General features: G+C 35.0%; 12 protein-coding genes and 1 long non-coding RNA gene across 14 annotated transcripts; 7 read left to right on the forward strand and 6 right to left on the reverse strand.

Moving 5' to 3' along the window:
- The first annotated feature begins 32,239 nt into the window (after nt 1–32,239).
- Nucleotides 32,240–33,990, forward strand: LOC113517890 (neurofilament heavy polypeptide-like). The gene has a single exon (XM_031910779.2). The coding sequence runs from the start codon at nt 33,016–33,018 to the stop codon at nt 33,772–33,774; it is 759 nt and encodes a 252-aa protein (XP_031766639.2). The 5' UTR covers nt 32,240–33,015; the 3' UTR covers nt 33,775–33,990.
- Nucleotides 33,991–37,746: 3,756 nt separating this feature from the next.
- LOC113514074 (uncharacterized) lies at nt 37,747–46,177 on the forward strand. Its single transcript, XM_052899321.1, has 3 exons — nt 37,747–37,765; nt 44,799–45,054; nt 45,641–46,177. Exons 1-3 carry the CDS (start codon nt 37,747–37,749, stop codon nt 46,083–46,085), a joined length of 720 nt encoding a protein of 239 aa, XP_052755281.1. The 3' UTR covers nt 46,086–46,177.
- Nucleotides 46,178–46,543: 366 nt separating this feature from the next.
- Nucleotides 46,544–57,140, forward strand: LOC113514072 (uncharacterized). Its single transcript, XM_031910853.2, has 5 exons — nt 46,544–46,589; nt 47,738–47,945; nt 48,575–48,768; nt 54,654–54,869; nt 56,329–57,140. Exons 1-5 carry the CDS (start codon nt 46,544–46,546, stop codon nt 56,370–56,372), a joined length of 708 nt encoding a protein of 235 aa, XP_031766713.2. The 3' UTR covers nt 56,373–57,140.
- Nucleotides 57,141–59,948: 2,808 nt separating this feature from the next.
- LOC113514073 (uncharacterized) lies at nt 59,949–60,674 on the reverse strand. Its single transcript, XM_026898058.3, has one exon. The coding sequence runs from the start codon at nt 60,604–60,606 to the stop codon at nt 60,040–60,042; it is 567 nt and encodes a 188-aa protein (XP_026753859.2). The 5' UTR covers nt 60,607–60,674; the 3' UTR covers nt 59,949–60,039.
- Nucleotides 60,675–64,551: 3,877 nt separating this feature from the next.
- Nucleotides 64,552–172,027, reverse strand: LOC128201656 (uncharacterized). Its single transcript, XR_008253358.1, has 3 exons — nt 171,690–172,027; nt 115,262–115,295; nt 64,552–64,607 (listed from the first exon to the last, which is right to left on the reverse strand). It is a non-coding gene; the product is annotated as an uncharacterized LOC128201656 (long non-coding RNA).
- Nucleotides 86,801–92,034, forward strand: LOC113509809 (juvenile hormone esterase-like). Its single transcript, XM_026893234.3, has 3 exons — nt 86,801–87,074; nt 87,842–89,154; nt 91,059–92,034. Exons 1-3 carry the CDS (start codon nt 86,943–86,945, stop codon nt 91,222–91,224), a joined length of 1,611 nt encoding a protein of 536 aa, XP_026749035.2. The 5' UTR covers nt 86,801–86,942; the 3' UTR covers nt 91,225–92,034.
- On the forward strand, nt 95,220–104,438 carry LOC113509569 (juvenile hormone esterase-like). Its single transcript, XM_026892907.3, has 3 exons — nt 95,220–95,767; nt 97,846–99,155; nt 103,215–104,438. Exons 1-3 carry the CDS (start codon nt 95,636–95,638, stop codon nt 103,378–103,380), a joined length of 1,608 nt encoding a protein of 535 aa, XP_026748708.2. The 5' UTR covers nt 95,220–95,635; the 3' UTR covers nt 103,381–104,438.
- An 11,589-nt stretch (nt 172,028–183,616) lies between the features above and the next one.
- LOC113509782 (DCN1-like protein 5) lies at nt 183,617–199,484 on the forward strand. The gene is made up of 8 exons (XM_026893204.3): nt 183,617–183,758; nt 183,956–184,072; nt 186,556–186,683; nt 187,251–187,351; nt 188,296–188,424; nt 189,300–189,424; nt 190,827–191,034; nt 191,972–199,484. Exons 3-8 carry the CDS (start codon nt 186,568–186,570, stop codon nt 192,049–192,051), a joined length of 759 nt encoding a protein of 252 aa, XP_026749005.1. The 5' UTR covers nt 183,617–183,758; nt 183,956–184,072; nt 186,556–186,567; the 3' UTR covers nt 192,052–199,484.
- A 623-nt stretch (nt 199,485–200,107) lies between these two features.
- Nucleotides 200,108–204,040, reverse strand: LOC113509781 (protein FRG1 homolog). Its single transcript, XM_026893203.3, has 4 exons — nt 203,810–204,040; nt 202,347–202,717; nt 201,057–201,249; nt 200,108–200,310 (listed from the first exon to the last, which is right to left on the reverse strand). The coding sequence occupies exons 1-4, from the start codon at nt 203,869–203,871 to the stop codon at nt 200,163–200,165; spliced, it is 774 nt and encodes a 257-aa protein (XP_026749004.1). The 5' UTR covers nt 203,872–204,040; the 3' UTR covers nt 200,108–200,162.
- Nucleotides 204,041–206,441: 2,401 nt separating this feature from the next.
- Nucleotides 206,442–230,169, forward strand: LOC113509913 (SR-related and CTD-associated factor 4). The gene is made up of 23 exons (XM_052899270.1): nt 206,442–206,621; nt 206,696–206,986; nt 207,671–207,806; nt 208,300–208,400; nt 208,657–208,850; nt 210,015–210,084; nt 210,628–210,693; nt 210,950–211,071; nt 211,721–211,849; nt 212,582–212,694; nt 214,727–214,935; nt 215,774–215,965; nt 217,189–217,421; nt 219,128–219,210; nt 219,897–219,971; nt 220,342–220,514; nt 221,031–221,243; nt 221,392–221,654; nt 221,902–222,012; nt 222,591–222,835; nt 224,313–224,432; nt 226,491–226,529; nt 226,848–230,169. The coding sequence occupies exons 1-23, from the start codon at nt 206,586–206,588 to the stop codon at nt 228,218–228,220; spliced, it is 4,587 nt and encodes a 1,528-aa protein (XP_052755230.1). The 5' UTR covers nt 206,442–206,585; the 3' UTR covers nt 228,221–230,169.
- A 2,124-nt stretch (nt 230,170–232,293) lies between these two features.
- Nucleotides 232,294–247,960, reverse strand: LOC113509912 (tubulin-folding cofactor B). Its single transcript, XM_031910733.2, has 5 exons — nt 247,748–247,960; nt 236,912–237,111; nt 235,906–236,049; nt 234,789–234,947; nt 232,294–234,373 (listed from the first exon to the last, which is right to left on the reverse strand). Exons 1-5 carry the CDS (start codon nt 247,868–247,870, stop codon nt 234,256–234,258), a joined length of 744 nt encoding a protein of 247 aa, XP_031766593.1. The 5' UTR covers nt 247,871–247,960; the 3' UTR covers nt 232,294–234,255.
- A 662-nt stretch (nt 247,961–248,622) lies between these two features.
- On the reverse strand, nt 248,623–254,574 carry LOC113509676 (pleiotropic regulator 1). The gene is made up of 8 exons (XM_026893068.3): nt 254,289–254,574; nt 252,952–253,079; nt 251,988–252,224; nt 251,309–251,395; nt 251,110–251,195; nt 250,285–250,479; nt 249,480–249,800; nt 248,623–248,835 (listed from the first exon to the last, which is right to left on the reverse strand). Exons 1-8 carry the CDS (start codon nt 254,402–254,404, stop codon nt 248,644–248,646), a joined length of 1,362 nt encoding a protein of 453 aa, XP_026748869.1. The 5' UTR covers nt 254,405–254,574; the 3' UTR covers nt 248,623–248,643.
- Nucleotides 254,575–259,207: 4,633 nt separating this feature from the next.
- Nucleotides 259,208–263,797, reverse strand: LOC113509923 (uncharacterized). Of its 2 annotated transcripts, none has more exons than XM_026893351.3 (4): nt 263,711–263,797; nt 261,762–261,964; nt 261,162–261,267; nt 259,208–260,683 (listed from the first exon to the last, which is right to left on the reverse strand). In XM_026893351.3, coding segments are annotated over exons 1-4 (780 nt in total). In that variant the 5' UTR covers nt 263,713–263,797; the 3' UTR covers nt 259,208–260,214. The 2 variants fall into 2 exon arrangements, with proteins under 2 accessions (XP_026749152.2, XP_031766767.1); XM_031910907.2 differs by having other exon boundaries at nt 259,208–260,701.
- Between the last annotated feature and the right edge of the window lie 9,825 nt (nt 263,798–273,622).

Below are 273,622 nucleotides of genomic sequence, written 5' to 3' on the forward strand. Positions count from 1 at the left end.
AGGATGGCACTGAGGACATCTGTCGGGCATGTCGCCATCCCGGAGAGTCACTCAGACATGTGCTTTCGGGTTGTTCAGCTCTTGCCAACACTGAGTACTTGCACAGACACAACCAGGTAGCCAAAATACTCCATCAAGAGCTAGCTCTGAAGTACGGCCTCGCGAATGAGAGGTTGCCGTACTATAAGTACGAGCCCCAGCCGGTCCTCGAAAGCGACAGCGTAAGGCTCTACTGGGACCGATCCATCATCACGGACAGAACCGTTCTTGCGAACAAACCTGATATCGTGGTGATGGATCGGGCACTCGGGTGTTTTTGGTGGATGTCACCATACCGCATGACGAGAACCTCGTGAAAGCCGAAACCGAGAAGAAGAGAAAATATCTCGACCTGGCTCACGAGGTGACCGAAATGTGGGGGTGACATCTACCGAAATCATCCCAATCGTTATGTCGGTGAACGGTCTTATCCCAACCAGTCTGGAACAACATCTCAGACGCACAGGTTGCATGCATAGAAAGATGTGCAATGTGATCTAAATAACGTAATTTTAACTTGTCTAGAGCACCGCGCAAACCTGCGTGCTATCATATTCGCCCTCACCGCCAGCGCCCTCCGCTCCCGTTCAATGTCATCATCATCTTTGAGATCCGAGGCCAATTGATGTCCTAAATATTTAAATTTATACACCCTCTTCAGCGCTATACCCTTAAGTTTAATATCTGGAAAGCCTATTGCGTTTTTGCCTCTGCTCTCAAAGACCATGACCACACTTTTCACAGCATTGTATATCAGTCCGTGGCATGCAGCATACGACTCGCAAATAGCCACGAGTTTTTAAGCCCACATATCGATGCGCTGAGCAGCACCATGTCATCAGCATAACTTATATTATTAACATTAATGCCGTCTATGTGACAGCCGACACGGGTACCACTCAAAGCAACAATCAGATCATTAATATACAGATTAAATATATATATTATAGCCTGGACGAATATATCAATGATAAAGATAAATAGTCATCATTAGTAAAAAATAATGTCTCATATGAATTTATTTTGCTTCACTATATAGTTTTAAATGTTATGTTTTATATAGTGTTAAATAATGCATGTACTTTATTTATAATTGTTCCATATATTGTACGCTATATATAGCAGGACATGGAGATACTATTTAACTGATGTAATACCTTAATTGGACCATATGATCCACAATAAAGACATTTGTATTCGGTATCTTTGTCTATTACATTCTGGTAACTCCTTCTCTGAAACTACACTGTATGTAAAGCTCCAAGCTTTATAATACTTAAAGATTAGCGGCGAAGTATTAATATTCAATTCCTTCCAACTTCCCCTTGAGCTTGGGGAACCTCGGGTTCTTATATGTTTATTCTTACGCTTCAAGCTTCCCACTTGGATGTTCGTTTCCAATCAATTAGCCCGAATCGATTAGCGACCAATTCAGTCGAATCACTCCGGGTTAATGCACGTTACTTCAGGTCGGTTTGTATTCTGGACTTGTGATTTCTGTGGTTAAAATATCTTTCTAATAGAGACTACCGACTAAACCGTCTTTCAAAAAAAGCGTTCACGCTCACTTTTTATTTTTATCCGAGAATTAAGTGCTTTATATTATTCCCAAATTCGTGTATAATATAGTATATATCATATATGTGTAAGTATATTTGTTATTCATATATATTTATTCGTTTATGTATGTAATTTTAGTATGTATGTATATCAATAATTAGTAGTACCGCATTCGAGTATTCTGACACTTCCCTATGGTTGACTGGGAGAGAATGCTTTTAGCATTAAGTCCGCCATGTACACATATTTGTACTAATAAATAAATAAATAAATAGAGAGCTATGGAGAGGACTATTGTGCACGACGCACCTTTTTAGTTTCTTTTTTAATTTTTTAAAAAAGATATTTTGTTTATAATTTGAAGTCTGTGTCAGTTTAGGTTTTGTTTTTGTTCGCTTTTTTGCACCGTTGGTTTGCTTTGTATATTTTTTTTATATAATTATATTATCTTTCTAAAACACCGTGTTTCCATACCAGCATACAGTCCTTTCGCCCACAGCTATGTTCGGAGTTTTTTTGCATGAGAGAATTCGAAATGAGAATATCGACTTAACCCGAAGAATAAACAAGCTGTAGTGGCAGTGAGCAGGTCATATAGCTCAAAAACAATCGATATGAAGGATAGATTCTAGAGTAAAGACTCCCTAAAAGCAAACGCAATGTATGACGCCCCTCACTCAATGGAGTAACAACCTAAATTTTTTGTAGGGAGTCAGTGAATGCAGGTGACTGTGAATGCAGGTGTTCAGCAGTGGATAGATAATCGGTGAGATGAAGATGATTATTTTACTATATTTAAAATGTTCCTTTGTATTAAGTTTATATAAAATTTAACTAACGTAATCTAGTAATGAGGTGTGATAGTAATATTTAGACCTATATATATATATATATAAATCGGAATTATAGAAATTAAACTCAATAATTTTCAAGTAATCTTACTTTTATACATATAGAATCAGGGTGGTGGATAAAATTAAGATTCACGTTGATCGTCAGCCTCCAGTACGAGGGGAAGAAGGATTGTTAGTAATGAGGATTATCAGCCCCATTGTTAGCACTATACCCTAGCTGATCGACCTCCTCGCGGTTCCTCTTGGAAACCATCGTGATTGATTTATTGTTGAATTTGTCACAACAAGTCAACCTGCTTTATCCTGACCTCGTCATTTCAGCTATTATTCGTACATTGCTGGACATAAACTTCTCTCATAGACTACCATAAAGAACGGTCCTGAACTACCCGCATCCACTGACTGCCTGCAACGTATTTCAGGTTATTACTCCATCAAGTGGGGGGTCGTCCTACACTACATTTGCCTGTAATGAGTCGCCACTCAAGAACCTTTTTTATCCATCGGTTATCGGTTCTTCGAGCTATTATATACATGTGACCAACCCATTGCCACTTTAGCTTGCTTATCCTAACCGTTATTTGTGCTTCTAATGCAGGGATTCCCAAACTTATTTTGTCTACTGCCCACTTTGAGAATAAATTATTTTTTAACGCCCCCATTTTTTTTCTGGGTCCCTTACCGCCCCCCTTTAGGTCTGCAGCGCCCACAAGGGGGCGTTATCGCCCACTTTGGGAAAGGCTGTTCTAATATAATAATACATTGTCATCTATTTAAAAAAATCCGCTACGAAATGGCACATATAGGAGACCTTTGCGATATACGAGAATCCATCCTTTCTGTTACACCCTAATTATTGTAATAATTAATAAGTAGTCTATGTAATAAACAAGCAATTAACACAAAACTTCAATCAATCCAGTATTTCATCTTGCTCATAATGACAGCAGTAGAGGCTTGAGTTACGTATTTCAGAACGCAAATGGCGGCCGAGTGACACGTTTCTGAACAAACTCGCGCGCCGCCATTAATGGCTTCTTTTCAGTCTCAACCCGTACCGTCAGCAGAAAAGGAGTAATTTGCCTTGAAACTTTTTAATGACTTAGTTAGATTTCTATTGAAAGAATTCAGAATTATGGAAATGGACTTGTAAGTTTGTAATTAATTTACTTCAATTATTCGCATTTTTTCGCTAAACTAACTTTTAATACGGTTTAAGACGATTTTAGTAATGTCCCTCCTGCTTGGGTTCAATCCACGCTTAATAGTAATATTAAATAAATATTCATGACTATGTCCGCTTGGATTTCCCATCTATTTTATGCATGTATTTACGAAAAAAATGTATTTATGTATGTTTATCAGTTGTCCAGTACAAGTTATCTTTTTAGTTAGTTTTTTTACACTTATTCTATAACTTAGTTTGGACTCTCATGATCGTTCTTCAATATTTCCATTCTATTATTTTTTTCCAAAATTCGCAAACCTCTTAAAGAAGAGAGATGGCAAACTAATTTTTTTTTAAACAACTTAGAATGGCAAACAAGCTGACGGCCCACCTGATGGAAAGTGATAACCGTCGCCTATAGACATGAGCAGTACCATGAACATAACAGAGTATACTGTTTCACTCATGATACTCCCATGCGTTGCCATTCCTGAGGATTCAAGTGTTATTCCTCTGTACCCAGTAAATTCACGCCATATCCGACCCTTCAAACTGAAACACAGCCATGCAAACACAACTGCTTCATGGTTGAAACACGAATGGGACAGAGGTACCCAAGCAATCGACTTTTGTACAAAGTCTCCCTCTGGTCCTGTCAGAAGCACAGTCAGCCGGAGTTCAGAGCCCCAGGGAGAAAAATCAGCGTATTATGCGAGTAGTATCTCAGAGCACAGTATTCTGCATCTTTTCCAGAAGCGAAATACCTTTGAATCTCGTGGTCAAGCCATGTAATGGTCTGCGGAGGAGGCCGCGGGGCGCGGGACGCGGAGCAGCGGCGAGCGGACTCGCGGCTCGCGGACAGCAGACAGACAGCATAGTGGCAACCGCACACGCATATATTCGCACAATAAATTGTCGGGCTAAACTTGTATTTTACAACAACATTCCGCTCTTATTCTCCCTGAACACTCGACTGTCTAAAAGTTGTACTAAACCGGTTGGGATAAGACCGTTTACCAAAAGAATAACTGGGACGATTTCGGTAAACGTTACTTTCTGTATTTCGTTCACCTCGTGATCAAGTCGAGATACTTCCTCTTCTTCTATTTTTTTTATTTTTATTATTTTTTTTTGCATATTTTAATTGTGACCTATTTATTCTAAAAAAATATATTGAAATAAATTTATTGATGTTATTTACGACTTGTAGTTTGATATTTTATCAATTTAACATCTTTAGTATAATTTATAATCATGATAATTATAATAGGTTAGTAAAATATAAATAATTTTATAGAAACGATTTAAATATATTACGACGATATTGCAGATGCATAACATAATAATATCTTAGACTTGGATTTCATTTTCAAGGCATTTCCACATAATTGCATAATATATTACCAGAGGGAGACTTTGTACAAAAGTCGTTTACTTTACAGAGGTGCCCTCTGTCCTATTCGTGTTTCTATTGTGAAGCAATTGTGAATGCATTGTTTGTATGGCTATGTTTCGGTTTGAAAGGTGAGATATGGTAGTGAATTTACAGAGTACAGAGGAATAACACCTGAGTTCTCAGGAATGGCAACACATTGACGATATCATGGGCGAAATAGTATACTCTGTTATGTCTATGGTACTGCTCATGTCTATATGCGACGGTTACCACTGTCCATCAGGTGAGCCGTCAGCTTGTTTGCCATTCTAAGTTGCATAAAAAAATATTGCTTTCTTATTTTCATGACAATAAAATCATATGGTATAGGATTGTGTTTTCGTAAAATGTAAAAATGCCCTTATGCATGTTATGATGAATTTTATTGCTACTAGGTTACAGCGATTTTCACATTTATTTTTAAATTAAAGCCCTTCTTTTATGCCGATCAAAACAATAGTCATCTGACTTTTTGCAAATATATTACATCGATTTATACAATTCTTTACAAAGTCCTTGGCAAAACAACTACTTGTTGTGAATTGTAATCCATACATACCCGTATATAACCATGCAGTTTCACGTTTTAAATTCAAATACTGTCGATATAACGCATATATACGAAACATCTCGTATGTTCCTACATATTTATCAACAATATTTTATTTAACCTATAAATATTCGTATGCTCTGACATATTATCTCATTGCCTGTCCCAACTTGTTTCATAACAAATTTCGCACACTTATGTCCAATGTAGAACAATACCATAAGAACAGCAAACTCCTTGTTCCTATGACAATAAGTTATGTACTCTCCCCGGTATGGTCGGATGATTAATACTCTTGTCGCTCTTGTCCGTAATACCGTCAACGTCCTGTAACTCCATCTGTCACCGCTTGTCCGCTCTCCTATACATCTAGTTGTTTAAAGGAACTGATCTTTTGTTTTAGAATTAATTTACAATGAGCATTGTTGTCATTTAAAAAAATTGATTATTTTAAATTGTTTTAAAATTGGTTTTTGTATGTAAAAAGAAAAAAAAAACAAAAATTACAAATATTAAATTAATTGCAACCTATTTTTTATAAAAAAATATGTTGGTATATAACGTCTAATGAAAAGAAAAAACTAAATTTTAACTAGTCAATCGTTAATTCTCTTTATATAAGGACGGAGTAAAAATGTAATTATTGTTACGCCATTTTCTTTTTCAAGCGACTTCAATAAGAAGTAAGTTCTCAATTCGGTTGTTTTTTTTTTTTTGTTTCTTACGTTATAACTCTACTATTTGCGACCCGATTAAAAATTATTTTTTATCTGAAAAGATTTACTTACAAATTAGTCTCATATTAATTTTAAGGAAATTAGTTCAATAGTTTAATTAAAAAAAAATGGTTTTGCCACAAATTAAGTAGTTTTTTTTTCACATAATTTACGAGTTCTAAATGAATTATATTCAATATTTGAGTTGTGTAATCTATAAATTACAGTACATAAAATATAAAATGGTTAAAAATTATGTCACATTGTTTTCATCATATCTGCCCTTTAATGCTTTCTGTTTTTACCTAACAATTAGCTGGTAGACAATGCTATATGGTATTATTATCGCCACTTGTACAAAGTTTTATTGTGCAATAAAGAATCACTACATAGTATAAAACAAAGTCGCTGTCGCTGTCTGTCCGTCCCTATGTATGCTCAAATCTTTAAAACTACGCAACGGATTTTGAAGCGGTTTTTTTTTTAATAGATAAAGTGATTCAAGAAGAAGTTTTATATGTATAATGCATGCATACTATTGTAGAGAAACACTGATAAATTTAGAGGTTTCTAATGTGACGTGATGTAATATGTACCCTGCGCGAAGCCGGGGCGGGTCGCTAGTAAATAATTTAATAAATTAAAATTAAAACACCAACCACTCTGCTGACCGTACTACTTAAAGACCTCAAGTCAAGCGTGTGTGTGCAGTGCGTCATCATTTCCCTGCATTCTTCTAGCTCAAACAAGCGGGCTCATCAAACTTATAGTGCGTCACATTTAAACGTAGCTGTAGGGTAAACATAGAAAACTATATACCCAACCAGATCGACCTCCACGTGGTCCCTCCTGGAAACCATCGTGCTGAATTCCACGTGTATGCATCACGATGAGCTAACTGACCTGTCTTTTCATCCTCACCTATTATCACTCACTGGTGCCCCGCCAGCGTATACCGATAGCGCAGGCAGGGTTAGCATTCTATCATCACCCATTAAAAAAACTGCGGTTAGGAACTTACTTGTAACATTAAAAAAATGCTGCGTTTTGTTTTGATTTAAAAAAAAATATGCTTCAATATAAAAAAAAAATCCTTGTTTTTATTCAATAGTCTTATCAGCCATACATCAAGTTAGTTAACAAATTTTTAACTCGTTTTTGACACACTATCTATATCTTTATATTAATTAATCTAAGCTAATTATATGTAAAACCAACTTATTATAATTCTGTATTATCAAAAATTAAACCAACATATATTGGAATTCAATAATATTGAGGTAATTATCACATTACGACCCGGATTAAATCCAAAACCGGGTTTAATGTACCGGGCCGAATGCTTTTCAATACCTGATAAATATCGAGGGTTTAGACAAAGGTACTGGATGGTATTCTCGCCTTTATTGCTAATACATATCCGGTAGTGTTGTGTAACTGCGGTTAGAGAGTTTTCAATCGATTATTAATCGATACACGCAATGTGTACCGATTAATAATCGATACATCGAATAAAACTAATATGATATAATCCTTAGCTTAGGTAGATAATTTGTTACTTGTTTCTTGACTTTGGTCAAGTAACAAATTCACTGTATTATTGTCCTTATGTATAACTTTGTATTACTTGTATATTATCAATAGTGGATATTCGAGAATCGTCAGTTTGTATGTTAAATAGCAATAATAAAAGACAGCGGGGGGAAGGGATTGTTAGTAATGCGAACTATCAATCCCATTGCTAGCAAAATACCCTATCAGGTAGACCTCCACGTGGTTCCACCTGGAAACCATCGTGCTGAATTCCAGATATACTCGTCACGGTGGACTAATAGACCTGCCCTTTCATCCTCACCTATCTATCATCCCTTACTGGTGCCCCGCCAGCGTATACCGTTAGCGCAGGCGGGGTTACCATTATCATCCATTGAAAATGTACAGAATTGACCTCTCTACAGATTTATTATAAGTATAGATATCATTACGATCGATTTAATCGATAGTATCGAGTGAACAGTATCGATTAATAGGTGACCGATTATTAGCCAACACTAATCCGGGTAATTCAATTTGATATTTATCTTACATATTAATAATTTCCTAAAGCTATTATACTTGTCTCTGATGAAGACCCTTCCTGTGATATATTGGGATGTTAAGGCTGGGTTTGGATAGGCTTTATATTCTGCAAAGCAGATTATTACGTGAAGGTATAGATAGACTTTATGCCTATAAAATATCAAGACTAAGGTTCAAAATCGTAATTGAAATCTTTACATCAATCTTACTTGTGACTTTTGGCCACAATTGAAAATCAGCGTTTTGCTCTTTTGAGAGCAAAGCAATACAACTGAATTGTGACAGTTTCGTGTTACTGTAACCAACGAAAGGAAAAAACAATTTATTTATTTAACTCTTTATTGCACCAAAACATAAAAATAGACAATGACATATAAACAATTCAACTAAAATACAGTAACATAAATACAGATTAAAATATACACATAAAGGTACAAAAGGCGGTCTTATCGCTAGGACAATCTCTTACAGACAACCTTTGGTTAAAGAAGAACAGAGAGAAGTAGGTAGGTGGCGCAAGAGTGAATTAATATTTTTTTCATGCATAAATTATAATGAATTTCGTGAATTAAACGATGCCATTGACTTCTACCAAAGGGTCTTCGTAAATTTAATTAACTAATAACGAAAAGTTACGTGTTTCCATCCACTGGAAATGATTGTATTATTCTTTTTATGCTCAAACTTTTATAGGATACAGTTCGTTGAGTTTCCGATACTGGCACTCCATTTGTAACGGATGGCCCGGGACGCTTTGTGACAAATTAAAAAGTCCAATCTGTCCCTGTTACATCCACGATAATAGTAGATACTGGATTTCCAAATTGAAGAATTTCCTGTTTTTATATTAAACTTCTCTGTGATGTTTTTACATGATAAAAACAACACCATGAATCACAGAATCGCATAATAAACTGTAACACGTAAAACTGGTTACTTGATTAAAATTATTTTGTTTAATTCCGCTACCATTAGTAGATAGATAGATAGATAGACAATTTATTTGCATTACTTACAGCACACAAATTACAACATACATATACAAAAAAAAAGCGAGATAACATAAATGATAAAAAAAATACATAAAGCTGAATATAATTTTTCGTTTGTGCGTGTGCCATAGCAATACAAAATGGCCACAACTCAGTTTATTGCTTCGCCCTCAAAAGAGCAAAGCACTGATATTCTGTTGCGGCCAGAGGGAATAGGGTAACAATATAAAAATACTACCAGATTATCCGTACAGTAAAAAGATAGATATACAGTAAACAGACAGATATGACAGTTTATCTAGCAGACAAATGGAACATAGCGGTAACTTTCTGGAATGTCTAACTTTTGCCTCTCAATTAAGAATTTTTGTAAAATAATTTTGAAACTGGACTTAGTGGTGATCAGTCTTATGGGAGGTGATATATTGTTCCAATATTTTGTGGCTTGATATCGGAAGCTACCACTAAAAGCTGCTCTTTTATAGGGATTACAAGCTAGAAATAAACGTGACTCTCTAGTACTGTGATTATGTAATCTAGTGAATTTAAGTTTAGAAAAGATGTACTCGGGTCTATGAAACTTCAACACATCAAAATAATAATGGAATATAAGAATGGGCAGAAACAAGAGTGAGCAGAAACAAGAGTGGGCAGAAACAAGAGTGGGCAGAAACAAGAGTGGATAGAAATACGAATTAAAAGAGCTACCTAGCCATGTAGATTACCTACAAAGTTTCCCTCTAGTAAAATTTGTTCTTCTTTTGTATACAAAATTAGATATACCATAAAATTGGGAATTGTCACTAAGCATAATAGAAGATTCGAATCCGTTAATTTAGTCCATGATTAAAGTAACAAATATTCAAATTTTCACATTTATACACATTTAGCAAAGACGTTTACATATAAAGTATTTTGTAATATCAACTACAGGCTCTAACTTTGCTCTTCCTAAATCAACAATTCATTAGTGGAATGGCCGAGAGAGTCTCGTGACAAATTAAAATGCCAAACTGGTCCTATTTTAACTCGGCACATAGCTGCAGTGGCTATTGTAGTCCTTAATTATTTTCAACTAACTTTGACCCGGAACTTCGTCCGTTTGACGGAGATATGATAGATAGATAATTTATTTGCATTACTTACAGCACACAAATTACAATACAAAAATACACATAAGAGATAAAAGAATGAAAATAAAAAGAGCAACAAAAAAAAAAGCAAAATATATGAAACAATTTCCTTTTTTTTCTTTCCTTCATGCGTGTACCATAGTAACACAAAATGGTCACAACTCAGTTTATTGCTTTGCCCTCAAAAGAGCAAAACACTGATACTCTGTTGTGGCCAAGAGTCAGCCGCGAAATTCCTTTTTAAAAATAATAATAAATGGAAATATGAATAAAATGCATTGTGTGTGTCCATTACATTTGCCTCCATTTGATATTATATTCTAAATAAATAAATAACAAATACCATTAGATGAGGGGTAGTCAGAGGTCACTTTCTGTCACAGTCAGGCAGTAAATGTTATGGGATTTTATTCACCTGCCTAGAAAACATATTAGGAATCCTTAGAATCTAGCAGAAAAGCATGCATTGACGGATATAAAAAGGAGAAATTAGGACTCACCGACCGGGTTAACATGCTAAGCAGTTGAAGACCTTGGGTACACCCTATGGCTTTGACTCCTCTTCCACACACCAACACTGTTTAGATTCACTTTATTAGCATGTTAAAGGCACGTGAGATTCCATAGATTTTCTGGTCTTTTTTTACCATAATGGCACCAGTGAAGGATGATAGGTGAGGATGAAACAGGTCAGTTAACCCATCGTGACAAATTCAACAATAATTGTTCACGATAGTTTCCAGGAGGAACCACGTGGTGGTCGACCTAATAGGGCATATTGCTGGCAAACTTCATTGCTAACAATCCCTTTCTGCCCAATTTGATTGAGTTTGCCATAGGAAATAAGCTAAAGTGTTTTATTTTAATGTGCTCTTAAGTTGTAAGTATGATTGAATTAAATATTTGATTAAGCAATATTCAAAACAGTAATGGAGTTATCATTTCAACTAAAATCGACGTTAAAATGTAACTTTGCGTATAAAGGTAACAGGTTTTGTTATTCCACAGTTACGAGTATATTCGCTTTCAACGAAACAGGGTTACAGTTATTTTGTTAATTAACAAACTAATAGTTTGTATGTTTGTTTTTACTATAACTATTCATAGTTATATGTTATAGTATGCTTTGTTATGTCCATGGTACTGCTCATGTCTATAGGCGACGGTTATCACTTTCCATCAGGTGGGCCGTCAGCTTGTTTGCCATTCTAAGTGGTATAAAAAAATTCATGTCATAATTCAGTTTGATGCTAGAGAAAAAAAATGAAATGATATATTTTATGTCCGTTTTTAAACGACTTCAAAAAGTAGGTAATCAGTTGTATTTTTTTTTTGTGTTTGTTACTGTCGTAAATTATAATTTGTTTAGAAAGGGATCGTTTACGAACGTTCATGCGCTTCGTAAACGATCTGAAGTATTGTCATTTTTGACGTTTGTTTATGACATATCTTGTGTGACACTTTTTGCATTGTCATGAGTTTATTGTATAAAGGATTCGCATTAAGTACTCGCATTAAATACTCGACGTCTTTTAATATTAAATTGAAATCCAAGTGGGGACCCAAGAAAATATGTAACAGTTACCACGTAATTCCGTCAGTTGTAGACGGATTTGGAAAATTCTTTATTTACCTGAATAGATTAGCAGGAAATTTTATCAAAAGCGATTAATTCCTTTAGTTTATAAATCAAAATCAGTTATTTTGCCACAATTAAAGTTTTTTTTTTTATGAAGCACAATGTTAATTATTAGAATTATAAATTCCTAGTATGTATATACCATTTACATTAAGTAGTGTAATTAAATATTCACGTCTCTCTCCAGCAGTAATTATCCAACAAATCGTCATATTATATATATTTTTTTCTATCAATTTGTTTATTCTCTGTAGAACACTTAATCGCGAAAAATACAATGCCGTATCGAAAGCATAAATGTTTTCACACTTATAACTTAGTTAACTTAGTACTTACTTAATTAACTTACTTTGTTAATACCTAAACACATATTCGAATACTTGTCGATTAATCCGAGTCTTATTTTAACGAGTACCAAAACATTTGAATACAAAAAAAAATACAATTGGGCACCTCACTATGTACTTACCATGTTTTTATTTAAGTATTTTTTTTTTAGTTTAAAAACTGACCAAGGCAGAAAAAAATATACCATATATATGGAATTATAAAAATCACATTTAATATTTTTAATAGTTGACCAATAATTTGTAAGAAATTATTTATTTTATTATTAAAACCCTAAATCCGGATTCAGAACCTACCTTTGGACTTTTTATTCAGAGGTGAACTTTTCTTACAAAATCATTTTAACTCATTAAGTAACTGGTTCAGTTTAGTTTTGCACTAATTTTGTCCCCTTTTTACTTCTACTTTTCAATTAGTTTTCTTAGGTAATAGAAATTCCCAACATCACAAATAAATTAATAAAAGCAAACTTTGTTTGGTTCCATCCGTGTTGCTACTGTAGTTACATGGTTTGTGTTTCTCTTTAAAGGATAGGATATGGCAATGAATTTGCTGACAAACTATTCATTAAGAGTACTGCTAAAATAATCTTTATTAAAAATACCAAGAGTTGAATGACATCTTACTTTAAGGGCACAGTAATTGCATTCAATAAGGTGTAGCAACTTTCGCCTTTATGACAGAATGTAGCCTCGTAAAGGCGCTTCTACCCAAGAAATAACTTCAAGAAATCCTCTCAAGTACGCAAGTAAAAATCATTAAACGTAATGAATACAAAGAGTCAGGCCGCAAGATGGAAAACTTAAAATACAGTTTGAAACACTCGTTTCCTTGTATATCTCTCGAAATTGTCTAAACATTTTTTTTTTTCAAGAAACAGCCTTATTTCAGTCATCCAATGCCACGCCACGCTTGCTAGGTGGATTCGCAACCGCAGTTAGACTTTAGAGATGTTTTAAGAGAGACGTTGCTGCCCATTCCTCGCCCTCCTTTACTTAACTCTTAAGACACCCACGAGAAAGAGAGGGGGTGGCCTATTGTATGCCGAAACCACACGGGCAAACGATATAATATACCAGAGGGAGACTTGGTACAAAACTCGATTGCTTGGGTACCTCTATCCCATTCGCGTTTCTACCGTGAAGCAGTTGTGTTTGCATGGCTATGTTTCGGTTCGAAGGGTGGGATATGGCGGAATGGAATTTACAGGGTACAGAGGAATAATACCTGAGTCCTCAGGAATGGCAACGCATGGGGGGTATCATAGGCGAAACAGTATACTCTGTTATGTTCATGGTACTGCTCATGTCTATAGGCGACGGTTACCACTTTCCATCAGGTGGGCCGTCAGCTTGTTTGCCACTCTAAGTAGTATAAAAAATAAAATAAAAATATTTTATAACGAATTTAAAACTCGGGTAAAGTCAATATAAATAATTACAAAGCAAATGTTATTGCAGGAAACATTCCATCTCAATTAGTCTTGTGAATAAAAATAAACAATTGTAAAGTCCTTTCATATTACACTGACCTATGTGTGGATTGGACAATGCAGGGGCCGAAATTAAATGGGGTTCTTGTCCCAAACGTAATTGCTGCCTTAATTCAATATCCCTTTCAGTTGTTTCCGGTTGCAGTTTATATAATACTAGCTGTGTCTCGTGACTTTGCGCATGTAATCATTAGCACTTATCTATTTATTTATTTATTACATTATATTACTGGCAAAACTCCCCTTATAGGGACGGCTTATGTCCAGCAGTGGACAGTTAATGCCTGAAATAATAATACGTAATGTAAAAAAAAGGTTATATCACCCTTTTGTCAAATACTGTTTAATATTTTTTTTTTTTGTTACTATTAACACAATTTTTTGTGTATCTCCTGATACGAATAAAGAATTTATCCAATTATCTATCTATTAAAAAAAATAAACGTAAGAAGCGACAAGGGGAACTAAATGATCAAGGGAAAGGCGGCAACGTTCCTGTCAAAATAACACCAAAGGCTAACTACGATTGTTAACTCGACTGCCAAGTCTGGCTACTACCAGTAATATCCCCTAACAAGGGTAGACCTACCTTTTAAAATGAACAGTTAACGGTAGATATGATGATAAAGAAAAATCTCATTACATATTTATTTATTTAAACTTTAATGCACAGTAAAATTCTAGGTATATTTGGCGGACTTAACATCAGTCGGTGTTCTCTACCAGTCCATTGGGCAAATCCAGAAATAAGTAGGTGGTGCATTATTGAATAGAGGAAAAATAGAACGTTACTTAATATATATTATATCCTTACATTATATAAATAGAGCTCTCAAAAACGAGTCAACTTTAAGTCAGCTAATTGTCAAATTAACTGACTCGGTTTTTCTATTAGTATTCTATATAATTACGCATAAAATGTATCTTGGTGTATTACATAATAATTAAAATAAGTGTATATATATATATATATATACATAAGTTATAAAGGAATCATTCATAAAATTATTTATCACACAAAATTGTATGAAAAAGTTGATTCGTTTTTAAACGGTTTTATTTAGCTCGACCTGTACGGTATTTATTTATTTGGGTCAAAATTAGAAATTGGAATTTAAGCACCTTCCCGTTGTCAGATTGATCTGAAATTTGGTACACACATTTAATTTAGATGACAATACAATATAATAAAATCAATAACATTATAAATCTAAGATGGCCGCCGATACAAAATGGCGGATTACATATTTTTCCTTAACCCCCGCAATATGGGTATCAAATGAAAGGGCTACACTAGTAAAACACGATGATTATGTCAAAATTTAAAATTCAAGATGGACGCCGTTCCAATATGGCGGACTAGGTACATATTTTTCCACAACCACCACAATATGGGTATCAAATAATAGGACTACACTGCAGAATACTGTCATTATGTCAAAATTTCAAATTCAAGATGGACGCTGTTACAAAATGGCGTATTAGGTGGGGGCATGATTAGTCGTATCGAGAACAGTTGCGTCTAAGATTGTGTGACGTTAGAGGGGCAGATAAAAAAAATAGGTAATTAGATACCTCGTTAGTAAGCGGTAGTTATACCACCCAAGTTAAGGTAATAGGTTAAAACGTGCCGAGGACTGTATGGCATTAGGGTGGATAAAAATGTAATGTCGTAAGCGCTTCACCCTCAAGATTGGGCGCATCTTGTTGTATATTAAGCCTTGCCCCTTTACTAGACTGCGGGGGTGGGGGGGGGGGCGTCGACCATCAAAATGCCCCTTAATCGTGGGAACAACATGGTAACAATAAACAAAAAATACCAACAAATATAAATAAGACTGGAGGCTTACCATCAGTACTTGAAATATTTGTAGGTGCAAAAGTAATGTTGCGGTCCAACATTGACGTTACAAAAGGATTGGTAAATGACGCTATAGGCCACATTACAGAAATTGTTTGGCCTCAGTTCCGTCGAACCCAAATGTACGAAACAGATATATCATCAGTTTTAATTGACTTTGGCACAGACGGCGTGCACGTTATTTACCCTAAAGCCATACAGTTTCCAGCAAAATTCAATTATGGTACGGCTGAAAAAAGGATGTTGCCCTTAGTTTTGTCATGAGCGTTCACCGTCCATAAAATGCAGGGCAGCACCGTCGACCATGCAGTAGTATATTTGGGCTCAAAATGGTTTGAGGAAGGACAAGCATACGTGGCTCTAAGTCGAGTCAAGTCTCTGGAAGGGCTATGTATTGAGGAATTAGATTGTACTAAATTATCAGGTAAGAAACCATGTAATAATGATGCACTGAATGAATTAAATAGAATGAGGAATATTCGGTAAACAATTTCACTAAATACTAAAAACAAGAAAATAAAAATCGGTAAAAAAACTTTTAAGTTAAACGGTTTTATTTTATGTGCACTGAAAACTACAAAATAAATAAATAGTTACTTACCTATCAACCTACGTAGGTGATCTGGGTCATTAATATCTCTGATGGTAGTGGTTGTCATAACATGAACCATGTCAGCGGCCGAAAGGCAGTTCATGAGAGAACACTAACACCAGGGTTTGCTTGGTAGGTAAACTAAGCAGCCCACACTATAACAAGTAGGTATTTTGACCTTCTAGTTCAGAAATATTTTAGTACTAGGCAGAATAGCTTTTAGGCATATTAGACTAAAATAAAAACGTGGGGCCCATTAACTATTTCTGTATTACTTTCTACTATACTAAGTGTGGACATAACAGAGTACACTGTTTCGCCCATGATACCCTACATGCGTTGCCATTTCTAAGGACTCAGATATTATTCCTCTGTACCCTGTAAATTCACGCCATATCCCACCGTTGTTATGTAAACCTTTTCATCATGGAAGAAACATGTAAGTACATCGGTACTTACATGCTTCTTCCATGATAGAAGCTCATCGGAGCTTCTATCTACTGAAATCCTTACAAAATTCTGCCTTTTAAACATAACAAGGTATTATTTTGCGAAAGTCCAAACACTCATTATTTGATTAAAATTATTTTGGTTATTTCCGCTACTATTAGTATGCGTGCTGCCTAACTGCCAACACTTGAAGATTAACTATTATTACCAGAATTTCTACTACATTCCATATTAGCCATCAATCTCCGACTACCATTTCGTCCACACATTATTTTCGTTTTGCGACACGCGTTTCTTTTCTAAACGAAACATCTTCACGCAAATTAATAGATCACTGAACGGAGCCTAGTGTTAACCGATCTTCTTTAATTCGCAGTTTAGATACCGAACGATTAACAAAATAATTGTAACCAAATAACCAGTTTTAAGTCTTGGCCGTGTGGTTCCGGCATAGTATAGGTCACTCCTTCCTTTCCCGTGGGTGTCGTAAGAGGCGTTTAAGGAAAGGCGAGAGACGAGCAGCAGCGTCCCACTTAAAACATCTCTAAAGACTAACTGCGGTTGTCAATCCGCCTGCCACGCGTGGCAACTACTGGCAAAACCATCCAAAAAAGGGACTTATGTTCAGCAATGGACAGTTAAAGGCTGTTATGATAAACCAGTCTTAAATATTGAAAACTCGATGGAACACTTAAAAGGTCAGAGGTCCGAATTTGTCGTTAAAAGATATTAAAATTAAATGACAAATTTGTGTCTCAAAATTTATGTCCGTCTTCTTTTCGGTCCTTTGTCCTAGTCCTTTGTTTTATCAACCAAGCAAACCGTCAGTTTTGTCTGTAGAAAGTCTTAGTGGCCAACGAGAAAACCGGTCAAAGAGGCCGCATACTATCTGGACCATGGAAATCGTTTCCGCATTATATATACCACATCTCCGTACGCACTTATTGTTCTATTAGATTGATGTGTTCGCCGTCTCCCATGGAGGTGCCGTGTGCGTTGCGTTATATTGTTCTAAAGACAAATAAAGGCTAAAATTATAGAACAAATGGAAGGTACGGTCCGTTTAAAAAGAGACAATGGTTGGCCGGAGGCGATCTGCCCGTTCGCAAACAATGGCGTTAAGTACGGATGAAAATAAATAGGCCTCTTGAGTGAATCAGAGAATTATTCCGTCCATAAAGGGACAACGATTAATCGTTGGGCTAAGTACAACGTAACTTGCGCGTAAATTATTAGATTTGCGGGTTATTTGTTAGATGGCAAGTTTTCTAATACCATTTTAACATCCTTTATTCTCTATTTTTGTATCAGTCCTAATTTAGCCATTGTCAAATATGGGGCTCTTTGTGGCTCGGTAACTAACTTGATCCTTTCCCATGTACATTTTTTTTATACAACTTAGAATGGCAAACAAGCTGACGGCCCATCTGATGGAAAGTAGCCTGCACTAACAGGATACGATGGCGGAGCACCAATGAAGGGTGATAGATGAGAATGAAAACAGGCCAGTTAGCACATCATGATGAATTCATCAGGAATTAACCATGATAGTTTCCAGAGAGAACCGCGAGCAGGTCGACCTGGTTGGGTATATACCCAATGCTAGCAATGGGATTCTCAGTCTCCATTACTAACAATCCCTTTTCCCCCGACTCAATGGGATTGACAGTCCGCATTACTAGCAATTCCTCCCCCGCTCTGTGTCCTTCCATTAGGTGCTTTCGCGTTTATAAAATTAATAGAATACAGAAATACCTGCGCTTTGCATTATCTTCTTTGTGAGTGTGATATAAACAAAAAATAATTACTTGAAAAGACATAAAACAGGAAAATTTAGCGCAGTGTTAATAAACAATAGCCTAGGTATTTCAGCTGCGTTATTTCCAGCGTCAAATGGAGTGAACGACTGTTTGCCCTTCTTTTCTTTTTTGCAAAAAGTTTTCACGAAACAAACAGAGAGTGGAATAAAAGAAAACAATGGCCATAGCTGAAGGCGATCCGCGCGAGTATCTCAAACAAAGACCAATAAAAGTAAATGACGACGAATCTATTGAAAAACGGCATTGTTTCAGTTTTATATAAAAAAAAAAAATGTGTCGAAAATATAATCTCTGGTAGAGCAGCTAGAGGCGTTTGTCGATTCTTACCGTTGTGGTGGACATAACTATCAATATTTTTTTTTATACGAGTTAGGACGGCAAACAAGCTGACGGCCTACCTGATGGAAAGTGGTAAGCGTCGCCTATAGACATGAGACATGACAGAGTGTACTGTTTCGCTCATGATACCCCCCATGCGTTACCATTCATGTGGACTCAGGTGTTATTCCTCTGTACTCTGTAAATTCACTGCCATATATGCAAACACAACTGCTTCACAGTAGAAACACAAATGGGACAGATGTACCCAAGCAAACGACTTTTGTACAAAGTACCCCTCTGGTAAATAATAATAATAATCTACCCAATCGGTTATCGAACCGTGAGAACTTCAAAAAAAGCTTCGAAGCTAGTTCTAATTATTAGTTATTTATTTATTTATTACAACCACTGGGTGAGCCTTACAGTCTTCCAATACGCTCACCCAGGAATTATTATTATTACTAACTATATCCCATGGCTTCACTCGCCTGAATTGATGTATAAAGAATTCTACATATTACGTTAGAATATAATGTACCCTTGTACCAAATTTCTTTCAAATCCATTTAGTACTTTTTGCATTAAAAAGTAACAAACATCCATTATTTGGGCATGTATGTGTTGGTTTGCCCTTGCCGATTGGGCAGTTCCAAGTTTATTTTACTGGATTTGCTGTAATAACGAATTTGTTGTTGTTTTAGATATGGTTTTAATATGTGAACAACTGAACTATATAAATTTACAATAATTTGAATATATATGAAACGAAGAGGTGACGGTATATAATGCAATTCAATTATAACGAATGACGTGAATGTGGCTGCTGATTAGTAGGTCGTCGCAATTTGCTTCACACTTCACGGTCTTTGCAACAACCATAGATTATGCAGTAACATCCATCTTCTCGTATTTCCACTTATTTATCCATTTGTCCATTGTAAAAGTTTTCATTTACACTAGTATTATAAAGAGAAAAGATTTGTATTTTTGTGTGTATGTTTGTAATAAATAAACTCAAAAACTACTTTGCCGTTTTCGAAAATTCTTTCACCATTAGAAAGCTACATTCACCCTGAGTATCATAGGCTATATTTATTGCTAGAAAAGATTAGGGATCTTTACTAAAACTTTAGTAACGTAACTCAAGGTGTAAGAAAACGCTATAAAATATCTATCGTCGCGTGCGCTGCGGAAACTATTGGTAATAGAACAAAAGTATGTTCTACAATATTGAAGAAAATATCAATAACTACAGAAAACTTCGCGGTACTATATGTCCAACTATTATCGTTATGTCGCAATAAGCACTTTTAAAAAGGTTGTAAAATTGTCCACTCGTGCAAAGCCGGGACGGGCCGCTAGTTTATAATATTTATATTTGATTTGAAAATTTGTTCTTTTGTTTGAGAGAACAATATACACTTTCGGTTTGATCATGAAAATAACTTGTATTGTTACAATTAAAATAGATTTTTTGAAAAACAAAATCTGCATATATTTGTTTTAATAATGCTAAAACTCTATTTCAGACATCGATACTAATTGGCTTACCTTCCGACCAATAACGATTTAGCTACCGTGACATCCAATTTATCAATCACTTCGCATTCAGTTACCTTGATATCTAAAAGCACTGCGGCTATTAACATCACTGGCATAATCCTTTACAAGCTTTCCAAATAATTAATCTGTTTCAAGGTAACGAAATTAAACCACTATAGTACGCAAACGTCCGCTAGATGGCGCTGACATTAATTAATACGGAAATAAAATGGCGGCGGTGAAACCGTTATGATTTTAATTAATCACGCATAACGTAGCTATTTAAAATATAAATAACGTTGATATTCAGAATATTAAAATATTCAATTCAATTTTATCTTGATACCAAATGAAATTTTAGCTGAGAAGAACGGACAAGAAACTAACCTAGTTTTTTTGTGAATAATCCTTTCTAAATAGGTGAGGTTTTTATGAATAAAAATTTTTTTATGCAACTTAGAATGTCAAACTAGATGACGGCCACCTGACGGAAAGTGGTAACCGTCGCCTATAGACATGAACAGTATCATGAACATAACAGACTATACTGTTTCGCCAATAATATCCCCATTTGGATTTAAATATATGGTTCATGTTTTTATTACGGGAATCAATCAAGTAACTGATTACTATGTATTTTATTATCTCTATTTAAGAGGAACCGACATCTTTTCCTTTCCATGGAAAGGTCTACGCTATCCGTACACGGGGCGCATTTGATGAACAATTTACAAACATATAGGACCCGCGATAATAATATTTGTACCCTTATTGACTTTCAAATGAAGTGACCCGAAGACCGAAACAAAATCAATCGCTTTTTATATAAGGCTATGGTGGGATGATTCAAGAGCGCGGACAGGAGAAAAGAATTATTTATTTCTATAGAGAGAACCTTGAGTTTTAAAATTCTAACTTATTTTATCAGAGAAAGATGTTGTACAAAAATCGTTTGCTTGAGCATCTCTGTCCCATTCGTGTTTCTACCGTGAAGCAGTTGTGTTTGTACGGCTGTGTTTCGGTTTGAAGGGAATATGACAGCGAATTTACAGCATACAGAGGAATAACACCTGAGTCCTCAGGAATGGCAACGCATGGGGGGGGAGGTATCATGGGCGAACCAGTATTCTGTTATGTCCATGAGCAGTACGCTCATGTCTATAGGCCACGGATACCACTTACCATCAGGTGGGCCGTCAGCTTGTTTGCCATTCCTGAGGACTCAGGTGTTATGCCTCTGTACCCTGTAAATTCACAGCCATACAGCCCACCCTTTAAACCGAAACACAGCCATGCAAACACAACTGCTTCACAGTAGAAACACGGATGGTACAGAGGTGCCCAAGCAAACGACTTTCGTGCAGTCTCCCTCGGGTAAATATAACATGACTCTACTTTCCATCGCAATCCGGTTAAAGTTTCCTCTTTATAAAACAATAACATTATCCACGCTCCATAGAAATATCGAGGAGGACACACGTGCTACTGACAAGCTATCTTATCAGATATTAATATGGCCCTGTGCGGATACAATGAACGGATACGGGATCCGCAAAGGCGGACTGTCTTTGACAACATTACTACAAGGACAAACACATTATCTGCTCAATATTATTGATCGTACAACGTAAATAATAAAAATCAAATATGCTCAAAACAAAAAAAAAATCTAAATAAAAGAAAGAAAGGAACTACAGTATGGGGTTCTTCAAAAAGGTTATCGGTTTCTTTAGGATCGGCAACGCGCACGTGACACCCCTAGTATTTCAGGCGTCCATAGGCTACAGTGACCGTTTACCATCAGACGGGCTATATGCTTATTTGCCACTTTTGTGGTAAGTATAAAAAAAGAACTTTATTTTAAATAAATATGCGACTAATAATAATAATAAGATAGATCTTATCCCAACTTGACTGGAACAACATCTCAGACGGTTGGGATACCGAGGCGGCTCACTCCCGGGAAGGATGCAGAACGAGGTGTTCTTAGATACTGCCCGTATTGTACGCCGATTTTCTCCCTGGGGCTCTGAACTCGAAACATTGAAAAAAAAAGCGCGTTCCAGAGTGAGAAATCAGGCAATTCGGATATTTTAGTATATTACCACAGTTGGGCTGACCCCATTGAATGACAATGCATGGGCGATTCACGACTAAATTACCATATAACACCCCGTTAATATCCCATTACTGAGCACGCACTCTCACGTAATAGGGGACGACATTAGCCCACTTTTACCATGCTGACCATGCAAGCTCTTTCTCTTACAACAGTCTATTGTAGTTTGTTCCCTTACTTACTTCTTACGACATCCTCGGCATGAAAATTAATGATGTCATATCTTATTATCGTATTATATTTTCCAGCGACTTCAAAAAGGTGATTTTTATTTTGTGTTGGTTGCCTCAGTTTTATTGTAAATCGATTTGGGTTTTTTTCTATTATGAACGGATATACTTACAGATCGATCCCATAGAAGTTTTATCAAAATTAATCAAAATAACATTGTAAAGCCTATTTATTTATAAATTGCTCATCACACTTACAGTAACCCAAAACGTGAGCCATAGGTTTATTTTACAAACTTTACAAAAATTTTTAACAACATTTAAAAGATATATCAAAATTTATTATTAAATATATCAATATCTGGCTACTGAGCAATCAGAGAATTGAGCAAAGAAATAGCCTAATGTATAACCTTCCTCAAGACGTGAGCTGTCAAATTAAAAAAGAATTTTACAAATCCAACTTGTAGTTCCCAAGATTAGCGCGTTCAAACAAACAAACAAACTCCGCTTTATTATTTATTTATTTATTTATAGGATTACCAACATAAGATACAGCTAAACATTTCAATACAATACACTGGTAGATTAGATCTAACTGTTCTTACAGTTATAGGCAACCACAGCATGCCTTGTGTTTGATAAACATTAAAATAGAATTAAATTATTAAATGTCATTAAATAAGTAAAGATATTAACAATATGAATAAATTAAAATTATTATATTAGTATATATATATATATATATATATATATATATATATATATATATATATATATATATATATATATATATATATATATATATATATATATATATATATATATTTTTTTTTTTTGTTTGTAACCGTTGTTGAGTGAATGGATAGATGAATGTTTATTACTTTTTAACGCAAAACCTACTGAACGGATCTGAACGAACTGGTATATGGGTAGGTTTTTTTGTTTTGGATAAAAATGGAATGGTAACCCCGCCTGCGTTAACGGGATACGCTGGCGGAGCACCAGTGAAGGGTGATAGATGAGAATGAAAACAAGCCAGTTAGCCCATAGTTATAGTTTCCAGGGGGGACCGCGTGGAGGTCGACCTGGTTAGGTATATTGCTAGCAATGAGATTTCAGTCTCCATTACTAACAATCCCTTTCCCCCCTATATGGGTAGGTTAGATACTCTTTATTGTTTCCTCCAAAGGTTTACAGTAGTAAATTTATTATAAATAGATACAAACAATTTTTGTATTGATTAACGCGGACGTAGCCGTGGAATGTAACTAGTAATAAATATTAATATATGTAGTATATACAATATATATTAAATAATAATTAATATATTTTATATATAAACGTGCCTACAAACATTTGAAAGACTGGCAACGTACAAGCAACTTCTCTCGTGTTGCAGGTGTTAATGGGGGACGGTAGCCGCTTCCCATCAGGTGGACCGTCTGTTCGTTTGCCTACCTAACAATAAAAAAAAGAATATTATGTCTATGTCAAATTTATCAAAATCGGCTGTATAGTCCCGGCATAGAATAGACCGCCCTTTTCGTTCCCGTGAGTGCTATAAGAGGCGATTAAGGAAGAGATGGGCAGCAGCGTCTCTCTTAAAACATCTCTAAAGTCTAACTAGCGTTTGCCAGTCCAGTTCAGTCAAGCGTGGAAGTTACTAGCAAAAACCCCTAATGGGAGGCCTATGTTCACCAGTGGACAGTTAAAAGCTGATGACGATGACACATTTAATGACATTTGTTGAGCAGTTAAGTCATGATAAGGAAACAAACTAATTTTGACTTAACATTAACATTAGGTAAGGATTTTAGAATTTGAAAAATACATATATACTAATATAATAATTTCCATTATTTATATTGTGTTATTATTCATATTGTTAATATCTTTACTTATTTAATGACATTTAATAATTTAATTCTATTTTAATGTTTATCAAACACAAGGCATGCTGTGGTTGCCTATAACTGTAAGAACAGTTAGATCTAATCTACCAGTGTATTGTATTGAAATGTTTAGCTGTATCTTATTTTGGTAATCCTATAAATAAATAAATAAATAATAAAGCGGAGTTTGTTTGTTTGTTTGAACGCGCTAATCCTGGGAACTACAAGTTGGATTTGTAAAATTCTTATTGAATTTGTCAGCTCACGTCTTGAGGTCTATATATAATGGGGTTAAGAAAAAACATGAATCACTTTATATTCCAATCAGTCAACAATACAATACCCCAGTCACATGGACGACACTGTGTGTACAGCAAGTACCGTATAAAAGACCATGATTCTATAGGGCCATCAATGTCACAAACTTAGCTAAGTAAACATGAAAAACCGACTGATTATTCATTCTCAACACTCTCCCAATGACTTTAAATGTGGTGATCTAAAATTGTCACTTGTGTATAAAGAATTCAAAGGTGATTCACATTTGTAGTTCATCTTAACTATCATTTTCTGGGGGGAAAGGGATTGTTAACAATGGAGTTTGACAGCCCCATTGCTAGCAATATGCCTTATTAGGTCGACCTCCACGTGGTTCCCCCTGGAAACCATCGTGAACAATTCTTGTTGAATTCGTCACGATGGGCTAACTGACCTACTTCACCTCACCTATCATTCTTCACTGGTGCCCCGCCGGTGTATACCGATAGTGCGGATGGGGTTGCCATTCCATTGTCATCCATTAAAAAAAAACTATCATTTTCTATGAAGGAACTCTTATAAGGGTCAATTGTCTCGTATTTCTGATTAAATATATCTAATGGTGTGGTCCCAGCATAGACTGGGCTACCCCTTTCTTTTTCATGGGTGTCGTAAGAGACGACTAAGGGAACATAACGGTCGATGAATGGGCAGCAACGTCCCTCTTCAAACATCACCAAATCCTAACTGCGGTTGTCCATCCTCCTGCTAAATGTGGCAACTACTAGCAAAACCCTCCTTATGGGAAAGGCTATAGAAAAAGAACTCTTTGCGTTGCTCATTAGTTGTTAGTTTTAATTTAAATATTTATACGATTATGTATGCATACTAGTTTTTATTCGAGACTTTACCTAACCAGGACATATTACCAGAGGGAGACTTTGTACAAAAGTCGATTGCTTAGGTACCTCTTTCCCATTCGTGTTTCTACCGTGAAGCAGTTGTTTGCATGGCTGTGTTTCGGTTTGAAGGGTGGGATATGGCGTGAATTTACAGGGTACAGAGGAATAACACCTGAGTCCTCAGGAATGGCAACGCATGGAGGATATCATGGGCGAAACAGACTCGGTTATGTCCATGGTACTGCTCATGTCTATAGGCGACGGTTACCACTTTCCATCAGGTGGGCCGTCAGCTTGTTTGCCATTCTAAGTCGTATAAAAAAAAATATTAATTGATCAGGATTAAACATCATGTCCTACAGCCTCAATGGTCGCGTACTGCGCGATTTCAGAGATGTTTCCTCCCACAAACACTCAGGTTGTGGAATAAGCTCCCTGCCGAGGTTTTCCCGAGAGACTACAGCATGGGGTTCTTCAAAAGGGGGGTAAAGAGGTTTCTTCAGGGTCGGCAACGCACGCGTAATACCTCTGGTATTACAGGTGTTCATAGGCTACGGTAACTACTTACCATCAGGTGGGCCGTATGCTTGTTTGCCACCTCAGTAGTATTAAAAAAAATAGTCTGTCTTTCTTCAACTCAAAAGTTCAAATTTCGTGACCATTGGTTGAGCTATTTATTAAACAACATTTAGGGTTGGCAAACGCTCGCGTAACATCCCTGATATTACAGGCATCCATGGGCTACGGTATGACTGTTTACCATCAAACAAACCGTATGCTTGTTTACCTCCAAAGTAGTATAAAAACCAAAAACCGATTCATCAGAAATAACAAACTAAATTAAGTAAATCCTATTAATATAATAAATGTGAACCGACCGATATGGTTGGATGTTTGGTTACTCTTTCACACTAAAATTGCTGAACGAATTTGAATGAGATTTGGTACACGGGTAGGTTATATCCTAACTTAGCATATAGGAAACTTTATGTACCGATCCACGCGAGCAAAGCCACGGGATACAGCTAGTTTATTAATACTAATAAGGATATAAAATTAGCTTATAAGCCAATTGTATATGTAAAATTATGAATGTCATTAATGCTTGAATAAATTATCAAATTTTGCTTACTAAACAATATCATAATCATCGAAGGATAAGCAGCTCAAGTGGCAATGACCTGGTTACATAGCTTTAAGAACCGACAACCGATAGGGAAGAAAGGTTCTTGAATGGTGCCCCGTACAGGCAAACGTTGTGTAGGACGACTCCCTACTAGATGGAGTTAAGACCTCAAATGCATTGCAGGGATGCAGATGAGTCAGGACCATTCTTTATGGTAATCTATGGGGGAGCACTAGACATATAATCACTGAGATGATGAAGATTAAATGATTGGTACACACATGCCTGTAACTCCAAATAAACTGTCAGTTTGTCTCATATTGGATTTTCTGGAAGAAATCTCTTTTATGAATGAATGAATGAGTATACTTTATTTGCATTATACAATATAGGAAATAAGCAAGACAATTTACAAACACAACGATACAATTGTATAAGTACAGTAAGGCGGTGTTATTGCTGAGAGCAATCTTTTCAAGACAACCTTAAGGTAATGGACTAATTGTTGTACAAGTAGGTAAAAAATATAATGTAAAAATATATGAATTTAGAGATAAGCTCGTCCTTGAGCACATTATGTTTAATTTATTATTCTGATACAATACCTTTTTTATGTACAACAAAGAATTAAAGAATAAACTTGGATATTTTTACATAGGTATCACAGATTCTCGTAGAAAATGGTAAATTGCTAAAACAATTTTATATCCTAATATTATAAAATTTCCAATTACGAATCACCAAAAGTGACAATCTTAGAACCGGATCTCGATAAATAGTTTTTTAACAGGATAACAAATAAAAATAACAAGGAAACAAATTGCCTATGTTGTTGTAAGACAACGACCTTTGCACAGTCGAATTCTATTAGAGGACGAAGCAACTGAATCCTAAACAAACCGTATACGCCGCGCGACCGAGTCAAGAAACCTTCTGTGATCGTGAGCGGACTAAACTCGAGCCGTAATGTTGAACTTCTTTCATAGTTATGTAACATAACAATGTTATGTGACTAATGGATTTAAAAATAAACATATTCGCGCAAAATATTCTGATCACGAGACTGTATTAAAGTTCCGAGCAAAGTGGCTAAACAAACTATTGCAATATACGTTCTAAAGGCTTATTTTTAAACCTACTTCCAAAACACGAATTCTTTTTTTTATTATTATATTTATTTAAGTACTAGTATTTTTGTCCGCTACTTTGTACACGATATTGGATGTTTTTTTTTTTATTTATTTATCCAAAGCACAAAATACATTCTATAAAAATAGATACCACATAACAACATTTCAAAAATTATAAATTTAAATTACAGTTACAATTATTTACAGTCGGTACAATTCTAATTTTTTTCTTTTTAATTACTATTAAAAAGAAAAAAATAGAATTACTTACTATTCTTATTATAAAGATAATATTTTTGTTATACAACTTAGAATGGCAAACAAGCTGACGGCCCACCTGATGGAATGTGGTAACCGTCGTCTATAGACATGAGCAGTACCATGGACATAACGTTTTTTTTTTCTCTCTCTCTCTTCCACCTGTGTAAATCATATAATTGTTCCACGACCTTCCTTTCGTTCATATTGTCTGATTTGGTTGAGTCTTGATTGTTAAAATATATCCTATGATGTCCTAACATTGACACTGTTAGGACCAGACGGAGACTTTGTACAAAAGTCGATTGCTTGGGCACCTCTATCCCATTCATGTTTCTACCGTGAAGCAGTTGTGTTTGCATGGCTGTGTTTCGGTTTGAAGGGTGGGATATGGCGTGAATTTACTGGGTACAGAGGAATAACACCTGAGTCCTCAGAAATGGCAACGCATGGGGGATATCGTGGGCAAAACAGTATACTCTGTTATGTCCATGGTACTGCTCATGTCTATAGGCGACGGTTACCACTTTCCATCAGGTAGACCGTCAGCCTGTTTGCCATTCTAAGTTGTATAAAAAAAAAGATTAAGTGCCTAAAAGGACAAAACTAAATAATACTAAAAAAAAAAGATTTATATGTACATAAGTATCTAGGTAGCTTACTATACCTGTCGCTAGATATATATTCTGCATATATTAAATATATATATATATATATATATATATATATATATATATAATTAAATTTATTTATACAAATGCCTCCACCCATTGTACTAATACAAACAACTTTACACTTCTTTGAATTCACCCTTAAAATGGTGAAATGAAGTGAAAAATGTTTGTAAGTATAGGAAAATTATATTATAAACCAGTAACCCGCCCCGGTTTTGCACGGTTTTTTTGTTTCTGAAATACAGTTCATGTGTAGGTCCTGGCATAGAATAGGCCACCATTCTATTGGGTGTCATAAGAGACGACTAAGGAAGCTTATGGTGGAGGGATGTGCAGCAGCGTTACTCTTACCAACACACCTGCCAGGGGGGAAAGGGATTGTTTGTAATGGGATCTAGCTGAACCATTGCTAGCAATACACCCTATCAGTTCGACCTCCACGTGGTTATCCCTGGAAGCTATCGTTGTTCTATTCTAGTGGAATTCGTCATAATGAGGTAACTGACCAGCTTTCATCATCATCTATCATCCCTCACTGGTGCCCCGCCAACGTATACCGATAGCGCAGGCGGGGTTAGTATTCCATTATCATCCATTAAAAAACCCCCACCTGCCAAGCGTGACAACTACTGGCAAAATCCCATTTATGGGGAAAGCTATGTTAAGCAGTTAACATTTAATGGTTAATACAAGAGTTCATATTATTCGCTGATGACATAGGTAAAAGAATTTTTAAAATTTAAAATTTTTTTTAATTTCACTATTATAAAAAACAAATCGAATCTTTTCTAGTGCGAACATGTAGATAATTAGAATATGGTATTCATTTTTTATTTTTGGTAAACACGCCGATGGCCCACCTGATATAAAGTGGTAACCGTCGCCTATAGACATGATAGTACCATGGACGTAACAGAGTATACTGTTTCGCTCATGATACTCCTCATGCGTTGCCATTCCTGAAGGACTCAGGTGTTATTCCTCTGTACCCTGTAAATTCACTGTCATATCCCACTCTTCAAACTGAAACACAGCCATGCAAACAAAACTGCTTCACGGTAGAAACACAAATAGGACAATGGTGCTCAAGCAAATGATTTTTGTTCAAAGCATCCCTCTGGTGATCATATCAAAGTTATGCTAACAAACTCGTCAGTAAACTCTAATAGGGTATATTATGTCACAGTTAAGTCTTTAAGTTAATAACAAAATTTCAAATTACTAATAACAATAACTTTTCGTGTAAGGTACTTTTATAAAAATATATATGTTATAATTTATTACATTAAAAAATGAAAAGTCGAAAAGCCAATCAGATTCAACAAATGAGAGTTTTCCAATTTGTACAGAAACAATCCGAAAAGTTCAAAGCATTTTTTTTTTTGTAATTTCATCACGTACACGATACGGTTTTCATTAATTCTCTGTTAGGCCCAGTTCTATGTGGATACAGTACAAAAAAGACAATAATAATTCTTCTGAAATATCTATTTTTACGGTACAGATAAAAGGCGGCGCCGTCCGCCATTTTCCCGCGTAATTAAACGTCAAGCGGCCATTTTGTGCGTGTAATAAACATGCACGACCGTGCGAGTTAGCTGTGAACCTGTCACGTGACACACTGTACACTGACGCGTTTTTGTAATTAAATAAGATTTGATTGATATCTTTATCCATAATAATTAATTAAAACTAAAGTTGTGTAACTTTACGTATGATATTTTTATTTCTCGGTTAATTAATTTGTTTGAATATACTTCCAAATAAATGTGAATTTGGTTAAGTAAATTATAAAAAAATTATATAGGAAAATAATATTAAAATGTCCTATTCAAAATTGAAAAAAGAAGTTAAAATTAATCATAAATAAGTTGTAAATTTTTTAGTCTTGTATAAATTAACATTTTCTTCCGTACATAATTAATAAATATGTTCAATTGTGGTAAAAAGAAAACTCTACCAATATGTTATTAAACCCTGTCAAATACTTCACAATATAGTAGCAAATAAACATACAGTTCACTTAACCGGTTACCTTAACCGGTTAACATAGCCTATGAACGCCTTTAATACCAGGAACATTGCACGGACATTGCCGACACTGAAAATAAGAAATAAAGTCATTTTTTTAGATCCATACAGTTACTCTTATAAAAACAGCAAGGAGCTCATTCCATAATCTGAGCGTTCGTGGGAGAAAGCACCTCAAAACTAGGTTTATGCAGATTCTAAGACATGGGAGTGAACTCTCTGACTTTGACCAATAGTACAATAGTAGAAGGTGGCCATGAACATCATGCCAAACAATTCCTTTAAGTAATCTATTAAAGAAGTGGTAGAACATACAGAGGAAAGCCTCTTTAGGGACTTAAAAATTTAATACCGCAATAATTTAATTCCCACAATATTTTACTTTATAATTTAAGATCTGTCGCTATTAAGCTTCACTGAAATGTTGTTCACAGATATTTAACAAAACAATATTATCCGAGAAAAGAAAACACAATCGGAAAGTTTAACTGCAAGAATTTTTTTGTACGGAATCTTAAAACAAACCATTGTGCAAAAAAGTCACGATGCCTCCTGTCTGCTACAGCTTTCCTAAAACAATATATAAAGTAATGGAAAACATGTGGGAAATTACTTTTACCAAGTTTAATTTTATATAGAATTATTATATATAAACATATATCTTTTATATAAATAAAAATGATTTGCCAAATGTTAATACATTCGAGAACTGTTCTTTCAACTGTACGTATCCGAGCGCATTACTTCAGAAAGGCTGCACTTATTTGACCAATTGGTTTTTGTTATATTTGTAATTGGCATGATAAGAGTTATATAAAACAAAATAATTGAGAAATCGTGCGATAATAATAAAAAATAGAATTAATAAAATTCTATATAAAAAATGAGCGAGTAACTGAGGAGGGAGATTTAATCTCTCAGTGTTTTCTCTCGGTAATCTTTCAAATTTAGCCTCTGGGAAGCAACAGTCGACGAATATATCTGCCTACCCTATTAGATATTACAGTCGGTATTTTTATACAAATAAAAGTAATTTTATTTATATTTAAATCTAATTTAAAAGTAATCATATTTATACTGTGTTACTGTCTTCTCAATTCAGATTTAAATGATTTTTATTCAAATATACTTATTTACAATCACTTTTAGACCGTCATCTTTGAAATTAACAAGTTAAATTATGTTGTAATAGTAATGAGATTTAATTATATTATACGATGTAATAAAAATTCTTCTTGTAAATATAATTAATTTCTCAGTTTAATCAAATGCAGATATTGTAACAAAACATTGCACTAGCATTCCTTTAAAATACCAAGGAGAATACATCATAAATTATGCATTCATTGACACCACAGTGCCTGTAGAGCACGGTTGGACTCAGCCGTTAAAATTATCTAACGTCACGTCACTACTGCGATCATGATCACAGACAATTAGTCCATTAACCCAAAATAGATCCAATACAGTCCATCACCCTCACAAAGACCTAATTATTGGCTGCAAAAGAAAGCGATTTCACCAAAAGTCATGAATATTAAAACGCTACATTAGGTGTTTTCGTAAGTTCGTCACCGCGCTATGTTTTCTGGTCACGTACACGCGGGGAACAATGACAGTTTCTAATCGGCATCAATTACACAACCGATCATTGCCGCTTTAAGGGGCCAATGTCGTGGTCCACTCGTCTAGAATAACGAATATGAAGGAGATATGACACATCCGGAATAAACGGAAACCTCCGACGACATACGACACTCAGAGACGATACATGTCTGCGGAATATGTATAAAAGCGCTACACTTTCGGAACACAGCATCAATCGACTCTGGTCAGTCAGAGCAAAAACACCAAACTAAAAATGAAGGCTTACGTTTGTGTTCTACTATTGGCAGCTGTGGCCCTAGCTGAGCCACCTCGGTATAGGCAAACGAAATATAGATTCGCAAGAGGAGAACTCGAAGAATCCGGTTCTGGAAAAGAGGATAAGGCGAAGACTGAAGAAGCTCCATATCCTGCAGCTGGATTCAAACCATCTAAAGAATTTAAATTGCCATCTCGACAAGAAGTTGCTCCACCGTCTACTTCTTATGGCGTTCCTGATGACAGCTACCAAGCTCCATTCAGGATCCAAACACAACCCGAAGTTGAATATGGTGTACCAAGAAACACCGAAGCGATGGTGAAAAGAGCAGAAGAAAAAGAGGGAAGCGAAGAAGAAAGCAAGGAAGGTGAAAAGAGTGAGAAACCTGAAAAAAGCGAAGAAGGTGAGAGTGAAGAAAAAAGTGAAGTAGAAGACCTTAAAGGCGAGGAGAAGAAAAAAGGCGGAGAAGAAGAAAAGAAGGGTGAAGGTGAAAAGAAAGAAAAAACTGAAGAGGAGCCAAAGGATGATGTGGTGAGTGAACAGGGTGCGTACTACGTACTCCTTCCTGGCTCCCAGTTGCAAAGAGTCCAATACAACACGCAGAATGACTTAACTAAGATGGCATATACTGCTCAACTCCAGTACAAAGATGAAGACCGTGCTCCATTATATATCTACACTGCAGTTCCTGAGTATACCGTACCTTTAGCTCAGTATCAATTCCCGACCTCCGCCGCCTATTTCCAATTATATTAGAACCATTGAAAAAATAGCATTTTATTGCAAATTGATGCAATTTAAATTTAAAAGGTGCTCTTTTCAAATAGTCCATTATGCGCTAACTCGCCGTTGATTCATCCTAAATGTTTCCCTTTCATCTCGCACTGGGGTTTTGACTAGTTATATAAATTATTTATTTATTTTTAGACCTCGCAATAAACTGTGATTTACATAACATATTTGTTTTAATTTTCACTTTGAAACAGTTCCATTGAATTCTGGCAAACGGTAATGTGGTATTTGCAAAGCTGTTTATCATAACAATGTCTGACTGATTTGGTAATATTCTTACCACGCCGTGTTCGTTTCCAATCAGTTTAACCTTTAGAAACATAAACAAAACGGTTTACACAAGAAATACGTAATAATAGCTCATTTAAATAATTTTGTTTTAATGGAAAAATCTTAATTACCCTACATTTTATGGGCAAATTCGTGTGACCTTCTCGCGTTTCAACTTAAACGATGGTTTATTCTTGCATAAATTATAATATGATCGCCATTTTAAAATAAATTTTAAGATAATTTGCATACTTTACTTATAGAAATATTTCCACTCGACCTATTTTTTTTTTATTAATAAGGATATCATGTTAGGCACTATAGTTTCTTTATAGCAAACAAGAGAAGGAATCATAATACATAATAATTTTTGCAAATGAAAATTTTAACAATCACATTCGTGACTTCTTTATAGCTAAATTAATCGTGTGGACAAAAATTTATTATTTTATTTAAGTATAAAAAATATATAAATTATCATTTCTATAACAGAAAAAAACCGGTTACGTGCGAGTCGGACTCGCGCAACGAGGGTTCCGTACAAAATCACAAACTTAATTTTTTTTTTGTGGAATAACTACAAATTTACAGTTTTCGGATTTTCCCCTTTACTTCTATTTAGGTTGCTTCTTGCCAGATTTCATGATTCTAGGTCAATCCCTTTAGATTTTAATTCCTTTTGCAAATGTCAAAATATGCGATACAAATGGAATATAAACTGCCGTATCTTTTGATTGTGTCGATTTTGAAGCTTGATTTTTTTCGCTGCTTTAAAAGATTGCAGATCTGAGTATAATAGCATGATATTAATTTCAACTTGATACCTCCACGCGATCCTGAGAAAAAGCATCTTGACAGATAGATGGACGAACAGATGAACAACGATCTTATAAGGGTTCCGTATTTCCTTTGGAGGTACGGAACCCTAAAAATGTTTTATTATTCAGTCAACTTTAAACTTTGTGCATTACAATTCCCAGAGCATATTTTTATCTTATAATCCGCATGCCGTTCAAAAGATCCGTTCCTAGGAATGCAATTGAGTGGTGCAGTACGTTTTGTATAACGAATCTGGTTCACCGAGCTTTATTCATATATCCAGGGTCGTAGAATAACTAGGTTTCTTTTCGACCGTCTTTTGAACACGGTTTTCAATTAGGTTATACTTTTTATGTCTATTAACTTATAACTCCGTCAGTTGTAAACCGATTTGAAGAATTTTGTTTACATCTGTAAGGATGCACTTCCCAACTTATCTAGTTATTTAGAAATTTTATCAAAATCGGAGCAGTAATTTAGTTTTTAAATGAAAATAATTGGTAATGGCTGAACTGAAGTCGTATTTTTTTTTGTGGAATGTTTATTTATTTATTTAAAAAAAACCAACAGCGCTTTACTAATAAAATTAACAAACATTTTATAACAGAGTAGTATGGCCAACATGTTAACTTAATTATTTAAGTGTAAATAAAATAAATAATATAAATTTATGTAATTGTAATAAATTTGTATGATTTCATACAATTTAATATAAATTACGACACAAAAAGAGGGAGTACTTAATTCATTTGTATTTTTTGTGTGTATGTTACACAATATATCACTCATGATACCCCTTTGCGTTGCAATTCCTGAGGGTTCAGGTGTTTTTGCTCTGTACCCTGTAAATTCACGCCATATCCCACCCTTCAAACAGAAACACAGACATGCAAACACAACTGCTACACGGTAGAATCACGAATGGGACAGAGGTACCCAAGCACACGACTATTATATAAAGTCGCCTATAGACATTTATTTATTTTACATGAACAAAAACAGACATCACAGAGTATACTGTGTCGCCGATAATACCTTATGTTGTCATTCCTGAGAACTAAAATATTATGCCTTTGTACTTTATAAATTCACTGCTATATCCCACCTTTAAAACACAGCCATGCAAACACAACTGCTTCACGGTAAAACCAGGAATAGGACAGTGGTAGCCAAGCAGAGGACTTTCGTACAGTCTCTCTACGGCGAATTTAAATATTTTTTCAATCGGGTATCTACGAAATATTGAATTATTTTTTATGCAGTTTTTCATTTCAAAAGAGTAATAGACTATTCAGCAACGATGCATCGTGATTAATATCATTATTTTATGTAGCGAATTTTATCTACTTCCCCATAAGGAGAGTTTTGCCAGTAGTTGCCACGCTTGGCAGACGGATTGGCAATCGTAGTTAGGTTTTTACAGATGTTTTAAGAGGGACGCTGGTGCCCATCCCTTTACCATAAGTTGCCTTAGTTACCTCTTACGAAACCCACAGGAAAGGAAGGGGTGGCTCATTTTATGCGGGAACCGACACGGAGATCTACTTAATATCAATTTCCCCTAAAATATGGTTGATCGCAATGATGACTCATTTGACTGTTTCATCCGTCATACTCGTAGACGGGTGCTACCTGTAGGAATTGCTCTGCTCTGGTCACTGCAACTGAGTTGTTTTATTGATTTGTTTTAATTATGTACTAATATATATATATATATATATATATATATATATATATATATATATATATATATATATATATATATATATATATATATATATATATATATATATATATATATATATATATATATATATATATATATATTAATTTTATGATCTGATACCGCTTAGTAGTTTGTAAACTTTTTGAAAAAAGCAACAATTGAGTTTCTTGCCCGTTTCTCTTGAAAAAAAAATCATATATATACATATTATCCACAGAAGACTTTGTACAAAATTCGTTTGCTTTGGCACCTCTGTCCCATTCGTGTTTCTATCGTGAAGCAGTTGTGTTTGCATGGCTGTGGTTTGGTTTGAAGAGAGGATATGGCAATGAATTGACAGGATATAATGGAGTAGCACCTAATTCCTCAGGAATGGAAACACATATGGAGTATCATGGGCGAAACAGTATACTCTGTTATGTCCATGGTACTACTCATATCTGTAGGCGACGGTTACCACTTTCCATCAGGTGGGCCGTCAGCTTGTTTGCTATTCTAAGTTGCATAATAAAACCTACTATTCAAAAATGCTTAAATCTTAGTTTACTTGAACAAAAATCTTTTTTTCTTTCTTTCAATAAGCGACATAATAATTCCAGTGTATTTCGGTAAAACTAATCAAACCTAAAAGGCAGTTCAGTGGAAACTATTGTCGGAATTGAAAGCCCATAACGATGGAATGCATCCCACATGATCCCATATGAATGCATCCCATATGAGCATGCAGCACACAAATTATTCTCTACTATTGTTTGATTAATCAATATATAACGTTGAAATGAGGTTGCTAGTTATTGAAAACTTGATTGATTGATATTTGAGTACAAAGCAGAGGGAAACTTTATACAAAAGTCGTTTACTTGGCACCTCTGTCCTATTCGTGTTTCTACCGTGAAGCAGTTGTGTTTGCATGGCTGTGGTTTGGTTTGAAGAGTGGGAAATGGCAGTGAATTAACAGGGTACAGAGAAATAACACCTGAGTCCTCAGGAATGGCAATACATGGGTAGTATCATGGGCGAAACGGTATACTCTGTTATGTTCACGGTACTGCTCATGTCTATAGGCGACGGTTACCACTTTCCATCAGGTGGGCCGTCAGATTGTTTGTCACAAGGGTCTAATGACGAGCTCTTCTGATGGTAAGTGACTACCGCCACCCATGGGCACTCGCAACATGGGCAGAATTGAAAATTTTCCAATCTTTTAAAAAGAAATATGCTCTTTTCTTGAAGGTTACAAACTCCAAAAAAAAATCCATCTAATAAAAGTACAAAATATTTTTTTTTTATTTTATTATTTTTAAATGCTTAATTTGTCCATATTTTTTATTTCGCATTTTCTATCCGCTATCATTGGCTTAATGTATCCGTTTCTTTTTGTGTAAATAAAACTGATTTATGGTTAACTGTAAAATAAAATGTAACCAAGGCATTTCCTAGTAGTATCAAGTCTAGTCACGTTGCCAACTGCACATAGAAAACGTATCAATGACACTATGTATTTATTAAATGTAAGAGACAAAAATAACAATACGTAGGTAAAACCTTCAAATACTATATCGTTTAGCAAAGTGCCTAATACAATTGTCATATAACAAAAAATCACCGTGTGTGCTAAAATGGGCTATCCAATGATTAAGGTTTGCCACACAATGATTAAAGAATTATTATTTTATTATTATTATTTATTATTATGGCGTAGCCTCCCCCATACCATAGGGGGTTTTGCCAATAGTTGCCACGCTTGGCAGCCTTGTTGGCATCCGTAGTAATATTATAAATGTGAAAATGAGTTTATTTCTTACCTATTATTAGCCTTAAAGGCTAAACCAATAATTATGAAATTTTGTATAAATATAATATACGGAGAAGGACACTTTTTATTCCAAAAAAATCAATGTAAATCCAATCATATGGATGATATAGCCGTTATATTCTGTTCTTTTTAATTTAATTTTTTATGCAACTTAGAATGGCAAACACGCTGACGGCCCACCTGATGAAAAGTAGTAACCGTCGCCTATAGACATGAGCAGTACCATAGACATTACAGATTATACTGTTTCGTGATGACCCTCATGATACCCCTCACGCATTGTACCCAGTAAATTCACGCCATATCCCACCCTTCAAACCGAAACACAGCCATGCAAACACAACTGCTTCACGGTAGAAACACGAATGGGACAGAGGTGTCCAAGCAAACAGCTTTTGTACAAAGCCTCCCTCTGGTAAAATGACCAAAGCTGATTCACTTCTACCAAATCTATATCGCAGAAAGAGTTCGAGTGGGCATTAATCCCCGGTCGCTCGCGGGCGGGTTAACTGCAAGCGACCGCATTACTTATATTGATATTTTTATTAATATTTGATATAATGAAGCATGAGCACTTGCGCCGAGCAATAAAAATCACGTATTTAAATCCACTTATACTTTTATTTCCTTTATATTTTACAACAATTCCCTCAGCCATATATCTTACATTTTTCACACACACCAAAGACAATCATGCAGCGCCCTCTGGCCTACTCTACCGTTAACTACTCTTTCGTTGTCTATGCCTAATGTTGCAATTATTAAAAATAATAATTGTGGTGACTGGAGACATGAAAACAAACTCAACAACTTCTGCCCACCACACGGCCAATGTTACTATATTTCACTTGAATTGTTCCAATATCATTGTATATATTTCTGGTATACCATAAAGAGTTAAATAATAATAGTAATAATGTATTAAATATTATCAAACAATCAATATTAAAAGTATGTTAATGAAAACACTATTTCGTATGAAAGGTATTACGTGGAAAGAATACATTAAATAAAAGCTTTATATTTCAAAAGGCTTAATCAAGGTAATTTGTACGCAGAATAGGCGAAGGCCTTAATATTATAAAAGATACGGTTACTTTAAAAATAAACTTCCATTTTTAACCCACTCAAAAGAGGGTAAAGGGATTGTTAGCAATGGATTTTGACAGCCCCATTGTTAGCAATACAGGTTATAAGAAGTAAAACTGCATACATATACGTCAGGCAACACTCTTGAAACACACATGCCTGCAATTTTCAACACTGAAAGAGCTTATAGGAGAGAGATAAAAACTATAAAGATCTGTACCTATCTTGAAAAGAGATAGAAACATAGTAATGTGCACGTTAGAGCAAGATAGACAGGCGGGTCATTTACGTGTACAAAGCGGTCTGTAGGGAATTGGGGGTGCGGTAAACAAATCAATTTCTGATTTGAAATGTATAATTTTCTGTAAATGAATGTAATTACTTATAGTGACGGCTACAGTATCTGAATATAAAATGAGATTAAAATAATAATTTATTGTGTACTAGCGGTCCGTCCCGGCTTCGCACGAGTGGACATTTGTACATTTTAAAAAGTGGCCATTAAGGCTGCACCCGCAACGGAAGCTTAAAAATGGAGTAACTTCTCCCGTTTTCCCAACATATCCCTTCACTGCTCTGCTCCTATTGATCGTAACGTGATGAAAAGTATACTATAACCTGCCCTGAAGGATAATTGTACCAAGTTTCGTTAAAATCCGTCAAGTAGTTTTTGTTTCTATAACGAACATATATACAGACAGATAGACAAAAAATTTACTGATTGCATTTTTGGCATCAGTATCGATCACTAATCACCGCCTGATAGTTATTTTGGAAATGTATTTCATGTACAGAATTGACCTCTCTACAGATTTATTATAAGTATAGATTTAAAAAAAAAAGAAATAATATAAATAAATAATAATTAAGAAAAAAATTGCAAAATTACGTATAATTCTATAATTTCCTTTATTGCTGCCAATATATTTGTCTTTTGCAGTGATGTAAAAATATTTTTCGCTCAAATAGACTAAATAACAAATTTCCGGAATCGCTTCTGTTGACGGCATAATAAATTTCGTTTTTGATCATCCACAAAAGCAAATTGCTTACAATTAAGTATTATAAAATGACAGAGTTACTAGTAAATATTTATGGAAAATTCAACTTGAAATTTCAAGATTAACAGTTTAAGACTTATAACCCGATTTCTAAGGAAAATCATAAATAGAACTTAATTCTAATTATGTTACTATAATCTCTTTTATATATGTATATATGTGTATATGTATGTATGTGTGTGTATATGTGTATATATATATATATATATATATATAATAATGAGTAGGGATAATTTTCATATTATTATATGTATTACATCTCCCATATCTAGAACTAACAAAATTTTTCATCGTGCCTCCTACCAAATTGTTTATAATTACTCCTCTCCATCCAAAGGTTGCCAGGAAGAGATCGCTCTTAGCGATAAGGTCGCCCATTGTTTTCTCATTGTGATTATTTCTTGTAATTATTTATATTTATAATAAGTTTACTATTGTAATCTTTTGGAGGAAACAATAAAGAGTATCTATCTATCTATCTTTTCATTTAAGAGTTTCCTCTTGTCGGTGCAACTAATTCATGCATCTTCCTCCAGCCAGCTCTATCCCAGTCCATATCCTTGACCTCCTTATACGAAATGACACCTAGTGTTTCTTTTATCTGTCCCATGTAGTTATTCCTCGGTCTTCCTCTTCCTCTTTTGTCCTCTATTTTTCCTTCTACTATGCTCTTAAAAAAATCGTCATGTCGTATAAGGTGTGTGTCGTATAGTAACGGTACCCGTGTAAATATAAAATTATCTTGTACATAAATAATAATTTGAAAAGAGTATTGTTGAGATTCTTATAGGTTCTTCTCAGCAAATAGCAACATCCCAAACTTAGCAGTATAATCATAAAAAAACTGATAATTTAAGAGAACTTGTAAATAAGTCTATTTAATTAATTAATTAATTCAACAGTATACTCTGTTATGTCCATGGTACTGCTCATGTCTATAGGCGACGGTTACCACTTTCCATCAGGTGGGCCGTCAGCTTGTTTGCCATTCTAAGTTGTATAAAAAAAATCTGAAAGGACACAGATTAATCCCATATTTTTTTTATTAAAATCCGTTTAGTTTTTAAATCAAAATAACTTTTTGCTACTATTGAAATTGTCGCCATGTTTGGCAGGCTAATTAGTAACCGCAGTTAGGCTATGACGATATTTTGAGAGGAACAATACTGCCCATCCTTCGATCATTAAGTTCTCTTAGTCGCTTCTTACGATACCCACGGGTAAGAAAAAGGTTGCTAATTCTATGTCGGAACAGCATTATTTGAAATATCTAATCAGAAATACATAACAACAAGCATAGAATAGAATTAAAAAAAGCAACAGCTGTAATTCTTGCTCGTTCTTCTCAACTAAAATTACATTCCGAACTGAGTTGTAGATTTTTTAATGGATGATAATGAAATAGTAGCACCGCCCGCGCTAACTGACGGGGCACCAGTGAGTGATGATAGGTGAGGATGAAAAGGCAGGTCAGTTAGCCCTTCATGATGAATATACCAGGAATTCAGTATGATGGTCTCCAGGGGCAATCACGTGGAGGTCGATCTGATAGCGTATATTGCAAGAAATGGGACTGGTGGTCCATATTACTAACAATCCCTTCCCTCCCTGGGTGGTAGATTAAAAAAAGACTATTCAGAAATTATTATTATTAAGTTACTTGAATATTTTTTTATTTAATTAAAATTCAAAGTAATTTAATTAAAATTTAAATTATTTTAATTAAAAATTAAATTATTTTAATTAAAATTCAAATAAATTTAATTAAAATTTAAATTATATTAAATAAAATTCAAATTAATTTAATTAAATTTCAAATTAATTTTATTAAAATTCAATTGAATTTAATTAAAATCCAATTGAATTTAATTAAAATTTAATTTAATTAAAATTCAAAGTAATTTAATTAAAATTCAAAGTAATTTAATTAAAATTTAAATTAATTTAATTAAAATTCAAATTAATTTAATTAAAATTCAATTGAATTTAATTAAAATTCAATTTAATTTAATTAAAATTCAATTGAATTTAATTAAAATTCAATTTAATTTAATTAAAATTCAATTTAATTTAATTAAAATTCAATTTAATTTAATTAAAATTCAAATTAATTTATTTAAAAATAACTAAAATTACAATTAAATATAATTAAAATTTTAATTAATATAATCAAGGCCAATTCATTTTCGATAGAATGATATACCTTCGATAGAATATAATGATACCGACCTAGTGCAATTACGCCGTGATATCTGTTACCACTCTCGAACGGCGCAAATGATTTATTAGTAGGCACGTTTGAAATTCACAATCGAATTGCAGAATTTAATTGGCATCGATCTCAAAACTCAGCCGGCTGTGTTGTACAATAAATTAGCGAACAATCTCGATGTATATTAGTTAAAATGGCTTTTGTACATTTACTGAACGTTTTGAAACTGATAGAATTGTAATATGTAACGTGTGATCTAGGAGAATGGATTTATATTGTTAAAAGGTGCACTACCTTTCACAAACAAGAGTAAAAACTGAATGAATGAATGAATGAATGAAATGTCTTTATTATTCCCTTCAAAGTATGAATGAATGATGACTTTATGTACTTAAATACAGGTTATTACATTAGAAATATTAAATATTATAAATGATACAGATTAACAATATGTACATAAACTAAATTAATTTTTACCTAATTACATAAAAACAAAATATATTTATGTTATAATTATTTTATAGAAATTAATTCAACGGTTTTAAAATAAAAAAAAATCAGACTAATATTTTTATATATATTATATGTACGTATTGGTTATAAATAAAATTAATTTACTTATATTAATCCATTTTCAATTATTTTATTACGAATACACATAAGTTTATATTTGGATATAAATCAAAGTAATCATTTAATATAAACATTATTTTCCGTTTATTTTGTTCTTTCAAATATATTCGAAGTAGAGTTTTGTGTCGTTTTTATTTTCCAATATAATATTAAAATGTAATTTCTTTTATATTATATATATTTACTACTCACTATAAATAGTAAATATACATTCTGGTAACCCTATTTACGGGGGGGAAAGGGATTGTTAGTAATGGAAACTGAGAATCCCATTGCTAGCAATATACCCAACCAGGTCGACCTCCTCGCGGTTCCCCCTGGAAACTATCATGGTTAATTCCTGATGAAATCATCGTGATGTGCTAACTGGCCTGTTTTCATTCTCATCTATTACCCTTCACTGGTGCTCCGCCAGCATATCCCATTAGCGCAAGCGGGGCTACCATACCATTTTCACCCATCAAAAAAAAACCCTATTCACGAACAAATAAATAAAAAAGTTAATACGAGTATGTATGTGTTGTTTAGTTTATTAGTATGTGTATGTTTAGTAAAACTTTTTTTTTTTTATTCAACTTAGAATGGCAAACAAGCTGACGGCCCACCTGATGGAAATGGTAACCGTCGCCTATAGACATGAACAGTACCATGGACATAACAGAGTATACTGTTTCGCCCATGATACCCCCCATGTGTTGCCATTCCTAAGGACTCAGATGTTATTCCTCTGTACCCAGTAAATTCACGCCATATCCCACCCTTTAAATCGAAACACAGCCATGCAAACACAACTGCTTCACGGTTGAAATACGAATGGGACAGAGGTACCCAAGCAATCGACTTTTGTACAAAGTCTCCCTCTGGTAAAACATTTCTATGAAGACGCTCTATCTATGTAATCTAAGTATAGAACGTATCAATATCTATTTTAAATGTATCCATGTTACCAACTTCAGCAGTGGATATAACATCATCAAAGTTACTGTCTCCGTGAACTCACCGTGTTTGTTGTGAGATTTCCAGTGAATTAGCAAACTATTTGCTATCACTAAGCGCTTGTCAAAGGCGTTAGAACTTAGTTCAAATCCCCTCTGATTACGTTCCACTATTAAGCATCGCTTTGAATTACACTACTATGATTTGAGAGAGTAATCAAAGTCGTTAGTGCTCTGTTGATATACGTTTTATCAATAAATCTGAATATTTTTCTAAAAACACTTTGGTGATAAAACGACAATGTTTTTTAACTTTCTATACTATAATACGACGCGTCCAACCAGTGTCGAGTTAGTTTCATCTATTACTATTTGGTTAAAATTGGAATTCAAAAATTGATTTTAAATTAACTTTTCTCTTTGCCAGGTGTTTTTGTTTTCTTCGGATCCGCTATAATTCTCCAGTGCGTCTGGTCTCCAGACAATGCAACCCTGGACTTTGACAAGCTAGCCCGGATCATGTACCTCTTCTACTCGCAAGCGTGCGGCTATAGTTTAAAAGTGGCTCGGTCTCTCTCCAATATTGAATTACCAAATGAAACATTTGGTTTCCAAGTATTGCCAATAAAATGGAAACCTGCACTAGTAACTGTTTCAACAAGATTATCAGCTAAAACAAGAAAGTCAGTATTATATGGCAAATTTCACTTGTATTTGAACAAACTATTTATTGTGGAACAAAAGATGGGATTGATGTTAATGACCAACTATAGATACCAGTCTATATTTGGAAAACTTATTTACTTATTTACACTTTATTGCATCAGTTGTAAAAGAAAATACAGTAAATTTTAATGTTAAACGATACAAAAGGCTACCTTATCATTAAATAACCTTTGAGTAAAGAACATTGAGAGACAATAAAAAGGGTAGGTGACAAAAATGCAAAAGATAAGAGACTGTCTTGCCACGTCACCTCTAGTTGTATTCACTAGAAACTTTTTTATATTAAAACAATATAATACTTTTCTAAACAAACAAAAATAGCTCCTTCGATCGTAATAATAAGAAAGAAACTTGTCAATTGAATTTTTATTATCAACGTCAGTTAAATGGTACTACATTGCATACACACGAAAATACAGCTTTTAAGACTTCTTCCATTTTGAAGTCGCATCTTCTTTTGAAGATTTCTCCTCTTTTTTTAATGAAAGTACTACATACAAATGTTATTATTAAATAATAATATATAAACGTCTATATCCGTAGGTACATAGAGTTGAGTTTGGCAATTCATGTTGTCTGGATGATCGCGGCCATAATCCTCAGTATTGTGACCAGAAAGAGCAAAAACATCAAAGTACTGAAAGTGGTACTTGCTGTCTTCTTCTATATTACTGTTTCAGTCATACTATTTGATTTGTCAATAGCTATCGTCTACGTCGTGCACATCCAGCAAAGTCTTACCAAAGGCATGGTGCTGAGATACAGCGGCTGGAGTGTAGAGTTACAATTGAAGAGTTATGACGAATTTGCTGGGTGGTTGCCTGTGGCAGCTTCTGTTTGCTGGATGAGAGGTGTTCTCCTCTTAGTTCTGAATATGTATAGCTGTAAAATAATTTACTACATAATAAAAAGGATAAAAAAGAGAGAAATAAAGAAGAGACTGATGCAAGAGAAAAATTTGCTTATTCCCGAACCTGAATACCAATAGTTTAACGACAAAAATGTATTATACTTCAGAACAAGGGAGCACAAACCCTTCGTTCAAAGAAACGTTATAAATAAAATCTTCTATTAAAATACTAATGCCTATAAGCTATTTCTCTAAGTTTGTTTGAATTAAAAGCGAACAATTTGTCAAGAACGTTAAACCTTGATAATGTGAAATGAAACGAGACGATTCTATTTTCAAGGAAATTCAATTTGAAACCTTCAACCGGGACGCTATTAAATTTTTCATTATCACCACGCCTTGGAGACGGGAGCCATTAATTTTGGACTTTACCTGTAATCAAAACAGGGACCGGCGGGCCGCACTGACAGCAAATTGGTTCACGGCCCACTTGAATTGTTTGCCCTATCTCGATTGTTTCCGAGAGCATTTTAAACCGAGTTTTACAAATCGAAAGCAAAAATGTGATCGTAAACAGTTCTCTAAAACATTTCGTAATGGGGTCCCTCGGTTTTTGGACGATAGCAGTGATTTTATACCAGAGTAAGTTGTTTTATCTCGCTGATCTGATATCGTTTCAATTTGCTACAAATTTTGCTTATCGTAAACGAAAATCTGAATTGTTAATTGGTTTAATGGAATTAAAAATGTTTTTTTATGCTAGTCATTTTTAGAATATTGCAGCGTGATACAAAATTAAAGAGTACTTGTTAGGATTTGCTGTCTGTTTGTTCCGTACCTTTTTTTTAATAAAGTAGTCAGATGCCCAAATTAATCAAATAGTACTATAAATTTTTTGTTAATCAGATAGTCATGTTTAAGACCACCTATCTCATTTCAAGCAAGCTGTTTGTCGTGGTTTTACTCGCATATATCAAAATAAGAAGCATTCTCTATGTTAAGTTAAAATATAACTTACCCTTACTATATTACTGTCATTCAAATTGCTTCAGTCACTAATGTGTAAATGAATAACAAACAACTTTACAAAAACTATCGCATTTATTAGCATTAGTTGAGAAAAAAATACTTTTAAAAATTATTCGTTACTTGAATTAATTATTATGCCATTTTGTTATTGCAATTTGGTGTTACAAATTAACTTAAAATATTCCTGTCGCCAAGTTTGAAGAGCATTATTAAATCTTAATAATAAAAAATAAAACACCGACGTGTGGGCCACCAGTTTCTTTCCCGCGGGTGTCGTAAGTGGCGACTAAGAGGGCTTAATGGCCGAAGGATAGGCAGCAGTGTCCCTCTTGAAACCCTCATCAGAAGCCTAAGTACGGATGCCAATACGCCTACCAAGCGTGGAAACTATTGACATACCCGTCTAAGGGGGGAAGCATACATTATACAATGGACAATGAACGGCTGATATTAGGTGATGAATATACATCGTCGTGTATTCACTCCCCCCCCCCCCCCCTTCTTGATGCAGTACAAACGAATCTATAATACAGAATATGATGACGGGGTGTACTGTCATATTTTTTCTCATGTAAGCGCTGACCGGAATGATTCTCGATAGATTCATTTGTACCTCGTCCATACTGGTCCATGGACTGCTCCATATAGGACTGCATATGCATGAGTTAATATAGCGGACAGTTATTTGCCTTGTCTTTCCAAATTGTATAAAAATGAGGGTACTTGTATATTTGTAATCTGAAAATATGCAATTTTTCCAGCAATATTTTGCATAATTATCAGTTGGTTGACCCTCGACTGCCAATTTACTCCTAAGGCATCGGAGCTGCACGAAGTCACCCTGGTGAAGATGCTGTACCTTTACGACCCTGAGGCGTGCGGTCGAGTCTACTTTTACAACTACACGAACGGTCCATCTTCTACCATTGTGTGGCCGATTAAAAATGAGATTGCTGCTGCTTTTCGAGTGTTAGTTCTCAACTATTTTCTATATCATATACTAGCGATTCGGCCTGGCTCTGCACGCACAAGTAGACAGAATTTTCAAAAATAATTTATGACCTATTACTTACCTATAATATAGCTTTTTATAGGTGAAATAATTTTTAATATCGCTTGTGAAGTTTTTGAGTTAATCCATTACAAACCGTCAAATCTTTCCTCTTTATAATATTAGTATAAATTAAACTTTGTTCGCATTAAATAAAAAGTTAGCTTTGTGTTGATTCAAGATAATATTGTTCCTCTGTCTATATCGAATCGAATATTGAATTTCCTTCCGTTCAGCGATTTAGCGTAACTAAATATTAACATCTAAAACATGACGATGATGATGATGGTGATGATCTAAAATATCCAATTATAATAATTATTTAATCATACTACATAAGGCCCATTTGTGCTTCTTCACAAGGGGGGTAATGAGGTTTCTTCAGGGTCGGCAACGCTCGCGTAATGCCCCTGATATTGCAGACGTTCATAGGCTACGTTAACCGCTTACCATCAGGTGAGCCGTATGCTTATTTACCACCTCAGTGGTAAAAAAAAAACTCTGTTGACGAGGAATATCACAATTTATTTCTAACAATTTATTTCAGTAAAATACGAGTGTGGTTATCCTTGCATAGCCTTTGGTTACTTCTTGGATGTTTGTACTTCACCCAAAGGCAGCGGCCATGTGGATTCTATGCCGTTTTATTACCATTCACCCTGATCGGAGTCGCTTTGCTTATCACAGATTTAGTGTACATGACATTGTTCCTTATGGACACACAAGGCTCTATGACTGAAGGTAAGTTTAATTAAATTTACTTTTTAATTCCAAAAAATGGTATTTTTTTATAGGTGATAATGAAATAGTAACCCTACCCGCGCTATCGGTATACACCAGCGGGGCACCAGTTAAGGATGATAGACGAGGATGAAACAGGTCAGTTAGCCCATCGTGACGAATTCAACGAGAATTGTTCACGATGGTTTCCAGGGGGAACCACGCGGAGGTTGACCTGATAGGGCATATTGTTAGCAATGGGGCTGTCAAACTCCATTGCTAACAATCCCACCCCCCCTCCAAAAATGGTCGTGTGGTTCCAGCATAGAATACACCACCCCTTCCTTTCCCGTGGGTTTTTTAAAAGTCGACCATGGACTGCGAGGGATGGGCAGCAGCGCCCCCCCTAAAACATCTCTAAAGCCTGACTGTAGTTGTCAATCTGCCTACCAAGCGTGGCAACTACTGGTAAAATCCCCCAAGGGGGAGGCTTATGTTCATTCCCCACCCTAACTAAGAGAGGAGGCCTGCCCTACACCATTTACAGGGCGGGCCGTCGCGTTGGATACTCGGTAGTCGTACAAACGGGAACCCGGGATCCAACATAAGCGCCTCGAGGTACGTCGTGTGGTTTTTAGTGGGTACGAATCCCACACACCCCAGCTGCCCTCCCTTCGGCAGATGGGACGGTCTTTCCGAAGATTTTCCACACGGAAAAAAAAAATGGCTTATGTTCAGCTGTGGACAGTTAAAGGCTGATAAAATGATAATGATAATATTTAAAGTATATTTGCGCGGAGTTCCGACATAGAATAAACCACTACTTCCTTTTCCGTGGGTGTCGTAAGAGGCAACTAAGCGAACTTAATGATCTTATAAAAATTAACTCTAATTATCATAATATATATATTTTTTTAATATTTTTTTTAATGGAATTCACTTATAATCGTATTTTCTGATATTGCTCACAACTCAGGTTACATGTATATTTCTATAACTAATAACGCAACTTTTAAAATATTTGTAGTCTAGTGTTATTTAATTCATTATAATTGTTACTTTATTCTCTCGCACTATATAACTATGTTAAAGTAAATGCTGTGAATACCTATAGGCATGTGCATTAATATTGTATTATATTTAATGTTTGTTATATATGTTATAATGCAATATGCTGTTGGTGTTCCTTAAATAAATAAATAAAAAACAAAATCTTGAGATAGGCAGCAGTGTCCCTCTTAAAATATCAAAAAACGCTAACAGCGGTTGCCAAACAGCCAACCAAGGAGGAAGCTTATGTTCAGCAGTGAACACAAGCTCGTTTGCCCCCTGTGTTTAAAAAAAAAAGTGCATTTAAAAGCTGATATAACAATGATATTAATATAGGGATTCATTATAAATATCATCTCGTAATCCCCCTTGAAACCAATCGTGCTGAATTACAGGTCTATTCATCACGATGAGCTAACCGACCCGCGTTTTCATTCTCACCTATCATCCCCCACTGGTGCCCCGCCAGTGTATACCGTTGGCGCGGACGGAGTTACTTTTCCCATTATCATCCATTAAAAAAAAACAGTACAGTAAATATATGTATTCCTGATGAGCGAAGTCGCCGCTAACAGTTAGTTTTAAATAAATTAAAGGAGACTCTAAAATTAGTTGTATTATATTTTATTTTCATGCAACTTAGAATAGCTAACAAGCTAACGGCCCACCTGATAGAAAGTGGTAACCGTCGCTTATAGACATGAGTAGTACCATGAACATAACAGAGTATACGTTATATACGTTCCGCCCATGATACCCCCCATGCTATTTCTGAGGACTCAGGTGTTATTCCTCTGTACCCAATAAATTCACTGCCATATCCCACCCTTCAAACCGAAACACAGGCATGCAAACGCAACTACTTTACAGTTGAAACACAAATGGGACAGAGGTGCCCAAGCAAACAACCTTTGTAGTCTCCTTCTGGTGAATAGTAAATCTACATAAATCCCTATAATAAGGTTTCTATTTATTTTTTATTTAAACCCTCTATTATTATTCACAGAAAACAAATCTGAATCACAGGACAATCTTGAAATACAGTCTGAAAAAAAAAACTTTGCTGAAATTATTCTTAGAAATTTATTATTATAAGCTTCTTGTTAAATTTGATAAATTGTAGTTACTCAGTATCCGGCTGAGTTATATTATATTATATTACAAGACCCTTATATAAATTATTAAGATGTGGACTTAGAAAATTTTTTAATAAGACATAATCCAATGAATTACTGTAATATTAAAAAGTTTAAATCTTTTAATACCTACACCGTAATTACTAGTAACTAGGTCCGTCGCCTGGACTAATTAATTTTGACAAATAATATCGCAAAGTTGGCCTAGATGTGACAAGGATAAACATGGTCGTATTTCTCTGATAGGTAGCTAAATAATTAAAAGGCGAAAGAATATTGAAAATTATATCGTTGATAATTATTAGTATCATGGGCGAAACAGTATACTCTGTTGTGTCCATGGTACTGCTCATGTCTATAGGCGACGGTTACCACTTTCTATCAGGTGGGCCGTCAGCTTGTTTGCCATTCTAAGTTGTATAAAAAAAAATTATAACTAGACTAGTTTACACGAGTTCATGTAACTCAAATAAAAGACAGATAAATAGAAGTAAGTCTGTAAAAAGATTTTTATTTGGAAAATATTCAAGAAAAAATCCTCCAACATAATATAATGTACCAACAGGATTTTCATAAGAAATCATATTTCAGCTGGCTTACTTTGGCTTACATCTCCGCACCTCACGAAGTAATTCAGACTTCAATTTCATACATACAGCACGTGTGTATACGGATAACTGGTTTAATTTCTTTCCTATATTATACATTTTTTTTTTTCTTATTTGGTAAAGAATCTATATATGTTTTTATGAAATTAGTAATCCTTTTAATACAGTAAATGCGAAAGTTTGTAACGACAAATGAATGAATGTTTGTTACTCTTTCACGCAAGCGAATTTTAATAAAATTTGGTACACTGGTTGGCTATATCTTAAGTTAGTACATAGAATACTTTAAATACTGATTCACGCTAATGAAGCTGCGCGATACATAATAATAATAATAATAATAAAGTTTATTCTCTTCACAATACCAGTTGTACATCTATTATATTCTAATACATTTATTTTTGGAGGTTACATAATTTAATGTATTGTGAAGAACTAGTGTCTGAAGTAGGATAAACCTGTGTTACAGATCACCAGGTCCTCACCCCACGGTGTTGGCACTATATTACAATTTGTTCTGGTTATGAATATAATAACAACATTAATACATATACACATACATACACACATACACACATACACACACACATACATATACATATATATATATATATATATATACATACATACACATATACATACACATATATACACACACACACACATACATACACATATATACACCTATATAGTTAAGGTTATACAACCGATATATCCTACACACACTTACACAATATACATTATTTTAATAATATTTTCATAAGTTGTAATTTAATACGCAACCTTCAGTAATTTCTCCGTGTCATCGTACGTCAGACTCAATAACCATGTTTTAAGTGCAGTTTTACAATTGAAGTGTGAATATGAATATATGTTCAAAATACGGTTTATATTATTATAAAGATGGCTGCCGAGGAAACAGAAAAATCTTTGTGAAAGTATTGTTCTAAAGCGATGTTTTTTGTATATAATGTCTTTACGTCTTTTTGAGGTATCAAGATCGGTGGGTAATATTTGATGTTGTTTTAAAGTTATGTATAAAATAAATAGTTTTCTAACTGAAAGAATTTCACAATCTCGGTACAATTCATGTGTCGGGTAGTAGATGGAGTGAAATGTGCATACCTTGAGAAGCGCACGCTGTGCTCTTTCCAGGGTGATAAGGTGTGATTTACATGCTCCGCCCCATGATGTAATGCAGTAAGTGAGAATTGACTGACACAGAGCGAAATAAACCGTTTTTAGTAATTTAAAATTCGATACATGTCTTAATTGTTTAAATACGTAAATCAACTTTCGGGTTCTACTAGTAAGCAAATTAATATGTTCGCGGAATTTGAGATTGCAGTCAAGTAATATGCCTAAATATTTAATTGTGTTTACTCTTTTTAACTCGGGACAAGAACAGGGTTTTTGATCTGAAATTCTACAGCAGTGGGCAAACAGACGAAAAGCATTAGAGGGTGGAGTGTTGCGTATATCCTATGCGTTGCGTATACCGCACCTCACGAAGTAATTCAGACTTCAATTTCATACATACAGCACGTGTGTATACGGATAACTGGTTTAATTTCTTTCCTATATTATACATTTTTTTTTTTCTTATTTGGTAAAGAATCTATATATGTTTTTATGAAATTAGTAATCCTTTTAATACAGTAAATGCGAAAGTTTGTAACGACAAATGAATGAATGTTTGTTACTCTTTCACGCAAGCGAATTTTAATAAAATTTGGTACACTGGTTGGCTATATCTTAAGTTAGTACATAGAATACTTTAAATACTGATTCACGCTAATGAAGCTGCGCGATACATGTTTATAAATATAATTATTATTATGATTAAAATATGAATATTTAATAATAAAGTAATCGTTTAAATTAATATCCAAGCACTTTCTTCATTCTATTAATTTAATTGTTATAAATATATATTGCTCTCTAAAAAAACTTTGTGAACACGCACTAACACATACACACACACGCACACGCACGTGCACGCGCCCCCACTCACACACACACACACATTCACACATATACGCACGCATACAATCAAAATCAGAACTTAAACAAAATCAGAGCTCTAATATGGCTAGGCAATAATATATAATGCAAAGTAAACGCCATACTAATCACACCGATTACGTAGTCTTCGAATTAGGATACCCAATGTGACGAGAGACTGACGAACGAACGTCTGGAGGCACAATCCAGAACAGCCAGACTCGAGCGATTTCAGAACAGTTCGTTTCGCTAATTGACTCGTTCGAGAATCAAACCCGAAATCTCTTTACACAAAGCAATGCATTCACTGCTACGCCACGAAAGCTCTCAACAATGAAACGATTTAAATAACTCTTTTATTATAAATAAAAAAAAAAATATTACGCTCAGAATCAAACAAATATTCACGTGACTGGTAAAAAATGACATAATATAACTTTCCGCTTTTATTTTCCAAGAAATATACACTTCGCCATAACAAAAGCAACTCTGGGGAAAAGCCGCTCACCCTTGCCACCTGACCTCAATCCATATTATCCCCTAGATACAATACATCCGCCTTTTGAACTGTATACTTTCGATTTGTACTTTACCATTTGATCTCGCTATTTGTTACAATTCATTATTTTTAAGAGACTTTCAAATAGGAGAAGGTTATATCAGTTTCTTTGTATGTTTTGAAATATATTGTTGTTAATGAAAGAGTGAATGGAAAAATGAATGCAATAGAGAATTATTATTTATCTTTTCTCCTTTTTCTTACTTATCTTCATCATTTAACCAGAGGGAGACTTTGTATAAAAGACGTTTACTTGGGCACCTCTAACCCATTTGTGTTTCTACCATGAAGCAGTTGTGTTTGCGTGGCTGTGTTTCGGTTTGAAGGTTTGGATATAGCAGTGAATTTACAGGGTACAGAGGAATAACACCTGAGTCCTCAGAAATGGCAACGTATGGGAGGTATCATGCGCTAAACAGTATACTCTGTTATGTCCATGGTACTGCTCATGTCTATAGGCTACGATTATCACTTTCCATGAGGTGCGCCATCAGCTTGTTTGCCATTCTAAGTTGCATAAAAAAAATCCTAATTGTCTTATATCCACAGCTGACATACTACAGTACGTAGACTCCAACAAACAGCATCTTCAGACCTTGAAAAAGAAGCAGTCACAGGTCATCATGAGCAACATAGACAGTGTTTCACCAGATACGTCTTGGGTCTCATTGTTATTGGCATACGCTAGCTGTCGAGGTATAATCCAATGGTTTATCAACTTTTGGCTTGTAAAGGATAACTATTTCGAAGGCCTATCACAGTATCGTGAGTATTATTTTATATTACTACATTACTTACTGTGTTCCATGAATTTGCTCACCAGAATGCGGATAAAAAGTGACCTAGATTAATTTAATCTATCTATTTAACAGTTTGAGCTTGATAGAGTAATAAAAACTTACAAATTTTTATAATTCCCTATAATATAATATATTAATATAATTATATATAAAATAGAATGTATCCACACATTTTTCAACCCCAGGATATCGTAAAAGTCCCCGTGGTTCGTCCCATAAATGATATACGACGAAAAAGCGACTAGGGGACAAAGTACAATATCTTTTCCCCTACTAGGGGAACAAAGTGCCCAGTAATAAACAAATGAAAGAAAAGTCAAAATTAACCACTATACCAAGCCGCCTAGCCCAATATAGTAATAGATGGGGGAATGGGATTATTACAAATGAAGTCTAAGAGCCTTATTGCTAGGGAAATTGGCGCAGAAGAGGGTACCTTTCCATTTTTATTCCTTAGAAAAAAATATAGTAATAAAAAGTATATCATATAAAAGTCAAATATCCACTAAGAAGTGATAACAATAATATGTTGGGGAGAAGGGATTGTTAGTAATAGGGTCTAATTTCCCCATTACTAGCAATACACCGTATAAGGTCGATCTACACGCAGTTCTCCCTAGAAAATAGCGTATTAAATCTAGTTTAATTCATTACGATAGGCTAACGGACCTGCTTTCATAGTCCTCTATCATTCTTCACTGGGGCCCCGCTAGCGTATACCGGCAGTACAGGCGGGTTTACCATTCATTATTATCTATTTAAAAGGGGGAAGAAATTGTTAGTAATGGGGAGATTAGTCCCCATTACTATCAATATACCCTATCAGGTCGACCTCCACGCGATTCTCGCTGAAGACTATCGTATTTCATTCTACTTGAATTTGTCACGATGGACTTCATCCACACCTATCATCCCTCACTGGGCTCCCGTCAGTGTATAGCGATAGTACAGGCGGGGTTACCATTCACTATCATCCATTACAAAGGGGGGAAGGGATTGTTAGTAATCGGGAAGTTAGTCCCCATTGCTATCAGATCGACCTCCACGCGATTTCCCCTGGAAACCATCGTGACTAATTTATCGTTGATTTCGTCAAGGTGAACTAACTGACCTGCCTTTTCATCCTTACCAATCATCCCTCACTGGTGCCCTGCTACTGTATACTGATAGCGCAGGCGGGGTTACCATTTATTGGGTACAGAGAAATAACACCTGAGTCCTCAGGAATGACAACGCATGAGAGGTATCATGGGCGAAACAGTATACTCTGTTATGTCCATGGTACTGTTCATGTCTATAGGCGACGGTTACCGCTTTCCATCAGGTGGGCCGTCAGCTTGTTTGCCATTCTAAGTTGTATAAAAAAAAACCATTCCATTATCATCCATTAAAATAAAACAATAATATGTTATCACTTCTTTCAGGTAAACTACAGTCGCAAGAAAATAGAAAAATCTACAGCCAATGAAATATATGTACATAATCTCATGCTTATATTTAAATATTAATGTTACAGCACGTTACATTAGGATAATGCCCGAATTATATTAGGTACTGACCTAATCAGCAATCCAGCGCTCGAATCTAGCGCTGCATTGCCACTGAGATAATCTGACGTCATATTTTGTGAGTGACTGCTCACCTTTAGACAGTTTTGTTTATGATTTTTTTTATACCACTGAGGTGGCAAACAAGCATACGACCCACCCGATGGTAAGCGTAAACCCCATGCTGTAGTCTCTTGGGTAAACCTCGGCAGGGAGCTCATTCCACAACCCGAGTGTTCGTGGGAGGAAACATCTATGAAACCGCGCAGTACGCGACCATTGAGGCTGTAGGACAGATAGCTGAGTGCGAGATCGCCACGCAATAAATAGCTAGTTATTTGTCCAAAGAACAAAATGGATCTTCTTTAATAGCTTCATTTAATGTTGTGAAATATTCATGACAATGATGCCGTTTATAATTGTGCCCGTTTTAATTGCTGCCTCTCATAGCTATACGCTCCCTGATATTTGCTAGCTCGCTTCCATTATCCGAGATCTAGACGTTATGAGTTTTATGTATGTAGGTTGTACCTTAATAACTTATGGTTATATATTATTTATATGAATAAATGAATATTTATTTGCAAGAAATATGGTCAGTATAGAGAAGTGAAAAAAGGTATAAGTATGTATATATATTTTAACTTCGGTTGCCAACCCGCCTGCCAAGTGTGGCAACTGCTGGCAAAACCCTCTTTATTTTATATTAAGCTTTGTTCAGCAGTGGACAGTTAACGGTTAATGCAATAAATATATATATATATATATATATATATATATATATATATATATATATATATATATATATATATATATATATATATATATATATATATATATATATATATATATATATATATATTTTAACTTCTGTTTAGCACTACTACTACCCACTCACTACTTCCTACGTCACTGTGTTAGGTTGACTGGAGGAAATCTCTTTCAGAGATAAGTTCACCTTTGCTAACATTGTTATTGACTTCTTGTTATTACTGTATGTTTTAGTGCAATATTAAATATCGAACGATAATTTATTTTTGTGATAGTTAAAATAATTAGCGTCCCAGTTTCGCACGAGTAGATAAGTATCTATCTACTCGTATCTATCTAAATTAATTATTATATAAAAACAATACAACAATAAATTAAAGTTAATATAAAATTCCTTAAATACTAATACTAATTATAAGTAATCCCCCAACGCACCACACCGAGGTAACGTACCCAAGATACTGGCAGCATTACCTCTTTGGATTGCCAAACTTATCTTTTGGGCAAAGTAGCTACCAGCTCTTAGGTCACCAGTAACCTCGATGAGGCGCGCTGCGATCGTCCGATAAATTAATAAGTATTTTATATTAGCTTTACAAGGCACATTTTTGATACCTTGGATTACATTATTGCAGTAAGAATCTGTAAGTCTTTGAAAATAATATATAATCTTTGTTACACGCTGATAATATAGCTTTGTATAGGTGAAAGAAGTTTTAAAATCGGTTGAGTAGTTTTTGAGTTTATCGAACCAAAAATAAACATATTCCCTTATGATATTTTTATTCAAGTAAAATGTAATAACCATTTTTGAATAGACATAACATAATTTTATATAATTTATTTAATATAAAATAAGTATGTTTATATTAGTCTCATAATATGTTTATATTATATGAATAGATCAAGTATTACTTTATTTTTCCTCTATTCAATAATGCACCGCCTACTTATTTCTCTGTTCGCCCAATGGTTGACTGGTAGTGTAGTGACTGGTAACACCGTCCGGTGTTAAGTCCGCCAAATGTGCATAAAATTTTACTGTTTAAAGTTTAAATAAATAAAAAAAATCAAATTAATTATAAAATAACGTCCTTTATTATAAAAAAAAAAAACTAGAACATTCTACAAACCTACTTTAACTATCAGGATGTGTTGTGACTGTCTTTCAAATTGAGAAATTAGTGCAAAAAAAAAAAATAGGACAAAACACTTCAATAACTGAAATAGGTTTATAAGTGTTACATATTTTCTTGCGTCCCCAATAGTGTTTCATTCAAAAAGTGTCAGACAAGAGATGTCATAAACCAAACGTCAAAAATGACAATACTTGAGATCGTTTACGAAGCGCATGAACGTTCGTAAACGATCCTTTACTAAACTACTTATAATTTAGTACAATGAGAATTTGTAACATTTATAAGGCTTAATGTATAAGAATTTTCTATTTCATCGAGAGTAATAAAGAGGCAAAGACACGTAACAAGTAATGCTTAATAAGTAGCACTACGATGACCGTGAGTAATGCTGTAGTACTTAATATAATCCGGCTCGATTAGTTCTTAACGCGTACTATTAGAGGAAAAATATACCATGGACAAAGGAAGTTTATTATAATCAGTAGTAAATATATATATTTTTTATGCAAATTAGAATAGCAAACAAGCTAACAGCAAACCTGATGGAAAGTGGTAACCGTTGCCTATAGACATGACCAGTACCATGGACATAACAGAGTTTCGCCCATGATACTCACCGTGAGTTGCCATTCCTGAGGACTCAGGTGTACTTCCTCTGTATCCTGTAAATTTACAGTCATCCTTTACACTCACCCTTCAAACCGAAACACAGTCATTCAAACATAACTGCTTCACGGTAGTAACACGAATGGGACAGAGGTGCCCAAGCAAACGACTTTTATATCATTAATTACTAGTACCGTATTCGAGTATTCTGACACTTCCCTATGGTTGAGTGGGAGAGAATGCTTTTAGTATTAAGTCCGCCATGCACACATATATGTACTAATGAATAAATAAATATAATCCAGATGATTTACAGTTTTTATTTTATCATTCCTTCTATGTAATTCCTTGTTCTTAGGTATATAATGAAATTTCGAAATGAGAAGACCACTGTATCCATTCACGTGATTTTACTAATTCATTAATCTACTGTTTCCTTGGACGCCCACCTCCAAATTTCCAATCAATACATATTGTTGTAACACAAAGAATTATCATTTATCAACAGCAGCAAATATATTTTGATGAATTTTTGTTTCATCATCTCAGCCATTATCCGTCCACTGCTGGACATAGGCCTCCCCCATAGACTGCTATAAGGAACGGTCCTGAGCCACCTGCATCCATTGACTCCCTGCGACGCATTTAAGGTCATGACTCCATCTAGTGGGGGGTCGTCCTACACTGCATTTGCCCGTACGGGGTCGCTACTCAAGCACCTTACTTCCACATCGATTATCGATTCTTCGAGCTCTATGACCCATTGCCACTTCAGTTTGCATATCCTTCGGGCTATGTCGGTCACTTTGGTTCTTTTGCGGATTCTTGTTTCGGATTCTATCACGCAAAGAGACTTCGAGGATAGCCCTTTCCGTTTGTTTAAATTTGACTATCAACGTTTATTTGAATCGTACTTTTTTTTTTTAATTCGAATCGTATACTAAAATTACAAAACCTAGTTATTATTATAATACAGGTACATAATAAATTATACAAAAATGTTGGGTTATTAAATTAAATTTAATAATTATACATTTATATAATATAATTATAATCACAGAAAAATTAAAAATTAACGCCCAAATAATAATAGTGGAGCCGGTTCTCGTAGTTGGAGCCTCGCGGTGTACTTCATATTCTGAATATCATTCTCCGTCATGAACTCGACTTTCTGCAACTGTCCACTTGGCAGGAGAACGTAGTATGAACCCACGCTCTTCTGGACTTCCACGGGGCTGTCCAACCTCTCAGCTTCGGGATTATCCGTGGTGGGTGCATCTGTACTGGGCGCTCCATATGTATTATCCGGAACTCCATAACTGGTGGCGGGAGGTTGCTGCTCATTTGGCAACGTGAAGGGCTGACCTTCTGGCTTCCATCCGGATGGAGGGTAAGGTCCGCTCTGAGGAGGTCCATAGGTAGGCTCCAACTCTGTTTGTTTGGGCAGAGTGAACGGTTCTCCCGCTGGTTTCCAGCCTGACGGCGGATAAGGGCCTCCAGCTTCCGTCGTGGGCTCGGTGGGCGACTCCGTGGTGGTCGGGGCCAACTCCTGTCGCTGGAACCTGAACCTCGCCGGTCTGAAGCGAGGTGGCTCAGCCAAAACCGCGACGAAAGCACAAGATAGCACCAAGAACTTCATGTTTGATTGCTGATGAACGAATGATGCTGTGCCAATATCGCAACCTCGTTTTATACTTAGGTGAGATAGTTTATGGTGCTTTGTTGTATCATAAATGGAATCTGAGAGAAGGCCGTGATGTGAGGATAATTCGGGAGGCTCTTGGTATCCTCATCACGTAGCCGTCGAGTGGCATTGACCTCTTAACGGTCGATAGAATAGATGTCATATAACGCTCATTGCCGTCAGTGATTAGACGTGTCTCAATTAATTAATTAGAAATGATGAGTCAAAGATGCGTCGAGTACAATTATGTATGTCTTTCATTATCTACACGTTTAGGACCAGTTGTTTATGGTGTAGTCAGAGACTATTGGAAATAAAACATAAGAGATCTGTATCTCTTAATGAATCCTTTATTTATTTCAATACTACTCGTAGCTTTTGCTCGTTTTTACTAACGGTATACGCTGGCGGGACACCAGTGAGGGATGATAGGTGAGAATGAAAAGGCAGGTCAGTTGGCCCATCGTGATGAATACACCTGGAATTCAGCACGGTGGTTTCCAGGGGGGACCACGTGGAGGTCGACATAACAGGGTATATTGCTAGCAATGGGACTGGTAGTCCTCGTTACTAAAAATAACTCCCCCCCCCCCCCCGTTTGCGTGACCGGGATTATATTGATTGCCCAGAATAACAAGCTTCTATGCTTTTCTTACGCAACGTCAATGGATACAGAAACTCGGGACCGCTCTTTATAGTAGGCTATGATGGTAGGCTATGTTCGACAGTGGATACTTAACAGCATGTGATTGATGATGATCATTCCAAATAATACGTGTATGCCCAATTTCACGACGATTGGCGAGCTGTTAAGGTGCCAAAAGGTAATAAACAAACTCTCTGTCACTTTTATAATGTATATACGAACGTCAGATTATTCAGATCTTATTAGAAATCAGTTTTTTTTTTAATGGGTGATAATGGAATGGTAACCCCACCTGCGCTATCGGTATACACCGGCGGGGCACCAGTGAGGGATAATAGATGAGGATAAAAGCAGGTCAGTTAGCCCATCGTGACGAATTCCACTAGAATTAACCACGATGGTTTCCAGGGGGAACCGCGTGGAGGTCGACCTGATAGGGTATATTACTAGCAATGGGTTCATTAGACCCCATTACTAACAATCCCTTCCCCCCATTAGAAATCAGTTAGGCGTCTAAATTGAATATTTAATGGACGAATGATAGAAAAAACCGTACGTTGGGGATTGTAAAGACTAAATTAAATTCCTTGGTAGCTCCCCATATTCCATATATAAGGGAGTAAGGGCTTCCCCTAAATCATCTCGTTTCGTATAAATTCACTATAAAATAGTATAGCGGTTCATAAAAATAAAATATTATTATTATGAACTTATTGTAAAGTTTTATGACGAAGTACTACTATGAACGGTAAAAAAGTTGATAGCTGATCGAAGACGATGCTTTTACTTAAGTGAAACTTTCTTTTAGATATAAATAATACCTAATATTAACCATTGATACACCATAGATTACGCCGTGTGGCCCCGGCATGGTATAGACCAACCTTTTCTTTCCCGTGAGTGTCGTAAGAGGCGTCTAAGGGAGGGCGAGGAACCGTCCGTCTTGAAACATCCCCAAAGCCTAACTGCGGTTTAGCTAGACAACTACTTATTCCTCTCCATCCATACTTCTCTTATACTCCATCAAATTACTCCTCTCTATTCAAAGGTTGCCTGGAAGAGACCGCTTTTAGCGATAAGGTCGCCCATTGTTTTCTCATTGTGGTTATTTCTTGTAATTGTTTATATTTATAATAAGTTTACTATTGTAATCTTTTGGAGGAAACAATAAAGAGTATCTATCTATCTATTTTTTTTTATACAACTTAGAATGGCAAACAAGCTAACAGCCCACCTGATGGAAAGTGGTAATCGTCGCCTATAGACATGAGCAGTACCGTGGACATAACAAAGCATACTGTTTCGCCCATGATACCCCCCATGCGTTGCCATTCCTGAGGACTCAGGTGTTATTCCTCTGTACCCAGTAAATTCACGCCATATCCCACCCTTCAAATCGAAACACAGCCATGCAAACACAACTGCTTCACGGTTGAAACACGAATGAGAGAGAGGTAGCCAAGCAATCGACTTTTGTACAAAGTCTCCCTCTGGTCTATCTACTTAACTACTACTCACCCTTCCCCTTAAATAAGAGGAAGATTTATGTTCCGCAGTGGACAGCTAAAGGCTGATGACGATGATGATGACACCGTAGGGACTTATAGAATATTAATACTGTTCTATGGGCTTCTCATACACTAATTTCTATTTCTTTCTTCCATGCATTAGTCGCATTTTTTTTTTTATTAAAATTCACACCATTACCTAGTCTCCAAGATAAGGTACTCTATGCTATAAAGAACTAGCCAACAAACATCATCAAACCAGAGGGCTTTATGCAAAGTCGTTTGCTTGGGCACCTCTGTCTCTTTCGTGTTTCTACCGTAAAGCAGTTGTGTTAGCATGGCTGCGTTTCAGTTTGAAGGGTGGGTTATGGCAATGAATTTACGGGGTACAGAGGAATAACACCTTAATCCTGGAGGGAAGGGATTGTTGGGATTGGGGTTTAACAGCGCCATTGCTAGCAATATGCCCTATCAGGTCGATCTCCACGTGGTTCCCCCTGGAAACCATCGTGAACAATTCTTGTTGAATTCGTCACGATGGGCTAACTGACCTGCTTCATCCTCACCTATGATCTTTCACTGGTACCCCGCCGGTGTATACCGATAGCACGAGTGGGGTTACCATTCCGTTATCACCCATTAAAAAAAACCTTAACCCTAAATATAATCGTAATCTTTTATAGTTAATTATTGTAAATAACTTGACATGTACATACATTGTAATTACCTGTAGTATTTTGGAGTTTAATCATCTATAAATTGAAGGTAATAATAAATAAACAAATAAATAAATAATAGGCTACTTCTTATCCCGGTTACTAAACATATCCCGCAGACGAAGTCGTGGGTAGAAGCTAGTTAATTATATCGACCTATTTGTTTTGGTATCGCGTCGAGTGTAGTACACTCTAGCTGTGACGTGACTTTGATCGACTGATATTAAAAATGCTATATTTATCGAATAAGAATTATTTGGGTTCCGTTCCTTTTTAAACATTTTTACGAAATACGTTTTTTTTTTTCTAAACTAATACAGTGAACGATCTATAAGAGCAACTTCTCTATAAGCAACATTCTTTGTACAAATTCGTTTGCTTGGGCACCTCTGTCCCATTCGTGTTACTACCATGAAGCAGTCGTGTTTGCATGGCTATGTATCGGTTTGAAGGGCGGATATGGCAGTAAATTTACAGGATACAGAGGAATAACACCTTAGACCTCAGAATTGGCAACGCATGGGGGTATCATAGGCGAAACAGTATACTCTGTTATGTCCATGGTACTGCTCGTGTCTATAAGCGACGGTTACCACTTACTATCAGGTGGGCCGTCAACTTGCTCGCTATTCTAAGTTGTATTAAAAAAAAAAGAAAAAAATACACGAGTACAACAATCTAATTTTTACCATCTGGTAAAAAATTCTTGCAGTAAATGTACTGCAAGAAACGCAAACGTAAACGGTAAGGCAAACGCTTTCTCTTTTTTTCATTCATTTTCATAATTTAATGAAATAAAATTAAACAAAAAATATACAAAATAAAGGAATTTTCATTTTTATTTCATTACATTTATTACTCCGGCCTAACCAAACATAATATCATTAGGTATCTGTTATAAGATAGGCTATATCTTCACCCTTTTCCAATCCAAACCATATGGAAAATTCGACTCATCCTACAAAAATGGCTCCAACGTCGATTGGATAAAATTAAAAAACTTCCGCTCAAAATTGGGCTAATGTCGGAGAAAGTTTATTATTAACATAACATATTGGACACTCACCGAGACTGGAACGTTGTTATCTGCAAAAAGAGAATAATATAGGAATTAATAACAATAATAAATAGGAGGGAAAGGGATTGTTAGCAACGGAATTTGACAGCCCCATTGCTAGCAATATGTCTTATTAGGTCGACCTCCACGTGGTTCCCCCTGGAAACCATCGTGAACAATTCTTATTGAATTCGTCACAATGGGCTAACTGACCTACTTCATCCTCATCTATCATCCTTCACCGGTGCCCCGCCGGTGTATACCGATAGCGCGGGTGGGGTTACCATTCCATTATCATCCATTAAAAAAAAAATATATCTCTGAGTATATAACAGCTCCATCTAGCGTCTAAATAAGTGTTTGATATTTGTAAAAAAAAAAATATTTAAAACAGAGAAGTGCCCCCGCCACTTAACTCAATAACCATCATACAGGAGAGCATGCCTCACTTAAGCAGAGAAGTTTGGACCCAGTGACCCGGGAATAGTTGCCCCGGAGTTGGAGTTGAGGAAAAGGGGTCCGCCCCGAACTCCCCACCTACCTCGTACAAGGAAAAGAATCCTGATTATATTATAATAGTATATACTATATATATATATATATATATATATATATATATATATATATATATATATATATATATATATATATATATATATATATATATATATAATTCGTATTGTTTAAGAATAAAACCTGTAATCATTAAAGGTGAATATATATGAAGCAATATGTTTAACCGACCGACCGACATCAATAATTTAGTAGATTATTTCGTATCAGCCGTTAGCTGTCCGCTGCTGAACAACTACTGCCAAACCCCTTATGGGGGAGGTTTCCCCCATAAGGGGTTTGGCAGTAGTTGCCACACTTGGCAGGCGGGTTGGCAACCGTAGTTAGGTTTTTTTTAATGAATGATAATGGAATGGTAACGCCACCCGCGCTATCGGTATACACCGGCGGGGCACCAGTGAAGGATGATAGGTGAGGATGAAGCAGGTCAATTAGCCCATCGTGACGAATTCAACAAAAATTGTTCACGATGGTTTCTAGGAATCACGTGGAGGTCGACCCTTTAAGACATATTGCTAGCAATGGGGCTGTCAAACTTCATTGCTAACAATCCTTTTCCCCCCAACCATAGTTAGGTTTGAGTGATATTTTAAAAGAGACACTGTTGCCCATCCCTCGACCATAAAGTTCCCTTGGTTGCTTCTTACGACATTCACTGGAAAGGAAAGGGTGGCTCAATCTGTTCTGATAACATGGCAAAATAATGGGCATACATGGATTTTTTAAAATACAATATAAAACCTATGGTACCTTATTAATATAAATTTAAGAATGAATTTTAATTTAATTTGATTTCATTTTAGTTTAAGAATACATACTTCTGGTGTAAAAGTGAAAATATATTTAAACAATAATTGTGAACTCGACTGCTTATATGCAGAACTGACATTGACAAGATATTGACAGGTATCCTGTCAAATATTTGATGATTCTATATACTATGTATGTTTGTATGTTTCTCTTTCTTTTCTCAATGCCCTCTACCCAAAAGTTGTCTGGAAGAGATTGCTTAGCGATGAGGCCACCTTTTGTATCATTTCTTATTACAGTTAAATGTATTTACTATTTTATAAATGGTGCAATAAAGTGTAAATAAATAAATAAATATGTATTGATGTTACTTTTTTTGGGAACCCTATTTTTGAAACCAATAAGAAACTTTACTTCCAACAAAACTATTTTAGAAAAATACGTCACAAAATTAATGAAAATAATTTATAGACTATTAAATAACATTGATTCTGACTACCCCTTTTTAGATTTACAGTCGTGAATGTATTTTTGTATTTTTACATGTATGTATGTAGTGGTCTTCATTTTGCTTGCTTGCAGACCTGAGGCAATGTGCCAAAGCAATATAGTTTGACCTAGACGCCTAAATTGATGTTCACATTACTGTAAGCATATTACATAGTCTGGCATAGGGCTGCCACAAAGGTTAAAGAGGTCAATGACACAGAAGTTTTTTTTTTTATACAAACTCATTTAATAACAAAATAAAAATTAATTTTATATCGACATTTTTGAAGTTATAAAACTTAGTTGTAGACTTTTGAAACTTTCATAATTAAACTTATAAATATATTTTTAATCGAATACTTAATCGTCTTTCCATAATATTGTAAGCAGACTTCAATCTATTTTATTATTATTTTTTATGCAATTTAGAATAACAAATAAGCTGACGGCCCACCTGATGGAAAACGATAATAGCAGTACCATGGACATGACAGAGCATAATGTTTTGTCCATGATACCTCCCATGCATTGCCATTCCTGAGGACTCAGGTGTTATTCCTTTGTACTCTGTAAATTCACTGCCATATCCCACTCTTCAAACCGAAACACAGCCATGCAAACACAACTGCTTTACGGTTGAAACACGAATGGGACAGAGGTACCCAAGCAAACGACTTTAAGATGTTAATAAACAATGAAATTTAAATATCCAAATGGTCATAACATTTACAAAAAATTACTATTCAAAATATTTTAATTTAAGTATACTTGAATGATAATATTTCTTTGTTTCTTTCTTGCTTTCTTCGTATCTTTCTTTCTTTCATATTTTGTAATACGTGTATTCTTCTATTTGTCTAATATTTTCAGATCATTGAAATAGGAATTAATTCATGAAATAAAATTCGTAACAACCCTGACCTCATCAAATTTGGTAAAGTCAAACTCTTATTTTTTTTTTATTTGTGCTTTTTTTTATTTTTATTCTTTTGTCTCTTTTGCTGTGTATTACGTGTATGTTTTTTTTTAATTGTAATTTGTGTGCTGTAAGTAATGTAAATAAATTGTCTATCTATCTATCTATTTTACGTATACATATATAGTTCAAAGAATTAGCATCTAGCTAGAACAACTCAATTTTCTTATATTTTAAGCAGTAAAAATTTATTTTTTATTTAAAAGTATTTAACAAATGGCATCCCTAATTCTCCTATTAATTCTGTCAAACAGCTATGTCTGCATAGCTGTGTTCCAAGTTGAAGGATGAATTATGGCATGAAAGTTGCTGAGTAAGTGTTCCGGCTCCATTCACGTGAGTAGACAAAACAAATCGTGAGTGATGCTTTGGTGATGCAAACATTTTAAGCATGCGATAGTCCCTGAGCATCAGTCGGATCGTATGCATGACGCGTGTTACTAATGTTGATTTATTGTCTTTATGTTCTTATTTCACCAGAGAGAGACTTTGTACAAAAGTTGATTGCTTGGGCACTTCTGTACCAATCGTGTTTCTACCGTGAAGCAGTTGTGTTTGCATGGCTGTATTTCGGTTTGAAGGGTGGGATATGGCGTGAATTTACAGGGTACAGAGGAATAACATGAGTCATCAGGAATGGCATCGCATGGGGGTATCATGGGCGAAACAGTGTGTTAAAAGTATCCTAACAATTTCGATTTTACCATGTAGTTTATTTTGCTTCTAATAAAATTATCCAATTTTAATAATTTTTCTAACATGACTGTTTAATTCGCAGTAGATTGAGTCTACCAAAAAAAAAATACTTCTAACAAAACCGGTTATTACTATCTAAAAACTAAACTACTGTATCAATTTTGATTATATTACTATTGAACGAATCTTTAAGTATATCCGTTTAGATAAAAAATATCAAATCAATTCAGAATTGACGGAATTACAATGTAACAAACATAAAAAAATTACACCCGATTTGAGGACCCCTTCTTTTTGAAGTCGGTTAAAAACAAAAGCTTGGACATGCGATATTAAAACAGTTACCAAATCAACAGACAGAAACAATTCAAACTAATAATGAGGAAACGTTGAAACGTTTATTTGGAACAATTACAGAGGGAGATTTGTATAAACTGACATTGTTTCACTAAATTACTTTGATCACTGTGTCTGTATCAATTAATTTAATTGTATGAAAAGTTCGTCAGTAGCGCCCCCTACCGAGGTTGTTATGTAGTATAGTCAATAACTGTATTATGTATATTTGGCAAAGTAATGTAGTACTCCTTGGAAGCCAAACTTGTTCATTTACTTAATGGAATTTAATTTACTACGGACAAAGAATGTCAATTGTATTCATATTGAAATAGGATTATATTCAGCTTTGTATCTTCACGCCAGATCCCTTACAGGATAGGCAGAGGTTTCGTATGCTAAATGCGTGGCTTAGACGTAACAGTTAATCTCTTTAGATAGATAATTTATTTACATTAGTTACAGCACACAAATTACAATACAAACATACACATAATACACAGTAAAAGAGATAAAAGAATGAAAATAAAAAAGCAACAAAACAAAAAAAATCAAAATATATAAACCAACAATTTCCTTTCTTCCCTTTCCTTCATGCGTGTGCCATAGTAACACAAAATGGTCACAACTCTAGTTTATTGCTTTGCCCTTAAAAGAGCAAAACACTGATATTCTGTTGTGGCCAAGAGTCAGTCGCGAAATTCCTTATTAAAAATAATAATAAAAAGTAATATAAATAAAATGCATTGTGTGTGTCCATTACATTCGCTTTATATACATTACATTTCCATATTTATACTAGATTTTTTATTAATGGGTGAAATTAGAATGGTAAACTGTACAATGATGATAAGTAGGGATAAACGCAAGTCAGTTAGCCTACCGTGACAAATTCAACAAAGACTGATCACGATGGTTTCCAGAGGGAACAGCTTGGAGGTTGCAGGCAGGACTCTAATAATATACCTTAACAGGTCAATCTCCTTACTGTTCACCCTGCAAACCGTGATTAATTCGTGATGAATTCTTCACGATGGGCCAACTGACCTAGTTTCATTACAAAAAAATATACTATTACTCTGTAACGTATGCCGATAGCGTAAGCAGAATAACCATTCCAATTTTATCCCATTAAAAAAAAAGTTTTATACTCGTATATTACAACATAATTTCATTCATTACATTATTGGCCTTTGAATAGTTTGCATGCTCAACATAATTGTAAACTAAACTAGAGCTTTAGGTCAAAGTCGATGCCAAGGGTCGGATTGTTTGTTTCGCGTGCTAACTAGAACCGTCTGTGGAATATGCTAGGTCGAAACGTGGTTGCCAATACATATTAGTATTAGATGACGTAAGCTCTCATGCCTACACTGCGATAGGTTTACCGTTGTCAGCCTTTACTCGTATTTATTTACTCACACATATAGTTTATTGATTCACTAACTGTTGGTAGATATCTAACTATAGATAAAGTTGAATGCATTTTTTTTTATACAACTTAGAATGGCAAACAAGCTGACGGCCCACCTGATGGAAAGTGGTAACCGTCGCCTATAGACATGAGCAGTACCATGGACATAACAGAGTATACTGTTTCGCCCATGATCCCCCGCATGGGTTGCCATTCCTGAGGACTCAGGTGTTATTCCTCCGTACCCTGGAAATTCACGCCATATCCCACCCTTCAAATCGAAACACAGCCATGCAAACACAACTGCTTTACGGTTGAAACACGAATGGGACAGAGGTACTCAAGGAATCGACTTTTGTACAAAGTCTCCCTCTGATAAAATGCATAACCCAAAGTGTGAAAACCCAAAATACAGAAAAATCACTACTGGTACCAAGTGTACCAGTAGTGATTTTTCTGTATTGTTAAAATTATATAATATAATAATTAATTAAAATTAAATACAAATATGTAAATTCAATGGTTCAGCCATTTGATGTGGCGAAACATAAATGGATCTTGTAAACTTGACAAATGCAACATCTTATCTGCAATGTTTCTGACAAATAATTTTCATTTCATTTCATTTCAGTGGCATACACATTCCTGTCTACCAGAGGGAGACTTTGTACAAAGGTCGTCTTGCATAGATACCTTTGTCCCATTTATGTTTCTGCATTGAAGTAGCCAAGCGTACAGCCATGCAATGGAATAGGTATATTTCGGTTTGGAATATAGTTATTGTATATATGTATGTATTGTGTGGCAGTCGGAGGTACCAGGGCGCAATCCCAGAAATTTTTAGGTACACATGAGAAGTATTATGGACATAATAGTGTATCCAGACATATAACTGCTTATGCCTATAGGCAACACTTTCCATCAAGTAAGCCGTCAGCTTGTTTACCTTTCTTAGCATCATAGAAAATATTATTTCTATGCAATTTGAAAAATTCTCAAATCCTCTGATTTTTTTACGATTACGTGATGTTACGATTATGTCGTAAAAAGGTTCTTGAGTGGCGACCCGTTCGAGCAAACGCAGTGTAAAACGACTTACTAAATGGAATGAAGTGACGACCTCAAAAGTATTACAGAGAGTCGACAGATGCAGGTGGCTCAGGACCATTCCTTATGGCAGTCTATGGCCTATGTTATTATTATGTGATTATTTCTTGTAATTGTTTATATTTATAATAAGTACTATTGTAATCTTTTGGAGCAAACAATAAAGAGTATCTATCTATCTATCTATGTTCAACAGTGGACAGGTAATGCCTGAGATAATACTATTTTTCTTTTTAATTTAATTTTAATGCGTAATATAAACCGCCAATTGTTGTTTTATTTATATTTTTATTCATTTTACATTCAAAGCTTTTTCTTGCTTCGCTCAAACGAGTTTGCAATCAGCCGAAACTTGAAAGGCAGAACTTTGCTATTTTTTTAATAAACTTGTTGATGACTTTGTTTTGTAATATTTAAAATTGAATGACCCTTTTTATATATAACAATACAACACATTAATACAGTATTAATAACAATATTTAATCTTAGATATTTAATCTCATTTTACAAAAGGGAAACTTTGTACAAAAGTCGTTTACTTGGGCATCTCTGTCTCATTCGTGTTCCTACCGTGAAGCAGTTGCTTTTTTTTTAATGGGAGATAATGGAATGGTAACGCCAACCGCGCTATCGGTATACACCGGCGGAGCGCCAGTGAAGGATGATGATAGGTGAGGATGAAGCAGGTCAGTTAGCCCATCGTGACGAATTCAACAAGAATTGTTCACAATGGTTTGCAGGTGGAGGTCGACCTAATAGGGCATATTGCTAGCAATGGGGCTCTCAAACTCCATTGCTAACAATCCCTTTCCCCCCAGAAGTTGTATTTGCATAGCTGTGTTTCAGTTTGAAGGGTGGGATATGGCAGTGAATTTACAGGGTACAGAGGAATAGCACCTAAGTCCTCAGGAATGGCAACGCATGGGAGATATCTTGGGATATCGTCTATTATGTCCATGGTACTGCTCATGTCTATAGGCATTGGTTACCACTTTCCATCAGGTGGGCCGTCAGCTTGTTTGCCATTCTAAGTTGTATAAAAAAAAGAAAACACTTTCCGTGTTTCATATTAAATGAAAGGAAACACCACTATGAACTTTATGTTAATTCATTCAACAGTTTAGACATTCCAGAAGTTAACAATGTTCATACAAACAAAAGATTAAACTAACCTAAAAATACCGCGGGCCTTCAATATTACAAACTAATAAACAAGTCCCGTCTAACTGAACCAACAAAAGGTATTTGTTAGAGTTTAAAACGGTGCCTTTTAGTTTTGGCGGTGGATGGAGGCAAACTTTCGATGGGACGCTATTCCCCTAAAATACAAGGATTTATTAGTAATGTACAGTCGTGTGGAGAATAAAAGGCTGGCTTGTTGGTTAACCGAGACGCGGTTTAAGTTGAAAGTTCGGTTTCATAGTTAATGTTGCAGTCACAACTCTTAACCAGTCAAAAGTACTATTAACTAGCAAAATCAGTCAAAAGTACTTTTGAATGAACAGGTTGGTCAAAAGTAGTTTTGACTAAAAATGATTAGTTATTAGTACTTTTGACTGCAAATCCTAACTTAACACATAGGATATTTCATATATTGATTCACGGGAGCAAAACCGTAGAATAAAACTAGTAAAATATAGCATCTTTTTTTCTCACTATCCTATATCCAAAGGTTGTTTGGATGCAAATACTTAGTGATTGTATGTTTTGTGTAGTTGTACTTAGCAATTGTGACAAAAACCAGTTATTTTGATTATATTATATTATAAAATCTCTAACAGACCAATCTATATATATATATATATATATATATATAAATACGGATTTCCTTTTGCTTGATATTGTTCTCAAATGTGAAGATTGTGTGTCTTTTATGTTTCAAAAACCAATATTGTAGCATTAAAACTTTTACCTATGGTTTAGAAATTGTAAACAAAGAAGTTTCAGTTTTATAACAAGAAACTTCAGTTTCTACTCTATTTATTACGTTAAAATATTGAGACAAAGGAAAGTATGTTATTATTATTTTTGTCTCCATCGATCGGCAAATGTTAGTAGAAACTTCTTTATTTCAAAAGAAAAGAAGAAGTGGATATCGATTTGACTGTTTTTCTTTTATTTTCTGATTAACCAGTTTTTAAATTCAGTTTCTATATTTGCATTAAACATGGGTACATTAGATGTATAGTCAAATGTATGTATGTAGACAAGACAGTTGTATGGTTCTAGAAACATTTCACCAAAATAATTGTTAAAAAATATGCAACATTATTAAAGTACTCTGTTACTTAGTTGTTTTATACATTTGTATATCAAAATTACTAGTATTATAATCAGAGCCCAAATTTGCATTCCATTGAAAATAAAATTTACTTCGTACCTAACCTTCTTTCATGTTAAGTCACGACAAAGGCCAAATACAGCGTAAATCTTGACAGCGGAGAGAGTCACGACAAATGCCAAATACAGCCTAAATCTTGACAGCGGAAAAAGTAATGGTTGACAACGGAGAGAGTCACGACAAATGCCAAATACAGCCTAACTCTTGACAGCGGAGAAAGTAATGCTTGACAGAGGAGAAAGTCACGACAAAGGCAAAATACAGCCTACATTTTGATAGCGGAAAGAGCCACGACAAAGAGCAAATACAGCCTAAATCTTGACAGCGGAGAGAGTAATGTTTGACAGCGGAGAGAGTCACGACAAAGGCCAAATACAGCCTAAATCTTGACAGTGGTGAAAGTAATGCTTGACAGCGGAGAGAGTCACGACAAAAACCAAATACAGCTTAAATCTTAATAGCGGAGAGAGTCACGACAAAGGCCAAATACAGCCTAAATCTTGACACCAGAGAATGCTTTGTTCACACATTTAGTAATAGTAACATCCTGATACGATTTGCCAAGTTGTAACTTTTCATTATAGTGATTTATTCGAATAGCTACACTCATTGCAAATGGTCCGTCTATTAATTAGAATTCTATAGTTTAAATCCTTCAGAGCTAGGTCCGCAGCGTTATATTCGCCCATTAGTATGCTAAAATGGCGGTCAGCGTTGTTAAGGTTAATATTCTCGAAGTAAAGTACAAAGCTTATATATTATCTGTTCTCCTTTCAATCTAGAAGTTAATAAAATATGTATGCATTAAAGTTGCATGAAAACATACGAGTATTATGTAACAACAAGAACTCTTTTATATTTTTTTATAATATGTTTACCAGAGGGAGACTTTGTACAAAAGTCGTTTGCTTGGGCACCTCTGTCCTATTCATGTTTCTACCATGAAGCAGTTGTGTTTGCATGGCTGTGTTTCGGTTTGAAAGGTGGGATATGGCAGTGAATTTACAGGGTACAAAGGAATAACACCTGAGTCCTGAAGAAAGACAACGCATGGGGGGTATTATGGGTGAAACAGTATCCTCTGTTATGTCCATGGTACTGCTCATGTCTATAGGCGACGGTTGCCACTTTCCATCAGGTGGGCCGTCAGTTTGTTTGCCATTCTAAGTTGTATAAAAAAAATGTAGTCAAAGTGACCATATCCGGCTTGACGATCTCAGTATTTTTTTATACCACAAAGGTGGCAAACAAGCATACAGCCCGTCTGATGGTAAACAATCATTGTTGTCTATGGATACCTGCAACATTAGAGGTGTCAAGTGTACAATGCCAACCCTAAAGAATTCTCAATGCAGACTTTTTAAAGAACCTTATACTGTAGCCTCCTATGTATGCCTGGTGATATCATCACAATGAACTAACTGAATTGACTCCATTCTCACCTATCATCTCTTATTAGTAATCTCTTCAGAGTTCAACAAACCTAGACATAAAAAATGGGTTGGTAAAATTTCACTTACAAATTTGTATGGACTGTGTACGTGCATTCTCGACTACCATGTCAAGAACTATTTGACTGATAATCATCTAATTCATCATCGTCATCATATCAGACGTTATTTTTCTACTGCTAAACATAGATCTCTTACATAGACTGGCATAAGGAACGGCCCTTGGCCACCTGCTTCCGCTGACTCCACGCAATGCATTTTAGGTCGTCACGTTATTAATTCTTTATATTTAAGAGTTCTTATTAACTTCTCCACCACAGTCTTTTGTGTCCAAAATTCCGTTAACAAATTCCATATTCGTTAATGAGATTCCATATTCGTTTATGGAATTTCGAACACAAAACAAAAATGAGAAATAAAACGTTCTTTACAAAGAACATGAAATCAAGCTACCAGTTATTACGAAGTTATCCTGTTTCCCGATTAGTGGATGGTACAGATATATATATATATATATATATATATATATATATATATATATATATATATATATATATATATATATAGCCCTAGATACACCTCTCTCTGCCTTTTTTATTATAAATTACAGCAATTAACGACAATCTTTCGTAGACTAATTCGAATTTCCTTTTTTTATAGATAGATACTCTTTATTGTTTCCTCCATAAGATTACAATAGTAAACTTATTATAGATACAAACAATTAGAAGAAATGTTTACACTGAGAAATTGAGAACAGTGTATTTTTAATAACACTTAGATTTTGCTTTGTAAGAAAAGGACAGCTTAATTTAATACAAAATTAATACAGTTACCACCAGACGAAGACTTCATACAAAAGTTTGCTTGAGTATCTTTGACCCATTCATGTTTTACCGTGAAGCAGTTGTATTTGCATAGTTATGTTTTGGTTTAAAGGGTGCGGTATGGCAATAAAATTACAGCCTACAAATGCATAATAACTTAGTCTTTAGAAACGACAGTACTTGATAGGACGCAGTATAATCTGTTATGTCCATGGTACTGTTCAAATGTATAGGCGATAGTTATCACCTTTCATCGGGTCGGCCATCACCATACTTGCCATTTTAAGTTACATAAAATAAAAAATAATATGTATACGACTAAACACAATAAACCCTATCGATTCCAAAAATAGTTATCAAAATCTAATTAAAATTAGTGACGTAATTGCATAATATACACAAAAAATACAGAGAAATTATCTTAACCTACCTAATAGGGGGGAAAGGGATTGTTAGTAATGGAGTTTGACAGCCCCATTGCTAGCAATATGCTTTATTAGGTCGACCTCCATGTGGTTCCCCCTGGAAACCATCGTGAACAATTCTTGTTGAATTCGTCACGATGGGCTAACTGACCTGCTTTATCCTCATCTATCATCCTTCACTGGTGCCCCGCCGGTGTATACCGATAGCGCGGGTAGGATTACCATTCCATTATCATCCATTAAAAAAAAAAAACTTATCTAATAACCTTCTCCTGGAAGGAAAAAGTTCATTAGTAATTGAGTCTTATAAACTCATTGCTAACAGACCAACCTCCACGCAGATTCCCCCAGAAACCATCGTGGTTAATTCTTATGGAATTCGTCACTATAGGCTAACTAACCTGCTTTCATCCTCACCTGCCATCTCTCACTAGAGCCCTGCAAACGTATACCGATAACGCAGGTGAAGATACCATTCCATTATCACCCATTAAAAAAATAACCTTCTCCTTTTATGAAAGTCGTTTAAAAAATGTAATAAATCCTGCTACAAACAACCTAAAGCTCTATGTACAAAATAAACCTTACTCCTCTTGTAATAAAGTAAAAAATAGCTATGCTAATGAACACCATTATTTATTTGTACATCTACATTTCCATAATATTAAAAAGAACTGAAGAACTGAACGCGCGCAAATCCTCTCCCAAGATATTGTCGAAATGTAATGAATCCATCTGTTTTTTGTAACCTATTAAATTTGATGAACTTTTGTAAATACTAATGTACTTACTGCCTAAAATACAATCCAAATTATTGCAGTACAAAAGATATTATTTAAGACTAACTCATGGCCGTAGCTCGTGGGGGGCATTGAGGGGAATATCCTACCTTAAAAGCCCTAATGCCCTACCTTAAAATAAATGGCCTTAAGAAAATTAGATAAATTCGCTTTTTCAAAGTCACTTAACACCTAATGACTCTACCCTACCAAAAAGTTATTTTGCCCTACCTTAAACTCGGGTCTAGCGACGGCCCTGGACTAGCTATATCCCATATTTTCATCCACAACTAAAAACTCCACTTTTAATCTTAAAGTGGGGAGGAAAGGGATTGTTAGTAATGGGTTCTAACAGCCCCATTGCTAGCAATATACCCTATCAGATCAACCTCCATGCGATTTCCCCTAGAAACCATCGTGGTTAATTTTTGTTGAATTCTTCTCGATGGGCTCACTGACCTGTCTTCATTTTCACCTGTCATCTGTCACTGATGCCCCTCTAGTGTATTACGATAGTGCAGCCGGGGCTACCATTCCACTATATACTTATTAAAAAAAATCTTGAGATGAGCATCAGACAATGCAAAGATCGACATGGAACCCCCTAAAATATATATCTACGAAATGAATAGACAAAGATTTTATATTACTAGTACATAGTTTTTTTTTTTTTTGATGAGTGAAAATGGCATGGCAACCCCGCCCGCGCTAACGGGTTACGCTGGCAGAGCACCAGTGAAGGATGATAGATGAGAATGAAAACAGGTCAGTTAGCCCATCATGATGAATTCATCAGGAATTTACCATGATAGTTTCCAGGGAGAACCACGAGGAGGTCGACCTGGTTAGGTATATTGCTAGCAATGGGATTCTCAGTCTCCATTACTAACAAACCCTTTCCCCCAGTACATAGTATATTATAGTGGTACCTCGAGATACATTCGTGAGTTACATTCGTGCCTAAAGCCTTGCTCGTATATATTGTTCATATTTCTTGTAATACAGGTTTAATACCTAGTACAGGCACCAGCTCCCACAAATAATATTGTTAAAATGTTTTGCAAGTTATACATATTAAGTCCTTAATTGTTTGTGGTGAGAAATAATAATAAATAACTAATAAATATCTTAAAGCATATTTCCCCATTGAAATTAATTGCAATGCCATTAATTCGTACTCTCAAAAAACCACCTCAGTTGTTTTTGTTAAGTGTCAGTCTGAGGTGGGAGAAACTGTTAGACACCAACATCCACGCCGCATGTTGGGGTCGTATGCAGCGGTGTAGTGTGCGATTCCGCGTATATCAAATCTTGGTCTCATCTCAAAGCAAAATATCGCTCGCTCGTATCTTAAAACACTTGTATATTAGGGCGCTCGTATGTCGAGATACCACTGTACTGCTATGCTTCTAAAATACAGCTAATAGTAGTTAGTTTACTACACTTTAATTTTATTATATACTAATGACCCGCCCGGGCTTTACACGGGTGCACATTACATTAGAAACCTTTAGAATTATCAGTGTTCCTCTAATATATTATGCATGTATTATACATATAAACCTTCCTCTTGAATCACTCTATCTATTAAACAAAACCGCTTCAAAATCCGTTGCGTAGTTTTAAAGATTTAAGCATACATAGGGACGGACAGAGAGCGACAGCAACTTTGGTTTATACTACGTAGTATATATATATATATATATATATATATATATATATATATATATATATATATATATATATATATATATATATATATATATATATATATATATATATATATATAATATATATATATATATTCATTACTATTATTATTTTACGCATCCACTGAGGTCTTTCCAAAACCGACTATATGGGATTTTACGGTGGCCATTTCTAAGAAAATTAGCCGTACAAAGTAAACAGTGTTCCATTATTCATTACAGTAAATCCATGCGAACAATTACTGGGATTTACATAGAAAAACAGCTCTTCTGTACGAGAGACATTAAATCATACTGCAGTCAGGTGAAGGTAAAACCATTCCATCGCTCATTACCATACTAAGTGGAACACGCCTGGAATATACATAGGTTTGCTTTTATTTATTTATAGGATCACCAACATAAGATACAGCGAAGCATTTCAATACAATACACTAGTTGATTAGATGTGTTTAGGTTTGAAGGGTGGGATATGGCGTGAATTTACTAGGTACAGAGAAATAACACCTGAGTCCACAGGAATGGCAACGCATGGGGGGTATATGGGCGAAACAGTATACTATGTTAAGTCCATGGTACTGCTCATGTCTATAGGCGACGGTTACCACTTTCCATCAGGTGGGCCGTCAGATTGTTTGCCATTCTAAGTTGTATAAAAAATAAAAAATAAATTTTGTAAGAGGTAATTTTGGTGATACCCTGTATTTTTGTTGAATTCTGTTAAGAGAGGGACTGGCTGAAAACCAGCGCTGTGCAGCTGTTCACATTGCGCTGGGACACTCACAGTACTCGTATATGCTGAGCCGTTTCTATGACAAGGAGCAAACGTTAGAACCTATATAAAAAAGAACAAAAGGCACGGTCTCATCGCTATCTCCTACTGTTACATGTATGCGGTAGCGATATCGTATCTATCGACTGATTCAATCGTCACCTGTCTCTTTAGGGCTTTTATTTATTATTCGCAATGCGTTATTATTAATTTTAAAAGCCCATTGTCATAACATTGAATAGAGGGCGCATTTGAACAAATTTCGGAACTGAAAATCCAATTTCAACAAAAATTTGTCAACAAACACTTGAGGCAAAGAAATCTCTCGGGCACCGCAGGAAAATAAGGAAAACCCAATCCTATTACGCATAAGTGCCTATTGTGTGTTTGGAACATAATATTTGAGGGCCCACTGAATTCGTCATTTAGATATTTTTGTAAACTCACTAACTTTTACCCGCAGCTTTGTCCGCGTGACTGGGATAGGTCGATTGACCGGGTATTGACCTTTGCCCTTTTTTTTATACCACTGAGGTGGCAAACAAACATACGGCCCACCTGATGGTAAGCGGTTACCGTAGCCTATGAATGCCTGCAATACCAGAGATATTACGCGCGCGTTACCGACCCTGAACAAACCTTTTCCCCCCTTTTGAAGAACCCCATGCTGTCCTAAGTAGTAGTCATCGCTAATATGAATACGAAACTGATAACAATTTTTTTTTTCAATTTTTTTTAAAAAAAGCAGCATCCCTTTTAAAACGTCTCCAAATCCTAACTGCGGTTGCCAAACATGACAACTACTGACAAAATCTCCCAAGGGGGAGGCTTATATTCAGCAGTGGACTGTTAAAAGCTGATATGATAATGGTGATGATTAGTTTTTTTCAATCTATTTTACTATATATTATACTATAGGCGTCACAGTATATCCTATGCTACTCGAGGTACAGTTATTATGTCTCAATAAAAATATCTATGTCAGTATACAACCTTATTCCTAATATGTCATCAGACCACGGTGAAGGCAGAACGTAACGACATTAGTACCGCAAATAATTACCCTGGCTCTTACACTGCGAGACACCCGTACATCACAGGGGAGCGTGTCGCGCGTATGATGCGCGATTTAATTCCGGAGAGGAAGTTTCAAACATACGGAAGAATATAACGGCCGAATCACGGGCGGTTGAGATACAGAAGTCATTACCCTGGCACGACGAGATGAGATGCTTTTACTCTTGGTAACTCAGTATTATTCTGCTATTTATAACTTGTGTTTTGACACAGGGTTAATTACAGAGTATAAACTGTTATAATCTATAATAAATTATAAACTTATAAAAAATTACGATTTAAAGGTGCTTGTAAACGAGTCTATTTGGAAAATGATTATTATATATATAAAACTTTTACTTTTTCGACTTTAAATACAAAAAAGAAGATATGAAATAAAAAAAAATATTTATTTCGTTTAAATAACTTTATTGGCTAAAAGAAAATATAATACAAAAAGCGGACTTAACGCTAGTAGCTTTCTCTGCCTTTTGGATGAACTGTGAATCACTAACGTGTTACTTAATTATTGGCATAGATAAAGAAAATAACTAATAATGTATACCTATACAAAATAAATAATGTATGCATATATAAATTGTATAAATTTTTCTTTTAATAATACCAGTACTTTATTTATTATTTGCAAAACAGTATGGTTTTCCTAAGGGAATAAATCTTCAAACTACCAATATCTTAATATAGAATTAAGTATTACGAGCAAATTGTCATCGTTCTTCTATTTCTGCAATTTTTGTTCAATAAAACATAATAAAATTTTCTTATTGCTCGACTAGATTCTTGTAGAATTTTAAAACACGGTTATGCTTTTAGTCTAAATCTATCTACTTTAGTACTTTCTTTTTTATACGTATATATAAAGGATATATTGGATTTATATTTTTGAAAGAATGAAAGAAATGGAAAAACGTCTTACCATTTGTGAACGGGCGCGACCGTCTACAATATAAAGACGTATGTTTTCGTGGCCGATGGCAAGGCACGTTCCCCGCAGCTATAAAACGTGATGTGTGACGGATGACTCGACTATGTGATGATTGTCAACAGCGATTGCGACGCACCTGACGTTCGGCGATTTATGAAAATTAAACCTTTGTGTCAATCTTATTACTTACGTAACATACAAACATTTTACCTGCATTTTTTGTTTTCAGAAATCGAAAAAGGAATGCTGCGTTAGTTTGGCCATTTGAAGAGGATTTCTTTTTTTATACCACTGTGGTGACAAACAAGCATACGGCCCGCCTGATGGGAAGCGGTTACCGTAGCCTATGGTCGCCTGCAATACCAGGGGTATGATGCGCACGTTGCCGACCCTGAAGAAACCTGTTTATCTCACTTTTGAAAAAACCTATGCTGCAGTGTCTTGGGAATACCTCGACAGGGCGCACATGTGCATGCACATAACCTGAGTGTTCGTGGGAAAAAACATTTCCGAAACCGCGTTATTATATATATAATTATATATTCTTTCTCAAAAACATATTTACATACATTTCTCAAATGCTTTTGAGAAAGAATACCCTACATCCCCCTCATACCCTACAGCCTAGATGGTCATTTTCTGACTAAACTCCCTGGCGATGGCGAGCCGTAAGATGATAGAAAGTGGCAGTATATATATATATATATATATATATATATATATATATATATATATATATATATATGTAGCAATGTCCCTCTTAAAATATTACCAAAGCCTACTTATCTATCTATATGTATTCCCCAGGTTTATCTGTGATCCAAATTTCAAATTATTCTCTCTAAATCTCGATAAAATGTCAAATATCAAAATTCCTTTAAATGCGTTCAGTATATTAAATCCAAAATTGTACTAATTTTTATTAAATTTGGAAGATGAGTCCCATTGCTAGCAATATACCTTATCAGGTCGACCTTGACGTGGTCCCCCTGGAAATCATTATGCTGAATTTCAGGTATATTTAAAACGATAGGCTAACTGACCTGCCTTTTCATTCTCACCTATCATCCCTCACTGATGCTCCGTTACCATTCCATTATCATCCATTAAAACTTTCACATTTATAACTTTAACAGGATAGGATAATAGGATGGGACAAAGAGGATTATATTCATGTTTGCAAGGTCGATGTCCACGGCACCATCCGTAATCGGCCTAATTTGCTTGATAAACTTTACGAATCGAAATCTGGTATTGATGGTTGTGTTCCCAAAGATTATTGTATTATTTCTAACAAAGAATGTCCTAATTTTAGAATCAAATAAATTCGTATTTCTACTGTGAAGCAGCTGTGTTTACATGGCTGTGTTTCGGTTCGAAGGGTGTATATGGCGTGAATTTACTTGGTACAGAGGAACAACACCCGAGTCCTCAGGAATGGCAACGCATGGGAGGTATCATGGGCGAAACAGGATACTCTGTTATGTCCATGGTACCGCTCATGTCTATAGGCGACTGTTACCACTTTCCATCAAGTGGACTTTTAGCTTGATTGCCATTCTAAGTTGTATAAAAAAAAAATATTATGGGACCTTTAACTAAAAGAAATAAATAAGCATTAATAATTTCTAATCAAGAATATGTAATAAACTAAGTTTTTCACGAATCAGTCATAATAAAGTATCTTTTTTTTAAATTAATTAAACTACTCATGTATCTAATTTCATTGAAATCTATTTAACCGTTTAAATATGATTGAGTAACAAACATTGAAATATCTTTCACATTTTTATATTAGTAGGACTTTTATTGTTTCTAATTTGTGGCATTTATTGAAAATTGTAGATAAGTGCTATGTTCCTCTGTAAATAATAATATATTACCTATATTGTTCACAAAGGCGACGTGCTAAAGAAGGGTCAAATTAAAAGTACCCGTAACCGGCGAGCGTGTATGAAAAGATTGATGAATGTGGAAGAAGCGAAAGAGGTTTGTTTGAATCGAAGCATTTGGCGTTCCATTGTTTCTGCCTACCCTGAGACAGCACGCCTGTGCAGATATGTATGTATATATGTATTGTTCACAAAAATTAGTAGTCTTCTGTTTCTTTCTTTAGTTTTCTAAAATTCACTTTGCATGGAAAGAGACAAAAGACAACGTAAATCATATTATTTCTTATTCTAAGTTTTTATTGTCTATGGCAGCATTTAAAAAAGAAAAATATTGTTTTTAATATATAATTGCAAATGGCGGCAATGTACCTAGTTACCGCTCCTCCACTGTAATATTATAAAAAAGGAAATTGTCTTTATTTATTTTATTAATCACATACAATATTATTCCTGTGAAATAATTAAATAAATAATTTAAGGAATAGACTCATCTAATTTAAGTACAAGCTTTAGCTTTTACAATTACAGAGTTAGCGCACAAAGCGATTTTGACTGTTACCAGACGTGTCTGTCTCGAACTAACCAATTTACTATAACTAAGTCTGATTAATTCTGATATTGAATTATTATTGACATCTCTAACAATTGTTTTATAATAAATAATTAATAAATATACATAATAGAACTAAAAATCTACATTACTTTAAAAATGTGTTCCACGAAAAAGGGCTATTTCATTGTTTTTATGCAACATAGAATGGCAAACTAGCTAATGACCCACCTGATAGAAAGTGGTAACCGTCGCATAAAGACATGAGCTGTACCATGGAAATAACATTTTCGCCCATAATACCCTGCTTTACGGTAGAAACACGAATGGGACAGAGATGACCAAGTAAACGACTTTTGTACAAAGTGGCCCTCTAATAGAATTGTGGTAAAATACATACACATACAGTTATACTCGTATTAATTTAAAAATTAAACTATGCAAGTGGTTTTATTGAAACTTCTATGGAACAAGTCTGTATATCCTTTGAAAAAGAATCTTTCAAATCAGTTTATAACTGACGGAGTTGGAGGAAAAGGGATTGTTAGTAATGGAGACTGAGAATCCCATTGCTAGTAATATACCCAACCAGGTCGACCTCCTCGCGGTTCCCCCTGGAAACTATCATGGTTACTTCCTGATGAATTCATCATGATGGGCTAACTGACCTGTTTTCATTCTCATCTATCACCCTTCACTGGTGCTCCGCCAGCGTATCCCGTTAGCGCAGGCGGGGTTACCATATCATTTTAACCCATAAAAAAAAATATAAACACCAATCTGTGCTTACATTTAAATATTATGATTTATGAATGTACATATATATGTATATATATAGTGATTCACAGCTTTTACACCTGGGGCATATTGTGAACCAGCATTACGATTTAGCTGTGCTGAGCTAGTCTTTGTTTTTTTTTTTAACAAATCACACAGATTGAGCTAGCCCCTAAGTAAGTTCGAGACTTGTGTTATGGGATACTAACTCAACGATACTATATTTATAATAGATACATATATAGATAAACATCCAAGACCCAGGCCAATCAGGAAAAGATCATTTTTTGTCCACGTCGCAGGCAGGCGTGTTGACCGCTGCGCCACGGAGGACGACAAATCCCTTCCCTTACTAGTTCCTATCAAGAGACTCGTCTGCCTGTGTTTACCAATATAAAAAAGAGAATAGTAGCAAGAATTGACATCAATTGCCTAAGAATAAGAATGGAAAATGTTAAATTAAATACGATGTCGCTTCCCCTTGAGAGTCTGAAGTGAAGTGCGCCAGGCGCCTACTTTTATTTTATAAGCAAACATTTAAAAATCTACAGAAATGTTAAGTTTTTTTTATGCGACTTAGAATGGCAAACAAGCTGACGGCCCACCTGATGGAAAGTGGTAACCGTCGCCTATAGACATGAGCAGTACCATGGACATAACAGAGTATACTGTTTCGCCTATGATACCCCCCACGCGTTGCCATTCATGACGACTCAGATGTTATTCCTCTGTACCTTGTAAATTCACTGCCATATCCCACCCTTCAAATCGAAACACAGCTATGCAAACACAACTGCTTCACGGTTAAAACACGAATGAGACAGAGGTACCCAAGCAATCGACTTTTGTACAAAGTCTCCCTCTGGTATGATGATGAAGGATAAATAAATTATAAGGTCGCCCATTGTTTTCTCATTGTGATTATTTCTTGTAATTATTTATATTTATAAAAAGTTTACTATTGTAATCTTTTGGAGGAAACAATAAAGAGTATGTATCTATCTATCAATAATGGTAAATAAATAAATACATAATAGAATTGATCATATTAAAATTACCACATTTATAACACGAGACTATTATTTCTCTTAAAATGAACATTCTTTATAAGCATGGCTTTTACATAATTTAAAGGCAGATATGTATACCTATTTGATTTCCATACTCTAACGAAAGCTATTATCATATACGTGCGCCCACATATCTATTACAATGAAATAAACAATTTCCTAAAAAAATATTCGCCTAGTTTCCTTCTGAAGGAACCCCGTCCCGGCCTTTACCGGACTTGGGATCCAGAAATTAATTTTCTATGAATAGGAAACCACTGATATTGCTTTATCGTTCACTGATTCCCAATTGATAATGGCTTCTTCTTTATTACATTAGGATATTAAAATATTTCTAATGATCCTCGACATACGATGTGAATTTTTTACTTGAATAAATGCCTATTTTATAATAATAGTCAAGAAATACGCGTTAAAGATAATTATTTTAATTGAAATACTGCTACTAACTGTGTAAGAGTGTCTCCCTCTAGTGTTAATGGATGATAATGGAATGGTAACCCCACCTGTGCTATCGGTATACACTGATTGGATAGGATAGTGAAGGATGATAGGTGAAACAAGTTTTTTTTAATGGATGATAATGGAATAGTAACCCCACCCGCGCTATCGGTATACACCGGCGGGGCACCAGTGAAGAATGATAGGTGAGGATGAAGTAAGTCAGTTAGCCCATCGTGACGAATTCAACAAGAATTGTTCACGATGGTTTCTAGGGGAAACCACGTGGAGGTCGACCTAATAAGGTATATTGCTAGCAATGAGGCTGTCAAACTCCATTGCTAACAATCCTTTTTACCCCAGGTGAAATAGGTAAGTTAGCCCACTAGGATACATTTTTTTTTATGCAACTTAGAATAGCAATCAAGGTAACGGCCTACTTGATGGAAAGTGGTAACCGTCGCCTATAGACATGAGCAGTACCATTAACATAACAGAGTATACTGTTTCACCCATGATACCCCCATGCGTTGCCATTCTTGAGGACGTAAGTCTTAGGTAAATTCAACAATAATTAATCATAATGGTTTCCAAGACCGTTTAGTGGTTGTCCTAGTAAAGTATATTGTTTTTTAAAAATACAAGAAAAGAACGAGCATCCGTCTCACTTTAGGCACAGTAGTTGCCACGCTTGGCAGATGGTACCTATGATCTTATAATTTTAAAGTACGCTGTTACCAATTCATTCATTAGAACGTACCAATTTCATTAATTGAAGCTGTCAGCGGACAATAAAGCGTTGTCATCGTTATTAAAACAAGTTCTTAGTTATTTTTGTTATATTATCAAACAAGCATTTGCTGCGATAATATAATAGTGATATATAATACAAAATTACATAACTATTCTGTGGACGCAGCTAAAGAGACACGTATTTTTATTCATAATAGCGAATTTATTATTCAAAGCTCTATAAATCCATATAATATGGTTAAGGTGGAAGTGCAGCAAGGCTGGTTGGAAGGAGAACAACTGGAAACGAGCACTGGTGATGGGAAGTACTACAGTTTTAAAGGAATACCGTACGCAGCGCCGCCCGTCGGTAAATTGAGGTTTAAGGTTAAAAACTTTTTTATAAAATTCAATCAGTCCATTATTTTATTTACAAATGAATGAATGAGTATACTTTTATGCATATGAGTATAGTCGAATTTCACTACATAGTATAAAACAAAGTCGCTTCTCATCTGTCTGTCCCTATGTATGCTTATATCTTTAAAACTACGCAACGGATTTTGATGCGAATTTTTAATAGAGTGATTCAAGAGGAAGGTTTATGTGTATAATATATTCATAATATAATATAGAAACACTAATAATTTTAGAGGTTTCTAATGTGATGCGATGTAATGTGCACACATGCGAAGTCGGGGCGGGTCGCTAGTATAATATAAATTGTATTAACCATTACATAACAATACCATACAAAAAAAAGAATATCAATGTTTCATTTGACTTAATTCATCCATTACATTTTCTTTCAAAATCTATAATCCATTACTAACAATCAATTGGCATGTTTCGCATAACCATTAAACTTCGATGCAAATGCATTAACATGGTATTCTTGGCATAATTATATGGAATCTTGATACCATGCAATAATATCGTACCTTAGTAATAGAATTTTATAATAAAACTTTGGAACCACATAGGATTCATTTGTTTCGAAGAATATTATTAAAAGAGATTAAGCTAAGCCTAATCTAAACCATATATTATATACACAATGAACTAGTTTTTAAACTACTTTCTTAAACACAATGATTAAATTTTTACTTTAAATGAATTTTATGTTCGCAAACCATACTCATAACTTGTTTCAGGCGCCACAACCACCTCTGCCATGGGATGGTGTCAGGAAAGCTACAAAACATGGACCCATTTGTACTCAATACAACATTCTTACAAATGAATATCTCCCCGGCAGTGAAGACTGCCTCTATCTCAATATTTATACTCCTGAGATTAAGCCTCCAAAACCATTACCGGTCATGTTCTTCATCCATGGTGGCGCCTTCAAAAGTGGATCAGGAAATGACGATTACTACGGCCCTGATTTTCTTGTAAGCCATAACGTTGTTTTAGTTACTATTAACTACAGGCTCGAAGTCTTGGGATTCTTATGCCTCGACACACCAGAGGTCCCTGGAAACGCTGGCTTGAAAGACCAAGCCTTAGCTCTGAAATGGGTCAATCAAAACATAAGACAATTTGGAGGCGATCCAAATAATATCACGATCTTTGGAGAAAGCGTTGGTGGGGCTTCCACTATCTTTCATGTTCTATCGCCTTTATCAAAAGGACTGTTCCAAAGAGCTATATCAATGAGCGGTGTGCCATCTTGCGACTGGGCGTTATCATTTGAACCTAGAAAGAAAGCGTTTATTCTTGGAAAACAATTAGGCTTCGACACCAATGACGCCGATAAACTATTGGAGTTCCTTCAAAGCGTTCCAGTTGAGAAACTCGTCGACACAAACCCTTCTGTATTGGCTTTCGAGAATGTCACATTGAACATATTAAAGACGTATCATTTCACGTTTGTAGTTGAAAAAGATTTTGGCCAAGAACATTTCCTTACAGAAACTCCGGCGAATGTTGTCAAAACAGGAAAAACGAACAATGTTGACATTCTTATAGGTTACACAAGTCAAGAGAGTTTGATCGCGCTCAAACTTTACGAAAGTTCTTTACTCAAAGAATACGATAGGTGGGACGAGTTATTTGTTCCGAGAGAAATTTTACTGGAAGGCACGCCTAAGAAAATTTTGGAAATCTCAAAACGTATACACGAACATTACTTTGGGAGGAAATTAATTAATTTGGAAACTATGAAGGAGTTTATTGATTACTCCTCGGAGTGTAATTTCACATATGATATTTGCAGATTTATCAAAAATTACTCGAGATATATCAAGACGTCTAAACTATATGTATACAAATTTTCTTGTACATCGGAACGAAATCTTTATGGTAATGAAGGTGCCAAATATGGCATATCAGGAGCGGCACATTTAGATGATCTTATGTATTTATTCGACGCGAAATCTCTGAATCTAAAGAGTGATAAAAATAGTAAAGCCTATAAAATGATAAAGCAAACTTGCACGCTGTTTACCAACTTCGCAAAATACGGGTAAGTATTATTGTAAATATACTTTGAAGCCCTCGATGGTTCAGTCATAGCTTTGTTGAGGATTTTTTTAACACATTTTATCTTTTATTTTACTATCCTTAACTCCAAAAATATGTCTCGCTAATAAGGTGATATAACCTTTTATAACGACGATAACCAAATAGCATAGTATAGTGTTTGTTTCTACTTTTTCTTCTTTTGCTCGTCAGTATAGTATGCTGAATTCCTTTAGTTGACACTAAGGACACCTGAGGATGATAAGAAAGTTATATTTCTCTCTATTATTATTATTTATTTCTCTATTAGTTATTTATTTATTAACTCTATCACATAGAATTGCTCGTAAAATACTTAATATTATAATCGTCATCATTATTATAATTATAACCTATCCATTTTGTCCACTTTTGAGCATAGATCTCCTTTATATTATACCACAAAGTGCGGTACTGATGAACACTGTAATCATTAGGTAAAAACAGTAAGCATTTGAGAGCAGGAGACAGTGTGGTACGTCACACCAAAAAATATATGAATTCATTATCGTCATATATATATATATATATATATATATATATATATATATATATATATATATATATATATATCACGTGTTACAATGTTTGTCAACATCAAAAATAAATTCCCGAAAAGAAATAATTTAAGATTGTGCTCTATAAAAAAATCGACTTCAATTGTGTCTAACTCAGTTATTTTGATTTAAAAACTAAACTACTAAACCGATTTTGATGATTTTTTATGAGACTAATCTGTAAGTCTTTAAGATAAAAAAAGAATATTCCAAATCGGTTTACAACTGACAACGTTATGGGGCAACAAACATGAAAAAGAAACATACAACCGAATTCAGTACCTCTTTCTCTTTGAAGTTAGTTAAAAATGGCCCCAGTAGGTGGCGGTAAGAGCAAAATAACGTTTTTCTAGATCAGCTAGAGTACTGTGCAATTATATGTTTACATTAAGATAACAATTATCAGTTTAACAATTTGCCAGTCATGGCAACAGGTGATTAGTAACGATAAACTCTTGTGATTACAGTTCCTTGTTTGTCGTCGTTCGATCAGTAAAATTATTCTGATATTGTTGCTCGTAATTGTAAATTTGTAATTAGGTATTTTAAATTTTCGTCCTATTTAATTAATTAATTAATATTATATAATAAATATAATAATATACACACATTAAATACACTATCGTGACTTAGCGCGACGAAAAATTATTGTTATGTACATATCTCCTTCTTCATTGCCGACGTTTCGACGTAGATTCTACCAACGTTTACGTGTTTTTCGTTGCGTTAAGTTCCGATAGTGTATTTAAATATATTTATAATTTGTTATAACCTACTAATACGTACGGTGTACTAATGAAGTACTGCCTTCTGTCTCTCTCTCACTCGCTCAGTTTTTATATGTAGATTCTGAAACAACGCGGTTTCAGAGATGTTTTCTCCCACGAACACTAAGATTATGGAATGAGCTCCCTGCCGAGGTTTTCCCAAAAGACTACAGCATGGGGTTCTTCAAAAGGGGGGTAAAGAGGTTTCTTCAGGGTCGCAACGCGCGCGTAATACCCCTGGTATTGCAGGCATTCATAGGCTACGGTAACCATTTACCTTCAGGTGTGCCATATGCTTGTTTGCCACCTCAGTGGTATAAAAAAAAACTTATTGCATTCCATAATGTGGTTGGTGGATAACATTTCAATTTTAATTATGGACACAGCAAATACGAGAGAGTAGGACAACCTTTTTTTTTTTCACTTTAGAAATAGTTTCTGAATCTGTTATAATGTTATCCAGTCATTGAATTTTTTTATTTTTATATATTACCAAATAACCATCAGGAATAATCTTTTATTAGCGCAGTTTCATTACATTACAGAAATCCAACACCGGACTCGTCACTTGGCATCACATGGAAGCCGTACGACAGCAGTCAGGATAACTACTTGAATATAGACGAGAAACTAACGCCCGGTACCCAGTTGGACGCAGAAATGTTTAATTTCTGGAAAGGAATTTATGAATACGCAGGAATAGAGTTCTAATTGCGTCATTTCACCGCCATATCTTTTAAAAGTGAAGAGGCATCCATAAAACACGTACTAATGTTAAAAAAAAATATTCAGACTCTCTTCTGACTGAGATTTGGTGAAAATATACCCATTTTCATATTCTTTTTATATTATTATCAGCACCGTACAACTGCCATAAACTAAAATTTCATCCCAACCGTCTGGACGAGTGGCGGTCCTCCACCGTGCGTTTTTCAAGGCACTTTCTTCCACGCACAACCACTCTTTGGAATCAACATCCAGCAGCAAAATTTCCGAACTGATACGACAACATGACCTTCAAGAAAAGAGCATATTCCTTTTTAAAAGCAGCGCACCTGCAATGCCGTTAGTGTGATCATGGGCGGCGGTAGTCACTTACCACCAGGTGAGCCGCATGCTCGTTTGCCCCCCGTGTTGTAAATAAAAAAAAAATATTAAATTGACATATTGATATAATTTGCTTGATTTACTGTAATAAAATAAGATGACAATAAACGTGGACGTTAATTTTATTTATATCCTTCCACACAAATTAAAAATACATGAAATACGTCGTTTCCCATCATCTGTATGCTTAGGTCTTTTAAACAACGCAACAGATTTTAATGCGATTTTCATCAACAAATAGAGTAACTCAAGAGTCCTTTTTTTATACAACTTAGAATAGAATGGAACAGAGGTACTCAAGCAATCGACTTTTGTACAAAGTCTCCCTCTGTAAAGTACCTCTGTCCCATTCATGTTTCAACCGTGAAGCAGTTGTGTTTGCATGGCTGTGTTTCGGTTTGAAGGATGGGATATCGCGTGAATTTACAAGGTACAGAGGAATAACATCTGAGTCCTCAGGAATGGCAATGCATGGGGGATATCATAGGCGAAACAGTATACTCTGTTATGTCCATGCTACTGCTCATGTCTATAGGTGACGGTTACCACTTTCCATCAGGTGGACCGTCAGCTTGTTTGCCATTTTTTTTTTATTTATTTATTCATTAGTACAAATATGTGTATATGGCGGACTTAATGCTAAAAGCATTCTCTCCCAGTCAACCATAGGGAAGTGTCAGAATACTCGAATGCGGTACTACTAATTATTGATATACATACATACTAAAATTACATATATAAACGAATATATGAATAACAAATATACTTACACATATATGATATATACTATATTATACACGAAATTGAGAATAACATAAAGCACTTATTTTCTAAGTTGTATAAAAAAAAAACTCCAGAACGACAGGTCGGATTTGAAAAATTATTTTTGCATTTGATAGTTAATTTCTCGTGGAAGGTTATAGGTTATGTAAAATCACGGTAAGAATACGGACAAAGCGGCAGGACACGACTAGTTTAGTAAACATAAAAGACGAAGAAGAATATAAGTTACTTTTTATTTCGGTCAATCAACATACCCCCAGTTACGTAAACTAAAATCAAGTCATAGGTAAAATAGGGACTTATTGTAAATCTGTGGCCCCTTTCTACGATAAAAAGGTCCCCCTTTTTGAAGTTGGTTAATAATTAATAACAAGACCCTCAGGAAGCATTGTGTACTAAATTAAATTTATAAAACAAGGCGTACGACTCAATTATGTATGTACTTACCCGTAAGTAATTATGCTATCACATATAAAACACCAAGTTTAGTATTTCAAGTTTTAATAGCTTTTTAATGTAAAGCAAGCAATTTAACATCAAAAATAAATCATCATCATTGTTGAAGATTACAACCTTATTTATTTGAATAGCCAGAGGGAGACTTTGTACAAAAGTCGATTGCTTGGGTACCTCTGTCCAATTCGTATTTCTACCGTGAAGCAGTTGTGTTTGCATGGCTGTGTTTCAGTTTGAAGTTCGGCTTTTCCATATAAATATATATGACATATTTGTTACTTTAATTATTGTTTATTCTTTAATACCCATCTTGTATACCCTTTAACTATCTTTGTGTTTGTGTAAATAATTATGTAAAAAATACACTAGATTTCAGTATAGAAGAGAAATTTTAAATATGTTTCAGTAAATTTCAGTTTCGGTTTCAGCCGAAACTGAAACCAAGGCCGAAGGTTCTGTTTTGGCTGTAATATCTGTTTCGGTCGGACACTAGTTATTTATTCGGACGCCGTTATTTTATTTTTTATCGTTTTTGGATATATGTATATATACATCCAAATTTGTCGCTGCACAAATATACTTGTCCAATAAAAAACAGCCCATTTGTCGTATGTCGTTTTTTTTTTGGAAAAAAATCTATTTGTTTACATATTTTTATTTTAAATATAAATAAAAAAAATAACTTTAAATTCTTTGTTTTCAATTTGTCTTCCTGCTTACAACCTTGGACGTGAATATGTTAATTTATGTACATGACATATAAAAAATATACCTAACATAATTAGCAACAAAGTAATATGTTAAAAAACCCTTAACCTTCTAATTAAACTAGTTATGGATATACAAGTGGAACTGTTAGAAGTCAACATGTAGACTAACCCCGGGTTCCGTATACTATTTATCTTTATAACTTGTTACGTTTTATCGTTGTAAAAAATCTCAAAGTAAAGTTACATATATATATATATATATATATATATATATATATATATATATATATATATATATATATATATATATATATATACATACATACATACATATATATATAAGTATTTTCAAAGGTCAGTTTTTTAAGCAATTTTCAAAACGGTTCTACAAAACAAGTCACCTTTTAATGTCCTTGTTACGATATTTCGATTTATTTTTTGTTCCATTAATTTATAGTATTACATCATTGTTAGTTCTGTAATGGTCGTAATGGTCTATCATGTTTAGAAACTAGTTGTTTCTATATATATATATATATATATATATAACGATGTTTATCATCGACAACCTGACGAAATCTCTATGAGAGCTAAAGGAAAATCCTCGTTTCTCACAACCACGAAAATTTCATATATTTTTTTTTTATATTATTTCATATTCATGGTGCTGTACATGTATTTAGGCAGTGACTACCATTTTCCATTTACCAATCCAAATTGTATAAAAAATTAATGATAATACCTATTAAAAATGGGTGGAAGGGATTGTTAGTAATGCGGAGTACTAGTTACATTGATAACAATATACCTTATCAGGAGAGCACGTGGAGGTTTCCACGTGCTCTCCCTGGAAACCATCTTGTTCAATTCCTAACTGAGATGCCTTTTGGGGGGGGGAGAAGAGATTTTTATTAATAAGGATTAGTAGAACCGTGAAGCAGTTGTGTTTGCATGGCTGTGTTTCGGTTTGAAGGGTGGGATATGGCGTGAATTTACAAGGTACAGAGGAATAACACCTGAGTCCTCAGGAATGGCAAAGCATGGGGGATTTCATGGGCGAAACAGTGTACTCTATGTTCATGGTACTGCTCATGTCTATAGGCGACGGTTACCACTTTCCATCAGGTGGGCCATCAGCTTGTTTGCCATTCTAAGTTGTATAAAAAAAATCTAGCAATATACCCTGTTAAGTCGACCTCCTCGTGATTCCCCCTGGAAACCATCGTGATTGATTTATTGTTAGATCCGTCACGGTGGGCCAACCAACCTGCTTCATCCTCACCTATCATTCTTCACTAGTGCCTCGCAAGTGTATACCGATAGCACAGGCAGGGTTACCATTCCATTATCACCCATTAAAAAAAAGACCTGTCTTTTAATTCTTACCTATCATTCCTCACTGGTGCCCCGCCAGCGTCTACCGTTAGCGCAGGCGGGGTCACCATTGCATTATCATCATTTAAAAAAAAAACCTCTTAAAAAATTAAATACAAATTTATTAACTTAGTATAATTTGTGGATATAAAATAAAGTGAAACAATAAAACGGACAATATTTCTGCCTCTCTGTACAAGTGAACCCTAGAAACGTAATGCAATTATTAAGGTTACGTAAGTGCCTCTGCCAATACTATACTTGTATTCGAAACTCATTATGTACCCAGCTATTGTTGTGACAACACGTATAAATATAGTCTTATATTTATAAATATATCTTATATTAAATATTATAAATATATTAAATATATCTTATATTTATTATTATATAATTCTAAATGTGTTATTTAAAATGTTAACATCCATTTTATCTAATCATTGTTTAAATACACGCATATACGTATAGATAAGCGTATATTTTGTAATAAAATCTGTCTAAATCGAGATCTAAAAAAACTGTTATAAAATTGTCATAATCCAATAATTTGTAATTGTAATTGAAAATAATAAACCGTATCGGAGAGATATCGTCGCGTCTACATGATAACGTATTATTGTATATAAAACTAAGTTCTGTGTATCAATTTCATTATTAATTGGACATAGTTGTGAGTGTAAATTATTGATACAATGGCTAAGGTAAAAGTGCAGCAAGGCTGGCTGGAGGGAGAAGTCCTGGAAGCTTCTACTGGTGAAGGCAAATATTACAGCTTCAAAGGCATCCCGTACGCGGCGCCGCCAATTGGCAAATTGAGATTCAAGGTTTGATATTGTTGATATATGTAAATATATAATTTTTTTTTAATGGATGATAATGGAATGGTAACTCCACCCGCGCTATCGGTATACACCGGCGGGGCGCCAGTGAAGGATGAAGGTCAGGATGAAATAGGTCAGTTAGCCCATCGTGACGAATTCAACGAGAATTATTCACGATGGTTTCCAGGGGGAACCACGTGGAGGTCGACCTAACAAGACATTGCTAGCAATGGGGCTGTCAAACTCCATTGTTAACAATCCTTTTCCCCCCAATATATAATTATTGTATAGCCGTATCCCGTGGGTTTGTCCGCGTGAGTCAGCAAATATATATAGTATACTACGTACTATTTTTTTATGGGTTAAAATGGCATGGTAACCGGGCTGCGCTAACGGGATACGCTGGCGGAGCACCAGTGAAGGGTGATAGATGAGAATGAAAACAGGTCAGTTAGCCCCTCATGATGAATTCATCAGGAATTAACCATAATAGTTTCCAGGGAGAACGTACTACGTACTGAGTTAGGATACAACCTACTCATGTACAAAATTTTATTCAAATCCGTTCAGTAATTTTTGCGTGAAAGAGTAACAAACATCCACCGTTAGAAACTTTCGCATTTATTATATCAATACGCACTAGCTTTTACCCGCAACTTCGTCTGCGTGACTGCAATATTTTGATTGACCGAGACACATTGTAGCCTATTTTTTTAAACATAAAATTGTATATATATATATATTTAGCCATTAAAGTGTCAATATGTAATAGCAAACTTACAGTATATAAAATAGACTAAATGCTTAGTTATAATATATGCATATCCGTGCCTAAGTTTTATTTGCATCTACATAGCCTTACCAGAGGGAGACTTTGTACAAAAGTCATTTACTTGGGTACCTCTGTCCCATTCGTGTTTCTACCGTGAAGCAGTTGTGTTTGCATGGCTGTGTTTCAGTTTGAAGGGTGGGATATGACTTTTGTACAAAGTCTCCCTCAAAAATTATTGTATTGCAAACAAGTAATGTTTGCTCTACAAAAAAAAACTCCATTCGTACCTAAACACGAAAACATTGACATAACAGCGATAAAGGCCGAGATAACCTTACATTATAAACATTTTAATAGAGAACGCGGAGTCACGTATTCATTATTAACTTTTTTTTAATTTTTTTATACCACTGTGGTGGCAAACAAGCATACGGCCCACCTGATGGTAAGTGGTTACCGTAGCCTATGAACACCTGCAACACCAGAGGTATCACGCGTGCGTTGCCGACCCTGAAGAAACCTCTTTACTCCCCTTTTGAAGAACCCCATGCTGTAGTCTCTTGGGAAAACATCGGCAGGGAGCTCATTCCACAACCTGAGTGTTCGTAGGTTATTAAAAAACTGTTATTAAAAAAAAAAGCACTTATTGAACAAAGTCAATTACACACTAAACGATTACTTGAATGACAAATGTGCATGGTGTTAGTCGATCATGCACAAACTTTTAAAGATCATGTAATTTTAGACATAGTACATTAAAATAAATACACATAATGTTAACAGAGATTTAAAAGAGCGACTGTTGAGTTTCTTGCGGGCTTTTCTCGACAGATACTTTCCGATCCCTACATTCATAAGAAATGATTAATTCGAATTTACAATTACATTTTTTCATCCCAAGCAGTTTTTGCCCAAAAAAATTTACAGCCGCTTTAATTCTCACAAATTTACTTAATTAATATACAAAAACCATACAAGATTGAACCTTAACAAATGTAAAATTGCTGACTGTATCATATCAATCGTTAACTGTCCACTGCTGGACATAGGCTTCCCCTATAATGGTGGTTTTGCCAGTAGTTGCCACACTTAACAGGCGAGTTGGCGACCGCAGTTTGGTTTGGTAACGTTTAAAGAGGGACGCTGCTGCCTATCTCTCGACCATTAAGTTTCCTTAGTCGCCTCTTACGACACCCACGGAATAGGGAGAAGTGCTCTATTCCATGCCATGACCACACGGCAACTATTATCTGTATATGAACTAGTATAACAATTATGCCTATAAATAACTTTTAATTATACTTCACAGGCACCGCAACCTCCACTACCATGGGAAGGTGTAAGACAAGCTAAAGAATTCGGCCCTGAATGTTGGCAACAAGATATATTCACGAACGAATTGGTCCCTGGCAGTGAAGATTGTCTATACCTCAACATTTACACCCCTGATCTAAAGCCCTCTAAACCACTAGCAGTCATGTTGTTTATTCACGGAGGTGGCTTTAAAAGTGGATCGGGAAACGACAAGCATTACGGCCCTGATTTTCTCGTTAATCATAATGTCGTACTAGTAACTATAAACTACAGACTTGAAGTCTTGGGATTCTTGTGCTTGGACACTGAAGATGTACCTGGAAATGCTGCTTTGAAAGACCAAGCGTTCGCTATGAGATGGGTGAAAGAAAATATTTCACAGTTTGGAGGTGACCCTAATAATGTAACCATCTTCGGCGAAAGTGCCGGTGGAGCGTCTACTGCTCTACACATTGTATCACCATTGTCCCGTGGTCTATTTCAAAGAGCAATTCCGATGAGCGGTGTACCGTGTTGCGATTGGGCTCTCCCTTTTGAACCCAGGAGACGAGCTTTCTTACTTGGTAAACAGTTGGGCCTAGAAACAGATGATCCTAATAAACTTCTAGAATTTCTCCAAAGTGTTCCAGTTGAGAAACTCGTTAATACGAATCCTGCAATAATTAGTTTAGAATTAACAACAAACAATATAATTAAAATGTATCACTTCACGCCCGTGATCGAAAAAAATTTTGGTCAAGAGCATTTCTTAATAGAGACCCCAGAAGAGATTCTTAAGAAAGGAAAACAGAACAAAGTGGACGTTTTGATTGGTTACACGAGTAAGGAAATTTTAATAGGCCTTCCAGCTTTAGAGAACTTTTTGATAAAGGATTACAATAGATGGGAAGAATTGTTAATCCCTAGAGAAATCTTGTTGCAAGTTGCGCCCAAGAAGGTATTTGAAATATCGAAACTAATTCGTACTCATTACTTTGGTGGGAAGCCGATTGATCTAAATGTTATAAAGGAGCTGGTAAATTATTTATCAGACTGCACATTTACTTACGACGTTTATAGATATACTAACAGTTTGGTAAATCACGGAAAGTTAAAAGTATTCCTGTATAAATTCTCTTGCGTGTCAGAAAGGAATATTTATGGGAATCAAGGCGCTAAGTATGGTATATCAGGGGCATCCCATTTGGACGATCTCATGTACCTGTTCGACGCGAAACACGCAAACCTAAAGATTGATAGAGGCAGCAGATCCTATAAAATGGTGAAGCAAACTTGCACACTATTCAGTAATTTCGCAAAATACGGGTAAGTTTAAAAACCGTTATTTTGCCTCATAACTTAGTTTAAGTATTCATCATCAACATATCAGTCTTTAACTGTTCACTGTTAAATATGAACCTCCCCATTGAGGGGTTTGCCAATAGACGCCACGCTTGGCAGGCGGATTAGTAACCGCATTTAGGCTTTAGAGATGTTTTAATAGAGACGCTGCTGCCCATTCCTCAACCTCCATTAGTCCCCTCTTACGACACCCACGGGAAAGGAATGAGTAGCCTATTCTATGCCAGAACCACACTTATGTTCACTGGTATAATTATGTTCACTGACCGAGATAAAAAATGGCCTATATCCTTTTCCATTCCATATAGTATATATTTGTCAAATTTTATAGTGATTGGTTAAGCCGTTAAGGTGCTACAAAGTAACAAACAAACAATCTCACTATCACACTTATAACACTTATCACAGACATAGATCATTTATTCATAATTTGAACCACAAGACCAGTGTCAGTAAATTTATTCTTTATTGCACAATAAAACTTTGTACAAATGGCTAGCCTTTATGTAATTATGTCATTTCCATTACAAATTTGTCGTATTGTATTCTAATTTCGAGAACATTACGTTTTATATATAATAATAATAATAAAAATATTTCAAATACTGATTTAGAACAATAATAATCACGTCACTTCAATTTATTAATGCATTAATAAAATTCAGCATTAAAGATTTATTTATATTTTATTAGTTCTTCAACACTATAGAAGCCTTTCTCGATAAGCCAGTCTATCAGTTTCTATTTAAATGAATTTAGACTGCTTGTAACAGTTACACAGTTAGGAAATTTATTATATATATTTATTTATATATATATATATATATATATATATATATATATATATATATATATATATATACACACATATATATATATATATATATAAATTCATGTGTTAGATATACATGGATAAAATTCCTAATAACTACTAATATGTTCCCTTTACAATGAGCTTAATCCAAAAATAAAGGATTTCGATATTTTCAAGTATAAACTATTACATCACATTAGGAGCTATCACCAGAGGGAGATTTTGTACAAAAGTCGTTAGCTCGGGCACCTCTGTCCCATTCGTGTTTCTACCGTGAAGCATTTGTGTTTGCATGGCTGTGTTTTGGTTTGAAGAGTGGTGGTTAGATATGGCAGTGGATTTACAGGGTACAGAGGAATAACACCTGAGTCCTCCGGAATGGCAATGCATGGGAGTATCATGGACGAAACAATGTACTCTGTTATGTCCATGGTACTGCTCATGTCTATAGGCAACGGTTACCACTTTCCATCAGGTGGACCGTTAGCTTGTTTGGCATTCTAACTTGCATAAAAAATCTACATATCTTCTTTCTCTTTCTTACAGTAATATTCTTGTTACGAGTACAAATAATTTAAGTAATTCCATATTTTATAACATGATTATTATACAGCCAATGCTGTGTACAGGGGGGAAAGGGATTGTTAATGATGGAGACTGAGAATCCCATTGCTAGCAATATACCCAACCAGGTCGACCTCCTCGCGGTTCCTCCTGGAAACTATCATGGTTAATTCCTAATGAATTCATCATGATGGGCCAACTGGCCTGTTTTCATTCTCATCTATCACCCTTCACTGATGCTCCGCCAGCGTATCCCGTTAGCGCAGGCGAGGTTAACATACCATTTTCACCCATCAAAAAAAAATGCTGTGTACATCGCTTACTGGTATCCATATATTACCATGTCTATATTAAATGTTGTATTGTAACAAACTTTATATAACACTGTTGATATACCAATAAATACATAAATAAATAACTCGTAATCTAATCCTAAAAATAATGTCTTAACTAAATGATAGAAGATTAATCTGAAGCTAGAATCATTTAAGATTGAACGAGTACATAAGGACGTTTATTTACTATCTTAAATATTTACTATTTACACAGAGAATTAAATAAACAAGGAAATAAATATCGTTAATTATTTATATATTATTAAATTACCTTATTTAATTCAATAATGAGCAACGTCGGACATATTATTTTAATTTGTTTACATTTTATTAATAACTAGCGACCCGTCCCGGCTTCGCACGGGTGCAATACCGCACCGCTATGTCCCTGCATTTTAAATCTGTAATATCTTCGGAAATATTTAATTAAATTAAATGCTGTAAAGCGCTATATTAATCTATATTAAATGGACAATGTATTTAAGGTACGTAATTGGATAAAAATTAATGCTGTATTGCTTAAAATCACTTCATAAATAAGCCATTTTTTCCCGTAAAATGTAAAGGAAAAAAAAATAGTTATTGTGGATTATCCTTAAGAGATAGACATATATAATCACGGAATTTTTTGTTGACCTTTTTAAGGTGTATAATTCTATAGTACATTATTTTGATTTATCTGGTGAGGTTCAGTCGTCGTTTTCAATGTAAGCGCAAAAATGTGTTTATTTACGACATCACATTAGAAACCTCTAAATTTATCAGTGTTTCTCTACAATGTTATGCATGTATTATACATATAAACCTTCCTCTTGAATCACTCTATCAATTTAAAAAAAACGCTTCAAAATCCGTTGTGTAATTTTAAAGATTTAAGCATACATAGGGACGGACAGACAGCGACCGCGACTTTGTTTTATACTATGTACTGATTCGTTAGGTTTATTGTACTAATAAATAAAATGAAATCAAATCTCCCCCTCACGGTTATTGTCTTCTGTCTCGCTCGCTCACTCTTTTTATGTGGTGATTAATTAAAATATACTTTTTTGTTACCTCTTGATACCATCCACGCCATAAGGTAATAAACAAAAACTCACTTTTAAAATTAGTAAGGACTATTTGGCGATCTTGACGCTATGGCGATTTAACATACTGCCTTATATTTTATTGGTAGTGGATTCGATTCCTGTATTATACAATCATTTTTATACATGTATATTAACATTATAAATCTATTATGTAAGTAGGTTTACCCAAATCATGCCTAGACTTGCTTGTTCAAGAATACTGCATTTTATTATAGATTTTATCTGATATGAAATTTGTAACATTCGTTGTAACCATTTGTAACATTTTGTTTTTGTAATCTCTAATTTTTTTTTAAATATTTTACTAAAATAGGTGATATGTTGGAGTAGTCCATATTACTGATTATTTTTTTTATACAACTTAGAATTTCAAACAAGCTGACGGCCCACCTGATGGAAAGTGGTAACCGTCGCCTATAGACATGAGCAGTACCATGGACATATCAGAGTATACTGTTTCGCCCATGATACCCCCCATGCGTTGCCATTCCTGAGGAATCGGGTGTTATTCCTCTGTACCCAGTAAATTCACGCCATATCCCACCCTTCAAACCGAAACACAGCTTTGATTAGAATTATTTTGTTTAATACCGCTACCATTAATATGTGTGTGACTACCAACAAACAAAAGTTAATCAACATCATTACTATCAGAAATTCTAACATCTATTGCACTTTTGTTTAAAAAAAGTATTCTGTTTAATTTCTTGGCTGACTTTTCATTTGTAATTCATAAAAAAATGACTATTCATAAATACTTATAATTAATTTTACTTGAACAAAAATAATTTTGATCTATTAATCTCCAGATAAATAATATAATATTAAAAAAAGAAAAATATTTATTTGGCGCATATCAACAACAATTACAATTAAAACATAAACAATTATAAACTTAAAGGTAAAGAAAATACAGAAATATACTTATACCTGTCTATAGGCGACAGTTACCACTTTCCATCAAGTGGGCCGTCAGCTTGTTTGCCATTCTAAGTTGTATAAAAAAACCTAATTAATAATTTTGCAACCAAAATGGTCACCACTCAGCTATATCTTTAATACCAAACGCCTAAACGCTGATTTTCCGTGGAGCCAATAGGAGTGGTAGACGCTACCGAATAGACATATTAACTATTTGAGTACATATATAACTTTTATTATTATAATAATAATATTATTATTGTATTATTAAATATTATTAAACAATAAAATTTTTCAGTAATCCTACGCCGGACAACTCTCTTGGAGTGACTTGGAAGCCGTACGACGCAAAAACCAGAAGCTATATGGACATCGACGAGAAATTGACCCCAGGAAATAACATGGACGCAGACGTGATCGCATTCTGGAAGAATGTTTTCGACTTCGCAGGAGTAGAGTTTTAGGGATTTCATATACAAGGCTAATTGATGCGACAAGCACTATTTACCTACCACCACCAACTGGATCCATTTTTTCATATCCGGATAAATGTTATCCTCTTAACTTGCAGTAAACAACACAAATTTTTTCATTAACTAATATTATGATATGGAACTTTTATATATTTAAATTTAACAGACATTTTTTTTTTACAACACAGGAGGCAAACGAGCATGCGGCTCACCTGATGGTAAGTGACTACCGCCGCCCATGGTCACCAACAACACCTACGGCATTGCAGGTGTGCTGCCGGCCTTTTAAAAAGGAATATGCTCTTTTCTTGAAGGTTATGTTGTCGTATCGGTTCGGAAATACTGCTTCTGGAAGTTGATTCCAAAGAGTGGTTGTGCGTGGGAGAAAGTGCCTGACATATATATGTACATTACTTTTACGTCTAAAATCATTTACCTATACCCAGATATCTACCCTAAGCAATCTAGTTTTTAAACACAAATTGTTTATCTATTTCTTAGAAAAAGTAGTTCCCCTTTACACTATTTGGGCGGCGGTAGTCACTTACCATCAGGTGAGCCGCATGCTCGTTTGCCCCCTGTGTTGTAAAAAAGAAAAACTAAATTTTGCTGGTTTGGTTGGTTACTCTGTTTGGGTCATAGATTGTTATTTGCTCTTCTATTGCAGTTGTCTTATTTAATTGTTTTATATAGTAATATTTTATGTATTTAGTATGTATTTATTATAAATACATACTAAATACATAAATTATGTATATTATGTATAAATTTATTTATTTAATCTATTAGATGTATATTCATATCAATGTATTTATATACGTGATATTACTGCGTGAATTTACTGGGTACAGAGGAATAACACCTGAGTCCTCAGGAATGGTAACGCATGGGGGGTATCATGGACGAAACAGTATAATCTGTTATGTCCATGGCTGTAGCTCATGTCTATAGGCGACGGTTACCACTTTCCATCAGGTGGACCGTCAGCTTGTTCGCCATTCTAAGTTGTATATATAAAAAAAATGTTTAAATTATATGAATATATCAAGTGTCGCTTTATTTTTCCTAATGCACCGCCTACTTATTTCTCTGTTCGCCCAATGGCCGACTAGTAGAGAACACTGTCCGGTGTTAAGTATGCCAAATGTACATAGAATTTTACTGTGCATTAAAGTTTAAACAAATAAATAAATAAGGCATATAAAAAAAAAAAAACAATATTTTTTTAACAACGCCAATTCTCGTTGTTGCAAGTAATGAACATAATTTTAGTATCTCTACATCCATCCTTTTCAAATAAGAGATGCTGGAAAAGGATGGAGAATTAACTGGAAAGATCGAATTAGTAATGAGAAAGTCCAACTTAGGATTAAGGAAAAGAGACAAATTATAAGAACTATTGAGGTCAGTGTGGGAAAAAATATTATGACACTTGATACGACACGACGAACTTATGAACATTATAATAGAAGGTAACATAGAAGGAAGGATGGGAAAGGGGAGACCAAGATATAGTTACATCAGGTAAGTCAAGGAAAAAGTTGGTGCCATGTCGTGTTAAGTGGTGAAGAGACTCGCTGGAAATCGTAGTGAGTGTCAAAGAGCTTCACTGACAAGAGCGCAGCTCTTAAATAGGAATACTGACACTTAAGTACATACTGACGAATTTTACAAGTCGTATACGTATTGTTTGTGATACAGGACAAAAATTTGAACAGGTTTTAACTAAATATACATATTTATTTATTCTGTTACGATTGACGTCATCGTTTCTTGCGGAACAAAATCTAAAGTAAGCTCCATATTTCAAATACAAACTGAAGGCCTACCACGAAATGTTTTCCGAAATTTCAGAGCCGAACGAAACACAAATTTGACGTTAAAATTACATAATAAAAATATTAAAATATTATTCCTTTGGACTTTTATGGTAGGATTTATGACGAACGAAATGTTGAACTCCATTTACTGAGCCGATTTAGGTATGAACAAAAACACGAAATTGAGTCCGAAACTTCGGAATTTCATTTCATGGTAGGCCCCCAGTTCTTTATAAAAGCAAATGTCGTTTCGTCGTATCATCTGTTTACCGTCCACTGCTGAACTTAGACCTCTCCCATAAAAGGGGTTTTGCCAATAGTAGCCACGCTTAGAAGGTGGATTGGCAACCGCAGTTAGTTTGGTGATATTTTAAGAAAGATACTGCTGCCCATCCCTTGTCCATTAAGTACCCTTAGTCGACTCTTGCAAAACCTACGAGAAAGAAATATGTCGCAAATTTCTATACCGGCATGTGGTTTATCTCAATCAATTTTTTTTATTGCATAGAAGATAAATGAACAAACAGTTTACCATAGTATTATATTATCTGTGGCTTACCTAATGATAAGCAAACACCCGCAATATCAAAGAAATTACTCGTATGTAGGCAGTCTTTCAGCAAATTATACCAAATATTCATATTAGATTTTTTTTATACCAATGAGGTGGCAAACAATCATACGGCTCACCTGATGATAATCGTTTACCGCAGCCTATGAACGCATGCTGACCCCGAAGAAACTTCTTTAAACCCTTTTTTGAACGGCCCCATGTAGTAATCTCTTGGAAAAACATCGACAGGGAGTTTTATCCATAACCTGAGCGTTCGTTGGAGGAAACAGTGCGATGTGTTAATCAAATTCATAAAGACAATATAGCGAGATCTACTTAAATAGAATTGTTCAATTAATAAATGGTATACAAACTCCTTGTTGGCTCTTTACACAAAAAAGAAAAATAATGTTTTATCTGACATTTTTAATTGTGACGTTTTTGTACAAATTATAATAAACACATTCTAGATCACCGACGACTAGATCACAATCGACTTTTGTACAAAGTCTACCAGAGGGAGACTTTGTACAAAAGTCGATTGCTTGGGTACCTCTGTCCCATTCGTGTTTCAACCGTGAAGCAGAGGACCTACCATGAAGTATTTTCCGAAATTTCGGGGACGAACGAAACAGAAATTTGATGTTAAAATTACATAATACATGCTGTTTAAAATTATTAAAAATGTTAAAATATCGTTCCTCTGGACTATTAGGATAGTATTTACGATGAATGAAATGTTAAGCTCCATTTACTGGGTCGATTTTGATACGAACAAAAACACGAATTTAAGCCCGAAATTTCGGAATTTCATTTCATGGTAGACCATCTGTTGTGTTTGCATGGCTGTGTTTCGGTTTGAAGGGTGGGATATGGCGTGAATTTTCTAGGTACAGAGGAATAACACCTGAGTTCTCAGGAATGGCAACGCATGGGGGTTATCATGAGCGAAACAGTATACTCTGTTATGTCCATGGTGCTGCTCATGTCTATAGGCGACGGTTACCACTTTCCATCAGGTGGACCGTCAGCTTGTTTGCCATTCTAAGTTGTATAAAAAAAAAATCAAGATTCCACTTTATTTTTGTTCAAGAATATTATAGTAATTCAAATGAGAAATATTGATATAGGACATTTTGGATACATCAAGCTCCCGCTGTTCGTAGATAAAATGTTATCATTCCAAACATTGTGTTGTGCCTCCACAGCCCTCCAAAATTGTCCCCTAAATTTAAAAAGAGTACAACAATTTAGACTTAATTATGAGTGTAGAAAGGCTGTTTATTGTGTAAATCATATATTATTATACTAATATACCTACATTTAATGTAACTTTGACATTATCTTATTTATATAATAAAATTGTAACTAAACAATGTCCGTAGAAATTTATTTATTTATTCAATAGTACATATATATGTACATGGCGGACTTAATGCTAAAAGCATTCTCTCCCAGTCAACTATAGGGAAGTGTCAGAATACTCGAATACGCTACTAGTAATTATTGATATATATACATACTAAAATTGCATATAAAAACGAATAAATATATAAGAATAACAAATATACTTACACATATATGACATATACTATATTATACACGAAATTGAAAATAATATAAAGTACTTATTGCTCGAATAAAGTAAAAAAGTGAGCATGAACTTTTTTTTTTTAATTTATATTAGGGATCTTAATACAGATAATAGAAGTCAAAACAACATTCTCTTAAATTTTTGTCTGTTTGTCTGTCTACGTGTTTGCTTCTTTACCGCGCAAAAACTACTGCGCCAAATTGGATACGATTTTCTCAAACTGAATGTCTTGGATCGTGATAGCGTCATTTGGAAGTGATCTGTGTATTTCATTATCTGTTTGCCTTGCTTAGATAAAAAAAAAATTATCTATTCCTGCATCTGGTACTGTAAACCCCTATCACTAACAATTTTTTTTTATACAACTTAGAATGGCAAACAAGCTGACGGCCCACCTGATGGGAAGTGGTAACCGTCGCCTATACACATGAGCAGTACCATGGACATAACAGAGTATACTGTTTCGCCCATGATACCCCCCATGCGTTGCCATTCCTGAGAACTCAGGTGTTATTCCTCTGTACCCAGTAAATTCACGCCATATCCCACCCTTCAAACCGAAACACAGTCATGCAAACACAACTACTTCATGGTTGAAACACGAATGCGACAGAGGTACCCGAGCAATCGACTTTTGTACAAAGTCTCCCTCTGGTATTTCTTCCCTGTAATCCCGTAACGGTTTGTTCAATTTCTTTTATACCTACGTCACTTTATAAACATTAAAACTTAAATGTCCAGCCACTACACGAACCGGTTGGAAAGCACGGTCGTAAAGCGGATGATAATACCACCTCGTACACCGTGCAGGGGTGTTAACGGGCGAAATTAGTTTAAGAGAGTACATATAAACTGCTAAACGCATAGCATTTACACGAGTAAACATAATTTACTCAATATAATCTATTATATATTATAATATATAAACTTTTTTTCTCGTACTCAGAAAAAATATGATTTAAAAATGCTTGTAAACAAGTCTCAAATAGACTTATTAAAGATGATTTGAATTTACAGTATGGAATAAGCTTCCGTCTAAGACTTTTACACTGCATTTTAATATGGGTTTCTTCAAAAACCCTACCTACTACTAAGGTGTTTACTTTTTAAAAGACCGGAACAGTACTAATAACACCTTTATAGATAGATAAATACTCTTTATTGTTTCCTCCAAAAGATTACAATAGTAAATTTATTATAAATACAAACAATTACAAGAAATAATCACAATGAGAAAACAATGGGCGACCTTATCGCTAAAAGCGATCTCTTCCAGGCAACCTTTGGATAATATCAATAAGGGTGAAGACATGAATACATAGGTACAGATGTAAATGCGAACACCACTAGCACACTCATATATTAAGTCAAGTGTTACGCTCGCCTAAAAACGCTGCATGGAAAGAGGTAATAACTCCAGGCTGCATAATCATAAAGCCAGCTGGAGGCCTGGAGGCGGCACATAATCCACTGGGCGACATCGTAAAACACCTGATATTGCTGCACTACACACGGCTCTCTGCGCTGACGAGCAATAACTAGGTAAATCATAAATTGTTCTGAACATATCACACAGACCCGAATATATAGGTGAGAAAGGGATTGTTAGTAATGGAGACTGAGAATCCCATTGCTAGCAATATACCCAACCAGGTCGATCTCCTCGCGGTTCCCCCTGGAAACTATCATGGTTAATTCCTGATGAATTCATCATGATGGGCTAACTGGCCTGTTTTCATTCTCATCTATCACCGTTCACAGGTGCAGGTGGGCAGCAGCGTCCCTCTTAAAATATCTCTAAAGCCTATATGTATATATATATATATATATATATAAAAAGAGATAGAGAAAAAGAGAAGCTGGATTCTTGCTCCATACCATCCATACACATGTTTGAAGAAAGAAGACCACGCCACAATTAACTGTGATTTATAATAACGTAAACACATCTAAAAAAAGTGAACGAGAAGACAACATTGGTTGAAATAATAAAGAATAGAAGAGGCAAAATGCTGGTTCACCTTATACGGCATGACTTTTTTTTAAGAGCATAGTAGAAGGAAAAATAGAGGGCAAAAGAGGAAGAGGAAGACCGAGGAATAACTACATGGGACAGATAAAGGAAACACTAGGCGTCATGTCGTATAGAGAGATAAAGGATATGGCCTGGGATAGAGCTGGCTGGAGGAAGATGCATGAATTAATTGCACCAACAAGAGGAAACTCTTAAATGAAAACAAAAAACATATTTGGAGTTATTTAATAATTATATTATTATTATTAAGTTTATGTCTCAATTTCGCTTAATCAACTTAATGAATTTTAACTTACTGAGGTATTATTTTACAAAAGGAAAATGAAGGCCTCTACTAATAGTGGTCGATCCTCAGTACCTATTAAATGTTTAAGTTGGAATTAAGTAAACTGAATATTTGCCACTGACCTGTGACTGAACATATTTGATGATAATTTGTTATTATGCACCAAAAAAAAACTGGTAAATTAATCATGACGAAAGTAATAAAGAACTAAAGTCGGAGTAAACTCTGTCAGTTGCGAAAGAAGTAACAAAATCGGCTATAAATTAACGAAGGAAGGAGGAAACTTATTACAAAAGTCGTTTGCTTGGGTACGTCATTTTCTTTCATTCGTGTTTCTACCGTGAAGTAGTTGTGTTTGCATGGCTGTGTTTCAGTTTGAAGGGTGGGATATGACAGTGAATTTATAGGGTACAGAGTACATAGTCCTCAAGAATGGCAACGCATGGGAGGTATCGTGGGCGAAACAGTATACTCTGTTACGTCCACGGTACTGCTCATGTCTATACGCGACGGTTACCACTTTCCATCAAGTGGCCCGTCAGCTTATTTGCTATTCTAAGTTGCATAAAAAAAAATTAAATTAAATACTATATTTTTGATACTTTAGGTTACATTATTGTATCCATAAGTATCAAAAATTTAATAATAATACATTATTGCAATTTTTGTAGGATGTCTATTTTTTTTTTAAATATAAAACATAGCCTATCTTATTGACCGATAATATAGCTTTATATAAGTGAAATAATTTTTAAGACCTGTTGAGTAATTTTTGAGTTTATCCATTACAAACAATCAAACGTACAAACATATCAAATCTTGCCTCTCCATATTATTAGTATATACTTAAAAAAAAAGTAATATAGCACTATATATTTTAATATTCATGGATTAACGGAGAAATCCGTGTGTATCTTATGTCCTAAAGCGAGTTTCAAAGAGTATGCAATTAATTCCGCCTTGATATAGTGCCGCAGGTGTGAACGTCTCCTATCGCCATCGTACGCCACTCTCGGTCGCGGGATCTAACCAAAGTGATATTAAAGTTTATATTACGTGTTACCTATATTGCTAAGCACATAAGAATGTTTATAAGGCGGCCCTGCCTTTAACCGCAATCCTTTTAATACAGGGGTTCCCAAACCAAGATATGTCTGAGGGGAAAGGGATTGTTAGTAATGGAGACTCAAAATCCCATTGCTAGCAATATACCTAACCAGGTCGACCTCCACGCGGTTCCCCCTGGAAACTGTCATGATTAATTCTTCATGATGAATTCATCATGACAGGCTAACTGGCCTGTTTTCATTCTCATCTATCACCCTTCACTGGTGCTCCGCCAGCGTATCCCGTTAGCGCAGGCGGGGTTACCAATCCATTTTCATCCAACAAAAAAAAACCTATTTTGTCTCCTGCCCGCTTAGAGAATAATTTTTTTTAGCGCCCCCATTTTTTCACCTACTTAAAAACCACTATTACTTCAAAATCAACAAATCACCCCCCCAGCCTCTACACAACGCCCCCATTTTTTTCTGGGTCTCTTACCGCCTCCCTTTAAGCCTGCAGTGCCCACAAGGGGACGTTATCGCCCACTTTGGGAAAGGCTGTTCTGAGATCACGCGTGTGTAAATTTGATGGATAAAACCCTAGATAATTGTAATTAATTAACTATATTCATGATACCTTTCCTATGGATATTGAAGCACTCTTTTTAATATCTCTTTACAGGTGTTTCACCTACGACTACTTGTGGCAAACAAGCATACGGCCCACCATATGGTGAGTGTTTTTTTAATAGGTGAAAATGGCATGGTGACCCCGGCTACGCTATCAATATACATTGGCGGGGTACCAGTGAGGGGTGATAGGTGAGGATGAAGCAGGTCAGTTAGCCCATCGTGACGAATTCAACAAGAATTGTTCACGATGGTTTCCAGGGGGAACCACGTGAAGGTCGACCTAATAAGGCATATTGCTAGCAATGGGGCTATCAAACTCCATTGCTAACAATCCTTTTTCCCTCTATAGGAAATGGTTACCATTTTGATGAACCCCATGCTATAGTCTCTTGAAAAACCTCGGCAGCGAGCTCATTCCATAACCTGAGTTTTCGTAGGAGAAAACATCTCTGAAACCGTGTTGTAGGCAACCTTGTATGCATGTATTAGTGTCTGCGTACATGCATACGTACATGTGTGAGTGTGTGCGTGGGTACGTACGTGAGTGCATGGATATGGGTGTGCGTATATGCAAACGTACTTATGTGTGTGTGGGTACTGAGAAATCGGTTTACATACATCTGGCATACCCAAATTAATTGAGGTAGTTTAAGATGTTAAAAAAAGTTTAGAAAATTTATCTCTTATGGGAATTTAATGAGAAATAATACATAGTAATAGCAACATATATTGTTGAACTAAGCTTGCAATACAGTTACTTGACAACTAATAATAAATAGTTAAATACCTTTTTTTTTTAATATAATTTATATTGAATTTAATAAGAGGAATACGACATAAATACAAATATTTTAATTGTGCGTATATCGTATCTACGACCATTGGAATGTGAGACGGGATATTTAAACTGTTACACCACTAGGGTGGTCAAATACAATTGAAGTTTTTATGGCTGTGGTAGTTATAAAATCAAAGTTCCTAATATCTACTGAACTATTAGAATGCTGACAACTATTCTCGTTTGACTGGTTTTTCAAAAATATTAATATTATTAATGCAAAAGTTTCTAATGAATAGAATAATATTTAATGTCTGCTAAACTATCAGAATACCACAGTTAGATGTTTGTTACTCTTTTACGCTAGAACTACTGAACAGATTTATATAAAATTTAATACACAGGTAGGTTTTTTTTTTGTTGGATGAAAATGGATTGGTAACTCCGCTCGCGCCAACGGGATACGCCGGCGGAGCACCAGTGAAGGGTGATCGATGAGAATGAAAACAGGCCAGTCAGCCCATCATGATGAATTCATCAGGAATTAATCATGATAGTTTCCAGGGGGAACCGCGTGGAGGTCGACCTGGTTGGGTATATTGCTAGCAATGGGATTTTCAGTCTCCATTACTAACTCCTTTTCCCCCACACAGGTAGGTATCCTGACTTAGTACATAGGACATTTTATGTACTGATACAACTAGTAATTTAATAATGTTCCTCATCATAACAGCCTTTAACTGTCCACTGCTGGACATAAACCTCCCCCTTAGGGGTTTTGCCAGTAGTTAGCTTAAGAGATGTTTTAAGAAGGACGCTGCTGTCCATCCCTCGCCCTCCATTACTCGCTTCTTACAACACCCGCAAAAAAGGAATTAAAAAAAAGGCCTATTCTATGCCGGGACTACACGACGCTAATATTTCTATAATGCTCAATTTTTCAACACTTTCCTGGAAAACTGGCCGTTGCCAAATTAGAAAACAATTAATTAGTAAGTTAAATGAAGTTAATTACGACGTATTTATGACTTCTTACATAGAAATATAATTTGTCAACATCAAAGCTCCTGAAATGTCAAGTTTCAAAATTGTTCGAGTACATACAATTTATTATGAACAATTTATAACAAAATATTATCATCTCTAGCCATTTTGTAATTTAACTTTGCCGCCTCGTCATTCTGTCATAAAATATACAAGCCCGTTTATTACACCAAAACATCTAGTCTAAATTATTGTTTAGACTTATAAGGTTACCTTATTTATATAATATTGCAAATATTTATATATAAAATTTAGTTAAGGAACTAGGGAATATAGGTAACAATTAATTAATTTTTAATGGATGAAACTGTTTAACTGAACCATCGAGGTTAATTCTTGTGGTGAACTCCACAACTCATCTATCAGCCCCGCCAGCATATATCGATAGCGCAAGCAGAGTTTTTTTTTTTTAATGGGTGATAATGGAATGGCAGCTCCGCCTGTGCTATCGGTACACTGGCGGGGCACCAGTGAAGAATGATAGGTGAGGATGAAGTAGGTCAATTAACCCATCGTGACGCATTCAACAAGAATTGTTCACGATGATTTCCAGGGGGAACCACGTGGAGGTCGACCTAATAAGGCATATTGCTAGCAATGGTGCTGTCAAACTCCATTACTAACAATCCCTTTCTCCCCGGTCGACCACCTATTAGGTGATTTATTCTTGTGGAATTCGTTACAATGGATCAACTGGTCTACTTTCATCCTCACGTATCATTTTTCACTGATACCCAGCCAAAGTATACGGATAATACTGGTGGGGTGGGGTTACTATAAAGTTTCTAAAATAACTATCAAGTTTGTAACCCCAAAATCTTTTATTAATCAATCTTTTACAATCTAAAATAATGCTAATGATTTCGATTCCACCCTATATATATTCAAACCGCAGCATACTATATAAGGTAAGGGTTCAAACTGTATTGTATCAAGAGACCACAACTATTCACATCGCGAATTTGCAATTATAAAGGATAGAGAACAAAAGGTTAACTGATTTGGTTAAAATATCTCACTCGACCCGGATAATTAAAATGAAGGTATAGGAATAGATACGAGTAGATACAAAACATGTAAACTAATATTATATTGAGGAAAAAAGATTATTTGTAACGGATAAACTAAAGTAAAAATATTTCTTACCGATTTTAAAAGTTCATATTTGTAAAAAGCCATATTATTAGCATGTAACAGGTGCTATATATTATTCCCAAAATATAACTGGTTTGGTTACAATATCTCACTCGATCTAGACAATTAAAATAGAGATCTATGTAGATAGATACAAAACATGTAAACTAAGACAAAAAAGAAACTATTTGGGATGGATAAATTAAAAACAATACTTTTGACCGATTTTAAAAATTCTTTAACCTATAAAAAGCTAAAATATCAGCGTATAACAACAGCTATATTTTACTTCCGAAATATAATTGATTTGGTTAAAATATATCTCTTGATTCGGATAAATAAAATAGAGATCTGTGTAGATAGATACAAAACATGTAAACTAATATTATAAAGAGAAAAAGTAATTTAAGAAACATGGTGAGCTCATCTCCTTTAATTTTTCTTTCATCATCATCATCATCATCATTTCAGCCATTATCCGTCCACTACTGGACTAAGCCTTCCTCATCAGACTGCCATGCCAGACAAAGGGTCCTGAGCCACCTGCATCCACTGACTCTCTGCAATGCATTTCAGATCGTCGCTCCATCTAGTGGGGGGTCGTTCTACACTGCGTCACTTTTCTTTACTTTTATTTATTTTATTTTTTAATTTCATTATCTATCATTGTCTACAATGGAAAGAAACTAAGTAAAACTACCTTACTTGCTTTTATTATCCGATGCTAAAAGAGTTACTAAGTTTATTAAATCTGAAGTCAAATTTAAATTTGGTGAAAACGTATATTTCTTAAAACATACATAATTATGAAATTTATATTAATTAATTAACACGAGAATATAACAATTACAAACAAGCAAAAGTACAATACGATATTTTGAGTTATCGTATGTATAATTATTCTAAACGAATTAGCTACTGAATTCTAAATTAATTAAAAGTTACGTACCTCCCTGCCCGATGTTAAATACAGTAGATGGAACCTGGAATAAAAAAAAAATATATTTTTACAATAATCTACTATTACAAATTAGAAAATTTGTTATTGTTTGTATGAATAAATTTTTTTTTTCTTTACTTAAAAATTACAAAATGTATTTAAATCATATTTAGTACACGAATAGGTTATGTCCTAACATAACACATAGAATAATTTATATATTAATTTAATAATATAAATATATATATATATATATATATATATATATATATATATATATATATATATCAACATTTCGGCCTTTAACTATCTATTGCTGAACATAAGCCTTGCCCTTGGGGACTTTCGCAATAGTTGCCACGCTTGGCAGGCGGATTGTCAACGCTGCTACCCATCCCTCGCCCTCACTTAGTCGCCTCTTACGACACCTTTAAGAGAGGCAAACAACCGTCTGCTTGTTTGCCCACCTGATGATAATTGGTAGCCATCGTGTTTAGATGTTATTCCTCTGTACCCTGTAAATTCACTGTCATATCCCGCCCTTCAAACCGAAACACAGCCATGCAAATACAACTGCTTCACAGTAGAAACACGAATGGGACAGAGGTACCCAAGCAATCATCTTTTGTACAAAGTCTCCCTCTGGTAATCGTTGTATTGTCATTAATCATATATTGAACCGATATCGATATTAGATTCAAGAGTAGACCTTATACTATAAAACTTGCTATAATATAAACACTGCATCTTGCTATAATACACTCATACACACATGTCATATTAAATTTATTTTTCCTTTGCATGTATATAACATATCTTGTGTTGTCTTCTTTCCTTTCCAGAGAACTCGACTGAATGATTTATCTACATTACTGAAAAATGTCATAATATAAATTACACGGAGTCTTCTCTAACCTTGACATTGGCAGAAAATCACCGTTGCTTCTACGGTGGAAGCCATTATTAAAAAAAGAAAAGAAGAAGAAGAAACACTATATCAAAATATATACAGGAAATTTCACTATATTTCCCGTATGTCCACTTCCCATCACATGGACCGTTAGCTTGTTTGCTATTCTACAGCCGCGTGCTTCAAAATTTGTTAACCGTTAAATCAGCCGTCTACGGTTAAATTAGTAGTTAAGATCAAAACTGACAGGCAACATTTAATTTAACATAAAACTATATTTTTTTACTACAGTCACATTGTGTATTTAAATTAACCTCTAAGGATAAATATAAACAGATAATGGTTGAGATAATAATGATGTTGTTAAACATAAATGTATAATTTGCAATTTTATAAAAGATTTTTTAATGAACAAAAAGTTACCTGTAATTGTTATTAAAAATTTTAATTTATTTTCTGCGTCGAGTGTACCTTTGTATTTTGTAATTTAATTAATTAACTAGTCTTGTTTCTTTATGTTAAGATCAAGTAATCTCAATCTGTGATGTAAAAAAGTAAAATTGTAAATATATTTGGGGGCCATTTGTTATTTTAAGAAATTGTGGGTAGGCGACGATAACATAGCATGGAAATACGAATGCATATTTTGTCTACCTCAACAATATTTTGATATAATACTATTGCAATTTATTAACTATATATTATACATAATTATATAATGGTTTTGTCAGCAACACGCGCGCAATGCCCCTGGTACTGCAGACGTTCATAGGCTACGACAGAGAGAATACATTACACTAGTACCGCTTACCATCAGGCGGGCTTGCTTGTTTGCCGCCTTAGTGTTATAAAAAAAAAAGTATAAAAATTGCATTTCATTCGGTAAACCATTGGTTTGTATGACCTTTACCATAGTTACCCTATTAACTTTTCAATCTATCTATTCTAATTAAGAGCTGCGCTCTAGTCGGTGGAGCTCTTGCCACTCACTACGATTTCCAGCGGGTCTCTTCACCTCTTGATACGACACGACACCAACTCCTTCCTTGATCTGCCTGATGTAACTATGTCTCGGTCTCCCTCTCCCCCTCCTTCCTTCTATCTTACCTTCTATTATAATGTTCATAAGTTCGTCGTGTCGTATCAAGTGTCCCAACATTTTTCCCCTTCTGTCCTCAATAGTTCTAATAATTTGTCTTTTTTCCTTAACCCTAAGCAGGACCTCCTCATTGCCAATTCGATCTTTTCAATAATGCACATAAAAGTTAGGTTTAAATGCCAGTTAGTGTAATTATTAACTATCAAAATTAGGGGGGAAAGGGATTGCTAGCAATACACCCTACCAGGTCGACCTCCTCGCGGTTCTCCCTGGAAACCACAGTGGTTTATTTTTGTTCAATTGGTCACTATGGGCCAACTGACCTGCCTTCATCCTCACCTGTCACCCTTCACTGGTACTCCGCCTGCGTATACCGATAGTGCAAACGGAGTCACCGTTCCATATTCACTCATTAAAAAAAAACTATCAAAATTATTATAGTTTCGATGCACTCGACTGTTAGTATCGTAAAAAAATATGACCACAACAAAGGATGAAAATTCTGCAACATTGATATTTTTAAATAAATTAATTAAAGACATACAACACAGCACAACCTACGTCCATGTCTCTGCTGCCGATGTCACATAATTACTCGACAACAATACTAACAATTATCAACTGAATAACAACTTTATTCCGTCCATAAAGAGTATAAAATTAAAAAACAACATCACATATCACCGAAAACGAAATCCAGCCATCAAACCTCCGTACATCGCCACCTACTCGTAACTACAGCTTGCAAATTAATTTATAGCCAGAGGGCATCTCCCTTGCATGTAGGGTTACCATTTTCAAATTTCATGAGACCCGACAAAGACCGGACATCAAAAAAAGTCTGAACATTTTAAGTACAATATGAAAAATGTATGTAATATCACGCCCTACACGCTGTTTACATGACTTATGTTTTATTTTAAAATGTTTTAACATAAAAATGAAACGCTCCTTCAGCATTTTTTCATCTAAATAAAAAGCGGACGGACAAGAACGTGTCCGGGAAAATCCGGACGGATGGTTGTCCAACTGGCAGGCTTGTAAATCTTTGCAGCATGTCCTAATGTTTGTACGAACGCTAAGTAATTTAGATGAATTGAGGGATACACGAATTCGTGATTGTTCGACCCCTAGAAAGACGGAAGCAAATAAGATTGTTGCTTAAATATTGTATACCCATAAGCTAGGTATGTTTATCTTACTTCCTTTGGGGTTTTTGGGAAATCTTTCTTTAGTAATACTACCTATAGTAATAATGTAATGGTAATAATAGAATATCAATTCCTTTTTTCAACCAACTTTAATTAATAACTTTAATTTAATTATTGCTGCTGGTATTCGAAATTTTATTACATGTCTCTTTGCGTCCATATATTTCCCATACAAATTGGAATAGTACAGAAAAAAATGTAATGTCTAATATGAACCGTAAATCTGTATTATTGCTAGAAAAAAATATAAGAAATCCACTAGTATATACAGTACTTGAAGATTGTATCTCGACACCGTAATTCATTAACGTAGATTGCGCAAAGTGCTCTCCTATCTAAGCACCGTTTGACCTACATTCTGCGCTGCCCTGTCTAGTCTCCATTTACAATTAATTCACCTTTTCTCTGTGGTGTACTGGTTGATTAAAATAGAAAAGACTTGGAAAGATTAAGATTATCGTTTAAAGGACAAGTCAAATGACATTTTCTTTCACTGTAGTTACTCTTTTCCATTCCTATGTAAATTTTTGATTAGATTTGTCATATTTCCTTGTGTGTGCTATGTATGTATTTATATGTGTATGTTTATGTAATTTATATGTATATATATATTATAGTAAGTAGTTCAATAAATTATATGAATTTAATATTTTTGTGCATTACAGGTTTTTGTATTTTATGCACGAAAAATTATTAATTCACTCTTGCGCCACCTGCCCACTTCTATCTGTCCTCCTTTAACCAAAGGTTGTCTGTAAGAGATTGCCCTAGCGATAAGACCGCCTTTTGTACCTTTATGTGTATATTTCAATCTGTATTTATGTTACTGTATTTCACTTGAATTATTCACTTGTCATTGTATATTTTTGTTTATGGTGCAATAAAAAGTTAAATAAATAAATAAAATTATTCTTATAAATAATGAGAACAATTTAGATTACAATGTTTGATATAATCTACCCTGTATGAGGGGAAGGGATTATTAGTAATGCGAACTGCCGAACCCATTGCAAGCTATATATACTAACAGGTCGATCTCCAAGTGGATCCCCCTGGAAACCATCGTGGTTAATTTTTCATAAATTCATCACGATAGATTTTTTTTTATTACAACTTAGAATGAACAAACAAGCTGACGGCCCACCTGATGGAAAGTGGTAACCGTCGCCTATAGACATGAGCAGTGCCATGTACATAACAGAGTATACTGTTTCGCCCATGATACCCCCCATGCGTTGCCATTCCTGAGGACTCAGGTGTTATTCCTCCGTACCCAGTAAATTCACGCCATATCCCACCCTTCAAACCGAAACACAGCCATGCAAACACAACTGCTTTACGGTTGAAACACGAACCAAGCAATCAACTTTTGTACCTGTGGTCTAAACTGACCTGCTTTATCCTCACTTACCATCTCTCTCTAGTGTCTCGTCAGTGTATACCGATAGCGCAGGCGGGGTTACCATTCTATTATCAATTATAATAAAAAGTACCCTATATACATTGCAAATTAAATAAAAAGTGTTTTTACTGAACTAAGTGTTATCTTGCGGAAGCGATATATTTTCTATTTGTCGCAAGACGTGCGTGAACAAAATGGCAGTCAGAGATTGATGGCTAATATGAAGAAAGGTTGTGGAACTTCTGGTAATAATAGTAGTTTTCGAATAGGTAGTTTTTTTAATGGGTGAAAATAGCATGGTAACCCTACCTGAGCTATCGGTATACACTAGCGGGGTACCAGTGAGAGGCGATGGGTGAGGATGAAAAGGCAGGTCAGTTAGTCCATCATAACGAATTCAACGATAAATTAGTCACGATAGTTTCCACGGGGAACCGCGTAGAGGTCGACCTGATAGGGTATATTATAACAATGGAAACTAACCTTCCCATTATTAACAATCCCTTCCCCTCTCGAATAGGTATTGGCAGTCGCATATATACTAATAATAGCGGAATAAAACCAAATAATTCGAACTAAATTTTATATATAAAATTCTCGTATCACGGTGTTTGTAACCAAACTCCTCCGAAACGGCTTTACCGATTTCTATGAAATTTTGTGTGCATATTGGGTAGGTCTGAGAATCGGCCAATATCTATTTTTCATACCCCTCAATGATAAAGGTGACCCATCCCTAAATATATTTTTTGTATTTTTTTTACATTTCTTTTTATTTTTATTTTATTATGACTAAGCATCGAAAAATACATACAGCTTCAAATTTTTACCGTTTTACGATCAATCCCTGTTTTTTAATTGCGATTTTTATATACCGAATCGGCAATCGAATGTAATAATTGTAGTAGGATAAATTTTTATGTATAGTTCTCGAAATGATGTATATGATAAAACAACGTTTGCCGACTCAGCTAGTAATCATATAAAAGTTTGTAAAAAAAAAAAAGATAAGTAAAAATAAACTTTCGGAAATAGACAAAACTAACATTTTAAAAAAGAATCGCTTAAACCATAATGGTCGTATATTTTCCAAGTAATAATAACAGACGGACAAAGTTGCACTATTGTCAGATTTTTATGTTCTTCTTTCGTACAATAGACAGTAAAACAGTATCTTGTACACAATGTCTGTCTATACGGCTGGTAGAACACGGACAGAATATTTCGTTCAGAATGGAACTGTGTAGCGTTTCAACAATACTTACGAGTACATACACAAAATAGCATAATATACTTCATCGTTCTTACTTCATCATCATTTATTTTAAATAGGAAAAATGTATTTTTTGTGTGTGCAGTGAATTTACGGGGTACAGAGGAACAACACCTGAGTCTTCAGGAATGGCAACGCGTTGGGGTATCATGGGCGAAACAGTATAGTCTGTTATGTCCATGATACTGCTCATATCGATAAGCGACGGTTACCACTTTCCGACAGGTGGGCCGTCAGCTTGTTTGCCATTCTAAGTTGTATAAAACTATTGTTGTATTACCCATCCCTACTAATAGTGCTAAGAGAGATAGGGTTGCTATATATTAAAAAAATAACTTTGTACCATTTCTATGTGGCATCGTAAACACCGCGTCTGCTCAACATCTACACATTTTTTTCTAATGTACCGCATCTTTATAGACTTTTTCGTTTTCTAGAGTTCATAACATTACGACACCACGGTCGTAAATAGAGCAATAAGCGACACAATGTCTAATTTATGTGGAGTTTACAGAGTGATTCGTGGAACGATGTGCGCCCTACGTTCGATGATAAAGTTTAATAGCCGATTTTTTTATACACGCAACATTTAACATGGCGGCGTGAAACGTCAATGTACTTTTGAGCGGGAAATATTATTCGTATTTGTCGAAATGCACTGTGAAAGAGCTGTGGCGACGTACGGAAAAGATGAAGGCACAATACCAGGCGTTCACGTTAATTTACTACCCATTGTAATGGAATACTGTAATTTTCTGCCATGACTCACTATGGAATTACATAATTGCGTTGTAATAGGACAATTTTGTATGTAATGTATCTTCTTGATTTTTTTTACCATGACAATAATAATTATTGAAATTTCTTTGTAGCCATTATGTGATGTTATATCTGACTATATACTATACATATGTATGTTGATATTATTTTTATATTGTTTTTTGTTTCTATTCAAATGGTCGTCTCGTCTTGTGTCTATATATTGCTTTTAAGAATATTATTTTTCACTGTGACCCTCTACAGATATGTTAATAAAAAAATGTTTCCAATTTCAAAACAGACAAAAGAAATTAAAAAAAAATACAACGGAAGAAATAAACTGTACTTAATTTGAAATATTAGAACTTTTAAAAATTTTCTCTGTGTACTTGTCGCATTATATATTTATTTATTAGTACTTTATCCAAAAACACTCTGATTGTGATAAAATTACACAGTATAAAGGAAAAATTATAGGGTATTAGATTACAGGGCATTAGATTATACGGTCAACTTGTAAACTATATATAATTTAAAATAACCTCCAATAAATAGAGTCTTTCAGCGCCATCTATTATCAAATAGTACTCGTATATTATATCTACCTAACAATAGATGGCGTAAAAAACAAAATTTACAAAGTAATGAACTATGCCACAGATAATATAATACTATACACTATGCTTATTGTACATTACATAGAGTAAAAATCCTATCTCAAAAATTACGAAAACATATTAAGAAGGTATTTTTTCATAATTTACTATACATATATAGCCTGTTTAGTATATTAACACGTTAGACTTCATCTGTAATGTATTCAAACTCATTGTTTTTCAAAAATTACATTATAAAATTACTGATTCTGTTTTGATGGGTGTTATCTGTATAAATAAGTCATAGATGTAGGTCCAATCTTCATAAACCTTCACATTGTGACAGAGAATGTCCGTTCATGTTTTATCATGGTTTTGTCAAGGGAGCGCGTAAAATACGCGCAGGCGAGACTCCGATATTACTGGGGGGTGCGATGTTCCGTGAAATATTGAGAGGGTCATTGTCCGCCGGCTCTCAAAGTGTTGCCCTACCCTATTTTGTCATCCGACTGCGACTGATACAGAGTGTAGGAGGGTTGTAATCTTTTTTTTCTTATTTTTATTTTATCTAAATATCGAGTTAATTATTTATTCAAATTATATTATAAATTGAAAACTAGTTAAATTAAAAATTAAATTTAAAACCAGAGGGAGACTTTGTACAAAAGTCGATTGCTTGGGTACCTCTGTCCCATTCGTGTTTCTACTGTGAAGCAGTTGTATTTGCATGGCTGTGTTTCGGTTTGAAAGGTGGGATATGGCGTGAGTTTACTGGGTACAGAAGAATAACACCTGGGTCCTCAAGAATGGCAACGCATGGGGGGTATCATGGGCGAAACAGTATACTCTGTTATGTCCATGGTACTGCTCATGTCTATAGGCGACGGTTACCACTTTCCATCAGGTGGACCGTCAGCTTGTTTGCCATTCTAAGTTGTATAAAAAAAAATGTAAAAAAAATGTTTGATGTAAAAAAAATTGAAGGTTTAGAGAAATAATAAAAGTTTTTTGATTGATCTAATTCCACTGTCTTATTTAATCTTATTTAATAAGATACTCTCAGAGTTACAGAGGCAATAACCACCTAACTAAATCCGGTACATATGGTTAGTATGCATATGCATGTTATCTATGGGTACACAATGCCCCAAATCAAATCATAAGCCGATGTCAGCAGCTGCGCTGTTGATTACATATATATTCATAAACCTACCAATCTTATAAACTCAACACTGTTTGTTTATGGTAACTACATCAATATTGGCCCATCTTCACTACATAGTATAAAACAAAGTCGCTGTCGCTGTCTGTCCGTCCCTATGTATGCTTAAATCTTTAAAACTACACATCGGATTTTGAAGCGGTTTTTTTTAATAGATAGAGTGATTCAAGAGGAAGGTTTATATGTATAATGTATGCATAATATTGTAGAGGAACACCGATAATTTTATAGGTTTCTAAAATGATGTGATGTAATGTCCACCCGTGCGAAACCGTGGCGGGTCGCTAGTATTGTTATAAACGCAATAGCTTGTGAGTATCTGTAAATGAATGTTTATTACTATTTCACTCAAAAACTACTGAACAAATTTGAATAAAATTTGGTACACAGATAGGTTATATTCTCACTTAATATATATGAAAAAATCGCCGTGTAGATCTAGCATTGAATGGGCTACCCCTTTATTTCCATCAGTGTCATAAAAGGCGAATAAGGGTACTAAATAGTCGAGGGATGGCCACAAGCAACTCTCTTAAAACATCACCAAAGCCTAACTGCGGTTGCCAACCCGCCTGCCAAGTATGGCAACTACTGTCAAACTCTCTTTTATGGGAGATCATGATGTTGATGATAAATATCATCCGTCTCCATACTACATAGGTCTTAGTATAAATTATAGACTTGAATTTTTTGTTTTTTTATACAACTTAGAAAGACAAACAAGCTGATGGTCCACCTGATGGAAAGTGGTAACCGTCGCCTATAGACATGAGCAGTAGCATGGACATAACAGAGTATACTGTTTCGTCCATGATACCCCCCATGCGTGGCCATTCCTGAGGACTCAAATGTTATTCCTCTGTACCCTGTAAATGTGTAACAATTATTACCTGGCCGGCTTCACAGTTTCCAGTATTATCAAAGGTTAATTTAATTTTTTTTTTATTTATATTTACCAACTAAAATGGTTGTCAGTTTCCCAATTCGCTCCCTTAACAATCACAATATATAATATACAAACATAATAACATTTATTTATCGGATATTTTCTAAATAACGTGTTGCTAAACTCGACAAGTTTACAAGTAAATATATCCAAGGCCGGATACTGGCTTGTGACACTGTTGTTTATATCAGTTTTCTCCTGTTTTAATGGAAGTGTACTAGACTTTTTAATACACTTTACTTTTATATATATATATATATATATATATATATATATATATATATATATATATATATATATATATATATATATATTGGACATATCTTTATTGAATACTAATAAATGATTTAATATACAATGGCGGACTTTACTTTTACTTTGAAATATATATTTCAGATTTTTTTATATTTATACTTTATTGTACACACTAGTAATACATAAAAATATAATAGGCCAGTTTCATTTGTGTTTACCAGTGCCTCACTGGGGGTACTCCCCCCAGAGTACATCCCCCAGAGTGGATTTTATTTCATTTAGACAGAGACAAGTAAATTTACAAAAGCGAGCATAACTACAAGAATTCACTTCCAGCAAAATCAAAATTGACAGGAATATCAATGAGAACGGGTGGATATACATATATATATATATATATATATATATATATATATATATATATATATAAATAAAATTATATATATATGACGTTCATTAAATACATGAATATATATTTTTGAATTTTGCATATGTTTGAATTTTGTTTTTACCCGTTATTAGAAAAAAACCAATAAAGCCTCCCATTTGACTACACATACATTTTCTCCACTTCAACGTCTGTTAACAAACGAATAACCGACTCGATAGTCCGCTAATGTCCAATAGTAAAATAAATTAAAAATTAATTAATTTGTTACTAATTGTACGTTTTTGTAACAATTTTAACAAAACTTGAGAATAGACCACCCCTTACTTTCCCATGGGTGTCGTAAAAGACGACTAAGGCAGGGCGAGAGATGGGCAGCGTCTTAAAACATCTCCAAATCCTAACTGCGGTTGCCAATTCGCCTGCCGAGCATATCAATTACAGGCAAAACCTACCAAGATGGAGCCTTATGTTCAGCAATAGACAGTGTACAAACACGACTGTTTCATGACAGAAACACGAGTGGGACAGAAGTCCCCAAGCGGACGACTATTATACAATGTCTTCCTCTGGTAATTCGTGTATTTTATCTCTAAATCATTATTTTTCTCTGTCATCAAAATATATGATTGTTGACGTCAAAACAAGAACTTGTTAAAAAAACTCGGATCCAATATAACTCTTAGAAATATGTGGGAGGGAGATCAATGGCCAGTCACAAGTATACCTGGTCGAGTAATAAGTCGACATTTGTCCAACAGAATGTAACAGACGAAAATGATGGAAAAACAAAACATAAACAACTTTTCCTACAAGTTCTACGTATTCCTAAAGTCATAATTTTATTTATATCCTGATATCTTTAGTGAAAGTGAATGTAATATAAAAAAAAAAGAAGTAAAATAATGAAAACTATAATTATATTTAGCTATTTCCAAAAGTGGAGACTAGAAGAGAATAAGCAAAAGTCTACTAGGGTATTTTTGTCCCAATCGTACTTCTGCTGCTAAGTAGTCACGCTTGCATGGCTATGTGGATACAATCCATCAACATAATACATCAAATGGCTACAAGAAACTTGGAGGGGGCTATACTCGGAGTCTCTTTGCGTAATAGAATCCGAAATGAAGATATCCGCAAAAGAACCAAAATAGCCCGAAAGATAAGCAAGTTGATGTGGCAATGGGCTGGTCACACAGCTCGAAGAACCGACAACCGATGGGGAAGAAAGGGTCTTGAGTGGCGACTACGTACGGGTAAACGTATATTTGAGGGGGGAAAGAGATTGTTAGAAATGCGGACTACCAGTCCTATTGCTAACAATAGTTATGTCCACGGTACTGCTCATGTCTATAGGCGACGGTTACCACTTTCCATCAGGTGGGCCGTCAGCTTGTTTGCCATTCTAAGTTGTATAAAAAATATTTATCACTCGATTGCCTTAAATTCGTACCTGTGGTTAAGCCCACATAAAGATTAAAACAAATATGAAACCTCTGGTGACCAGAAGGCTGGCCTATACTTTGGTCAACGCATTTCCATTGCTATTCAACGTGGAAATGCAGCAAGTATCCTAGGCACCCTACCAGCTGGCAGTGATCTCAAAGAAATTTTTTATCTTTAGAAAGAAAGAAAGAAAGAAATAATTTAATCAAAAGAAGCATGCGGCCCACACAGAAGCGCACAAAACAATAACAAAAGAAATCAAAACAAAACAAACAAAAGAAAATAATAATTATATACAAATAGATAGCAATTAAATTGTAAGGTACGCGTGCGCGCGTGTGTGTCGCAATGTTCTGTGATGTTGGTCCGTGCTCAGCATATTGCTGCAGCGCTTGAAGCGATACAGCGCTGTTTTTCAGCAAAAACCATATAACTTTAAATATATATATATTTTTAAATTTTTTAATGTTATTATTGGATTAAGTAATATTTTTAAACAAATATTATTACCTGCTATTATTTACATGTTTTCCCACAAAATCTTTGCTGCCTACGTGATTCATAGATTAAAATCGTAATACAGTATCTGTTCGCAGAAGGCTTTCATGTTTTCTAATCCTTTAAAAGCGTACGTGACATGTCTGTGATAAAACAAACTTTGTTAGTTGTGAAATGAACTTGGATACATTAGGGTTGTCACGTTTCTATTTTAGTAGAGGTTCCTCTAATTTATTTTGTACAATGTGCGTTTATTATTTAATTATTTATTAATACATCATGAGTCCTCCCCTTAAATCCTACTAAGGCGTTGATATAGTAAATTATATAATGAACTATAGTTCGTAGTCAAATTTTATTGTAAATATATACAGTTACATACATACATACATATCTGTCACGCCTGTCTCCCATTAGGGTAGGCAGAAACAATGGAACGCCAAATGCTTCGATTCAAACAAACCTCTTTCGCTTCCTCCACATTCATCAATCTTTTCATACACGCTCGCCGGTTACGGGTACTTTTAATTTGGCCCTTCTTCAGCACGTCGCCTATTTGGTCAACATACATCTGACTAGGGCGGCCCCTACCGACATCTGCATTAATTCTTGCTCGACAAATCTCTTTCGTAATTCTTCTTTCATCCATCCTCTGCAAATGACCAAACTAACGCAACATTCCTTTTTCGATAAATACATAAATATTAAATATGTGATTTGATAATTACGCTAATATATACGCAAAATATGAAGCTTTACTTAGTTTGTAACTAGATGGCGACATGCAACGTGAACAGTTGTAAATTTTAATTATATAAAATTTTTACACTACATTTATTTTTGTAGCGCAGTAGTTGGCGTATTACTTTGCGTAAATAAGATCCTGAGTTCGATTCCCGGTCAGGCCAATTTAAGAAACGAACGTTATATTTATCACTAGAAAAGATTAGAGATCCTTACTAAAACTTTAGTAACGTAACTCAAGGTGTAAAAAAATACCATAAAATATCTTTCGTCGCGTGCGCTGCGGAAACTGTTGGTGATAGAACAAAAGTGTGTTCTACAATATTGAAGAAAATATCAATAACTACAAAAAACTTCGCGATACTGTATGTCCAACTATTATCGTTATATCACAATAATCACTTTTTAAAATGTTGTAAAAATGTCCACCCGTGCGAAGTCGGGACGGGCCGCTATTTCACTATAAAGGTTGAAAAAAAAGCAATTGACAACCCTACGTGACATAGCTCTGTGTATTAGGAGTAATTTCAACGGAGTGCTAAGTGTAATAGACGAGTGTAGTGTAAACAGTACATGACAATGCTTGTGTGAGTGTAATGAATTGTTCTGTATGCGATTTTTTTTTTATACAACTGTGAATGGCAAACAAGCTGACGGCCCACCTGATGGAAAGTGGTAACCGTCGCCTATAGACATGAGCAGTATCATGGACATAACATAGTATACTGTTTCGTCCATGATACCCCCCATACGTTTGGGTATTATTACGAATTAAAGCTTAGAATTTATAGTGGACGTATGAAAGGAGAAATACGAAAGAGATTTGTCGAGCAAGAATGAATGGAGATGTCGGTAGGTGCCGCCCTAGACGGACGTATGTCGACCAAATAGGCGACGTGCTGAAGAAGGGCCAAATTAAAAGTGCCTGGTGACGCCAGTTTAAAATTAAAATTAAAACGGAGGTACCCGTCGATCTATACCGGTGATGAGGGCGGGGTTACCATTTTCATGTAGCCTTGATTATCAAGAAGCTTATATGTTCTCTTTAATTTTAAAAATGAATATATTGATATTGGGGCGAAAGGGATTGTTAGTAATGGAGACTGAGAATCCCATTGCTAGCAATATACCCAACCAGGTCGACCTCCTCGCGGTTCTCCCTGAAAACTATGGTTAATTCCTAATGAATTCATCATGATGGGCTAACTGACCTGTTTTCATTCTCATCTATCACCCTTCACTGGTGCTCCGCCAGCGTATCCCGTTAGCGCAGGCGGGGTTATCATACCATTTTCACCCATCAAAAAAAAATATATATATTATAGTATTAATATTTACAACAGTATTTAAAGTTTGAGAATCTTTGACCATTAGCACGGAGGAGGGCCACCGTAGCCGATTCCGTGGCCATTTTGCAATACATTGTTTGTTCAATTTATACCCTCTGTCCTCTAGTGGCTTGGCTTGCAAGTTTGCAACCAGAATAACCCAACTGAGACTTTATTACTAATAGAAGAAGTAACAAATCGGAATGCAGTTCTAGATAATTATTGTTTTCGACATCCTTAAGATATATTTTGTGTGAAGGTCGTCGAACTCCACTAGGGAGATGGATGAACTTAAGATATTGGACAAAACGTGAGAGAGAAAATGGTTGAAGTCAAAAGTAGAGTGTACGAGTCGGAAAACTAATAGATCTGTGATAAAGCTTCGAACTGGCCCGCGTCACATCGAAAAAAAACGGTTTGTAGGAATTCTATGCAACCAGTTCATTGAATTTGAATTTTGCGCTATAAATTATTTACATCTTTAAGGATATCAATATTTAAGACAGTTCTTTTTTTATACAACTTTGAATGGCAAACAAGCTGACGGCCCACCTGATGGAAAGTGGTAACCGTCGCCTATAGACATGAGCAGTACCATGGACATAACAGAGTATACTGTTTCGCTCATAATACGGGGGGTATTATATATAATACCTCCCATGCATTGTTATTCCTGACGACTCAGGTGTTATTCCTCTGTACCCTGTAAATTCACGCCATATCCCACCCTTCAAACCGAAACACAGCCATGCAAACACAACTGCTTTACAATTGAAACACGAATGGGACAGAGATACCCAAGCAAACGACTTTTGTACAATTATGAATACGAGTAGTATGATACTAAATAGATATTAATTTATTTTATATTGATAAATCTGGATGATAACATAGATTCATTTTCCAGTTTCCTCAATATAAGAGTAGTGCCGACTCTTAAACAACGTAGTGATACATAGTATATTAAAATTCCCGCCCATTCACAACTGTTACGCTCATTATGGCCAATGACGTCACAGGGCAGCAGTCGACATCATACCAACCAACCGGGATGTAATTTCATATGCAAATATATTCCAAGGACAGTGTCCTTCAACGCGGCTTTTTTTTTACCACATACGGTTCAATTTTGTGCGTTCAATCACTGCGATTTTTTTTATTAGGGGAGGCATCACTCGCGCTTTTCTTTGGTGTCGAAGTTCGTTAGTTAACCATCAATTTCTCCTAACTGACATTTACTCGTCCAAAATATTTTTAGACATATTTTTTATAACTTACGAATTCTATTTTATATTACATAAGGAAATAATTTTTACATCATTATTTCATCAGAATTGATATCAAAACCGATTAATTTATTCATTGAATCAATCTTATTTAAAAAAAAAATCTAAACTAAGATGTTTTCTCTGATACCTGTAACATTATAGCCACATCATATTTTTTTTAAATTCATTCAAAGTTGTTAGAAATTAATTGTCGTTATACGCCATGAATCTCTTGAGCCACAGTATCTATAATTTCAAGACCTTTTTGACTTTAGTTTTTCTTCTTTCATTCATTTAAAAGTTTCCTCTTGTAGGTGCAATTAATTCATGCATTCTCTTCCAACCAGCTCTATTCCAGACCATATATTTAACCTCCCTTTACGACATGTCATCTAGTGTTTCCTTTATATGCCCCATGTAGTTATTTCTCGGCCTTCCTCTTCTTCTTTAGCTCTCTGTTTTTCCTACTAGTATGCTCTTTAAAAATTCGTCATGTCGTATAAGGTCACTCAGCATTTTGCCTCTTATTTATTTATTTATTTATTTATTCATTAGTACAAATATGTGTACATGGCGGACTTAATGCTAAAAGCATTCTCTCCCAGTCAACCATAGGAAAGTGTCAGAATACTCGAATGCGGTACTGCTAATTATTGATATACGTACATACTAAAATAACATATATAAACGAATAAATATATATGAATAACAAATATACTTACACATATATGATATATACTATATTATACACGAATTTGGGAATAATATAAAGCACTTATTGCTCGGATAAAGATAAAAAGTGAGCGTGAACGCTTTTTTTGAAAGACAGCCTCTTCTATTCTCTATTGTTGTTCTTTTCTCATTCACCCTTTTCAAGACTTCCTCGTTTGTTATTTTTTCTATCCAGCTTATCCTTTCCATTCTCCTCTATTCACTCAGTCCACGTTTCGAATTGTTTTTGTATTATAATTTCGAATTTATTTAGTAATTAATTAAAGAAAAATATGACGAACGTTATAACTCATTCGAAAAATTTACACAAGCGCTCAAAACGTGTAGTAACAGAAGGACAATACAATTTTATTCAGCGTGCACGAACAAATTGCCTGCCCGTGTGTTTACACATTAATATGAGAGAGGTTATGTAAAAATAACGATTAAAACGCACACTGCTAAATAAACTGTTTTTCATTTGAAAACCCTTTTAATTATAAAACTGCTTGTGGAATACTTATTCGGGTAGCTTTTGTCAGATCTGTTTGTGACAACGATAAAGTAGTACCCATGTTAAGCAAGTAAGAATTATAACACCGTTTTTTTTAAACTACAAAAGTGGTAAACAAGCGTACAGCCCGTCTGATGATAAACGATCACTGTAGCCTATAGACGTCTTGTTTTTTATGTGTGAAAATAGCATGGTAACCCCGCCTGCACTATCGGTATACACTGGCGGGGCACCAGTGAGCGGTGATAGGTGAGGATGAAAAGGCAGGTCAGTTAGCCCATCGTGACGAATTCAACGATAAATTAGTCACGATAGTTTCCAGGGATAGTTTCGCGTGGAGGTCGACCTGATATATTGATAGCAATGAGGACTAACCTCCCCATTACTAACAATCCCTTCCCCACAGCCTATACACGTCTGCAACACTAAGGGTGTCATGTGAACGTTGCTGTCTCTGAAGAAACCTTAAAGTACTCTTTTTGAAGAACCCCATACTGTAGTCTCTAAGGAAAACCTCGGCAGGGAGCTCATTCCACAGCCTTTTTTTTAACGTCAGGAAAAATGCATCATGCAGATCCACACAGGTTAGGGCCCGTGTGGGTTCCATTGTTTCTGCCTACCCTAATGGGAGACAGGCGGGGGAAAGGGATTGTTAGTAATGGAGACTAAAAATCCCATTGCTAGCAATATACCCAACCAGGTCGGCCTCCTCGAGATTCCCCCTGGAAACTATCATGGTTAATTCCTGATGAATTCATCATGATGGGCTAACTGGCCTGTTTTCATTCTCATCTATCACCCTTCACTGGTGCCCCGCCAGCGTATCCCGTTAGCGCAGGCGGGGTTACCATACCATTTTCACCCAGCAAAAAAAAACTCAACATGATATTAAGCAATCTAATGTTACATCAAAATCTTTTTGACGCATTTAAAACTTAAGGTAACTTAAAAATGTTCAACGTATTTTTGATCAACGATCTTATGAGTAATAATATTTTTTTTTATACAACTTAGAATGGCAAACAACCTGACGGTCCACCTGATGGAAAGTGGTAACCGTCGCCTATACACATGAGCAGTACCATGGACATAACAGAGTATACTGTTTCGCCCATGTCACCCCCCATGCGTTGCCATTACTGAGGACTCAGGTGTTATTCCTCTGTACCCAGTAAATTCACGCCATATCATCGCCCTTCAAACTGAAACACAGCTATGCAAACTGCTTCACGGTTAAAACACGAATGGGACAGAGGTACCCAAGCAATCGACTTTTAATTCATTACGATTATATACTGACTTTTTTTTCAGTTCGTTTGCCATTCTAAGTTGTATAAAAAAAAAATACATGTAAATTAAATAATTATTGACCGACATTATTAATAGCTTAAAAATTCACCGTGGATTTACACCAAGGTGATGTAACTTCACCTTAATACCACAGTATCATACGCCCTCCTTTATTAAATCCACTGTACAGTAGCGGACTGAGTACTGTACTACATAAGTACTCAGGAAGTACAGTTAGGAGTGGCCTACACTGTACTCAGCCGGCTGTGTAACAGCCGAACCTCGATTTCAGAATTCCACTTCACATCGAGCCACTTGATCTCACTATAATGTTGCATGGAGTCGTAATGCAGCCACAAAGCGCCACCTATGCGTTACCACGAGTAAATTTAATGTATACATACTAGCGATTCGCCCAGAATTCGCACGAGTAGATTTTTTGTAAATAATATATATATATATATATATATATATATATATATATATATATATATATATTAATTTAATTATAATAAGTCTACTACTGTAATTTTTTTGAGAAAGCAATAGAGAATATCTGTCTATCTATCTACATAGTCTATGTTAATCTCCAACAATATATTTTTTCTATAGGTGAAAGAATAAAAATTATTGCACTTATTCATATTTTTGCTCTTTACAATTTAAGTACTACATATTTAAAATGTTAATAATAGTATTAATTAACTTAATTTTTTTTTTTATACAACTTAGAATGGCAAACAAGCTGACGGCCCACCTGATGGAAAGTGGTAACCGTCGCCTATAGACATGAGCAGTACCATGGACCTAACAGAGTATACTGTTTCGCCCATAATACCCTCCATGCGTTGCCATTCCTGAGGACTCAGATGTTATTCGTCTGTACCCTGTAAATTCACGCCATATCCCACCCTTCAAACCGAAACACAGCCATGCAAACACAACTGCTTTACAATTGAAACACGAATGGGACAGAGATACCCAAGCAAACGACTTTTGTACAAAGTCTCCCTCTGGTATACGAATGAGACAGAGGTACCCAAACAAACGAGTTAATTAAAGGGATTATCATCATCATCATATCAGCCTTTAATTGTCCACTGCTGGACATAAACCTTCCCCTTGAGAGGTTTTACCAGTAGCAGTACCAGTAGTTGCCACGCTTAGCAAGCAGATTAACAACCGCAGTTAGGCTTTAGAGATGTTTTAAGAGGGACGCTGCTGCCCATCCCTCGGCCTCCCTTAGTCGACTCTTATGGGGTAGGAAGCGGTGGCCTATTCTATGCCGGGACTATACAGCTAGTCAGATACAGTAAGATAGTTGAAAGCATTGTGATATTGTTTAATATTATTTTAATTTAGTATAAATATTATTTTTCCTGTCAAATGGATACAAGTGAACACTTAACAGGTCAGATGTCGTCCTGCTTACCTCAGGTCACTTGTAATTTAACCCACCGGAGCGATTTCGGTTAACGATACGACACTCAGGACTATATCTCAAGTGTGACCGAAGAAATTGCAGTTTCGCTACCTGGCCCCCTATTACGCTATTAGGGTCTGCCCACACTATTCACAAGATGGAATACAAAATAAATTTACATCGCTATTTTAAAATCAGTTATTCTGATTTAAAAAATCCAGTTATTTTGATTTAAAAATTAAACTACTGGCCTAATTTTGATAAAATTTCTGTGGAACCAATCTGATAGCATATACTTTTAAATAAAAGAATAAAAAGAATTTCACAAATTGACTTACATCATAAGCAACATGAAAAAACACCATCGAATTGAAAATATCTTCCGTTTTATGAAATTAGTTGAAAATTTAATTAAAAAATAAAAAACCAGTAATTAGCAGGCTTGTTTGCCAGTCACAATTTATAATAATAATTATAACATATTTATTTAAGTAAATATGTTATAATTATTAATATTTATTTTTCACCATGTGGTCCCAGCATAGAATGGGCCACCCCTTCCTTTCTCGTGGGTGTCGTAAAAGGCTAATAACTACGAGAACTTAATGCTCGAAGAATGATCAGCAGCTTCTCTCTTAAAACATCACCAAAGCTTCACTGTTGCGGCCGCGTAGCGGTTGTCAACTCGTGTCCCAGGAATGGCAAAACCCCCCCAAGGATGAAGCTTATATACAGCAGTGAAAATTAAAGGACTGATATGATAATAATAATATTATGTAACGTATAACATGATAGAAAATAAAAAATGTATACAACTACATTTGACAGTAACTTGAGACGTTTCTTTTACCAGAGGGAGACTTTGTACAAAAGTCATTTGCTTAGGCACCTCTGTCCCATTCGTGTTTCAACCGTAAAGCAGTTGCATTTGCATGGCTGTTTCGGTTTGAAGGGTGGAATATGGCGTGAATTTACAGGGTACAGAGGAATAACATCTGAGTCCTCAGGAATGGCAACGCATGGGGGGTATCATGGGCGAAACAGTATACTCTGTTACGTCCATGATACTGCTCATGTCTATAGGCGACGGTTACCACTTTCCATTAGGTGGGCCGTCAGCTTGTTTGCCATTTTAAGTTGTATAAAAAAAAACTAAATTAAGAGTAAAGCTAATCGTATGCATAGTGAGGATAGACCTTTATATCCTCAGAATATCCAGCGAGGGTTACACAATATGCGTAAATTCGATTAGCGGTCAGTCGGTAGCTACGTGCACCGCTTGACCCTTCCCCTCGCATGTAAGTGGCGACCAACTAAACGATTTACCTGCAAGAAAACTGGCCGGTAACAATGTTTGGACTCTCGTGTACGAAATACAGAGGTATCGTATTAAATTTATATTTTTAGGTATTTTTGGGGAACTTTTTAAATATCCCACTGAATTTGCATAGAGATATTGCATCTTCTTCACCACCGTAGAACCCGCCACAAACTAAAGTTCCATCCAAACCATCTGGATGAGTGGCGGTCTTCCACCGTGCGTTTTTCAAAGCAGTGAAAAAATCAAGCTTCTAAATCGACGCAATCAAAAGATACGGCCGTTTATGTTACATTTATATCGCATATTTTGACATTCGCAAAGGAAATGAAATCGTGTGAAAACTATTTAACACAATGACAGATACGTTTTGACATATCTATTTAACTATTAAGTAATTTAGATTACTTTATAGTTAAATAGGTATCTAATTAAATATGTAAGTAGAGTTAGAGCAAATTTTTTTTATTCAAGTGGTAACAGAAATAAATTGAACAATTTTCTTTTAATTATAAACTTACTTTAATATAAAATACTTTATAAACTGATGCACAGGTAAACCCATGTAACATAGCTAGGTGGGGGGAAGGGATTGTTAGCAATGGAGTTTGACAGCCCCATTGCTAGCAATATGCCCTATCAGGTCAACCTCCGCGTGGTTCCCCCTCGAAACCATCGTGAACAATTCTCGTTGAATTCGTCACGATGGGCTAACTGACCTACTTCATCCTCATCTATCATCCTTCACTGGTGCCCTATCAGCGTATACCGATAGCGCGGGAGGGGTTACTATTTTATTATCACTTATAACCATAGCTAGGTGAAAATAATATTAAATCTTTGAAGTCACTTATGTGTATAAGCTTCCCCATATTGCGTGTTTCCGTCAGATCAACACTAAATCGATCGCTCCCTAAGCTACCTTCGTGTCTCATGAGAAACCCGTGAAATACATACAAAGTATTTCACTAAATTAAGTCTTTATTAAGTATATAACAGAGGGAGACTTTATACAAAAGTCATTTGCTTGGGCTCCTCTGGCTGTGTTTCGATTTAAAAGGTAAAATATGGCAATGAATTTACAGGGTACAGAGAAATAACCGCTGAGTCCTCAGGTATGGCAACGCATGGGGAGTATCATAGGCGAAACAGTATACTCTGTTATGTCCATGGTACTGCTCATGTCTATAGGCGACGGTTACCATTTTCCATTAGGTGGGCCGTCAGCTTGTTTGCCATTCTAAGTTGCCTAAAAAAAATATACAAAGTGTTTTACCGAGTTAAGTGTTTAGGTGACAGTCACCACTTTCCAACATATGGATCACCAGTTTATTTGCCAATTAAAAATCGTAAAATTCCTGCCAACCTACACCCGAAATCCGCAAGTTAGCGGTACCTTGCCCCCGGCTTGTTTAAAACAAACATTTATCCGACTGTTCCACGCGCCAAATATAAATACTTTTATGTTTTTCAAGTGGACACAAAAAGTAGGGCGAAGTAATTAAAATGCGTCCAATATTTGTTCCAGATAAATAAGTCATGAGAAAAAGATGATTAAATCACATTATATTAAATTACAACTCTTAGATCAGTCGACCATATTAAGATTCAAAGCTGGTATGTTTGAATTACAAAAGGAGGAGAGTACATGTGAATATTTTTAATATTCAATACAATTTCAGTGATGTTTCTCCCCCCTCCCCCCACGTATGCTTAGATTATGGAATGGGCATCAAAAAACGGGTAAAGAGGTTTCTTCAGGGCGGCTAATGCGCACGGAATACTCCTAGCATTGGAGGCGTTCATAGGTTAAGGCCTATGAACATACAAGGGCCGTATATATATATATATATATATATATATATATATATATATATATATATATATATATATATATATATGTGTGTTTATTTTATATGAATATATCAAGTATTGCTTTATTTCTCGGTTTGCTCAATGTTTGACTAGTAGAGAACACCGTCCAGTGTTAAGTTCGCCAACTATACATAGAATTTTACTGTGTATTAAAATTTCAATAAATAAATATACATATACAGACTTCGTTAAAAATAAACATAGGTTTAAAATAATATTAAATAATAATTAAAATATTAATGGATTATATTATCGTTAAATCTATCTAGGTAAAGAATTCTTTTTTGGTACTTTTTTTTTTGTATAACTTCATATTAAGTTATAAATGTTTAAAAGTAAAAATAGTATCCTTTCTCACATTTATTGTAAATAAATAGGATTTATTATTATATTGTCAGTATTTAGTTAGGCTATATATAGATATTATATTAATATAAATACCTGAAATCTCTTCATAATAATTTAATTATGTACAAGCCTAACAATTAATTTGAACCTGTTTCAATATTATATTTTAATATACAAGTATATCTATTTATATACCCACTAAACTTCCTAATATTAATATATATTTTTTTAAATGGATGATAATGGAATGGTAACCCCACCTGCGCTAACGGTATACGCTGGCGGGGCACCAGTGAGGGATGATAGGTGAGAGAAAAGGCAGGTCAATTAGCCTATCGTGATGGATTCACTTGGAATAGAACACGGTAGTTTCCAGGGAGAACCGGGAGGAGGTCGACCTGGCAGTGTGTATTGCTAATAATGAGACAACAAATCCCCATTTTAAACAACCCATTATCCCCTGTATATATTAATATTATAAAATGTGCAAATAAGTTTGTTTGTTTGTGTTTGAACAAGTGATGTAAAATTTAACATAACTACACATTACTCACACTATTTGAAATGACTAATATAAGCTACTTTTCAAGCGACTTCAAAAAAAGAAGGTCCATTCGATTGCTTTATTTAATGTTTGTTACCTCATAACTGACAGTTTTTTTAATGGATGATAATGGAATGGTAACCCCGCCTGCGCTAACGGTATACGCTGACGGAGCACCAGTGAGCTATCAATTATAGTTGAGGATGGAAACAGGTCAGTTAGCATATCGTGATGCATATACCTGGAATTCAGCACAATGGTTTCCAGGGGGACCACGTGGAGGTCGAACTATCAGGGTAAATTACTAGCAATGGAACTGGTAATCCGTTTTACTAATAAACCCTTCACTCCTAACTCTGTCAGTCGTAAACCGATTCGGGAATTCTTTTTTTTATCTAAGAGCATATACTTGTATATTGTTCAGTTTTTTAAATCAAAACAGCTGAGTTTGCCACAATTGAAGTCTTTATTCTGAAACAATAAATATATTCCGGTCATGTGAACGAGGTCGCGGGTTAAACTTGTTATACTGTAATTTTGAAATAATATATCTCTTAAAATTCTATTAATATTGCTCTAACAATGAATCGATCCAGTCATTCCGACCTTCATCTATTGTGCTGCCATCCATCATTACATTCCATACAAAACACACATGATAAGACTCATAAAAACTACATTAAACTATAATTACGCCTCCGGGCGTTGAGCAGAACTGTCGTATCATCTGACCATAATAAAAATGAGATTTTTCAAAAAAAAAAAAGAACCCTTGTAAAAAGCGAGTTTCAAAAATATGTAAATACGTGAAGAAGGTCTAACGTGATAAATGATGTTGCCATCCTGATGATTAACGAGCCGTGTCATTGGCGAGCGAATTATTATGTTATAAACACCTATATAATATACGGGGAACGGGCGTGGGAAAAATTTAACACTCTATCTTTAGAACTTAGCTCTTTAGAAGGTCCCACATTCGATTTTTTTTTTTATACAACTTAGAATGGCAAACAAGCTGACGGCCCACCTGATGTAAAGTGGTAACCGTTGCCTGGAGACATGAGCAGTACCATGGACATAACAGAGTATACTGTTTCGCCCATGATACTCCCCATGCGTTGCCATTCCTGAGGACTCAGGTGTTATTCCTCTGTACCCAGTAAATTCACGCCATATCCCACCCTTCAAACCGAAACACAGCCATGCAAACACAACTGCTTCACGGTTGAAACACGAATGGGACAGAGGTACCCAAGCAATCATTTGTAGCTAGATGGGCATACATTGTATTTGCTTTGAGATATACACAAAAATTATTACAATAGTAATAAACAGATTTTAACAAAAGGGACGGACGAAGGAGGAAGAAAACAAAAAATTTAAAAAAAAATTAACCATTTTTTTTAAATAATATAATATGTAAAAATGTAATTATGTATACCACAGGGCTGCAAAAACCAATGTCTCAGTGGGTTGTTTGCTTAATTAGCAACCCACTGCTTTTTAATTACTGTCTGAAAAAAATATATTTATTAATATGTCTATTTGTATTGTTCTGGATGTTTTCTATACATAATATGTACGTATTAACATAAAATTATTTAAATGTGTCTATGAATTATATAAACCCTCCAATTATTTAAAACTCAATTTTTATTTGAAAAAAGCAACAGCTGTGTTTCTTGTCTGTTCTTCTCAGTTGAAATTGTATTCCAAATTGGGCGGTAGATGTTTGTTTAATGGATGGTAATGAAATGGTGTCCCCGTCTGCGCTAACAATATCCCCTGGCGCTCGGGGGAAAGGGAATATTAGTAATGGAGACTGAGAATCCCATTGCTAGCAATATATCCAACCAGGTCGACCTTCTCGCGTTTCTCCCTGGAAACTATCATGGTTAATTCCTGATGAATTCATCATGATGGGCTAACTGGCCTGTTTTCATTCTCATCTATCACCCTTCACTGGTGCTCCGCCGGCGTATTCCGTTGGCGCGGGCGGGGTTACCATTCCATTTTCATCCATCAAAAAAAAAATATCCCCTGGCGGGGCACCAGTGAGGGATGATAGGTGAGAATGAAAAGGCAGGTCAGTTAGCTCATTATGACGAATACACTTAGAATTCAATACAATGGTTTCCAAGGGGGACCACGTAGAGGTTGACCTGAAAAAGTATATTGCTAGCAATGGAACTGATAGTCTGCATTGCTAACAATCCCTTCTTCACCATAATAATAATAATATAATAATAAAGCCTTTATTCTCTGACCACAATTTTACTTTAACTTACATACTACTTATTACTAAGCTAGCTTACTAGCAACCATTATGTTGGTCAGGTTGTCTGTCGACATAGGCCTCCCCCAATTGCTTCCACTTCTCTCTATCTCTGACTGACTTTCTCCATCCTTTAGGTAAATCGTCATCCCATCTTTTGATTTGCCCTCCTCGTTGTCTTTTCCCATTTTTAGGATACCATTCTATTATATCTTTCGTCCATTTTTCTTTGTTGGTTCCTTCCTTCTCCACCAACTACGGTGTGAATGTAAAGAGTCAGTGTATGCTGGTGACTCAGGACCATTCCTTACAGCAGTCTATGGAGGAGGCCCATATTCAGCAGTGGACAGGTAACGGCTAATATAATGATGATAACGATACTATTTATTACCAATTTTTCAAGTCGGTTAAAAATCGTTCCACACTACTTACGTTAATTACTAAACGTTAAGAGCCACAGCAAAACCGTGAATGTTTTTACAATCATGCTATATAGCCATAACACCTTTATTTCTGTTTTACGACCGCCCCCCGGCGCAGTTACATCCCTCGGGTCATTACTTCATGCCGTCGTACGGCTTCCGAACTAAGCTGCAGTAGGTATCACGTGTCTGCAGGTTACTGACATTTTTATTTGGTGGATTATAAAACTAGATTTGACACCAGTTTAAATATATGAATCACATATAAACAACTAGCTGTTTTCTACAACTCTGCTCGCGTGCATCAATATATAAAATACTTATTTCAAGTTATTATCAGAATATATCCTACTTGTGCACGAAATTTCATTCAAATCCATTCAGCCAATTAGGCATGATTGAAGAACTTTTTTAATGTCAGCACGATATACCTGTCATTGATAAAAAATTGATATTGTAAAACTTAATTTTCTTAAACTTAACCAGATGAGTATTTGTATAAAAATTCTTTGATTGTTCAAATTACTTTTATTTATATATTATATATAGTTTTCAACAGTTTATATATATAAAAAACTGTTGAAAACTGTATAAAAAAGTTTTTTTTTATACAACTTAGAATGGCAAACAAACTGACGGGTCACCTGATGGAAAGTGGTAACCGTCGCCTATGGACATGAGCAGTACCATGGACATAACAGAGTATACTGTTTCGCCCATGATACACGCCATGCGTTGCAATTCCTGAGGACATAGGTGTTATTCCTCTGTACCCAGTAAATTCACTGCCACATCCCACCCTTCAAATCAATATGATAAATTAAATTAAATTAATGGATTTGTAATAAAATTCTCTCTATTTTAGCCTTAATGTTGTAAATCTAAGATAGTTTTATATTATCTATATTCTAAATAAACAGCTAACAAAATATTTAATTACATTTGAGTTTGAATGTAACACGTAACACATGACATTGCGAGACCAAAGGCCATACACGCCACCGGCAAAAACATTTTACCGCCAAAACAAACCCGCAGGGCTTCTCAACATTTATTCGTAGATGACATGCAATTACTTTACTACTCGCATTAATTTTGAATACGTGAAAATGTTTGAATGTTTGCCACTCAGTCATACTTAAACTGCGGAACGGGTTTTAATTAATTTTGTCATACAAGTAGACCTAATTCGAAATTAACGTTTAAGTTACCATTTATCTTTCTACATACTCATATACACCTCTCGATAGGACGTCTAAAATTGACAGCCAACACTAACTTTTGGTTGACATATATTTAATTACATAGCATGTAACTCCGTCGACTTTTAGAAACTCGATATCTCAGAAATGGTGATACTCACACAAAAAGTGTAAGAACAATTATTGTAGGTAATTTTATAATCTACAATTTTCGTCTAATCTATTTGTTTGATTAAATTTACCGTTCACGAGAAAAATCCATAAAAGTGAAAATTTGAAGGGGCGTGCCATGTTTTTTTAATGTATTCACTTCAATTCTATCATTTATTGCTATTTTATATTGTAACAATATAGGTCTTAAGTTATTAAAAGTAAAGAATCAACATGAACCCTGGAAGGGCACAGCAATCACATTAATAAATATTTCATAAAGTACATAACAAAATTTATAATAGGATAGTTACCCTACCTGGCTATCGGTATATACCTACTGGCGAGGTACCAGTAAGAGATGATAGTGAGAATGAAGCAGGTCAGTTGGCCCATCGTGACGAATTCAACAAATCTGTCAGGGTGGTTTCCAGGAGAAACCGCGTGGAGGTCGACTTGATAGGGTATACTTTTTTTACAACACAGAGGGCAAACGAGCATGCGGCTCACCTGATGATAAGTGACTACCGCCGCCTATGATTACTTAAAACACCAAAGGCATTGCAAGTGTGCTGCCAGTCTTTTAAAAAGAAATATGCTCTTTTCTTGAAGTTTATGATGTCGTATCGGTTCGGAAATACGACTGCTGAAAGTTGATTCCAAAGAGTGGTTGCTAGCAATGGGGTTGCTAATCTTTGCTAACAATCCCTTCTCCCCCGGCGTGTCTTGCTAACGTAGACAGTCTATAACTTGTGAGCCGTAAGTTCAACATCTCTGGAGCAATAAATACCTATAGAATACAACTACATGTTATAGTACACGAACTGTCCGTTACGGTCACGCGATCGCTTCCAAGAAAGCGATAGTAGAAAAATTCGTTCAGAGATAATTAAGTTCTTTGTTTAGTCGTTAACTTTAACAAATCTAAGCTTATCTACTGGTATGTAAAACTTTTAGATAAGGTTTTTTTAAATGTAGAGTTTGTTAGTATTTTTTTTTTTGTTTTGAAATATAAAATGTTCGAACAACAATTCATATACGGTTATAACGTCAGAGGCGAGCGAATGTAGCTGGCCCTTGTCACATATTTGAACGATATTTTAACATTTTTAATCTTCTTAAATTATAAATAAATATTAAATGGAATAAATTAAAGTTAATATGTTAATAATATAATTTCACTTATATCAAATTTAGGCGCGCTGCGATCGTCCGATAAAAATTCTTTGCATCTGAGCCCCACGGGTCCATCGTCTCTACAGCAAATGGATGTGTCTTCTTAAATGGTATGTGTTATATAATTTTAATATCAAATTTACCACAAAAATAATTAAGAAAACTAATTTATTTAACTTTCAGACATTCCCTATGAAGTTGGCATAGTCAACCAGGTGTCCTGAAGCCTCAACAAAAATTTGAAATGAAAAAAAAAATTCAAAAACAACTCATCTAAATAGTGTGTTAAAAAAATTATATCTCAGTGCATTAAATATTTAATTATTATTTAATCACCGACTTTTGACACCGATATTTATAACGTTATGTACCTACTAGTATATATAAACTATTATAATACCAGAGGCAGACTTTGTACAAGTCGTTTGCTTGAGCACATCTGTCCCATTCGTGTTTCTACCGTGAAGCAGTTGTGTTTGCATGGCTGTGTTTCGGTTTAAAGGGTGGAATATAGCAGTGAATTTACAGGGTACAGAGGAATAACACCTGAGTCCTCAGGAATGGCAACGCATGGGAGGTATTGTGGGCGAAACAGTATACTCTGTTACGTCCATGGTACTGCTCACGTCTAGAGGCGACGGTTAACACTTTAAAAAAGATGGGCCGTAAGCTTGTTTGTCATTCTAAGTTGCATAAAAAAAAAGTATTATATTAAATACCTTTTATTTTTAATAAGACAGACTTATTTATTTAAACACAAACAGATGTTCGACACGCTTACTTCTGTAGTAACATTTATTAAGCACCCGTTTCTCTATTACAAGTTGAACTTTTTTGTTGTAAAAAAGATAAGTTTTCTAGAAGCAAGCGAGCTAGTTGTAAGGGAGCGCTGTCCGATCTTAATCTAACCAACGTTTAACATTTACTGCCTTCTAAATCTTTCAAGTCCGAGTATATCGGGACTCTTGAAGTGGTTTTGTCTGAAAAATTACCAGTACGACCGCAATGTTGCGTTTATTATTGAAAGAAAGAAAGAAACTTTTTTATAGAAATATACGACTACTCATACACACACGCACGCACGCACGCACGCATGCACGCACGCACATATAGCTCGAAGAACCGACAGCCGATGGAGAAGAAAGATTCCTGAGTGGCGACCCCGTACAGGCAAATGCAATTGGGCGATGATGATGTTTTAAGAAAAGCGCTGTTGCCCATCCCTTAAGTTCCCTTTGTCGCCTCTTACGACACACACGGGAAAGAAAGTACATATTCGCAATAAATAAAATGGGCACAAACTGACAATTGTGACAGTACAAAATAACCATAAATAACATGTGTAGATATTTAATTTTAACTGGCATATTATTTTATCTTGAGATCGTCCTTGGACAGGGGTTACACTACCGTCACTTTTTACTCCGAACTTTGTGAAATCGAAAATAATTAAAGACTGTGTGTCAATTTAAATTTCCGGCTAACTTTCCAGTGATAGGTTTAATTAATTATTTTTTCAGATAACACACCAAACGTATTTGAGTGATAACGACAGGCGTACTCCCTTCTACGTTCGATTGAAATATTCTCAGCGAAAGTGGAAATATTAACTCAACGTTCTCCACAACGGTAATAGTTGACAAATACCTGTGACTACTCCATAAAGAATTATAGAAGCGCGCATATTTATTTATTTTTATTTTATTATGACTTAAAACTAATGAATCCAAGCGACGACTTGTGAGTATCGGACAGTAGTTCATTTCAGCGCCTTACAGCAATGAATAGCAAGTCACTCTCGCGCGTTTGCTATTGTTACGTCGACAGGCGCTCCATATTTCTCGCAAAATCTTATCGTTATATGAAAATACATCGCTATAATGGAAATATAAGAGAAATGGGGAATTCATTAATACGTGAGCAATAAAGATTCGCATTATTTTTACCGCCATGTTTGTAGGGAGAGTAATAAATTCGCAATAAAGTGAAGGTTGGTGCCGCGAAATAAACGCACCCCTGTGACCAATATATTTTATGACAAATTCGTTACTGTGTTGATTTCTAAGGAATTAGTATTTATTTATGGAAATTATGTTTTTTGAACGACTTACATACGTAAATAATATTTTTTTTCTGAGAACTTATTACCACAAGCACGTTGCTTTGAGTAAATGAGATTGCAAGTTCGATTCTTGGTAGCGCCCATTTATATATTTAATCATTTCTAAATTGACCTGTGTTTGGAATTTACAAATGCACATACATTATTCAATCGTGCCTTAAGTTCAACTAAAACATTAACCAATGAATCTTCATATTACTCTTAATTTAAAAAGTACAAAAAATGGATTTATTTTGTTCAAAACATTATGAATTAACTCAATAAATAACCAGTAAATGGAAATTTGCAAAGCTTTAGTGCGATTCGCAGAACAACCACTAGGGGGCGCCCGTTTAAAATTAAGTCGAAATGGTCCTGACAACCCTTGCGAAGGCGCGACGAGCGGTGTCGCGCGTAAATTATAAAGGTGCTAGTAGGGTTACCAATAAACAAAAAAAAAATGTAACACGCGAGAGATTAAAATCCCTGCAAATACTTAAATACATTACACTATGTATTTATTTTTTTGCAATGGTCTAGTATTACCCATTACGACAAACTAACAGATATGAAACGAGACATGTTAAAAAAATATATAAAGGGATATTAAAAAGGAACGAAAGAAACTTTGGGTCATTTACGTTTAAACATTTTTTTTTTAATTTTCGACATTTCATCACTAATACCACAGAGATAATTTTATAAAAGATTTTTTTAGCATAGTCTTCCGAAATAATCTTAACTGCGAACTGTTAAACAATAACTGCGTAGTGCACGTTACAATGTCCTATAACATGCAGAAACTTCAATATTATTTATTATTTGAATAAACCTGCCTAAACATCTAACTAAGAATTTAAAATTGTGTTTCAGAAAAAAACCGACTTGACTTGTGGTTATTTAGATTTAAAACTAAATTACTAAATCTATTTTGATCAAATATCTCTGCAACTTATCTGTAAGTATATGCTTTTAGATAAATAGAAAATAATTCTTTTATTTTAGTCATTCTGCTCACTCAGATACTTTTATTTATTATTATATATATAATCTAAATAATACCCTCTTAGAGATAAGCTGCCACAAAAAAGCCAGAAGATGGCAGCAGTTTCGATGGTGCAAGTCAGCCACAGTAAATACAAAACAAGTAACCAAATAAAATGCACATTATTCTAAATATCATTTATATAAACATAAAACTAAATTACATATACATACTATAACATAAATAATAGTACATAAACATCATCACTACATATTACAAAACAAAGTCGTTTCCCGTCTGTCTGTCCCTATGTATGTTTAGATCTTTAAAACTACGCAACGGATTCTGATGCGGTTTTTTTAGTACATAGAGTGATTCAAGAAAAAGGTTTATGTGTATAATACATGCACAATATAGTAGAGAAACACTGATAATATTAGAAGTTTCTAATGTGATGCGATGTGATGTAATGTGCACCCGTGCAAAGTAGGGGCGGATCGCTAGTAAATATATAAATATACAAAATTATTTCTGCAAGAAACTCAATTCATTTTCTAACAAACAATGATCGTTTACTGTAAATAACATATCCCTAAAACAGTTGCAGCCGAGCGTGTACATTCAGTGAAATTAGACCTAATCTATCGTTTCCAGTGGTATTAAATAAAAACGGATTAGTCACGCGAGGCAGCCCTGCGAGTTTCGTGAGGGGCCCTATGCCTTGTGGACGTAATAGGGTGATATTGTAATGGGGCGAGGTGAGTGGAAGACTTTTTAGTTGATCCTAATTTGAGAACGCCTAACTAAGGACTTAATATATTGTGATTTTTTTATACCATTGAGGTGGCAAACAAGCATACGGCCCACCTGATACCGTACCGTACTGTCCGACTCGACCCATTGAAACTGCGTAGAGATGTCGCATCTCTGTCCATCTTCTACCGAATTTATCATGGAGAGTGCTCTGAAGAATTGTTCAGTTTGATATCTACTGCTGATTTTCACCATCGTACAACCCGCCATAAACCAAAATTTCATTCCAACCATCTGGACGAGTGACGGTCCTCCACCGTGCGTTTTTCAAGGCACTTTCTCCCACGCACAACCACTCTTTGGAATCAACTTCCAGCAGCAGTATTTCCGAACCGATACGACAACATAACCTTCAAGAAAAGTGTATATTCCTTTTTAAAAGGCCGGCAGCACACCTGCAATACCGTATGTGTTGTGGGTGATCATGGGCGGCGGTAGTCACTTACCATGAGGTGAACCGCATGATCGTTTGCCTCCTGTGTTGTAAAAAAAAATTATGAACACCTGCAATACCAGAGGTAATACGCACGCGTTGCCGTCCCTGAAGAAACCTCTTTACCCCCCTTTTGAAGGACCCCATGCTGTAGTCTCTTGGGAAAACCACGGCAGGGAGATCATTCCATAACCTGAGTGTTCATATATATTATATTATGATGTAAATCAAAAGAGAAACCCGAGAATATAACCTTCTTATGTACAATTTGAAAGCGCAATACTTTGGCTAAATTAAGTACTAGGTTCGATGGTCAAGTTAGACTTAAATAATCCTTTATCTAAGTTCTTTAGAAAAAGTAATTACATGTTATCTTGAAGTCTATATTTTCAACCGACTTCGAAAGAGAGAAGGTCTTTTGATTATTATTTTGTATGTACTCCGAATGTAACGCGATATCTTCGTGAATCCTGCGTCGATTTTGATGATTTTTTCACGGTCGATAAGGTAAAGACAGGTATTAGTCAACTTGATTATTTATTTGTAAAATAAAATATAAAATTCTTCTGCTGCTGGTATATCTATATCACAGATATCCGTGCATTATAATTGTGAATAACATACTAGAAACAAAGAGCTACGTCTCCCTTCAATCGAATATCAATGACCTACCTCAACTTAAAAAAAAAAATTATAACACCCTTTAAATACAACATGCATATTAGACACACCCTATGTATATTTATAGTTATGTAATGTAGTAGTGAAACGGGAGTGGCGTGCAATTCCGGGGCAAAATATTGATTCGTGGCTAACAAGGAGAGCCATTCACGGTCAGACGATTACGCAACGCGATTATTGCGTGCGCGGCTTGCGATTGATAGAAATTAGGTTAAAGAGAACGCTTTATCCATCCGTCGTATTATTTGTCTTTATAGTCCTTCCACTCACGATACCTAGTGACTAGGGGATCTACCATGAAATGAAATTCCGAATTTTCGGAGTCAATTTCGTGTTTTCGTTTATTTCGATATCAATGCAGTAAATAAAGCTTAACTTTTTGTTCCTCATAAATTCGAATATAAAGGTCCAAAGGAACGATATTTTAACATTTTTAAATGACAAATAACATAACCTGTATTTACTTTTTCCCAAAAAAAAAACGTTCAAATTATTTTTAAACAACTTAGAATGGCAAACAAGCATTGTTTGCCATTCTAAGTTGTATAAAAAAAATCGGTGAAATTACCGCGTAAAAACACACAAAAAACCCATGGATTTATTCTCAAGTTGATAGTTATTTTTCAAATTGCTTATAGACTGTTATTAGTTGTATATTCTGTCTTCATAAAGTAATTTCTTTATGTGTTAATAATTAAACGAAGCAATTCTTTGTTTGGAAAATCGATACGCGACTGTCTACCCTTACAGGACCGCCCGAGTCCCCTACCGGTGGCGTCCGACGTGCGTGCTCTATAATTTACGATTAATTCATCTAAACCTAAGAGCAAGGAATTACATAGAAGTGATAAAATTGATAATTCAGAGCAGGCTAGTTTATAGAAAATTTTATACGGCCGTATAATCCTACCAAATTGGGGAGAAAGGGATTGTTAGTCATGGAGACTGAGAATCTCATTGCTAGCAATATACCCAATCAAGTCGACCTCCTCGCGGTTCTCCCTGGAAACTACCATGGTTAATTCCTGATGAATTCATCATGATTGGCTAACTGGCCTGTTTTCATTCTCATCTATCACCCTTCATAGGTGCTCCGCCATCGTATCCCGATAGCGCAGACGGGATTACCATACCACTTTCACCCATCTGAAAAAAAATGCTACCAAATTTATATACAACCTGCTTGCATACTTTCTACATAAACTGTGTCCAATATATAATCCAGTAATGTAAAATTTGTCATAGACAAATAATTGACGTATCAAACATTTTCTATACACTAGCCTGATATGAATTGAGAAAAATGACAATTGATGGCGTATCATGGGCGAAACAGTACACTCTGTTATGTGCATGGTACTGCTCATGTCTCTAGGCGACGGTTACCACTTTCCATCAGGTGGGCCGTCAGCTTGTTAGCCATTCTAAGTTGTATAAAAAAAAATCAACAAAATAATATTCCATACAAACTTTGATTACCCTTTCTGTTCTCTTTGCCTTTTACGATTGAAATTCTATAAATACTTGACACGTTTCAAATTTGCTTTTTTATATATTCAGGGTAAGTTGAAATTGAACAAAGTTCGCACCCTAATTTACCCCTCTCGCAGTGGAGTATCGACAGATACATTTTAAAGAGGGCGAGTATGCGCCCGTCTGTTCGGCCAAATTGTTTATAGTTTAAACAAATTTTGGGACAAATGATGTTACTTTACTAGCTGCTATACGTTACTAGCTACATTTCGGCTTCGCTTGTGATCGTATCGTGTTGTTTTCTTAAGAAACGAGCTATGAAATGCAATAGACAATTTTTTTTTTAATTCAATTCATAGTTCCAAAGAGTAGCGTCATGAATATCATCATATCAACCTTTTAAAATACAAAAAAAATATTCTCAAATTGACCATAGACTTTAACAATAAACAAAAGAGTATATATATGCGTGTGTGTCAAATACATGGTAGCGTGTGTGATTTTTTTTTTTTTTTTATTGATTTAATGCATTTTTATGCTTAATTAAAAAAAATGCATTCTGCACCTTCTTCATATAAACTATAAGTGTGTGTAAATTACATACTCCTCTATCCGCGCAATTTTCGTAAAAAACGGTACAAAATTTTTGCTTCGCGTATTAATATATAAATTATCATTATATGCAGTTGCATCACAAAATAATTTTAGGCCAATTTAAATGTAAATTTATTAATGAACTAAACAATTCATGTATATATTGCACATAACTGTGTTTAAATTTTCAATATATAATTTTATAACAGCTCATACAATATTTAATGTGTTTTTGATGACATATTATCCCGGGATATTGGAAAAGGCCACTAGGCGAACAAAGCACAATATAATAGCGCAAGAGAAATGTAACTCAAATCCTTATACTAATTTTCCTTTGGCCAGTATTTAATATAAGCTAGTTTCCTCCTTATAAAGGTTATAACCATGCCCAGCAGTGGGACAGTTATAAAATATTATAAAGCTCTTTATGCTGTGGTTATAGATTACTTAGTTAATACAACATTGATAGCTCCAGAATACCATTATGTGATGAAATAGTAGGATTTTTTTAATAGAAACGATTGGAACGGTAACCCCGCCTGCGCTATCGGTTTACGCTGGCGGGACCCCACTAAGAGATGATAAATAAACGTGATGATGAAAGCAGATCTAACTGACCTGCTTTCATCATCACCTTCTTTTCTATCACTACCATCACCCCTCTCGTGTCATAAGTTTACAATAATTCACCACGATGGTTTCCAGGCGAACCGAGGAGAGGTCAACCTGATAGAGTATATTGCTAGCAATGGGACTGTTAGACCCTATTACGAACGATCTCTTTCCCCCTGAAATGGGAGGTTTAATTAATAATTAGAAAGAAGTGGTGATAAATCATTCCCTGATTCCTTCACAACACCATACGGAGGCGTCCCAAAGCTATCGCAGGTACTCTCCTTAATCTAAACCGTAACTAGTATAGTATTATATTATCTATGCCTGTAGTAATGAGATCATAGAAAGAGAACGCCAAACAGAAAATGCCATAAAAAACGTATGAATTATGAAAAAACATAAAATGACGTAATTTTTTTAGAGATACTAGACACTTAATATGTTATTTTACGTCATATTTATTAGAACCGCAGATTTGAGAAGGATAGTCCTTAATCTATGAATGAGATATTGACAGTTAATGATGTCACAGATAATAAAGATTTTTTATAGTGATTGATATAACTATACCTAAAAACTGGCAACATTAACAATTTTATGATATCACAAAAAAGCTGTTGCCGTAATAAATTAAAACAATAACATTTTACTAGTAAAAAAATAACGTCTTTTTTAAAAACTAAAAGAATTATCTTTTTTAGCTAGAAAGCTTAGAGACGAAAACTTCAGTAAACTGTAATTTAGAGAAAAAATGTAGGTACTACGCTAAGTTTATTATCCTATGCAATATGTTGGATTCAGGGTTAGGTATTCCTTATTTCATTATCGAATATTGCTAACGCGTGACTGTGAATACAAATTACACCTAGCGGGCTTCTTCACATACGTTCATCAGTGATGTACCGTGTCAGCTGACTCGAATACTGACTCGAACACCTAGTTTTTTTAATGGGTGGAAGGGATTGTTAGTAATGGGGTCTAATGAACCCATTGCTAGTAATATACCCTATCAGGTCGACCTCCACGCGGTTCCCCCTGGAAACCATCGTGGTTAATTCTAGTGGAATTCGTCACGATGGGCTCACTGGCCTGCTTTCATCCTCATCTATCATCACTCACTGGTGCCCTGCCAGTTTATACCGATAGCGCAGGTGGGGTTACCATTTCATTATCATCCATTAAAAAAAAAGTTTTTTTAATGGGTGATATAGAATGATAACCCCGCCTGTGCTATCGGTGTACGCTGCCAAAGTACCAATAAGGGATGATAGATGAGGATGAAACAGATCAGTTAGTTTCCCCATAGTGATGAATTCATAAAGATTAACCAAGATAGTTTCTAGGGGGAACCGCGTGGTTGTCAACCTGATAGAGTATATTACTAGTAATGGACTGTTAGATCCTCATTAGTAACAATCCTTTTCCCCCCTATCGAATATCTAGTAGGTACTTAGGTACTCAAGTACTCAATATTCAGAATTCGGATACGGTATTTTCGAATACAGATTTCAAGTATTTGCAATACTCGAATACTAGTCCAATGTTTATCGTAAATTATTATTTCTGTTTCATTGATTCATTAATTATTTCCCTATTTATCAAGGGTAAAATTATCAAATGATCGTCCAACAGACATTGTACAGAATTTAGAAATAAATTAACAACTTTTCTAGTTTAATTAAGTACTCTTATTAGATATTGAACACTTATTAGAGTCCTCAGGCTCGATTCAGAATTCGATTCCTTATTTTATCGATTACCAAAATACTCGAATATTAAAAAAGTCTACTCGGCCCATCACAATCATACACGCAACTATGAACGCCGGTGCTCACGTGCGTCCATGATATCCTCCTACCGATGTTGCCATATTTCACGAGCAAAATTGCCTTATTTCTTTTCGATTAAATTTATTTCGCACAGAAACTGAGCTTGGATCCACGTTGACGGAGCTATTCACCCAAAAAAAATGTCAACAGCACCTGCATTGTAAGACATAGGTAACTTATTTTGAAGACTGTGAGTGTATATTAAATCAATCTGTTAACATTACTTTCATATTCTACCAGTATCTTTTTTTATGCCACTGAGGCGGTAAACAAGCATACGGCCCACCTGATAGGAAGCGGTTACCGTAGCCTATGAACGCATGCAATACCAGTAGTATTACACGCGCGTTGCCGACCTTGAAGAAACCTCTTTATCCCCTTTTTGAAAAACCCCATGCTGTAGTCTCTTGGAAAAACCTCAATAGGGAGCTCATTTCATAACCTAAGCGTTAGTGGGAGAAAACATCTCTGAAACCGCGTTGTACCCGACCATCTAGACTCTAGGGTATGAAGATAAACTTTCTATAGATGACGAGTTGTATGATGGTAGAAAGTGACAGTCTTTAAGTCTTGTCCTCATGCAGACAAAGCCGCGAATAAAAGCTAGTCAACTTTATGTGTTCATAAAGTTGACTAGCTTTAGCATGGGGCCTACCATGAAATGAAATTCCGAAGATTCGGACTCAATTTCGTGTTTTTGTTCACCCCTAAATCGGGCAAGTAAATGGAGCTTAACATTTCGTTCGTCATAAATCCTACCATAGAAGTCCCAAAAAATAATATTTTCATATTTTTAATGTTTTTAAACGGTGAGTATTATGTAATTTTAACATAAAATTTGTGTTTCGTTCGGCTCTGAAATTTCGGAAAACATTTCATGGTAGACTCTCTGCTCTACAGGTGACATATACCACTTTCCATAAGCCAAGCCGTCAGTTTCTTTGTTATTCTAAGTTTCATAAATAAAATTTAATATTTAATGAAATTATTTTTAATGGATATGTACATATTTACTTAGTTTTTAATTTTTTATAAAAAGAACCATAGTACTATAAGGTAGTACTAACTTTTATGCATAATAAAAACGTCAAGTGTAAACCATGATCACAGAGTAGTTATCAATATAATTAAATGCACCGTATAATTAAAATATTAAAATGAAGTTTTTATTACGTAGCAGGAGACAAAAATTACTTTCCATAATATAAAATTATTTCTTCCGGTTCATTGTGTTGCTATAAATGAAATGGTAGGTAGGTACTACTATTACTGTATATCCTGTATATGTGATATCATAATTAGAGAATCATTAAAGTCAAAAAGTCTCATATTCATAATGCTTACAGAAATTCCTTAATAAAAGCATGAGGTAGATATAAATCATAAATTATGAAAATCTCACAATTAAATTTAATTCTTCTGATGTTTGCATCATAAATTAATAAATTAGGTACAATGTATATATGAAGTAGACTAGTTATCATTTATGACATTAATATTACATTTAAATAGCAACACTAACAATATGTAGAGAAATTTATTAACTTAAGGCTCTAAAGGGCTAATACTTTGGGCCGTAAAATAGATAAAGAAAAAATCTATCGACTTTTAGATTACACCACAACATAGAAAGAGAATGCGCGGTACTAAATTTAATTAATCTATGTAGCGCAAGTACTGTCCTTAATCTATGTCAAACTACAAATTATGATACTGGTTTAATTAAAGCCCTATTAAAATAAATTGGTTTATTTTTTAATTTACGGGCGAGTAAATAAACTTGGTAATGACAAAAAATATTGGACATTCCCAAAATTGCTGGTAAGTAATATAATATGGCAATAAATAATCGTTAATTTCGAATATTGCGGAACATTGAGAGCGCATAAAAGACTATAGAACAGATTGAAAACATCACAAACATCAGCAGAATTAATTATAAAATATGAACAAAATATTTTATGGAAATATAATATTAAAACCTGAAATTAAAATATTAATATCAGGTCTACCGTTAAAATGTAAATTAAAAGCATCAGAAACAAATATATATTTTTAAAGTTCATTTAATATAAGTTACCACAAATAAAACAATATTTTTTTAATAGATGATAATTGAATGGTAGTCCTGCCTACGTTAACGATATATGCTGGTAGGGCACCACCGCACCAATGAGGAATGATAGGTGAGAATGAAAAGTCAGGTCAGTTAGCCCATCGCGATAAATACACCTGGAATTCAGCACAATGGTTTCCAGGGGGGTTCACGTGGAGGTCGTCCTGGCGATATACGAGTACCCTATTGCTAGCAATAGGACTGGCAGTCCGCATTACTAATAATACCGAAAAATGTTTTATTTTGCTGATAGAACATTCCCATAAAAGGTGTACTAGTAATTTCCATATCACTCTATACATATGTATACCACAAATAATATAATCCTACCTATACTTACTTGTTTATCATCAAAGATTCATCTTTATGCTTGTTTGCCTAATCGTAACCTACAACACAATTTAGATAACAAATTTATACATGAATTTGAATATTCCGAACAAAAGTTCCACATGGATGATTAGAGTGATCTAAACTTGATATTTTCCGACGGCTGGACATTCGCGTCAGACAGAGCAGTTTTATTTAAGCAAAGTAACGGAGGAATTTCCAATATTACAGTTTTGTATGTCAGTCACGGTATTAACATTAGGTCCGGCGTACTGGGCTACGTTCCAAGCATTTTAGGTCTTATAACCGGGAATTTCTAACTACATAATATGGAAATGAAAGGGTTTTTTTATTGGGTATTTATATTAGTTTTTGTTGAATTTTTTTACAACACAGGGGGCTAACGAGCATGCGGTTCACCTGATGGTAAGTGACTACCGCCGCCCATGATCACCCACAACGACATTGCAGGTGTGCTGCCGGCCTTTTAAAAAGGAATTTACTCTTTTCTTGAAGGTTCTGATGTCGTATCTGTTCGGAAATACTGCTGCTGGAAGTTGATTCCAAAGAGTAACTGTGCTTGAAAGAAAGTGCCTTGAAAAACGCACGGTGGAAGACCGCCACTCGTCTCGATAGTTGGGATGGAATTTTAGTTTGTGGCGGGTTGTACGATGGTGAAATCATCAGCAGATATCAATCCAAACAATTCCTCAGAGCATTCCCCATGATAAATTCGGTAGAAGAGGCACAGAGACACAACATCTGTACACAGTTTCAGTGGGTCGAGTCGGATAGTAGATAGATAGATAGATACTCTTTATTGTTTCCTCCAAAAGATTACAATAGTAAACTTATTATAAACATAAACAATTACAAGAAATAACCACAATGAGAAAACAATGGGCGACCGTATCGCTAAGAGCGATCTCTCCTCCATCCAAAGGTTGCCTGGAAGACCAGGCAACCTTTGGATGGAGAGGAGTATATGCGACAGTATATGAAATTATAATTATATAAATATGAATATTACGAATGATTCCATTCTTTCCCGTGGGTCTTAAGTCTTAAGAAGCGACTAAGGGAATTTCATGAGCGAGATGTGAGCACCATTGTCCCTTTTGAAATATCACCAAAACATAACTGCGGTTGCCAACCCGTTCGCCAAGCGTGGCACTGGCAAAACCCCCCAGTAGAGAGAGGCCTATGTTCAGCAGTGATGAGTTGATTACTGATGTGATGATATTTATGATGATGATTATGAATGAATGAATTTCCCGTGAGTTCCCCCGAGTGAGTCAATATATAGAATATCCCATGTTTTTTCAAAGTTTCATTCAAATTCGTAATTGAATAACAAATATTCAAACTTCTCTTCCACAGTCGGATGAAAACAGAGGGCCTACTATAAAATGTTTTTCGAAATTTCGAAGCCAAACGAAATACAAATTTGATATTAAAAGTACATAATACATACCGTTTAAAGATATTAAAAATGTTAAAATACCGTTCCTTTAGATTTTCATGGTAGAATTTATGATGAACAAAATGTTAAACACCATTTACTGGGCCGATTTCGGTATAAACGAAATGAAAACACGAAATTGAATCCGAAAATTCGGAATTTCATTTCATGGTAGACCCCCAAATATTTCATTTTAAAATCATACTCCAAACTTGCTGTATCTTGATCGGTCAATCTACTTTTTGCTTGTTAAATGTTTTATGGCATGTCGATATCTGATAAGAATCAATCTCCGGTGAACGAAGTCAAGAACATCGACGCTTTTCCGCTTTATATATTTTTTTATTACAACTTTTAATGACGTTTGCCACTTCGGTTTGAAAGGAAATTCAAAATACCAGAGGGAGACTTTGTACAAAAGTCGATTGCTTGGGTACCTCTGTCCCATTCGTGTTTCTACCGTGAAGCTGTTGTGTTTGCGTAGCTGTGTTTCGGTCTGAAGAGTGGGATATGGCGTGAATTTACAGAGTACAGAGGAATAACAACTGAATCCTCAGGAATGGCAACGCATGGCGGGTATCATGGGTGAAACAGTATACACTGTTTCGTCCATAGTACTGCTCATGTCTATAGGCGGTGGTTACCACTTTCCATTAGGTGGGCCGTCAGCTTGTTTGCCATTCTAAGTTGTATAAAAAAAAATACTGGATGTAAAATTAAGTAAGATATAAATTGGTTGAGGATACTGTTTGTTGCGAAGCCAAATATACTTCACCATAATTATATCAGCCATTAACTGTCCACTGCTGAACACAGAACAGCCCCATAAATGGGGGGTTTGTCTGTAGTTGCCACGGGGGTTGGCAACCGCAGTTAGCATTTGGTGATGTTTGAAACTGTTTCCAATCGCTCGACTATTAAGTTCCCTTAGTCGCCTCTTACGACACCCACAGGAAAGAGAGGTCCATTTTATGCCGGTGCCACATGGTAATTCTACTTCTTATTTATTACACATTTTACTATAAAAATAAACTAACAAATTGGATACGAAAACTGTGCTGTCTTTACATTGAGGTTTAGATAATGCCACAATTTAGAATGATAATAAAATATAATGACTAAGTAATGACGTTTCCAATTTGTTCATATAGTTAATGATTCTAGCATCAGTTGTAAAATTATAATGTAATTATTGTGTTTTATTGGGATTAACTGTATTTATCAACATTAATTACGGACAGTACCTGCGATCATATTCCACAATATTTAACTTCTAAGCACTATTCCGTGTTCTAAATTCAAATATTCAAACCTAATTTTGTCTATGAAACATTTTGCTCATCGAAGAGTTTTTTTTTTTCTTTTTCGAATGAATATAATGAGATTCCTAGTCAATATAAAGTTTGTTGTAACGGAAATAGCTATCTTTAATACTGTTAAAAACAAAAATATTTGCAAAAAAGAAATCTATTAGCAAATTAAATTCCCAAATCTAGTTTCACTTGTGAATTTAATTAACAAAAGGGTAAACTTCATCCCTTTTCACAAATTAAAAGACAAACCCTTTGTTAATTTCTTTTTCCTTTGAACACCATATAATTAAACGATATTTGGATAGTTGGCAAGAAAAGTAATCGAGCATTATTTTGGATTTAAGACCTATTTTGTTAACCGACCAGAAAGAGATTTTCAATTTATATTTTTTTTATATGTAACTCCATTACGCCGCCATTTTTTAATCAAATTGGATTTTTTTTTTTTTTTGCAAATGGTAGGATTTATTTAAATATTAGTGCATTCAATGTAGTAAAAAAATATTTTGTTTATTAAGCGGTTTAATACTTGCTAATTTAGCACTGCACGTACTAGATTAATGTGTGCTCCACCATTTTTATCTTAGGTTCCTTTGTTTATTATTTAGTATGTAAGTTAATATTTTTTTGTATTAATTATCAGTTATTAGTCAGTCATTTTAATGTAATAATTACCTGTTTACCTCACGTGTAATTAGATCGAAAAAGTTCGACAAATTTTAGAATCAAATGTCACAGTCACTCATAACTAAGGATCACGAATTGATTCCGAAACTAGTCGATCTATCAATCTAATTACACGTAAGTTAAACCGGTAGTTATTACATTTTTTATACAACTTAGAATATCAAACAAGCTGACGGTCCACCTGATGGAAAGTGGTAACCGTCGCCTATAGACATGAGCAGTGCCATGGACATAACAGAGTATACTGTTTTGCCCATGATACCCCCCATGCGTTGCCATTCCTGAGGACTCAGGACTCATTAAAACTATACTTAAATATAATAAATACAGCTTTCATAGTTTCAAAAGCAATCCACTATTTTTGCTGTTTATTTATTTGATAACGTTGAAAAAAGTTTTTAGTACCTAACAGAACTCATAGAGGGGAAAGGGATTGTTAGTAATGGAGACTGAGAATCCTATTGCTAGCAATATACCCAACCAGGTCGACCTCCTCGCGGTTCCCCCTGGAAACTATCATGGTTAATTCCTGATGAATTCATCATGATGGGCTAACTGGCCTGTTTTCATCCTCATCGATCACCCTTCACTGGTGCCCCGCCAGCGTATCCCGTTAGCGCAGGCGGGGTTACCATACCATTTTCACCCATCAAAAAAAAAAACAGAACTCATAATCTGCACTCAAATGCACAACTAAAAAGAGTGAATCAATAACGACTATCCAAATTTTCACCCTGGCCTAATAACATTGTTTTTGTGATTTCTAAAAAAATAAATTATTCCCGTGTAGTCCCGCCATGGAATAGGCCACCCCTTCCTTTCCCGTGGCGACTATGGACAACAGCGTGCCTCTTTAAACATCTCCAAAGCCTACTTGGCAAACCCCCCTGGGGGAGGGGTTATGTTCAATGGACAGTTAAAAGCTAATATGATGATGCATTTTATAATACAGATAAAATCTACTATCTCATTCACTTATAGTTAGTAAGTACTTCCACGTCGCTTTCATAATAATTCTGTGACTAGGGGGGAAAGGGATTGTTAGTAATGGGGTCAAATAGCCCTATTACTAGCAATATACCCTGTCATGTCGACCTTCACGTGGTTCCCCCTGGAAACCATCGTGACTAATTCTAGTTTAATTCGTCACGATGGGCTAACTGACCTACTTTCATCTTCATCTGTCATCCCTCACTGGTGCCCCGCCAGTGTATACCAATAGCGCAGACGGGGTTACCATACCATTATTACCCATTAAAAAAAATCTGTGACTAGTGAAAACACCATTTTCCTTTACGAAGTAAAATCCTGCTTGTTGCGAAACACAATCCACTTTTACTGCATTACATAATCTCATATTTAAATATACACTTCACTACTCCTACATACTATAAATGTACTTAATCTAATATGCATTGGTTTTCTGTTAAAATTCCATATGTAATTATAAATAACCTACGTAATAATAAGTGTATGTTTCTCGCATTTAAGTTATTATAGGGCGGAACGTCATGATACAAGTATTGTGTATTTATATAATTTAAAGTGAAATAAGACACATTTAATTTAATTTCCCTTCATTTCTTTTCATTTCGCTTCGTTTCTTTTCGTTCCGCTTATTTCTTTTCATTTCATTTCGTTTTATTTCGTTTCATCTCGTTTCATTTCGTTTCATTTAATTTAGTTTCGTTTCGTTTCATTACATGTAAACGTGATTCCGGATTCTAAATTCAAATATTTTAAAATATATTGTCATGCATCAATTTGTAAATATTCACAAGTCAAACGATATGTACTTAGATATTGCGAAGCGATATGTACCTACGAAGCAAAACCTACTTATGTTCAATGTAAATGACCGTCCGCTTTAATTTCTGGCCGTACGTAAATGTTGTAATTGCTTCATGCGAAAGTTGACACGTGTTACATTGATTAAAAACATCCATTTGTAACATTAACGTACGTGGGCTTAGCCTTGCCAGTTTCGGAAGCTTACATAAATACATTATAAAGCCTTTGAGAGTTAGGCAGAATTTAATTATGACATATTTCTAAGTAGACATTACTAGAATAGGTGATGTTAGTTACTTTGCCCATTTTTTATAATTCTTTTTAAGCGACTTCAAAATGCCATTCATTTTGTGACGTCTGTTTTTCATCTATCTAAAATATATAGATATTGCTATATATACATATATATATTATACAACTTAGAATGGCAAACAAGCTGACGGTCCATCTGATGGAAAGTGGTAACCGTCGCCTATAGACATGAGCAGTACCGTAGACATAACAGAGCATACTGTTTCGCCCATGATACCTCCCATGCGTTGCCATTCCTGAGGACTCAGGTGTTATTCCTCTGTACCCAGTAAATTTACGCCATATCCCACCCTTCAAACCAAAACACAGCCATGCAAACACAGCTGCTTCACGGTTAAAACACGAATGGGACAGAGATGCCCAAGCAATTGACTTTTGTACAAAGTCTCCCTCAGATAACACAAGATAAACGGGAACTTCTTAAAACTATCTTAAAACAGTTGTAAATTAAAAAAAATATTTATGTTTTTAGTAACTTCCAGAACTAACAGAAGACCACCTGAAAATAAATTAACCCAATAAATTATGCCCACGCGAAAGTTTGACAGTTTGTTTAACATTTACAAAAATATCTCCAATCCACAATGGCCCCGGCCAGATATCGGCCGGCCTCTTTGTTATTTCCGCATCAACAAAATACTCGTAGTGTTGCCGCCCCGTAGGAGTATCGTAAGACACGACTAAGGTAACTTAATGATCGATAAATGAGCAGCAGCGTCCCTCTTAACACATCATCAAAGCCTAACTGCGGTTGCCAGCCGGCCTGCCAAGCGTGGCAGCTACTGGCAAACCCCCTTTATGGGGGAGGCCTATTGTGAAGGGTTCGTTGTAAAGAGCAATAACAATTTTTCTAGTACAATAAAAGTGATATTTAATTTTCATTTTTAATATTAATTGACAGAAAAGAAAAAAAAATAATTCTATTTTTAAAAGTAACATAAATAAAACCTCAACACCTATGATTAGCAGTGGACAAGAAAAGGAAGGAGTAGTCTATACTACGGTGGGACCACACAGGACATGTGTTCATACATGTGAGGATGAATTTCCTATGAACAGTGCGATAATAAAAGGTAGCTGTTGACATCATGTCGAACAATCAATTACATAAACAAAAACCTCCTTTGTTACAACAGAAATTATATAAATTATTCGAATTTATCAGCCTCAACGATAGACAAAGATTCATTAAACATTTCAATTGATCGAAGACATACATATATCAGACATTTATCCGTATAATTATATGAGTCTCTATAGAAACAATTTCTGTTCTGAGCTTCAAACACAGATATTTGAATAAACATTCAGATTTATATGGTCTGAATGAATCGAACGACGAATTCCGCTTAACAAAGTTAAATGCCGATACTAAGTTTCACTAGAATTATTTTATCAAATATGAATTGCAAATTGATATAAATCAGTATACGTCCCTGAAATGGTCTTTACGTTTTACAGAACGAAGTTATCAATTTATCATTTCTCATGCCAGCGACTGAGTTGGTGGCTTTATCCCTTCAAATATTAACATACCAAATTTGCTGCAAATTCTGATCTGACCAGAATCTTTAAAGCTAGATACCAAACTATACATGCTACTACACTAGATACCGTATAATAGGTTTTAGAAATATTTTCTAATACAATAATTTAAGATACATTACTCTGGATATATATGGTTGCGGAAAACAGAATATCGCATATGATAGAAGGCATTAAGATAGGCGTATGTCCAATAGTGGATAGATATAGACTGAAATTATTTACTCTGGGTTAAAGAAAGACTGAAATCAAAGTAAGCCCTTAGATACGAACCTAGAACCTTTAATGTTTTTACATTCACGACAAAGCGAATCTGAATGCCAACAAAGACTTGAGAAGTCTTTTATGCAACATAAATAACAAGCTGATAGAAAAGATACCATCAATTACCAGAGGGAGACTTTGTACAAAAGTCGATTGCTTAGGCACCTCTGTTCCATTCGTGTTTCTACCGTGAAGCAGTTGTGTTTGCATGGCTGTGTTTCGGTTTGAAGAATGGGATATGGCGTAAATATACAGGGTCCAGAGGAATAACATCTGAGTCCTCAGAAATGGCAACGCATGGGGGATATCATGGGCGAAACAGTATACTCTACTCATGTCTATAGGCGACGGTTACCACTTTCCATCAGGTGGGCCGTCAGCTTGTTTGCCATTATAAGTTGTATACAAAAAAAAGATAAATAGGAAGAGTGAGCCTTCCTAAGATGTAAATTCTTATGCCTAAGAATTTTGTAGTTTCATTATCAATATCTAACTCTATCACACAGACATGCAAGCAAGTTGCTTGGTGACAGAAAGACGAGTAGAATAAAAGTACCCATACAGACGATTGTTATACAAAAAGGCTCTCTTTGATAACTTTAGAATCGAAAAGGCAAAGAAAAGTACAATCTCACGAATGAAGCAAGTTAAATAAAACCTCAAAACGACAGGGCTAGTCAGCAATCATTTAAATATTCAGTGGGCGATCGCGGTATTTAACTACATTGGAAACGATTAATAAATTTTTAATTACTAAGTACTAACGAATCACGAACTTTTTCACTAGAAATATTGTAGTTATTATAATTAAAGATCCTGTTCCACAGGAAAAAACGAGTCAGGACAGATAGAATACTATAGGAATAACAATTACAAATTATTAAAATTGGTGCAAAATTGGGGAACGTAAAGTAAGTACACAAAACATAAGAGAAAATTTAAAAACTTCTTTCATTAGGAAAAAGGAAGATTATTAAATTTGATTCAATCAAGAATAAAAACAAAAAATAAATAAACAACAAACAATCAACAATAACAGTTTTATTAAAATATTATTTTAGTTAAAATTATGATTATCGAAAAATAAATTAGGAAGCTGCACTTCTTAAAAGAGTCCCAAAAGACCGAAAAAGCATCGGAAATATCAGTAGAATGACTTTTAAATCAAATCGAAATCATGTCGAAGAGACATCAAAGGGCAAGTATCATGGCACCTTCCATTTGACATCTATTCGTTGCTCTCAATTCAATTGCGTCAAAAAACAGCTTACTGATTATTGCTTTGAAGCCAGCTGATTGCAAAGTGATTAAAATGAAAAAGAAAATTAGAGCTAATAACACAGAAAACGCTCACGTCGTAACATCCCAGGTAATGTTTTTTACACAACTAGGACAAATTAAGGTTCAACAACACACGACTTCAATGGATTGCAGTGAATCACGATAGGAGTTTAATATTAAATCTTTGGAATAAAATATATAGGTTAATGAATTAGTAGAAATAGTAAAACACTATTAACTGCAATGTTTACAACGTGACATATCGTCACTTCTATGGCAAATTTACGAGTCTGCAGTTTTTTCAAATTTGACATTTCTTTAAAAATCTACATTTTGCGTCATATTACTTATTGTGGCTTATTTTCAAATTTCTATCTCTAACGGTTAAAGAAATCGAGTAGCTCGAATCTCCATATTTTTGTGATATACCCAAAGTAAACTTACCCAGCATATTTTTATAGTATTTTCTATAATAAACACTTTAATTTGAAAATTTCAATAATTATTTTATCAATTTTTCATTCCTAATTTAGTTATTTTACATGAATGATTGCTATAACGTTGTTATTTAAACTGAAGTTTTCTCCAAAACACGTGATTTATACCTTGGTATATTTACGAAAGTGGCACTTTCGTTAGTTTGCCAGATATTAAAATAAATTATTTTCTTTGGCAACTTACGAAACTGCCACTTTCGTAGATTTGCTGTTGTATAACTCAATACCTAGAAATTGTCATGTATGAAGGTGCAAAGTAACGAATATGCATTTATTTCTGATACTTGTAATATAATAATAATTAATTAAGCGCATTCAATAAAAAACAGGATTTTAAAACTAAAATGTTAGCATGATCTTTTAAAGTAGTCTTCTGTCAAAAGTTATTTACATTTTAATGTTTCAAAACGTTCCCCTGTAAAATGTATCTTTTTCAGTTTACCATAAAGGTGACCATATCTAAAAGAGCGTATTGTAAATAAAGATATAAAAAAATATTTATAAAGAGCAAAAAATTTAACAACAAGAAACAGCAATAACACCCGGAAATTGAAGAGTCGCTGATTTCCTTTTGTGCCTCCGTTCAGGTATACGCCTTTCATTAATCAAAACCGTAAACATTGAGTCGCAACTGTAGGAAGACGTAATAATAAAAATATAAAAAAAATAAAATCTGCGGCATTTATTTGAAAAATGACGTTGGAAACCTTTAAAATAAATAGACGAAGCCGCCTGCTCGGTGTTAATAAATAATTCTGCAATTCCACAATGAAAATAATGAAAAATGCTGTGAACTGTTATAAAATAGCATAACTACGTTATGCTTTTGGAATACAACACATTTATAAAGCTTAAACGTAATTCTATTTCAAATATAAATTCTTAAATATTATCAAATCAGCTGTCCACCTTTCCACTGTTAAACATAGACCTCCCTTGACGAGTTGGCAGCTGCAGTTAGGTTTCGGTGATATTTAAAGAAAAACGCTGCTATCCCATCCCTCCATTATTACATTCCGTAAGTCGTCTCTTACGACACCCACAGCAAAGGGAGGAGTGGCTTATTCTATGCCAAGGCCACAAGATGATCATATTGTTTGTCACAAAATACGGAATATTCAAAAGCCAATACCGAGTTGAATTCTACTTGTACTAAGTATCAAAATTTACTTGGTGCCTTCGAACGACCATCTGAATTTTGTAGCCGAAACTTTCTTATAATACGTGCTTGGCCTGAACAACGTAGTATAATGTAAAAAGTACGTAAGTTGTACATTTTGTATGCTTAACAAGGAGAATGAAAGCTTTCATGCCATAATCGCATTTAGCGATCAGTTTGCTTCACGCGTGTCGGCCCTAACAAAGGGTTGTGTACTAGACTGTGACTTTAACGCACCGTATCTTTCTGTCTACACATCACGCCGCGTCATAGATTTATATGAATATCAGCTGCTTCCCGTGCTTCGGTCTCGCAGAGACTGATATCTCTTATTTCCATATCGTCATAAAATTTCTACTCTTTTTTCCATACACACACACATATATATATATATATATATATATATATATATATATATATATATATATATATATATATATATATATATATATATATATATATATATATATATATATTTAAGAGCTTCGCTCTTGTCGGTGGAGCTCTTGCCACTCACGACAATACGACACGACACCAACTTTTTCCTTGCTCTGACTGATGTAACTATGCGTTCGTCTCCTCCTTTCCCTCCTTGCTTTTATCTTACCTTCTATTATAATGTTCATAAGTTCGTCATGTCGTTTATTTATGTATTTATTCATTAGTACAAATATGTGTACATGGCGGACTTAATGCTAAAAGCATTCTCTCCAAGTCAACCATAGGGAAGTGTCAGAATATTCGAATGTGGTGCTAGTAATTATTGATATACATACATACTAAAATTACATATATAAACGAATAAATATATATAGTTCGTCGTTTCAAGTGTCCTAACATTTTTCCCCTTCTAATTTAAGTTTAATTGTCTTTGTATATTTTTTATATTTTTGGTGCAATAAAAAGTTAAATAAATAAATAACCTTCTCCGTATATATTTTCCATGACATGATCAGAGAGTGAGTGTGACCATATCATACCTCACAAATTAGTGAGAAAATCTCAAAAACGCTCTACTTTTAATTTCTAATGGTATTTTCGAAATTTATTTACTATTATTTCTATATTTTATTTTGTTATTAATCTCTGTTGTATAAGACATTTTAGCTCCAATACTCTTTGTAATATGTTTAGGAGTGGAAAAGGGGGGGGGGGGGGGGAAGGAAACGGAATAGGGTGTGATATCTAGTGAAACCTTATTCAGCGGGGTCGAATTATTTTATTAAGAGTTGATGCCAAATAGTTTCACAAAATACAGTTTGTCAACTCTTTTACAAATTTAGTTTCTTGTCTTTAGTAGACAAGAAACTGAAAGGTAATCTTTTAAAAATAATATTGTTATCATAACAATAAGTGCTTATACCTCCTTACGTAGTTTTACCTAACTTTAAATTACTACATCTACTTTAATCTTCCTATCTATTCCACATAAGACAAAGGAAATACAACGTCCCAATTCTCAAAAGGTACAGCAATAAAATATCGAATCCAACTGTTGTTCCAACTTATGTTAAGTCGTAAAGAATCGAAATCCTTCGATAGTTACTATTGCGTCGTACTGTTTTAATTATATATAAAATATATATTTATGTATGTATATATTTATTTAATATTATATATATATATATATATATATGCTTATATTAGTCTAATTATATGTTTATAATATATGAATATATTAAGTATTAATTTTTATATTCCTTCAATTCATTAATGCACCACCTACTTATTTCTTGATTTGTCCAATGGTCGACAGAACTGAGAGAACACCGCTTTTAAGTCCGCCATATGTACATAGTTTCACTGTGCATTTAAGTTTAAATAAATAAATATAGGTGTACATTATATTAAATACCAATATTGTATTTAATAATGAAGATGATGATGATGCACAATTTATACATATGATATAGAAAAACCGCGCTCATGAATAAGAGCTCCTGTAAAGTTGTAAAATAGTTGGGTATACCTGAATATAAAACGTGAATAAAATCTACATAAATAATAACATTTTTTCTACTTAAGGAAATACTTATAATAATAAGTAATAAAGAATTAAGAATTGAGTATTAATAAAGAATATTGGTAAAGGACGTTTAATTTGAATAACCTGAACAATTCCGTTACGAAAATCCCTAAAAATGAATCCAGTAGTATACACTACCAGGTCCATTTTCTTCATTCAAGCAATGTACGCCGGGTCAGCTAGTAACAATATGAATTTTTCAATAAACCCGCACTGCTGCAAATGTGAACTCCATTTGTATCTTACAACAAACTGGTAGCAACCGCAAAACAGCCACTGCAACATAATATTTGCACAGTGACACCTACCTACCTATTTATGTCACCGTACTAGGTATAACGTATCATATGGTATTGAACAAGTTTCCAATTTCCTTAGCAATTAGAACCCTGTATGTAGTAGACACATAGTGAACAAACACATTTCAAACCGACAAGCCAGTTGAAGCCTTGCAATGTAGCCGAATTAATTAAATAGGTGACTATATATACACCTGCTATGTTTTACCCCTGTACACACATAGTTGTATAATTGCATCTTTACAAAAACATAAATGTGAAAAAAGAGAGCCAAGTTCAATATTAAGAATATGCGAATAATAATTAAGGTCTACATGAGTGCCAAGTTCTGCAGAAAATACTGAAATTTATTCATAAGAATACACAATATTCTAAAATAAATTTAAAACACAATTTCTTATTTCTATCTTCTACAACAATGTTTGCTATTTAAAAATACATCTTCTTAAATTTGAATAGTCGATTATTTGCATAAAGTAGATAACTTAGCATAAACTGAAACGTAAGGTTTTATTTGACTAGATTTCACATAGAAATTGTCTCATGTTTGGCTAATCAACATACCTTTTTTGCGTATAACATTATATGCAAGTTACTGTTTTTATAGATAGATAGGTACTCTTTATTGTTTCTTCCAAAAGATTACAATAGTAAACTTATTCTAGATATAAACAATTACAAGAAATATTCACAATGAGAAAACAATGGGCGACCGCTATCGCTAAAAGTAATCTCTTCCAGACAACCTTTGGATGGAGAGGAGTAATTACAAACAGTTTGATTAGAGGCACGATGAAGATCCTATTATATATTACCATATATTGTTTAGTCATCATATGTTACTTTTCTAAAACTTTGGTTTGCTGATAAAACCTAACTGATTATTAAAGGGTGAAAAATGGCTCCAAATGATTCGTGTAAGACGTACGTCGCCAATTCTTCACTAGAACTTGGCTTGACACACTGCCGCGTGTCTAGATTTACAGATGATAGTAATATAATAGTAGATATTTCCTTGTACTACAAATACAATTAAATCCAATTATATTGTAACTAATTAACTAAGATATTACACTAATGATAACGTTCATCTATTTTATTTAAGATCTGCCCACTTATCATTGAAGCTCTTGCCGTTCTCCCTCTCTCTTTTTCTCTCTCTCTCTCTTTCTCTCTCTCCCTCAATTTTACTAATATAGTACAATTGTAACTGGACGATGTCTGTACGTGGCAGATAGTTCAGTGGTGACGAAAAATATTTCTTAGAAATTTTGTGTCTTCCTGTCTTTTTGTCTGTCTGTATGTTTGTTCCCATATCACGCAAAAACTACTGCACCAAATTGGATATAGTTTTTACAGTTGCATTTCTGATGGTCTAATTTCAAAATTGATATACGTTTTATTTTCATATGCTATCTAGAAGTAATCTATTTTATTGCTTTTTTTTTTTTACTTTTGAAATCCACGCGTACAAAGTAGGGGCAAATAACTAGATAATAAATAGTAACGAATTTAATTCATAACAAATAACGAATAAAAAAGTATTTATCTATTTATTTATTATTTATTTAAGTATATTTCAATAACATATTATTTGTATCACACGACTTTACGTAAATTAAGATAAAAGGAACTGCTGTACATAAACCGCCCCCATAGACTGCCATAAAGAACGGTCCTGAGCGACCTTAAAGGTATACTATGTTTTAATTCACAATATGGTTCCTCATTGTGCCAACTTCCATTCAAATCTATCCAGGCGTCATCCGAATATCTAAACATCCAAATCTCTGTACAAAGATACAGTATTAGTCAAACAAGTAAACAGCTTTATTTTTGACAACCTTCCGGGGAAGGGGGGGGGGGGGGAGATTGTTAGTAAAGCATTATATTATCGGTAATAATGCAAACTACCAGTCCTTTATCATTAAAAAATAAAACTAATTATCATATTTAAATTCCATTATCATTCATTAAAAAATGCCTTCGTGATGCAGCCACAGTTTTTATCTATACCTGTACCTGTCTTGTACCTGGACCTAGGATCGATTCTCGATCGGGTCATCTTGAAAGCGAACTTGTGTGAATTAATATACATGAATATATTTCTTGTTTTGTTCGTTGTTTAGCTTCACTAAATAAGTACAGGGCTTTTTCTAAAATAGGCATTATGTAATTAATACGACTGTAAATGTATGATTCACTATATTTAATCCTTATTAATATTATAAATGTGTAAATAAGTTTGTATGTTGCCATTTAACCTTAATTAAGTAACTAATACACTTTTTTTATTTAAAAATTTATTTATTCCAGTCACGTGGACGAAATCGTGAGATCTGTTAGTTTTCTATAAATAAATTTTATCTCTAAATTTGCTTAAATAATAAATTGTTATTTAGGTAAATATATTGTAAGTGAATATAAAAGTAATTTATACATTTTGTAAAGTCAAGACAATTTTTAATTTTATTATTCAAATAATTTGTTTTTATTATCTATATAAGTACTATAAATATTAATAACAAGACAAATACAAAATATTACTCGTATTAAAGATAAAAAAAAAAATCTTTAAGTCAACTGGTAGGGCACCTAGAACATTACTTTTGTAAATTAAATGATTACTTGAATTAATGAATGAGAATTTATCTACAACACTTTGCAAAAAAGTTACAAATAATAATAACTTAATATAGTATAGTAAAAAAATTTAGAAATATATCTTAATTAACTAATAAAACAATAGTATTTGTTTAATTTTGTGTTTCCTTCAGGTACTTGTATTTTATTTGTGCAAATTTTATTGGCTGCCAAATTACTATTTAAGTATATAATTATGTATTGTTCTAGCTGTTTGTTTGCCTTAAATAAATTAATTAATTAACAAAAATTAGTTCAATATCAATCAGTGTTATGAAAATGAAATTATATGCCAATACGGTTAAAGTACCCGCAGAAGCAGCGACGTTGATTTTTTATTAGCACGTTACTTATATTTATTTATCTCTTGAGTATTATTATTATTTAAAAAAAAAAAAAAAACAGAGTATTTTCAGGCAGAAAAACCTGTAACACTGCGACCTTACCATGATCTTTTGTGCTCGCCTTTTTAAAGTTCGCTGCTAATTCCTATCAGCGATAGGAATTTTAAAATGTTTTTTGTAGCGACGTTTATCTCTTTTGGGTAATTAATTATATCAATGTATCGCATTGCAGTAAATCTAGTACTTACGTAAGTTAGCCAAATGCCGTCCGGCGTCCACCAAACATTTACACAGGCACTAGGTTAAAACAAATCAAGGAAACAACGCAACGACAACACGGCTAAAAGGGAACACTAAACATAGTAAGAAAAGTTCATAATGGTAACAAGCGGAACACAATGTTTGAAATTCGAATTGTTTTAAATATTGCACTAGTTTGCAGAGATCGCGTGCTTTTACTGGGGAAACTAGCCGACACGGACGCCCCCTAGGCTGGTTGTACACGAACTGATTTTATTCAGAGGGTCGCGGCGCTGGGGTGGAATAAAGTAAGCGAGGGTGTAGCTCGACTGAATGAGACGTATGTACGCATCGCTTCCCGGCTTTCCTTTCAACTGGCATGACATCGCGCCCTTACTTTTCTCTTTAATTGACAATGTCAATGCAAATTATGAAAATCATAGAATACATATACTGTGACGCCTTTGGGAGTATATGGGCATCATAGTGTGTTCTGATATAACTGAGCATCAACTAGGGGTGGATCGCATATTTGATAACATTCATTTAAAAATATTTTTTTACAGGAATTTTGGTAGTTGTTGCCACGCTTGACAAGCAGGTTGGCAACCGCAATTAGACTTTGTTGATGTTTTAAGAAGGACGCTGCTGCCCATTCTTCGACTATTTAGTTTCTTTAAACGCCTCTTACGTCACCCACGAGAAAGGAAGGATTAGCCCATTCTATGCTGGGACTACACGGCAATGGAATACCATAAACATTATTGTGGGATAAAAATGAACAAGCGCTATCGAGGTACTTTACTGGAGTCTGATAATCAGTAAATGATGATATGTAAGTAATAATAAAATCAATCTAATAAACGCATTGTGTCGAATTTACCAGTTATTAATCATAATGATTAAGGTAGCCTGAAAGAGATCGCTTTTAACAATAAGGTCACCCATTGTTTTCTCACTGTGATCATTTCTTGTAATTGTTAATATTTATAATAAGTTTACTATTGTAATCTTTTGGAGGAAACAATAAAGAGTTTCTATCTATCTATCTATCTATCTATCTATGATTTACAAGTCATACCGTCCCTACTTTAAATCAAAACAATAATATACTCATGACTGTAATCCATAATGGGATAGTCAGAAGCATTTGTCTAAAATCGGTGCTATGATCAACATAACACTCGACTTGCTTACATTTGAATCATTTGAGGTAATTACCAATCGGGAGATTGCAATTATAACATTTGATTAATTTAATATAATCTATTAATCTGTTTGTAAATTGGTATTAGTTTGTTTTGTAATGTTTGCACTGTTATCTGTAATATTGTTTAATTACTGACTCGATAGCAATAATCCTTATACATAGATAGAGCCAGTCTCATTTAAGAGGGCAACACTTAAGTGAGACAGACTCTAAATTTCATTATTCATTCCGATTTAATATTTAGGAAATATTTACTGAACTAGGAAGAGGTTGAAGAGGTTTTTTAAAATGCAATTTAAAATGGCAAACAAGCTGACGGCCCACCTGATTGGAAATGGTAACCGCCGCTTATAGATATGAGCAGTACCAAGGACTTAATAGAGTATACTGTTTCGTCCATGGCACCCCCCACGCGTTGTCATTCCTGAGGACTCGAGTGTTATTTCTCTGTACCCTGTAAATTCAGGAAGTCCATATCACTGGCTATTTGATTAGGATTATTTTGTTTAACTCCGCTACCATTAGTATGTGTGTGACGGGGGGGGGGGCAGGGATTGTTAATAATAAGAGATCAAGGGCCCCATTGCTAGCAATATATCCAACCAGGACGACCTCCATGTGGTCCCACTGGAAACCATCGTGCTTAATTCCAAATATGTTCATTACGATGTACTAACTGACCTGTATTTTTGTCCTCACCTATCATTCCTCACTGGTGCTTAATATCTAATCATCATCTTCTTATCGTCCCAATTATTACCTGAGGTAATATGTTTCTCTTCTATTCTTCTCTATTTCCCAGTCTTTTCCGCTCTTTTCCACTCCTATTCTGGCCATATCATCTGTCACACATTGCATCCATGTTTTTAGATCTTCCTCTGCCCTTATAGCCATCCACATTCATTCCTGAGCATCACGTGTCCATATTAATACCTCGCTTTTGTAGCGCCTCCAGCATGTTTGCTCAATCTCGCGTAGATGATTACTACGCTATAAGGAGAAAGAGAACTGCATCATTGCTACACAGGGTTAGGACAAGCACCGTCAGCATTCTAAAAGTAATAGGCGATAAATATAATTCACCTATAATTGGGCATTTCATTCAGATGCTGTTCTAGTCGGCTGACTCACATCTGAGTGAACTGCTTTAATTAATTTGCTTTTCTTTCTTACTAACATAGTTTGTAAGAAAACTGTTACTAACAAAATGAACCAAATTGTAGTCTGAGTACTAAAGTATATTATTATTATTATTACAGTGGTAAATATTACTACAAAAACAATCATATTTTAACAAACTTATTTTTCACCACATTTACCCTTCATACTCTTTCTGTTTTTACCTAATGGTTAGGTTACCTAATGCCATATGGCGGGGGGGGGGGGGGAAGTATCATTAGCAATGGAATTTGACAGCCCCATTGCTAGCAGTATACCTTATTAGGTCGACCTCCACGTGGTTCCCCCTGGAAACCATCGTGAACAATTCTTGTTGAATTCGTCACGATGGGCTAACTGACCTACTTCATCCTCACCTATCATCCGTCACTGGTGCCCCGCCGGTGTATACCGATAGCGCGGGTGGGATTACTATTCCATTATCATCCATTAAAAAAAATGCCATATGGCAATAAGCTCGCCACTTGTACAAAGTTTTATTGTGCAATAGAGAATAAATAAATAAATAAATAATATGCACCTGATCTATATAGACAGTACACCAAACAGATTATAACTTCGCCTTATCGTCAACCTACAATAGAACAAGAGATCCTGACACAGAATTAAAGTCTTTAGCAAATATGTATGTAAAACGATCGATAAGACTACTACCGTTTGTATCTAGGCAGACGAGGGAGGGCCTGTAGCAGACCGAAGGGGCGACAACCCCCTAAATGCGCCCCCAACTGGATTAGTTGTTTTGTTTCCCACTTTAATGTTCGTATAAGTGATGCAACACACTACCTCCTCTGTATAGCCGAGTTTGTGATTTTATTTTAGTACTAATTAGGCCAATTCTGTTTATTTTTATGTTGGTACCTTACTAATATTTTTATTTTTTATTTTATTTAGTTATATAATTATAACTGAATAAGGTAATTTAATGTTTTAGTATTTTTTTAATAGTTGTCATTGGTAACTTTAAACTGCATATCATTCATGTTGTGTTAACACGTTTTAAAGTATCAATCTTGTCAAATGTCTTGCATGTCTATAATTAACTATGTACATTTTTTTATTAATATCTATTGTGTTTTCCAAATTAAATAAGTAAATAAATTTAAGAAAAATTTGTGTAAGGTTTTTTAATAGGAGCAAAACAAGTCAAAACAATATTTTTCCCTTGCCTTGCTTGTTTGTCTAAACGTTTCACCATCACGCAAAAATATTGCACCAAATTAAATAAAATTTTCACGGTTATATTCTAGAAGATAGAATAGAATAGAATAAATATTTATTTTGAGCTGTACATTATGTTTATTTATTTAACTCTTTATTGCACCATAAATAAAAATATACAATGACAAGTGAATAATTCAAGTGAAATACAGTAACATAAATACAGATTGAAATATACACATAAAGGTACAAAAGGCGGTCTTATCGCTAGTGCAATCTCTTACAGACAACCTTTATAATAATTTATAAGATGTTCATAACGTCTTAAAAAAAAATTAACACAGCCTACATATCATCGTCAGACATACAACGGCCGGTGATCGGTCGTCCCTCGAACTGGAGACCGGTAGACAGCAGAGGTCGCCAGTTCGAGAGCCAACCACATACTCGTTTTTGTTGCAGTATCCGGCCGTAGTGCTCCTCAAATATTGGGTCTAAATTGCGTCCACCATGTACCCTCTTGTATAGGCATTCCGTCACCCGTATCCAATAGCGAGGACGGGATGCCTTAAATATTGCACCGCAAACCATAAAAAAAAAATACAATTACATCATATTAATAATGTTAAATACCTTTATTATATTTTTGTATGTTAACACACTAAGTTTATAACATTAATTTGGTTTTACTATCATGTTATAATTATTTTTAATAAATAAATAAACTTTATAGTTATCATAAAGGCGTCAATTCAGAATGGAATAAAATACAACAATCAACAATAATAAATTCACACATGGGCATAATTACAATATATATTTATATATATGATTATTTTATACATTAATTAAATTATTTATAATGTCAATATCAAGTATATAAAAAGTGTCAAGATCTAACATCATGATTCGTCATCTAGAAGTGTAAAAGTGGTCTGTTTCATTGATTTTTCTACATTTGAAATCCACGCGTACAAAGTAGTGGGTAAAAGCAACAGCTAATATTTAATGAAATTTTAAGCTTCTTGCCATATAAAAAAAAAATACTATTTTAACCTAGTCTGGATACTTATCATACTTACTATATGATAAATGTCAAAATTTAAAGAGATATTTATTTATTTATTTTGTGATACATAGGTAACAATAGATGGTAAAACAATATAAGTCCTCTATGATCAACTCCATCTATCGAGGTATACAAATTTACAATTATATAAGAAAAAAATTATATTATATAAAAAAAATGTCACATTTATAGTAAAAAAAATATAATTATGAAAATTTATTACATTTATCTTCAAGGAAATCGTTTATTTAATTTAGAACTTCGTTTAATTGTTTGTTACCTACATAGTTCAGGATAATGGAATTAAACTTTCCATAGAAATAATATAAATTCAATAGACATATATTGCATTACATTACCTACAGAGTTGTATTGAACAGAGGGAAGGGATTAAATTACGAGAACTAACAGCCTCATTGCTAGCAATGTACTCTACGTACATCAAGTCGACCTCCACGCACTGGCGAATTGAACTAATCACGATAGGCCAACTGATCTAACCTCTTCTTTATCTACTTATCCGGATATTCTTTTAATAGATAATAATGGAATGGTAACGCCAATGGTATACATTATCGGGACACCAATGAGAGATGATAGATGAGAATGAAGCAAGCCAGTTAGCCTATCGTGATAAATCTAATAATAAATCAACTACGACGGTTTCCAAGTGGAAACACGAGGAGGTCGACCTGATAAAGTATACTGCTAGCAATGGGGCTACTAATCCCTATTACTAACAATCCCTTCTCCCTCTTATCTGGATATTATGTAGGTATGTTAGGTACTAGCAATAAAATCCATCATGACGACTTCCACGCAATCCACTTTTTTTAATAGATGATAATGAAATAATAACCCTACCCGCGCTAACAGTATACACCAGTGAGGTGAGGATGAACCGCCCCTCCCCAATCTCCTTTAAAAACTATCGTAGTTAATTCCTAATGAATTCGACTATCTTCATCTATCACCTGTCTCTGGTACTCTTCATAGTCTATCTGTGGTATCCCTCCAATGTATTTCGATGACGCAGGCAAAGTTACTATTCCTCTTTTTGAAGACTAGGCAGCATGGTCTCCGACCTTAGCCTGTTCCAAACGGAACAAACGTACTAAAAAAAAAAAAAAGTTACTATTCCATTTCTAAATTAAAAAAAAAGTAGTTACCATTCCATTGTCATCCATTAAAAAACATAAAATAAATTTAATAAAAATGAACAATACTATAGTCCAATGATATGATCTGTGAACTAATGTATCCTTAATTAACACAGAACGCTTCTATTCTAATTTAAAGGAGCAAAACCACGGAATACCGCCAATAGTCATATGCGCTTCAAAAATGACTATCAAGTCTATTTAGAATTTTATTTTAACAATAATAGTAGTTTTAGGTAGTCGTGCTCGTTACACTACATTATACAGTAAACTATAAGTTTACAATAATCGATAATTGTAAATTTATAGCTTATTGTAAGATTATATATTTATTTTACCTGATAGTAATAAGTGCTGTTGGTCTGCCTCTACAAAGCGTTTTAGAAACTAAAGTTACTGTTATAAATTAGTTCCATACATTGCCACTTGGTTGCTAGTGGCGCAGTTTATCAGAAAGAAAAAGATTAGCGATCTATGCGTGATTATTTTAACTATTAAGATCTTAACTATTGCAAAGCAATTATGCTACGTAATATTATTTTTTACACTTAAATGTTAACAATTTTTCCGACAAACAGTATTATTCACGATCAAGTGCCAGAAAACATTTTTATTTTTGAACTTTGACGACATTGATTTTAAATTATTTTGATTTGAGTGCACTTAGGAAGAATACCTAGCTGTTTCAAATTGCTACTTAGTAAACCTATTTGTTTTCTAATATTCATTATTTGGTTAATCGATTGCTAAAATAAATATTGTTCAGATTAAAAAAGACTTCATTTTGCTGTTCTATCTCTATGAATGAATTTTGATTGATCCACAGACAAAGAATTTGAAACGTCAACTTCGTTTTGAGTTTTCTCAGCCGCTGTCAAAAAAGGCGGGAAACTCGAATAAGAACAAGCGGGTTTTTTAAATTTTTTTTATTAATTTATTAAAACTATCTCTATCAATTCTTATTATTGAATAAAATATTATATTCTCACTAAATTCAGCGACAGTAATATAATTAGCATTCATGGGGAAGCGCAGTTGTAGAAAAAGGAAAAAAAAGATGACGATTCAGGTGATGTAGACCATGAACCTTGTAATGACAAGGATATATATTCGGAAGATACTTCTACTGACTCAGAATCTGAAATTGATAAGGCCGATAAGTATAAACCTTACTACGTCACAGATTATATTAGAAGATATCCCGAGGAATCCCCTGGGACAGAATTTGTTGTCTTTGTAGAATCCTCAGATAGTCAGAAAACCATTGGATCCAGAGACTTGCTCTCACTCTCCTCCTGTTTAAAACGATTTAATAAAGGGGTAACTTATCTTAGATCTATAAATAAATTCAAAATCGGAGTATACTTTCAAAAGCCAGACTTAGCCAATGCTTTTTTAAATAATAAAACTTTTTTAAATGACTACCATTTTAAGGCCAGTATTCCTGCTTCTTCAACAGAAGTTACAGGCGTTATTAGAAATGTACCTACAAATATATCTAATAAAAAAATATATACTATGATATCGAGTTCTAAGAAAATTATTTCTATTAAAAGAATTTTAAGAAAAAATACCTTGACTCATGGATATGTGTTACAGCCAACTCTAACCGTGACAATTACTTTTGCTGCATCTGTATTACCTGAATATCTGGATATTGGAGGTTGGCGCCACAATGTCACTCCATATATACCACCAGTTAAACAATGCTACCGGTGCTTGAGGTATGGACATTTAGCTAAATTCTGTAAGAATTCTGAGCGTTGCAGCATCTGCAAAGGTGAGCATAATTATAAAACTTGTACAACTGGAATGGAAAACGCTATTTGTGTACACTGCAATGGAAATCACACAAGTGTATCACCGCAATGCCCTGTTAAACAAAAGAAAATTGCTGAAAATAGATCTAAATTCAGACCTGCTTCTTTTGGAGATGTACTTAGCACTGAAATATTTCCTAAACTGGGTAACAAACCTAAAAAAAATGTAGACCTAATTTCAATTCTAAATTCTGATAACAAGAGTTTATCACTTTTAATAGAAAGCATAATCAAACTTATTTCACTACATAACACAAAGAACACATCTATTAACACTAAAAGTGTTTTGAATGTGTTATATGATACTTTTGGTAATAGACCTATTTCACAAAATTCAATCGAGACCAATTAACTATCATACAGTGGAACGCTCAGAGCCTACTGAGCAATCGACATATTTTTACACAATTTTTAAATGAACATCATATTCACATTGCTCTCATCTCAGAAACTTGGCTAAAACCACATTACAAATTAAAAATTAAAGATTATTGTATAGAACGAAATGATTGTGGTAATAACCACAATGGAGTAGCGATTATTATACATAATAGTATTAGATATAAAAAACTTCACTCTTTTTTCGACAATTCTTTGCAAACTATAGCTATTAGTATTGAAGTTAATAATTCTTGGTATTCAGTTGCCAGTATTTACTGTCCTACCAATAGTACACCTAGTTTTACTAAAGCCAAATTTAAGTTCTTTTTGGAGTCTCTTCCTAAACCCACTATCATATCTGGAGATTTAAATGCACATCATACTATGTGGGGTTGTACCTCCACTAATACAAGAGGTAAAGACATTCTTGATTGTTTAGATGAATGTAATTTGGTACTATTAAATGATAAGCAAGTTACTACTGTTGGCTCTCATATTTGGAGACCCAATGGCCTTGATTTAACTATGGTATCCCCATCCATATCATTAAAATGCGAGTGGTCGGTTCATGATGATCCGTTAGGAAGTTATCACCTGCCGACTTTTACTAAAATAAACACAAAGAACTCTTCATCAACTCTGTCAGGTGAACAACATGCTCCTATAGATGAAGTTAATAAACTTTTGTTAAATCGTATAAACCTACGTCTCGTTAATTGGGATCTTTATTCTGAAACTGTTAATCAATTACTTTTGGATTTCGAGTATGATGTCAATGAACCCTTAAACAATTACAATAGGTTCTGTAAAATTATTTTGACAGCTGTGGAACGTTCCGTTCCACGTAGGAACTTATCAAATAGCGGTGCAAATACTTCAAAGAGGCACAAACATATTGCAGTACCTTGGTGGAATAACAGGTGTGCGACAGCTGTCAATGATAGTAAAGCGGCTTACCTTAGGTTTAAACAAAATCCAACTCTCGATAATTACATAAATTTTAAAAGAGTTCAAGCTGTTAAAAAGTTAGTAATTAAGCAAGTAAGACAACAGGGGTGGCAGGAATTTTGTTCCAAATTTAATAGATTAACACCAATTTCCACTGTTTGGCAAAATATGAGAAAACTAAATTCAAAACATCGTCAAAATCATTTTAAAGATATATCATGGGTCAATGATTTTTTACGCAAATATACTCCTGATTTTGTACACTCACCTTTTGATGACAAACAGTTTAATTCTGTTAATTCATGCCCAAAATTTCTCACTGACCCATTCTCAATTGATGAAATATCCAGTGCAGTAAAATCTAGAAAAGATACAGCTAGTGGCCTTGATCGCTTAACATACAATATGTTTCGATTGCTGAATAAAATAAACCTTACTAAACTCTTACAAATTTTTAACGATTTATGGAAGGACTGTATTATCCCACCAGAATGGAAAATGGATTGTTTGATTCCAGTAATTAAACCCGGTAAAGATCCTACAAATTTCGACTCCTATAGACCTATAACATTGACGTCCTGTGCAGGCAAATTATTCGAACAATTAATTAAACAGCGTTTAGAGTTCTTTATTGAAAGTAATAGTATATTACCATCGAATCAATTTGGTTTTCGCCGTGGATATTCAGCGCGCGAAAGTTTAGCGAACTTCTATGTCGACCTTAGTACTGCTTTGAATAACGATGAATATGTTCTATCTGTTTTTTTAGATGTCTTAGGAGCTTTTAACAATGTAAATTTAACAGTTCTATCTTCGATTTTATCCTCATTTCTTCCAATGAAACTTATCGAATGGATTTATAATTTTCTTAGTAATAGAGAAGTGTATGTTAAAGTAAATAGTAAATTAATAGGACCTAGGTTAAGCTCTAAAGGAGTATGTCAAGGTGGTATTCTAAGCCCGCTACTATATATTTTATATATCTATAAACTTAATTCAATTTTAGGAAACAGTGTGAACAACTTGCAATTTGCCGATGATTTATTAATTTATATAAAAGGAAAGAATATTATTGATATGCAATTAGTGTTAAATGAGTCATTAAAAAGACTTGAGAAATATTTTTCTCTTCTTTCCCTCGATATTAGTTTAACCAAAAGTAAAGTAGTTGTTTTTCATCAAGTTCATAAATATGTTCCATTAATGAATATTATATATAATAATCAAACTCTTCCAACAGACTGTAGCGTTAAATTTCTGGGGTAATTTTTCATCAAAATTTAAAATGGGATCTATACGTTGATTGCTTAGTAGATCGTGCTTTAAGAGCCACTAATATAATAAGATCTGTAATTGGTCGTAACTGGGGAGCTGATCCTAAAATTATCCTTTTACTTTACAAATCTCTTGTTAGAAGTAATTTTGATTACGCTTTCTTTTGTTATGCCTCAGAACATAAATTAGTAGAAAAACTCGAAAAAATTCAAAATATGAATTTAAGACTTATTTTAGGTGCTATGTATACTTCTCCAATTATCTCAATGCAAGTAGAATGTAATTTGCCTCCTATCCTTCTTCGTTTCGAATACCTAAAACTCAAATTTCTCTTCAAAGTTTTTTCAGTTTCCAATAACCCACTCATACTCAAATTATTAAATTGCCCCATTTCTATGTTTTTGAATAAAACTATTGTCAATGATTTGAATTTACGAGATGAATATAACATCTATAGTAGTAAGATACTTCCTTGTTATAATGGCCTTTATGAGAGTAAGTTCTGTAAGATCAAAATTGTTATACGTAAAGACATAAAAGAAAAGCACGATATGTATGAGACTTTATCAGAATTTATTGACTACAGGCAGATATATACAGATGGTTCCAAAAATGCACTTAGCACTTCAGTGGCTTTTTACGATTTGTCAAATAGATTTGGTCACGGTTATAAAATTTCAACTTTGGCTAGTATTTACACAGCAGAAGCAAAAGCTATATTTTTAGCATTAGAATACATAGAAAAACAGGTACTATATTCGAAATGGATTATAATTACAGATAGTATGAGTGTTCTTATGGCATTAAAAAATAACACATTCATTTCATCATCAAACTACTTAATTCAAGAAATTCGTAATAAATATTATCATCTCTGTACTATATATGGAAAAGATATTATCTTCATCTGGACCCCTTCACATATTGGAGTGTTTGGGAATGAACAAGTAGACACTTTGGCTAAAATTATTAATTCAAGTGCTGCTCGTGTTCAAGATTTATCCCTTTGTTACTCAGATTGTAGTATTGGAATACATAAAATCGTTACAACTAAATGGGAGGAGCATTGGACTCAAATATTACAGACTAAAGGCAAATGGTACCGCAAAATTAATTGGCGTATTGGAAAACCGTGGTTCTGCAAAGGAAAGGACACAAACAGAAAATTTTACACCAATATTTGTAGATTACGAATCGGCCACGGACATTTCAACGAACACCTGCACCGAATGGGCATGATCGCTTCCCCATCATGCACATGGTGTAACTCAAATACAGCCCAATCTCTACATCACCTTTTTTTGATTGCTCTGAATTTGTCATTCAAAGACACATTATGTTTGACGAACTTAGGATTATCTTCAAAAAACCCGAAAATATCCCGCACTCAATCCCGCTTCTCTTAAGATTTCCTTCTTGTTTCAAAGCTATTTTCACTTATATTACTACAACATTCAAGGAGCTATAAGAATACTTTTATTGAATTGCAAGACAATGATTTTTTATAATTATTTATTTTTAATTTGATAAATCCACTGGTTTAAGAAAACTCAAGAAAAGATATTTATGAAAATGTACTTACCGGATTTGACAAATGAAATATTGAAGATTATGACAATAATTGAAGCGACATTAGAAAAATAAAATTCCAGACAAATTATCTTTTTGAAGACTAGGCAGCATGGTCTCCGACCTTAGCCTGTTCCAAACGGAACAAACGTACTAAAAAAAAAAAAAAAATCAGCCGCTGTCTGCTGTTTGGTTTCAGCAATTTTTATCTATATTTCTATTTTATTATTCAACAAGTATCTAAATGCAATAATAATTTGCAAATATTTTTTGCATAAACATTAAAGATCATTAAAAAGAGTTTGGTAAGAAACAACTACTTACGATATGATTCCTATTTGCTCGACTCCACTATTCAACAAGACATCTCGTCATTGGTTTTATATTAACATTCTCAGAATTCACATAAGATATATGAGCGACAATCAATATTTTCTTATTAAACAGAATCGTTTGTATCATTTTTTCTCTTTTGCCCCACATTGATTTTTTTTAATTTCAGGTTAATATCGACCTGTCAAGAAGACATTTTTCTGTGAATTGTCCTCGCAAAATTCGCAAAATAGGAGACGAAAACCCCTTTAAGTTTTCTAATTTTATATCGAATCTGCCACCAATTGTAAGTATAATTATATTTCATCATTTTTATGTTATTCTAGTTTACTGTTACAAACTTAACCATCAATTACCATTGAACTATCAAAATACTGACTATGCAAAAGTTTTTTTTTTTTTTAATAAAGTCAATAATGTATTGCAATAAAGTCTAAAATTATTATCTGTTATAAGTATGGTATAATTTGTATATAATATGTGGTTCTTACACATGTTCTCATAGTTTCTAGAACATTAGTAGTTTTAAAAAATATCCATGTAAACAACACTACTTCACAATAATACCAACATAAAACATTTTCTGAATGCCTTATAATAAAAGAAGAATGTAGGTAAAAATGGATTTTATCATGTTTAATGTAATAATGTGTTTTGTGATCCTTGCATAGAATGGGCCAACACTTCCTTTTCCATAGGTGTTGTAAGAAGTGATTAACGGAACTTAATATTTGAGGGATGGGCAGCAGCGTCTGTCTTAAAACATCACCACTGTGGTTACCAACTAGCTTGCCAAATGTGGGAACTGTTGGTAAAATCCACTAAGTGGGAGGCCTATGTTCAATAGTGGATAGGTTTTTTTAATGAGTGATAATGAAATGGTAACCCCGCCTGCGCTATCGGTATATATTGGCAGGGCACCAATAAAGGATGACAGGCGGGGATGAAAGCAAGTCAATAGTGGATAGTTAATAGCTGATAGGATGATCATGAATATAATAATGTAGATTATATAATGTATAAAAATTGAATTATTTATTCATACTGGCAGGGTAGCAATAAGAAATGGTATGTAAGGATGAAATTAGGTTAGTTGGACCAACATAATGTTTGATCTTAACCAAAAATCAACTGTGATAGTTTCTGAGACAGTATGAATGCTGTTGCAATGGAGATGCTAGTCTTCATTACTAACAAACTTACAAATTTTTATATATTTATTTATGCTTTTTTTAGTAAGGAATACTTTTTATACTAGACCATTTTTTTCTAATTTGTGATCAAGATTACAAAAAGTTGTAATGTTTGATTTATAATGTTTACATAGCAATAACTTCACAAATATGCTGGCAAGGTTACAGTTATGTTTACAGATCGCTTCCAGTGATCTCAGTCTCTAATATATTTGTATGTTTTACTTTTTTACCCGACTTCTAAAGGAAGAAGGTCTTTAATGTTTTTCAAGTATAAGTATATTTTTAACATAATATAAACCTTAAACAAATTTAGTAATAAGGGAACTACAGTAACCATGGTATGAAGTGACAAAATCATTTGCAATGTGTTTGTGGACTAGGTAATGTTTGGAGATGGATGACTAACTAAATGGAAGGTCATAGAACTTATATTGATAGTACCTAGTCAATCTTTAAATGTTGGCAGTGACACACATATTAATGGTAAATGGAATTAAACAAGATTATTCCAATCTACTAACCAGTGATATGAATTTCCACAAAATTACACCTAGTTCAATGAAATCATTTGTCTTTTAAATGGTTTTGCCTCTTAAATTTATCATATAAAATTGTAGACGGCAAATAAAAGCTGCTACTTACAACTCAGCATACAATAACAACATGTTCATAAAAAAGGTACGCTCTAGTTTGAAATTAATCAAGCCATACTAAAGTTAAGACTCAATATTTTATTCCTATATAAGTCCAATATAAACAGAAGGGTTGGATATTTAGTAGCAGTGAGTTTACAGTCTATTGAGATGACTACTGTTTTACTACATACAATTGGGCTTCATATAAATAATTTGTGCCCGCTACTTCATATGCATGAATTTAAAAAAAAAGAAATTTATAAACCTTTTTTATATGCCAATAACACCTGAGTCCTCAGGAATGGCAACGCATGGGGGAGTATCATGGGTGAAACATATATACTCTGTTATATCCATGGGTATGGTGCTCATGTCTATAGGTGACGGTTACCACTTTCTGTCAGGTGGGCTGTCAGCTTGTTTGCCATTCTAAGTTGTATAAAAAAATTATGTATCAAGATAAAATATACAGATTTTAGACCACCAGGAACACAACGGTTGAAACTGTACCTAATTTAGTGCAGAAGTTCTTGTGTTATACTAGACCAAATAGATAGACAGGCAAAATTTCTAAAAATTATTGTTTAAACTATCATTGTATTTTATGTAATTTATAATGTGTAGTTTGTATTATTCTTTATTATTACACATATCTTATGTGTTTATACAATATATGCAGATCGTATGACTGCCTATTTTTATTTTTAAAATAACACAATTTACATGAAAAGGTTTTGCTGGAAGAAATCTCTTATTAGAGATAAGCACGCCTTTGTAAATTATGTTTATAATGAATTGTGGTTATCAGCATGTTTTGTGTACAATAAAGAATATCATATTAATTTACCTTAAATATGTTCCATGTACAGACATCAATAAATTACAATTTTATTATATTAGTAAGATAAAAAGGAAAATCTTTATTATATTATCTGCAGGGTGGTAGGACGATGCCTCGCTGCAGTAAACGCACGAGGAGCGGCGCTCCGGTCAATGGCGGCGATGTTCTACCAGGGGCCACAGCAATAGAGGAACATCACCATCACAAACGGTCTAGGAATAGTAGGTGAGGGTCCATATTTATTATATGCAACAAGGACGACCCACAATGATATAGAGCATCTAATGATGATCAATCCAACTTATTAATGCTTACAGTACCTGAAAATGGTCATGTAAAATATCACAGTCTCTAGATAAACTAACTATCCAAGGAGTTACTTGCACGTAAATTTTTTTTTATACCACTAAAGTGACAAATAATCATACAACCTGTCTGATGGTAAACAGTCACAATAATTGTTTTGAATGCATGAGCATGACAACTATCCTCAAGACCTATCCTATAAGAATTGATAACCCTCATTTTTACTCCCCTATGGTCCAGACATAGAATGGACCGCTTGTTTACCGTGGGTGTCATACAACTAAGAGAACTTAATGGAGAGATGAACATCAGCGGCCATCTAAAATATCACCAAAACCTATCTGCGGTTGCCACCCCACCTGCTAAGCATGGCAACTACTGGCAAAACTCCCCTTATGGGGAAGCTTCATGTTCAGCAATGGACAGTTAATGAATGATACAATAGTAATATGTTTATTCAATTTTCTATTCCTATATCTTTTGCAGTTCACGTCGACATTCCAAATCAGAGGATACTAGTTTCAGTGCAAAGAAATGTTTAACTTGGTTTAAGGAATATACAACAGTATTAGAACCAGATGTATTAGGTGAGTAAGTTTTCTAATATTTCAAATTGTCGTTTTATAAAGGCCCTTCCTTTTCCATGGTCGTCGTAAGAGGCAAGTAAGGGAACTTAATGGTCAAGATGTGGGTAGCAGTGTCCCTATTGTCACCAAAAGCCTATTTGCAGTTTCCAGGGGGGAAAGGGATTGTTAGTAATGGAGACTGAGAATCCCACTGCTAGCAATATACACAACCAGGTCGACCTCGCGGTTCCCCCTGGAAACTATCATGGTTTATTCTTGGTGAATTCATTATGATGGGCTAATTGGCCTGTTTTCATGCGGTTCCCCCTGGAAACTATCATGGTTGATTCTTGGTGAATTCATTATGATGAGCTAATTGGCCTGTTTTCATGCAGTTCCCCCTGGAAACTATCATGGTTGATTCTTGGTAAATTCATTATGATGGGCTAATTGACCTGTTTTCATACGGTTCCCCTTGGAAACTATCATGGTTGATTCTTGGTCAATTCATTATGAAGGGCTAATTGGCCTGTTTTCATTCTCATTTATCTTCCTTCACTGGTGCCCCGCCAGCGTATCCCGTTAGCGCAGGCCCATAGTGACCAATTGAACAAAAATTAACTACCATGGTTTCCAGGGGGAACCATGTGGGAGGGTATATTGTTAGCAATTGGGCTGTTAAATCTCATTACTAACAATCACTTTCGCCCCAGTTATTTAACTAGGTGTTATTTTGTGGAAGTTTATATCACTGATTAGTCGACTATAGTAGTGATTCTTCAAATGTTGACAATCGCACACATACTAATGGGTAGTACAATTAAAAAAAAATTAATTTACTATTCAGCAGTTGATAGATAACAGCTGGTATAATGATGATGATAATGATAAACTATATATAGTTAATCATATTCATATAAATAAGTATGATTAGTATACATTTACTAATAGATTTTCTTCATCAGGTCCTGAAGGTATGGAAAAGTTTTGTGAAGACTTAGGAGTGGACCCAGAAAATGTTGTAATGTTGGTAATAGCTTACAAGATGGGCGCCAAACAAATGGGTTATTTTACGCAAGAAGAATGGCTAAAAGGTAATTAATGTTATTTTCATATTTTTCAAATTTAAAAACCTTTATTTGTTGGCCATAAATTATAATTACACCAGTACTGGTCACGCTGCTCAGCAGTCGCTGGGTCAACGTATCCTTCGACACATAGGCCTCCTCCATTGTTTTCCATATTTTTCTGTCCTGAGCCACAGTGTACCTGCAACACTTTTAACCTCAAAAAACCATCATTTATGTCGGCGGCCTGTTTTCCTTTTAGTTCTGTAACGAGGAATCTATTCTGTTACAGCATTGGTCCATTTAGTATTACCTCTTAACATATGACCTGCCTTTATTAAATGGTGTGACAGCCTCAAATGATATTATTTTTATTTTTAAAACTATATATATATATATATATAACTAGAATTTTATGTACTTACTATATTTGTCGTTTCTGATGATTGATGCAACTTCATCTGGAAGTCTTCAGTTATATATATAAATAGAGAGCCTCAGCTGAGTTCTAGGAGCTTGATAGATGCAGATGACTGTCAAAAAGTAGAGGATGTTAAATTTTTTTCTCATCAAAATCTTCTAAAGATTCATATACTATAATAATATTAACACTCATGTTATTGTTACTGCAATTCATGATCTATTTAAGATTTGTTAAACATATAGTTAAGTCTGATAATTCTTTATGCAAGCACAATGTGAATTTTATGAACTTATTGCCTCGCATTGAGTAAATTTATAAACCGTCGTGTGTGTGTATATATATATATATATATATATATATATATATATATATATATATGTATATATATAGACATTGTTAAAAACTGAACCTAAGTTTTAAAAATAATATAAGTCTGGTAATTTAGGTTTTTTTTTTATCAAAGCATTTCCATTTTCAGGTTTAACAGAGCTTCAGTGTGATAGTGTGCAAAAGTTGCAGAATAAATTAGATTATTTACGCAATTTACTCAATGACCCCTACGTATTTAAGGCTGTATACAGATATTCATATGATTTTGCTAGGGTAAGTATTTTAATATTATAATATAAAATTATTACACATCAAATAAATAAAGGAGATTTCGCCAGTAGTTGCTATGCTTGGCTGGCAGGTGGGTAACTGCAGTTTGGCAGGGGGAAAGGATTGTTAGTAATGGAAACTGAGAATCCCATTGCTAGCAATATATCCAACCAGGTTGACCTCCTCGCGGTTCCCTTGGATACTATCATAGTTAATTCTTGATGAATTCATCATGATGGGCTAACTGGCCTGTTTTCATTCTCATCATATCATCATATCATAACTATCAGATGGCAATTGTGAGTAGCTTTGACGTGGTCTAGTGTTTTGAGTAGTCATGCTCACTAAAATGTCCAGACTTGTGGCGGCGTGGTGGGCCAATCATTGGGCTCCCTAAAATATGGTCGAGCGCAGTGATGGCTGGCTCATCCGTCATACTCGTGAACGGGTGCTGCTTGTAGGGACTGGTCTGCTCTAATCACTATGACTGATTTCCTCTTATTAATTGTTTAACCAGTTGGTTATGTATTCATATATTTTTTATTTTATATATTTAATTATATTATATAATTGGTGGTTTGTATTCACACAATTAAACTTAAAAATGTAAAGTAATAATAAAATTATTTAAAAGAGTAAGTTTCTTGCTCGTTCTTCTTGTGATGAGACAGCTTTCCGAACGAGCGGTAGATTAAAAAAAATGTAATGACTATTCAAAAGTGCTTCAATGTAAGCTTATTTGAATAAATGATTTCTATTCTATTCTATTCATCTATCACCCTTCACTGGTGCTCTAGCGTATCTCGTTAGCGCAGGCGAGGTTACCATACCATTTTCACCCATCAAAAAAAAAATGGAATTTGGCTTTCGTGATTTTTTTAAGAGGAACACTGTTGTCTAACCCTCGACTATTGGGGGGAAAGGAATTGTTAGAAATGAGGTCTAATAGCCCCATTGCATATATCCTCTCAGGTCGACCTCTATGCGGTTCCCCCTGGAAACCATCATGGTAAATTCTTGTCGAATTCATCATGATGGGCCAACTGACCTACATTCACTCTCACCTATCATCTTCCACTGGTGCCTCGTCGGTATATACCGATAGCGCGGACGGGGTTACCATTCCATTTTCACCCATTAAAAAAACCCTCGACTATTTAACTCCCTTAGTCGCCTCTTATGAGAGCCACGGGAAAGCAAGGGGTAGCTCATTCTATGCTCAGATTATTCTTGATACTGCCATTTTCTATGAATATCTAAATGTACCTTCTGTGTTGTCGACCTGATAAGGTATTTTGATACCAATGGGACTTTTAGACCCCATTGCTAAGAATACTTTTTCCCCTTGTCGAGTGTTATTCTCATTATTTATCCTCATTTGAACGTTGTGGGTGGACTTGTTCAGGACAAGGACCAGCGGTCGCTGGAGACGGGCACGGCGCGCGCGCTGCTGGGCGTGCTGCTGCCGCGCTGGCCGCTGCGGCCGCCGCTGGCCGAGTTCCTGCAGCGCGAGCGCCGCTATCGCGTCGTCAACCGCGACCAGTGGTGCAACATCCTCGAGTTCAGCCGCACCGTGGACGCGCAGCTCGCCACCTACGACGCAGACGGCGCATGTCAGTACCACTACCACGCTACCACACTACCGCGCTACCACACCCTGCACATCTTTTAATGGATCATAATGGAATGGTAACCCCACCTGCACGAACAATATACACTGGTGGGGGGAAACGGATTGTTAGCAATGGAGTTTGACAGCTCCATTGCTAACAATATGCCCTATTATGTAGTGTATTATATGATAGCGTAGATGAATTTACCATTCTATTATCATCCATAAAAAAAATGCATTCATATAGAAATCCCAGTCCCGTTGCTTGCAATTATTCAACAGCTTGCAAAGACGTGATACTGTGGAGTTGGTATCCGCCAATAATGAGTGTATAATGGGGGGAAAGGGATTGTTAGTAATGGAGACTGAGAATCACATTGCTAGCAATATACCCAACCAGATCGACCTCCTCGCCGTTCCCCCTGGAAACTATCATGGTTAATTCCTGATGAATTCATCATGATGGGCTAACTGGCCTGTTTTCATTCTCATCTATCACCCTTCACTGGTGTTCCGCCAGCGTATTCCGTTAGCGCAGACGTGATTACCATACCATTTTCACCCATAAAAAAAAATGAGTATATAATGTTGCCCTGTACACTTGTACTTACCAGAGGGAGACTTTGTACAAAAGTCGATTGCTTGGGTACCTCTGTCCCATTCGTGTTTCAACCGTGAAGCAGTTGTGTTTGCATGGCTGTGTTTCGGTTTGAAGGGTGGGATATGGCGTGAATTTACAGGGTACAGAGGAATAACTCCCGAGTCCTCAGGAATGGCAACGCATGGGCGGTATCATGGGCAAAACAGTATACTCTGTTATGTCCATGGTACTGCTCATGTCTATAGGCGACGGTTACCACTTTCCATCAGGTGGACCATCAGCTTGTTTGCCATTCTAAGTTGTATAAAAAAAAGAAACACTGAATGTATGCTTGCAGGGCCGGTGATGCTGGACGAGTTCGTGGAGTGGCTGCGGGCGGAACGAGCCGCGGACGCCGCCATGCCGCCCGCCAGCTGAGGCCGCGCCCCGCACGCCGCGCACGCCGCACACGCCGCACACGCCGCCCGCAACACACCACACACCGCCCGCGCCGCCCACAACACGCTCAGGTTCAACTAGAACTGTACTATCGTCGTCCGACACGTAACGCTACATATACGCTGCTTGTGCTCTTAATACCCTGAGAATAAGGAGGTGATTTATTTGAATTTGTTTTTAGTTTCACAAGTTTTTCAAAATCATTAGGGTTTACTCCCATATTGATACCATGTTAATTTTGTGATAAATGAAGCTACGGATTTTTGAAGTAAACAGTTTTCATGTTCTGAATAAAAATATTTGCAATGTGTGTACAAAATATGTCATTGTTCGTCAGTGTGAGACTGATGACCTGACCTACTAATTATGCTCTGATTTGGAATTATAAGTCTAATTAAAAAATTATGAATGCTATGTATTATCAACTCTCAGCTATATCTAAATTTATATATATTGCAATATACTCGTTGAATACATACACTTTATGATAACCCAAGAAATAAACTAATGCAAAGATAAATCCAGCGACACTACTCATAATTCTTTACCAACAGATTAAATATATTTAAAATATTAAAAAAAAATTAAACCTTTAACTAATTACACAAGATAACTCACATGTAACTAATTTACAAACGCAATTCCATATTGTATTATACTTTTTACACATAATTAACGTGGAAATGGGAATACTTTGTTTTTTGTAAAGAATGTTTTTTTTTTTTATACAACTTAGAATAGAATAGAGAAAAAACAAACAATTTGTGTAAAACAATGTAAATAATTTGTGAATACAAAATGTACTATGACTAAAAAATATCAACACAATTCTATCTGTTTAACAAATTACATCCAATTCCATTTGGTCGTTTATCAAACATCTATGCAATATTTTCACATTAATCTTAGAATATTGAGACCACAAGCATTGTTTGCTCTTGACCTATACAATATATGAAACTTGGACCGCTTAGTACAGTGCAATATGTATTCCAACCACATCATTACATTCTATGTGTAATCCAAAACGAATATATGTCTTGTCCCCCTCGTTTATTAATTAAATTTCTAATCATTCCTGATATTGTAATTCTAATGATTCCCGAATTAAATGTAAACTCTAGCCATGTACTGTGCATGTAATTATTATTTTTTTTCTTAACTTTACTACATCAGTCATTAATAACCAGGTTTACTATTATATTTTAAATACAATTAAACATGTCAAAATTGACAAAAGTGTGACATGGACTATGTTTGTCCCGATAAAAACATTTGACCATCTTTGTCCCTGTCGCACCCTAGTCAACTTAATAGCGTTAAACAAGGACAACAATAAGCAAATATACTTGAGAGACCCACATGTGTATTGAACGTTGACTGTAAAACTTGTTATTACTGACCAAAGTAATTCTACTTCATATAAATTATTGTCTGAACTAACATATTTTGTCAGTATCATAAAGTAAGCTCATATCTTTGATTTGTTTACCCTCGCCCTGCGGTTACTCTGGTTACCCCAAAGGGGAAAGTTTGGGTAAATTCTTAATAATACTTTATTATCACGGAATTCTGTACTATCATAGAATGCGTAATGAAAAAGTTGCGTAAATATCTTAAATTTACGCTGCGCCGTAAATTGTAGATTTTTACGCGCAATGTAAATGTTTAATGAAATAAATCTTTTCCAAATATAATACGAATATAAAAAAAATTACTTTCTTAAATATTAGATTTATATTAAAATAAAGGTATTTTCTAAATTATTATAGTACTGATTATTTTGTGTTTGTTTATATAAATGTGAAATTCGTAACATGTTACGTTTGTGATCAGAGAGTTAAGTCCTCAATTAAAGGTAGTGTATTGATTTGAATATAAAAACTAGTGTTCCTTATAATCTATATTTTTATATTTACGCGACATATAGAAACTTCAATTAGTATTTTACGCAATTTGTATATTGTTACGCCCAAAATTCAATGTGAAAATCAGTGTTCTCACACCGGTATTTTTATATTTACGCAACATACGAAAACTCTCAATGTTTCAGCTATAAGTTTACGCAATTTGTATTACATTACGCGTGTGCACGAATACGATATGGTGTAATCATACATGTTCATATAATTTCCTTCACTATTATATCGTAACGATAAAATCGTACGATATCTTGTCGTGATACAATAATATACAATCCTCCTTTCGTCTTGATTGATAATAGTGCTCCCGTTTTGTGGACACTCCGAAGGCGTTTAGATGCAACTACAAGGTGGAAGGGGACAGGTTAGCCAAAACGAAAACAGCTGATTCAGATGAATGGTTTGAATTTGATGGTAGATTATTTTCCCACCGAAAATCCATCACTGCCATACAACTAACGATTCTGAGTTTTGATGACGCGCAATGTATTTGAAATTTTACTATCCACACGATTTCTTTATAAGTAGTTTTCGTACGTTTGTAGCGTTGACCTTCACAGCCGATTCTACGCGTCGCGAAAGGGTTTTAATACGTATATTACATTGTTGTTTTTCGATATTTCATAGTATTTCACAGAAAAATATTATTTCTTTATATTATAACATCACAGATAACATGATTTTAAATGAAAAAAAAAATTACATGCTACTGTATTTCAGTTGAATTTTTTTTTATACAACTTAGAATGGCAAACATGCTGACGGCCCACCTGATGGAAAGTGGTAACCGTCGCCTATACACATGAGCAGTACCGTGGACATAACAGAGTATACTGTTTCGCCCATGGTACCCCCCATACGTTGCCATTCCTAAGGACTCAGGTGTTATTCCTCTGTACCCTGTAAATTCACTCAATTGTGCAAATTGTACAAAGTATCCCTCTGAATTGTTAGTCATTGTTTAATTTAATGTTTTTGGTGAAATAAAGAGTTAAATAAATAAAATAAATATAAAGAATAGAAAAATAATTTGAAATTTTCCGGAATTAATTCCCACTGGTTTTTAGTTCAGAATAATAATGATGTATCGGTTTTTGCCAACCTATTCATTACGCCCTGTTTACTGTGGCATGCAGATAACAATTTCATATTTCGACTCCATTAAAAATATCGTTCTAGTTATTGTATCGTTATATTTTATACTAAATATTTGGATCATACTATTATGTTTCGGTCTATACACCAATATATATGTTTTAACTATCAAATTACCAATTCATCCTAATAAGAAAACTGTATTTTGCATATTTTTTTTCCATAACATTATTATTTGCACTATATTAAAAATCCTAGGATTATGTATTGGCGGTTTGTAATAGCTTACTTTTGATTGCTTTAAACTCACACTTGTAGTTCTATATTTTTGTCTTATCATTGGATTTTAAGCTACTTCAATAGGGGGGGAAATTTTGAATTTATTGCGAATTTAACTAATTAAACAATTCATTGTGAAATGTTGATAAATAATAAAGCATTATAAATAATGCTTTAATTAAAAATAATCACTAGTCGTTTTCTCTATTGATATTTTGTGCTGAAGATGATTTGTATAAATGTATTGATATTTATAGTTGCCATATACAAAAATGGCTGACTTTGCAATGGCAACTATAATGTAATTGGGAAGAAATATTGCACCATTCATTTTGGAAGTCGGCTGTTAAAATAGGGAGGTGCGAGCTTAATTTTACATTATATACTTATTTTCATACTTATATTTAAAAATCGCCCAAAAAGTGATATAACATGCGAGCGGATGGTGTACGGAGAAATATTACTGACGCGGGTTGTGTGGTTGTGAAAAAGTGAGAATTTATACGTGACACAAAACTCTTAACTATCAACTGTAAAAGTGGCAGTTTTTTAACTGTAACCAAAAAATATGATCTTTAATATTGAAGTGCCTGCAAATTTCTTCGATTTAATTCAGTCGACACGTGCAATGAATGAAATTTAAAAGTTACTAGTGCCCTGATTGTTGAAGACGTCATCAGGGTAGGAGACGAAGCTGTTATTGAGCCTGATGACGGAATATAATGTTGCTCATCTCGAGTCACACAATGCTTACTCGATACAAAAACATAAATAAAGTAAAATATCTTGAGAACAGTTATGTTTTTATATATAGTCGTTTGCTTGGATACCTCTTGTCCCATTCGTGTTTCTACCGTGAAGCAGTTGTGTTTACATGGTTGTGTTTCGGTTTGAAGAGTGGGAAGCACAAAAGTCGAATAAATTTGCCGGCACTCTTAAAAAAATGTATATCGAATTATAAATTCTACTTGTATTGAATTTTGATTTTCTCTAACGATTATCGATTAAAAATCACAACAAATTCCAAGTCTACATTTAAATTAATTGAAAATAAAAGTTTTATATATATATATATATATATATATATATATATATATATATATATATATATATATAGTTTCTATCAGATTAGAATTGTGTTTTGTTCTCAACAAACGAATTGCACGTTGCGGTTTATGTGTTAGCTTCGAGAGGAGCCCAGCGGTAAGGTCACATAATAAATTGTACTTTATAGTAAAGTTACATAGTATTTTATATATATTTTTCCAAAATATACAACGTGACATCAAAATCATTAGCATCATTTTAATGAGTAGAACACCGGTTAAATTGAAAATGGACAAAAAATCTTTGCCTCTAATACGAGTTCCTACGACGATACGAGAGAGTAGCTTCCAGCTATTAATCGTGGATGCTTTACATTTTTAACCGACTTAAAAAAATATGAAAGTTCTCAATTCGGTTATATTTTCCTTTATGAGTTGTAAACCGTTTTGGAAAATTCTTTTTTTTTTTTATCTCAAAGTATATACGTACAGATTGACCTCTAGATATTTTATAAAGATCGGATCAATAGTTTAGTTTTTAAATTGAAATAACTGGTTTTAGTACAATTGAAGTCATTGTAAACGTTTTAATTATTTTTTAATATTTTATTGGACTAGTCGTACCTTGTTACAATATTAAATCATATAAAAAGTCATTATTTGTCATTTTATAATGAAATATCTTCAATTTTACTAATATAATGCTCGCTAAAAATGTTGCTGATGACTTCGAATTCACCCAGTAGTAGTAATTAAGTTTCGATTGTATATTTCTAGCATTTATTTATAGATATATGTATGTATATTACACTTTCCACAGTCGGATGACAAAATTGTAACAACAATAATACTCTAGTTGTATCGTCTCGAACCAATTTTGTGTTAAGTAATGGTATTTATTATATTTGCCCACCGATCCTGTTTAATATTTTATACAATAAAATAGTACAACCAATGCAGTTAGAGTATCTTCGAGTCTATTAATCAAATATCATTAAATTGACAAAGTTGGTGGGGATACTACGCTCGTGTTTTTTTTTTTTTTTTTTTTTTTTGTTCATTCATACATTTATTATAAATAGAAATTTAATTACCAATATTTACGAGACACTTATTTTTTCGTAAAACTGAAATGGTTGCTGTATACAGAATGGGTATATAATATATAGTAATATCTATATATTTCAGTTCCAATATCTATGTATTGGTCTAGGAATGGATATATCAAATATTGCTTGTCCAACTTGAAGAATACCATCGGAATTTATATAAATATTGGGTAGTATCGAAATGGGTATGATCTGCCCGTCATCTATCTGCAGTTAATGTCGATATATAGATATTGGAGCGATACTGTTATTACCCATGCCTAGATAGATGATTTTGAAAATTAAGAGTATTCGTGAAGACTAGACATTGTATGAAATTGGCATTCGAAGCTGATATGTCAGTCTCATACAATTTGGAGTATATTTGCAACAATATGTTAGAAGTATATGAATCATTGATTGTTTACGGTAATTAACGCAGATGCTCCAATTAGTTTTATCCAATTAAAACGATGTACGCAGTCACTGAACGCACTAAAAATTTTTTATCGACATATAAGCGTGGAAAGATATGTTCAAAATATTTTTTTTCCCCAAATATTACCTTATACAAACAGCAGCAGGGAATCTATACGTAAGTTAGCAGAGTAATGTGTACAATTTTATTTTGTATTATTGATTCAATCAGGATCAATGTTTCGTTCGTTTATGAGGACACTACTAAAGGACACCCTTGGGGGAGTTAATTTAACAAAAATTCACGACTATATTTGTATTGCATCAACAGCAAATAGATTATGTTTAAGTTGCCATCATGATCGATTGCTAATTCTTGAAAACAACGGTACTATAAAAGATAGAAAACACGATGGCGTGCTTTCCGTTGTCAAATAGTGACACTAGTGATCCAACAGAAATAAAATGTATTGCAAAGTTTGTTTACTACATAGACATGGCAGTTTTGCTTAACAACAAAAAGTTATGTATTATTTAATTACTATTGTATTGTCGATGTATATTTCTACAAACCTATAATGAAACCTTAGTCTAACTGCGTAACACGGCTTTATTATACAGTTATAACATTCCGATGGTCGCCGATTCGATCCTCGTACAGTACAAATATTTGTGTTGATATCTGCTTATATTGGTCTAGTCTAGACACTGTCTGTACAGGGAGACAGGTTGGCAAAAACGAAAACTTCATCTGAATCAGATGACAGATTGTTTTCCCGCCGGAAATGCACCACAGCCATATTAAAGATTCTTAGTTTTGACGCCGCGCAATGTATTTAAAATTTTACGATCCAAAGATGCATGATACGTAGGAATGTCACTTCTTTGTAGGTAGTACGAAATGCTTGTGGCGTTGACCTTACACAATTAAAAAAAAAAATCTCCGGACAAAAATTCCCATTGGTTTTTAGTTCAGAATAGTGGTCTGAATTCACTGTTTCAGTTTTTTTGCCAACCTGTCCATTACTCCATTAGTACCCATAGCTCTGCTTAGTTTAGGACAAGATGGCGCTATGACCAAACTTTTTATTATGTTGGCATCACATGGTCAATGTCGTCATAACAATATAATTAACAAATATATTCAAAAATAATAAATTGCCCCATAAGCCGTAAATATAAAGCCGTAAGCACATTTTTAGAAAAATAAATGTTATTTTTTTTTTTATAAAAAATTTTGTGAACCCCTGGTGATGTCGTTTGGTGGTGTCATAGACAACGAGCGAATTTATTTGTATCGCGCTAACATTAGACTGGATAATGCCACTGTTATCAAGTTCCATAGACTAGGTACCCACGTGTCTAGTCTAACATACTTAGGTTTAGGTGTAGATATGATTTTATATAAGGCATGTAGGTAGATTATATTCAAATTCTCTATGATTGTAACGAATCATTTCGTTTCTCTGTAAATGACGGTGTATACAAAAAAAAATTACTCTCGAAGCGTTTAGGCCACTGTACCGAATGTTATTACATGAGAAATAAATAAATCTCAAATTATATGTGTTTTGTTATTTAAATACCTATTTTAATCAGCGTCGTTGGCGCAATGGTGGAATTTGCATTGTATGAGATCCTGGGTTCGATTCTCAGTGAATTTAATTTAGAATTTTTTTACGTTTCCTAACAATCAATTTGTTAGCATTTAATTCCTATTATAAATAGCGGACTTGGAGGATATCTAATAATAATCATAGACAGACGACTCGCATATTCTGAACGCTACATTCATGGATAAAAACAATTTAAAAGTTTATAATATAAAGAAGTTATAACAAATGGTAATTCTGTGTTAAAAAACCGTGCTGCACCGTAATACAGATAAAACAGAGTGGCTTACCAGACTGATGATGAGAGTTGGAATGGAAGTAGATATATAAATATTATGCAGTATAGTGCCAGGTGCACTTTAGGGGAATTTTGACTAAAACCAGACAGATATACACTTATTATTACACGATTTACGAAACAATCGTTTATATTTATTCAGTTTTTTCACGAGAGAGATGACCGATGACAACAGATGGTAGCCCTGGTAACCACTCGAGACTTTTTACTAGTGCTATCCAACCTTAATACACCGGTGTGGGTCGCTGGATACTAATAAAAAACAATTTTTTTTGCAATACATTTAATAATTAGTAATTACAATTAAAAATATAATACTAAAAGTGTCTATATTATTTACAATAGCGGTCGGCTTTCATTTTGCTTCTTCTATCGAGGAGCGTCTCGTGCAGGTTCCCGTCCAGCTTGGCTCGCTTCAGCTCCGACACGCTGCCGTCGTTAACACGAAGTTTCTTGTCTTGGAATTTTTGAAATTTCTTTCTGAAAGTTTAATAAATATTTCAATTATATACCTATAGTGTTTCATTGTCTATGTACTTATTTATAATTGACTTCAAATAGCTTAAATATGACTGTATTTTTTTTGTTACGTAATAACTCCGTCAATTGTAAACCGATTTGGTTATTTTTTTATACAACTTAAAATGGCAATCAAGCTGACGGTCCACCTGATGGACAGTGGTAACCGTCGCCTATAAACATGAGCAGTACCATGGACATAACAGAGTATGTCGCCTGTCTATGTATGTAACTGTCTCGCCCATGATCCCCCATGCGTTGCCATTCCTGAGGACTCAGGTGTTATTCCTCTGTACCCAGTAAATTCACGCCATATCCTACCCTTCAAACCGAAACACAGCCATGCAAACACAACTGCTTCACGGTTGAAACACTAATGGGACAGGGGTACCCAAGCAATCGACTTTTGTACAAAGTCTCCGTAGCACAAACAAAGAGCGTGATAACCACTGATAAAATACCCCCTAATAGTAAACTACCATAAGGAACGCACCCATTTCTTATCGCTGTCTATGAGGGAAGCCTATGTTTAGCAGTGGACAGATGACAGCTGAAATGACGATCATGAGTGTCTTTTCCATTAACATTGGCCAAATCATCGAAATTCCGATGAAGCAGTAATAAAAAAAAAGTAACGCCAACAGCAGGATGGACATCAGAAACACTGATACTACAGAGCAATAGAGCGCTGAGTAAAAATAACTTACACATAATTAACTTCGACTTCAGCCAGATCACCCTGCTCCTCCTCAGGGATGACCACCTTATTCACTTCCCTGCTCTTATTGCTGCGTATACTGCAGAATTCTTGCTCGCCAGCCATAGAATTCTCCGCCACCACTGAGTCTTCACTATTCACCGACATGAATTTGTTTAAAGAACTAAGGATCGCTGTTTTACCTGAAAATTAATTGGGACATGTACAATAAATTGTATTCCTGTTTTGTGTTTATGAGAAAGAAAAAGTAAAAAATGTATGTTTACTTTCAGAGAAAATATATGTGTTAGTAACAAAAAACCTTACAAAGTATTGATATTGTTATAAAAACATTGTAATTTTTCAAAATAATATTGTTATTCTTCTATATGTATAAAGTGTCACCAAGTGCTACCTGATTATTAACATGGACTTGTTGTATTTTTTTTTTATGCAATTTAAAATGCCAACAAACTGACATCCCACCTGATGGAAAGTGGTAACAATCGCTATGGACATAACAGAGTATACTATGTCACCCAATATGATTATGCATTGCCATTCCTGACGTAGTCGTCTGATGTTTTTATTTTAATGAATGAAAATGGTATGGTAACCCCGCCTGCGCTATCGGTATACACTGGCGGGGTAGCAGTGAGAAGTGATAGGTGAGGATGAAAAGGCAGGTCAGTTAGCCCATCGAATCGAATAGCCCATGACGAATCTAACAATAAATTAGTCATGATTGTATCGGACTAAGGTTTTTTTTTGATGGAGGATAATGGTATGGTAACCCCGCCTGCGCTAACAGGATACGCTGGCAGAGCACCAGTGAAGGGTGATAGATGAGAATAAAAACAGGCCAGTTAGCCCATCATGATGAATTTATCAGGAATTAACCATGATAGTTTCCAGGGGGAACCGCAAGGATGTCGACCTGGCCGGGTATATTGCTAGTAATGGGATTCTCAGTCTCCATTACTAACAATCCCTTTCTCCCCAAAGAGGGCTAAAGTGTTATGCCTATGTACCCCATAACATCATAGCCATATCCCACTTATGACAGGATGAAAATGTCAATTTATCCTATCTACTATCAGGGCCATTATATTTTATTTAAATTTCAGAATGCATTGTTATAAAAAAAAAGTTTACGCAACTTGGAATAGCAAACTAACAGACCATGTAAAGTGATAACTAACATTTAAAGATATAAGGATAAATTTCTGTTTCTAATATTTGTTTATTTCTTATTTATCACAAGGAAATAGTATATCACAATAAAGTTATAGCTATTTACCATCCTGCCAAACAGGTTCCCATTGCTCCATTGGTCCAACAGCATCAGATCTGCCTATAACTACTCCATCTTTGGATACCCCCAAATATTTCCCATACCCAGACTTCAGTGCAAACTTGTTTTCACCAGCCGGGAACGCTGTAAATATTTCTTCTGGTGACGGCCCCTCTCCATCCCCGTGAGGGGCTCCAATAGTAAATAAGCCATTATCCAAAGCTGATATGTATGTGTTATTCCCAAATTCAATAGATATGGATCCTGTGACATCTTCTATTTTGGCAGCTTTCCACCACCCTCCATGTCTGACGCAGTCCTCATCAACTTTGGAGTCTTCAGATTTCTCTGCTTTCTTATGTTTCCGTTTCTTTGCCCTAAAGAAGATATATTTACAATAACATACATATAAAAAACATGTACAAAAAATACATGCTTAACAACTGGGCAAATCCTAAATGAATGACAGACAATAATGTAGACATAAAATATTGATATTTTTACACAGGAATTTACATGTTGTAAGTAAGCAACGAGAATTATGTAAGATATGAAATTTTCTATGGGTATTATAGGTGAGAAGGCTTACTAGATACAATACTAATAAATAAAATGTATAGTAAAAGCTGTACCCAGCCTTTTCCAGAATGACTCCCAATATAATTCACAATTCGCTATATTCCATTTCACCTACCAAATAGATATTCATATCTGTTATATTGTAACATACATTAAAAACATCACAGAATACACTGTGTCGACCATAGCACCTCCCATTCCTAAGAACTAAGCAATTATTTCTTTTTTTTTCATAATGAGTAAAAATGGTATGGTAAACCCCAATTAGTATATAGTAGTGGGGCTACAGTGAGAGATATAATAGATAAGAATGAAAGCAATTCCACAGGGATTAATCACAATTGTTACAAGGGGAAACTGCATGAAGGGCTGCTTGATAGGATATTGCTAGCAATAGTGCAGTTAGACCCAATTACTAATAATCCCTTTCCCCCCAGAACAAACAGTTATACTTTTTGTGTTCAATATCTTACACATGATTTTTACAAATTCAATTCAATGTTCAATTAAATATATAGGTAAAACAGTGATAAATACTATAGTACTCCAATGATGATTCTGATTATTAAATTTAATATCATTTGCAGTTTATTTATTCGTAAATGAATATGTTTATTTGAAAAAGAGTATAAATTGTTACAGTAAAAATTCTTAACAGATCAAAAAGAGGTGTTTTTTACAATAAAATCATACAAAAATAGGTTCATAACCCATTTTTGTCTAATCCCGTTGATGAAATTATTCACTTTAAAGTATTTTTAACTAGCGAGGAATTCTCATTAACATACACTTAATTCATATAAGTATTATTATTTATAATTTACACTACAAATATTATTGTTTAATTTGATCAACGTTATTTACATCGAAAAAACAATTTAGTTGCTTACTTCGGCTTGTCTCCTTTAAGAATAAGTTTCCCCCTTTTCACAGCAGCATATTCATCAGACATAATTCTATGTAATAAATTATAAGTTTATTAAAAATCTAGTTATTATTTTAAAATAACTATTTTGGCGAATTTAATTAAAAGAATAATATTTCAAGGGTATATCAAATAAAAAATAGACTAAAGAGATAAATAATGACATTATTAAAACTAAATGACATATATGTCATGTACGTTCGCCATAGATCTCTGTGGCTGATGCTTGAGCTACATTATCTGTGGTCTTAAGTGCAATAAATAATTGATTAAGAATAATATGTATTTGTCTAAGCACAATATTTAAAATTAAAATAATATTTATTTGCTAAAGACACTTTTACATTGGCCATTAACTACGAATTACACACTAGGCATGCAAACCTGTATTGTGGGTTCAAATTTATACATAGAAATAGCACAGACATAGCATAGTTAAATAGCAAAATAATACATTCATTTCTTGATTCTTTATTTTTGTTGGAGTATTAAGTGTTTCACTAAAGGTCCAAAAATATTATTAATGTTATTCATAGATGGCAACTCTTGTATTTTTTTTTTAAGATAGTGTGTGCTCTCTTGTCTGTGGTTCTTCCCTTTTCCAACAGAAACTGTATAATGTAAAAATGAGTTAAGAGAAAAATTAAATATTATAAAGCCGGCCTTTTAAAGAGCATATTCCTTTTTAAAAGACCGGCAGCACACCTGCAATGCCGTAGGTGTTGTGGGTGACCATGGGCGGCGGTAATCACTTACCATTAGGTGAGCCGCATGCTCGTTTGCCCCCTGTGTTGTAAAAAAAAAAAATATTTTTCGCTGTTTTCTATAAAAACCATAATTCTTTTTATTTAGAATATAATGTAATCTCTAATATAGATATTTTTTTTTCCATACTTAGTCTTTGCCAATCAGGCGCTATCCATCAATACTGCCAGATTAGGCAACTTTTCACCTTTTGAGCTATTTCAAAGGGTGTCAATCAACGAACAGTTACGTTTAGACTATTTCGGAAAAAAATTGTATTATATTGTAAAATCTTTATTATATATAATTTATAACAAACTCATTAATAAATTCAATATACAATGGCAGACTTATCCCATAAATCTGTAAGTTGAAATCTTACAGTCAACCTTTGTGAAACTGAAAGAAAAGTATAGAATATAGTAATTTTGGGCTATAAAAAATAAAAAGCTAAGTTATAATGATTTGGTGATTTTTTTATCACTAATTGAAGCTTTTACCATAATGTTCCAATTATCACTGATTTCTACTAATAGAAAATGTAAAAATCTTTTTTTTTTTATTTCTTGTCAATTTTATATAAAAACACAATAAGTAATTGAATAGTAATATTTTGATAACACAACCACTAAGAAAAAAAAACATTTGACTACGTTGGTTGAAAATTTTGTCTGAGGTTAAAGACTTCTTAAGTAAAGTATACGCATTGCCTCCAATGTATCTCCACCTAAATCATATACAGGAGATCGTGGAACTATTTTGACATGCCACTATATAGATAAGCTGCTCGAACATATAAATATATGTATTTAACTACTATATAATAGGTTATTGAAAATATATACGCCGATTATATATATATATATCTATATCGCTATAAAGCTATGTATATAAGTTATTCTCAAGAGTTATCACAGACCTCTTGCGCGTAGACATAAAAAATTTTAATCTCCAAACTAAGAGGGAAAGACATTGTTAGTCATGAAGCTCCAATCGTAATGTTGAAATGTTTTTACTATACCTACTTCCATAATGACTGTCCCTATACATACACAACTATCGAAATGATCATATCCACCTGTGTCGATGAGTGAGAAAAGGGAATGTCATATAAGAATATGTTTCCAATGCTGGAGAGGAAAAGTTGTGGCATCAAAATAATTGTGAGCACATTTTTCACTTACCATTTACAGTGAATGTCATCTTTATGGTTGAATTGCTGCAGGAGCTACAGATAATGCTAAATATCTTGTATCCTCGCTGATTTGTCTTAATGCAATAGTCCTTGAAAAAACTTGAACATGAGATAAAGTCAATCGGGTTCACTCGGAACTGCTTATTGTTAACTTATTTTATACTTTATAATTTTTTTTATTTTCTTTTAAATTTAATATTTATTCAATTTTATTATCATCATCATCATATTAATTGTCCATTATCAAATATAAACCTTCCTCATTAAGAAGGGTTTTGAAGAGGTGCCAGCAGTCCATGTTAAGCAGGCGGGTTGAAAGTTATAGTTAGACTTTGGTGATATTTTAAGAAAAACGCTGCTGCCCAACCCTTGACCATTAAGTTTTCTTAGTCATCTCTTACTACCCCCACGGGAAAGGAAGGAGTGTCCCATTCTTTGCTGGGACCACGCGGCAATCCAAATTAGTTTCCCTGGATTAAATGCGGTAAAGGGACATAAGAAATGTATACAGGTACTTTACAAAGTACTAAAAAGATCCATATTGTAAAAAAAAATTAGGCGACTTTAGGCTCCTTAGATCCAATTTTGGCACATTTCAGCAGAATTACCTGGCAGCATTGATTCTCGTTCCCAATGACAATTCGTTTATGGCGTCTAGTCTATGGATGCTTCGCATTCGCACGCCATTTTGTACTTTTGTGCGTGTTGATTTCTTCACAAAAATGATTTTATTGACACAAATTATCAATTTTATTAGTATTATTGAATAATTAATTTATTAGTGTAGATTATTACAATAAAAATGGATATGTCTGAAGTTAAAGCGTTCAACACGGAGGTATATAATAGTGATTTTATTTTCCTGATACAAAATCAAACCGTGGCATCTTTTTAAATATCTTCTTCTTTCAGTTATCCGGGTTGTACGACAATAGACCGCCTATATCAAAGGCGAAAATGAGTGCTATCACTAGAGGTGCTATAAAGGCTATAAAGTTCTACAAACATGTAGTACACAGCGTAGAAAAGTTCATACAAAAATGCAAGCCAGAATATAAAGTTCCTGGTTTATATGTGATAGACTCAATAGTAAGGCAATCGCGGCACCAATTTGGACAAGACAAGGATGTGTTTGCTCCAAGGTTTGCAAAGAATATGCAGCAAACCTTTGCAAACCTGTTCAGATGCCCTCCTGAAGATAAGGTTAGTTATGTAAAATTGTTTTAGGTTAGTTTTGTCTCTTTGTAATATTATTGATACTCTGGATATGATTATTGTATGCAGATACCTAAAATACTGTTGTCTGATAAAATAGAAAAAATACTTACATGGTGGTATTTTTTTTAAGTGCAATTTATTTGAGGTATTGCATTTACACGATGATGCTACATTTCTCAAATTTTGTGTTTTGAAAGCATAGAATTTTAATATGATATTAAATCAAAACATTCTGATAACATGTACTGCCCCTAAGTTACATATATAATATTATTATACTATTTACATAGGAGCCTAAAATATAATTAGTAAATAATTATTATAGTATTTTTAATGTAGCTATTAAATGAATATTTACATATTTTCATTATTTTACAAAATTTCCATATTTATGTTATGCTAACATTCATGTAAATGCTAAGATATTGAGACATTGCCTGCAAAAATATTAGTTGACATCAATTGTTAATAAATTTCTGTCAAAATTCTGACTTCTTTTATACCACAAAGGTGGCAAATGAGCATACAGCCTTATTTTTATTTTTGTACTGTGTACTCCCTATATCTTTATTATCAAACATGGTATTAACTACAAATAACCATTCCCTTGAATTATTAATATATCAGTCACACAAAACATATCTAACATAAAGTTTATTAATATTTCAGCGCAATATAATCCGTGTACTGAACTTGTGGCAAAAGAACAATGTGTTTAGTCCACAAGTTATCCAACCATTGCTGGACATGGCCGATCCTAACCATCCTCTTCATCAAGAAATACAACAGAATAATACAGCTAATGGTAACTATAATTTTTTTCTATGCAATATGAAATTTCAATTGTGATGGTCCACCTGATGGAAACTGGTAAACATCATCTATCACCTAGTAGTGTAATGGAAAGATACTCTTAGTGTCTGTTCATACAGACGAACTCAGAGAGGAAAGCACATTTTAATCACATTTGAAATACGAGTTCCAGGTCATTAAAGAGCCTAATATTTTTGTCTATTTTCAACCATTCTCATATAACAAAAGTAAAAGGAAACCTTATTTCAAAGATAATAAAACTCTTGCTCTTGCTTAAGCTAAATTGCAGGTCCAAGTATATTATTAACCACCCTGCAGGTCCAATCATGGGTTTATAGTGTTTGTTGTGGCAACAACATTGGCTTGTTGACGACTACGACATTAGAACAATTAAAAAAAAAGACTAATATTATTTTTTTCTGTGATATTTATATAATAGTACTGTAATATTTATTTACAGCAATGATTTATTTTGAACATTTCAGGGAGCAGTCTAAATTTGACTCACAATATGTCAGACAACAAAATATCCCCGGTACCCCCACCACAGCACACACCGCATGCTTCCACACCGATGGGTGAACAGGTAAATGTCCATTTTAGTCTCATATTCTAAATTGTAGTCCATATGGTCCCTGCATAGAATAGGACATCCTTACCTTTCCTGTGGGTGTCATAATTAATTGAATTAAATCATTTAATAATTGAGGGAGGGCAGAAGCATTCCTCTTAAAACATCAATAAAGCCAGTGGTTGCCAATCCCTTTGCCAAAATTGGTAACTACATGCAAAGAATATGCATCACATAATAATTTTTTTTTTAATTGTATGTCTACTTTCAGTTCCAGGATCAATCAACGGGACAGTCCAATGTAAAGTTCAACCGTAAGCTTCTCAACGACTTTGAGTATGAGAGTGAAGATGAGCCAATGGCGTTGGACTCGTCGCCGGCGTCGCAGCCGTCGCACCATTCACACCAGCAGCTCCAGTCGCATCAACAGCACCCACCACAGAACCCTGCTGATGTACTCGGGAGGTATGTGTTTACGAAAGCTTTTTAAATATCTATTAAAAAGAAAAGGTTACCAATTTGTCTGTTATTGGTGTGTATGTTAGGTGATATGGTCGATAATTTTGAACTATTTTTAATAATTCTATTTTGCTGTTGATAGAGTGTACTCCAATGTTACTGTCTTTTTACCAACTATATTGCAAGACATGAATAAAATACAACGAAAGATACAATTAAAATACTGGCATAGTAAAAAATGGCTTGCATGGCTATGTTTCAGTTGGGGAGTATCATAAGCGAAACAGTATATTCTGTTATCTCCATGTCTATAAGGGACAGTTATCACTATGGCTGTCAGCTTGTTTGCCATTCTAAGTAGCATAAAAAAAAATTTAGAATGGCAAACAATGTGACGGCCCACCTGATGGAAAGTGATAACTTATAGACATGAACAATACCATGGACATAACAGAGTATTTTATACTATTTCGCCCTTGATAAACCCCATACCATTTCTTAGTACTAAAATTTTTTTTTTATGAGTGAAAATGGTAGTGTAACCCCACCTGCGCTAACAGGATACACTGGCGGAGCACCAGTGAAGGGTTATCAATGAGAATGAAAACAGGCCAGTTAGCCCATCATGATGAATTCATCAGGAATTAACCATGATAGTTTCCAGGGAGAACTACGAGAAGGTCGACCTGTTTGGATATATTGCTAGCAATGGGATTCTCAGTCTCCATTACTAACAATCCCTTTCCCCCGAAAGTATTAAGATGTTATGTACTGTATTGTATTATATTGGATTGTCACAATTCTAGTCATTGATTTTTCTTTAGAGCAAAATTTTCTTGTAGGTAAGGTTTATGATATTTTATTATTATTATTATAGCTTTTTATCCACTTCCGTGGTCCCCAAGGGTAAAAGCCTCCTCCATCTTTTTCCACTTCTCCTTATCTATAGCAATACTTGTCCAGTTTTTTCCTGCTATCTTTATTATGTCATCTGCCCATCTCTTTCTTTGTCTTCCAACATTTCTTTTTCCTGCTGGACCTCGCCATTTTGTTGTTTGGAGAGTCCACCTTTTATCTTTGTACCTCACTATATGACCTATTTTATTATTATCACTTAAAATTATTATATTTGAGTATATACAATAAAACAATGAAATTTCTTTGTTCCAGCATTTTAACAAATCCTGACATAATGAGACAATTGCAGAGCCTTCAGCTTATGGCTGGAATTCAAATACCTGTAAGTTATATTGTACCGCTCAATACTCAGTTTCAATTTCAAAGCCTTTATTGTTAACCATAGATAAGAATTACACTATTACTGGCCAGGCTGCATAATAGTCAATGTATCCTTCGACACAAAGGCCTCCTCCAGTGTTTTTTATATTTTTTTTATCTCTTACTTTCTTGAGCCACAATGTACCAGATACACTTTTGAACTCATCCGACCATTTTTTTATACTGTACAATACAATAACAATTTCTTTTTCCTGCTGGACCTCGCCATTTTGTTGTTTGGAGAGTCCACCTTTTATCTTTGTACCTCACTATATGACCTATTTTATTATTATCACTTAAATAAAATATATATCTTATAGCAAATACAGTGAATGCAAATGTTTAAAAGCTATAAATGTTTGTGTCTAAATTCCTCTAGATTGTCTGTTTTCTAGTTCATTGTTTTCTTAATGTTGTGGAAGTAAATTATTCAAACAATCTGCAAAAAAAAAAACTACATATATAATGTTTTTTATTTTCAAATTTTATTGTTTTTTTTTTTCAGAATCTTATGCCCATGATGTCCGATATGCAAATGCAACAGAATCAAAACCAAAATCTACCATTTTTGGTAAGTAAATGAGTAATTTTATTTATTTGCTAACTTCAAAAAGAAGGAGGTTTTTTGATTGTATTTTTTTTTTAAGTTTGTAATCTCATAACTTCACCAGTTATAAATCAATATTTTTTTTTTTTATTAAAACAATATGCTTACAGTTTGGATACATAGAAATGTTATTAAAGTCCATTCAGTGTTTTAGTTTTAAAATAAAAATAATTGACTTTTTGATTTTGTTTGTATTGCATAATTATTTTTTTGTTTACAGAATTCACAGCAAGACCAACAGAAACAGAACGAGGCCAAGGATGATATCGCCAACGAATCTGACATAGAGTTTGTGGAGACTGGCCCCCAAGTCATTGAAATACCTGATGCAAATGATTCGAGGTGAGTTACATGCTTTAATTATCATTCAAATGCGAATTAGTTAATATATACTAATATTATAAAGAGGAAAGGAATGACAAACTCAAAAACAACTCAACCATATTGAAAAAATACAGGTTCGTCTAGTGTGGGGCCCATTGTATCTTGAGTTTATAACTTTGTGTTTTTTGTCAAATAATATTTCTTTTATTTCTATCCCTAAAAAAATTTATGTTTGTTTTGGAGTTATATTCGCATATGGTGACCCCAAGCTAAGCCGTTGCACGTCGACCCATCGGGATCTTTTGTGCTTCCCCCTGCCTGTCCATGCCACCATAATTTCATAGATCCTATGTGTTATCTTAACGATATCCCGTGGTTTAAGATATCTGTAGTCCCCTGGTTCTGGATAAGCCGTTCCCAGTAGACTCATGCGCATGCTCGCCATCGAATCACAGTTCTGGTGCACATATAGTGTTCCATGGATTCCGATTTCGCCTTAACTGGACATATGCCTTATTGGCATATGTCCAGTTAAGGCACCCATAATGAGTCTTGCCTGTTGTCTGCCACCTAGTTGTTGCCAGTTTATCCCATCCTTCAACATTGTCATTTAAGAACTTTTTAGAATGTTTTGTTTTAGAATTACATATGGATGTGTTGGTTGCAGGAGCCCGTCCCCCAAGTCTCGACGTCACCGCTCGCGGTCCAAGTCGCGGTCGCGGCGGCGGCGGTCCCGCACGCGCTCGCGGTCGCCGCGCCGCGCCCGCCACCGAGACCGCGAGCGCGATCGCGATAGGTAACTTCACATCATTTTTACAAAAATTCACATCCCCCTCTTAAGGAGAGGAGATGGCAAACTAACTCCCGGCAGAAGCACAGTGGGCCGCGGTTCAGGGCCCCAGGGAGTGAAACCGGCGTACAATACGGACAATATCTAAAGGCACCGCTTTCTACATCTTTCCCGGGAGTAAGCCGCCTTATTATTATTATTATTTCAGTCCTTAACTGTTCACTGCTGGACGTAAGCCTCCCCTTGGGGGTTAATGCCAGCAGACGGATTGGCAGCCGCAGTCAGGCTTTAGAGATGTTTTAAGAGGGACGCTGCTGCCCATCCCTCTCTGTGTCTTAGTCGTTTTTTATGATATCTTTGGGAAAGGAAGGCGTGACCCATTCTATGCCGGGACCACATGGCAAATTGCAAAAGCGTTGTAAATATGGAACATAAAATCGCTTCATCATCATACACTGCTGAACATAACCAGTCCTTAACTGTCCACTGCTGAACATAAGCGTCCCTTTGGGGAGTAATGCCAGTATTTGCCACGCTCGGCAGGCGGATTGACAACTAGTCAGGCTTTAGAGATGTTTTAAAAGGGACGCTGCTGCCCATCTCTCACTGTCCCTTAATCGTCTTTTACGACACACATGAGAAAGTAAGAGGTGAACTATTCTATGCCGGGACCACACGGCCAATTGTAATTGCTTAGTTATTGTGAATTTCTTCTAATTTTTTTTTTTTATATTATAGAGACAGAGATAAAGAACGAGAGAAATCCTACAAAGAGAGAGAAGCAGAAAAGGAAAAGCAGAGGGAGAGAGAAAAGAAAGGATTACCGCCTATTAAAAAAGAGAACCTTAGTGGTGAGTTTTACTATATTTCATAAGCGATTTAAAAAAAATCTTTATTCTTATGAATTTTTCAATTTTAAAAAAGTATTTTTATTATTGGTGAAGTTACCTCTTGTATTGGTGTCATTTTAATTTTGTGGTAATCAAAGCTGCTGTTTTTCTTCTGCTTGTTTAAAAGTAAAATTTGTGTCTAAACACACAATTCTACATTCTAAATTCAAATATCCACAATTTTACCAGAGGGAGACTGTATAAAAGTAGATTGCTTGGGTACCTCTGTCCCATTCGTGTTTCAACTGTGAAGCAGCTGTGTTTGCATGACTGTGTTTTGGTTTAAAAGGTGGGATATGGCGTGAATTTACTGGGTACAGAGGAATAACACCTGAGTCCTCAGGAATGGCAACACATGGGGGGTATCATGGGTGAAACAGTATACTCTGTTATGTCTATAGTACTGCTCATATCTATTGGCGACGGTTACCACTTTCCATCAGGTGGACCATCAGCTTGTTTGCCATTCTAAGTTGTATAAAATAAAAAATTACACTGCATTGTAAATGTTTGAATTTGGAATTTTACAGTGGAATTACAGGGTATGAGGCCATTCCTGAGGATTAAGGTGTTACATGTTAAGGTCCTACAGCTGAATGGCAATGCATTATGGTGAATTTTATAACACAACATGGTGTTATTCATTCATTATTTGTTATTTATTTCCTGGGTGAGCGTATTGGAAGATTGCAAAGCTTATCCAGTTGATGTAATAAATAGATAAATGACTATAAGCGATGGGGTCATAAAAAAAACTTACCTGTCTAGGTCATTAGATGGAACCGTGTATCCCAAATTATTTAAGACGTGCTAAAATCGTCAAACAACTAGTGGTTATACTGTGTAGTTAATTAACATTTTAGAGATGATCTCCAAACAATTGTTTTCCTAAAAGCAGATATTTTTGTTTTTATCCATTTTGCGTAAATATAGTTATCATAATGTACATTTATTATTGAGTATATGGCATAAAATATATTCTAGGGTAAAATGGAAAAAAATAAAAAATATAATTATTCAATTATACATAATTCATGACATCTTTATATATTTTGAATTATATCTAAGTAAAGACAAAATATGTTTCTGCTTTCTAATAATTGAAAATAGTCGCTATTTTAATTAATATAGATAAGAATAATTTTCAATTCTAATTTAAAATCTGGGAAATTTTTAATCTAATTACTTGCAACACTGAAAGAAAGTGTTCGATTTATTAAAAAAAAAGTGTCAGCCGATTAGACGTTTGTCTGAATAAAGGTCATACATCACATCATAGTACATACAATTGTATTGTATTATTTGTTAACCGACAACCGGTGGGGAAAAAAGGTTCTTGAGTGGCGACCACGTACGGGTAAACGCAGTGTACGACGATCCCCCACTAGATGGAGTGACGACCTGAAATGCGTTGCAGGGAGTCAGTGGATGCAGGTGGCTCAGGACCGTTCTTTATGGCAGTCTATGGGGGAGGTTTATGTCGAGCAGTGGACTGATGCGTTCGAGCATGTTCTGCTAGATAAGAATGTATTTGACGTGTATAATGCATTGTCTTTTTAATGGGTGATAATGGAATTGTAACCCCCCCCCCCCTGTGCTATCGGTATACGTTGGCAGGGCACTAGTGGGGGATGATAGATGACGATGAAAGCAGGTTAGCCCGTCGTGATGAACTCCACTAGAATTGGTCGATGGTTTCCAGGGGGAACCGCGTGGAGGTGGTTTATAAGGTGTACTTATAATCCCTCTCCCCCGGGGGAAAGGGATTGTTGGCAATGGAGTTTGACAGCTCCATTGCTAGCAATGCGCCCTATTAGGTCGACCTCCACGTGTTTCCCCCTGTAAACCGTCGTGAACAATTCTTGTTGAATTCGTCACGATGTGCTAACTGATCCTTCGTTGGTGCCTCGCCGGCGTATACCGATAGCGCGGATGGTGTTACTGATTTGTACAATTCCCCCCCTGCCCCCCCGCTGTGTGTCACACGGCGCAGTGTGCAGCACGACGCTGTGGGTGGGGCACCTGTCGAAGCTGGCGACGCCGGAGGAGCTGTCGGACCTGTTCGGCGCGCTGGGCGGCGTGGTGTCCATCGACGTGGTGGCGCCGCGCGGCTGCGCCTTCGTCGTCATGGAGCGCCGCCGCGACGCCGCGCGCGCGCGCCTGCGCCTCGACGGACACAAGCTGCACTCCAAGGAGATCACCGTCAGTACACCCACCGCCGCCGCACCACCTTCTTACATCTGAAAGGATATACTTAAACATTGCTCCTGTACAAATTATATCAAAATCGGTCCAGTGGTTTAGTTTTTAAATCGAAAGTGTTGTTTGTGTGAGTTTGTATGTAACTAGTTTTGAACTATTCTGAATTGATTTTAATAATTATTATTTTAATTAGAAAAAAAAAAAAAGAAAAAAAAACTAATTCTATTACAAATTAAACATTTATTTTAGACCACATTTTTACATAAGTTTACATTACTGTTTATTTAATTAAAATTATTTCGTTTAATTACACTACCATTAATATGTGTGTAATTGCAAACACTCGATTGACCACCATCAGCCTTCCATATTACCCTTCAATATCTGACTGGCATTTCGTCCACGCACGTTTTGCTATACGTTTAGTAGTTTGGATGCCAAACATTTAACACTAGACTTTGAGCAGCGATCTAATGATTTGCCTAAATATTCCTTGTTTAGAGGTAAAAGCATGACACAAAATGTGCATGAATGAAATAGCAGTTGGTGAATAATGGCTAATATAGAAAATTGTAGCATTTCTAGTAATATCAATGGTAGTCAATCTTCAAGTATTGTTAGATATACTCATACTAAGGGTAGTGGTAGTAAACAAAATAATTTTAATCAAACAACTAGTATTTAAGTCTTCCTTAATTCTTAAAGAAATCATTACATTTTATGGAGGACAATGGATTAGTAACAGTGTTTGTGTATCAGCGGTGAGTGGTAGAGTAGCCGGGAGTAGTGGAGTGTGATATGTGTATATATGTTTGTGTGGTGCGGCGGCCACGTACAGGTGGCGTGGGCGCCGGGCAAGGGCGTGAAGGGGCGCGAGTGGAAGGACTACTGGGAGGCGGAGCAGGGCGTGGCGTACCTGCCGTGGGCCGCGCTGCACGCGCGCTGGGCGCTCGGCGCGCTGTCGCTCGACGCGCTCGAGGACGGCGGCGCCGTCGACGAGGACACGCTGCCGCCCTGGCTGCCGCCGCGGGTACGCGCCACCTCGCCACCTCGCCACCTCGCCACCTCCCACCTCACCACCTCACCACCTCACCACCTCACCACCTCACCACCTCACTACCTCACTCGGCAAACTTTGCTTTACCATATACATTATTTCGACAACTATGCATGTCGTTTCTCGTACTACAATTGTTATATTCGATTACAACCCTATTGCGGCATATAAAAATCACGATTAAAAAAACAGGAGTTTTTTAATCGCGATTATTTTTTATTCAATGCTAAATCATAAAAAAGTAAACTTTTTTTTTATATATTTATGGGTCACCCTTATGATTGAGGGGTATGAAAAATGATGATGTTAACCGTTTCTCAGACCTACTCGGTATGCACACAAAATTTCATAAAAATCGGTAAAATCGTTTCGGAGGAGTTTAGTAACAAACACCGCGACACGAGAATTTTATATATTTGATAAAGTCGTTGTTATTATTATTATAGCTTTTTTCTCCACTTCAGTAGTCCCTAAAAGTAAGCCTTCTCTATCTTTTTCCACTTCTCCTTATCTATAGCAATATTTTCTTTCAATATTCTTTATCTTTATTATGTCATCAGCCCATCTCTTTCTTTGCCTTCCAACAATTCTTTGCCCCACTAGACCTCGTCATTTTATCGTTTGAAGAGTCCACCTTTTCTCTTTGTACCTCGTTATATAACCTTTTTCTGTTTCATACTATACTGAAGAGCATCTTATTTTGGTTTTCTTCTTAATATCTGTGTTTCTTGTTTTCTGTATTCTTCTGAAGAAGATTATAAACCCATACAAACTCTAAATCGATCAGTCGTAATTTAACTAGCCAAATTGCTGTCCAACTACGGACCTAGTTCCGCCGGTTTGGCCAGTTAAACTAACTAGTTAGATTAATTCAGGCTCAATAAAACCCTGAACCAAGGATCTCGCGCGTCCCGAGTCAAAGTGAACCTTCAAATAAGTGAAAGTGGACTATTAGCTGAGTATAAAAATAAATAAATAATTTCGGTGTGTGAGAAAAACATTTTTTTTTTTTTATTAAACATGTGCCCCAAACTAACGGCGGGCACACCGCACACGCTGTCACCGAGAATCACTAGTCTAGTTCTCACTACTACTCGATGACCTTATCACCTTACCATGACGGCATAAGGTATTATGGTATAAGCTACTATTATATAACCAGTATTTTTACTTTATTATTTGCGATTATTCAACAGATACTGCCCAAAGCCATAATGGACATGCCGATGATGCCGGGCATACCACCGGTATCGGGCGCGGGCATGCTGGGCAGCATGCCGGCGGCGATGCCCTCCCTACCATCACTGCCATCGCTACCAAACATGCCCTCGCTACCGCCACCGTCCATGCCGCAAATGCAACTACCCGGGCTACAGGCCGGCCCCGCGGCTACCATGGCAATGCAAGTACAGAGGATGCCTCCGCCCGGGTAAGTTAACTCATTTGGTGAATCTATTATAAAGGAGAAAAAATGTATTACTCAGAACTGTGTGTACAGTGGCAACTGTATGCTGTAAAATATATATTATATTACGCATTTTAATATAAGAGTACGACAACTTGTGCCATATCTTATCAGTAATAGTAGTTCTCTAACTCTCAATTCGCTACAACTAAAAAGTAGGAGTGAACTTCAGTTCGCAAAAAAAGAAATGATAGAAGTGCATAGAAATTAAAAAGGTACTTTAGCAATTTTTCAATTTCTATACACTTAACATTATGTTGTTTACATTCACGATATCGTCATGTGGTTCACGTCCACGATATATTATGTTTTTCACACTCACGATATCGTCATGTGGTTCTTGTCCACGTCATCGTTGTATTGTTCACATTCACTGTATCGTTATGTGGTTCACGCCCACGACATCATGTTCACATTCACGATATCGTTATCTTGTTCACATTCACTGTATCGTTATGTGGTTCATGTCCACGACATCATTATGTTGTTCACACTCACAATATCGTCATGTGGTTCACGTCCACGACATCGTTATGTTGTTCACACTCACGATATCGTTATATGGTTCACGTCCACGACATCGTTATGTTGTTCACACTCACTGTATCGTTATGTGGTTCATGTCTACGACATCATTATGTTGTTCACACTCACGATATTGTTATGTGCTTCACGTCTACGATATCATTATGTCGTTCACGCCCACGACATCGTTATGTAGTTCACACGATATCGTTATGCGTTCACGTCTATATGTTATCATCATGAAAAATGATAAGTGTTTCCTTTTAATTTAATTTGCTATTATATCGTGACAGTAAAATCGTATGACATCGTGCCGTGCTAATTTATAAAAGGCTTTATTATTTTTTTGTATTAATAAAAAGTACTTATGATCACTTATCGATTGTATTAGAAGATCTATAAATATAAATATATTTAATTAATAACTGAGGTTAGAGTATTATATTTTGAAATTAATCAAAATCTGCTTGTTTAAAAGTTTAAAAATAAAACTACTTTTAGTACTGGTTTCTTATGCAAAATATTGCAAATACTGGCACCGATGCTGAGTTGCCAATTCTTTGAACTTATCCCTTACCTAATATTTTAATTTAATAGCTTTGTAAAATTACTGTTTTATGGACTACTGTAAAGCGACCGTGTGGTTTCGGCATAGAATCGGCCATCTCTTCCTTTCTCATTGGTGTCGTAAGAACCGATTAAGGCAGGTCGAGGGATGGGCAGCAGTGTCCCTTTTTGTTTTGGTTTTTTTGTTTGGGTTTGCGGTTGCCAATCGTCTGCCAAGCGTGGCAACTACTGGTGAAACACCAAGGGAGAGGCTTATGTTCACCAGTGGACAGTTAACGCCTGAATAAAAAAAAAAATGTAAAGCAGATTTGTAATTATTTTAATTTATAAAGGTTTTATTGTATTATCAAATTGAAATTTTAAATTTAAAGATAAATTTAGAGTTATAGCGTCTCAGAATCGACAGTTGGGGTCGGAATCGACCCCAATATTCAGCAATATCTTTATTAAATAAATTTAAAAACAAAAATATATTAACATTTTGCCACAGCCTTTAAGTCATAGATCTAAGTACGAATAGTAGTAGTAATTATTATTCACAACTGTTTGTGTATTTAATATATGTGTATTGTTGGCAGCATGGCGGCCGGTATGCCCCCGGGCATGGCGCCGGGCATTCCGCCCAACATCCGACCGCCGAGCATGCCCGCCGGAGTGCCAGGTAATGAACGCACCATTGTAATCTATTAATTTTTACCGCTTCTTTGTTGACGTTGGTGTCTTCAATGTATTGTAAGTTTTTGGATTTTTGGCCAATTTTTGCTCCTAATTAGTCGGTTTTGTGATATGGAGGTTGTAACCCTTAACTTCAAAATGATTGTTCTATGAAACAATTATAAATATTTGAAGCTAAAGCGACATGAAAGCTCCTAATTAGCTTTACAATATTTTAATTTTTAATTTTTAGGGATTTAATAATTTGCCAAAAATGATTTTCATGAGCAAACATACTGACGACTCTCTAGATAGAAGATGGTAACAGTAAAGGTGTAGAGACTAAACCATCTTTCAAAAAAAAAACGTTCACGCTCACTTTATTACTTTATCCAAGCAGTAAGCGCAATTATATTATTCTCAATTTCGTGTATAATATAGTATGTGTCATATATGTGTAAGTATATTTGTTATTTATATATATATTTATTCGTCTATATATGTAATTTTAGTATGTATGTATATCAATAGTTACTAGTACCGCATTCGAGTATTCTGTCACTTCCCTATGGTTGATTGGGAGAGAATGTTTTTAACATTAAGTCCGCTATGTACACATATTTGTACTAATGAATAAATAAATAAATAAAGGTGTTAATATTGTGTAACGAGTGATGATTATGTACTGCGCAGGGCTGCAGGGCGAGGCGGGGCTGCCGCCGGGTGGGCCGCTGCTTCGCTTCCCGCCGGCCATGCCGCCACAGCCCGGTATGTCCTCACTACATTACATCACACAACACATCACTAGACCACATCACACCACACCATACCACACCATACCACATCACACTATACTATAAAATTATTTTTTTAATGGATGATAATGGAATGGTAACTATACTAACAAGGCACTAGTGAGAGATGATAGGTAACACTGGAGAAGGCATGTCAGTTATCACCATCTCCTGGAATTCAACTCTATATTTTTCAAGTTGGGATAATGGATGGTAACTCCGCCTGCCTGACAGAGTATATATATACACTGATAGTCCGCATTTCTAATAATTCCTTCCCGCTCCGAGTTAGCTATTTACTATATGAAAATGTGTGCATAGTTTGAATATGGTGCTTGTTGCAGGCATGGTGAGCGGATTCCTGGGCGGGCTGCTGGGCGTGGGCGGGCTGGTGGCCGCCGGCCTTCCACTGCTGCCGCGCGACCAGCACCCGCAGCATCCGCAGCACCCGCAGCACGCGCAACACCCGCAGCATCCACAACACCCGCATCTACAGCAGCTGTCTCACCACTTGCAGGTATAATACTGCGAGAATTCGGTTTAAACTCGTGTCTCATTATTTGAACATTTATAACAGTTCAAGATTTCGGTGAACTACTCACAATAATATGGTTTATAAAGAATAAATAAAATAAATAACGACAGTTTAAGTGTATTCGACTATTTATTTTTAATAATTAAAAGAAATAGGAACTTGGACTTAGATAAAAAAAAAGTAACTTCAATCGGGATAGAATACAGAGAAATAAACTAAAAAAAAAATTACAAAAATAAATATTTTTATGCAAGTAAATTTAGATTTAAGCATTTTATAAGAGTTTTTTTTTTATTGTAATGCAATTTGAACATTTTGTAACTAAAATGAAGGGGCATGAAACTCAGCTGTTGCTTTTTTTTTTCAAAAAATTTAATTATATACATAATGTATATTTTTAATACAAACTGCTAAACACTATCAGATAATAAAGTTAGTTTCTGGACAGATTTAACAAATGCTCAGATAGTGAACTAATTTATGTCTCCCCCTGTGCAGCAACAGACCGCCGTGAGTTCGGTGAACGCTGCCGATGATGCCATGGAGCTGGAGGGCGATGAACTGCCCCCCGTCCCGGCCGTCCCCGCACACGCTGCCCCCGCCCCCGCCCCCGCCCCCGCCGCCGCCGCCGCCGGACCGACCGTACCCCCGCCGGAGGCTGCAGGGTCCGGGGCTGCGACCCACGATGACCCGTCCTCATTACACGATCAGGTACTAATGATTCGGCATTAATAATAGTAATTGTCTCCCTTTGGTGAGAAGGAAATAGTTTCTAGATTTATTGGTTTTAGAAATCAGTCAAATAACCCATTGGAATAAAAGGAGGCAGATGATTATCAACGTGCACATTTGTCCCCAGCTCCAAGCGCTGCTATCGAAACCACCGCCGGAGTTCAACTCGTCGGAGCCGCCACCGGGCTACAAGGTGAACGAGCCGCCGCCGTTCGCCGGGTCGCAGCCGCCGGCCGACGACAAGCAGGACGACGACCGCAAGGGCGACCGCGACCGCGACCGCCGCGACCGCGACCGAGACCGCGACCGCCGGGACCGTGAGCGCCGCGACCGCGGCGACCGCGCCGACCGTGACCGCCGGGAACGCGACCGTGGCAGGGACCGCGACAGGTACAGTACAGTATCTGTATGTTGGTTCAACAACGATTATGCTAAAAGTAAAACAGACTTTTAACATATTTGAAAATAGATACCAGACCGATATGAGCGATAACAAAATGGGTGATGACATTTTTCCGCCATCGTTATTAAGGTTCAGGATCCCATATTACCCAAGCCTAGATGCATTAGACAAAATAAACACAAACATAACAACATAACATTATGTTTTAATAACATTGTTCTTCTCTTTGTACAGAGAGCGTGATGACCGCCGTGACCGCGACCGAGACCGGGGGCGGGACCGGCGTGACCGCGACCGCGACCGGGATCGAGAGCGGGACCGGTTTACGTCGAGGGACGGTAACAGGTTAGTATCATATTGTATTTATATATGTATCAGTATTTATTGCAAATTTCATAGGGGATAAGCAAATGGAATCGAGATTCGAGAACCACTCACATTAACACGATATCCTTCAGCTTGTACTCAAATTTTCCTCCCTAGGTAGAAAGATAATTTTTTTTATGTGTGAAAATGGTATGGTAACCCCGCCTGCGCTAACGGGATACGTTGGCGGAGCACCAGTGAAGGGTGATAGATGAGAATGTAACGAGGCCAGTTAGCCCATCATAATGAATTCATCAGGAATTAACCATGATAGTTTCCAGGGGGAACTGCGAGAAGGTCGACCTGGTTGGGTATATTGCTAGCAATGGGATTCTCAGTCTCCATTACTAACAACCCCTTTCCCCCCGGTAGAAAGATATTAGTCGTGGTTTAGAAATATCTAGGGTCGGGTTGAATACTCAAATGAATGTTATATATTTGTTTATGTAGGTATTCTGAATGTTAATAGTTGTAGCATTTCAGCTGCTATTTATGCTAGTAATTAAGGTTACTTAAATAAAAAAAAAAAAGGCTTATACTATTTTTATTGGCAACAGAGAACGCAGCAGAGAGAAGTCCCCGTCGCGCAACATGGCGAACATGGAGCAGAACCCTGAGAAGTCACTGCAGGAGCGACTGTGGGAGATGGCCAACGGCAAGCCCCGCGACGACGGCGACAAGCCCCGCGACGACTTCGCCGACGGCCGGCGCGGCGACGACGGCCGTGACCGGAACGAGCGGCCGCCGCTGCTCGACCGCATGCCGCCCATACGGCTAGACATGCCGCTGCCCGATGAAGGAGGTCAGTTCAACGTACAACCTTACATTATATAGATAGAGCGTCGAGTCTCAAAAACGGCTTAACAGCTAATTTGACAATTAGCTGCCAAAAAGCTAATTGTCAAATTAGCTGACTTGTTTTATTTTTTATTTATATTCTATATACTTAAGCCTACAATGTATTTTGACGTATCTAGGTTTAATTATTTAATAAATTAAATGAATTTTTAGGCATTTAAAAAGTGCAGAATTTATAAGACAAAATAAATATAGAAGTTATAAAGGAAACTATTTATCACGCAAAATTATATGAAAAATTTGACCCGCTTTTCGGAGCATTTGTATGGAGGCACTATCTATATAATCTAAGCATATAACATATAAGACATTCGAAATAATTGCTTGATGAAGATGCTCAGTTTAACATATCATATATTTAGAACAATAATATTATATTTGATATCACTACATAGTATAAAACAATGTCGCTGTCTGTCCGTCCCTATGTATGCTTAAATCTTTAAAACTACACAACGGATTGTGAAGTGTTTTTTTTTTAATAGAGAAAGTGATACAAGAGGAAAGTTTATATGTATAATACATGCATAATATTGTAGAGAAACACTGATAATTTTGAAGGTTTCTAATGTGATGTGATGTAATGTGCACCTGTGCGAAGCCGGGGCGGGTCGCTAGTTAATTATATTTCTTTACTAGTTGTGCTTGTGACTCCGTTCGCGTGGACGTTCGATGAAGTTGAAATTGTTCTAAAATTAGCTTTTACTCGCGACTTCGTTCGCATGTTCGGGATTAGTTCACTGACAAGGGTAACAAGTAACCTGCGCCCTTCTTCGTTCCATATAGTACGTGTATACGAAATTTCATTGTGGTTGGTTAAGCTGTCATAACAAACAACGTACGTAACAAACAAACAACCAGAGGGAGACTTTGTACAAAAGTCGATTGCTTGGATATCTCTGTCCCATTCGTGTTTTTCCGTAACGCAGTTGTGTTTGCATGGCTGTGTTTCAGTTTGAAGGATGGGATATGGCGTGAATTTACTGGGTACAGAGGAATAACACCTGAGTCCTCAGGAATGGCAACGCATGGGGGCGTATCATGGGCGAAACAGTATACTCTGTTATGTCCATGGTACTGCTCATGTGTATAGGCGACGGTTACCACTTTCCATCAGGTGGACCTTCAGCTTGTTTGCCATTCTAAGTTGTATAGAAAAATAAAAAGAAGTGAAGAGTAAATAAATAAATAGATATATAATTTATTTGCATTACTTACAGCACACAAATAACAATAGATTTAGATACATACGCACAAAAAAAAAAATATTACACTTTTAGTACAAAAGGTGGTCTTATCGCTAAAGCATAGACAATCTTTTGGGTAGAGAATATAATATCTCTCATGGGATCTCTTTTGCAATGACATTGTAAAAAGGAGATAAAAAAAAATGACGGAGGTCCGGTAACGCCCTGTTGCAGACGCGGAGCAACCGTCGTGTGGTGCCGTCGGCGGCAGCGGAGGCGCCGCGGCCGGCGGCTGGACGCAGCTGCCGCCGCCGCACCTGCCGCCGCCGCACCTCGCGCCGCCATTCCGAGCAGGTCGAACACACAACACATGTTTTTGCTATTATAATTTTTATTACAGATGATCAGGATCCATTTTTGTTTGTAACAATTGACTTAATGTTAGTATGTGAATGTAAAAAGACTCTATTTTCTGCGCTTAACCTCTCATTTGGGCCGTTGTGCGTATGAGTCGTGGCTAGTACAGCCAGCCTAGCTCCGCCCAGAAGCACTGAAGCTTCCTGGGTTCTTCACAGGCCTCACGGAGCGACGTCACCGTTCCGAGGATTTCTAAACGTTGATGGGCCACAGCCTCACATTCCAGGATTACGTGAGCAGCCGTTTCTTCGGCGTCGAAACAGCCTCGACATAGAGGGCTGTCTGTGGCTCCTATTGTGTATAAATGTTTGTTTAATGGACAATGGCCCGTTAATGTCCCTATCATTATTTTGAGGATTTTTTTATCTAGATGTAATAAACGATTTGATAGTCGTTGTAACTTCGTAGTAACTTAATGTTAGTAAAACAAAAACAAATCATTTTATGGCCCCTATAATAATTTTGACCCACAATGAGAGGATCGGGCTATCGTATTTATTACATAACGCCTTCAGAATGCTGTTGTATGTACACAGTCGGTGTAAAGTAGATGCGATTCGTTTGCGTCTGATGGCATAGAAGTCGTCTGTCCATGCCGCTGCAAACAATGTGGATGCACTACAAAAACGTGACAACCGTAATTCATAGGCTACGGTAACCGCTTACCATCAGGTGGGCCGTATGCTTGTTTGCCACCTCAGTGGTATAAAAAAAATCATACATAATACATAACATCACATTAGATGACATTCAATGTATTAATAAATGCAATTTTTATATATTCTTTATTGCACTTGAACAAAAGATATAGCGATTAGTTAAACAACTTGTTGACAAGGAAGGGCTTATCTCTGAAAGAGATATCTTCCAGCCAATCCAATGCTGTTAGAGAGAAAATAATTAGCAGGTAATCTAGTGCGGGAAAAGTACAGGTAAAAAGGTATACAAGCTAAATGGAATAAAAATAAATATACATATATTGTTAATGATGTGCGCTTGCGTTTAATGATGAACAGATGATATGATGATGATGATGATGATGATGATGAATAAATACACCTAGTATTTGAAGCGATTTAACTAGGGTAAATAAAATAAATACTTTTGAAGCGTTGTATTGAATATAAATTTGATGTTATGCGTTGAAGTTTTGTTTTGCGAGTCTGTTACAATTTTGAAAACCTGAAAGGTCATGTAAATTTCTCCTGCGTTATGATTGGCGTTCTCGCGATGTCGTGATGAGCGACTCTTGTTACTGGTTGATGTTATCTATTAATAACTTAGCAGTCGTCCATTGGTTTTACCGCTGTAACCGCTTCATTATACGCAGGAGTGAATAATATTAATTGCATATTGTTAATGCTTTAACATATATTGATTTTTGTAGATTTTTGATCCTCTCTCCCCCCATGTAACACGCTGTAACATTTATCTGTGATTTTATGGATATGATATTCTTATTGTGAAGAATAGAAAAAGTTTTAAGTTTTTGAGTTACCCTACATTGTAAACAATATTATAATTTGAAATGTTATATAATTGTTAGAAAGTCAATATGACCAACACGGAGCGTGTAGGGGGGGAAAGGGATTTTTAGTAATGGAGACTGAGAATCCCATTGCTAGCAATATCCCCAACCAAGTCGACCTCTTCGCGGTTCCCCCTGGAAACTGTCATGGTTAATTCCTGATGAATTCATCATGATGGGCTAACTGGCCTGTTTTTATTCTCATCTATCACCCTTCACTGGTGCTCCGCCAACGTATCCCGTTAGCGCAGGCGGGGTTACCATACCATTTTCACCCATCAAAAAAAAAAAAAGAACACAGAGCGTGTTGATTAAAAAAATACAGCGAAAATCGACTCAAAATTGGTGATGTAATCGCGTAACATTATCACAAAAATTTAGAACAATTGAGATATTCACTCAAAAAACTTTCAAACAGTCCCAACTTGTTTTAATTCTATACTTAAACCTTACTTTTTTTCTTTCAGAACTGAGAATGAGAGGACCGCCCAGACAACCTATGCAAGGTATTACATAAAATAATAAACCCAATTACTATTGACTCATTATGTGTTTTGAACTAAAAGCTAATTGTAGTCATATTTTTTGTGAGAAATTTTGATTATGTATATAGAGGGATCAAGCATGTAGTCTGTCTGATGATAATTCATCAGAGTCAATGAAAATTTGTAACATTCGAAGCATTACTTTTACAATACTCAATAGCCAAGACTTGTACAAAGGATCTCTGTGCAAAAAATTATATTGCCATTCTGTTTTTAAACAGTTTTTTTGTCTAATATTTAGTTTCAGTCGATTAAATTTTATTTTCTCAAAATTTTCAGGGCCATGGATGGACGGTCCCGGCCCGGGACCAGGTCCAGGACCAGGCCCTGTGGGCTTTGGACCGAGATTCAACGGAATGGGACCGCCGCCTTTCGCGCGACCGCCCTTCGAGAGGCCTCCTTTCGAGGGAGGACCAATGTTCGATGGTCCGCCCAGATTCGAACCACCATTCAATAGAATGCCTTTCGACGGAATGACTAGACCACCTTTCGACGGCCCAAGGCCACCTTTTGACGGCCCTAGACCACCGTTTGATGCATCCAGGCCACCGTTTGACGCATCGAGACCACCATTTGACGGAATGAGACCACCCTTCGACGGGCCCAGACTACCGTTTGAAGGGCCTAGACCACCATTCGACGGGCCAAGACCTCCATTCGATGGGCCGAGACCACCTTTTGATGGAAAGAGACCTCCCTTCGAAGGAGCTAGACCACCCTTCGATGGTTCCAGACCACCGTTTGATGGAAAGAGACCACCATTTGAAGGGCCGCGACAATTTGACGGCCCATATGAAGGAGATCGTCAATTTGATGGTCCGGCGAGATTTGATGGACCACCAGAGTATTTCGATCGCGGCGGTAGACGGTTTGATGACCGTGAGCAGTTTGGAGAGCGAGGCTGGAATGGTGACCGTGACAGGGACCGCGACTGGGAGCACCGCGGCGAATGGGATGATCGTAGAAGGGATCGTAGAAACAGAGATCACGAGGATCGTTTCAGAGATCGTTCGAATCGCGGTGAACGAGGAGAGCGCGGTGATCGCGCTGACCATGGCGATCGCCCCGAACGTGGTGACCACACTGACCGCGTTGAACGCGCAGATCGCGGCGATCACAACGATCGACCAGAACGCGGTGACCGTGACCGCGGCGATCGGAGTGACCGTGGAGACCGTGCAGACCGAGGTGATCGCAACAGAAGGTCGTTCGAACAGGACCGGACGCGGCCGCCCCGCGAAGAACGGAATACTAGAAGAGATAAAGACAGGAAATCCAGATGGGGAGCTGCCGATGAATCTGCTAATGTTAACGAGAATCAGAATCAAGCAGAGGAAAGTACAGAAAATAGTGAATTTAATGTAAATAGTGAAAGTAATGAAAATTATGAGAGTGTTGACACTAGTCATGAACATGTTCAGAGTAATGATAACAACAAGGAGAGTGTTAGCGAAGAGTGTTCAGAACCTGCACAATCCGATGATAAAAGCAATGACGCAAGTTATGAACCAGTTTCGAATGTGTATAAAGAGAATGATGATCTAGTTTCAAATGAACAAGAAAATAATGAAACTCTCGCCAATGATCAGGAACCTTTAAGGTGCCTAACATTGAAGAAAATTACAAAGGTTCTGACATTCAAGAAAGCATAAAAGAATCTAATGTTGAGGAAAGCTTTGACAGTTCAGATAACCACGAAAGTTATAAGGGCTCAAGTGAACAAAACAATTCTGATGTTTTCAGTATGCAGGAAAGTTTTATCGCTAAATCAAATGAGCAGGAGAGTGAAAACAAAGAATATGACTACAGTGGTGATGAAAGGGGCGGTGATGTCGCAGAAAATAGTTATAATAATGAGGAAAGTAATCCACAGAAGTCCCCAGAAACGATGGAATGTGAGGCTCCAGAAAATATACCAAGTGCAAATGACCTTTACGACGAGAGTGACGCCATAGACACTAGTTTCACATTACAAACCCCTGTGGACAATTCATCAATAGCTGTCGTCGAAAAAGAGCCCACATTCGAAGTGGCAGACAGCTCGAAAATTGTAGACATGTTCAGTCCAGACAAAGAACTCGCGGAAGCGAAGGAGAGCGACAGCAGCGAAGTGCAGACAAGCACAGAGAGCAAGGAAGGAGTAGCTTGACAGCGGCGGAGATGGAAAGTCGGGTATTTCCAGTGGAAATGATTCGGGTGACGCGAGCGGGCCCCGAAGAGGACACGATAGTGGCACGCCGAGTTACAGCTATGTCTTCTAACTAGATTATGGTTGTCATATATTTTGTCAAAGTTTTACAAGGAACATATAGCTTTAACTCGGGCGGCCGACCGCCGATGCGCATAACGCCAAAGATTTTTTTTTTATACAAAGAACAAAGTTGAAATATACGAGTGCCTTATTGGTTACCGATGTGGTGTTTTGTTTGTCACCGGCACGCTGAGAAGAGGAACGCGCCTGGGCGCTCAAGTGGAGCGACCCGGGCCAGGTACGGTTGCTAAATCATTTATACGCGCGTCTAGAACAATTGCACTCGAACGGCCCGATGTTGCGACACGATCACAGTTTCCCATTTCACACTATCCGGTATGCTTTCATAACGCGCTGTCTCTATCTGCCCTCTCGCTGACAGAGTAAATGCGACTATATTTTTGTTCTATTATTGCACTTATTCGAGTTTATTGACGTGTTGCAACATTATATAAATTTATAATACAAACTGCACAGTTGTACTCGGCGGGCGTAATTTTTTGTCGTTATTTCAAAATGTCGAAATGAAGTTTTCTCTCTCTCTTTTTTTTTATATTTATATATATAATAGTGAACATTTGTATAAATTGACATTTATATTTTATATGTAAATGTATGTGATATACTTGCATCACAATTATCTTCAATTCGACATAGTTTAATACCGCTAGCAATGTGTGCAAAATACCTCGACGGCGGCCGTGTCACCCGAATCAACTGGAAACGTCCCCAACAAACGTGCAAGAGGAAGATGGAACACATTGTGTAGTAATACCCGGCGCATATGTTCACGTTTTACTGTAGATTTAAGTTGTTTCCCTTTTGTTATCTCGAACTTGGTTATATATGTATCGTGTATAACATGTTTTTATTCTTTGACTACGTGCTAATTTAAAAATGACACAATAATATTTTAATGTTAGATTGCTCTTTCATATTGATTGATCAATTGGTAGAATTTTTTGTCGCTTCGTCTTTATAATGTTCGGTGAAGGTACAATATATGGTTTAAAAAAATTTTTTAAATCTATTTGATAGATATTATACGTAATTTTATTAAAAAATATATATATACATATAGGATCAAATTGTAGCTATACCTATCATAATTTAGGTTTGTTTATAATTTTACATCTCGAGATATACTTAGGAGCTACTCCATGCTGTATGCACGGACTAATTATATGTAACATATTTTTGTAAAATTCAATATAATTATGGGCTTACTGATAGGATAGTTTCTACAGAAGGTTACTGGCAGCCCGCTCTGTGTAGATAAGCAATTAAAATAAATTAAATGCATGCTTGGAATATTGTCATTGTGCTTAAATAAAAATCTTTCTAAACTCACTCGAGGTATGTTTAATTTTCAGGTATTATAGATTTTAGGTCACGTTCATAGGGTTGTCGCAGTAACGGAGGGGTCCCTTTTGCACACATTGACTAGTTTTGCTTTGTTTTTTTTACATTGCAGCCAGATGTTGCAGTGGACTTCCTTATACCGTCAACAGTAGAGAGTACCATGTATAGGTATTCTCTGCATCCACGATCGACTGCAAGCCGCCATATTTCAACTGTTGCCACGCAAGAGACTTAGGCATGAGGTGGTGATGGGTTGTTCTGATGATGATAAACGTCTCAATTCCACACCGTGGTAGTGGTGATAAATGATAAATGATAAATTAACAGTAATTTGTAAATAACTGCAATTTAAAATGAGTTGAGAAAGTGGACCATACAAGACATGTGTAAATAATTTGACTCTATCTACCCTGTATGAAATTCGGCGCGCAAATAAAATGAAAAAGAGTACGCACCCATGTTGGTATATATAAATTTGATAACTGTTTACCATCAGGCAAATAGTACACATGCCATTGGAATTACAACTAGGTAAATGATCGTGAGTAGGAAGCAAAATTTTGAAGTTTCGCTAATTACGTGATCATTATTTATACCACTGAAGCAACTTAACATATTAGCTATTAATTGCCTATTGCTCAACATAGGCCTCCCCATAGACTGTCATAAGGAACCAACGGATGTAACTTATCGTTTAAATTTTGTTAACCGTCATTATCGGCAGTCTATACACCGATACGACATCATAACCTTCAATAAAAAGAGTATATTTCTTTTAAAAAGGCCGACAGCAGTCCTGCAATGCCTTTAGTGTGTGATCATGGGCGACGGTGGTCACTTATTATCAAATGACCTGCATGCTTGTTTACCCCCCTGTTATAAAAAAGTCTAGAACCCTGGATTTTGGGTGATAAAGGAGTGGCAACCCGCCTGTATAAATTGAAAATGAAGTCAGGTTAGTTGGCTTATCGTGACGATTTCATCAGGACATTAATTTATACCTCCTTCGCTAGGGCCTTGGTTTCAATATGATCTACATAGCCAGAAGTCTAGGGTTAAAAATAAAGTCGTACAAAAAGATCCAACATAAAAACGTCGTTTATTTTCGTTAAAAAAATCGTTAACTAAAAATAGACAAAAAAAAAACGGTTACAAATTTTATTTTCGTTAAAAAAATATATATATATATATATATATATATATATATATATATAATATATATATAGACATAAATCGTTAAATAAATGAGCAATGCTTTGGAATGTGAAGAAATGTGCCTACAAAAATTATAAAAAAGGGAATTACTGAATTTAAACTAAATACCATCAATTAATTACAAAAACGAACAATAGCAGGCATTAAAATTAATAAATCAATTAAATAACGTAATTTGATTAAGACAGGATATTTCCATTGTCTTTAATAAATAGTAGAATAGTATAAATGAATATATACATGGTATGATTCGGTCATGGTTTCGCACCAGCATACGCGAAATAATTAAATATTGGGCTTAGTTTTTATAAGCTTCCGACGAGTGAAAACTATAAGCATTAGAAATGAGATCATTTATTTTATCGCTTTTATAATATAAATTTTTATCGCACTTGTATATTTATATTCCATTCGGAAAGTGACACTAGCTGGGTTATGTCTGATCTGTTACAATAAATACTGAATATAGTACATTACTGCAGCGGGCAGCAACTGAGGCACACATACGTGTGTCCATCAATGCCTAGTTGTGGCCACGGCTTGTATAGTACTTTTCTCAAACAATGCGCGGAAATCAAAAACACAATTTTACTTTTTAAGTTCAATGACGAATAACGAACAATAATAAACGAACGTTTTTTTTTTCAATAAAAGGTTATTCTATTTTAAATGGTACAGGACTATTTTTAAATTATGAGTTTCCAGAGTAATTTATCTGGCCGCAAACCACGACAGATATGGATTTTCATACAACTTTTCCCGGCCGCTGCCCGCATGTGTCTGGACAGTACGGCAATTTTGATTTATCTCTATGAAGATTGTCAAAATAATGCTCACATTTCCAAACATGTTTGAGAAAAGAAGATTTACATTAGAGCGACTAATAAAAAAAAAATGTTATTACAGTGCATATTCATCATGGTGATCGTTATAAAATTTAATCTATGGTTTATACGTTTTGCATCAAGATATCAAAGTTACATATTAAGTACTTATCCATAACATGAAATTATCTTGTTAGGCGTGTACAAAAATGTTATATTAATCACCTTTTTAAATTACAATATAAAAAGCAAACCATCTTGTAATTACAACAAATATGCTCACTTGTGCCGGAATAACAAACCGAGCGTGATAGCATATATGTATTTGGCACTTTGCTCACGCCTTTTGTTCATCCATAAGGTGGTTTTTTATTTACTATTGGTAAACATTATTAAAATGCACCAACAATACTAGACCAATGAAAATTAACGATATTTATATACAAAATATAAAAATTAAGAACATGTTTTAAATCATGGGCCTTCAAACTACAGCTCGCGGACCAAATCCGGCCCACAAATGCCATCAATCCGGCCCAAAAAAACTTAAGATTAGTGTCATCAATCCGGCCCTGGTCTGTAGGAATATAGTTAAGGCCAGAATTTTTCTGCCCTTAAAACTGTTTTGGCCCTTGAAACATACTGGAAAAAACATAGCCCTAAGGCTTTAAAGTTTGGAGACCGCTGTTTTAAATTTATACATCTCAGAATTCATTTTTCCAGAATGGACATTTATAAATGTAGATAATTAATAAACAAAAAGGCAATGTTAATTCTACCTATTTGGAAAATTGATAGATGCAACATACTAAAGGACATCACAATACAGCTATTTCGCTCGGGTCGTTTATCACGGCGGTATAGGACAATAGACTTTATGTCAATCGAACAGACTTCATTTCACATTGGGATCGACTAAGACGCAATTTCTTTAAACTTGCCTTTAAAATTAAAATTTGATATCACAGCGTAATCTTTATTGTAAGGACCAATATGAACTAATTTTCTAATAGATTTAAGTAAAAAATATTATAATTTATGATAGTCTATAAAACAATAATAACGCGAAATTATCAAATTTTATTAAAATTTTAAATAGAGAAATTTAGAGAAACAGCGCGTCGGAATCAGCTTTACAACATTTTAAAATGCAAAACTGTTGTTCATTACAAAATATTTGACGAAATCACAATTCAGTATTACAACTCCTAATTCATCCATCATGATTATGAAAATATATCAAATAAAATATTTCGAAACGTGTTAAAGCCATAGTGCATAGCCTGCTAGCAAGCTACATAATATATACCGACACAAACTGAGTTACCATAGTACATTATACTAATCAGCCAATTTATTTAAAAAAAAAAAAGACAATTATTTTTATATAAATTCGAAAGTATTTGTACAGATAGCTTCTCTATTTCATAATCAAATATATGCTACGAAAAAATTACATATAAACATGTAGGTTATGTACTTATAGCTTACATTATATAGATAGTATCTCCATACAAATGCTTCGAGAAAAGCGTGTCAACTTTCTCATACAATTTAGCGTGACAAATAGTTATGAATGATTCCTTTATAACTTCTATATTTATTTTGTTTTACAAATTCTGCATCTTTTTAAGGGCGCAAAAATTCATTTTATTTATTAAAGAAATATCGATACGCCAAGATACATTATGTGCGTAAGTATATACAATATTAAAAAAAAACGAGTAAGCTAATTTGACAATTAGCTTACAAAAAGTTAGCCCGTTTTTGAGGCTCGATGCTCTATCTACATAATATAAGACTTTTAGGTATCACACCTTGTGCCTAATTCTTTTTTTTTAATACCATTCTGGATTTGATGTCGAACGAAACAGTTTAAAAATCTATTTTTTTTTAATTATTTCAAATGTTCCATTTACTATCAGTTTAAGAATCAAAACAAGTGATTAATAAAATAAACAGGCAAATAATGTCCTACGTTTAACTCAGGGTGTGTGAGCGGTTAGGCGGTTGAGCGTGTTGTGATGCGACTCGATCATATCTCGTCGTCGAGGTCGAACTGCTCCTCGGGGAAGTCGCCGACGGTCACGTACACGGGCTTTACGAAGCCGCCGTAGTTCGGCGGGCACGTGAAGTAGCGATGCCCGTTCACACTGCAACGACAAAATTTTTAGTGGCTTTTCAAAATTAATTTTATTAAATTAATTGTATAAATTAGGTTAAAATTGAATTAGGTTAAGACCCCCTTGCCGACTACAGATATATACGCTTTTTAATAAAACTAGGTACAAATGATGTTGCTATATTTTTGTCTAGCGACATTAAACGTTTTCCCCTGGCCATATAACCTCACTGTTATCACCACAGACATCATCATCATCAGCCTATAACTGTCCACTGCTGAACGTAGCCTCCCTATAAGGTGTTTTGCCAGTAGTTGCTACACTTGGAGGCGAGGTTACAACCGCAGTTTGGCTTTTGTCAACGTTTTAAGAGGGACGCTGTTTTCCAATTAGGGGAACCTGTAGGCTCCCCTGATTGGTTGAAACGATGGTGGTAGCCACTAACGATCCGTCGTTCTTGCCGCGCGGCTCGTCGTACTGCACGCCGATCCAGAGCCCGCGCGCGGCGGCCAGCGGCCCGTTGTAGCGCACGGTGGCGCGCCGCGCCGCCTGCTGCGGCACGCGCACCTCGCAGCGGGACCCCACCACCACCGCCGCCGCCAGCCTGCCCACACAACACCCAATAACGGGTTGTTAGTAATAGGCCGTGAAGCAGTTGTGTTTGCATGGCTGTGTTTCGGTTTGAAGGGTGCAATATGGCGTGAATTTACAGGGTACAGAGGAATAACACCTGAGTCCTCAGGAATGGCAATGGCAATGGTATCATGGGCGAAACAGTATACTCTGTTATGTCCATGGTACTGCTCATGTCTATAGCCGATGATTACCACTTTCCATCAGGTGGGCCGTCAGCTTGTTTGCCATTCTAAGTTGTATAAAAAAAAAATAGGCTCTAAAAGTTCGTATCCAGTATGGTTGGTTTAGAAACGCTCGAGGTAAGGCGAATGTGCAATTTGATGATGCACTATTATCGGTTGCTCAACGGCAGAATAAACAATCCTGCAACTCTCAGAAAAAGAACTCGTACAAAGAACAACGGGTTCTTTGTACGCACCCCAACACTGCATGCAATTGCGTATTTGTTGATTACTGTCACCACCGCCGGTTCGCACCTGTACTGTTCAGTTTGCTCCCACTTATCAGGCTATTTCTCTGCTCACTTCTCTAATTGCTCAGCAGCCAGATGTTGATATATTTAATGACAAAATAGATATATATTTAAAATATTTAAAATTTTTAAGTTTGTAAAATAAACCTATGGCTCACTACACGTTTTGGGATACGTTTTGTATTGTAAGTGTGGTGAGTAATTTATAAATAAATAAATAAAAAGCCTTATTACTACTACCAGTGTCAGTTCAATGAATTTCTATTATATGCACTGCACACATAACTTCCATCAAAACATTTCATAAACCTATTCAAATTTATTTTCTGCTAATTTCTCTATTTGAAAGGAAAGGACATTATAATCTAATACAAATAGATCTGTAGATTTTAACGATATACCTATATCTTTACATGTGATATAGAATCATGCAAATATGAATTTTATTACTCACTTGGCTTCTTCCTCCAACTCTTTCTGCTGTTGTTCTTTGAGCTTGTTCATCTCTTCCTCATTGTATTTGCCAAGCTTGTTACGTTGTAGAAAGGACCTCAGTGTGTCGCCTTTCTTCTCATATTCTTCTTCAGAGAGACGAAATCTGTAGTCATATGTATTCAACCCACAATTAATTCAATATAATACATAAATAATGTAATAAATAAGTTTTGTAATATTACCATCATCATCGTCCTACCCTTATCCCAATCATTTGGGGTCGGCGTAATATGATTTGTAATATTATATTAAAACTTTTTAATAAATTAATACAAAAGATTTGTTTATACAGAACATTAATCATCACCATATCAGCCGCTAACTGGCCACTGCTGAACACAATCCTCCTTTTTTGCGAGTAGTTGCCATGTTTGGCAAGTGAATTGGCAATTGCAGTTACACTTTGGTGATGTTTAAGAGGGTCGTTGCTGCCCATCTCTCTACCATTAAATTCCAGACCAAAAAATTATAAACTTGTCTGGTTTTTTTGGTTTCAAAATTGTATTAAACTCTATTAAAGTTAAGTTTGTCTTTGCACATTTACTTACCACTGTCATATTTTGTCTTTTTTTTATACAACTTAGAATAGCAAACAAGCTGAGGGCCCACCTAATGGAAAGTGGTAACCGTCGCTTATACACATGAGCAGTACTATGGACATAACAGAGTATACTGTTTCACCCATGATACCTCCTATATGTTACCATTCCTGAGGACTAAGGTATGAGTAAGAGAGGATAACTCCTCTGTAACCTGTAAATTCACTGCCATATCCCACCCTTCAAACTGAAACACAGCCATGTAAACACAACTGCTTCACAGTAGAAACATGAATGGAACAGAGGTGCCTAAACCAACAACTTTTGTACAAAGTCTTCTGGTAAAAATATTTTATGTATTACTTGTGTGTACAATATAGTATAAAATAAATATATCAAATGCCAATTTAAGCATTGCTTACTCACCTTTCAGCACTGTCACTAGTATCAAAATCTTTTACAAGTGCAAACTTATCGACCACATGTATCCTCATGCCATCATCAATGGGGTAAGAGCCGAGCAGGGCATCATTGTTGTCAATATCACACACTAAATTGTTTTTATTGTCATACAACTTCAGTTTCATTGTAGCTGCTGACCCTCCAGTCACTAACTCCAGTTTTGTCTGTAAAACAGTTTTTATTAAACGGTTTTATTTAGCTCGACCTGTACGGTATTTATTTATTTGGGTCAAAATTAGAAATTGGAATTTAAGCACCTTCCCGTTGTCAGATTGATCTGAAATTTGGTACACACATTTAATTTAGATGACAATACAATATAATAAAATCAATAACATTATAAATCTAAGATGGCCGCCGATACAAAATGGCGGATTATATATTTTTCCTTAACCCCCGCAATATGGGTATCAAATGAAAGGGCTACACTAGTAAAACACGATGATTATGTCAAAATTTAAAATTCAAGATGGACGCCGTTCCAATATGGCGGACTAGGTACATATTTTTCCACAACCACCACAATATGGGTATCAAATAATAGGACTACACTGAGACACCCAGACACTAGACACTCGGACACTAGACACTCAGACGCTAGACCCTCAGACACTAGACACTCAGACAGCCAGACCCTAGACACACAGACACACAGACACTAGACACTCGGATACAAGACACTCAGACACTAGACACTTGGACACTAGACACTCAGACACTAGACACTCGACACTCGACACTCAGACACTAAACACCAGACACTAGACACTCGACACTAGACACTCGATACTCGACACTCGGCACTCGACACTCGACACTCGACGACACTCTACACTCGACACTCGACACTCAGACACTAAACACTAGACACTCAGACACTCGACACTCAGACACTAGACACTAGACACTCGACACTCGACACTCGACACTCGACACTCAGATACTAAACACTAGACACTCAGACACTCGACACTCAGACACTAGACACTAGACACTCGACACTCAGACACCCAGACACTAGACACTCAGACACTAGACACTCGAAACTCGACACTCGACACTTAGACACCCAGACACTAGACACTCAGACACTAGATACTCGGATACAAGACACTCAGTCACTAGACTCTCAAACACTTGACACTCGACACTCGACACTTGACACTCGACACTCGACACTCGACACTCGACACTTAGACACTAGACACTCAGACACCCAGACACTAGACACTCGGACACAAGACACTCAGACACTAGACTCTCAGACACTTGACACTCAGACACCCAGACACTAGATACTCTGACACTAGACACTCGACACTCGACACTTGACACTCGACACTCGACACTCGACACTCGACACTCAGACACTCAGACACTAGACACTCAGACACTCGACACTAGACACTCAGACACTCAGACACTCAGACACTAGACACTCAGACACTAGACACTCAGACACTAGACAATCAGACACCCAGACACTAGACATACAGTCACTAGACACTCGGATACAAGACACTCAGACACTAGACTTTCAGACACTTGACACTCGACACTCGACACTTAGACACTAGACACTCAGACACCCAGACACTCGACACTCGACACTCGACACTCAGACACTAGACACTCAGACACTCGACACTCAGACACTCAGACACTCAGACACTAGACACTAGACACTCAGACACTAGACACTCAGACACTAGACAATCAGACACCCAGACACTAGACATACAGACACTAGACACTCGGATACAAGACACTCAGACACTAGACTTTCAGACACCCAGACACTAGACACTCGGACACTCGACACTCGACACTCGACACTCGACACTCAGACACTAAACACTAGACACTCAGACACTAGACACACATCTCACCAGATGGATGGTGATGATGTGGTCTTAGACGAAGCTTGTGGACCCGAGAATAGCCTATTCACAATTGCTTTAAATTAGTTGTGATTATTTTTATTAATTAAACGGTTTTATTTAGCTCGACCTGTACGGTATTTATTTATTTGGGTCAAAATTAGAAATTGGAATTTAAGCACCTTCCCGTTGTCAGATTGATCTGAAATTTGGTACACACATTTAATTTAGATGACAATACAATATAATAAAATCAATAACATTATAAATCTAAGATGGCCGCCGATACAAAATGGCGGATTACATATTTTTCCTTAACCCCCGCAATATGGGTATCAAATGAAAGGGCTACACTAGTAAAACACGATGATTATGTCAAAATTTAAAATTCAAGATGGACGCCGTTCCAATATGGCGGACTAGGTACATATTTTTCCACAACCACCACAATATGGGTATCAAATAATAGGACTACACTGCAGAATACTGTCATTATGTCAAAATTTCAAATTCAAGATGGACGCTGTTACAAAATGGCGTATTAGGTGGGGGCATGATTAGTCGTATCGAGAACAGTTGCGTCGGAAAAAGCGCGGGAAACGTTTAAAAAAGCGGGAGTGTTTTTTGATCTTCTTTAAATTAATTTTATTTTTAATTATATAAGGATTAGTTTTATTTATATATTGTGTATTAGATTGTATATATAATTGTATATTTTGTAGTAATAGTGTTTGTTGCTGTAAATATTGGTAAGTAAATTACCTATATTAATTAGACATTATGGATCCACCTATAGACCCTGGGGGGACAACCCCCAGGTGTCTGCAAATATAACTATCCCATTTAATAATAGTTTTGATATATTGGGTGAATCTAGTATGGACACAGATGGTTCTAGCGTTGCAAGTTCTAAACGTAAGCGAGTACGTGGCGAACGTCGCATTTGCAAACATTGCAATAAAAAACGAAGGAGGCACACCAAAGGTCTCGAATCTAAAATTAAAGATAGTGATTGTCAATGTATTGAGGATGAGAATCAAACTCTAGTATCAATACCAGTTGTAAATAATACCGAGTCTGTTAAACCTGCTTCTCCACCCAGTACTTTAAGCAGAACTTTGTACAATGCCGAGGATGTAGCTCCTTATGTCGTTCATGTACAAAAAAATGAAACACATCCTAATGATAACACTACATTACATCCTATTGCATTTGGTCGCTTTTTACACACTAATAAGATAAATAATATAGTGAATGGTAGCCTCAAAAGAATAGGAAGAAACCGTTTATCGCTTTCTTTCTCAAATTTTGAAAATGCAAATGCATTTTTAAATAATAGTCACTTAGAAACACATAATTTTAAGGCATTTATACCTTCTTTTCATGTAACCCGTATGGGAATTGTGAGGGGTATTCCTAAAGATTGGACAGAAGAGGAAGTAATCCAAAATATATCAGTACCTATAGGTTGTGGGAGAATTCTAAAAACCAGAAGAATTAAGAAAAAGACCATTAATGAAGGACAACCAAGTTTTATTAATACTGAAACCATTGTTATTACTTTTGATGGACAAATATTACCAAAAAGAGTATTTATGTTTTACACATCATTAACTGTAGATTTGTACATTTACCCCACTATCCAATGCTATAACTGCTGTAGGTTCGGACATGTCAAGATGCAGTGTCGTTCAAATCCTCGGTGTTATAAATGCAGGCAAAATCATACAGGTGATAAATGTGAAGTAGATGAGGAAAATGTTTCTTGTATCTTGTGTAATGGTTCTCATTCAGCAATTAGTAAGAAATGTCCTGAATATGCACGTCAGAAAGCCATTAAAGAAACAATGGCCCACAGTTGTGTTTCTTATGCTGAAGCATCAAAATTTCATCCTCCCACTTCTAAACTATATTCAGATGTATTAACATCATCATCTCCGTCCAATAAATCTCATTTTCAATCTTCTTTCCTCAAAGAGAAATCATCATTACCACATATTCAATCATCACATAAAAAAACAGTTACACTTAAACCACGCTCTCCTCAAAAAGCACAACAAGGATATGATCGTTCTGCCCATGAAGCCATAGTTAAGGAATATAATATTCCTGCTCCCTCTAATGGTTGTGCATTATCATCAAATAATATTGACAATAATCAATCCATCTTTGATATTATTCTCATGCTTATTAAAGTGTTATCGCAATCGAAAATGATACAAACAACTTTACCACCGTCCAACGATGCCATTTACAATGTATTTTCTCAATTATTAACTTCTCACAATGGATTACAAAGTCCTAATAATTCAGTGGAACTGTCGTAGCATAACAAACAAGAAATCAGACTTATTTTATTTGATTAATAAATATAATCCTTTTATAATAGCTCTCCAAGAGACTTGGTTAAAGCCAGGATATCCTTTTAGGATTTCAGGCTTTACAAGTCTCCGTGATGATAGAGCTGACGGATATGGCGGTGTTGCCATATTGGTCAAAAACTCCCTTCCTTTTTCTTCTTTTTCGCTTCCTGTATATAGCGGCATTAATGCAGCTGCTATAATTATAAATGGTATCTGTTTTGTTACTTTATATATTCCTGATCCTACATGCCAAATATATTCACAACTAGAACAATTATTTTCAATTTTACCTAAACCTTTTCTCGTAATGGGCGATTTTAATGCTCAACACCAATCGTGGGGCAGTTCTACTTCTAATTTTTATGGTGGAAAACTCCTGACGATAATTGACACTTACAACTTATGTATTATTAACTCAGATGTACCAACACGTAGAACTGCACCGAATGAAGGGTTTAGTGCTCCTGACATTTCAATATGTTCTTCTGATTTAGCTTCTTCACTGTCGTGGTATCCTCATTCCTCTACTTTCGGAAGCGATCACTTTCCCCTCATTCTTTCTTTTCCAATTTCCATTCCCTCAAGTCGAAAGAGTGGTCCTCGGCTTAAATATAATTTATCAAATGTAGACTGGAATATTTACAAACAATATTTAGATAATAAAATATCGGAGTTACCTATTGTTTACCATGGAAATGAACATCAATGTTGTAATGACTTGATGATAAATATGAAGGAGGTTGCTGATTTATTATTTCCTGTTAAAAATAGTGCTTCAGGGAAAATTCCCTCGCCACCTTGGTGGGACAAAGATTGTACGGAAGCAATTAAAAATCGTAAAGAGGCTGAAAAAAATTATAATAATTACATGACACCAGAAAATTTTGAAATTTACACCGCAGTTTCACGTTCTACTCGAAAACTACTGAAAAAAAAGAAATTAGAAGGCTGGAGAAGATTTTGTTCTTCTATCTGTCCAGAAGTTAATTCATCAGTCGTTTGGAATAATATTAAAAGATTCAGATCTGCCTTTAGTGATCATACATCACGTTCTGCACTCGATTTAACTTTAGCGAATAAATTTTTAGATCGCCTTGCTCCTAGTTATGTGCCGGAATGCCTTTACAATATTTCTCTATCCGTCTCTGACGAATTATTCGAACTTGACTCTCCTTTTACTCTAGTAGAACTTAAAGGTGTTCTAGCTTCTATTAAAGACTCTGCACCGGGAGAAGACGGTATACCGTATTCCTTTTTAAAAATGCTAGCGATGCGACATTAATTTACTTTTTAAATATAATTAATTCCATAATTATTTCGGGAAATATACCTACTTCATGGAAGTCTCAGATTATTATACCATTTCTAAAGCCTCATAAACCACCTTCTGAACCATCTTCATACCGTCCTGTTGCACTTTCCTCTGTCTTACTAAAGCTAGCTGAACATTTAGTGAAAAACCGTCTAGAATGGTTTTTAGAAAGTAATAACTTACTATCCCCGAACCAGTTTGGTTTTAGGAAAGGTAAGAGCACCTTAGATAATGTGAGCATTCTTATTTCAGATATTCATATAGCTTTCTCACAAAATTTGTCAATCCTCTCAGCCTTTTTAGATATAAATTCTGCCTATGATAATGTAATAATTTCTATTTTAAAAACTAAATTACAAGCTCTAAATGTACCGGTAATGCTTTCTAATTTCATTATTAATATTTTATCAGAAAGAACAATATATATGAATTTAGATGAAGATACCAAATTATCTAGAACAGTATGGAAAGGCCTTCCACAAGGATCTGTTCTCAGTCCAATCTTATTTAACATATACACATACGATCTAGAATTATTCCTTGATAAATCCGTCAAAATTTTACAATATGCTGATGATCTTTTATTATATTTTATTGCGAAGTCCATAGAATCTGCTTCTGCCAAATTATCTGATTCATTAGATTTGTTAAAAACGTGGTTAGATGCAAATGGTCTTAATCTTTCTGTAACCAAGAGTAGTGTAGTTTTGTTTTCAAGAATGAGATCACCGCAACAAATTAAGGTGCTTTATGATAACTCATACATTCCTATAAAGACTGAAATTAAATTTTTAGGTATCGTGCTAGATAATAAATTAACAGGTCTGTCCCACTGTAATTATATTTCTACGAAATGTGAGCGTAACCTCAACATTCTTAGGTGCCTTGCTGGAGTTTGGTGGGGAGCACATCCCGTTTCACTAAAACTTGCTTATAATGGTCTTATAAGGAGTGTCATTGATTATGGAACTTTTTTGTTAGCTCCAGGAAGTTCATTTGCTTTTAAGAAATTGGATTTAATTCAATCAAAGGCCTTGAGGATTATCTCTGGAGCAATGAAATCAAGTCCAATCAATGCTTTACAGCTCGAAGTCGGTGATCCACCTTTGGTTTTAAGAAGACAATATCTATCTGATCGCTTCTTTTTTCGTTGTTTACAATTATCTGATCATCCGCTTATTCAAAAGTTATCTCAACTACATATCTTTATTTCGTCTTCATCTTATTGGAAACATAAAAAACCTCCATGTTTAATACAAAGTTATGAAAAATATAAATCCATAGAATCTCCCACTTTTACATCGTCCTGTTTTCCCATTTATAAATGCTCATATCAATCTTTAGTTTTATCTCCTAATATTAAATATGATTTTGGGTTATTAAAAAATGATTCAGAATTGAATGCCAAATTTATGTTTATAACTGACATTGAATGGAATGAATGGCACTACATCTTTACTGATGCATCAAAACCAGACAATAGCGGTTGTGTAGGTGTGGGTGTGTTTCATTCACAATTTAATATCGTTCAAAAAATTAAACTTCCACCGGAGTCTTCAGTTTTTACCGGGGAATGTTATGGTATTTTAAAAGCTGTAGAATATATACTTTTAATGAAATTACATAAGGCAATAGTTTTCACTGACTCTATGAGCTCTTTGCAAGCTCTAGCCAAATATCCGTTTAAATCAAAACCAGTTTATCCCATTATTTGTGACATAAGACAAAGTCTTTATCTTTGCATGTTGAGAGGTTATTCCGTTTCTTTTGCCTGGTTACCAGGACACAGTGGTATTAGCGGCAATGACAAAGCTGACCTTATTGCAAGAGAGGCTGTAACTTGTGGTGATATGTATCCGTATCATAATTACTGTAGTGACCTAGCTTGTCTCCCAAAAATATATTTAAGGTATGCCTGGAAGGAATATTGGGAAAAAACAAGTACAATAAAAGGAAGATTTTATCGCCTTATACAACCCGATATTCCTTTCAAACCATGGTTTTGTAAATTAAAGCTTGGAAAGACCGCAACAACTATTATAACTCGTATGCGTCTAGGTCACGTATGCACACCTTCTCATTTATACAAGCTTGGTATTGTACAAAGTTCGTCGTGTAATTGCGGTGCTGAAGTGGCGGACTTGAATCATATATTCTTCTCATGTTCTAAATTTGACCACACCTCCCTTTTTAATCATCTCCGATCCATCCGTGTTCCATTCCCAACTTCTATTCTTACTCTACTTTCTTCCAATGATCCTATTATCTATAAAATACTATCTTCATATATATATGATAACAATATTAAGATTTAGTTATATTACATGAATACATTTATAGTTGCATCAATTGCTTTTCCTATATATTTATAAGTATATTCTCATATGTACAAGTATATGTTTCATATCCTATAAATATCCTAGACCTAATCCTTATCCTTTCTAAATTCGTTTGTGTTAGGTATTTTTATTACTATTATCGTTTCCCCGTTTTGTTCTTGGCAAAATACCCTAATATCGGGGTGAACGCCACAAAAAAAAAAAAAAAAAAAAAAAAAAAAAAAAAAACAGTTGCGTCTAAGATTGTGGGACGTTAGAGGGGCAGATAAAAAAAATAGGTAATTAGATACCTCGTTAGTAAGCGGTAGTTATACCACCCAAGTTAAGGTAATAGGTTAAAACGTGCCGAGGACTGTATGGCATTAGGGTGGATAAAAATGTAATGTCGTAAGCGCTTCACCCTCAAGATTGGGCGCATCTTGTTGTATATTAAGCCTTGCCCCTTTACTAGACTGCGGGGGGGGGGGGGGGGGGGGGTCGACCATCAAAATGCCCCTTAATCGTGGGAACAACATGGTAACAATAAACAAAAAATACCAACAAATATAAATAAGACTGGAGGCTTACCATCAGTACTTCAAATATTTGTAGGTGCAAAAGTAATGTTGCGGTCCAACATTGACGTTACAAAAGGATTGGTAAATGACGCTATAGGACACATTACAGAAATTGTTTGGCCTCAGTTCCGTCGAACCCAAATGTACGAAACAGATATATCATCAGTTTTAATTGACTTTGGCACAGACGGCGTGCACGTTATTTACCCTAAAGCCATACAGTTTCCAGCAAAATTCAATTATGGTACTGCTGAAAAAAGGATGTTGCCCTTAGTTTTGTCATGAGCGTTCACCGTCCATAAAATGCAGGGCAGCACCGTCGACCATGCAGTAGTATATTTGGGCTCAAAATGGTTTGAGGAAGGACAAGCATACGTGGCTCTAAGTCGAGTCAAGTCTCTGGAAGGGCTATGTATTGAGGAATTAGATTGTACTAAATTATCAGGTAAGAAACCATGTAATAATGATGCACTGAATGAATTAAATAGAATGAGGAATATTCGGTAAACAATTTCACTAAATACTAAAAACAAGAAAATAAAAATCGGTAAAAAAACTTTTAAGTTAAACGGTTTTATTTTATGTGCACTGAAAACTACAAAATAAATAAATAGTTACTTACCTATCAACCTACGTAGGTGATCTGGGTCATTAATATCTCTGATGGTAGTGGTTGTCATAACATGAACCATGTCAGCGGCCGAAAGGCAGTTCATGAGAGAACACTAACACCAGGGTTTGCTTGGTAGGTAAACTAAGCAGCCCACACTATAACAAGTAGGTATTTTGACCTTCTAGTTCAGAAATATTTTAGTACTAGGCAGAATAGCTTTTAGGCATATTAGACTAAAATAAAAACGTTTCGCTGGTGAAGCCGTAACGGCTGGTTATTGATGGTCAAAACCTCCAGTTACGATTATAGTAAGTCGATTCAGCGGACCCTGGACTCCGGAGCTATGAGGTTTCGGATGCGACCGGGATAAACCGCTAGGATGATGATGATGACGATTATAATAAGTCGATGCAATCCACACTTAGTATAGTAGAAAGTAATACAGAAATAGTTAATGGGCCCCACGTTTTTATTTTAGTCTAATATGCCTAAAAGCTATTCTGCCTAGTACTAAAATATTTCTGAACTAGAAGGTCAAAATACCTACTTGTTATAGTGTGGGCTGCTTAGTTTACCTACCAAGCAAACCCTGGTGTTAGTGTTCTCTCATGAACTGCCATTCGGCCGCTGACATGGTTCATGTTATGACAACCACTACCATCAGAGATATTAATGACCCAGATCACCTACGTAGGTTGATAGGTAAGTAACTATTTATTTATTTTGTAGCTTTCAGTGCACATAAAATAAAACCGTTTAACTTAAAAGTTTTTTTACCGATTTTTATTTTATTTTAATGTTAAGATTATAAGAATACTGGTAGATATACGGGTTCCCTTTGAACTCCAGTCCAGTAACTCATAGAGAATACCAATAACTCCAGTATTATATTAGTTACAAGTATATATTTGTGATGTAAAATAAAAATGGAGTTGTTGCAATAAAAAAATATTTATTTTTTAGCTATTTTATAAAGGGTATCGAGTCAGTAAAACAACTGTGTCGTCGTAGCCGCAACAGTGAATTTAATGTAAGCATTTTAATAATGGAATTACGGCCACAACTGAGCGCAAAAAAGTTAAACAAAGCAGGCAGTGAGTACCCTTGGGTAATTGTTTTATACTAATAATATTTTGATTAATTCAACTATTTAAGAGCTTATATGGCTCTGAATGTAAATGGATGACAAATGAAAGTGAATGCAGAAATGAGTGTGAATAGAGAGACATGGAAAAAAAATATATTACACCAATGTCAAATAATAATTGGAATAAAGATAAGAAAATAATAATGTTTCTGTATGTAAATGCATAAAATTAACCAAAATCTTTACTAATATTATAAACGGGAAAGTGAGTTTGTTTATTAGTTTATAGCACCTTAACCAGTCACTGAGAAATTTTGTATTCACATACTATATAAGATATAGAAGGATATAGGGTACTTTTATCCCAGTTAGTAAACATGTCCCGGGCACGCGGACGAGCTCACGGGCAAAAGCTAGTATGATTATAATTTTTTAGACAATTTTATTTTTAATTAATGATTTTAATAAAAAGAGACGTTTAGATTGTTTAATAATTATGCATTGTAGAGGAAGATTAATATATGTTTTCGTGTCTATTTAGATAAAGAAACTTTAAATATTCAAGTCATATTTAAATAGAAAATTCAGGTTTAATTTTTGTTATATTTCTAAGTAAATTTGTTTTTGTAAAACTGGTGAATCATCTAACCTTAAATTCCAACACAGTGATTCCTTTCTTGAATCTCCTCTCGACAGGTGCGGCATCTTCGCTGTCTGACTTCGTTATATGCACATTTATATAATCTTGAGTGATAACTTGAATACCTTCCATAATTATATTGAAAATATACGCCGATTTTTGGTGTAGAAAACTTACCGTTCATTCACAATTAGACAATCACAAAGGAAAACATTATATTTGACATAATTGACAATGACAATTAATCTGATAGAACTGACAATTCAAATAGAGGTTGCCAACACAAAATTCTTTGCTACAAGCAAATAAATATATCGTTGTTGTTATCTAGGCTTTCAAATGTCATGAAATGACAAATAAATTAAAACTAAGAATGGTATACAGTGAAGGACGACCAGACTAGATGTAAACAGTGTATGCAAGTAGTTCAGGATGGGAGGGGGGGGGGATTGTTAGCAGTGGAGTTTGACAGCCCCATTACTAACAATATGTTCTATCAGGTCAACCTCCGCGTGGTTCCGCCTGGAAACCATCGTGAACAATTCTCGTTGAATTCGTCACGATGGACTAACTGACCTGTTTCATCCTCGTCTATCATCCTTCACTGGTACTCCGCAAGCGTATACCGTTAGCGCAGGCGGGGTAACCATACCATTTTCACCCATAAAAAAAAAACCTTCCATGAAATAAATATATAAAACAATGTCTTTGAAGAAATTAATATTTATATTTATTTAAATTTAATAGACGTTTGGAGAAATTTGTATGCCTGTGATTTAATGGAAAAAAATAAATAAAGTCTTAACTGTTTTAATGACTACCTTGTTTTCATTATTAGATTAATTTGTATATTTTTATATCAGTTTGGTAAAGAAAACAACAGATCACGGTGTCAAAATTTATTATTAAAACTTCCTCCTCTTCAAGATCTCCGGTCGCCAGTTGATCGGGTGGGTCTCCTCTGAAGCGGATTCGTCCTCTCTGTATATCTTTATAGTTTTGTCAGCCTCTGTGGTGATAAGCCGGGAGCCGGATTGGTCGAATGTCATGGCAAATATGCCCGCTTCCGAGTCCATAGAGCCGGGTTGTACTGCAGACTAAAAAAAAAGTAATTAATTTAAAAAAAGTCCACAATTAAAATAAATCAAAGATCAATTTAAAATAGACTATACTTATTCGGACTGTGAGTTACTTATCACTTTGCTAACCAGCAATTCCATCATGGTTAAAATCTTTGGAATTAAACAAAAATTGTGATAAAAACCTAAATACAAAGTAATTTTTTGGTCGTGAACGCTTTGTCATCCAAAGTCCAAAGTCTTGTCCATCGTGGCAGGAGGACGTACCTACGCGCTAGTGCAATCACTAGTTTTCTCGTCACCCATCAGCAAAGTGTTATGTACCAAATATATAATAGCTGTGTTTCGGTTTGAAGGGTGGGATATGGCGTGAATTTACTGGGTACAGAGGATTAACACCTGAATCCTCAAAAATGGTAATGCATGGGAGATATCATGGGCGAAACAGTATACTCTGTTATGTCCATGGTACTGCTCATGTCTATAGGCGACGGTTACCACTTTCCATCAGGTGGACCGTCAGTTTGTTAGCCATTCTAAGTTGTATAAAAAAAAACATTTAAGAGTAACAAATATTTAAATATTACAAACACAAATATTTTTTTTCTATTCAAAATATCTTGTTTCGTTTATTGAAGATTATGAATGAATGAATTACTTACTTGTAATCTCTGGAAGTTATATCCTGTTCTCCAATCCCAACAGTACATAGTGCCGTTGTCACCACCACTGACCAGTACGCCCTCTGGATTGACAGCCATACAGTTCACTATAGCATTGTGACCGGACAAGTTCTGTATGAATTTCCCCTCAGGGCATTTCCATTGTTTTATATTATCCGGGGAGGCGGAGGCGAAGGAATACAGTGTTGGGTGTATTACGATGGATCTGACTGATTTCTTGTGGTTTGTTAGTGTGCACATTGACTTGCCGGCTGCTAGATCCCACAGCCGGATTGTGGAATCGTGTGAACCAGTTATAATCTGAAAATTGAATATTAAATTTAAATTAGACACAATAAATATAGATACATAGATAGATACTCTTTATTGTTTCCTCCAAAAGATTACAATAGTAAACTTATTATAGATACAAACAATTAGAAGAAAATATTACACTGAGAAAACAATGAACGGTCTTATTGTTAAGAGAGATCTCTTTCAGACAACCTTTGGATCGCCATCATCATTTCAGCCATTATCCGTCCACTGCTGGACATAAACCTACCCAATAGATTGCAATAAAGAACGTTCCTGAGCCACTTGCATCCACTAATTAGTGGACCTGCAACACATTTCAGGTCGTCACTCCACCTCTAGTAGGGGGTCGTCCTACACTACACGACGTGTGTCGTGTTGAGTGCGGCGTGTGTGATGAGCACAGCGGGTGTTGTGTTGAGTGCGGCGTGTGTGTGCTGAGCGCGGCGTGTGTCGTGTTGAGCGCAGCGTGTGTTGTGTTGTGTATCACCTGCGGCTCGGCGGACTGGCAGGCGAGCGAGGCGACGGTGTCGGTGTGTCCGGCGAGCGTGTGCACGTTGGCCTTGGTGCGCATGTCCCACACGCGCGCCGTGGCGTCGCGGCCCGCCGACACCACCACGTCCAGCGTCGGGTGCAGCGCCAGCGCGTACACGGCCGACAGGTGCCCGTGGTAGTGCCGGATCACCTGTGCAATGCATAATATTCATAAGTACATATATGTATACATGGCGGACTTAATGCTAAAAGCATTCTCTCCCACTCAAACATAGGGAAGTGGCAGAATACTCGAATGCGTTACTAGTAATTATTCATATAAAATTATATAAACGAATAAATATATATAAATAATAAATATACTTACTTACACATATACAAAATAATACACTGCAATATGCTGTGTTTGGGTTTGAAGGGTGGGATATGGCGTGAATTTACTGGGTACAGAGGAATAACATCTGAGTTCTCAGATATGGCAGCGCATGGGGGGGTATCATAGGCGAAACAGTATATTCTATTATGTCCATGGTACTGCTCATGTCTATAGGCTATGGTTACCACTTTCCATCAGGTGGGCCATCAGCTTATTTGCCATTCTAAGTTGAATAAAAAAATAAAAAGACTTTTGTACAAAGTTTTCCTCTGGTAACTTCAAAGTCACAAAGGATGTGACTTGAAATTATTACAATGTAAAGCTTTAATTATTGGACAATCGTGATATTTTCATTCACAGTGATAGTAATAATTATAAATGACTTTTTACAAATTATATTAATACCCACACAACTATAAAGTACATGTAAATGTTTACAAATACCTTATTATACTCCAAGTCCCAACATTTCACTTGTCTATCTTCGCCACAACTGAATAAGTATGGATGTCTGGACGATACTTGCAAACCTGAAATAACAAGCATATTTACTTAAATTTTATATTTCGAGAAACAAAAAGAGTATGATGGGTGACATTTGTTTTAAGTAAATACTAAGTTTTTTAATACAGTGGCAACTGACCTCTCACAGTGCTTACATGTCCAGTAAGCGACACTTTCAACTTGCCGCTCGCCAAGTCCCATATTTTTATAACTCTGTCTGCAGCACCTGTTAAATTAATCAATCAAATTTGAATAAAAAAAAAAGGCAGAAAATAGAAATAAATAAATAAATAGAAGATAATTTGTATCAAAATAACCATATATTTTTAGAAAAAAAAAAAACAGAAGAAGAAAAATATCTTTTTGATGTTATTCATGGATTTACATAACAAAAGAGTAGCATGGTACCATTTATTTCCTCTATAGTATCATCGTCATTATGATATCAGTCCACTGCTGGACATGGGGAGCCCATAAGGGAAGTTTTGTCAGTAGCTGTCACACTTAGAAGACGGGTTGGTAACTGCAGTTAGGCTTTTAGAGATGTTTTAAGAGGGAATGCTGTCCATCCCTCGAATTTTAAGTTCCCTTAGACGTCTCTTACGACACTCAGGGGAAAGGAAGGGGTGGTTAATTTTATGGTAGACTCATATTGTCTGGTAGACAGATAGATAGATACTCTTTATTATTTCCTTCAAAAGATTACAGTAGTAAAATTATTATAGATAGATACAAACGATTACAAGAAATGTTCACATTGAGACAGCAATAGTATTTAATTTTTAAATTAAGAAATTAAGAAGAAAAAAAAATCTTACCAGTGGCAAACCATTCATTCCCAGGTTCAACAGCCACACACCGCACCCAGCCCAGATGCCCCGATATCACCCTGAACAGTTTCCATGGCGGGTGCCACTTGGGTTTGGGCATAGCTGGAGCTTTTCGCGGTACTGTGGTAAGAGCACCGGCAGGGGGTGTTGGCGCAGGCGACACTGCTGGGCCAGTGTATGGCAGCATAGCCCCTTCAGACCCTAGCGCTGCTGACTCAGCTATTTCTGAAGCAATAAATTAATGTGAAAGTGAGTTTGTTTGTTACGTTAATGGCTTAACCTATCACTATGAAATTTGGAATACACTTACTACATGGGATAGAGAATATTATAGGCTACTTTTTATTCCAGTCAGTAAACATATCCCAGTGATGCGGACAAAGTCGTGAATAAAAGCTAGTTTTGTAATAAAAGCTAAACAATTTGAAATAATATTATGTAACTTAAAATTATTTATTATTGTCAAGATACTTCAAAAAAAGGACAATGTTCCCTATTCTGTATTTTTTTGTGTGTTTGTATTTTTTTTTTATGTTTGTACATTCTACAGTTTTCTTTCAGCTTCTTAAAGGTTGACTGTAAGAGATCCCTTTATGGAATAAGTCGTTCAATGTAAATTATGTACAATAAAGATTTTACAATATAATACAATACATATTGTTATCTCAAAACTCTGTCAACTATCTAAACTGATATGGAAAATTCTTTTATTTTTCATCGAAAATAATATATATTAATGTAATAACTACCAGTTAAATCGAAAAGGTTTAACTAGTTTCAAGATCAAATAGTGATCCTTATAAAAAATATACTTTCATATTGGTCTCATAGAATGTTCATTGAAATTGGTTTGGTTTTTAAAATCAAAATTTTGCAACACTTGAAATTGGTTTTATTTTTGTGAAATAAATACTGTCATTAAATATATATTTATCAATTGGCTATCTCTTACCAGTGTCACTGATAGGTGTGTCCGCACGTACTAAAGCTTCTTGCTGTTTAACTGTTTGCGCCTTCTGAACTGCTGCCATCACCTGACCATAGCTGTCCCTCACTTTTACAGATTTCAATATTTTCTCACTGAAAATTAAAAACATGTGAACATTATATTAAACATATCGTCATAGTTGTAGAATACTGACGGATCTTTATATGTAATCTTTGTCAGATCCGTCAAAATTCTACGACTATGACGATATTATGATTATCATTATATCAAATAGAATAATTAAATTTTCTATTTAATTAAGAAATTAGTTTTAAGAAAACAAATCTCATTTTATTATATAAATATTGAAGGAAATTTTAAATTAATAGATAAACCTGGTCTAACTATTGTACAAGGACTAGTTTTTAAAAGTTAAATAAAAACATTTTCTATAGATCTAAATTATAAATAGAATTATATATAGAAATTATGGGGGGGATATTGAAAGAATAGTGAAAGTAGGAAATAGTGTTTCCTGCTTTCACACTCCTTCATGGATGAAAGAATTATGAAATAAATTTAGCGAGCAAGAAACAGGCGATATTCTGAAGAAAAGCCAAATTAAAAGTACCCATAACCAGTGAATGTGTATAAAAAGATAGATGAATGTAGAGGATAAAAAGAGGCTTGTTTAAATGCTTTGAGCATTTCATGTTGCATTGTTTCTACAATATATAATGGGTTAACTGACTTGCTTTTTCATTCTCACCTATTATTGCTCACTAGTGTTTTTTTTTTATGGGTGATAATGGTAACCTCACCCGCACTATCGGTATACACCAGGGAGATACCAGTGAGAGACGATAGGTGAGGATAAAGCAGGTCAGTTACCCCATCGTGACAAATTCAACAAGAATTATTCACGATGGTTTCTAGGGGGAACCACATGGAGGTCGACCTAATAAAGTATATTGCTAGCAATGGCTGTCAAACTCCAATGATAACAATCCCTTTCCCCCCAGCTCATTGTTGTTTTACCAACATATAACGTTGGCACATGCAAGGTTACCATTCCATTATCATCCATTAAAAAAAACCATATAACACACTGCTTAGCAGTACAAATACTAGCTCTTCTTTTATATTAAGTCTTCTCCGGTAAACGTAAGATTGTAGTGTTATTAAGTTGGAGAATATTGATAAATGATAAATGTAGAAGTGAGTTAAGTCATGGAATATTGTAATTTTATACCAGAAAGCATATCTTCTCCCCAGGTTTTATAGAGAGTAAAAAATTTTACCAATAACCCACATCGGTAGAATTTTTAACCACACTATCGGAAAATATAATAATAACTTACGCTTTTTCATCTATAGGTGGTAGTAGACTCTGATTAGCGAGGAACATGTCGTGGGATCTCTTCAAAGACCTGAACACCAAGGTGTGCACAGAATGTTTAATAACGTCGTCCCCCATTGTGATATTAAGATACTACAAAGTTCTAAACTAATATAACTGACAAATTCTACAACTGCAATAATTAAAACAAATTATTTTGTCATTATTAAATATCAATTAAGACGAGTACACAAAAAGACCGAATACAAAATAGGAAATAAACTCCACAGATCACAGAGACTGTCTAATAATTCAATTAATCTATTATATTAATGTCAGTATCACTGATATATGTCAACTATAAATTTCTACCATAATGACAGCTGTACATGGTTAACGCCAACAATGTCGAAATCTTTGGGTTAATGCTAAAGTTCAGCTTTTGCCTTCAAACAGTGTAATAATTCCGATAATTTGTATGAACATACTCTATCTATGTAATATAAGGCATCCATTAATATGTCCTGCCAGTGTAACCCGTAAATTAGTTTAGTATTACCATTACTTACCATTCATCCTAGTAATAGCGTTAGGGAATTGTTTGCATATGCGTAAATCTGATATAGTTAATTTAATACAATCATTATATAATATAGTGGAGCTTGGTATAGGTAAAATATTATTATGCGCATTTCCCTACTCTCAATCCCTGACTAATGAACAGAATAAGTTCATTTATAGTATAAATAATTTAATTTATTCGATGACATATCATTGTAATGATATATTTTATTTTGAAAGTAACAATTTTGTTACAAATTATTATATGACGGGAGGTAATTTTTATCTTCCTAAAAAACAAAAAAAGACTATTGCTAGTTTACTAGCGTATAACATTTATGATCCCATTATAAGTAGTATAACGGATTTAATTAGTAATATTAGTAATTATACTAATAATGTGACATGTGTTAATTTAAACTAACATCTACGACATTGGTTAAGCCACAGGATATGGTCATTATTCATCAAAATATTCGTGGCTTCTCCAGCAAAGAATTAGAATTAAGTATTTTCTTAGAATCTAACAATGTACGGGTGTTATGTCTGACAGAACATTGGCTTAAACAATATGAAATAATTTGTCCTTTTGAACATTATAATATAGCTAGTTTTTTTGCTAGGAACAATGCCATTCATGGCGGGTCAATTATTATTTTAAAAAATGATGTAGAATATAAAAACCGTCAAGACATTGTAAATATTTCTATTGAGCAAACAATTGAACTATCTTGCGTAGAATTGTTACTTGTATAATAATTTGCGTTTATCGTCCGCCGTCGGCTTGTTTTGATTCTTTTGAACTGGCTATGGAGGAAGCATTGAGATTTCAATATTTTCGCACGGAGGAATAAAACATTATTTGTATGTGGCGATTTTAATGTTGATTTGTTATCGGAATGCTCAATAAGCTTAAGATTGATTAACTTATTTAAATCATTTAATTTGCACAATCTTTTTTTAGAACCCACTAGGGTCGCAGGAAATTCTGCCACTTGTATAGATAATGTTTTTTGTAATTGTGAAGTAAAGGTGAAAATGAATTTCGACTGTCTTGGATCTGATCATTACGGACAAAAAGTTATAATTGAAACTAAGGGATCCAAAGGGACTCAAACAATTACATGCAGACAAATAACACAAAAGAATTTGGCACGTTTTAAAAATAAAATTGAACATAAAATATCTAGTGTCATAGTACCTCAATATGACCCGGACATTGTATGTGAACATATTTTTAATTTAATTGAACATGAAGCTAGCAGTGAATTTAAAACAAAAACATTTTCAACTAGTGTAAAATCAAAGTTTTGTGACTGGGCCACGTTTGGTATTTATAAGTCTAGGGCTAATCTTTACGAACTTTACGAAAAACGAAGCTATATATCCGATCCCTTATTTCATGAACATGTAAAATCTTATTCGAAAATATTTAAAAAGGTTTGTCATACAGCTAAGTCTCTCTATTTAGGTAAAATAATAACTAAATCTAAAGATAAAATAAAAGCCATGGAAAGTAATAAATAGCGAAACTGGAAAAGTTAATTTTCAAAATAGCAAAATAGCTTTAAATATTAATAACAAATTGGTAAATTCCGACACAGAGGTCGCGCATACATTCGAATCTTATTTTACTAATATTCCATTAATTACGACACAGGCTCTAAAATCTTCCCCGTCTGCTGCTGAAACTTTACTAACAGACAATGTTAGATAGTCATCAGCTGTATTTAACTTTAGACATACATCATCAGTAGAAATAATGAAAATATTCAAACAGCTTAATAATAAAAAAACAGAGGATCTATGGGGTATATCTGTTAAAATACTGGATAGTATAATGGAAATTATTGCGCCCTCTCTTGCTTTTATTTTCAATAAATGTATAGATGAAGGTAAATTTCCTAACATAATGAAAATTAGTAAAATCAAACCGCTTTTTAAATCTGGAGATAGGAGTGACCCAATAAATTATAGACCTATATCCATACTCCCAGCACTCAGTAAAATTTTTGAAAAAATAATCCTTATGCAACTTGTCAGTTATTTCAATTTAAATAATTTAATCCACAATAGTCAATTCGGTTTTTCCAAAGGTCGTTCAACTACAGACGCAGGTGCAGAGTTGCTTAGACACGTATTTGCTGCATGGGAAACTAAAATGGATGTGATAGGTGTTTTTTGTGACCTTTCTAAGGCTTTTGATTGCGTTGATCATAATACATTGCTAAAAAAACTTGCTTTTTATAGCGTCAAAGACAATGCTTTAAATTTAATAAAATCTTATCTATCTGATAGAATACAGAAAGTGAAGATTAGCAACGCTACGTCTGACGGGTCACTTGTGCAAATGGGTGTACCTCAAGGATCTATTCTCGGTCCATTTTTATTCCTAGTTTACATTAATGATCTCCCATATGCCATGCAGGATAGATGCGGCATAGTATTATTTGCAGACGATACTTCATTGATTTTTAAAGTTAATAGAATGACTAATAATTATGACGATGTAAATAGTGCTTTGCGGCGTCTCCTGCACTGGTTTACAACTAACAATCTTATGTTAAACGCTAAAAAAACAAAATGTGTTAATTTCTCTCTGTCTAAAAGTTTTAATACTAATTGCAATATTAAATTAAATGACGAATCTCTCAATTTATAGAATCTACTGTCTTTCTAGGAATCACACTAGATAATAAAACACAATGGAGAGATGCACAAATTCAAAGCCTTGCAGCGAAACTAAGTTCAGCAGCTTTTGCCGTGCGTAAGGTTAGACAGTACACTGATACTGATACTGCTAGATTAGTCTATTTTAGTTATTTTCATAGTTTACTCTCTTATGGAATATTACTATGGGGAAAAGCGGCAGATATTAAGAATATATTCATATTACAAAAACGTGCCGTTCGAGCGATCTACTGTATGAAGAGTCGTGACTCATTAAGAGAGAAATTCAAAGAGGTAAATATTCTCACCGTTGCTTCTCAATTTATATATTCAAATATTCTATATGTTCATAAAAATCTTGACTTATTTCCAAAAAACAGCAATATTCATAATATTAATACTAGATTTAAAGACAAACTTGCTGTCCCCAAGTATCGTTTAGAAAAAGTTAATAGGTCTTTTATGGGAATAGGTATAAAAATTTACAATAAGATACCAAAGGATATGTTGGAATTACCTTAAATAAATTCAAAACATCTGTTAAATCATATTTACTGAGCAAAGCCTATTACTCACTAAACGATTACTTGAATGACGAGTGTGCATGGCAATAGTTGTTCATGCACTGAATTTTCATTTAATGTTAGACATAGACAATTAATAATATACATTGTAAATAAACTTGCTTTAAAAAAAAAGTAATTCAATTCTTCTCAATTGGATCTATATACCGAACTGGACGGTAGGGAAAAAAATAAAATTATAATGTAAAAATTTGACGTTCATAAGCGGCTAAAATGTCCTACATGAATAAATGATTTTTGAATTTGAATTTGAATCAAATTGATCTCCATCCTTATGATTATGATCCAAAAAAGATTTTTAGTTTTTATAGTATTCTAAATTTTAGAACTGTCTGATGTACGTGAGTATTACGGTTAACGAAATTCAAATTGATAAAAATTGTCAAAAGTCCTTATCAAAAGGCCTTTTAAATATGATTTAAAAAATGAGTATGTTCTCAATGTTGTTCAAATTGTAAACAAAAATTTTATTTAACTTTTTTTTTAATAAACAAAGGGATTTAAATAAATAAACAAAACATATGAGGCTTTAAAATTATCATCATATCAGCCGTAAACTGTCCACTACTGAACATAAGCTTTCATTGCCTCCACTATAAGAAGGTGTTTGCCAGTAGTTGCCATGCCTGGCAGGCGGTTTGGTAACCGCAATTAATTTGTTGGGCAGCAACATCCCTTTTTAAATATTACATTTTAAGAGGAATGTTGCTGCTTATCCTTCGACCATTAAGTTCCCTTAGTCATCTTTTACGACACTCACGGGAAAGGAAGTGGTGGCCCATTTTATGTCGGACAACAAATGAGACTTTTACATAAGAAATCGAAATAGTCGAAATTATTTTTTTCTTCAATCTTTCTTGTCGAGTAAAAGAAACAATGAAATGTCTATTTGTAAGTAGGAAGGGCTGTAGCTAGACCCAGGTTTAAAGTAGAGCAAAAAATCTTTTTGGTAGGGCAGAAGTCATATTTAAAGGACTTCGAAAAAGTTTCTTGAGACCTTTCATATTAAAATAGGTCATTGGGCCTTTTAAGGTAGGGCATTGCCCTTCAATGCTCCCTCACCCCTAGCTACAGCCATGCAGGTAGGTATCTATCAGAATTTCGATAGTATAATTATAAACGTAAAACTGTAATAAATTAATACTGATTTATTCATTCATGGGTACAAAAAATGATTTATTTTTCAAATCATTGATATTATTACGGATACAGTTTTTAAGAGAAAAAGAGTTAAGACAATAGTTAGACACTTGCATAAGTTTAATATAGACATCGAATTCTTTAGGTACAGGCTCTATTAAAATATTAAATGACTAGACTGGATTTTTACGTATTAAAAATATTGTAAGTATTTAAAGACTAGACTTAGATACCTTGATATTTGTTCGGTCTATTTCTACATCTGAGATCTAGATAGATAGATTATATTGCACAATGCGACTAAAATAAAATAAATAAAATAAAATAAGTGATATTTACACAACTAATAATTTGGCTTACAAGTTAATATTGAATAAAACTAATTTTCAAATGCTGTTATTTGTGAATACTCCGAGTCTAAATTTAATAAAATAATGTAATCACACAAAAGTAGGTACCTAAGTTCTTTAAAATTTTTGTACAATTGAGATTTGTTTTCCTAGATACAAATCTAGGAGAATTATACATACAAGGTACGTAATTTTTTTTACAAAATTTCAATTTAACTTAGACTCAGATTAAGTACTATACGACGATGCATTGTAAAGCTATACTGAAAGAGTCTTGTCCACGAAAAACGTCAGTCGACAGGTAGGTATGTACCCACCTATGATATATCTACTTAGATCATATTGCTTCATATTCGACTACCCTTAATTCCTCTCTTTTTAGTGACACAAACTTTTAAAATTATCATTACAGGGTACTGGACTGAGAGTTAAGGTATCGTTGTAAATTTGACTTGACACAGATATGTACGAACTACATCTATAGCTAAAATGTCAAGACAAGCGTTCCGTGGACATTTGAGCGGGGATCACGAGGGGACAGTGGTCCTCAAACGAGACGATCGACGTTCGAGTTCTCGCGAGACGTCCAATCGTAATCGATATCGGTTGAGTCGGCGACGGAAAAGACCGCGCCATTCTCGGTTCAGATGGCCGACTTCTCGGGATTGTTGGCGTCGCTCACTCGCCGGGAGTGAGGTGCCCTGCGAAGAGTACGCGGTTGAAGGTTCAGAGGCGGCAGATTCGGGCGTTCGATCCTCGTCGGCGAGGAGACGAGAGGCCGAGTCCTCCGTAGAGTGTCCATTCCATTTCTGAAGTACTCTTCAGTACGATCACTGTAGTTCTCGATCAGGGGCGCAGGGTCTTCGTACTCTACGTTAAAGTGGCGGGTTATGGCCAGATCGTCGGGAGGGCCCAGCTTGTAGAGAGGTGGCTCCACGCACTCGTAGTGGTGGTCCTCGGTCTCGTCGTGCGGGTACGTGTCCGCGATGAAGTGCCGCGTCCCTCGTGGGGTCAGGGCCGCCCATAGGACGCGGGAGTCGAGAGCGGCGCCGCCATAAAGAGCGTTGGAGCCGCCTGCTTTCCCAGAGCTCCCTTTGCAGCCTCCTCGAGCCCTGGTATAAAGGAAATACCTTATAGGTATTATTTTAGAGATTAATAAAAATGAATTATATGCCATGAATAAATATTCTGATGTTTTGAAAACATAGAGGTAAGTCTATTTTCGTTAATAATAACGATAATAAGAAAGAAGAAAATCATTATCAGAACATGCTAAAGGGTATTTGGCTTGTATTATTACGCTGACTCAGCAAGTTGAGGTAATCAGAGATTTATTTAATAGGCACTTGGCTTCTAGTTCTTTCGCACTTGTGTGTTGTACTTTATTCGTAAATGGCTTTATGTGGCCCACTTGACCTGCTTTCGTCCCCACCTATCATCCTTTACTGGTGCACCGCCAGCGTATACTGATAGCTAAGGTGGAGATACCATTCCATTTTCGCCCATTAAAAATGTCCACTCTTACGACACTTCGGACATGTATAGAATAACGACAATTATTGTATAATATTGATAAAGGTACAAACTTACTCTCTGCATTTGAGCAAGAACAGCGCAAGAAGTGCAGCTATGCAGAGTACTGCGATGCAGCACGTGATCACCACCAAGAACCATGTGTCATCACTGCCGGCCGGCTCTGGAAGTACCGTTGTTAATAAGTTAATTTTATTTAATTGTCTTCAAAAAATATTGGTACTGTATTTTTTTTTGTGCGTCGCGTATTCCACGCGACATTATATTCGTTGATTATAAACCATTTTTTTTATTTATAATTTTGGCAAATGGCTAGAGTTGCGCATTATGCCAGTAAAGAATAATGCATTTTTTTTTAATTTTAGAACAGTTCATTTTTCCGCTGTGATGTCGGTTCGATATTAGAATTGATCGACGAGTTTCATTTGTTAATTCTAATTAATTTCAATTAATTAAAAAAAATTTAAGTTAATTTCAATTTTATAGTATTTAAATCATATTTTAAAAAATATAAAGATTATTATCCATTCTTCTTAGTTGAAATTGCTTTCATGAATTCAAATTAAAATGATTTTTGAAAAATGTTTAAATTAATTTTACTTGCTTAAAAAATATTCTAATTGTTATTTCTATTGAATGTTCCATTTCTTCGCTTACCATGCCGTGGCAGTTCGTGGTACTCTACTCCTGGGAACAGTGCGTTGTCCTCGTTATTCTGCAGCGGGGGACACTTGGAGGCGCGGCAGGGCGGCGTCAGGTTGGCAGCGTTGGCCAGGAACGCCGGCAGCGGCGGCGGCGGCATGTGCAGGATCGAATCCGGCGGGGGGCCCAGAGACAGGCATTCTGTCCCGCACGCCATCCTGATATTTTTATTATTATTTTTATTTCAGCTGTTAACTGCCCACTGCTGGATATAAGCCTTCCCCATAAGGGGAGTTTACATAGTATAGCTAGTCTACAGTGGAAATATTATTTGTTATATGTAATTGTGTGTTCGGCATAGAATGGGCCACCCCTTCCTTTCCCGTCCCGTGGGAGTCCAAAGAGTCGACTAAGGGACAGCGAGAGATGGGCAACAGCGTCCCTCTTAAAACAACTCTAAAAGCCTGACTGCGGTTGGCAATCCGCCTGCCAAGTGTGGCAACTACTGACAAGACCTCCCAAAGCGGAGACTTATGTTCAGCAGTGGACAGGTAACGGCTGAAATAAAATCAAATGAAATAAAAAAAAAAAAAAAAATAAAAAAGAAATGTACCAAGCCATAATTGCTTATAAAAAAAAAAGTTGTATGTAGACTTCACAAAATAATAAAAAATATAAATCCGATTAAACAAGTCCAGAAAATATATAATTTATAGATTCATGAGATAGTTTTTTTTTCTAACTGTGTATTCTGTTGGCTGCAGATGGCCTTTACAGCTTCACCGAACGCGTGTATAGAAGCGACTGCAGACGGCACTCCAAGATCGCGACAGTATGAAAGGCTTCTAGGCAATCAGGCTTCTAGGCAATCTTACATTAGGAGAACTTGAGTTATTGCAAATAACGCTTTTATTAAGACTACGGAACGCACGGGTTGTAGAATGAACTCACGCAAGTATCTTTGAAATAAATAGATAAATATCACAGAGTCTTGGTTCTAAACAATAGATAATATATCTACATGTAATACTTAATAAATTAATAATAAAAATATAATAAATAAGTAATTAAAAAATAAGTTATTTATTATTTAATTTAATAGTTTATTCCTGTCTCTTATGAAATATGTAATGCGAAATTTTAAAAGTTAACTTGTAAGATAGCCCAAACTAATAAGTTTGTACTAGATTATGTTACATAGGTATTACATATTTATTTATTTAAACTTTAATACAGAATGTAATTCTATGTACATTTGGCGGACTTAACACCGGACGGTATTCTCTACCAGTCAACAACATTAGGCAAACCAAAAAAATAAGTAGGCGGTGTATTATTGAATAGAGAAAAAATAAAGCAATACTTTACATACACAATAAATATATAATCAGACTAATAGAAACATACATAAAGTATATATACATATATCTATGTTATATCTTTTTTTGTAAATACAATAATATATATAAAACGTCCAGATGAAACAAATATATGCTCGTACTAAATCGATCCAGTGTATCTCAAGTGATGTATTTTCCATAGAATAATAACATTTAAATTATCAATTATAGGTATATATTTGTATGTATGTAATATTACAAATATGTATAATAAGAGTATTTTTTTATAAAATAATAATTATATTAAAAAAGGGATCGAATCGCGTTATATAATTTATTTACTTGTCATCAATACCTAGGTATATAGCCTCTCAGGATACTTGCAAATACCTATAGTATCTTATCTACTACAAAGAGAATTAGTTTTAATATATTACAATAAGCGTTTATTTTATATAATTTATTTTAAATATATGACAACAACTCAATTTAATATTATTACACACCTACCTACATTTTTATTAACATAAAGAAATAACACAAACTCGCACATCAACTTACAAAATTATTTAAAAGAATAGCAATATACAACAACATAATATACACAATAACAGAAAAACTTACATTTATATATTATTTACGATTTTTATAACAAAATGGTTGCACTTTACACTAGTTTCAAGTTACACTTGTTCGGTTTGGTCCAGCCAGGGATGCAGGGCGCAGGCGTGGCATCGTACAACGAACTTACCAAACCCGTTACGCGTATTGAAATTATTGCATTAAATAAAATACAAAGCTGCTTTTGTTTAGAAAAGTACACCGCAGAGTAAACACATCATACTATTTGAATGCGAGTATCGCAATATTATCGTTAAATTGTGAACAAAACAATAACGTGGTACAGGGTATTGTATTGATTCGCGCAAGCGCGAGAAGCGATTTCGCGACCCTAAATTAGGGGTATGATGTTAGGATTACGTGAGGGTTGAGAGATAAGCAGCTGTCCCTTTCTTTTGTATGATACAAATGATAAGTGAAGAGTACAATCGAATGGGTATTAAAATATCAAGTCGGATTTAATAAATTACCAACACGTAATGTTCGGTAGTTCATTAAACATCATTTATGAGTAACTTCAATGCAGTCTTAATTACGGTTTATGACTAGATTGAGCATGGTAATAACTTCAAATGCAAATGAGTACTGTGGAACAATTAATTTAACAACTACAGTACAGTGATTTACAAACACCAGAGGGAGATTTCGGACAAAAGTCTTTTGCTTGAGCACCTCTGTCCCATTCGTGTTTCTATCATGAAGCAATTGTGCATGTCTGTGTTTTGGTTTGAAGGGTGGGATATGGCAATTAATTTACAGGGTACAAAGGGATAACACCTGAGTCCTCAGGAATGGCAATGCATGGAGGGTATCATAGGAATCAGTATACTCTCTTATGCCCATATTACTATTCATGTTTATAGGCAACGGTTACTACTTTCCATCAGGTGGACCGTCAGCTTGTTTGCCATTCAAAGAAGCATGAAAAATCCACTTATAAATTGTTGAAAAATTAATAAATATATGAAAATCTGAATATAAAAATCATATTAAATCAAAGATTTTCTTTATATATTATTTGGAACGCTCAGATAGAAAAAATTACAAAAATAAATTGTAAACTCAACGTGAATAGTATTAACTTGAGCGCATTTTCTTTAATCACATTTTATCCCTTCGTATTATCTCTTTTCGTAGCCAAAATGGATTTCAGATTACTTTGTGTTATATGTGTAAAATTTAAGCCACTGCGTATTACTTAACTAAGTTTAATTATACTTTGTAAACGAATTCAAAAAGCAATACGTTCACAAATCGCCAACTTATACCTTTGCCGTTTATGAACCGATTTCGACAATTCTTTTTTCTATCGTTCTGTGTAGGTAGCATAATATTTTATCTTTTATACATATAAATAAAAATGAATCTCTACATGTGTCGATAAGTGCAAAACTCGAGAACAGCTGGACCAATTTATCTGATTTTTCAAAAAAGGTTTCTATGAAAAAAAAATTGGAAAAAACATAAAACCCTATTTTTCTTATCCACCTTCTTGCTATTCTTCATCTTTCTTTCCCATATGAACTGTTCTTAGATGTCAATTTAAACACTTCAATTAAAATATTGATGTCACATCTTTAGGCAGAACGTCATCTGTCGATACAGTTAATATACATATAATAGATAGATAGATAGATAATATATTTGTACTGATTAAAGACACAAATAAAGAAAATCAAAAATAAACATGCACAAAAACAGAGAAAAATAAATTATCAAAAAAGAAAAATGCATAAAAAAGTAACATAAATTTTTTGTGAGTGTGCCACAGTCTTACAAAATGGTCACAATTCTGTATATTGCTTTACCGTTTAAAGGGTAAAACACTGATTTTCTGTTGTCTAAAAGCCAACCGCGAAATTTCATAATAAATATTAAGATATAATATGACCACAGAGGGCGGCACAGCATAGAGGAATGTAATTATACGTGCAGGTGTTTCATTTCATTGTGACGGTACTGCATTGTGACGTCACGACGCGCGAGCGGCTCAGTACTGCGATGAAATTAAATTTACTACGCATCAGAATGTTCAATTATTACGAATTAAATTAAATTTTCTAAAATTGTAGCTTCATATCATCCTGTAAATGGACCGTTAATATTTCAGTGGCTGAAGTATAAATAACTAATGATCTGTATCTATATATACATATATATATGTTCACCAAAAGATTGGCGGATTCATACTTTTGCTTAATTATTAAACTTTGGAAATATCTTTCCAGTCACGTGTTTACTTCTACTTATAGGTAGTTCTGCAGCATTTAAGAAGAAATAATAATAATTATACATATTATATATTAGTATATATTGTATATAGTTTTTAAGTCCGCCTTTTGTATCAGACATTTTTTTGTCTCAATGTGGTCAATAAAGAATAATTAAATAAATAAATAGTTATATGTTAGTACATTTGCAGGCTGTCAAGACTATACAATATAAATTATGATGGCGACTCATATTTGGGGGAAGGGGGGGAAAGGTTTGTTACTAATGGAGATTAAGAATTCCATTGCTAGCAATATACCCAACCAGATCGACCTCCACACAGTCCCCCTGGTTAATTCCTGATGAATACATTATAATAGACTAACTAGGCTGTTTTCACTATCATTTACCACCCTTCGCCGCCAGCGTATACCGTTAGCGCAGGTAGGGTTGCCATTCCATTTTCACCAAAAAAAAAAAAAAAGACTTTAAAAAGATATAATTTTTCAACCGGTGGGTTGTTAACTTGTTTTCCATTTTAAGTTGTATAAAAAACTTATGGATCTAGGCATATACTACCCTGGTACCCTGTCTTGTGTTGTATACACTAGCAGAGTACTAGTTGGGAATATAGCGTATAGCGCAGGCAGGGTTACCATTCCATTTGAACCCCTTAAAAAAAGACTTTTAGCATTTTTATGGCCCAACTAATTATTATGAAATTTGGTATATACGTACAATATGGGATATGGGATGAAAAGGACATAGGTTACTTATTGTCTCGATCAGTGAATTAATCCCGGTCACGCGAACGAAGTCGCAGGTAATAGCTAGCTAGCTATATATATATATATATATATAAATATATATATATATATATATATATATATATATATATATATATATATATATATATATAATAATTTTTTTTATAAATACAACGGAATCATAGCTATGTATTATATGTTATAATTGTTTATATAAATATAATATCATTTACATTACAATTAACATTTTCCGTCCGCGCTCTGGATAAAACTAATAAAACTTGTTTTATTTTTAGGGTTCTGTATATCTAATGAAAAAACGGAATCCTTATAGGATCACTTCGTTGTCTGTCTGTCAAGACCCTTTCTCTTAGAAACGTGTGGTGTCAAGTTGAAATGAATATCATATACTCAGGTCTGCAATCTCTTAAAGTAGTGAAAAAATCAAGCATCTAAATCGACGCAATCAAAAGATATGGCTGTTTACGTTACATTTATATCACATATTTTGACATTCGCAAAGAGAATCAAAACCTATAGGGTACTTCCCGTTGACCTAGATTCATGAAATTTGGCAACAAACAAAATCTTGTAGCATAAGTAAAGGAAAAAATCCGAAAACCGTAGTAGTTTGTAGTTAATTCACAAAAAAAAACGTTTCAAATTTGACGAATTTGTACGGGACCCTCGTTGCGCGACTCCGTCTCGCACTTGAGCGGCTTTTTTTCTATGACTCTTTACCTATCTCTCCAATATAATTTTGTGGCACCATTAGACATGTTAGTTCGGTGTAAAGACATATTTCTATACGTAAACACGTGAAAGGTCAGGCCTTTGAGTGATTTGTCCATTTGTCGAATAATATGCTATTTTAGGCCACTTTTAGGGGAAATATTTGTGAAGGGAATTGTAGAATATATTTTCCTTGCAAATATGTCACTATGAGTACGCGTAAACAAAAATATGGTAACATTAACGGGATTACTTCTAAACAGTATAATCTGTTATGTCCATGGTACTGCTCATGTCTATAGGCGATGGTTACCACTTTCCATCAGGTGGGCCGTCAGCTTGTTTGCCATTCTAAGTTGTATAAAAAATAGAGAATGTTGATGTATCAATCATTAACTGTTTACTGCTGAACATAGCCTCTTCAGGGGGATTTTTCCAGTAGTTGTCACGCTTGGTAGGCCGTTTGGCAACCGCAGTTTGGCTTTTGTTGATGTTTTAAGAGGCTGCTGCCTATTCCACCACCACAAGCTTTCTTAGTTGCCTTTTACGGCACCCTTGGGAAAGAAAGAGGCGGCCTATTCTATGTCGGAAATCAATGAATCGGTCGGAGTTGGAGAATATTGAACAAAAACAAAAAAAAAAAACAAATTTTGATAACTACTATCTATCTGTATTTCTGTCAATCATTACTGAACGATCGTTACTGAATATTATAATTGTGAAAGTGAGTTTGATTGATTGATTTGACTGTAAAGTGAGTTATTGAAGTCGCTGGCGGAAGACCCAGAAAAAAAACCAATTTTATACCATAAAATAACTAAATTTAATCATAAAATTAATTGTTACAATAATAGGTGTCTTCAGATCGATGTGTGATCTGTAAGTGAAGTCATATCGAATCAAATACAAAGGAACTGGGTAATTTTGCTGTGGGAATTGAAGTGCTGACTCGATGCAGGTGTTTTTCTTGGTAGCGCCTTCTTGCGTCAAGCTAGGTGGTCCGATCCGATCGCCGTTGAATGTGTGTCGTAATACTTTACTATAACAAGTGTCTCAACGGCTTAACCAATCACTATAAAATTTGGTATGCAAGAAGCATATATCACAGGTAAAAGCTAGAATTAAATAATTTAGGATTAAAAAAAAATTAACCTTAATTTTAATTAAAAAAAAAGACCCGCGAGGTTTCTCTATAAAGAACATGTTGAAATGGATCAAAATTAGTGAATACATTTTGCTTACCATAGTGCCGAACCGATTTTAGCGGTGCTTTTTCTGATCAAGTTTGTTCTCGTGTTGCTATTAAATTATCTTATTAAATAACATCCTAATAAATTACCACAATCGTAGTATACCTATATTTATTTAACTTTATAAAAATTATAATAATACAATTTAAATAGCCTTTAATTATTGCAGGATTAGCTTTTGATAAAGTGAGCACTTATAAGTACCTAGATGACGAGGGTCGAAGGGAAATGAAGGTCTTGAATATTGAATAATCAAGCGTTTATCTAGAATTGTCTGAGACACGCTACCATAAATTTGCTTTATACAAACAAACATTACATAAATAAAGTCCGCCATAATGACGTCAACAACATGGCTACTCCATTGATAAAGTGTCATGGCGGCCGACTTTCGCGCCAAATGCGCAGGCCCGGCGTTATACAGCCATTGATAGAGTGCACAGGTTCGTTTATATCGTACGATTCAATTACTTAAAATTGTATTTATTTAACTGGTAGTGTTAAAATAAACTTTATTTAATTAGATTATATTAAATTTTAATTGTACTCTACTTAAAAACTATTATAATCATCGTGAGTCATATTGTAAAGTAATTATTTACATGGGCTTTACTTACATTTTAAATTCGGGGATGCCCGACTAGTTTCGAACTTAATAGAAGCCCTTATTCATGAGCACAATGAAAACAATGACCCGACAATAAATATTCCAGCACGATGGACAACAAATGTCAATATATATAAGCATACATATGATGCGTTCATGACATAACAAAATAAGTACAAAATTGTCATAGTTTAAAGAATTCTCCTCTAATATGTGGTATCTTTGATAATACTACAATTCAATAGGACCTCAATAGTTCTACTTTATTATTTTGACAATGAAAATTACATAAGCACTCTTGATATGCAGAAATAAAAGATCTTACTGCAAAGATTTTTGTCCTTCTAGATATAAATAGAGAGATATGAGGAAAAACTATAAGCTATAAACATATGCCTTATCTCTTCTTTTGTATCCATTTTTTGAATCCATTATCTTGCACTTAATAAACAGACCCACGATACTATCTAAACTTTGGTCTAAATATATGTAGGTATACTGAGGGCCTACCATGAAATATTTTCCGAAATTTTGGGCACGAACGAAATAGAAATTTGATGTTAAAATTACATAATACATGCCGTTTAAAATTATAAAAATATATCGTTCCTCTGGACTATAGGATAGGTGATGATTGAAATGTTAGCTTTATTTACTGGGTCGATACAAACAAAAACACGAAATTGAGCCCGAAAGTTCGGAATTTCATTTAATGGTAGGCCCCCTGTTTAGACTGCGATAGATTCGATAGATCATTTTCAAATTTCACGTTTTTATATGTAGATGTTTTTGTTCGTTTTAAATTAATAAGTAATTTAATTATCCATTAAAATCAATGGGTCTCTCATAATCTCTACATAGTAAACAAAGTCGTTTCCCGCCGTCTATACGTTTACATCTATTAAACTACGTAACGGATTTTAATACAGTTTTCATCAATAGATAGAGTGATTCAAGAGGAAGATTTATACGTATAGTTTAATATTGTTTAATGTTAATTTGTTGAAACATGACGATAATTGTACAAGATGTCGGAAGAAATTAAGTCGACTGAGAACTTTCATTAGAAACGGTGCCATCTGAGGACTCAGATGTTATTCCTCTGTACCCTGTAAATTCACGCCATATCCCACCCTTTAAACCGAAACACAGCCATGCAAACACAACTGCTTTACTGTTGAAACACGAATAGGACTATAACTTTTGTAGAAAGTCTCCTATTGTTGCCACGCTGGCGAGATGGCTTGCTTTTTTAGCAGGCAATGTGTCGGATTGTCACCATAGTTACCTAATGATATGTATGTATGAATCTATGTTGGTCACAGGCCCAGAACACAATTGTGTCTAATTTATGACCGTCAGTGTACCTATTTCTCAATTTATTCTTGGTAGGAGCTCAAGTTATTCTTGGTAGGAGACATAGATCACGAGAGTAAATTCCACAACAGAGAGGGAGAACAAAGCCGCAAAATCTAGAATTTTGAAATTTTACAGATATATTCTATCTATATAGATATACTCTATAATATATCGTATGTAAACAATAAGAAAGAAATTTTAAGTCGAGCGAAGACACGATCAGAGCTAGGATTTACATAAATAAAGATCGCCAAAAAGTCGTGACAAGTAAAGGGGACTTGTTTGAACAGCCTCTCTGGCGTTGTAGGAACATAGGCCATGTCAGATACCGCTCTCGCCACCACCGAGACAGACGTCACGACACGCGGGGAAACGGCGCGGACATCGTCTCGTTTACTTTTATTCCCGTTATGTTTTTAAGACCATAGACAAACGAACGAAAGAAGAAGAAGAAGAATCAAGAAGTTTCAATTGGACGTTTCGGTAAGTTTAGTTTTTACGTTTAAATATAAATTATAAATGTCTGTCGTTTGTTGTTTGTATATAATAATGACAAATTTGCAGATATTTTTTTTATATAAAAATAAACAACTTTTTTGTATAACTTTTTTAAAAATATAAATCTACCTAATTTTTGGTAAATTTATATATTTTTCAGTACTTTTTTTAAAATAGATAAAATTAAAATGGACAAAAACAAATTTACAACTTTCGAAGTTTTATTATGATAATAACAAACAAAGAACAAAAAAAAAAATTAACGCAAAAATAAAACAAATCTATTTTAAAAGTTAGTCTTTTTAAGTGTACTTATAATTATTAGAATATGTTACTACAATTCACTAAGATAACACATACATATATACATAAAATTTACAGCTCAGTTAAGAACCCTATCCTTTTTTTAAGTTGGTTAAAATGGTAAACGTACAAATTTCAAGGTTAACCCTTTGGAAAACAATACATTTCCATTTTTCAATTAAGTACAAACGGATGTGACAGCAAAAATATGACATTGATTTTACGCGCTACGGAGCGTAGACAATGCTACGCGCTACGGCTACAATGCTACGCGCGTACGAGTTTCGTAGCAGTAAGTTTTGTTCAATTCATTTCGGAAAACTATGTGATCCCACATCAAAAATAATCTCTTTTCTCTCAGTTTCGTCTTTAAATACTGCAAATATAAGATTTTTTAACGAAATTTCGTTTAAATGTAAAATAAGTTAAAATATAATACACAATGCACCCGGGTTGCTTGGTTAGCGGAAACCTAGAGTTAAAGCACCAAAATGCTTGCGGGGGGAAAAGGAGTGTTAGTAATGGGGACGTTAATCCCCATTGCTGCCAATATACCTTGTCAGGTCGATATCCACGCGGATTCCCTTGGAAACTATCGTGATAAATTATTGTCAAATTCGTCACGATCAGCCAATCGATCTAGCTTTGTCCTGATCTATCATCCTCACTGGTGCTAGTATATACCGATTGCATGGGCTATTTCATTATCCATCCATTAAAAAAAAACAATACTTGCGGCCATTTTTTTTAGGCAACCCTATGTTGTCGTATATAAACAAAAACAAATTTCTGTATAGTCTAGGTTTTATTCAAAAGAACCTATTTCCTATAACTGCAGCACAAAAAAACCGACTTTCATCGTGACAAAATAAGTGTTTTGATTAAAAAATAAAATTTTGATTTAAAAAACTATAAACATCTAAACCGATTTTGATAAAATTTCTATTGGATCAAATTAAACGTAAATACTTTAACTTAAAAAAAAAAGATTTTTCCAAATTGATTAATAACTGTAATAACTGATGGAGTTATAAGTTTATACACATAAAAAATACCACCTAACGGGGAACCTTGTCCTTTTTTGAAGTCGGTGTGAAAATAACTGGGTACAAGAGCATAATACCCTAGTGGTCGAGAACGGCAACTTATGTGTAGTACTATTTGTGCCTTAGAATACTCAATACCTAGCATTCGTATATTTGGCACTGTTCATGTCTATAGGCGACACTTAGCTGAGGTCTGAGCCCTTCTGGTACCCTTCGTCATACGCAGCAATCCATCAGCACAGATAACATAATAGTGTACTAGTCCATTGGTAAGAGTGGGTTTGGAGTGTCATCCTCACTCGCCACTTGTTTAGTGAAGCTGTAAAGGTCATATTTATATATAGGATTACCAACATAAGATACAGCTAAACATTTCAATACAATACACTGGCAGATTAGCTCTATCTGTTCTTACATTTATAGGCAACAACAGCATGCCTTGTGTCTGACAAACATTAAAATAGAATTAAATTATTAAATGTCATTAAATAAGTAAAAATATTAACAATATGAATAATAACACAATATAAATAATGGAAATTGTAATTAAATTATTGTAAATTATAAATAAATATAATGCAATGGCGAGGTACATCAACATTTTAATTCAGCTATAAACACAGAGTAACAATCGTTGTGAATATCAAGTTCAGGCTTGGTTTTTACAATATCGTTATACAGACGCGTTATGCGGACGATAGGTGATTCGCGGCCCAAGTTTGTTCTGCAAGCTGCATTTTTAAATAGATTGCAAGGATGCCGCGGTACTCTAGTAGGTACATTGTATTCAAGTTTCTCCAGTAGAGGTAGGCGATCAATGTGATTATTCACCAACTTATGGAGACATGACATGTCGAGGTATGCGGCCAATAGCAGGAAAAAAGTCGACGAAAGCATTTCCTATATTATCTTTAACAATAAAACTCGGTAATAACATTATTTATATCTTTGCAGGGTATATTAATGTTAAACGATTGATTTTACTACCGACATAACGTTAATTAATTCAGTTACTTAGTAAGTTAAATATCAGTAAACAAAGATGAGATTACAGCTGACGTGAAAAGCGAATAAACTGTGCTCGAATCAGAATTAATTCGAAACTATTTAATATTCTAATCCAACCGTAAACTTCAAGAACA

The sequence above is a fragment of the Galleria mellonella genome, unplaced genomic scaffold (assembly GCF_026898425.1).
Source record: "Galleria mellonella isolate WM207_F2 unplaced genomic scaffold, CSIRO_AGI_GalMel_v1 utg57, whole genome shotgun sequence".
NCBI classification, from domain to species: domain Eukaryota; kingdom Metazoa; phylum Arthropoda; class Insecta; order Lepidoptera; family Pyralidae; genus Galleria; species Galleria mellonella.

What these genes read in the sequence shown, in the direction of transcription:
- LOC113517890 (XM_031910779.2), top strand. Translation starts at nt 33,016, where the DNA reads ATGAAGGCTTACGTTTGTGTTCTACTATTGGCAGCTGTGGCCCTAGCT.
- LOC113514074 (XM_052899321.1), top strand. An exon ending in TTATCAGCTAAAACAAGAAA is followed by an intron (nt 45,055 to 45,640) that starts GTCAGTATTATA and finishes CTATATCCGTAG; the next exon opens with GTACATAGAGTTGAGTTTGG.
- LOC113514072 (XM_031910853.2), top strand. Translation starts at nt 46,544, where the DNA reads ATGGGGTCCCTCGGTTTTTGGACGATAGCAGTGATTTTATACCAGA. An exon ending in AGCAGTGATTTTATACCAGA is followed by an intron (nt 46,590 to 47,737) that starts GTAAGTTGTTTT and finishes CAATTTTTCCAG; the next exon opens with CAATATTTTGCATAATTATC. An exon ending in ACAAGGCTCTATGACTGAAG is followed by an intron (nt 48,769 to 54,653) that starts GTAAGTTTAATT and finishes TTATATCCACAG; the next exon opens with CTGACATACTACAGTACGTA.
- LOC113514073 (XM_026898058.3), bottom strand. Translation starts at nt 60,606, where the DNA reads ATGAAGTTCTTGGTGCTATCTTGTGCTTTCGTCGCGGTTTTGGCTGAG.
- LOC113509809 (XM_026893234.3), top strand. Translation starts at nt 86,943, where the DNA reads ATGGTTAAGGTGGAAGTGCAGCAAGGCTGGTTGGAAGGAGAACAACTG. An exon ending in TCGGTAAATTGAGGTTTAAG is followed by an intron (nt 87,075 to 87,841) that starts GTTAAAAACTTT and finishes AACTTGTTTCAG; the next exon opens with GCGCCACAACCACCTCTGCC. An exon ending in ACCAACTTCGCAAAATACGG is followed by an intron (nt 89,155 to 91,058) that starts GTAAGTATTATT and finishes ATTACATTACAG; the next exon opens with AAATCCAACACCGGACTCGT.
- LOC113509569 (XM_026892907.3), top strand. Translation starts at nt 95,636, where the DNA reads ATGGCTAAGGTAAAAGTGCAGCAAGGCTGGCTGGAGGGAGAAGTCCTG. An exon ending in TTGGCAAATTGAGATTCAAG is followed by an intron (nt 95,768 to 97,845) that starts GTTTGATATTGT and finishes TATACTTCACAG; the next exon opens with GCACCGCAACCTCCACTACC. An exon ending in AGTAATTTCGCAAAATACGG is followed by an intron (nt 99,156 to 103,214) that starts GTAAGTTTAAAA and finishes AAAATTTTTCAG; the next exon opens with TAATCCTACGCCGGACAACT.
- LOC113509782 (XM_026893204.3), top strand. Translation starts at nt 186,568, where the DNA reads ATGCCTCGCTGCAGTAAACGCACGAGGAGCGGCGCTCCGGTCAATGGC. An exon ending in ATTCATATGATTTTGCTAGG is followed by an intron (nt 189,425 to 190,826) that starts GTAAGTATTTTA and finishes GGACTTGTTCAG; the next exon opens with GACAAGGACCAGCGGTCGCT. An exon ending in CTACGACGCAGACGGCGCAT is followed by an intron (nt 191,035 to 191,971) that starts GTCAGTACCACT and finishes GTATGCTTGCAG; the next exon opens with GGCCGGTGATGCTGGACGAG.
- LOC113509781 (XM_026893203.3), bottom strand. Translation starts at nt 203,871, where the DNA reads ATGTCTGATGAATATGCTGCTGTGAAAAGGGGGAAACTTATTCTTAAA. An exon ending in GGAACCTGTTTGGCAGGATG is followed by an intron (nt 201,250 to 202,346) that starts GTAAATAGCTAT and finishes ATTAATTTTCAG; the next exon opens with GTAAAACAGCGATCCTTAGT. An exon ending in GAAGTCGAAGTTAATTATGT is followed by an intron (nt 200,311 to 201,056) that starts GTAAGTTATTTT and finishes TTAAACTTTCAG; the next exon opens with AAAGAAATTTCAAAAATTCC.
- LOC113509913 (XM_052899270.1), top strand. Translation starts at nt 206,586, where the DNA reads ATGGATATGTCTGAAGTTAAAGCGTTCAACACGGAG. An exon ending in CCTGCTGATGTACTCGGGAG is followed by an intron (nt 208,851 to 210,014) that starts GTATGTGTTTAC and finishes TCTTTGTTCCAG; the next exon opens with CATTTTAACAAATCCTGACA. An exon ending in CAGAGGATGCCTCCGCCCGG is followed by an intron (nt 217,422 to 219,127) that starts GTAAGTTAACTC and finishes TATTGTTGGCAG; the next exon opens with CATGGCGGCCGGTATGCCCC.
- LOC113509912 (XM_031910733.2), bottom strand. Translation starts at nt 247,870, where the DNA reads ATGGAAGGTATTCAAGTTATCACTCAAGATTATATAAATGTGCATATA. An exon ending in TCACTGTGTTGGAATTTAAG is followed by an intron (nt 237,112 to 247,747) that starts GTTAGATGATTC and finishes ACTGTTTTACAG; the next exon opens with ACAAAACTGGAGTTAGTGAC. An exon ending in CGCGGCAAGAACGACGGATC is followed by an intron (nt 234,374 to 234,788) that starts GTTAGTGGCTAC and finishes TTGTCGTTGCAG; the next exon opens with TGTGAACGGGCATCGCTACT.
- LOC113509676 (XM_026893068.3), bottom strand. Translation starts at nt 254,404, where the DNA reads ATGGGGGACGACGTTATTAAACATTCTGTGCACACCTTGGTGTTCAGG. An exon ending in GAATGAATGGTTTGCCACTG is followed by an intron (nt 251,396 to 251,987) that starts GTAAGATTTTTT and finishes TTAATTTAACAG; the next exon opens with GTGCTGCAGACAGAGTTATA. An exon ending in GGGACTTGGAGTATAATAAG is followed by an intron (nt 250,480 to 251,109) that starts GTATTTGTAAAC and finishes TGCATTGCACAG; the next exon opens with GTGATCCGGCACTACCACGG.
- LOC113509923 (XM_031910907.2), bottom strand. An exon ending in CCACGAACTGCCACGGCATG is followed by an intron (nt 261,268 to 261,761) that starts GTAAGCGAAGAA and finishes CGGTACTTCCAG; the next exon opens with AGCCGGCCGGCAGTGATGAC. An exon ending in TTCTTGCTCAAATGCAGAGA is followed by an intron (nt 260,702 to 261,161) that starts GTAAGTTTGTAC and finishes AATACCTATAAG; the next exon opens with GTATTTCCTTTATACCAGGG.